This window comes from Eschrichtius robustus, chromosome 13 (genome assembly GCF_028021215.1).
Source record: "Eschrichtius robustus isolate mEscRob2 chromosome 13, mEscRob2.pri, whole genome shotgun sequence".
Lineage (NCBI taxonomy): Eukaryota > Metazoa > Chordata > Mammalia > Artiodactyla > Eschrichtiidae > Eschrichtius > Eschrichtius robustus.
In genome coordinates this window covers 74,356,490-74,644,847 of record NC_090836.1, presented here as the reverse complement: position 1 = coordinate 74,644,847, position 288,358 = coordinate 74,356,490, and the positions used below count along the sequence as shown (strand labels likewise).

At 34.9% G+C, this 288,358-nt stretch overlaps 4 protein-coding genes and 1 non-coding gene across 12 annotated transcripts; 2 read left to right on the top strand and 3 right to left on the bottom strand.

Annotated features, from left to right (window-relative positions):
* Positions 1 to 59,882: 59,882 nt before the first annotated feature.
* TMTC3 (transmembrane O-mannosyltransferase targeting cadherins 3) lies at positions 59,883 to 121,907 on the bottom strand. The gene is made up of 14 exons (XM_068561775.1): positions 121,659 to 121,907; positions 106,665 to 106,881; positions 103,726 to 103,944; positions 102,277 to 102,376; positions 97,175 to 97,290; positions 96,541 to 96,713; positions 90,392 to 90,644; positions 85,119 to 85,267; positions 76,627 to 76,747; positions 74,602 to 74,713; positions 68,543 to 68,646; positions 67,093 to 67,262; positions 65,139 to 65,365; positions 59,883 to 61,958 (listed from the first exon to the last, which is right to left on the bottom strand). The coding sequence occupies exons 2-14, from the start codon at positions 106,866 to 106,868 to the stop codon at positions 61,144 to 61,146; spliced, it is 2,763 nt and encodes a 920-aa protein (XP_068417876.1). The 5' UTR covers positions 106,869 to 106,881; positions 121,659 to 121,907; the 3' UTR covers positions 59,883 to 61,143.
* On the top strand, positions 121,900 to 216,531 carry CEP290 (centrosomal protein 290). 6 transcript variants are annotated; one of them, XM_068561771.1, is made up of 53 exons: positions 121,900 to 122,072; positions 122,782 to 122,911; positions 123,063 to 123,140; positions 124,128 to 124,197; positions 124,563 to 124,609; positions 126,330 to 126,473; positions 130,620 to 130,673; positions 131,425 to 131,577; positions 131,972 to 132,154; positions 132,809 to 132,916; positions 135,548 to 135,670; positions 136,613 to 136,736; positions 140,699 to 140,871; positions 141,600 to 141,762; positions 143,324 to 143,424; positions 143,497 to 143,584; positions 145,296 to 145,420; positions 146,981 to 147,065; positions 147,609 to 147,751; positions 154,435 to 154,599; positions 154,996 to 155,145; positions 156,746 to 156,861; positions 158,113 to 158,215; positions 158,642 to 158,872; positions 162,307 to 162,480; positions 166,594 to 166,705; positions 170,426 to 170,631; positions 171,574 to 171,725; positions 173,323 to 173,434; positions 174,055 to 174,510; positions 175,313 to 175,477; positions 176,438 to 176,545; positions 176,765 to 176,899; positions 178,113 to 178,379; positions 179,005 to 179,112; positions 184,881 to 185,080; positions 187,211 to 187,424; positions 188,392 to 188,529; positions 190,452 to 190,673; positions 191,218 to 191,340; positions 195,259 to 195,404; positions 195,747 to 195,902; positions 197,975 to 198,098; positions 202,279 to 202,413; positions 203,789 to 203,875; positions 204,563 to 204,727; positions 205,253 to 205,375; positions 207,048 to 207,220; positions 210,187 to 210,328; positions 211,468 to 211,541; positions 212,114 to 212,208; positions 215,079 to 215,158; positions 216,133 to 216,531. In XM_068561771.1, exons 2-53 carry the CDS (start codon positions 122,810 to 122,812, stop codon positions 216,364 to 216,366), a joined length of 7,455 nt encoding a protein of 2,484 aa, XP_068417872.1. In that variant the 5' UTR covers positions 121,900 to 122,072; positions 122,782 to 122,809; the 3' UTR covers positions 216,367 to 216,531. The 6 variants fall into 6 exon arrangements, with proteins under 6 accessions (XP_068417872.1, XP_068417871.1, XP_068417875.1 ...); XM_068561770.1 differs by lacking the exon at positions 121,900 to 122,072 and adding an exon at positions 122,080 to 122,195; XM_068561774.1 differs by lacking the exon at positions 121,900 to 122,072 and adding an exon at positions 122,080 to 122,244 and having other exon boundaries at positions 132,809 to 132,898; positions 145,296 to 145,408.
* LOC137776003 (U6atac minor spliceosomal RNA) lies at positions 135,013 to 135,136 on the bottom strand. The gene has a single exon (XR_011076126.1). It is a non-coding gene; the product is annotated as a U6atac minor spliceosomal RNA (small nuclear RNA).
* Positions 216,532 to 216,537: 6 nt separating the features above from the next.
* On the bottom strand, positions 216,538 to 228,579 carry RLIG1 (RNA 5'-phosphate and 3'-OH ligase 1). 2 transcript variants are annotated; one of them, XM_068561776.1, is made up of 7 exons: positions 228,324 to 228,579; positions 225,268 to 225,385; positions 222,557 to 222,652; positions 221,660 to 221,776; positions 219,849 to 220,046; positions 218,608 to 218,777; positions 216,538 to 217,320 (listed from the first exon to the last, which is right to left on the bottom strand). In XM_068561776.1, the coding sequence occupies exons 1-7, from the start codon at positions 228,411 to 228,413 to the stop codon at positions 217,132 to 217,134; spliced, it is 978 nt and encodes a 325-aa protein (XP_068417877.1). In that variant the 5' UTR covers positions 228,414 to 228,579; the 3' UTR covers positions 216,538 to 217,131. The 2 variants fall into 2 exon arrangements, with proteins under 2 accessions (XP_068417877.1, XP_068417878.1); XM_068561777.1 differs by lacking the exon at positions 216,538 to 217,320 and adding an exon at positions 217,376 to 217,572.
* A 5,774-nt stretch (positions 228,580 to 234,353) lies between these two features.
* Positions 234,354 to 265,669, top strand: C13H12orf50 (chromosome 13 C12orf50 homolog). Of its 2 annotated transcripts, XM_068561730.1 has the most exons (12): positions 234,354 to 234,365; positions 234,717 to 234,837; positions 247,388 to 247,546; positions 248,755 to 248,832; positions 248,914 to 249,027; positions 256,005 to 256,115; positions 257,326 to 257,433; positions 258,786 to 258,902; positions 260,356 to 260,460; positions 260,712 to 260,915; positions 262,307 to 262,399; positions 265,644 to 265,669. In XM_068561730.1, exons 1-12 carry the CDS (start codon positions 234,354 to 234,356, stop codon positions 265,667 to 265,669), a joined length of 1,248 nt encoding a protein of 415 aa, XP_068417831.1. The 2 variants fall into 2 exon arrangements, with proteins under 2 accessions (XP_068417831.1, XP_068417832.1); XM_068561731.1 differs by lacking the exon at positions 258,786 to 258,902.
* The last annotated feature ends 22,689 nt before the right edge of the window (positions 265,670 to 288,358 follow it).

Sequence of the window (288,358 nt, the reverse complement as noted above, 5' to 3'; positions counted from 1 at the left end):
TGACCCAACTAAAAATAGGAAACGTTAATAGATTGCCAATCATTACGGAAATGGAAGCAGTAGCCAAATTAACCTCCAAAATATGCAAATTTTACTATTTCAAACACACCTGGAACTTTACATAGATTGACTGGGTTATAACATGTCTTAACAAATTTCAAAATAAAGGTATTCTATGCCACACATTCTCTGGCCACAATTCAATTAAGTTAAAAATAAATTTAAAAATACATATTTGAACATTTAAAAGTATACTTCTAATTTTTCATGGTTAAAAAAGAAATCAGTAGGTAAATTAGAAAGATTTTGAATTGAATCATAAAAATATTACATATTTAAAACTATGGAATGCAGGGAAGATGGTGCTTTGAGAAGAATCTGTAGCTTTAGATGTTTCTATTAGAAAATAAGGGAGCCTGAAGTGAGCTAAGTGCACAATTTAATAAGTTTAAAATGCGAACACGATAAATCCAAGGAAAGAAGTAGGAAGGTACTAGGGAAAGAACAGAAATCAATGAAACTGAAAATAATACAGAGGATCAAGAAACCAACCAAGTAGACACGTCTCTGGTGAGATTAATCAAGAGAAAAACTAGAAGATGCAAGTAAATGTACAAATCAAAAACACCAATTAATGCAAAGTTAAATGAGAATAAGAGTATTTTTAGCAACAACTCTAAGCCAATATATTTGAAAACTTGGATGAAAGGACAATTTCATATAGCAATATAGCTTAGAAAAAATGGAATCATAAAGAAAAAGCCTAAAACAATTAACAGGTTGAAGCATTTGATAACAAAAATATCCCATGTTTAAACTTGTAGATTGCAGGGAAAATGATGTTTTATATGGTGGGAAAAACAAGGCAGGTGCCTTATTGGACAACACTTGGCCTCCTCTGGATCCACCCCATCCACTGTCCTGGGTAATCGCATCACAATCAGCTAGAAGTATTGAGCTGTCTAAATGAAGAAGGGAATTGTCCCATTTCACAGTCTATTTTCTGTTGAAATTCTGAGAAGTTAAAATGCATTTTGGAGGACAACTTCCTTAAACTTGATAGTTTAAATAAGGTTAACAACATATGAAAGATATAAATCGCTTATCACATTTTCTTTCCTTAACTGCTCCATGTGCAACAAGATTCCCTCTATGTCAAATCTCAGTATGTCTAAGGCTTTGGTGATGCTACACAGCCACGGTTAAACCCTTGAGTTAAAATGGAGATTCACTGGTAACCCCAGATATTTGAAACAAGTTATTTATAGTAGGACAAGGATTTATTGTTATCACAATGCCTCTGTATAATTCTTATTAAAGAAGTTTGTGCTTTAACTATTGAAGCATATACTCTTGTCTAAATAAAGGAAGGAGGTAAATTAAGTTGATTTCTGCTTGGTGAGGTAGGAAACATAGAATGTTATTAGTGTGAGAAGGAGAAAGATTCAATTTTAATGGATTTAAAGATTACATTCACACAAGGAAGATGATGAGTTGAGGTAACTTATCAAATAGTTCTGTAAAACAACAACAGCAACAACAAAAACTCAGAAAAGTCCACTATCCTACAAAGCATGTGTATTGTGAGGACTAATCAATTATCTTAACTTTTCCTGAAAGGCATTCAAGTTCAGTTTTTGTTTTTTTTTTTAAATTTATTTTTATTTATTTATTTATTTATGTCTGTGTTGGGACTTCGTTTCTGTGCGAGGGCTTTCTCTAGTTGCGGCGAGCGGGGGCCACTCTTCATCGCGGTGCGCGGGCCTCTCACTAACTATCGCGGCCTCTCTTGTTGCGGAGCACAGGCTCCAGACGTGCAGGCTCAGTAGTTGTGGCTCACGGGCCCACTTGCTCCGTGGCATGTGGGATCCTCCCAGACCAGGGCTCGAACCCGTGTCCCCTGCATTGGCAGGCGGATTCTCAAACACTGTACCACCAGGGAAGCCCCAAGTTCAGTTTTAATTACAATTATTAAATACACTAAGTTTGCTTTCAAAGGCTTCCTATTCCTTCTTTTGTTACTTCTCTTTTTGCTTTTGCTCTCTTTTTCTAGGCATCAATCCTAATACCCCATCTTTACTCTCTTCTCCCAAGTTTGCCTCATTCAAGCACTGTCCCAAGTTCCAAAATAACTTCATACTTTCTTTTCAAAGTTTAAGGATTTCCGCTTGTGACTTATGGCATTTTCAGCTATGACACATCTAACAGTTGAAGTTCACATCTGCAGCAGGCTCCCATGGGCATTCTGAGCATGAGAGATTTGACTCTTCCTTCTTCTCTCAAGAAACAATTACAGGATGCAGAGGGCTGAAAGGGATATGGGTCCAAGACAAAAAAAATCCTCTCTGGTTTTTAAAGTATATCATTAGTATTAGTATTAGTAGTACTATCACTAGTAGCAAAAGTTGTAATACTTCTCAACTGATCACTACATCGGTGTGTGAAGACAGCATAGTTAAGAGTGGTGAATTAGAAGAAATAGTAATAATTCTGATTAGGCTGATTCATCCTAAGGTAAACATTACTGACAGTCTCTCTTAGGAAACCTGAAAATTTTTTTCAACCATTTTTATTTCTAAAGATCAAGTTGCAAATTGAGAAATTCCATGAAAAATGAATATACACAATTTTGCCTCTTTGTATCTATTTGCCTTGCTTTTATCTCCTAGTTTTAGACGGTATTTAATTGTAAATAGAGGGATAGTTAATGTTTCAATGGGGCAGGATATTTGAACTTGCCTATAGGACCCATGGGAAGGAAACTGATTTACTTAGGTGTCAATTCATTTTCTTTTGTGAAAGTGAAAAAAAAAAATAAGGAGTTAGATAAAGACTAAAGGAATTGAAGTAAATTACTCAGATGTCTTGAGGATAAATATATACTAATACACAACTGGAGTTTTCTAAATAGGAGGGAGGAAGGAAGGAAGGAAAGAAGGAAGGGGAGAGAGAGAGAGAGAGAAAGGGAAAGAAAAAATACAGGGAAGGAGGGAAGGAAAAGTTAAGGGGAAAAAAAGATAATTTCATAACAAGATATTGTGTCTTCAAGGGACCTATCAACTCCTGGAGGAGGTCAGGGACAAAATTTTATATGGCATTGCTTTTGAATCTTCTCCTGAATCTACTCCAGCAGTGGGTACGTGGTAAGCATCCAATAAATACACATTGTTTGTTAGAAATAATCAAGTACACAAGATATATGGGAGTTTTTGTTTTCTTTTAGAGAAATCCCAAGCTATGAAAAAGAAAAATAATGTATTTTTCACAAAGTTGCACAAGCTACAGCAGAAGGGGCTCATATTTTTCCTGTGAGATAGTTCCATTTGATGCTTTACATGCAGCATCAACCCACGGTTACCCTGCCAAGCTCAGGCAACTCATAGGTCAGGCTATCGAGGGGAGATCTCCAGGGGCTAAAATAATTAATAAAAGGAGTGTGATAATGAGTCAGAGCATTCTCCTCTCCTTTATCACTGATGTTTAACCTCTCCTAAGCATAACAATTGCTTTCCTGTACGTTACTTTCAAGATTAAGTGCCCGTAGAATTTATTGTGCCTAAAATGACTCAAAAATGGGGTTCAGACATATAATTCTAATCTAGTCAGGATCTGAGTAAATTAATGATATCTCAATGACTGTAAAATCAAGAGACTGTCCTTGGGAAAAGACTCAGAAAAATTCAGATGTGTAAAGTAAATAATGTAGAGTTGACTATGTCTAATCAATGAGAACATTTTTTTTTCAGATCCTTAGCTCCTAAATTAACTATCATTCTTTCTCTGAAAACCAGCTCAAAGAAATGGATTTATCATATAACCATAGGGAATTAATTAGTTAAAAAAACATGTATGAATGCATCTTATGGCAAGCATAGTATTAGATACCACGAAGAAAAAAATAAGGAGATGACCCCTTCTTTCTCTAGTAAAGAATGGAGAGAAATGAACAGACTTTTTAATTCCACAAACACATCTGAACATTTACTATGTGCTAAACATATGATAGTTTCTGAAGTTGAAGAAATGGAGAAGACAGACCCAGACCCGGCTTAAAGAAGTTCAGCATTGGGTGGGGGCACAGAATATAAAGAAGCATTTACCATATGGTTTAATAGACACTAAGGAGGTATTAACTGGATGCTATGAAAAATAGCTGATTACTGAAACACAGGTCATTTGCAATACAAAATTAAGTACTACAATAGGAGTATAAATATGTGATGTGGGAGCATAAAGGGCTTCAAAGCACTTACTGGAAAAGTCAGGGAAGGCTTCCTGGAGAAGGTGATACTTGAGCTGTGGTAGAAAAGTTGTGTAGGATATGCCAGGTGAAAAAAATTCAGGTGGGGGTGACAGAGGAACAATGTATCAGAAGCCATAAATCTGTCAACAAGCCTGACTTGGGCAGGTAGCACTAAGAAGAACAGTAGGGTACATATCAGGGAGTGGTGTAAATGACACCAGAATGAGAGCTTAGTTACAGAATGTGAAAGGTGACTTGGAATAAACCAGAAAAGAGATGCATTTTTTCCTGTAGGCAGGGAGCCAAAATAACTATTTAAGCAGAGGAAGAATATGATCAATATTTTCTTTTTCCCTGTCTCTCTCTTTCTCTCTCTCTCTTCTTTCCTTCCTTCATTCCTTCCTTCCTGCCTCTCATAACTCCCTCCCTTCCTTCTTTCCTTCCTTCCACTGTTCTGTAGAAAATGAACGGGAGTGAAAGGAGACATAGAGGAGAGAAAACCCAGTTAGGAGATAGTTGCTGAAGTTCAAATGAACAACAACAAGCATCTGGGAAAAGGCAGTGACAGTGGAAATGAAGAGGTGAAGACAAAATAGAAAAGCATTTCTGGGGTAGAAGTCGTAGGGTTTGGTTAGGACATGAGTGAGTTTGTTTGGAGTGTAACATAACAAGAGACAAAGAATAAAATGTAAGAATCAAGAAGACTGAGAAGATTTTCAGCTTGAAGCCTAAGCAACATCATTGACTTAGATGAACGATTCAGGAGACAGGTAGTTTTAGGAGCGAGGAAAGTTTTAGGAAGGAAAAAGATGTCTACTTTGCAAATTTAAATTCTAGGTATCTTTACAGGTATTAAAGAAATGAAAGAGGACACTTCAAGTGGTTGATTTTCCAATGCATGATCCAGTGTGCAGGGAGAGGTTCTTCTGGCTCTGAAAATGAAAGTGGTACACATAGGAGCCTAGAGGTGGAGAGTGAGGAAACTGAAGGAATTTTCTAATGAACTTTCCTTCCTCTGATAAGAAGAGGCATTGTTACCTGCTGAGTTCAGGGTAAGGTCAGGCTGAGGTTAAGAAAAGTGAATAGGGATTGGGGAGACCATTTGAACGTGGAGAATGAGAAGGAAAATTGACCAAGTATAAGTGAAAGATTTACCTTGTAGCCAAAGTCAAGATGAGAATAAAACCCCTAAATTTATAGTTACATGGTGCTCTATAGCAAAAGAGAAGAAAGTAAGTGATTGGGTTATTCTAGAAGGTGGAATTCAACTCCTCTCTGGAAAGCCACAATCGGAAAGTTTGTAAAGTTGTGTCACAAGCTAAAAACACGTGTACTAACATCTCTGGGATTCGTAAATAGATTAGATTTGGTTAAATACCTATGTATGGGAGAGAACTGAAGGGAATTTTTGGCTGGAAGGAACCAGACAGACCAAAATGAGCTCTATTGGTCATTAAAATATCATTGCTAACAGAAAACTACTATACTAGATCAACTTGTGCTATTTTAACCAGTTTAGAAAGGTGAAATTTATCTTAAAATATATCTTAATTAAAGATACAAAGTAGCTAATGATCTAATTAATTCATTATGTTTAACTAGTCTTGACTTTTCAACTGCATGATATCTTTAAAGAGTGTTCTATTTTCAGCCATTCTCTAAATAAAAATACATTCACATTAGGACTTCTGATTGAATGTAGCCAAAATTTTCTTTTGTTCCTCTTGGTCCTTGACCAGTATCCTGAGTTTAGACAACATGATGCATACTGACTGGTTTTTGACCTCTTGCTGACTCGGCTCCAATTAATATTAAACACAAATTGAGAATCTACAGCGGAACACACAGGCATTATTTTATTCCTTTGTCCCTTGACACTTTAAGCTGAGAGAAGTGCCAACAGAAATGTAGCAGAGCACAAACATTCACTGCTTGATATGCATAGGCTTATCTTGTTGTTGGCTTATGTGTGACCTTTTCTGAATGGCACAAAAGGTATTGCTTGAGATATTTAGGCAAAATATTCATGCTCAAGTTTGTCTAAGCACACGAATCTCCTTGTATCATGAACAATTATATTTAGTTTTGTTTTGAAAGAGGATTAGCTCCTTAAAGGATAAAAGGACATCCTAAACATCATAAAGTGAAGTTTACAAGTTAAATATGTTAAGTGAATGTTTGGAAGCCAAGCACACAAGTTTGGAAAAGGACCTAGAATACAGCTTAGGTCCATGTGGACATAAAACTACTAAAGAAAATTCTCCTCCTCTCTATTAAAAAAATAGGGAAACCAAAGTAGGGGATGAGAGGCTAATGGTGGGACTGGAGATGGGGGATGAGGTTAACTCTTAGGAAGTAAGATCGAAGAATGAAGATGGAGTTTCTCTGGCTGAAGGTGAAACTCTATCCGAGGGGAGGGAGTATCAAGGGAAAATTAGAGATGTGGCCCCAACATGAAACCCCAGTTCCAAAGGAAGATAAAGCTTTGCCTCAGGAAGTATGCAAGTGAGACTCAGGCCTCACTGGGCCCATCCTGGTGCCTGGCGCCTGGAATCTGTGGCAAGGGATGGTGGTGGTAATGACAACATTTACACCAATGGGACAAAATGGCAGCTGTGGAGGATTTACGATAGCGTGCAATGGAATTGGCAGTGGCAGGACCAACAGCTGAGAGTTTTGAAAGATAAGGAGCATCAGCGTCTGGAAAGATGCCCCTGGCCCCACAGGGCATGGTGGCACTGACAACATAATTTGAGGTCACAGAGTTACAACAGTGTTTATAAGGACTAATAATCATCAATTTTTTAGATGTTGCTTGATTCTAACGATTAATCTTAATCCAAGGTGAGTAGATAAATTCTTAATCCAAGTTAAATAGATCAATCTCGTCACAAATTTAGATTCCTGAGCTGCTAAGCATGCATTTCACTTAGTTGACTTGATAAAACTATAGACAGAGACACACCAAATTGGTTGGGAGGGGAGGCTCTAAAATTAGACTGAGTTTGAATCCTGTTCTGCCATTCATTATCAGTTTGACTTTAGTTGCTAAATTCCTCTGTGCCCCAATTTCCTCATCTATAAACTGCAAATAATAATGATAACGTCTTCATGGGATTGGTAGAATGATTAACACATAAAAAAGACTTAGGCCAATTCCTGGTACTAAGTAAAAATTAAATAAATACTGGTAATTATTATTATATGCCTTATCAAGGAGAGTTTATAAGGCCTCCCTTGTTTTCTAATCCTGTCCCCCTAAACTAAGACCATAATGAAAGTACCAAGGAATGGGAGACAGGACTAGATGTCACTCAGTGATAAATTCTCAATACTTTTGCCTTTGTGTGTGCTTGCTTGAGTGTGTATGGGGGGGTAAGGGAGATACCTCTCTTCTTTCGTTATCCTGGCTGTGGCCTGGGAAACAAGTAGTCAAGAATGCCGAGTCTCACATTGTGGAAGAAAGAGATAGATGATAGAATTACCTTGGTAATGCCCTGGCTCTTAGATGAGTGGTATGTTTGCATTTCCTTTTATTCTGACTTTGGAGGTTGGCTGCTTTAATGAAACAGTTCAGATTGAATACCTTCATTCTGGAATAAACTAAATTTGGAAGGAGAGCAGTTTGAAACTAATGGAAAGTGACCAGAGCAAAATGCAAAATCCAAATTAGCAGTGTTTGTTGCATAGGGAAAAGGAAAAGTATGAAATCAATGTTACTTCATAATACAATACTGATGTGTAATTATTTCTAATTTTATACATACTTAATTAAATACTCATGGGCTAGATGAGTCTCTGTTAAGTAGACACATCTTTTATCTTGATCTTTTATCTTTAATAAAAGATTACACATAAACAAAAAATTTATAACAGACATCAAGTCTTGTAAGGAACCACAGGTACCTGAATGAGATTTCCTAAGAACAAAAAATTTAATCAAAACTAAATGTGAGGGTTGGGTAAATAAATTATGGCATGAAATGGACTATAGTACAGCCATTAAAATATGCTATAGCTCTATATTTTTTGAAATCTAAATATGTCCATGATATATGTTTTGTGATAAAAGCTGCTTATAAGGTGGTTTTACAGCATTAAACAATTTTAATTATTTAAATTAAAGTAGAGGGCAAGATTTTGTGTGTCCCTGTGTGTGTGTATGTCTACTAAACATTTTGGAAAGATGTATATGAAAATGTTAATACTGTTCATCTTTGGATGAAGGATTAACAATGATATATTTCTTTTAAATTATTTGTTATTATTACCATAATCTAAAATTTTATAAACATATGTTTATTATGAGTTCAAAGAGAAAAAGCCAAAAGGCAATTTCCATTTTTAAAATAGTTTGGTTGAAAAAAGTTAAGCTTACTCATAAAATTTAAAATCTGATTCTGCATTTTTATGAATCATTTTTAAAGAGCAGTTGAAATAGCAACCAAAATAGATGGTAAAGATTAGCAGAATGAGTTTGCTTTTTTAATGTACAAACTTGAATCAAATTAGATTTCCAGGAAAAATAATTATATGAGTATATGTTTGCATAGCACACTAACCAAAATAACAAGCACAACAGAGAACAATAAAAGAATCTCCATTTATAAGGAAGTTAGTAAATTACCAAAATCCCATACAGCAGAATCTATATTTGCTGTTTACAATGATATTTGATCTAAATAAGAGGAAGAGGCTCAGTTTGACACACATTTTCCACAGTCAAAAGTGCGATGCTGTTTGGGGAAGAAAGTAAAAAATCCTTTATCTGGAGATAGGATCCCTTGTAGTTTGGGTGGGTTGTAGAAGCATGTGTCACCATTTGGGATACTCTAGATCACAAGCTCTGTGAAGTCAGGAACTGTAATGTTTTTTTGTTAGCAACCTTATCCACAGTTTCTGGAGTATAATAAGGTCTGAATAAATATTTGTTGAATAAATGCCTGGAGTTGTTTTCCTGCCCACATAATGGCAGCAGTGGAAAGAGAAAGAAAATGGCAGTGTCATTCAATTTACCCAACCTAGTTTCATATCCAGGAGGAAACAGCTGCTCAGCCACAAAGCAAAGTTAACCAGACATAAATAAATATTAATCCATCAAGTAAAAAATCTTGTGAGCCTTCGAGCATTACACTGATACACACTGCATTACACTGATATGGAAATCTTAGGATGACCTGAACCGGACTCTCTAAAATGGAGGGACAGCTGAAATCCAGGAGACTTAAGATTTGAAATAACTTGAAATATCATGCTTTTAATCATTGCATTCAACTGCTTCTTTTTCTAAGGAGAATGTAAGTAATCTTCCCAACGACTAAATTATAATAATAGACGTCGTAAGATAATATTAGACTAAATTACTACCTTGCTCTTCTAGATGGCCCTAAATTAATTAGGGAACAAATTAGAGAACTTCTCTGATGCAGTTTTAATCAAACACTTGGTGATTCAGACCACCTCCTGAGAGACTGCACAAAAGGTACATGAGACCCACAGGAAGTCAGTGTGCAACCTTACCAAGATCTGGTCTCAAGCTGTGTCCTATGGCATCAAGAGGTCACAAAGTCCTGCTGGGTTTAGAATGGACTCAAGATTTTATGGCCTTGCCTTCTAAGAATATTTTCCATACTTTATTCTATATTTGTTGTGAAGGTACAAGCTCATCAAAAGTCATAACTGCATCTTATTTTGGTTAGACGTTTGTCAATGTCACTTTGACAGTAGGTTTTTGTTTTAGTTTTTTTTTGAATTGTGGAAAAAACACATGAGATCTACTTTTTTAACAGATTTTTAAGTGTACTATACAGTATTGTTAATGATGGGCACTATGGTATATAAAGGATCTCTAGGACTTTTTCATCTTGCAGGACTGAAACTTTGTACCTACTCAATAGCAACTCCCATTTCCCCTTCCCCCAGCCCCTCACAGCCACATTCTATTTTCTGCTTCTATGACTTTGAGTACTTTAGATACTTCATGTAAGTGGAATCATGAAACACGTGTGTATATATTATGCCACATCTGTAATTATGTGTGTATGTAAAATTATATCAGAAATCAAATCAAAATAAATGAGAAAAATAAGTGGGAAAAAAGTGTTAGCTGGGACTATAGAAAAACTAACCAACAAGATATCAAGTAGAAATGCCTTAATTATTCATCTGAATATCCCACATATCCCTGCTCTCATCAATCTATAATAAATTTATACTTATTTACTTACTCAAAAAAGTCATAACTAATTTAGCCATAAAATAGTTCATTTGTCTTTTTTTTATAACTCACCTGTGTGGAAGACTAAATTACAGACTTTTAATAACCACAATCTTAAAGCAGAGGTTTATTTACAAGGGATATACTAGATAAATAAGGTAGGTCAAGGCATAACTATTAAAAAACTGAAAAATTATTCTGACTAACACAAGCAAGAAAGTTAAATTTATTAGATTACTAAGATAACACACAGAAGTGCAAAACGTATTGAACCATCATCCTGCCTTGACAAAGTCTGGGAACAAAGGCTGCTCTGGGTCTTCACCATCAAAAACTGTTGAATCTTCTCCTGACTATTGATTTTAGCTATGGCAAACACTCGTAACCTTCATTCTCTATGTGGCTCTCTTCAAGTGTCGTATTTCCAAGAAAACTGGATTTGCCCAACTTAGATCAGACATTTCTGTCTTTGATAAATCAGCTAAGCAAGTGTTTGGCGGCAGAGGGTGGTGACATTGACACAACCACAGGGTAAAAACTGAAAAATGAGCTATTGTCCCAATTCATATCACTGCAATGGGTAATCCTCCTGGTCAGAACATGTTCTCTTGGGGTAGAAGTGGGTGGTGATGCATGAAGAGTCCTCTCAGAATGTGGCTTGACCATAGTTGGGTTTGCTCTAAGACTAAACCAAGTAGATTTATATCTCTTAAATTGACTTGAATAAGCAGAATGTAGTTTGCCAAATCCTACAGCCCTGACCTATGATTCAGATTTAATATCAGCATTCCTCCCTCTTTCCGCTTCCTCCAGCTTTTGTTGATAGAAACAGTGGCCACGTTTTCTTTGTTTCATTTTTCTCAAGATTGCTTCATAAGAAACGAGAGCTGTTTTCTCATTGACTTATGCAGTTCTGTGTTTAGCTCATTAGACGTGAAAGGACCACATCTTGTCGGCTCATTGCTCATGCTAGGAATTATTAGTCAATATGGTGGTAATCATTTCCTAAAAAATGCAGTATCATATCTACCTCTTTTAACCAAAAGTGGTATGTTTTGAACTTCAACATAGCCTAACAGCTTATAATTCTCAATTTTTTCCACTTTTAAGGCGAGATAGTCATAACAATATACTTATAAAACTTCCTTTAAATAGGAATATCAGAAAAGAGACATGACCAGATGTTTTAGTTATCTATTAGTTCACAATGTATTATCCCAAAAGTTAGTAGTATAAAAAACACACATTTATTATCTCATTGTCTCTGTGGGTCAGGAATCCAAGTGCAGCTTAGTTGGGTGCCTCTGGGATCAAGGATTTTCATAAGGTTGTAGTTAGGGTGGCAGCTAAGACTGTTATCTCACTTGAAGGCTCAACCAGGAGAGGATCTGCTTCCAAGCTCCCTCAGTATGGTCATTGACAGGATTTAGTTCCTCATGGGCCGTTGTTGGCCTCAGTTCTTTACTGGCTGATGACCAGAGGCCTCCCTCTTTCCCTTTCCACATTAGACTCTCCAGAGAGCAGCCCAAAGCATGCCATCTGGCTTCTATCAGCAAGCAAGTGAGAAAGTAAGAGAGACTGCCAAGACAGAAACCATAGTCTTTTTGCAACCTAATCTTATAAGTGACATCTCATCATCTCTGTTACATTCTACTCATTAGAAGTGGATCACTAGGTCCAACCTACACTTAAGAAGAAAGTATTACACAAGGTTGCAAATCCCAGGAAGCAACAATTATTGGGAGCTCTCTTAGAGTCTGCTTATTACACCAGGGAAAACCAGATCTGTAATTCCTGTAATTGGAATTACAAGTATATTTGACATTTAGGAAATAGAAGAAAAGTGATAAGGTAATGCCCAAAAAGGAACATTGAAACTGAGGAGAGACTTTGGATAAAAATGAAAAGCATTTACTAATATGGTTCTATAAACCAGAAGGGAAAGTGGTTTGATTGCTAAGACAGATTTTCATCCACAAGCATGAGAAATTTTACACCAAACATTTACTCCAAAGATTCACTAGGCCATAGATTTCTGTACAAGTGTTAAGAATGCACCTAGTTACCTTTTACAAGAGTAGCTGTCCATCATGAGTTGTGGTTATCAGTACAAAGAGTTGAGTAAAGACATTGGCAATATAGAAATGCCCTGTAAGAGAAAACTTTGTCAACACAAGAAAAAAATGTGAAAAAGTATGAATTTTAACAAGAAAAGCTTACATAAGAAAGATCTATAGAAAGAAAAAATGCAACAATTTAAACAACTTACAGTAACACAAAAGCAAAATATTTTCAGGCAAAGAAGTTCAAGAGCTATGGGCCTCTTTCAGCTCTAGAGGAGACTAGCCAATTATACCTCTTCATAATAAAAAACAAGGAGGATAAACAATTTCCTTAACAATGAAATAAGAATGATCATATTTAGATATACTAATCTTTTTAATGAACTACTCTGATACACATACCCAGAATGAATGCTGTTTGGGGTGGGTGGAGTAGCTGAGAAGTAAACAGAGAAAGAAAATTAACAGACATTGGAAGAACAACTTAATACATCCAATTTGGAGATGTTAAAATCAACATGGCATGTTTTTCTTAAGAACTGGCAGATAGTCTACCCCACTAGCCACGCTGAAGATTCACCTTTCAGATGACAGGAAGCTCTCTTATATGTTTTGTTTCAAGAGGAAGAATGGATAGGTGAAGTCAGTAATAATACACGGGTGCCCTATTTGGAAATGAGGGAAAAAAATTTTAAATAAACACTTTCAGATCAATTCACCAGAGAATTTATAGGAACATAATGATTGAAAGATTTTTAAAAACGTCAATGAAACAATATTCCTAGCAATTCACCAAGATTTATTGAATGTTAACAATGTGAAGAGCACTGTGCACCACAGGAAGCCAATGAACCATGGTTTACATAATTATTTTGTCTTACAATAATATTTTTCTACTTATTATTTGGAAAAAAATGGAAGAGTATAAAGGAAATGTAAAATCACTCACAAAAAACATAGTTTACATTTTGCTGTGTTTTCTAATAAAACTTATATGTGTTTTTACATATGAATATGTGTCTGTAAATTTTAAATATTGGTTTATAATTTTAAAAAAATATTTTGCACCTTTCTTTTTTCCCCACTTATGATGTCAGGTTTTTTTTTTTCTTATGTTACAAATATGTAATTTATGTAATAAATTTATGTAATGTAATTTATGTTTTCTTATGTTATGAGTATCCTTTTAAAACCATGACTTTTAGAATATATTTAGTGTTCTATTTGTGGTTATAACAAATTAATTTAATTATATTCATTAACAATTTAATATGTTAACATAGTTGTAATTATATATTATATTATTAATTTACATTAAAATATGCATCATTACCTCTGCTCATATAATGGATAATAGGTTATTTCCAACCTAAATATTTATTTTGTTTATCTTTGATATTCATGTAATGATAAACATCCTAAAGCAAAAATGTACGGGTCATTTATAATGTAACATATAATCTGTGCTTTCAAAGAGTTCTTACTCTGGTGGGAAAAAAAAGAGTTATAAATAACTGCTTTGACATATAGTAAATTTTAAAAGATAAATATCAACTGCAATGCAAGTATAGGTGATGGATGCAGAACTACCTGCCTTCTGCCTACCAGTGAAGGTCTCACAGAGATCTCACTTGTCTGAGTCTGCAAGGAGAAATATGAGCTTGTTAGACCATGAGCTTAAAGAATTCCAGGCACAGAGTATCAGGTGCAAGTGGGGCATTTGAACAGTGATTAACAGTTTTCCTCTTGAAACATTCTCTTCTCTTGATCTCCAAGAGTCTAAACTCTCCCTATTTTCCTCCTGTCTCTTTTTGGAGGAGGAGTATATGTATTTTCCATTTTTCTTGTTTCCAGTGAATGGACTTCACTAACATAGACTTCTGGCCTCTTGCCCCACCCCTTAACCACTCCTCCCTGTGAAGACAGCAGATTCTGTTATGGTTGAAAGTCAGTGGTCCATCTTTTATATCAATCATCTGCTATCACTGAGGATTTGAATGTCTTTTCTTCTTTCTCTACCAGACCAGTGGGAGGCAGAAAGCTTATTACGTTAGTTTTTCAACACCAAATTTACTCCTAGAAGAACTTTCTTAAGACATAGATGGGATGTATGAGAGGAGCCAGGGGCTACCACGACTTTCTAGTCAGTCCGTTTAGCTTTCATACAGCTTCAGGAGTTTAGCAGCAATTAAGATAATATTTAATGGTGCAGCTATTACGGAAAACAGGGTGGAGGTTCCTCAAAAAACTGAAAATACAACTACCATATGATCTAGCAATCCCACTGCTGGGTATACATCTGAAGAAAACAAAAGCACTAATTTGAAAAGATACATGCACCTCAGTGTTCGTAGCAGTGTTATTTACAATAGCCAAGATATGGAAGCAACCTCAGTGTCTACTGACAGACGAATGGATAAGAAGATGTGGTACATATAGATTGAAATATTACTTCGCTGTAAAAAAGAGTAAAAATTTTCCATTTGCCACGACATGGATGGACCTGTAGGATATTATGCTTAGTGAAATAAGTCATAGAAAAAGATAAATACTGTATGTTATCATTTACATGTGGAATCTAAAAAACAAAACAAATGAATAAATATAACAAAACAGAAACAGACTTACAGATATAGAGAAGAAACTAGTGGTTACCGGTGGGGAGGGGGAAAGGAGGAGGGGCAAGACAGGAGTAGGGGATTAAGAGATACAAACTACTAGGTATAAAAAAAGACAATATTATGATCTCCACTTTCTGACACGCTGTTTCTCAGTTGGTTCTGTCATGGACAAAGAAAAGGGGGTACTATGTTACTGACCACCTAAAATCCCAGTAATTTTATCCCACTTGTAATTATTTTTTGTGTGCCGTGAGAAGTGGTGGTTGGTTGGATATGGGAAGTGAGGGAGAGAGAACTAGAATGATTCCCAGATGCTAAAACAGAACCTTTATAGGAGAAGTGGCAGAAAGGGTGGAATACCATAATTCTGTTCTTTGAGCTCAAGGCATCTGTGGGGCTCTGTATGGAGACATCAAGTAAGAAGTTATAAGAAGGGTTATAGCCTTGTTATGTGAGATGCTGAAAATTCATATCAGAATACATATTTCATAAGTCAACAAGAAAAGAAAGTTGATTTACAGATTATTAGAGGCAACACAACATAGTAAGAAATAGCAATAGTCTCATAAAAAGACTACCATATCCTAGAAGAAAAATTTTAGGAATCAGAAATATTGAAGTCATTTCATTAATTTGAAAATCTGCATAATGTGGAAAAAAGCAGCAATGACAATAATTTGCTGCTATCTATATGTCTTTAAAATGAGACTGTGACAGATTATCCCATTTCCCTCCTCTGCCCTAATCTCAACAGCAGTACTGTTACATGATTAACTGGAAAATGTCAGTGTGTTGGAGGCCTAAATAAAACCTTACCAGGCTAGGTAAAGGAAATGTTCGAGATTATAATTTAATGTGTAAACTCTGACAGCGGGAGGTATGCCAGCTTTTAAAGAATAATTTATGACTCAAAAGCAAGCAGGAAAGTACCTAGTAGGTATGTGAAAGTATAGCTAGTAAGATAAAATATATCTTCCAAGAGGAGTATATTTGCAGTGGGTGACAACCTTCCTTATTTTTATCTTAATATGTGTATGTTTGTAGCACTTTGTCATTTAGCTAGTTCACTAAAAGTTACACACAACGTGTCACATAAAACAGTATAATATATGTCAACCCAGGCTTCTGTAAGTTTTCAAACCCAAAAGGCCAGTTTGCTATTTCAATGTGCTGACAAACTTGTATTCTTTACAAATAGTATAAAGAGAATCTGCAGAACTTTAAAGGAGGGAGTGAGAAATCACATCCAATTGGGGGACTAAAGAAGATTTTAAAGAGGAGGTGGAACTTGAGCTAGACCATCAAGAACTTTGACAGATGAGGATGTGGCAGAAAGAAAAAGACTGGAAATATGTGTTTCTCAAGATACATTAAACATTGTAAAATGAAATTGATATTTTGAAATCAGTTTTTTCTCTTTCCTTGCTATCTTAACACTATGCATTTAAGGTAGCCTGAACTCCTTAGAACCAGTAACCCAAACAAAAATGAGCCCCAGACCCATTTGGGGGATTCATGACAATCATCAAGCATCCCATCAATTCCTCTCTAACCCGCTCCTATTCTCATTCTTATTTTCAATATGGCTCTGACTCTTAGCCCTGGCTCTTATTTGAAGCTACATGTTTTACCTTTTGGATTTGGGTGTCTATATTCAGTCTCCCTGATTTTTGGTTATTAATCCTCCTTAATAATTTCTTGACATATACTCAACCCTGTGACACTTCCCACTCTAGACTGTCTCTGGTAGGATGGCTCTCCTTTGTTTTGGCCCTTTGAGATCCACTCCCAGTGCCGGAATTGGTTGATAGCCAGAGTAGCCTAACACAGATCCACATGAGGAAGGATTTGGACAATGTCAACCATGGAAGTGACTTTTGTGTTATTGCTATTTTTTTCTGGTAATAAAACAAACACATGTTCTTTGGAGGAAAGTATAAAAAAGAAGAGAAAAATCAACTGCCATTCTACTGTTCAAGATAAACACTATTAACCTGTTGATATATTTCTTTCTAGTCTTTTTTCTATATATTTGTTTATACACATATTTTTAAAAATAAAATTGTTTCATAGTACATATACAGTTTGTATGTTTGTTTTTACATACTTATCATTTTACCATGATCATTTCCCAGTATTATTAGTTTTGGCAAAAAAAAATGCTTTTTAATGGCTGTACATTTCAACATATAAATATAACATGATGAAACTCTATTATTAGGCATTTATGTTATTTTGATTTTCCATTATTGTATGAGAAACACTAATATTTAGTGGGCTATGTAGTGTAAGTCACAATCAAGGAACTAAAGGTATAAAGCTAAATGTAGCTAAAAATAATACAAATTCTATACTTGAATCTTGGAAAACATTCTTAGAGAACCCATTCACAGGACACTGAAAATTTCTGTAACATCCCCTAATCATTTGAGTCTATGTAAATACCCTGTTTCTCCTTAAAGTTTTGCCCACTAAATACATACAGCATTCATCAGTGGATCTTGTCTATAGCAAGTATTAATGTGATGTTCTAATGGTGATTTTCTATTTCCCTCATTTCTTCTTCATCTATTATTTGGAATCCTTCTGTAAGAAAGATTTATCTCTTCCCTTTCCTCCATTTATTTATTTATTTATTTCTTCAATGATTCACTTATATCAGTGTATACCCATATATTTTAGGGGAGAGGTGTTATAATCCAGCAATATTGTTACTTATTTTGTTCAAATTGTTCCAGCATTGGCCATTGGGAACTCTTTCAGGTAGGCTCCTTTGTCTTTTTTTTTTTTTTTTTTAATTTATTTATTTATTTTTGGCTGCGTTGGGTCTTCGTTTCTGTGCAAGGGCTTTCTCTAGTTGCGGCGAGCGGGGGCCACTCTTCATCGCGGTGCGAGGGCCTCTCACTATCGCGGCCTCTCTTGTTGCCGAGCAGGGGCTCCAGACGCGCAGGCTCAGTAATTGTGGCTCACGGGCCCAGCTGCTCCGTGGCATGTGGGATCTTCCCAGACCAGGGCTCGAACCCGTGTCCCCTGCATTGGCAGGCGGATTCTCAACCACTGCGCCACCAGGGAAGCCCTCCTTTGTCTTTTTGATACAACTCTATCTCTGCATCCTTTTCTATCTCTTTTTCTCTCTCTTTCTTTTTTTATTTTCTTTTTCTTTTTTTTTTTTTTTTTAGCATTTCCTAACTTTCTAGTATTATACAATTCTTTAGGCTTATTTTGCATTTTCTCTGACAAGCCCTAATATCAACCACTTCTCCAAGGAGCCCAGGTCTCTTTTACTGGCAAACTGTATTTAGAAATCAAGATCTAGGTACAAGGTGAATTCATTGCTACTAGGATGTTACTACTTATAGGCCTTCTCAGCAGACAGAACTAGGAAATATGCATTTGTATACTAACTACCTATGCACACATATCCACATTTCTGTATCTAATTGTGGACTTAAAAAATTATTCACAACCTAAAAGTTGAGAGTTATGTTTTATTCAGTGGGAATTTTTAGGACTTCAAGACCGGGAGGCAGCATCTCAAGTAACCCTGAGAAAACTACTCCAAGGATGCGAAGGGGGGAGCCAGGTTTTATAGACGTTTTGCAACAAAGGGCAGGTAGTCGGGAACATCAAAAGATTATTGTTAATTGAACCAGATATCCTCAGTTAAGGAATTTAGCACTTTTCTATATGAGAAAATGCAAGAGTCTGAGCTCACTGAAATCATTCCTTTGATATGCACCTCAACTACCTGGGGCCAGTATCCTGTATTTTCACATCCTGTGTTTCCTCAGGGCTCACTGGCTCACATTGGAGGGCTGAAATTGCTGAGGACTGTGACATCCTTTGTTTACGGATATGGCAGGAAATATTCCATTACTCATATCTATCTATCTATCTACCTGCATATCTATTATAGTAAACATGAGTTTATGCCCTTATCTCCAATTCCAATCCAGCACTTTAGTTTTCTCCCTACTTGCTTATTTGTAAATTCTTTTTTCTGACAGTGAGAAAACTTATCCACAACAAGAGTACCATACAGAACAGTTCTATCACCCTAAAAATTCCATTGTGTCGCTCCTGTATGGTCATTTCCTTCCTTTTTACAACTAATGATCTGTTGTCTACTTCTATAGTTTTCCTTCTTAAGAATGCCATATAAAGGAGACATACAGCTGTAGGGGCTTTCCTGGTGGCACAGTGGTTAGGAATCTGCCTGCCAACGCAGGGGACACGGGTTCGTGCCCCGGTCCGGGAAGATCCCACATGCCGTGAAGCGGCTAGGCCCGTGAGCCACAACTACTGAGCCTGCACTCCAGAGCCCATTAGCCACAACTACTGAGCCTGCGTGCTACAACTACTGAAGCCCATGTGTCTAGAACCCATGCTCCGCAACAAGAGAAGCCACAGCAGTGAGAAGCCCACACACTGCAATGAAGAGTAGCCTCCGCTCACTGCAACTACATAAAGCCTGCACACAGCAACGAAGACCCAATGCAGCCAAAAGTAAATAAATATAATAAATAAATTTATTTTAAAAAAAAGAAAAAACATGACACTAGCTTAAATGTGTTGAATATGTGTACTAAGAAAATTCCCAGGTATTTGGGTTAAAGAGTAGATATATGCAGGTATCATTCGTCAAGATAGACTCAGAAGAAGAGAAGATTTGGAATAAGAGGTAAATCCTGGTTTGAAGTTTTTTTAAATAGAGAGGTCCATTACTCATTTGGAGTTCAACAATTAGGTCTGGGTTAAAGATACAAATTTGGTTGTTACTGGCTCATAAAACATTAATAAAATGTGTGGATATGGATGACTTATCACAAGGAGAAGGAAAAATATTAAAAGCTTAGAATGCTGCTATGTGAAACACTGATAATTATTAAGTAAAATGTGAGAAGACAATGATGGAGACAAGACAGCTATGTAGAAGACAATCCAGGAAACAATGATATAACAGACTTCAAGAGAACGGGGTCTTGCAAGGATTAGGGTGCTCAACAGTGACAGAGATCAAAAGAGAGGAAGTAAAAGACACCAACAGAAATGCTTCCTCTAGATTTGACTGTCAAAGGTTGCTGGTAATGACAAAAGTTTCAGTGTGTCAGAAGCTGATAGCAGTTGGTTATTAGAAAGAGCCGGTATAGCCTATTCTCTCTAAAAGACTGAATTAGAAAAAGAATTAAGAGAGAAAGAAATGTGATCTGAGGAATTTATAGGATTGGTAGGCAGCATTAAAGCTCTACTTTAAAATATTTAGAACATGGATTTGATTTTCAGATATTTTAAAATAATTGCTATTATTTATTTCTCAAAATTACTGCTTCGTAAATGTTCCTAAGGGTGCTTTAGTTAAATCTGTACTTGTTATATAAGAGATAAATAAAATTACATAACCTTACACCACTTGCAAAAGTTAAGTCAAAATGGATTAAAGGTTTAAATGTAAGATCTAAAACCACAAAACTCCTAGAAGAAAACATAGGAATAAAGCTCCTTACATGGGTCTTGGTAATGATTTTTTGGATATGACACCTAAAGCACAAGCCACAAAATAAAAAATAAAAATCAAACTAAAATGCTTCTGCACAGAAAAAAAAAAATCAACAAAGTGAAAAGACAACCTATGGAATGGGGAAAAATATTTGTAAGCCATATAGCTGATATGAGGTTAATATCCAAAATATATACAGAATTCATACAACTCAATGGCGAAAACCCAAATAACTCAATTAAAAAATGGGCAAAGGACCTGAATAGTCACTTCTCCAAAAAATATATATGAAGGGACAATAGGTACATGTAAAGATGTTCAGCATCACTCATCATTAGGAAATGCAAATTAAAACCATAATAAGATATCACCTCAGGCCTGTTAGAATGGCCATCCTCAAAAAAACAAGAGAGAGTAAATGCTGGCATAGATGTGGAGAAAAGGGAAGCCTTGTGCACTGCTGGAGGGATTGTAAATTGGTGCAGCCACTATAGAAAGCAGTATGGAGGGTTCTCAAAAAATTAAAGATAGAACTACTGTATATTATTAGCAATTCTACTTCTGGGAATATATCCAAAGGAAACAGAAATACTAACTTAAAAAGATATTTACACCCCCATGTTCATAGCATTATTTACAATAGCCAACATATGAAAACAACCTAAGTGTCCATTGATGAATGAATGGATAAAGAAGTTGTGGTAAATACTATATGCAATGGAATATTATTCAGCCATATAAAATGAGGAAATCCTACCATTTGTAACAACATGGATGGAGCTTGAAGGCATTGCGTTAAGTGAAATAAGTCAGACAGGGAAGGACAAATACTGCATAATCTCACTTATATGTGGAATCTCAAAAAAAAATTAAAAAAACCACAAACTCATAGAAAAAGAGATCAAACTTGTGGTTATCAGAGGCAGAGGGTGGGGCGAGGGGGAACTGGAGCAGGGACTCAAAAGGCACAGACTTCTAGCTGGGGATACAGTGTACAACATGATGACTATAGCTAACACTCCTGCATGATGCATAGTAAAGTTGTTAACTGAGTTAATCCTAAGAGTGCTCATCACAAGGAGAAAAAATTTTTTTCCTTTTTTTCTTTTCTTTTTATTCTATCTATATAAGAAAACAAATGTTAGCTGAACCTATTGTGGTAATCATTTCACAGTATATGTAAATCAAACCATCATGCCATCCACCTTAAACTTATACAGTGATATATGTCAATTATTCCTCAGTAAAACTGGAAAAAATAAAATTACATCCAGTTAGGAGCATATCTCTAGAATTTCTGGAGTCAGCTAAGGTAAAAGAAAGAGGTTTTTAGAGATGTCAAAACTTAGAAGTGGCTCACTGTTCCTCCTCAGGGTCCTAAATACTAAAGACAAAATTTTCAAGTATGTTGGATGAGAGTTTACTGGATGCACCAATTTTCATACCAAAAAAAAAAAAAAAATCAACTTAAGCAATCAAACACACAAAAAATTAAATCCTGAGTCCTGAGCCCTGACACTTTTGGAATCAGAAAGAAAACAGATGAGCAAATACTAACACTAGGTATGGTTGACATGATAAAATCAACCATGTTGGATTTAAGAAGAAAAAAAATATGTATATATAAATATATATATAATTCAAAGACAACAAACTAAAAAATGGGATAAGAGGGAGAAGAAAACATTTATTATTAATTATTCTGATTAGGGATCTTATACCAAAGACACCTAGGCAATAAGTGTCAGTTAGCTGTGCCACTTAGGAACTGGTAATTTAATCTCCTGAAGCCTCAGATATCTCCTTCACAAGGTTGGAATAATGATAGCAACGTACCTTCTGGAGTGTTTGTGAGGATTACATGATGTAATAAAAATGATGCTGTAAGAGCAAGGACTGAGTTAAGTCCTCAACAAAAGTTTGATGACGATAACGATTTCATTTCTTCAGTCCAGTTTCCAAATTCCTCTGATACAATGCAGTGGAAAAAAAAAAAAAAATCTAGGAGTTAAGAGAGCTCCTTTCCAAGTTTGTATCATTTTCTAACTAGCAGAGTTGCATCAGTAAAGTCATTTGGACTGAATTTTCTCATACTTGTAGTACATTTTTAGCCCTCAAATGCTACTATTCAAATATACTGCATCTCTTTATGCAATATAAAATTAAAGAATGGTCAGTTATGTCTGGAGAGAAAAAAAAACAAGCCAAGTGATAAGAATCTCATTTTCTCCCATAAGTAACAGTAAAAGTTTAGTTGAAAAAAACATTCTGTAAACTATTAAGAAAAAAAATCATTTTTCAAGTATTTGAACATTATTTGGCACATTTAGGTTGAGTCATACAGATTTGAATAGTTTACATGTATGGCCAAAGTTAAAATTTTTTTTGACATTTTCTTGGCCTACTGTTTGAGAATTTTTAGAGTAATTCTTCATAAAATCTGATATAAAACAATTGTTTTGGAGAACTGCCTCTTGAAATCTTGACCTTTGTTGCCCTGATGAAAACACTGTAGCTCCATTTATTTCGTTTTCACTAAATTATTTGAACAGGTACACTTGCTTTCAGAAACATTTGAAAATATTTACTCTAATTATGCACTAATTAAGAAAGAAATTCAACTGGAAAAAATGACTCAAGAAAACCAACAAAATGTAGAGAGTTGTCTCAAACAAACCTAGACAAAAAAAATTTTTTAACATAAACTACAGATTGAAAACTAATAGACAGTAAATGGAAGACACACCAGTTTTGAGGTTTTTAAAACATACACTTAGTTGGGATACAGAATCAGATGTGTGAGCAAAAGAGCATCTAATTTCTTAGAAAATATTTAAAGAAACATGCAAGTCTTATGGTGTTTCCCCTTCCAATTTGAAGTACCCTCCATGGGTAAGCAGTGTGGGAATGTTATTTTTATTTGGGAAATTTTAAATTATTCTCATACTACTACTATTATTATTTTCAAAGTCAAAAATAAAATAAAAGAAAACATGGAAAAGTACAAAGTATCATTCTTATCATAAAACACTTTCTTTTTGTATCATTTATAAAATTATGCTATACCTGTAAATGTTATTTTATGGAGTTGGGTGAATTTTTCTCAGTGGTAACATTTCTGTTTTTCTTTTTTAACATCTTTATTGGAGTATAATTGCTTTACAATGGTGTGTTAGTTTCTGCTTTATAACAAAGTGAATCAGCTATACATATACATATATCCCGGTATCTCCTCCCTCTTGCGTCTCTCTCCCACCCTCCCTATCCCACCCCTCTAGGTGGTCACAAATCATTGAGCTGATCTCCCTGTGCTATGCAGCTGCTTCCCACTAGCTATCTATTTTACATTTGGTAGTATATATAAGTCCATGCCACTCTCTCACTTCGTCCCAGCTTACCTTTCCCCCTCCCCGTGTCCTCAAGTCCATTCTCTACGTCTGTGTCTTTATTCCTGTCCTGCCCCTAGGTTCTTCAGAATCTTTTTTTTTTTTTTTTAAACTTTCATCCCCACCTTATGTGCAAATCTTAAGTACTGTTATTTTTTGTATTTTTTTTTAAGATTTATTTATTTTATTTATTGATTGATTGTTATGTTGGGTCCTCGTTTCTGTGCTAGGGCTTTCTCCTGCAGCAAGCGGGGGCCACTCTTCATCGCGGTGCGCGGGCCTCTCACTATCGTGGCCTCTCTTGTTGCGGAGCACAGGCTCCAGACGCGCAGGCTCAGCAATTGTGGCTCACGGGCCCAGTCGCTCCGCGGCATGTGGGATCTTCCCAGACCAGGGCTCGAACCCGTGTCCCCTGCATTAGCAGGCAGACTCTCAACCACTGCGCCACCAGGGAAGCCCCTCATTTTTTTTTTAGATTCCATATATATGTGTTAGCATATAGTATTTGTTTTTCTCTTTCTGACTTACTTCACTCTGTATGACAGACTCTAGGTCCATCCACCTCACTACAAATAACTCAATTTCATTTCTTTTTATGGCTGAGTAGTATTCCATTGTATATATGTGCCACATCTTTTTATCCATTCATCTGTTGATGGACACTTAGGTTGCTTCCATTGTGGTAACATTTCTAACTGTCTGATTTTTACATGTCAGTGAGACAATATTAATTTATAATTAAAATTTATGTGTAAGTAACTAAGGAATAACAAATATTTCATTAAGTGAGGTATACATCAAATCATAGATGCAAAAAAATTAATTCAGGGCTTCCCTGGTGGCGCAGTGGTTGAGAATTTGCCTGCCAATGCAGGGGACACGGGTTCGAGCCCTGGTCTGGGAAGATCCCACATGCCACGGAGCAACTAGGCCCGTGAGCCACAACTACTGAGCCTGCGCGTCTGGAGCCTGTGCTCCACAACGAGAGGCCGCGATAATGAGAGGCCCGCGCACCGCGATGAAGAGCGGCCCCCACTTGCCGCAACTGGAGAAAGCCCTCGCACAGAAACGAAGACCCAACACAGCCATAAATAAAAAAAAAAAAAAAAAAAAAAGTGCATGAAAATCTGAGAAATTATGAGTATGTCTTTCAAAAAAAAAAAAAAAAAAAAATTAATTCATCTTACATGAAAAATTTTCTAAGTTACACAGCAAGATTTTCTCTGTTGAGAGAAGACTGGCACTAGAGTAAGTTACTGAGGTTGGCTAGAGAATATAAATCTTTGGAAATATTTATATGTCAAATAAACAGTGATGTGATATGTATATCCTTCACTTTGCTTGTACCTCAATATAAATAAATACATAAATAAACAAATGTTTATTTATTTATTATTTATATGTTTCTCACTTCATTTAAGCTTTTGCTCAAAAATAAGCATTTGGAAAAGGTTTTCCCAAATCATGCTATCTAAAATAGTCCCATTACCTTACATTATTTTTGTTTAAAGCACTTTATGACTATCTATTATTTTATATTTATTTGTATGCTTACCTTTTTCCCTCTCAATAATATAAGTTCCATGTAAGTAGAGACTCTGTGTTATTTACTAGTGTATCCCAGAATCTATTAAAGTGACTGGAATACAAACGTGAGCAGTAAAAAATATTTGACTAAATGAGTGAAATACTGTTTATCTTCCCTAGCAGAGGTTGTTGTTGAGAGCCAGAATATTCTCACCCTCCAGAAAAATATTGTACCTTGTAAATAGTTGGCTTTTAATAGAGAACTAATGAATTTTATTTTAATGCTAGAAAAATCCTTTGAGTGTTCAGGAAGATAATATTGCATTATGTGGAAAATATTTAGAGTTCTCGCCTCCTAAGATGTCACTTATCTAATTTGGGCATGTTGTATAACCTAGTGTAATATTCAAAATTCTCCTTCAAGGTTAGATAAATTGGTTTTCCAAATGATGACCTGCATGAGCAAAACTATATATATTGCTGTTTCTCAGTGCTTTACTTTGCCTCTAACTGAAACTCTTCCTTAGTGGAATTATCTGTCTCTTGTCCCTACCCACCACTCAACAACACCACCACTTCAAGAGCTCAGGAAGTCTGGATAATACTCCATGATCCAACTTGGATGATCAAATTTAATCTCTCTGCTACACTCTTTTTAGTTTCCATTTTGTATTATGGATCTGATCAATTCCTTAGCTTACATTACTCTCTCTTTAAATTAAGAGGTTAACTAGATAGGAACAAAGTTCTCATTCATGTCTATGATTTTATATAATATATTATCTCTTGGAAATTCTAACTAGCATAATTATAGAATTGAGGATAAAACATTTCAAACTACTTTTTTTTAAAACATCTGTTTCTAAAAATAATTTTAACTGTAAAACAGAAGTCATTTGATCATGGATTAAACTCATAAATATAATCTGCTCATTAAGAGCTGATGTTTATTTCCCCATCGACACTCTAAATTTAATAATTACTTGGCTATCATAGCAAAGCTAAGCTAGAATTGATGTTACTTACAACTGGCTTACTCTTCTAATAATTTTTATTTGTCTAAATTATATCATAGCATTGTATGATCTAGTACTCTGAATTTCTCTTACAAACTGATATCTAGTTACTATTATATACACTACTTTTTTTCACACTACCAGATTTATTCTGTCTGTTGTTAATGTGTTACAATTAGTGTTACCTGCTAATTGTAAAAGGTATAGAGATTTAGGAAAATAAATTATTCAAACAAACACTGGTAACATATTGTATTTCCTTCTAGTCACACAATTGTGAAAAACCAAGATGCTTATCTAAGATCTTATATATATAAATGAAGTACTAAATTATAGTATCTTTACCACACATTTTTAAACAATATCAATCACACCTTGTCTCCTTTGCATCTGTTTTAGTATTTAAAATCGACACTTTCTCACATCATCAAAGTCTATTTTTTAAGAGCTTTGATTTTCTAACAGTTTTTATTAGCTTTTTCAGTTATCTACTACTGCATACCAGAGGAACTTAAAGCCTATGACTTAAAACAGCAACTATTTTATGGTGTCTCACAATTCTGTGGGTTGACTGGGCTCAGCTGGGAAGTTCTAATGGACTACATCATGTTGACTGTGGCCTCAGTCATGCTAAAACCATGCACCTCAGACTGGACTTGATCGCATGTACTGGGACTTGACCTCAGCTGAAACCCAGATTGGGACTTGAACCCATGGGCTGGGACTCGAACCAGCCAGAACCCATGGTCTTTTAATTGAGATCACACACCTAGTCTCAGAACTTAATGAAGTTCAGGTTCTTTATGTCTCAATGCAGAAAGAATTCATCGAGAGACAGAGTGATAGGTAAGAAGCAGATTTATTTATAGAGAAACACACTCCACAGACAGAGTGTGGGCCATCTCAGAAGGTGAGAGGTCCCTAATATGGGGTGGTTAGTTTTTATGGGCTGGGTAATTTCACAGGCTAATGAGTGAGAGGATTACTCCAACTATCAATATTTTGGGGAAAGGGTGGAGATTTCCCCTGGGCCACCGCCCACTTTTTGGCCTTTTATGGTTGGCCTAGGAACTGTCATGGCACTGGTGGCCATGACATGGCACATGTCATTTAGCATGCTAATGTATTACAATGAGTGTATAATGAGGCTCAAGGTTTACTGGAAGTCAAATCTTCTCCCATCTTGGATCTAGTTAGTTCTAACCAGTCTTTGTCATGTCCTATGACTATGTCGTTCTTTTAAAGGTTGTCCCCTGCCCCCTTCCCTCCTGTTTCAATCTGGGTGCTCATTTGGGCTGGAAAGTGCCAGGGGGCTCACTCACACGGCTGACAATTGATCCAGGTTGTAATAAACATCATTTTTAACAGCAAAGATCTACATTATAAGAGAAATATCTCTAGATGGTGGAATTGTATGTGATTTTTATTTTCTCTCTCTTTTTTTTTTTCCTTATCTGTAATGTCTAATTACCTTGTGCAGATATATTGCTTTTGTGCCAGGATATTACTAAGTAATTATTGTTCATAAAAAAAGTATTTTTCTAAATCAGATTAACATTGCATATATCAGTAAAAAATAAATAGTACAATATTTACAGAGGCAAATCACAGGAACTCTATATGTAGTTCAGAAGATTTAACAGAAAAATTTTAAAAGCGCTATGTCCTTTAGGTAGCATTAACTTTGTAAAAGTTAAAATTTTAATACCTATCTTATAATTGAATAATATTTAAAGCATATCCTTTTTCCTTCCTCCTCCTTCACTTTCCCCCTCCACCCACCTAGATATAGCATAGGAAAACATTTCAGTGCTTTTAAAATATTTCTTCTAGCTTTTACATTGAAAAGAACAAAGTTAAGACTATCCTTCTGGCTTCCTTGGTGGCGCAGTGGTTGGGAATCCGCCTGCCAATGCAGGGGTCACATGTTCGAGCCCTGGTCCAGGAAGATCCCACATGCCGTGGAGCAACTAAGCCCATGCGCCACAACTACTGAGCCTGTGCTCTAGAGCCCGCGAGCCACAACTACTGAGCCCACGTGCCACAACTACTGAAGCCCGCGTGCCTAGAGCCCGTGCTCCGCAACAAGAGAAGCCACCACAATGAGAAGCCCATGCACCGCAACGGAGAGTAGCCCCCGCTCGCCGCAACTAGAGAAAGCCTGCGCCCAGCAACAACAACAACAAAAAAAAGAATATCCTTATCCTTAGGGACAGATAGCCATACAAAAATAACCAAGTTTGCCAAAATGATGGCAAAAATGCCACATTTCTCTGAACACTGTCACTGAGCAACAGGAATAAAATTCAAGGTTTGTATGCCCCTTTCCTCAGAGCTGAAGAGTGTAGTAAAGTAATAGTATGAGAATCAGTCAATACTTTCCCTGTTTATTTCATTCAGATTAGTTAAACTAAAGCCTTAACATACGAATAGTTCAACCTCTCTCTGAATAGTCTAGTTGTTAAAAACCCACCAGGCTGTGGATTACTTTATCTTTCAGCTTCCTCATCTGTAAAATAAGGAATTACATCCTTGAATGTTTTCTAACTTTGAAGTGATTTTGACTCCAGATATGAGAAAATGACAGTAGGTGTGACTTCCTAGGAAGTCTTGGTTCTTACTCTTCACTCTGTTCACAACCCCTCTCACCACTTCCTCACACAATTTAACTCAGCATCCTTTGTTAACTTTTATTAAGCTAAACATATTTTTTTACTTAAGTGATAAATTAGTTCAGTCAGCAGCTGACTGAAGACTTTGAATTTACTAAAATATTACTTTAATACCAGTATTCAGTAATTTTAAATCTCCAGTGAAAGACTGGATTCCATTCTGCTTTTGGTCAGAGTACTTCCAAATACTCAGGTAAGGCAAACACAGGCATCAAAAAGAGAGATTTCTCCATTTCTAAATCAGAATCAAACTGGTAGGAACTTCTGAGAATCAAGAGAACAGTCTTTTGGCGAAATGATTAGGAACTATAAGCTTAACATGTTATTTTTTTTTTTTTAAAAAAGCACTGTTGTGTCTTTTTGATCATGTTGATGAAGAACAAATCTCTAAGCTCTTTTCGTTCATTCATTCACACATTCAACAGACATTGCATTAAGTATTAAATTTTATATTAAGTACCAAAATATGGAAATAAGACATCCTCATTACATTCATGAATCTTAAAATTTCTTCATTTGTACTGGATAGCATCTTCAGAAAAGATCAATTAGTAACTTGTCTGTTTCTATAATGAAGACAGCTCCAAAATGTGCTAATAGATTTACAAAGCCATTTTAAAGAGGTGGGGGGAGTGTTAGTGAAAAAAGATAGAGATGAGAGCCATTTAGCTTGTCCTGAGGAAGTATTTCCTATATTTAGAGTATTGTCAATGAAGAAAGACAATGTATTCATTGTCTATTAAAGTGATCTGGGGAGGGATAGGGGTGAAGGGAGAGAGAATTTATGTAGACAAACTGACAAAGGAACATTTCTTTGAAATCCTGTATTAAATTTCATTTTCTCTATTGAACTAATTGCCTTTGTTAGTGAGGTTTCCAAGACATTAAAGCTCCCATTCCTGCACTGCATCTGTACCCTGTTACATGGCTTGGCCACTAAAGATGGCTAAGCTATATGATACTAGCTACACCTCAGCAAAGTGTGTGTACATTATTCCTTGCCAGGGCTCCTTCCCCAAATCCCTGCCATAAGCAGTTTGGTTGGATAAGTCATAAATATCAAAGATCCCCCCCTCACACACACACACTTTTCTTTTTTAATCTATTCCTCAAAGTTTAGTTCACAGCTAGTCCATCTCCCCTTGATCCTATGCTGGCTCCCAATGGCCATCCACAGTTGAGGATCTCCCAGAATGTTTTATAATCCTATTGGGAGGTATTAGTCTCCTAACACAGAATCTTTTCCAAAGAAGAAATTACCAATCCAATCATAACATTCCATTGTTGAAGATAAATCACAAGGAGAAAGGGAACTCTGACTCTCTTCTCTTCCCCTCAAAACTCCATCCTAGTATAGAGATCACACTGTGTATCTGTTAAGAAACCATTCCATATCACTAGCCTCTCTCTGAAGCTAAAGTGATAAGAGCGTGGGAAGTTATCTTTACTGAAAAGAATAAGATTAAAGGAAATCCAGTGTTTGAGAAAATCTTAGTCATGGCATTGTTGAACCAAACAGAGGAAAGAGAGAGACAGAGCATCTAATTGAAAGAAATTCTTGGGTAATAAAAAGCTGCTGTCAAGCTTTTACAGAAAGGAGACAATCAATTCTATCTTTGTCCATATCTCTGAGATAAATATTGTTGAGCAACAAATGATGCTGACTCTCTGTTTTAAAGTCTGAATGATGAACAATTCCTGATGGGGACATTGAGAGTACTGGGCAATTGTATTTAAAGCCCTGAGACACCTCCCTGATACAAAGGAAGTGGTTATTCCAATTCAGACAAGATTCGACACAGACTTGGAAGATGGAGAAATGAATGAAATGATTCAATAATCTTAAAAGAGATTTAATCTCTTTAATCTCTTTTAATCTCTTTAGAGATTTTCTTTGGCCACATATGCCTAAGGGTTTCACCAGAGAATTAATGATGGAGGTTCCTAAGGACTTCATTGTTTACAGCAGGTTGTATTTATGGTTATTCTTAATGTAATTGTATAGTAATTTATATATATTTTCAAGTCAGTGAATATTTGGTTAGTTTCAAGATATTCTTACTTTTTTAATAAAGTCCCAAGTAAAATAACTCTACATTTTTATTAAAGGCAATTAGGTATTCCAATAGAAACAAAGGAATTGCTAACATTCAGATGTCCTGAATGGCTAGGGAAGCAGAGGCCTCTGAGAATAATGTTTTAATACAACTGATTCCTGCTGAGTTGTGCGGCAACCTTTCATAGACCCTGCTATCAGTTGGCCAATAGGAGTAAACTTTGTACAGTAATTTGGATTGTCAGTGAGCTAAAATGTTTATGTACCTCCATTGTCACTGAGAGGATTTCTGGTTTTCTAAACAAAACTGTAAGAGAAGGAATAATAAGTAGTAATAAAAATTACCACCACTTAACATAATCATAAAAGATACAGATTCAGAATATAGATTTTAAAAGTACTTTAATTTAAAATATTAGCTAAGTCAGTGATGGAACTGAGAATTTAATGCATCCTAAAATTTATGCTAGACTTAAGGTGCATTTGTTTTCTCCTGATTTCAGATGTACTAGCCACTCTTACTCAATTCTTTAAGACCTATTTCAAGTACCACCTCTTTGCTGAAGCTGTCTTTGTCCTCTCTCTGCGAATACACACACCTTCTCCAGCAGTACTCACTGTTCTCCACATGGGTTCTTAGAACACTTTGTACATAACTCTGTCATAATTTATTAGAGTTAGTTGTTGTTACACAATCCTTTTCCACTAGCTGCGAAATTATCTAAGGCATGGACAGCATTTTATTAATATGTTTATCTTAGTGCTTAATACATGTCTAAAACTGAGTGGTGGAATGGTGGATATGCAGCTAGTTCCACTAAAAAGTGACCATGGATTACACCAGCAGCTGCCATTAATAACAGTTTTTAGCCATAAAAATTCTACATTGTTTATTTATCTTTCGTCTCTTTGATCATTCTCCAAATGCATCTTTATTTTCAAAATTCTCTATAGATTATGCTCAGCCAAAAGACAAAATACCTACTGACTTAAACAGATTCCCCTTCTGTTAAGAGCTCTTTAAGCAAGTCTCAGAATTTGACACCTTTTTACAGCTAAGGAAATTAACTATAAAATGTAATATAAAATAGATTATATGTCTGGATCAAGTTTTTAACTGTATTTTATTTAAAAGTGCTATGGTTTATCAGGAAACAGATCAACCATTAAGAAACAACCAACCATTAACAAACAAATGAAAAAAAAAATGTAAGCAGCTACTGAAGCACCTTATGGGATGGATCATGTCCTTCTGAATACCTGATAAAGGGTTTTACAGGGCTTCTTACTGATTATTCAAGGAGTTCATCTTTATAACCCTTGTAAGAGTAAAAGAATATATTGTGATTAAATAATGCCCAACTGACAACAGGGAGTCCTGAAGTCTTCTACTGATGTGACTTTATTTTGAAGTACCCTAATTAAAGTTGCTTACAAAAACCTAGCTCACTTGCGGGAAAGTTCCAATAATCATGAACACATGGTGATAATTAGACTGACCAGAAACAAGGTTTTCCTTTTTATTGTATTTATAACCATTTGTTCCTAGCACATTTATTATAGGTTCCTCCTTGAAGTGTTTTTATTGGTATTTGTTTAGATGGAAACTATGAAAATTTTGGCTAGGTACAAAAGATAAAGAATTAGTTTGGGATTACACTGGTCTTTTCAGTCTAGGCCACACACAGGAGACAACACTGTCACGGATATCCTCAGATAATGAAAGGATGACAGTGTAGACAATGTACTGGATTAGCACTGAACTCTAATTTTAAAAATCCTATAATGTTCAGTAATTAAACAATTATTCCTACTAGGAAAACAAGGGCACTCCTCATTCACCAGCAAGAAATTAAGGATAGCATCAATCTCAATCAATCCCAGCTGGCTTTTTTTTTTTTTTTGTAAAAATTGAGAAGCTGATTTTAAAATGTATATAGAAATGCAAGAACCCAGCATATCCAACACAGTCATGAGAAAGGAGAGACTGAAGTTGGAGTGCTTATATTACTTGATTTCAAAATGTAATATAAAGCTACAATATTTGAACAGCATACTGGCATAGGGATCAACAAGTAGATCAGTGACAGAATAGAGAGCTCAAAAACTGACTTACACTTTCATTCAGTTTTTTGGTTTTTGACAAAGTCTTTTCAGCAAATGGTGCTAGAAAAAACAGATATCCATATGAAAACCCCTAACTTACACCATATACAAAAATTAATTTGAGATGGATCAAAGATCTAAATGTAAAAGCTAGTGTTATAAAATTTTTAGAAAGAAATATAACAAAATATATTTGTGACCTGGGGGTAGACAAAGGTTTCTCAGATAAGACAGAAAAGGCAATAATAACTGTAAAACAAAAAAATGATAGCTTAGATCTAATCAAAATAATAATTTCTACTCATCAAAAGACATCATTAAGAAAATTAATAGGCAAGATACAAAATGTGAAAAAATATTTATAAAATTTATGTCTACTAAAGAGCTGGTATAGTTTATTATATACATAGATATAACCCTATCAAGAGTATAGTGGTTTTGTTTGCTGTTGATAGGTAGGAAGTTAATGAGAAACAGTAGCCAGGTCAGCCTTGGTCAGAGGAAGTTCAGGTTGTCGAGCCCATGCATAGCCTCTATCCTTGTCACCATGGCCACTTTCCTGTGAGCTCATTGAGCAACCACTGGAGTGGCTGGAGAAAGAGGCATCTAGTCAAGGATCAAGACTACAGCGGAGAGAGCAAGTCAAGAGAGAAAGTTGTTCAGATTGCTTCATTTCCTCCATGAGAATATCAAGGGCTTGAAGGACTGTCTCATAGAGCTCTCCTGTAGTACAGAGACACTTCCTGCCCCATAACAGAAAAGCAGCCAAGCTTCCTGCTGCTCAATAGCAGAAGGGAGATATGACACAGGGAAAGGAAAACAAACAAAAAGCCCATTTTCTGGTCCCAGGGGAGAATAGGAAGAGGCAGTAAGAAAGAAAGGTAAGCATGAGTGTATGACAACTTCCCCTCGCCCTCCAGCCCCTGACTTAGTTTAAGAAAGAGGAATAGGTGATTTAGAAAGGTGAAGTCACCATGGGGGGAATAGTATAGCTGTTCCCCAATCTCTTATTTAAGTTGTAGAAAGGGTTTACCTTTTGTAATGCTCTTGTACCAGTCTGGGGCTGGGCCATACGTCCTTGATGTTCTATGAGATAGGAGAGAGAGGGGCCTTAGGGATTAACGTTCTCAAGCTGCTTTCCAGCTTGAATGACACGGGTGAGCATTGACAGTAGAGGGCTTGCCATGGGGTCGGCTGGAAGGGGCACAATAACCCCTGCAGAGGCTTAGGGTTGACAGTAAGAGGACGTGCAAGTGCCTCTTGGGTCTGCAGCCAGCAGGAGATGAACTCAACTAGGCAATGCCATCAAAATCTGGCCAAGACAAGAGGTGCCAGTTTATGAGTTACATTACCTACAGACCAGAGACTGCTATAACTGAGACCAGAAGCTAGCCAGGCATGCTCCACAGCTATTCTAAGACTTCCTTTACAACACCATCTTGGGAATTCCTTACACTTTCCCTGGGTTGGAACACTTGTTTCTTGAATCCCATATTTCTTTGTTTTCATCCTCAATATTTTCTGGAGCATGAAAAGGGGTGTTTAGGAGGAAAAGTTTTTGAGTACTTGGGTATCTGAAAATGTCTTTATTATACACTATGCCCCAATTAACAGTTTTAGTTTATTTCTGAGAACGCTGTTGCTAAGTAAACAGTTGTTAAATGAAAAACTAGTCCCATTAATTTAATGGGGAAAATGATGATACATTCTCTCCCAATCCAAAATACACATATGATTTTCACAGATATATCAATTGAGCAATAAAAATGTTTATATAACTAAAATATAACAATTTGAAAATGAATAAATGTAAAATGTATTGGGTGGGCCAAAAAGTTCGCTCGGTTTTTTCCGTAAGATGGCTCTAGCAGCACTTAGTTGTCTTTAACTTCATTCGAAACAATTTTGTTAGATAGTATGTGACAGCTGTCATATCAGCATGCATTAAAAAAAGACATCAAAATTGGTGAATTTTTGTGTAGCCATTTTAATACTGAAGATGGAAGAAAAAAATCAACATTTTCGGCATATTATGCTTTATTATTTCAAGAAAGGTAAAAATGCAACTGGAATGCACAAAAAGATTTGTGTAGTGTATGGAGAAGGTGCTGTGACTGATCAAACGTGTCAAAAGTGGTTTGCAAAATTTCATGCCAGAGATTTCTTGCTGGTTGGGTAGACCAGTTGAAGTTGATAGCGATCAAATTGAAAAAATAACTGAGAACAATCAATGTTATACCACACGGGAGATAGCCGACATATTCAAAATATCCAAATCAAGCACTGAAAATCATTTGCACCAGCTTAGTTATGTGAATCGCTTTGATGTTTGAGTTTCACGTAAGTTAAGCAAAAAAAAACCTTCTTGATCACGTTTCCGCATAAAATTCTCTAATGAAACGTAATGAAAACATTCCATTTTTAAAACAAATTGTGACAGGTGATGAAAAGTGGATATTGTACAACAACGTGGAATGAAAGAGACCGTGGGGCAAGGGAAATGAACCACCACCAACCACACCAAAGGCCGGTCTTCAACCAAAGAAGGTGATGTTGTGTATATGGTGGGATTGGAAGGGAGTCCTCTATTATGAGCTCCTTCTGGAAAACCAAACGATTAATTCCAACAAGTACTGTTCCCAATTAGACCAGCTGAAAGCGGCACTCAATGAAAAGCGTCCAGAATCAGTCAACAGAAAACACATAATCTTCCATCAGGATAACACAAGACTGCATGTTTCTTTGATGACCAGGCAAAAACTGTTACAGCTTGGCTGGGAAGTTCTGATTCATCTGCCGTATTCACCAGGCATTGTACCTTTGGATTTCCATTTAGTTCGGTCTTTACAAAATTCTCTTAATGGAAAAAATTTCAATTCCCTGGAAGACTGAAAGTCTTCCCTGGAACAGTTCTTTGCTCAAAAAGATAAAAAGTTTTGGGAAGATGGAATTATGAAGTTGCCTGAAAAATGGCAGAAGGTAGTGGAACAAAAGAGTGAATACGTTGTTCAATAAAGTTCTTGGTGAAATGAAAAATATGTCTTTTATTTTTAATTTAAAAACTGAAGGCACTTTTTGGCCCACCCAATAGTATAAACATTTAATAAAATGTTATTAATAAAATAAACATTTATTGTACTCACCAAGGGAGGAAGAGTAGACTTGACAGTGAGTGGTGGATGGTGGAAGAAGGTACAAGGAAGCAATTCTTTGAAACGCAGTGCAGAATGAGCTAGATAATCAACTTTCAGGCAGGCATTCAATGTCTGCATCAGGTGTGCTGATGATATTTTTGTTTTCTTTGAGACTTTGGTAAAATAATGCTATGCATAAGAGCACTTTGAAATACATGAACATAATAGAACACAATATATATGCATCAAAGGGTCATAGAAAATCTTGCCTCTTCCTCCTTCTTGGCTATTTATTCATACTTAAGAATGAAGCCTGGGGCTTCCCTGGTGGCGCAGTGGTTGAGAATCTCCTGCCAATGCAGGGGACACGGGTTCGAGCCCTGGTCTGGGAAGATCCCACATGCCACGGAGCAACTAGGCCCGTGAGCCACAACTACTGAGCCTGCGCGTCTGGAGCCTGTGCTCCACAACAAGAGAGGCCGCGATAGTGAGAGGCCCGTGCACCGCGATGAAGAGTGGCCCCCACTTGCCACAACTAGAGAAAGCCCTCGCACAGAAACGAAGACCCAACACAGCCATGAATAAATAAATAAATAAATAAATAAATAAATAAATAAATAAATAAATAAAATTAAATTAAAAAAAAAAGAATGAAGCCCTAAAATGCTGACTGGATACTGTATGTCCAGGGGTGAGATGCGTTGATTGGGCAGTTAGATCACGTGGTGATTGTAGATGCTTGTTTTAGGATCCTCAAATTATAGTATCTGTGGGGTTTTCCATTTAGACTGGTCTGTTTCCTCAGAAAGTACTGCTCCAATCTTTGACTAAGGAATGCATGTTATGGATGGCATAGGCTTAGCTGTCAGTATTCTTGAAGCTAAATATGGGAAAAGGGTTGGGGTCTCATAGTTCACTCTGTATACTTTCAATTAATCATCAAATCTTTAGTATATGTCTCTAAGTCTGGTGCCAGTTGAATTCAATTTCTCCAGACAACAAATTTATTTTTAGTACCAGGATGCAGAAAGGTAGACACTAGCAAAAGGTAAGGATGAAATCAAGATGCCTAACTACACCTTAAAGAGACTTTCAAACAATCTTTGTATCTTCCTGGGTACCTAATGTCTCTGATTCCTGAATCTTTATGGTTCTATGACACTTATCCTCTTGTATCATTTGACATTTCTCTCTACAAAAACAGATTTCTGCATTTTCTTCTTTGATTAAATCAGTTACCAATTCATCTGTCAGCTTTCCATCTTCAAAAATTTGTTGACATATTTTATGTTACATCATCTCCCATTCCTTTTGCCCCTTCTAATTTATACATTGTTATTCCTTTACAATAGTTTTGGAAACAGAGAGGGCAAACACGAATTCACCTGTAATATTTAACTAGAAATTTCCTTCACCCTTTTTTTCTCAGGCTCAGTAAAAATCTGCTCACATCAGATGATTTTGAGTTAAAATTTCAGTAGAGACCAAAGAGTAAATGTGAAAGACTAAAGTGACAAAAAAAATTAGAACTTAGTAGTGTTCCAGCTGACCTGAAAGTGAAATTTGGAATAATGTGTTATTAGAAGTTTCATTATTATTAAATGTAACCACACTGATTAGCATGTAAGAGGAAAAACTTTGGAGCCAAGTAAACCTGGATTCAATTTGGGCTCTGCCACTTATTAGCTGTGAGACCTAGAGAAAGTTGTCTTGGTTTCCTCCTTTATAAAGTGAAGACAACTAATGCCTTCCTGATAAGTTTTTTGTGAGGACTAAATTAGATAATATCAAGTGCTTAATCTAATACCTCACTCAAACATGGTGCTCTATGGTAATTATTAAATTTGGCTACCCATCATAATATTTTGTACTCCTGAAGAGTTGTACATTTTATTATTCTTATTGTTTTTATAGAGGATGTATATAGTGCATATAGTATATACATACTATTCAGTATGAGTGTATTATATAGTGTATAGTACAGGTGAGCAATTTGAAGGGGCACTAGCAGCAAGAAACATAAAGAAGAAGAACTGGAATCTAAAGTTCCACCTTTGAAGCCATCAGTTCCTATTATATCTGCCATCCACATTGCAAAGACATTTCTACTAGTGCTAGCTAATCTATGCCAAGAGAAAAAACAGAGTAAAATTCATAGTTGAGGTAAACTTCTGAGTGTCATGAAGTGTTGATGCTATGAACCGACACTTCACCTGGCTTCTTCCATTGACTCTATTCTCTTCCTCTCTGTGGTCTTCTTTGGGCTTTTAGCCTAAATCTATCTTCAGAACTACAGGCAAACTTCCATAAGAGTCCTTGACCAGGAATAACATGTGCAGTATCATGTTCAGGTATTTGCTTGAGGTCCCTAGGGGTGTCAAACCCAGCAAAGAAACCCTGGAAAAATGCATGTGTTGGTCCTTCATTCAAATCAAATATGCTTCAGTTCTAAATCTAAAACTTGAACATCAAAAAGAAAATTATAAATATTAAAACCACTTTTCAATCATTATCCAAAAGTCAAATTCCCCTTAATCCAGGGAATATAACTCTAGGATCTATGCCTATCTATCTCCCTATCTATCTCCCTATCTATCTATCTATCTATCTATCTATCTATCTATCTATCTATCTATCTATCTATTGATACTACCATGGAGTTACTAAAATAATTCTCTTACTCAAAACCCTTTTTAAAAAAAATTCTAAGTTAAGCATGGCAACAAACAGGATTAAAATGTTAGAATAATTTTTTCAAATAATTTATACTGAAAATTTCAGTGGGAGGAAAAGAGAGGAGCTCTGCACATGCATGAAACTCTACCTAAATGAATAATACTGCATGCAAATACAAACACTTTTTATCCTATTTTAACAACTTTCAATAGTTTGATTCATCCATACTTATTCTTTTGATACCTTCAATTAATATCCAGACTTATAGCCTGAAAATTTCTTCTGGGCATAGAGAAACATTCTTCTGTCTATTCGAAGACAGGAAAATAGATTTTTCCACCTCATTATCTTTAATAATATACTTTGTCTTCTCAGTTATTTGCAAGGAGAAACTGATTACAAGGCAGTTACATTTAAGAGAGCCTTTAAAGACTTCAAGGAAAGGGATCAGGTTTGAGACTGAGTTTGCTATCCTTTAATACCAGAAATAGATTGAGGGCAGGGGTTTTTTAGTACAGTAAACTATAATTTTTAAAGTTTCATATGTGAAAACTAAGCTGGTGTCTTGTAGATGTGGGGGCCCAATGTAATCACGTGAATCTTTCAAAAATGGAGACCCTTTCTTGGCTGTGATGAGAGAGATGCAACAGACAGAAGGAAGGATCAGTGAGATGCAACATGAGAAGGACTTAACCCAACATTGCTGGCTTTGGGGATGGAGGAAGGGGAGCACAAGGCAAGGAATGCAGTGACCTCTAAAAGCTGGAAAAGGCAAAGAAATGAATTCTTCCCTAGAATCCCCAGACAGGAACACAGCCCTGTCAACACCTTGATTTTAGCCCAGTGAGACTCAGGCTTCTGTTCAACTTCTGATCCACAGAACTGCAAGATAAGAAATTTCCGTTGCTTTATGTCATCATACTGGTGGTAATATGTTACGGCAGCAATAGAATACTAACACACAAACTTTAATAAATTTTATAATCTTTGCTTTCCTTTAGTGTTCCAACTGTGTTAAAATAGAAATTATCATGGTGAAAATATTTTCCATAATAGAAAGAGTAATTAAAATTTTTCAATATTTTATATGACAGGTCTAGAACAGACCCAGAGAGGCAGAGCTGTTTGTTCTGTAAAGTCCCTCAAAAGGGAGACGATAACCTTGAGCTGTCTTAAAGGTGAACTCAGAGTGCGCCTTCCTCATGTGTTCTCCTGTAGTCTTCGTGACGAGAGAGACAAATACCATTACTCCTACTTTCTGAGGAAGCCAGGGGCTCAGGATCCAACTTGCAAAGGCGGCGTGACTTTAAAGCAAAGTCTTTACTCACAAGAAGGCAAACAGTTATCTTCATGACAAGTAAGTTCTAAAACTCAAAATAAACTTCCATTTATAAGATAACTAAGTTCTGGCAATATAATGTATAAGATGACTATAGCTAAAAATACTGTATTGCATATTTGAAAGTTGCTAAGAGAGTAGATCTTAAAAGTTCTCATGACAAGAAAAAAATTGTAACTATGTGAAGTGATGGATGCTAACTAAATTTACTGTGGTAATCATTTCACAATATATTCATGTATCAAATCATTATATTGTATACCTTAAACTAAGACAATGTTATATGTCAATTATATATCAATAAAACTGGAAAACTATAAAAATTCAAAAGAAAGTGCTTTCATAATACCAAAGAATTAATATTATATAAATTGTAAAATAATATGCAATATCTCCTGTCACAAAGGAACTACCAGGTTAATTTCCTTTACTAATTCTCAGACTCTATATTAGTCATAACTAAGTCCCAAGTGATGAAATATTCTTATCAAGGCTTAAATAAATTATTCAATTAAAGCTGTTTGTGACTGTACTAGATGCATTTCAATTCCAGGACTTTTGCGTATGAATAAAACCAAATATCAAGATTCACAGATGTTGAAGAAACACAACAACATCTGGAAACTAAAATCATGGGAAGAGATAGTGTAATGACAACAAAGGAATTGAAATACTAATCCTCTGGGAATGTTTGCTTCCCAGAAACTAAAGGCAATTTTCCTACAAAGTGAGAAATGTTTCAAATTAAATACAAAAACAGAATAGAATAAAATAAAACAGGCTAACATACTCAAAATGAAACACCTGTAACTGAATAAACTGAATATCTTCTATCATAACATAGTATTTGTTAACATATTTAATTAGAACTCCATAATAAGGCACCCATCATATTTAGATCTCCAGTGTACAGAGACTCTGTTAGGTACTGTGGTTGATTCAGAAAATCCAGTCTCTGACATTAAGGAGTTTAAATACTCTTTGCGGGTAGTCAAGATAAGTGCAAGCAAAATGACAGAGAATTACTACATGGCAATTATTTAGAAGTGTACAATATCAAAATGATGTAGAAGACTGATAAGAGTAAAATGTGATTAGTCAGGGAAGATAAGAGATGGGCACCCATCCCAGAAGTAAATTGGGTTGCCAAGTTCATGATGCAAATGGAGATGTGCTGAGAAAGCCACTTTTAGAGAAAAAATATGTCCCCTACCAGCCCTCCAAGGTGACTTAAATTTTCACCATTAATCCGAACCATTAGCTATTCATTTAACCAGAAAATACTTACTGAATACCACACACCAAGTTGTATGGGTGCCAGCGCAAGTATTTTCTTTTCTTCTTCCTTTCTTTCAGTTTTGGGCCATTTTAAATATGATTGTTCTCTGGAAGATATAACATAGAAAGTCATTAACAGATGCTAACACATAATTATGACCTGTACCTTCCTCTCCTCCCTCACCCCTAACTTCACTGAAGAATTAAAATCACCTTTAAGGTATGTTCCAACTATCCATTTTCTACACTATTGCCAGAGTGATATTCTAAAATCATAATTCTCATCATCTTCTCATATTTACTATTCAATGAACAATTTTTCAGGGCCCTAAAAGAATAGCTGAGGGCTTCCCTGGTGGCGCAGTGGTTGAGAATCTGCCTGCCAATGCAGGGGACACGGGTTCGAGCCCTGGTCTGGGAAGATCCCACATGCCACGGAGCAACTAGGCCCGTGAGCCACAACTACTGAGCCTGCGCATCTGGAGCCTGTGCTCCGCAACAAGAGAGGCCGCGATAGTGAGAGGCCCGCGCACCGTGATGAAGAGTGGCCTCCGCTTGCCGCAACTAGAGAAAGCCCTTGCACAGAAACGAAGACCCAACGCAGCCAAAAATAAATAAATTAAAATAAATTTAAAAAAAAATAAAGCAAAAAAAAAAAAGAATAGCTGAAGTGAAACTAAGAAAAGTTTAGACAGAGATGGGGAACAGTTCAGGAAATGACTAGCACTTGATCACTTTTATGATTCTGGTAAAAGATAATAGGTAGTAATATCATGGAGAATGAGTGGATGAATATATTTTTTTAAGGCGTCGCTTTCGGTAAAGAAAGGTAAGAGTTTAGTATTTGATATTAGCATGATTGATCTACAGAAAATCATTCAGAGTTTGGAACTTATGGTAAACATTTAGCAATCAATCCATACAAAGTTGGTAATTCATACCATGAGAATGAAGGCGCTTCTGAAAAGAATAAACGTTACGGGAAAGGAGCAAAGAATAAGACATTAATTCTTGAGAATTCCTAAAGGATGGTAGAAAAAAAAAAGGGAATCAGAGAAAGAGCATTAAAGGAAGAAATTGAAGAAGAAGAAATGAATGTTATAAAATTTGCATTAGGTCTTTTAAAAAAATTCTATATTATTTGCAGTCAGAGAGTTTGTGTATGGGATGATGTAACTAAAATAAAGTGTTCTGTGAAATTCCTCCTGATTCTCCTTTGGGTCAGGTAGGTTTTGATATTAAGCAGGCTAAATGGTTCCAATTCTTCTTTTCTGGGAATTAAATAAACCAGAGCAGCTTTTTGGACTGTTTATAAAAGAAGAAAATGAGCTGCCAAGATACAGTTAATAATATTGTGTATCTTTGAATTTGTCATGGAGGAACTTTTAACAAGCCTTAGCATGACATCTTATTTTGCATACCCCAGCCAAATAACTTCCCAAATTTCTTATTCTTAAAACGGCTCATTAGTGTAAGCTGGTAGCCAAACTACAGCAATAGCAGAGAAATAGTTTGTGCTTATTCAGCCACAAACTGAGTTGCTTTAAGTGATTTTACCTACTGACTCATTAAAATGAACCATGATAATCCAATCTTTTTATTTATGTTGAAGTAGCTAAAGACTAAAGGTATTTTAATCATCAACATGAATTTATATAGAATTGACTATGAAAAAAACATCATTTGGGGATGTCATCCAAGAACATAGACCCTGCAAGAAGAGAGAGGAATCAAGGAATGAAAAAGCAAAAGAAGAAAGTTTATACAGTCCTGCAACTCTTAATTTTCCGTTATCAAAGTGTTTCAGAGGTTGATATGCCCAGGGATGGCATATACTGCCAATCCCTTGTCCCTTGCCCATTACCATTGATCATTCTCCTCCTTTCTGCTGAATAGGGATGAGCCAGCATAGGACTCTAGGCATCCACTACCAACTGATCTGAGCTAGCTTGCTAAATATTTGAAAACAAATCGCCATCCCCAAAACATTCAAAGGTTATCCAGGAAAAGAGTTTGAAATGGATTATTTTAATGTATTTTCAGAAGAGTATATGCCCATAGTTTCATGAATCCATAATCAAGAAGAATGGTACACTATTATCTCTCATATCTATCTATCTATCATCTAGTCATCCATCCATCCTTCCATCAATCTACCTACTTTTTGTTACATTTCCCCTTAGCACAGGCTCCTGTGAGCTATTGTTTTTGAAAGAGCTTAAAATTGTCATTTTGAATTTCATTAATTTGAGTGAAAAAATACAATTAATTATATTGTATAAACTCTATTTACATGTGAAGAATTCCTAATTACATTTATGATGGTCTTATATTGGCTTTGCTGTTTTTTTTTTTTTTTTTTTACAAATCTCCGCTTTATTTCATCTAATCTGCAGCATCTTCCAGGGCCAACTCTTTGAACTCCCAAGAGATAGGGAAAGCATAGCTACCATGGATGTACTTGCATTTACCTGGAATGTTGCTAATATGTGATTCTCAGTGGCAGGAGCTGGGAAGACAATAGACAAGTCACTTAAAAATATGCTGCAAGAGCAAAGCTCAGAGATCACTTACTCTTCTTAGGGGAGAAAGAAAGCCTTCACAGAAGAGGTGACATTTTATGCAAAAATAAGGTTAGAGGTTCTTCAGCAGAGGGGAAAAAAAGGGCTTGGCAGTTTCCCAAAGTATTCAGAGGAGGACACATGGGATACAGAGGTGAATAATAAATCAATATCATTTTTAAGACCAGATGTGAAACAACTTTGGGTGCCAAGATAAAGTGTTTGGATTTTTATGCAGTAAATGAGTCAGTAGAGATTTCTTAAGCTGGGTAGTAAGTACATAATCAGATTTGGAGTGGAGGTGAGTGTAACCTTTTTCTTTTATCAGTTTTGGTTTTTCTTCTTTTATTATTATCAGAAAACAATATCTATTTATGCTTAAAATTATAAATAAAGATAAGTAAAATCATGGAAAATAAAAATCAACTATAGTCTTATGCATTCAGAGATGAATCTCTTAAAGTTTTGTCAGCTAATATAAAGTACTTTTCCCCATGAATCAGGATAAATATAAATATACACATGATATATTTAAAAGTAATTATACAGTTTAATGAGTCCTATTATACAAAGCTTTTTAAAATTTACTTTTTTCCACCTAATACTATACTGTAAACATCTTTTCAGTAAATTAACATCATTTTCAATTTTTCAAGATCATAAACAATCCTGAAATGATGTTCTTTGTATTTATATTCTTATATATCTATTTTTCTAGGACTAATTCACAGTAATAGAATTGGTGGATCAAAGAGCATGCATATTTTAAATCTTACGTTCCCATTTTCTAATTATTCCCTCTAAAAGGCTGTATCCATTTACATTTCTGTTAGCATTCATGGGAAGAATGCTATGTTCCTCCATGTCTGCAATATTTGATGTTACCATTTCTTAAATCCTTGTCTATTTGATTGGGAGGAAGACCTCACTGTAATTTTTTTGGTACTTGTTGATTACTCCTGAGGTTAAATATTTTTTATATTTGTTTTGTATCTTTGGGGGATATTATCTATTCATTTTCTACTGAAGGGATTGTGCTTTTCTTTTCTTTTCTTTTAAAAAATATTTATTTATTTGTTTTGGCTGCGCCGGGTCTTTGTTGCAGCATGTGGGATCTTTAGTTGTGGCATATGGGATCTAGTTGCTTGACCAGGGATTGAACCTGGGCCACCTGCATTGGGAGCATGGAGTTTTAACCACTGGACCACCAGGGAAGTCCCATATGCTTTTCTTTTTTATTTACAAGAGTGTTTTAAATATTCGAGTAAACTTTCAACTCTATACAACGTATAAATACATAATATGTAAACATACATTATATATTTCAAATATTCTTCCAGGTTTGATTTTTATTTATGATGTTCTTAGAGTACAAAAATTGAATTATTTGATAATAAAATCCATCAAGTTGTTTTTAACTTGGTGATTTTATTACATCTGAAATTAATTTTGATAAATGACGTGACAAAGGGTTTTAAACAGTCATCCCAATATCATATATTTAAAAATTAGTTTTCCTTATGCAACTTAAATGCCAACTTTATCACATTTTAGATTATTAAAGTTAGTTTCACAGAGTAAATGAACACATAGGTTTTGGCATCACAGAAAACCTATTTTTATCACTTTGACCTCTTCAAATCTTAGATTCCTTGAGAGGGAAAGATGAAAATAGCAAAATAGCAATAGCTTATTGTATTAAATTAGATAATGCATTTAAAGCACTTAGCACAGTGCTTGGCTCACAGTAAGCATCAGTAGTTCATAGCATTGTTACTTTTATATTAGAGTATGGTTTTTGATTTTTTATCTTCTTCACTGATTAGTGTATCTATTTTTGCATCAATATCATAGTTTGATTATTTTGTAGTATTAAGTACTTTTAAACATCTAATAGAGCAATTTTATTCAACCACTCAAAAATATTTGTTGAATGCCTTTTACTTGTCTCTAACAGCTAGGATCTGAAGGTATCAATATATGGTTGGGCAAATCAGCACTGGTCCCTGATCAATTAGCTTACAGTCACATCTTTCTGAGGATCTGACCTATTTATCAAGATAAAAGTTTTTAAGATACCCTTTACTTTTTATTTGGTTCTGAAGACAACTTTGTTCAATAGCAACATATCTTTAGCAACATATCATTAAATCTAGTTTATATCTACTGATGGCTCATTTCATCCATTTTAACATTGAATTTATTGATTACAGTATCAAAGGATAAGTTTTTTTATATTCTTATGACAATACTCTGAGTATATCTTACAAGATTGGAATTCAGTCCTCTTCTTGAATAAATCATGTTCGATTTTTAAAAAAACACTTTAATTATGCCACTTGACATACAACATAAAGCAGATGTGTTTGTTTGCTGATAGATTTTTGAAAAGAGGAATTGAACATTTGGATTTGTCAATATTTACACTGTACTGCCCAAGAGGGACAAATATAAGCAGGGAAAATGCATCATGTTTGAAAAGGAATGGACTCTTGGAAAGGAACAGATCTTGATTTTGAACCCCAGTTCTATCCATTCCCATGGTGTATAAGATAAAATCACTGTAAGTTTCCTACTGCTGCTGTAACAAATTACCACAAACATAGTGGTTTAAAACAAATGTATTCTTTCACAGATCTGGAGGTCAAAGGTCTAAAATCGAGGTGTTTCTAAGGCTATCTTCCTTCTGGAGGTTTCTGGGAAGGATCCGTTTCCTTGCCTGTTCCAGTTTCTAAAGGCTGCTGGCATTTCTTGGCTCGTGGTCCCTTCCTCCATTTCAAAGCATATCACAACCACCTCTGCTTCCATTGTTAATCCCTTTTTCAGCTTCTGACCTTCCTGTCTCCCTCTCATAAGGACCCTTGTGATTATATTGGATCCACCCAGATAAACTAGGCTAATCTTCCATCTAAAGATCCTTAATTTAATCACATCTATAAACACCCTCTTGGCCATATAAAGTGACATCTTTACACATTACAGGGATAAGGACATGGACATCTTTTGGGGGCCATTATTCAGCCTACCGCAATCACTATAGCAGGGAACTCATAACTAACTGGAGAAGACACTCAGCTGATCCACACACTTATTTACTCATATTTAACCTACTTTTATAAAAACAGTTCATTGTATGGTTGCACATTTGGGCAAGTGCCAGTTCTCTGAACCTTGTGTGTCCTCCACCTGTAAAATGGAACTAATACCTACTTACCTAATAGACATGTCCTGAGGACTAAATGACATAGTGTACAAAGAACTGTTCCCACTCCATCATATAAGGGTACTGTGGGCATTGTGCTAAAAAGTGACTCTTGAGGGCAAAAGAAATAAACTTAATACTTCTGTTGCATGTTTGCAGTACACTGAAATTTCATTCTAGTTACATGGAAATTACTTGAATTAACTTGCATTCTTGAAGAGAGAGAGATAAATAATGTAAATAATATATGCCATTCTACCTATCATTCCACCCAATGGGCACATGAAAGAGTGACTGTAGACTACTTGCTTCTACTCTTTCTGAGTTAGGCTCTATTTTCTCATGCCTCCCATAGCATGAACCTTTTGAGATCAATTGTTTAAATATATGTACTCTTTTAGATATTATTGCAATTAATTCTTCATTAAGTGTCTGTTTTTACATTATGAAGTAAACCTGACAAGAACATTAGTTTTTTAACACAATACCTAGCATGTAGCTGGTGTTCAATATATGACACCTATTATTATGCAAATAAACATTTGTTTAAAAAACAAGTGCTCAAAAAAAAAAAAAAAACAAGTGCTCAGCAATAAACTGGGAACATGTAATTGAGGGAGAACAGCCTAGTGGAATGAACAAATTTCAAAGTCAGATACATCTGAGTTCAAGTCCTGAGTTTTCCATTAGCTGTTTCCTTGGATATTTTCCTTAACCTCTCTAAGCCTCAATTATATCATTTTAAAAATAGAAATTATAATCTGATCTATTTAGATGTGAGGATCAAATGAGAAATGTACTTAGACTCCTAGAATAGTTTCTGTCAATAAATAATAATTATTATTACCTAAATAAATACTTTCTTAATTTAAATATATTTAGCAAACAACTTTCTGAATAATAAATATAGGTATTATAGATAGAAAAAATAGAATTATTTAAATTCCATCTAATCACCTAGGTTTCTGAAGCATATGAACTTAAAGGACTTATGGCCCATTACAAATTGTTTATTACTAAGTGGATTTTGAGTACTTGTATTGGTCAGGCTACTTAAAGTCACATGCACAATCACTAATGTACCTTCAATGAAGGGGTTTATGAGAATACAAAGAAATACTAGTAGCACTGTTCTTAATGTTAGCAACAGCACAGTCAACCCCTGTTCTAGATCTTCTGAGACTGGGAAATGCAATAGGATCTAAAGATAAGGGACTCAGTGTCCCTCTATTCAATAACTGTGGCTTGATTGACTCAACTTCTCTGTTTTCACCAAATATTTCATTTGAAAAGTACTCAAGCCACCACAAAGGTGCCTGAGTTTCCTCTTGCTGAGTCATTTAAAAATTATCTCTGATTCACAACAGCCAAGACATGGAAACAACCTAAATGTCCATTGACAGATGAATGGATAAAGAAGGAGTGGCACATATAAACAATGGAATATCACTCAGCCATAAAAAAGAATTAAATAATGCCATTTGCAGCAACATGGCATGGATGGACCTAGAGATTATCATACTAAGTGAAGTAAGTCAGACAGAGAAAGACAAATATCATATGAAATCACTGACATGTGGAATCTAAAAAAATAATACAAAGGAACTTATTTACAAAACAGAAACAGACTCACAGACATAGAAAACAAACTTATGGTTACCAAAGGGGAAAGCAGGGGCGGGGGGTGGGGGATAAATTAGGAGTTTGGGATTAGCAGATACAAACTACTATATGTAAAATAGATAAACAATAAGGTCCTACTGTATAGCACAGGGAATTATTCACTATCCTGTGATAAACCATAATGAAAAAGAATATGAAAAAGAATGTATATATAAGTATAACTGAATCACTTCGCTGTACAGTAGAAATTAACACAACATTGTAAATCAACTATACTTCAATAAAATAAATTAAAAAAAAAAAAAGGAAAATTACCTCTGGCTCCTGTTCATCCCTGATCCCATCCATACCAGCCAGGAGCAATGCTGACCACAAAAGAAAACAAAAAAATCTATCTTCAAAATGTGTCTGCATGCTTTCAGAACTTTAATAACTACCTCTGCTGTCCACTCAAGTCCTAGCTCTAAACTATGTATAAGCCTCAAGGGCTTTATTGCCTTTTTCTGCTTAAAGGCATGAGTAGGGACTACTTGTTCCTTTCCTACTTGCCACTGCATGGAAACTTGGGCCTACATTTCTATGTCTCATCATTCCAGCTATGCCTAAAAGTAGCAAGTAAAATGTTATCTACCTCACAGACCCTATCCTCTGAGCTACACCTCAGTCATCTTTGGCTATTCAAGATTTTCAAAGACCTTCTTCTCAGGAGTGTTCCTAGATGTGATATATATATAAGCTAACTTGGAAGGAAGATAACTAAGAACAAAGGAATAACGATCAAAAGAAAACACACCAAAAAGAAGAAAGCACTATGCAGAGGAGAGAATTATTAAAAAGAACATATTTTATAGAATCATAATATGTTTACTCCAGTCCCTGAAATCTCCACAACCTCCCACAGTTACCCTTGTATATTCTGATCCTAGGGACATACATTCTAGGAAGGCAGTGTCCTAAACTGTGGACTTTGAAGGCTTGGCCTCCATGGTAATTAATTTCCATTTTTCATTTTTAATAATTCTCTTTCAAGAACTTAGTTTTCCATTTATTATGGTCTGGCCTATAATCAATTGTTACCTCTTTTATAGGTCTTTACACTTATGCATTCTTCAATTTTTCATTGTTTTTGGTGTTCAGTTTTGTTTGAGAAGAAATCTAAATGACTTTTGGAACCCATGTGGATACGTGGAAGAAGTGTTTCTAGGTAGAGAGAATGGGAAGTGCAAAGGCTCTGGGGTGGGAGCTCAGCAAGAAGGCTGGTAGAGATGGAGTGAAATGGGTGAAGTGGAGAGAGACAGGAGATTAAGCCAGGAGGAGGATCATGTAGGACTTTTAAAGGCATATTAATCAGACTTATTTTTTTGCAGATTTTTAAAAGAGGATACAAAACCCAGAAAATGTGAAAAATAATCCCTATATTCCCTCCTGTTGAGCAATTTTATCAGTTCCAATCTGTCTTTGATTAATGTCAGACTTGACTCCAGAAAAACATGTTGCTTTGAAAAAAGTTTTTCTTGGATTACAAAGCATTGAAAATGTGTTTAAATGTTTAAAAAACTGTATCAGTGGGTTTTATTTAATTTCATATAACAGGATATCCAATCCAAGGGGTTTAAGAACAAAAGGAAAATAATTGCTTCATGTATCTAAAAAATCCAGTTTTTGGGTTCTACTGCATCTTGACTGGGGACCAAATGATGTCACCTGGACCCAGATTCTTTCTGTTCGATTCTGTTCATTCATCGTGCTCCTTTACTGCCAGATTCCATGTCTTCTCTTTGGAGGTGGCTGCTCTAACTCCAGACTTAGATTGTCTCTCAGTCAAATCCAATGGAAAAGAGGAAGAGATTTTGGGAAGTTCCAGCATCTTACTAATTCTGTCACATACAAATTCCTGAACTCATGGTTACAAATGGCTATAGTCCAGGGGATGAAATACACTTATTTCTTTCAGTGTGGATCACTTTCTTCCCTCTAATAGCGCATCCCTGAATGAATCTCCAAATGGCAGTACTAGAAACAGGGTGAATTGTTGAATAGCAAACAAACACAACCAAGGAAATATCCATTCATTTGTCTACCCCATCTTCCCATTCAATCACCTTCAAAAATATCTCTGCCTCCGTAGTAAACCTATGCTATGTCCCAATGAAAACACACTCTCCTCTACCTTCCCAAAGCAATAACACCTAAAGTCCTGTTCATTTACAGATACAGCTCAAAGCCCAAAATATCTGTTTGGTGCACAGTCCTCTCAGCCAGACTTCTCTCTAACTCCTCTTGGCCTAGAAAACTAATGCTAAATAGTAAGTTTAATGAATCCCCAAACATCTAAAACACACTTTTTTTCCTAGGCTGCCATTGGGCAAGGGAAACAACACAAAGCAGTTTCTGGTATATAACTTACATTGTATCTTATGTGAAGTATAAGGCAAGGACCCCTCAGTCTAGAAGTGAAAGGCAGTTCCTTTGTCAACGAGTCTGGCTGTTCTAGATCTGCTCTCTGGAAGGATCTTTCTTCCACTGTTGAGGAGAAAATGGTTAATCACAGGTCAATAAACCACTTCTTCCCTAGTGGAGACAACAGGAAAGAATGACTTCCACCAGATCCCCTTGCACACAGGGATTCCCTATCTACAAAATGTTTTAGTAGGATATTTCTGACCCATCTATTTTTCTTATTGTAGGCAAACCTGAAATTTATGGATTCTTACCTATACTTGGTGTTTGCTTATATCTTTTGATATAAAGTTTGGTGTAAAGTAAGATCTATGATTTTATGAGTCTGCTTTGACAATCCAATCTATTGAGTTAACACGATTGTTTTCCATGACCACATCTGAGATGCCTCTTGTAATTCTTTATCAGTGTACTTTAACTTCAGGTTCTGCAGCCTGAGGATTATTTTAAGGTTTGAGCAACCCTAGCCTCTTGTTTGTAAGGCTTGGGATTTCTCTAATTTCTCTAAAATTTATTTAAACTCTTGATATACTTTTAATATATTTCCATTCACTCTATATCAAGGGATAGTAAACAAAGAGATATCAAGAAGAGTCAATCTTTAAATCTGGAAATCACCCTTGGATTTCCTGTCTTCTAAACGATTGCCAACAACTGTCAGAAGCTAGGAGGAAGTTATGAAACAGATTTTCTCTCAGTGCTTCCAGAGGAATCAACCTTGCCAACACCTTGATTTCAAACTTCTAGTCTCTGGAACTGTGAGACAATACATTTCTGTTGTTTTAACCATCCAAGCTTATGTATGTTGTTACAGCAGCCCCAGGAACCTAATACAGCCACAACGCACGGCCAATCTCTTTGGCCCTGAGCTGAATGTCCTTTTCCTTAGTATTTGTACCTCTGGACTGCATCTTCTCAATAGGAGTAATTTGTCCCTGCCTCGGGCAACGTTTGCTTAAATGGAAGAATGTGAAAGGGACCTGAGATACTAGGTTACAATTTCCTCATCTACCATTCTTGCTAGGTCTCCCACCTCTGCTTTTGCTTGAGTCAATGTTAGTTTGGGGCAGAGACTCTGGCTTGCTAATCCTTGCCAATCTGGCTACTGTAGTAGCAGCTGTCTCAGACTTCAGACTGCAGGTAGAAAGGATCGTTATACTAAAATAATATTCTCTGATCCGCTTGCAGAGAGAACAGATCCACCTTAAAACGTTCTCATTCTTGTTTGACCTTCCTAAAGGCTCTAATAAGTTGAATTTTTCAAAACCAGGTCTCTCACCCTGTTTCCTTATTCAGCACAAGACAGTCAGTTTAACCAGTTGTCTTACACTTAAAACTGCTACCTTCCAAGACTTGGATTGAGTGGCCCACACTGCCCTTCACGTGACTTCATGAGCTTGGCCAGACTACATATAAGGTCTAGTCCCTGTTCAAAAGTTCACACAACCACTCAGATATAGCTCAAGTTGCTTCCACTTTGGTTATCTTTATTGTCTTTTCAGATGCAGTTGGACCAGGTCTCCAACAATATCTCTGTGACCCAATTTCCTACCTCAATGATCTGCCTAACTCTGTCCTGACTCCATTCTTAATAGGACCTCTCTTTACGGTGGGAAGATGGCTGCCACAAATATAAACCTACATTCTCTCTCATTTTAAGTCAATAAAATGTTAGCAAAATCATGGGTAATTCCATTCGTTTTGGTTTGGTCAAGTTCCCATTTCCAAATGAATCACAGTAGATGGGCCAATACCAAGCGCTGAATGACTTAGGTCTGAGTCATATGCTCTGGCTTCCACACCTCCAGAAACACGTGGCCTAATAGTGAATGAGGACTAAATTCCCAAATGGCCATTTGTAGAAATGGTGAAAGAAGTCAGACAAAATGTATGATTCCATTATATAAAATTGTAGAGAAGGTAAACTAATCTATAGAGACAGAAAGCAGATCAGTAGTTTAGGGACAGGGCTAGAAGGCAGGGATGGAACTGGAAAGGTTTCAAAGGGCATGAGGAAATTTTGAGTGGTGATAAATAAGTTCACTATCATAATTGTGGTGATTTTTTCACAGGTGTGTTAATTTGTGTCAAAACTTAAAATTATACAACTTAAATATTCCACTTTTCATGAATATTTTGGTTATTTGTTGTGGCCCTAATAATCCTAAGAATATTCTTGTAGCTGTCTTTTAGTGCACATTATATGTATTTCTTTTGTCTATGCAACTCAGAGTGGGAATACTAGGTCATGGATATTTACATACTCTTAAAAAGTTCCCCTGGCCCCAACCCTGTAGTTCTAGGCATCCGCTATAGATTAGTTGTAACTGTTATGGGATTTCATACAAATGAAATTGTATATAATGTACTCTTGTGTATGGCTTCATCTGCTCAGAGATTCATCTATATAGTTGCATATGTCAGGTTTTTTTTTTTGTAATTGCTGAAACATATTCATTGTTGGAATATATTACAACTTATTTTTCCATTTACCTGCTGACGAGCATTTGGCTTGTTTCCAGTTTTGTGTTACTATGAATAAAACTGCTATGAACATTTGCATTATGGTCAAAGAACATCATCTCATCTTTTGGAATTTATTAAGGTTTCCTTTGTGGCCTGATACATAATCTACTCCTGTAAATATTCCATATGTGCTAGGAAATAATGTGTATTCTCCATGTGTCAAGTAATTCTACATAAATTTAGTAGTTCAAACTTATTATTTAGGCATTTATCTGCTTATTTTTTTCTCTGCTGCATCCATTAGTTTCTCAGAGGGTTTTAACATATCCAGTTACAATTTATCTATTTCCCTATACTGTTGTTTGTTGTTGCTTGGTTTATTTTTAGATTGTAATGTTAGAAGACATGTACATTCGTGATGGACATATCTTGTTGTTCTATTGTTCCTTTTACCAGTATACACCACTCATTTTCCCTTATGCATTTTTTTTTCCTGTTTGGCCTTCAATTCTATTTTGTTGTGTATTAAAATTGCTACCCCAGCTTGTTTTAGTTCATATTTACTGGTAGACTTCTTGTCATAGTTTTATTGTTGGACCTTGTATTTATAATTCAATGTAATATATATGTATAATTTAATTAAATATAATTAAAATATTTAAAAAAACCCTATTTTGTTAGGTTTAACCCATTTACATTCACTTTAATTACTGCTACATTAGCCCTTTAGTTTAACACCGTCTTTTGTACTGCATTTTCTATTTATTAGCCCTGTCCTCATTACTACATTTCATTGGATAGAGTGAATTTTCTTCTGATGGATTACAAGCCATAAATTTTTTGTGTATAATTGTAGTATCTATTTTTAACCTAAGTCCCATAATCATGTTTATTTACCCTATTGGTGTCTTAAACTTTATGTTTTGAGTATTTGAGTAGATACTATACCATTATCAAGATCTCATGTCCCTTTGGACTCTACCTCCCTTCCCTGCTTTAAGCTGGATATATTTTCTTTCTTAGAGTAAACTTATTATCCAGTAGGCATGAGATTTGGAAGAGAGGATGGGAGGAATGAATGCCTGTGGATGTGATGTTCAGTAGACCACTGGACTCATAGGTCGGGGGCATAGAGAAAATCTGGGCTGGACATTTGGAATCACATATAGCTAAAACCACTGCTCCAAGAAGAGGGGGAAGAGAGAACACTAGATTTTAAGGTATAAGCAGAGAAAAAGCCTGCAAATGACACTGTAGATCCACCTAAGGAAATGGTGTCATACAAAGGGACCATTTTAAATGTACACACTATATCTACTGCCCAGGAATTAATTTTACAGATATCGCTATTAGGTGTAGGTGCAATTCTGCTGACAGCCCAGTTATGCTGATTCCACTTCCAAGGGGCAGTCACCTGCCAGAGCCCATCAAAAACAGGACTCTGGTCAGGAGTGGCCTTGCTGTGGTTACAGATCTTTTTTGTGGTCTCTTTCAATTCTATGCGGAATTCTCCCTCAATTCTTAGGAAGAATGGGGGAGAAACTCCATATTCCTCAAATAGATCCTACTACACTGCCTGCAACTTTACAAAGCAAGAGGTTCACTTGACTTAACTGCTGAGATGGCCACCCATCACCCATACTTTAGTAAGGATTAATTTAATCAGAATATGCTCCTAATATCAGAAACTAAAGCCACAGGGGAAAGAAGGAGTAAAGAAGACTGAGTTTTAACCATGTAAGTCTTTAAGAAAGGGCAAACTAGAATGGTTTGGTAAGGGGTATTCTGCTCAAGGCAGAAACATGAAGGTAACAGGTTCTTACAGAATATATATGCTACTTAGTGGGAAATATGCTATCCATTACTATAGTCACAGAATTCATCAAGAAAAGTATCAAGTCTTCAGAGACTTTTACGTGTTAATATCTCATCTTATGCTACCTCCTAATGGCAGTGAAGAGCAACAGTGAGGTAGTACAATTTTAAGGTCTTAGTTTGAGTTATTTGTGCATTTTGATAATTTAATTTATTAAATAAATTTATACACTTAATACTTAATAAATATATATTATTTTAGGTTATTTATGTACCTGATGCCTATGGAACAAGCATTCATACTATATTTCTAATAATTTGTTTGCTATCATGACCATCATTGACATTACTTCTGCTAACACATATATAAATCAAATAATAAACATCAAATACAAGCCCAAATCTTGCAATTACATTAATAACTAACATCTATTATTTACTATGTGCCAAGAACTGTCCTAAGCAATTTAAATCTATTAATATATTTAATATAAATATATAACATATTTCCATTTGCTGAATTTATTTAAACAGACCAATTTAGAAATGTCATAGAATTAAACAAAACTTGACATGTAAACATACTGTCATGTTCCTGAAACAGACGTTGATACCTGATAAAAGTTAATAATTGCTTGTTGGAAAGCTGTCCATAAATAAGGCCAGTCTTCAGCAAACCTAAAAATATTTTGTTTCTTTAGCTTTTCTAGTCTGACAATGCAATACTATCAAACTACAATCAAATATAATAAAGACAACATTGGATGGATCCATCAGTACCACTGGTTACAGCTGTTAAAACTGTTTCATTCTTGGAGACACATAAAAACAATTAAGCCAATCACATCAAATAATTTTCATGGCTTAAAAAAAATCACAATTCACTGAGTGACGTTAATTATGGTTGTGGTCAAAACTTTTGGTAAAGGCTATTTACAGCATGCATGGCTGAGCATGCACTATTTATAAAGACACTTGCCAAAAAAAGAAGACGTGGTACATAGATACAATGGAATATTACTCAGCCATAAAAAGGAACGGAATTGGGTCATTTGTAGAGATGTGGATGGATCTAGAGACTGTTATACAGAGTGAAGTAAGTCAGAAAGAGAAAAACAAATATCGTATATTAACGCATATATGTGGAACCTAGAAAAATGGTACAGATGAACCGGTTTGCAGGGCAGAAGTTGAGACACAGATGCAGAGAACAAACATATGGACACCAAGGGGGGAAAGCGGGGATGGGGGGTGGTGGCGGTGGGATGAATTGGGCAATTGGGATTGACATATATACACTAATACGTATAAAATAGATAACTAATAAGAACATGCTGTATAAAAATAAATAAATTTTTAAAAGAAAAAGATACTTGCCAATTTGTTATAAGAGATATATATATCCATTATAATACATACACATAAATATGTAACATACATGTTACATATATATATATATATATATATATCCCCTTTTAATAACTTTATGAGGAAAGTATTTTCCCCAACCTGCAGATGGGGAAACTGAGGACATATAGGTTAAGCAACTTCCCCTAAGTTATACTAGCAAGGGTGGTACCAGTATGTGAATCCAGGTAGATTCATAACTTAAATTCCTAATTATTTCACTACACTGACTTCCAACTGTGTATGTATATAAAATTTCACATTTGAGTTTGTCTCATTTTCTTAACTGAGTTTCTGTCACTCTGGGTTGGAAATGTATCACTGTTAGGAACTAAGTTAACATGTATCTTTCTCAGGTCATTGCTTATAAAATTACCCGCCAGCTCTTCTTTCTTTGTGGGGGCAGAAATTTCTTGATATGCTATTATATTTTTCATTTTAACACTAAAAGGCAATTCAGGATAAGGTTTTAAAAAGTATCAATTTAATACTGAATATTTAGAAATATGGTACACACAGACACCACAGTAATGTAAAATGCATACAATTATCAACTATTTTATGAAAACTTAACATGGATGGCTGACAACTTCCAAAAGATAAAACTCTAGGCAAAGGTACCAGATATATCTGAGTTTTCATTTTAAATACGATTTAGTCATGCAATTAGGTTTTTAAAAAAATAAATATGACAAATATATGGATTTCTGAAGTATAAACTGACATACAAATCTATATATTTTCATAATACTTTTCATTAAAGCATCCTTAAAGAAGCATTCTGTAACATGAAGTTGAGAGCTCAAATTAGATGAAAGGCATGAGGTTTTAATAGAACTGAGTAATTCACATACCAAACATCTACATAAAAGTAAAGACAAAATTGCAAACATATTTGCTTTATCCTCCAAGTCATCAACTTCATAAAATTACTTACTGGAATAATTATTATAAGATAAAATTCCCAATTCTGAATGTTAGTAAGGACACACATATAGGAGCAATATGAGAAAAAGTTAATTCTTCCTTCTGAGAAGGAGCGAAGGAGTAGCATAATTGTCCCTTGGGGATTGTCAAAGCTTTCCTAGAACTCCGAGGGAGTAGATTCTTTTGTAAAACAGCAAGAACTAAAACTACATCCCCTTATTAGTACATAAACCTATGATAAGCTTTCTTTTTCAAACTTACAGATGCTCACAACTGTGAAACACAGGTTAGTGAATTGGGCTAAAATGTCCCTACCCTCCATTTCCCCCAAATGGCAGTTTCAAAGGAAAAACTACCCATTGCCTTTTTCACCTGAACAGCTTGAATAAAATTTATATTATGAATTTAAAGAGAAGAAATAATCACCTCACACATAAGCAAGCTTGATGGAACTTAAGATGGAATAAATACTAGGTATCAGAAGGGCATATTCCTTAATGGAAGTTAAAACATCAAAATTAATTGGATTATATCACTAATTTAAAAGTTAACACGGGAGAGATAAGAGGATTTTCTTGAAGGAATTTAGAGCAGTGGTCCCTAACCCTGACTACAAATTAGAATCACTCTGAGAGCCTTTGGAAAAACTGAAGCATGGCTCTACCCATAAGAAATTCAGATTTAATTGTTGTAGGGTGGGGTCTAGATGATTCTAATATGAAATGAGGGTTGAGAAACACTGATTTGGAAAAGTTATTGATTACTCAGGGTGAATTTGATTTAAATAAATTATTCAAAATATGAGCACTTCCCACATTACAGGCACTGTTCTAAGTGCTAATGTGGAGAAAATTCTTTTTTCTATAAAAATCATTGGATATTAATATATCTTTTATCTTTTGAATAGTTACATAATTTTACTAAATTATTACTCAAAGCTTTTATTATGGTCTGCTGTCATAAAAGATTTCCTTCTACTTTTTTGAAATATCCTCACTTGATATTATAACAGAATAGATCAAACTCAAACTTCTTCTCAAGATATATGTAGAGAATGTAACAATAACAATTTCATTTTTCAAGTCATGGTATATGAGGTATTCTCCACCTTATATCTGGAGTCACAAAGCTATAATTTAAAAACTGAAATCAGGTATTGCTTTAGTGAATCAAAAATGTACTACCAGTGGTGTCAGTGCTTGCTTTATATTGCCTAAAAAATAATCTATGACAGCGCCTCAGAGAACCTAGTAAGAGTAGGTCTTTAATGCAGACCATGTTTCTTATGACCTATTTATAAAACATCCTTTTAAGAAAAAAGTTACAGGAATATGGTTTTTGAAACATAATTAGAAATTAATTATCTCAAAGGAACAGAAATACAGTTTTTGAAATGCTACATAATTAGAAATTAGTTACTATCCCAAGATGATAGCTTGAGATTTAACATTTTAAATTAAAGCCAACTTTATTAGGTATTATAAAACGCATTTTAACTCATGAAAAAAGTCAGATTTAATAAATTTGATTTGTATCTACTCTTCAAACTAACATTTTTCAGGTTTAAATTTGCTAAAACCAACTGACTAATTTATTAATCATATACTAGGCTAATTATCTTTTTTCTAGCTGGACAACAGACCAAAAATGATGAAATTTTGGTTAAACCATAATATATGCATGTATAGAAAAATGCAAAAGCAATTTATTTTCCATACTTGATGGACTTAAAACAGCGTTAAATTTTTTGTGGAAGCTCAGCAGTCAAAATAAATATTTAATAAAAATATACACCATAAGATATCAAGAACTTAGTGTTTAAAAATAAACTTTGTCACATTGTTTTGCCTTCAGTTAAACAGGACTCAATTTAGGTATCTAAGGCATCTAAGAATAATTAAGGTATGCTTTTGGAAACAAAATTAAAATTCAAGTAACACTAGAAAGATAACACTAAGATGAAAGAGAAACTTACTATGTTTTAGCTCAAAAGTTTAATCAAGTTATAGTTACTGGGACTTCTCAATATGACTATGACCCTAATAAACAGGAATAGTTTGGGAAATAAAAGTCAAAGAGTCATGATTATGTGGTTCATGCTGTGAAACCCTCAGTACATAAAAAAATGAAAATACAGTATATATGAGCACCATCAGAAATGTGTGTGCGTATATGTATTTAAAACTTTACCTGATTAAAAATTGCCATTTAGAGTGAAGTTAAGGACAGGCACACAGTTATGAAAATACATTCTTAAGCTAACATGTCATATGACTTATTTTAAAATGTTTAATCTGGCGTTCCTTCTAAAAATCAAAAAAAGAATACAACATAAAGAAAGCCAGCCAGTATTCTTTTGTAGTGCAAAGTCCCTTAGAAATAGAAGGTTACTGAAGAAAAAGAATGTGTTCAATAAATGTTTTCAAATCCATAGTCAAATTCCAATAGTTAAAGGAAAAATGAAGTTAGCTAATAAATATGAATCCACAGAATAAACCAGCACATGTTGGATTTGCCCCCATGGGATTAACATTCAGGCCTCAGATTGTTTTTAACTGAGGGTAATCAATATTATTCTGCTGAAAGAATCTTCCTTCTATAAGAAAAGATACAAATTTGCCACCTGTAATTTCTGCTATAGTCACCAATACTCTAAAAACTACTGTCATATATAATACATACCCTGGGGTAATGAAAGGGTCTTTAATGAAAATCTTATTTTGATCCTACGTAGAGGCAGCTTATGATAGACTGCTAGTATCCTTGCTATTTTTCAAAGCTCTCAGTATAAGTAATCACATGATATAGACTGAAGTTCTTTGAAACCACTGTCACGTGATAAAGGGTAATGCTATTCACCATTTAAAATACGTTCAATCTCTTCTAGTCTTTTTAAAGCAGCAACTCTTTTCTTCTCAATTTCTTTGATTTCTTTTGTTGTTTTGTGGGGTGTTTCTTTGTCTGTATTTTTTCCTAACTGTTTGTTGGATTTCAACTGACTTTTATTATCACTTGTTTTTATTATCTGTGTGGGTCTGGGTTTACTTTTGATTTCTTTTTCATTTTCAGTTGGAATTTTGTCTCCTTCTATACCTGAAGTCTTACCAGCTGGGAATACTGGCTGTTCTACAAAACTAGATGAAGAAATTTTATCCCTGACTATACTCAAATGGCGTTGAATATATTCTTCATGTGGTGCTAATGCCAATGTTTCAACCAGGCATCTTTCAGCTTTTAATAAGTCCTTCTCTTCAAAATAAACAACACAAAGATTGTGTTTTCCTTGCACATTGCTTGGATCCATCTCCAAAATCTTTTCAAAACATTTTTTTGCTCCAAGTATATCTTTCTTTTGATTCATCAGAATGTCTCCTTTTAAAATGAGACCTTTGATATGATCAGGATGGTATCTGAGTAACTCTTCCAAGATTGGCAAAGCCATTAATTCCTTTGCAGTCTGAGAATACAAGAGAGCCAGATTAAACAGAGCACTTCTGAAATCGGCTTGTAATTTTATGGCTTTCTTCATCCACATCTCTGCTTCAGTGTCCTTTTTGTCATCCATGGCAAGCATTCCTAGATTGAAATAACCATTAGCATCTAGTGGCTCCTCATTTACATAGCTTAGAAGTCGTTTTCTAGCTTCAGGTCTGAGTTTAACCTCACCTAAGAAATTAAAAAGAAAAAAAATTATATTATGAGCAAATGAATAATTCTGAGGAACAAAGCCACTTGCAAGTATTTATCTAGCTTACAAAAAGACAGCATCAAAACAATTAATTGCCATACCTAAATTAAAAAACAGAAAGAAAAAATCTCAAAGTTTTCATAGGAAAGACGTGTATGAGCACTGAAATGGTAGCTCATTTCGTTTCCTTTAAAGCAGCAAAAGTGCCTCAAAAACTAAAAGGGGAGCCAAAGCAATCTTGAGGGAAAAAAACGGAGTTGGAGGAATCAGCCTCCCTGACTTCAGACTATACAAAGCTACAGTAATCAAGACAATATGGTACTGTCACAAAAACAGAAATATAGATCAGTGGAACAGGATAGAAAGCCGACAGATAAACCCACACATATATGGTCAACAAATCTATGACAAGGAGGCAAGGATATACAATGGTGAAAAGACAGTCTCTTCAATAAGCGGTGCTGGAAAACTGGACAGCTACACGTGAAAGAATGAAATTAGAACACTCCCTAACACCATACACAAAAATAAACTCAAAATGGATTAGAGACGTAAATGTAAAACCGGACACGATAAAACTCTTAGAGGAAAACATAGGAAGAACACTCTTTGACATAAATCACAGCAAGATCTTTTTTGACCCACCTCCTAGAGTAATGGACACAAAACCAAAAATAAACAAATGGGACCTAATGAAACTTCAAAGCTTTTGCACAGCAAAGGAAACTATAAACAAAATGAAAAGACAACCCTCAGAATGGGAGAAAATTTTTGCAAATGAATCAACAGACAAAGGATTAATCTCCAAAATATATAAACAGCTCATGCAGCTCAATATTAAAAAAACAAACAACCCAATCAAAAAATGGGCAGAAAATCTAAATAGACACCTCTCCAAAGAAGACAAACAGATGGCCGAGAGGCACATGAAAAGCTGCTCAACATCACTAATTATTAGAGAAATGCAAATCAAAACTACAATGAGGTATCACCTCACACTGGTTAGGATGGGCATCATCAGAAAATCTACAAACAACAAATGCTGGAGAGGGTGTACAGAAAAGGGAACCCTCTTGCACTGTTGGTGGGAATGTAAACTGATACAGCCACTATGGAGAACAGTATGGAGGTTCCTTAAAAAACTAAAAATAGAATTACCATGTGACCCAGCAATCCCACTACTGGGCATTTACCCAGAGAAAACCATAATTCAAAAAGACACATGTGCCCCAATGTTCACTGCAGCACTATTTACAATAGCCAGGTCATGGAAGCAACCTAAATGTCCATCGACAGGCAAATGGATAAAGAAGATGTGGTACATATATACAATGGAATATTACTCAGCCATAAAAAGGAATGAAATTGGGTCATTTGTAGAGATGTGGATGGACCTAGAGACTGTCATACAGAGTGAAGTCAGTCAGAAAGAGAAAAACAAATATCGTATATTAACGCATATATGTGGAATCTAGAAAAATGGTACAGATGAACTGGTTTGCAAGGCAGAAATAGAGACAGAGATGTAGAGAACAAACGTATGGACACCAAGGGGGGCATATTGGGGGGTGGTGGTGGTGGGATGAATTGGGAGATTGGGATTGACATGTATACACTAATATGTATAAAATAGATAACTAATAAGAACCTGCTATATAAAAAATAAATAAATAAAATTTAAAAAAAACCAAAACGAAAACAAACAAACAAAAACAAACTAAAAGGGATGAAATATCTCCTGATAGTTTAGATTCTAACTGGGAGTAGACGAAGAATAGAGAATTAAGAGGAAGAGGCATGGGATTTGCCAACAAAAACATAGTTCAATCTTGATTCTGTTAATGTTATGACTTTATGCACTAAACAAATTATTAACTTGTCTGGGTTAACCTACTGAATTTTCTAATAATTACATGAGATATATAAAAAATGCTTAGCAAATAGTAACTATGACTGGATAAACAAAATGTTCTAATCTTATTAAATCAGATATTTTTTGTATGTTATTTAAAATTTTTTAGGACTTTTCAAAGGTAAAAATACACCATTATATATAAAGCTTATAAATATAAATCAGGTTTTAGGAAACAAATATTTATTGAGATAATTTCTATTGCAAATAAATACAAAGAAATTCAATTTCTAAAACTACACACCCCAGGGTGCAGTCTTGTGTCAGATAATGGTCACCTTTCATGATTACTAAGGTTAGCTAACTTTATAAAAACATTAGTTTCCTAAACTTAGCTTTTTTGAATAACAGGCATAAAGATCTTCCTCTATTCTTTTATGTGACAATATGATAAATAAAGAAAATGTGAAATTTTAAGGCTTAAGTTCTTGTCTTGGACTAGTTACTAACCTAGCCATATAAAGTTAGGGTAGTTATTACATCTGTTTGGTCCTCACTCTCTAATCTACAAAACAGATGACTGGCAAAAACAAACTCAAAGGCCCTCTTTAGCTATAAAATATGATTTTATGATTCTTACATTTTTTGCAAAAGTTTTATAAAAGTATCTAACAATTAATAGATTTTTCCAAACATAAAAATTACGATTATAAATTATATATATTGCCTTCTGAAGCAGTACTAAAATGTATCAAAGATCCTGATTTATTGTGATGAATAATTTAGTTTTGCTAAATTTATAGAAAATACAGGAAATTATAATAACATCTCAGAAAACAGAAAACATCTCAGAAAACTGGATACAAAATGATATCAGAAGTATTTGGACTTATAAATCAAGAGAAAATAGAATACTATTTTGTCTAAAACATATAATGCTCTTGGCTCCCTAGAAATAATTACCCCAAAATTTTTACAAATTCAGATGATTTGAATAGTATATTTATACATAAGATATATTTCCATGAATAAAATGACAAAATAGATAAATATGGCATTGCTTAATAGATTGTCTGAAAAATCAGTTTTAACATATACCAGAAGAACTAACAATTAGTATTGTCATATATGTTAAGGCTATTACTTGAAAAGTTTACTTCAAGTATTTTAAATATTCCTATAAATTATTTACGCAGTTTTGATATAAACCATCCATTCATAAAGTGTTTGCTGCAGGTAACATTAGGTTTTATTATATTTCAAACTAGAATACGTTTAAATATAGAAATATTTTGAAAAAACATACCTGATTCTTGCATTAATATAGCAGAATTGAATAATGCTAGCTTATGCTTTGGATTTAGTTCTAAAGCATGATTAAAGTTTTTTAGGGCTTCGTTTGGTTCTTTAAGTTCAATATGAACAATTGCCAAGTTGTACCAAAGATCTGCATTGTTTTTGTCCAGCTCTAGTGCTTTAAGATATGCTTCTTTTGCTTTGACAGGTTTATTCATTTTTAAAAGCAATTCTCCTCTGTGGAAAAATCAAACACAGCTTCACTTACGTTACCATGTCAGTCTATACATACTATTTTTCACAAGTTTTAAGCTTTTCCACATATTCACAGCTTTCCTTTTAACTTAGGTTCTTAAAATTTTCTTTTAAAAATAACTGAAAATGTCCTTAAACCTGAACACATTAGTTTAGCAAATCTGGCTTGATACGTTTTCAAATATTATTAAAGAAGGAAAAAGCATGCCTGACGCTAGAGGGTAAGATGTCGGGAGGTATCCAAGAAAGGGGAACAGAGAAAATATATTCTTTGAATATATCTTGAAAAACAGCAGACTAGTCTACATCAGAAAAATGATAGCAACTAGAGTGGGAGATCAATTTGTCAGGAGATGAAGTAACAGCATTTGAAGGAATATAAATACAGTAGTGATGGGGAAATTCCAGTATTCAAATCTGTTAGCAATGTCTCACTATACAAAAAGCAGAACATTAGAAATTGTTTACCCCTGAAAATTATTTAGTTTTCTTCGATGTATTCTTATAAAATGACCATTCGTTAAAAAAAAAAAAAAAAAAAAAGGAATTTAAAAAGCCGATCTGGTAGGACTGAAGGGCAATAGCGCCACCTGTAGATACTTTTGAGGAACACATCTGGAACTAATGATCACAGTTTGAAAATCATTTTACAAATCATTCTAATATGGTTACATTTTCTGTTACAGAGCTTTAAAAAGTCATTTTTACATATGTGCAAATCAGTTTAAGTACTGAAATGAGAGTTACTTTTATTATAATACTACTCTTTCCTGAAGTATTAGCATAGGCATGAAATCAAACTATTAATATTCCCAATTTCTAGAGTAAGTGTCCAAAATGTGATTTTTTTTAAATGCAGAGATTATTAATTCTTTATAAATTAACATATGACAGGTTTTATTTATAGATACAACCCCAGTAAACTTAGTGAATTTCAGCAAGCACTAGATAAGGCTGAACAAAGACAGCTTCCAGCTATGAACGGATTTTATTTCAAAAACTTAAATTCTGAATGCATTTTCCCCATATAAACAATGTGACAAATTATAATTAGGTTTCTGGAGTAGGCTGCAAAACAAAGTTTAACATAAAATTTTCCTCAGGTACAATACAAATGATAAGACTTACATGAGAAAATATATCAAGTTCTAACATGTATTGCAAAAATTTTTTTACTGGCAACTAAAAAGTTTCTTTGTAGTAACAATAACCAGTCAATTCTCAGTATTAATTTAAGAAAGCTCTTGAGAGTTCGATATTATATAATTATTTCTTAATTAATTTTATATATAATGATTTCTTAATTATACAATGATTTCTTAATTATTCTATAATAATTAAGAATAACTTCTTGTAAAAATAACTTATTTTCTAACAATTAAGAATTATAAAAGGTAAATTTCAGCTGTTTTAAATAAAAATGAATTTGGTGATGAGAAGCAAATGAAATTAAAGAGGAGCTTTTCTTACCCTTCCTTTTGTATAAATAAACCTAAGTTTGCTATTATAAGTTATGGACTCCCTTGTCAATTTAAAATCAAATCAATTAAATTTGTTAGTCTAAAACAGGCTATATTTCTATGCTCTTGGTTGCTAACTAAGATTTACTAGAAGAAGAAAAAAAAGCCAAATTAGTCAAAATAGCTTAAAAGTATATGCAGATGCAGCTTTAATCTTCTATAGTGAAAGCCTAAAGCGAACTACAACACCTGCTAATGTAAGCCTGCTTGAAGTCGGGTCTCATGCTTATTGCTTGTCGGTACAGCTGATCCGCTTCTTCCAGTCGGGACTCATTTGCTCGTATCAGGTTGGCCAGATTAATGTAAACATTTAAGTGGTTAGGTGCAATTCTGGCTGCATATTTTTTACCAGGAATAATCTGTTAAAAAAAAAATGTTTTTATAATTTGATATTTCAGTACCAAATAAAATCTGAAGTAAGCAGTCCTAGTGTTTTATTTAAAATTTACATAGAACATAAAAAGATACACTGCAATACTAAAATAATACATAAAAAATGTGAAATAATCTGCAGTATCCACAAAATGTAAGTAAAATAATTATTGTTTAGTAGCAATGTAGGTTGTATTTTTTCATTCATGCCAGCTCAATAGATTACTGTTAGATTTTTATATATGTATTATTTTATGAAGTCATAGAAATCAGAACTTCTAGAGGCTAAGGTCCCTTGGTATGTTTGAGTCAGACCAGGAATAGAACTTGGATCTTTTCTCTCAGTCTACTGTATTTGTTACACCATGTCACCTTTCATGTTGTCAGCAAAATATTTCCTGGTTGTGATAACAGGGTAGTTAATTTTACTTCAGAGTTATACTAAACCCTCACTTGTTTGGTGGAGTTAGGAAATAAAATTCTCTAATTAACTGATTATTCGGGTTAAGTAAAGGTTATTATATATAATATATATGAACCCAAATTCTGAATGAACATAATAAATTATATCTGATAAAAATCTTTATTGAACACAATTTAACTTTAGGATCTTAGGACTGAAATAATTCTTAATGTATCATGTGGTCCAACTCTGTTTTTAAAACATTTAGCAAACTGTCAAATCATTTCAATATTACTACTGTTATTAATACAATATTAATATAAACTACAATTGAGAAAACTGTAGCCCAGGGTAAACTATCTTTGCAGATTACACACAGCTAGCTGGCCAAGGGCAGTATCAGATTTTCTAACTTTGACTTTGCATTGTGGATATCCAAGAAATCTTGTACTTGTGACATTATAGCAAATGATGGGCACAAGATAGCAACAGAGATGTATCCACTCATTTTATCACTTTGTTTTCTTCATTTATTTTTTGATAGGAGTAATGCTGAATTTAGTGCTTATTGCACATAAATAAAATTCTTTTCATTTAAAGTCACTTAACTCATAAATAACTTGTAATCAAAAATATCTAAAATTCATAATATAATTTGGTTTTCACAGACTAAATTTTAATTAAGTGAGCTATAAAAGTAAATGTAATCTTTTATAACACTTACAGTAATAGATGGTTCACTGGACAACTTACTTTTAATATCAACAAATTGAAGAATAGATAAGGATTTTCCATCTGGATAATTCTATTCAATATGGACATCTAGCAGACATGACACAATAGAAATAATTTATGACTACTTACTTGAGGCATCAGCGACTTAGCCGTCATATAAGATTCTTCAGCTGCTTTGGTTCTATTTAAATTTTTATAAGTTCTTCCTACATTCATGTGGGCACCAATATCATCTAAAATTAAAAAAAAAAATCATTTGTTGGCAAATACACTAAATAGTATTCAATGTAAACTACTAAGAAGACATGTTTCTAGCAACAAACACACTAAATCAAAAGAATGCAAAAGGAGGCAATAGGTCCTGCTTCCTCCTTAAAGCTCTTCTAACACAACTTATGAGCAAGGCTACACTAGAAAATTATTAAATAAAGTACCATAAGAACAGAAAATATACATATGACATGAAAAAACTATTTGAATGGCTCCTGGAAGGGTTAAGATATGAGAGGGGAGAAATAAAGGTAATGATTAAATTTACATCTTTTTTTCCCACTATATTTTACTATCCTATACTAAGGCTTACTCCTATTTCCTTAATCACACAGGTTTGGAATTCACTCAAAAAGTATGGCTCAACTCTAAAAGCAAAAAGGATTTACAAGTGAAAAGGATCACCATGATTACTAGAATTATTTCAAGTATTATAAATAACAAAAATGAATCCATGGTGGCATAGGGGTAAAGAGGCTGTGAAAAAAACTTTGTGACTTTGTTTTTAAAAATTTTTGTGAATGTGGTTGGAGTGCAAGTTATCTGGATTCTATAGTATTACTTAAGATGCAGTAGCCCAGATCTCTTAAATGATGATACATTCCCACATAATTTAATTAAAACTTTTAAAAAGGTTGTCTTAATATCGAATCCTCAGCAAATTTATTCAGGGATAGAAAAATATACAATTTAAATAAAAAAGATGAGGGTTCACTGCACACTAGTTTTAAGATATACTTCCCAGTAAATATTTCAAAGCTTTGGAATAAAGATAGAAAGAAGGGAGATCTTAAATTAGACAAATTTTACTCAACATGAATCTCTAACAGACATGACAAGGTTTCAAATTATGATTACTACTTGCCTGTGACACCGATGATGATATTGCAATTGTGGAATAGTTCTCTGCCTGCAACTCCCAGGACACATAGGGGCCAAGCATATATATTTTAGGCATTCCCCTAGGAGGAGAGTAACAGTCCTAAGATCTTGCTAAATTATGTTTCAGGTTGGCAATTGTGTGCACTGCACAAAAACTGTCAGATGCCATATGGGTTTAGTTAGAGAACTAGGGGACAGGATTGGGGGAAAGAGGTTGATTTCTTGTTTTTAGACATTTTGCTGAATCTCATGGGGTCTCAGGAGGCAGTCAAGCCAAAAAAAAAAAAAAAAAAGAAGAAAAGAAGAAGAAAAAAGGCTTCCCAATACTGGCTGCAATTCAGAATACTTGTGTAGCTTTGAAAAATTCAGATACCTTACCCTACGCAGCTTGATCAAAATAGAATCTTCAGGAATAGGATTGCAAAAATGTTTTTAAAAAGTTTCAGAGGCAATTCTGATGTAGAGCCAAGGTTGAAATACATTGCATTACCAAGAGCATATAGAGTTTTTGCTCTTATAAAGCTCTTTTTAACAAAACTTTTTTTTATTGAAGTATAGTTGAATTACAGTGTTGTGTTAATTACTGCTGTACAGCAAAGTGACTCAGTTATACATATATACATTCTTTTTCCTATTCTTTTCCATTACGGTTTATCACAGGATATCGAATATAGTTCCCTGTGCTATATACAATAGGACCTTGTTTATCTAAGCTCTTTTTTTTTAAACATCAGATAAATCTATACCATTTACTATAGAGATCAGAAAGTTACCCAGAAAAAACTAAGGGTATATAGAACCTGAAAAAATTATTTATACAGTAAAAATTTAATCTAAGAAAAGAACAAACTGAAAGTTTAAGTAAATAAAAGTGAAATTATGTCAGGTAAGTATTTAAAATGTTACTGAAAGGAGCCCCAACCAACCTTAGAAAAGAGGTTATCCATTAGGATGAAAGACAAGGCAAATTACTACCTACTAATCAGGTTCTTAGAACTATGGCAAGGAGATACTGTCATCAGTGAAGACCACAGACACTAGAGTAAGGCACCCTTACTTTCTCAAAGAACAAAGATAGCAATTAGATAGCATTTAGCATCAAAAAAACTACACAACCCAGCTAATAAAATGAAACATAATTTTTAAGCAATTTTTAAAATAAGTTACAAAGTTTAAGATTCTAGGAGGAAACAGCATTACTGGTAAGGTAAATCTATATTCGAAAAAAAAAAAAGGTAAGAAAGCAGGCAAGATATAAAAATCAATTACATTTGAATGACTAAAAAGCTACATAATTTCAAAAAACAATCTTGCTATTATGAGTGCCCTATCCAAACCAACAGCAGCCTGAATCTAGCAGTCTGTCTTTAATTCAATGTAAACGAGGACTGGCAAGTATCAGGCAACTCTGTGCCTAATAATTCTTCAGCTACCAACAGTGAAGTTAAGTACTGTCACACTGATGGCCCAGGCACATGTGTTGCTTTCCAGTTATTTCCTATGCACAAATTTGTCAATTTATTTAAAAAGATAAATTTATAAATGTCTGGAAACTCCTGAAAACTCTAAAAATCATTTCTACCTTGATGGCATCAAAGTTGAACTACAAGTGCATGATTATTTTCGTTTCAAAGATTTGAAGTTAGATAAAAATGAAATCATTGATTTTAAGGCAAAAATAAACCTTGGAGAAATCTGGTGTTTCTCGAGAAAAACCTACCCTCGTCTTATAAAGGTGTTTATGGAAACTGTAATTCAATTTGCAAAAATTTTATCTTGTGAATTGATTTTTTTCAAAAAACTTGTAACCACCAAGACAAACAAACAAAAGACCGTAATCAACTGTTTGTCTAACATGACATTCATGTCGCCTGGTCAAAGACCATTGTATAGTTTATATTTTTATTCTGGCTAAGCAAGAAAAGCCTTCAGACTGAATGTCTTTTTTTTTTTTTAAGCTACTTTAAATGTTAAGAATCTCTACTCTCTGTGATCCTATACTGTTCTAGGGTTTTAAATACCATCTATATGCTTGTTACTTCAAATTTTTATCTCTAGTCCTGACCATTCCCCTTATCTCCAGACTTATAGTTCTATCTCCATCTGTATATCTAACAGGGACAAAAAAGACTCTTGATTTCCTTCCCTACATGTCGTTTTAGCTGTCAAATCTATCTATGAAGAACACAGCTGAAAAACACAGAATGAGCCAAGAAGTCTCTGAATGACAAATTCAATTTTTCCAAGATTATGTACTTTTTCATAATAAATTGTAATAAAATGATTTGCCTGTTTTCCTAGCCCACTTTTTATTAGAGACAGCAATTTTGAGAGTATGGTAGGTAAGTCATACTAACTAAAGGAGACAGATTCAAGTAAGTATCTTAAAAACAGCCAAAAGTGACAACTGACAATGATAGGAAAAATGATTTTAAACTAAACATCCACAATCACACCCACCCACCAACACGATTTCATTTCGTCCTGACAACAATACAATGAGATAGAAATTACTGTCCCAACTTAGAAATGGAAAAGATAGGGCTGAAGGAGCCTAAATATCGTCTTCTAAGTCTCCAGGTCCCTGTGTGTCTGACATAAAGATGACTTTGCTTCTCTTTTTAAAAACTCCCAGAATGAACCTAAAAGGCTTCAGAAAGCAATGAATTCAAACTGCCACAGTTAGTGACCACTGACTGTGTGTAAGACTATGCTAGGTGATGCAGGGCCTATGAAGATGAATCAGATGTTCATGCTGCCCCTAGGAAGCTCCTCAGTTTAAATACATAGATAGTTTAAATAAATAAATATTTTAAACGAACATTTAAATAACAAATATCACAGAAAAGATACAAAAGTTGCAAGGAGTCTTGAAGATGAGAAATATTTGCTTCTAACTGGAAAGATAGGAGGGTTTATTTTGTTTTGTTTAGAAAAGAAGCCATATGAGATGGGTTGCAAAAGATCGGTAGGGTATGGTAGAAGGTGGATGGGAAGGAAAGGAGAAGGGAGGAATTCCAGGCTCAAGGAAGAACACGAACAAACGCAAAGAGGTGAGGAAGCTCATGACATGTACCCTAGATTTCAAGAAAAACTAAACTACATGAAGAGCCAGGGGAGGTAAAATTGTAAAGATAGCTAGACCATCAGTAATATATTTCTACAACATTCTCTAACTGGAATTTGGCTTTGCCTTGGGGACACTGGCAGCTTTTCCAAGTGGTGACTGTGGTCTTTTTCTTATCCCTTGCAACACTGGGCCTGGAGTTAGGTGTCCTCCTTGATCTTTACCACTTCCAGACCACTGTAATTCCTTAAAATCACTCATCTCTGAATTTCAGATCATTAAACTCTATTATCCACTATCCCTCCTTATTGCAGTCACCAATCTCATATATAGCTCCTGGTTCCTTGTTGTTCTTTCCAACATCACACAGTTGTCAAAATTCTTAGTAATTTCAAAATCTATATAGATGTATCTTCCAATAGTTGCCTTGATATCCTTTCTTCCAATAATTTTCACCTCCATTCTCCTTTAACTAGTCAGTTCAATGGCCACAGTCATATCTAGTCGAAATATAGGGGGCACTGCCCACCAATCCCCACCCCTCCGAGTATATTTAGAAATGTATGTGTGGGGAAGTACTTTTTGGTCATCATACTGAATGGAAAGTAATGATTGTACTTGGAAGGTGGCGGCCACGTTTGGTACATATCCTGGAACACTGAAAACTAAAAGTGCTCTAGCTAGACCCTACTCAGACACCAACAATTTTTCAGATCTATAAACGACTGATCTGATCACCTTTTCCTCATCTTTCAATCTCTCTCACATCCCTTCATAACCAGCTTAGGTTGTGTCTCAATATTCCCTTATCCCTTTGTTTAGTAATACACATCTGACAAAATTCTAAACCTGTTTAACCAAATTCTCCATGCCTGTACCACTGCACTTATAAAGTAGTGGGAGAAAACTTTTAACCACATCAACTGGTTTAATTGTAATTAAGTATTGCTAACCTCAAGTAGGGTGTTAGAGCTGCTTGACAATCATACCATATTTTCCTACTCTATACATTTTCCTAGATCTTTGTTTCTCAGCACGTGATTCATGGGCTAAGTATCACCTAGGAACTTATTAGAAATGCAGAAATTCAAGCCCTACTCTAAATCTCTATATATCAGAACATGAACCATATGATCTCCAGGTGATTTACAGGTACATTAAAGTTTGTGAAGCTATGTCCTAGATGACTACTTCAGACCCTCTCCTGGTCTTAGATTTCCAGCACTTCCTCTCCCTTCCCCACACTCTACTGTTGATTTTACTTTCTATTTCACTGAGAAAACAGAAGCAAACGAAGGACAACTTCCAGAAGCTATTCATCTATTATTCACCTGCCTATATCATGTCTCTACACTCTGCTTTCCCGGTTACCACAGGTTAACTATTGGTTCAGTTGACTGAATGAAATCCTCACCCTGAGCACTAGATCCTATTTATCTATTCTCATCTGTTCAAGGACATTGACCCAGTACTTCGGTTCCCCACCGTGAATTATTATTTTTCCCAGCTTCAATGGATTAGTCACACACGTTTTGCTTCTCTCACCTTAAAACAAAACCCCCAAATTCCAGAAAAACCCATCATCCTACTACCCTCTCTTGACCCCATATTCAGCACCAACATTTCTTATCAACACCCTTTAAAAGAGTTTTTAATATCAACTGTCTCCAATTATTCTTCTCCCACTCTCTTAAACTCACTACTATCAAGCTTTTGCATCTACCCCTTCACCAAAATTGCTCACCAGTGCCACCCAACAACTCTGTTTAAAAAAGACTCCTTAAATGTCTGATATAAATAGCTCTAACATATAATCCAATTCAAAAATAAGCCAGCACCAAACACTGTACCATTCCAGTCAGTTGGGATAAAGCTTGAAAATAAACTCTACCTATTTTCCACAAATATAATCATGTTTTTTAAAAGACAATAAACTACTACAATAGCTTTATTAGTTAATAATGCTTACCTGGCTGAACATGGGTAGCCTGTAAGAAGTATTTCAAAGCTCTCTCAAAGTTCTTTTCATTTTCCAGAGCATGACCCACATTATTCCATAATTTGGCATTATTTTTATTTACCTTAAATACGGAAGTACAGATAGAAATTAGTTAAATTAAAAAAAAATGAGTCTAATTAACACAGATTTTGTTTGGTATACTATTAGGAATGGAGCACCCCACAGAAATGTCCATGAACAGATGAAGTGGGTAAAAAGGCACAAACTTCTAGTTATAAGTAAGGTCTGAGGATGTAATGTACAGCATGGTGACTATAGTTAACAATATTGTATTGCATATTTGAAAGTTGGTAACAGAATAGATCTTAAAAGTTCTCATCACAAGAAAAAAAACTAACTATATGAGGTGATGGATGTTAACTTATTCTGGTAGTCATTTTATATATATATACACACACACACATGCATATAATCATTATATTGTACACCTTAAAGACAAAGTTATATGTCAATTATGTCTCAATAAAACTGGAAAATAATCATTCCGATTTCTCCCAGAAAAAAAAATGTGTATATATATGTGTGTGTGCATGTATACATACAACGCCAATTAACATAGATATCTGTTTGGTATATTATTAGGAATGGAGTGTTCCATGGAGATAAGGAAGAAGTCAAAAGAACACTGCTTCATGAAGTTTACCCTCTCCTCCCTTTCAACATTAAAATACTAAAACCACAGTTTATCTACTTTACATATTAAAATTTTACTAACACTTTTATTTCATCAAAACATAGAACTGTTTGAAAACTCCTGCTCTATTATTTATGTTCTTTAGGGAAAGACAGAATTTGAACAAGTGAATATGTTTAAACACTGCACTGATGACTTATTTTGAGGCTCGACATAAAGCTATTTATGTAGTCTACTATGGTAATGGGAACCCTGGAGAGTACAGAAACAGCCAAAAGGAAGTTAAGAATTTAGAGATCTGAAGAGAGGGAGCATCTGAAAAAAAATCACTGCTTATAACTTTTGCAGAAAACAAATTTTGTGACTCATTCGCATTTACGCTGTCCATTCTATAAAAATGCAGTATCACTCCTTTCTGTCAGTTTCTATCTTTCCTACAGTATTATAACCATTGGTTATTCTCCATATGGAAGGGCACCATTTTTTTTTTTTTAAATATTAGCTTTATTTTTTTTTTTAAGTACTTGACCACTTTTTTCTTTCTTTCTTTTTTTTTTTAAATTTTTATTTATTTATTTATTTTTATTTATTTATGGCTGTGTTGGGTCCTCGCCTCTGTGCGAGGGCCCTCTCCAGCTGCGGCAATCGGGGGCCACTCCTCATCGCAGCGCGTGGGCCTCCCACTATCGCGGCCTCTCCCGCCGCGGAGCACAGGCTCCAGACGCGCAGGCCCAGCAACCGTGGCTCACGGGCCCAGTCGCTCCGCGGCATGCGGGATCCTCCCAGACCAGGGCTCGAACCCGTGTCCCCCGCACTGGCAGGCAGACTCCCAACCACTGCGCCACCAGGGAAGCCCAGGGCACCATTTTTTGCCATGTATTTTATTTCATTCAATCTAAGATGCCATCAATTATAAGGCTCACCATTATTTTATGTACCATTAAGAAAGAAAAAAGGTCACTAATTAATTGTAAGATGCCTTTTACTGTAAGATTTATTCTGATTTCAGAGACGTTAAAAGGTAAAAATAAATAAATAAATAAAAAGGTGCACCTTAAGAACCAATGAAACAAAGCATTCATATTTAAACATTTTATCATTTGAGTGTCTAACAACAGTATAGCATTTGTGCAATTATTCACATATGCTCTAGACATACACCTAAGTACTAGTCAGGGCACTAGTTATGGTATATATTACAAAGAACAAATTCTTTTTATTAATTTTTTGGTGAAGTACTTAACATTGACAGTTAATTGCCTAGCTAAAGTAAAGTTAAAACACTGTATCAGGGATGGCTATAAGAAATAACTGATGACATATTCTGAATAATACTTTACCTTCAAGGCTGACATAAACAGCGTATATTCAGACTCCCAATCCCAATTTCTATGGAGTGTTTTTAAGGCATGAGTGAGTATCACCATAGACAGACAAACCCAGGATAACTTTTTTAATACACTATTTAAGAAAAAAAAAAGCAGAACAATAAAACATTGTCTACATCACCAAAACAGAGGTAAGAAATATGCTAAATATCTCTAAATATAATGTTTGAATTTATTCTAAAGATTAGGGATTGTTCTAATAATCATCCAACTTGAGAGGGAACAACACCAAAAAAATTAAATGTTATGAACACTTATACACTTATACTTCAGTCTTCAATTACATTAAATATTTCAATATTTGCCTTTATTTCAAAAGTTTTGTTTACATTTAATGACAAAAAATTGATACAACCAATTTTTAATTGTGAATTTTTATACTTAGAGTTCTTTTGTACCATTTACCTATAACTTGAATATTCTTAGTAGTGTTTATAAAGGGTCAATCTTATCCCTGGCTATATTTAAAAACATTATTGTTTACAATAAACACCACAGATTATCATGGTATTCTTGAAGAATTTTACATTTTAAAACTAGAATTATTTATTAAAAGTCATAGTAAAATTAACTATAAAATAGATGTAAGTTACTTATATAGCTTTAGGTTAATCACTTGGGACTGAATTTCTCATTTAAAAATGATGGTTATGGAGAGATCAGCTCAAGATGGTAGAGTAGAAGGATGTGCTCTCAACCCCTCTTGTGAGAGCACCGGAATCACAACTGCTGAACAATCATCGACAGGAAGACACTGGAAGTCACCAAAAAGATACCCCACATCCAAAGACAAAGGAGAAGCCAATGAGATAGTAGGAGGGGTGCAATCACGATAAAATCAAATCCCGTAACTCCTGGGTAGGTGACTAACAAACTGGAGAACACTTATACCACAGAAGTCCACCCAATGGAGAGAAGGTTCTAAGCCCCATGTCAGGCTTCCCAACCTGGGGGTCCAGCAATGGGAGAGGAATTCCTAGAGAATCAGACTTTGAAGGCTAGCGGGATTTGACTGCAGGACTTCGACAGGACTGGGGGAAACAGAGACTCTACTCTTGGAGGACACACACAAAGTAGTGTGCGCACTGGGACCCAGGGGAAGGAGCAGTGACCCCATAGGAGACTGAACCAGACCTACCTGCTAGTGTTGGAGGGTCTCCTGCAGAGGCAGGGTGTGGCTGTCGCTCACCATGAGGACAAGGACACTGGCAGCAGAAGTTCTGGGAAGTACTCCTTGGAGTGAGCCCTCCCAGAGTCTGCCATTAGCCCCACCAAAGAGCTGGGTAGGCTCCAGTGTTGGGTCGCCTCAGGCCATACAACCAACAGAGAGGGAACTGAGCCCCACCCATCAGTAGAGAAGCAGATTAAAGTTTTACTGAGCTCTACCCATCACCAGTCCCTCCCATCAGGAAACTTGCAAAGCCTCTTAGACAGCCTCATCCACCAGAGGGCAGAGAGCAGAAGCAAGAAGAACTACAATCCTGCAGCCTGTGGAACAAAAACCACATTCACAGAAAGATAGACAAGATGAAAAGGCAGAGGGCTATGTACGAGATGAAGGAACAAGATAAAACCCCAGAAAAACAACTAAATGAAGTGGAGATAGGCAACCTTCCAGAAAAAGAATTCAGAATAATGATAGTGAAGATGATCCAGGACCTCGGAAAAAGAATGGAGGCAAAGATAGAGAAGATGCAAGAAATGTTTAACAAAGACCTAGAAGAATTAAAGAACAAACAAACAGAGATGAACAATACAATAACTGAAATGAAAACTACACTAGAGGGAATCAATAGCAGAATAACTGAGGCAGAAGAAAGGATAAGTGACCTGGAAGACAGAATGGTGGAATTCACTGCTGTGGAACAGAATAAAGAAAAAGGAATGAAAAGAAATGAAGACAGCCTAAGAGACCTCTGGGACAACATTAAACACAACAACATTCACACTATAGGGGTGCCAGAAGGAGAAGAGAGAGAGAAGGGACCCGAGAAAATATTTGAAGAGATTAGAGTCAAAAACTTCCCTAACATGGGAAAGGAAATAGCCACCTAAGTCCAGGAAGCGCAGAGAGTCCCATACAGGATAAACCCAAGGAGACACAAGACGAGACACATAGTAATCAAATTGGCAAAAATTAAAGACAAAGAAAAATTACTGAAAGCAGGAAGGGAAAAACGACAAATAACATACAAGGGAACTCCCATAAGTTTAAGAGCTGATTTCTGAGCAGAAACTATACAAGCCAGAAGGGAGTGGCATGATAAAGTGATGAAAGGGAAGATCCTACAACCAAGATTACTCTACCCAGCAAGGATCTCATTGAGTTTCTATGGAGGAATCAAAAGCTTTACAGACAAGCAAGAACTAAGAGAATTCAGCACCACCAAACCAGCTCTACAACAAATGCTAAAGGAACTTCTCTAAGTGGGAAACACAAGAGAAGAAAAGGACCTACAAAAACAAACCCAGAACAATTAAGAAAATGGTCATAGGAACACACATATCGATAATTACCTTAAACGTGAATGGATTAAATGCTCCAACCAAAAGACACAGGCTTGCTGAATGGATACAAAAACAAGACCCATATATATGCTGTCTACAAGAGACCCACTTCAGACCTAGGGACACATACAGACTGAAAGTGAGGAGATGGAAAAAGATATTCCATGCAAATGGAAATCCAAAGAAAGCTGGAGTAGCAATTCTCATATCAGACAAAATAGACTTTAAAATAAATAATGTTACAAGAGACAAGGAAGGACACCACATAATGATCAAGGGACGAATCCAAGAAGAAGATATAACAATTAGAAACAGATATGCACCCAACATAGGAGCACCTCAATACATAAGGCAACTGCTAACAGCTCTAAAAGAGGAAATCGACAGTAACACAGTAATAGAGGGGGACTTTAACATCTCACTTATACCAATGGACAGATCATCCAAAATGAAAATAAATAAGGAAACACAGCTTTAAATGACACAATAGATCAGATAGATTTAATTGATATTTATAGGACATTCCATCCAAAAACAGCAGATTACACATTCTTCCCAAGTGTGCATGGAACATTCTCCAGGATAGATAACATCTTGGGTAACAAATCAAGCCTCAGTAAATTTAAGAAAATTGAAACCATATCAAGCATGTTTTCTGACAACAGCATTAGGAGATTAGAAATCAATTACAGGGATAAAAACGTAAAAAACAGAAACACGTGGAGGCTAAACAATATGTTACTAAATAACCAAGAGATCACTGAAGAAATCAATGAGGAAATCAAAAAACAACTAGAGAAAAATGACAATGAAAACAGGATGACCCAAAAACTATGGGATGCAGCAAAAGCAGTTCTAAGAGAGAAGTTTATAGCAATGCAAGCCTACCTCAAGAAATAAGAAAAATCTCAAATAAACAATCTAACCTTACACTTAAAGGAACTAGAGAAAGAAGAACAAACAAAATCCAAACTTAGCAGAAGGAAAGAAATCATAAAGATCAGAGCAGAAATCAATGAAATAGAAACAAAGAAAACAATAGCAAAGATCAATAAAACTAAAGCTGGTTCTTTGAGAAGATAAACATAATTGATAAACCATTAGCCAGACTCATCAAGAAAAAGAGTGAGAGGACGGACTCAAATCAATAAAATTAGAAATGAAAAAGGAGAAGTTACAACAGACACCGCAGAAATACAAAGCATCCTAAGAGACTACTACAAGCAACTCTATGCCAATAAAATGGACAACCTGGAAGAAATGGACAAGTTCTTAGAAAGGTATAACCTTCCAAGACTGAATCAGGAAGAAATAGAAAATATGAACAGACCAATCACAAGTAATGAAATTGAAACTGTGATTAAAAATCTTCCAACAAACAAAAGTCCAGGACCAGATGGCTTCACAGGTGAATTCTATCAAACATTTAGAGAAGAGCTAACACCCAACCTTCTCAAACTCTTCCAAAAAATTGCAGAGGAAGGAACACCCCCAAACTCATTCTATGAGGCTACCATCACCCTGATACCCAGCCAAAGATACTACAAAAAAAGAAAATTACAGGCCAATATCACTGATGAATATAGATGCAAAAACCCTCAACAAAATACTAGCAAACAAAATCCAACAATACATTAAAAGGATCATACACCATGATCAAGTGGGATTTATCCCAGGGATGCAAGGATTCTTCAATATATGCAAATCAATCAATGTGATACACCATATTAACAAATTGAAGAATAAAAACCATATGATCATCTCAATAGATGCAGAAAAAGCTTTGGACAAAATTCAACACCCCATTTATGATAAAAGCTCTCCAGAAAGTGGGCACAGAGGGAACCTACCTCAACATCATAAAGGCCGTATATGACAAACCCACAGCAAACATCATTCTCAATGGTGAAAAACTGAAAGCATTTCCTGCAAGATCAGGAACAAGACAAGGATGTCCCCTCTCACCACTATATTCAACATAGTTTTGGAAGTCCTAGCCACAGCAATCAGAGAAGAAAAAGAAATAAAAAGAATACAAATTGGAAAAGAAGAAGTAAAACTGTCACTGTTTGCAGATGACATGAGACTATACATAGAGAACCCTAAAGATGCCACCAGAAAACTACTAGAGCTAATCAATGAATTTGGTAAAGTTGCAGGATACAAAATTAATGCAGATATCGCTTGCATTCTGATACACTAATGATGAAAAATGTGAAAGAGAAATTAAGGAAACACTCCCATTTACCATTGCAACAAAAAGAATAAAATACCTAGGAATAAATCTACCTAGGGAGACAAAAGACCTGTATGCAGAAAACTATGAGACACTGATGAAAGAAATTAATGATGATACCAACAGACGGAGAGATATACCATGTTCTTGGATTGGAAGAATCAATATTGTGAAAATGACTATACTATCCAAAGCAATCTACAGATTTAATGCATTCCCTATCAAATTACCAATGGCATTTTTTACAGAACTAGAACAAAAAATCTTAAAATTTGTATGGAGACACAAAAGACCCCGAATAGCCACAGCAGTCTTGAGGGAAAAAAACGGAGCTGGAGGAATCAGACTCCCTGACTTCAGACTATACTACAAAGCTACAGTAATCAAGACAATATGGTACTGTCACAAAAACAGAAATAGAGATCAACAGAACAGGATAGAAAGCCCAGAGATAACCCAAGCACCTAGGGTCAACTTATCTATGACAAAGGAGGCAAGGATATACAGTGGAGAAAAGACAGCCTCTTCAATAAGTGGTGCTGGGAAAACTGGACAGCTACATGTAAAAGAGTGAAATTAGAACACTCCCTAACACCATACACAAAAATAAACTCAAAATGGATTAGAGACCTAAATGTAAGACCAGATACTATAAAACTCTTAGAGAAAAACATAGGAAGAACACTCTTTGACATAAATCACAGCAAGATCTTTTCTGATCCACTGCCTAGAGTAATGGCAATTAAAAGAAAAATAAACAAATGTGACCTAATGAAACTTCAAAGCTTTTGCACAGCAAAGGAAACCATAAACAAGACAAAAAGACAACCCTTAGAATGGGAGAAAATATTTGCAAATGAATCAACGGACAAAGGATTAATCTCCAAAATATATAAACAGCTCATGCAGCTCAATATTAAAAAAACAAAGAACCCAATCCAAAAATGGGCAGAAGACCTAAATAGACATTTCTCCAAAGAAGACATACAGATGGCCAAGAAGCACATGAAAAGCTGCTCAACATCACAAATTATTAGAGAAATGCAAATCGAAACTACAATGAGGTATCACCTCATACCAGTGAGAATGGGCATCATCAGAAAATCTACGAACAACAAATGCTGGAGAGGGTGTGGAGAAAAGGGAACCCTCTTGCACTGTTGGTGGGAATGTAAATTGATACAGCCACTATGGAGAACAGTATGGAGGTTCCTTAAAAAACTAAAAATAGAACTACCATACGACCCAGCAATCCCACTACTGGGCATATACCCTGAGAAAACCATAATTCAAAAAGAGACATGTACCAAAATGTTCATTGCAGCTGTATTTACAATAGCCAGGACATGGAAGCAACCTAAGTGTCCATCAACAGATGAATTGATAAAGAAGATGTGGCACATTATAATACAATGGAATACTACTCAGCCATAAAAAGAAACGAAATTGAGTTATTTATAGTGAGGTGGATGGACCTAGAGTCTGTTATACAGAGTGAAGTAAGTCAGAAAGAGAAAAACAAATACCATATGCTAACACATATATATATGGAATCTAAGAAAAAAAAAATGGTCATGAAGAACCTAGGGGCAAGATGGGAAGAAAGACACAGACCTACTAGAAAATGGACTTGAGGATATGGGGAGGGGGAAGGGTAAGCTGTGACAAAGTGAGAGAGTGGCATGGACATATATACACTACCAAACGTAAAATAGATAGGTAGTGGCAAGCAGCCACATAGCACAGGGAGATCAGCTCGGTGCTTTGTGACCACCTCGAGGGGTGGGATAGGGAGGGTGGGAGGGAGGGAGATGCAAGAGGGAAGAGATATGGGAACATATGTATATGTATAACTGATTCACTTTGTTATAAAGCAGAAACTAACACACCACTCTAAAGCAATTATACTCCAATAAAGATGTTAAAAAAAAATGAGAAAAATGATTAATTTAACTACCGTATATTAAATTTGCATTAAAACAAAACAAAACAAAAAAAAGACACATGCACCCCAATGTTCACTGCAGCACTATTTACAATAGCCAGGTCATGGAAGCAACCTAAATGCCCATCGACAGATGAATGGATAAAGAAGATGTGGTACATATATACAATGGAATATTACTCAGCCATAAAAAGGAACGAAATTGGGTCATTTGTAGAGATGTGGATGAATCTAGAGACTATCATACAGAGTGAGGTAAGTCAGAAAGAGAAAAAGAAATATTGTATATTAACGCATACATGTGGAACTTAGAAAAATGGTACAGATGAACCGGTTTGCAGGGCAGAAACTGAGACACAGATTTAGAGAACAAACGTATGGACACCAAGGGGGGGTAAATGACAGGGAGTGGGGATGGGGGTGTGATGAATTGGGAGATTAGGATTGACATATATACACTAATATGTATAAAGTGGATAACTAATAAGAACCTGCTGTATAAAAAAATAAAATTCAAAAATTCAAAAAAAATAAATAAAAAAATTAAAAAGATGGTTATAATTCAATAATCCCTATGATCTTATTTAGTATTAATAGTACTAATGTTCTCTGAGTCTGTGCTTTTTGTCTCAGTAACAGAGTTCAATTTCTTTCATTTCGATAGATCCACTTAACCAGGATAACAGTGCGTGGATCAGAAGGAACATGGACATTGGAAGCAATCAGGTGTAAATCTGAATCAAGACTCTGCTGTTGACTAGCTGTGTGGTCTTGTGTAATTCAGGTAACTTGTATGAGCTTCAATTTTCAAATGTGCAAAATGGAGTTAAGGAGTGTCAAGATTAAATGAGAAAAATCTAAAGAGTGTATCCTGGAGCTGGTACATGACAGGCACTCCAAAATTGGTAGTGAGTATAACTGGATATATGGATAGAAGCTAAGAGAAAAGGTTTGGTAGATGGCATTGAAAATTGTAATCATGGATGAGATCATCCAGGGAGAACATGTAATGTGAGGAAAATGGCTATTAGTAAAACTCTGAGAAATAAAAAATATTTAAAGAGCAGGTGCAGCAGGGAGAATCTGAAAACTGAGCAGAAATGAACAAATGTGGAAGAGAATCGGGACAGAGACTTTTTATAGATGCCAGGGAAATAAACTTTAAATAAAAGCATTGACTGGATTTAGCTATGAGAGGCAATTTGTTACATGTTAGTAAAGTGACGTAGAGAGAAGTCAGAATTCTGTGGGTTGAAGGGTGACTGGAAAGTAAGAAAAAGGAGATAGTGACTATTCTGTTCCTTAACTATTGGTTTAAGGCAATTAGGACATGGTGGTTACGATGAAGCAAGAAATTATAGATTGCCTTCTATATGCATTTTACATATATTAACCCGATATAACTCACTTAAGGTAGAAGACTGTTATCTTAGTTCACTGCATATGGAAGTAGCAATGATCACCTGAAACTTTAGCCTCAATAATATTCTATTTTGCATTTGGGTCTGACTGAAAGTTTGTTATGTCTCAGGCTGTAAAATAAAATTATATAAATATGAGGAAGACCATAGGATGAGGTAGGGGTTACGCAGCTTTTCTAACCTGCATTACAGACAGTGAGGAGACTGTCAATGTGAAAAACAAGAAGGTATAAAATATGACTTATAAAAACTAAATAAACATTTTAAATACTTAAATGTATCATACTGAATTCTACAGTTAATAAGCATTAAATGCACTAACATTTTAATTCACCTTTTGTTTGATATTTTCTGCCATCCATGGGCTACCAAAATACAGAATCCCATGCTAGGAACATATAATACTCTCTCAGCAACAACAAATCCAACTGGGAAAAAAAGGTTTGATGCAGGAATAAACGGTAATGCCATTAAACAAAGTGCCTACAAAGAAAAAAAAGACATTTTATTAAATTAAAAAATATATGCACATAAACAGTCAAATCCAAATATTTTATCATTTAATTTGGATAATGTACTGGTGGACCGTTTTTAATAATACTATAAAGGATACTGATTTAAACATAAAGGACGCTTAAGGATGGTAACAACAAACATGAGGAGGTATGTCAGCAAGGTGGAATGAAGTCTTCTTGAATGCTAGAACTTATACCTAAGGCTCACTCAATTATCAATAAATAAAAAATATTTTTTGAAAATATATCTAAAATAAAAAACAGTAATTTTTATATATCTAACTTATGTGCTTGTGGTAAAAATAAATTGACAGGAAAATATATTAGGTTTTAATAAAATAAAACTATAAATTGTAGGTTGATAAAATAGCCAAACATATCAGTTTTTATTATTTTACTACTATCTGTAATACTGGAAATTGGTAAGGTACGTTTCAGACAAGACAGAAGACTACTTCTATACATTACTTCAGCGTTACTTTGCATAGTATTCTGATGGGTCACATACATTTAACGGAGACTTAGTATATGTATAAAAATAAACCTGGCCCCTTTAAATCAACAGTCTTTTATTCTATAAGAATTTCTAAAATTCTAACACTGCACACTGTGTTAGAAATAAACATCACAAAATGCTTAGACTTTTTGCCATTTTGAAAATGGGATGGCATATGGTTTCCAGATTACAAAGCCATTACAAAAGATAAGACACAAATAACTAGCACACAAATAACTTATGGAAAGAAATAAGTTGGTTGTCATTAGGACATCTGTTTCTATGGACATCTGCTTCCATATTTCATTACCCTGATTTGTTTTATAGTACCTAATGGAATAAATAAGTTGTTCTTTCAGCTTCAGAAGTTTGAGAGTCCTCTAAGAGTTTGAGAGGAAGGAATGCCTTTTCTTTTTCATCCTTTATTAGTAAAAATCGATGTAGAAATGTAAATACAGTGAAAAGAATACTTTCTCCATGAATCACAAATTAATAACTTGTAATAATACAAAAGACTGAATCTGAAGAAAAGCACTACCATCGAATTGCTCAGTATCATATCGATTTATATGTCTGAAATTTTAGTGTTTTCTTTTTAATCAAAAAGGTAAAACATTAAGAGTGCATAATTCACTTTCCACTTCCCAGAAGTGCTTGATTAAAAACAACCAGCTAGCTGTGAAACAGAGATTTGTTTCTAAATACATGATCCTTTAAAAAAAATATATTCCCTATTAATTCATGGATGCCCTAAGGCAATTTCACTGGAAAAAATTAAAAGTGTTAAATTCAGCCAAAGATGCATCACAGACTGATGCATAAGCTACACAAAAAAGAAAAACCATCTCTCAAAAAAATCTACTGGTTCTTGAATAAGAAATGTCTCAATGATTAACTTACTCAGAAGTTATAATATGCTATTAATGTATGCCAACCAAGTTTACTGTAACGAACATAATATCCTTCTTCCAGTGATGTAAACTCTCCTTAAAAGGAAGGATGGGGGCTTCCCTAGTGGCGCAGTGGTTTTGAATCCACCTGCCAATGCAGGGGACATGGGTTCGAGCCCCGGTCGGGGAAGATCCCTGATGCCGCGGAGCAACTAAGCCCGTGCACCACAACTACTGAGCCTGTGCTCTAGAGCCCACAAGCCACAACTACTGAAGCCCGCGTGCCTAGAGCCCATGCTCTGCAACGAGATGCCACGACAATGAGAAGCCTGTGCACCACAACAAAGAGTAGCCCCTGCTTGCCGCCAACGAGAGAAAGCCTGCGCACAGCAAAGACCCAACACAGCCAAAAATAAAAACAAATAAGTAAATAAATTTAAAAAAAAAAAAAAAGGAAGGATGGTAGTGGAATAAGCCAAGAGTTTGGAAGCAAATCTGTTTCACTTCTTGTTATATAACATAAGGTGAACTATTCAAATTAACTTGTGACTTCATTTCATTATAAATAAATCGGGGATTAATAACTATTTACTACTATTGTTGAGATACATATGACATCTTATTTAATAAGTGCTTACATGGTATCTGGTATTTGAGATACTCCTTTGATCTATGTATCTTGTTCAGAGATCTTCAGAAAATTATCACCATTAAAAAATAGCATGTTTAGTTTTATACATATATATTCTCAGATTATTTTCCATTATAGGTTATTATAAGATATTGAATATAGTTTCCTGTTGTCTATCTATTTTGTGTACAGTAGTTTGTATCTGTTAATCCTATACTCCGAATTTATCCCACCCTTCCCTCCCCTTTCCCTTTGGAAGCCATAAGTTTGTTTTCTATGAAATTAACACAATACTGTAAATCAACTATATTTCAAATAAAAAAAAGTTTTAAAAAAGTATGCTTAGGACTATACTTAAAGCAGTTATACCTAAGGTCACAAGTGTTCCTTTTTTATATATATAAAACATAATTAATGTAATTAATTAATATAAATGTTTATTTCATTGACAATATCCTATTTTTCATTCAGCTTGAACTACACAAATCATTATTTTATTTGCCAAAACTCTGTATTTACCCACCCCTCCTTTTTTGCCTTTCTTTTAGTAGAACCCTGGCTTTGGATGTATTCCAAAGCACATATACCACATATGTGCTTCGTCTTTATTTATGTGAGCAGCAAAGCACTACTAGAAAGTCCCAAAGCAAAATAGATTAATATCATCATAAACTCATGATCAACTTCAGATTGATCATTAAGACTGCTCAGGATTCCTAGGTTTCTTTGGTAGGCTCACTCCCACTGTCTTTGACTATTTTGAATCTTGACTACTTTTCTCAAAATTTTGACCCATGTCACTTTCAGCAGGTGACCACACTTCCAAATTTTCAGAGAAAACTAAAGCGATAAAACAAGAATTCCTTCAATTCTCCACTACTAAAGCTACCAACATCCACATTCATGTTCATTTCCATCCTTCCTATAACCATAAGCGGTGTCTCCATCTATCTCAGGCCAAACCTGAGCTCTATACCTCTAATCTCACTACCAATCATCTCTTCTTTCATTTACTTAATCACTTTCTTATGAACTTCCTACCTATGTTAAAAATGCTCTTGCCTCTCCAACCTTAAAAATCTTCTCTTCTGACAACACATCTTTAAGTTATCTTACCCAATTCATTATGCCCCTTAAGTATAAAACAAGTTCCCACAATCTTAGGAAAAGATTTTTGGAGCCATGATAACAAGTAATTGGTTGTAACCTCACTTAATCAACATTTCAACTCAATGAATGTTTTTGTAAGCCAACCCATTAGTGATATCAACATTTCAACTCAATGAATATGTTTTTGTAAGCCAACCCATTAGTGATGTCTCTTTGTGTCAGAAAAAGACAGCCAACTGAGTGCTCCAATGAAAGTGATTCTACATGCCAACCAAGCAATAGTCTTCCCCCACCATCAACCCACTCCAGCCTCTGAAGGTCCATCAATTCCAGATCTCTGTGCTTCCCCCAAGCCCTACAGAAGATCAGCAGTTTATTATACTTGAAGCCCTTGCCTGACTGGCTGTCTTTCCTAAGTTAGGAAATTCAAGCTTGTCTCATCCTTTGAAATATTCAAAGTTAAATCACCCCTACAGGTTACCTACACTAACAATCTTCACTTCCTCACTTCCTAATCAAATCACTCCACAGAAATAAATTTCATTTAAGTAACTAATACACCTAAAAGAGGTCAAATCCAACTGATCTCACTTCTCTACTTGACAGCAGCTGTTAGTGTTGACCATTCTCTTTCTTGAAACACTTTCCTACCTTTCTGTACATTTGGAGTACCTCCCATTTAGGTTCATTTTCCTTTATATGGTATGTAATGTGGAAGTTTTTCAAGACCTAGATATAGGCTTCTTCTCTTTCATTCTATAAAGCCCCTTCAACTATTTATTGAGGGAAAATTAAGACCAAATACTCTAAGGCATGCATTATGCGTATGAATTAACTTCTGTACACCTAGAATGGTGCCAGCTAGTTACCATCTCTAAGAAAAATGACAAAATCCCAGTTGACAAAGGCTGCTCTATAACCTCTCCATAGGCCTTCTTCTCCACATCCTGGTTTCAATTACTATCTCTACGGCAATTATCAAGTTTCTCTATGGTAATCAATCAAATTTTTACATGTAGCTCACTCTTCGCCACTGAACTCCAGGCACAAAGTGCTATTCGAAATCTCCATCGTACTGTTTCATAGGTACCTCAAACTCAACAGGTCCAAAAATAACAGTAAATATGATCTTTTTTCAAATCCTATATTCTTTCAAATTTCTCTAGACTGCAAGTTCTCTAGAAATGGGGACCCTGTATTTCCTTTTATTATCATATACTCAGTGCCTAAAATGCTACCTGGTACATAGGCTGAAAATCAAATATTTTTATTGAATGAATAAATGAATCTAGTGGCTGCAGCCAGAAATAATATATTTACAAAGTATTAAAACCACTTTTTGGCATATAGTAAATGCTCAAGAAAAGTTAAAGATTATTATTTTCTTCCATAATTTAAAGTAAGAGGCAACAGAATTATTAGGAGTAAGATGTGAGGGCAGAGTTAAGAAAATTACAAAGAAACAGATCTCAGAAAACAAGAAAAGACTTTAATCAGAGTTCTCTGAACACAGTAAGAAATACCTCAGGGAGTAATGAAAGTCTTGCTAATGAAAAATAAAGAGCTATGTATTTCTAGTTGCTTATCTTACATGACACTCTTCTCTGTGCCAAGAAAACAAAGAAGTATATAATATGACTCATTTCTTTAAAGAGTGTAAAATCTAGTTGGGTAAAGGTAAGAAATATATTTAAAAAAAATGATGCTAAAAAGAATGCTTCATGATTTCAGAGTTCCCACCAAATTATGGAAATTCATAATCACTCTTTGTTTCATATGCTGAATGTGCAGCATTAGTCAAATTCTGATATATAATTCTAGGATAACCTAAAGTAAGTTCATAAATTAGGATGACATGAACAAAGAAAGACAGTAGTTCTTTAAAGATGCTTTTGATGAATTAAAGGCACTCTTAATTAATAAACTGAATATAATATCACCTGAAAATTTAAGAAACTTTCTTACCATTAAAACAGTCTTGGAGGAATTACCAGGGTACCTGACACCGAATACTCCCAAAGCCCCCAAAAAGCAAAAAAAAATAAATGTGGCAAGATTTCGAATATCTAGAAATGACTCTATAAGTGGTATTGTTCCCATGGTCCAATCGCAGCAGAGCTCTGAAGGATTTAACAAAAGCCAAGCATTCACAGGAAGGAGGTAGTTAAAAGTTAGCTGCCTTGTAGGAGTTGGGCTTACAGCAGCCGGGTTATCAAACCTGTATAAAGAATGAAAAAAAAAAGTTATTTAAACTAAAGCATTTTTTAAACACGAAGTTAATATATAACAGATATAAATAAAGTACTGAACAATAATAATAAAAGCAATAGTCTACATGTAATCTTGTTAAACCGAAGACAAATATTTTTTATGGATATTTCAGATTCTTGCCAGAGTTCAAACTGTCTAACCTTTACGAAATGCCTAGTTGAGAGGAGTGATATTTATGAAGAACTGTTTGAAGGGCAAGTAGGTTATCTATATTTAGTTTATTATTATGATTCAGACATGCATTCTATAATATTATGACATTCTGCAGAAGTGCTTTCATTAAATTATGACCTTCTGATTAAAAGTCATAAGAAAAGTTTTATAAGATTCATTGTTGCATGTGTTTATGAATGCTTCTGAGAACACTAACCAATGTTTTCCTACATGAGAGTTTCTTTCACCACTAAATGCTAATAAAACTTATGCTTCCTAGAAAGAATTACTATGTTTTTCTTTTGTCACGAACAGAGAAAACTATATTACCTATGGGCTTTTCCTCTTTGCTTAGACTTCTAGAAAGCTAAAAACCAAATTCCCAGTACAGAGGAGTAACTGTACAGCCCTATGTAACATTTTATTTGTGTTCTACTTAATATAAGCTTATATCTTAGTTTATATAGGCCATGATACATTAAATGTACATTTCATTCAGTCTATTGTTTGCAAATTATGTCAAATCATTTTTTTTTTAAGTATATTTAAATGAATCATTTCAGATTTTTATTTCTTAGGCTATGTTCTAAATTGTATTGGCTATATTAACATATAGTCCTCTACAAACCCAATTTCTCATTTTAAAATGAATAAGCCAATGAAAAATCAACCTCTACTACTTATTTGACTTGGTCTTCTTAAAAATATCAAATGCTTGAGAAAAAGTACATAGTTTTTGAATGAATAATATTTTATAAACTTTCATATTTGAATATATACATATATGAAAAATACTAAGTCTTGAAAGTCAGGACTTGAATTCTCAAAATAACCAACAGAACTGAATACAAAGCTTTTCCCCTGTAATCCACTTTCAGAGTTCATTTTAAAAAATCAACAGTTTATCTAGGATAGGTGATTTAATAATTGAACTGCAGTCAAAGAGTACATGCCAAAGCAAGTCAAATCATATTACAATCAACCTCACAGGGTAATAGAATAAAATTTATATAACACACACAAATACATACACACACACACATTTTTAAATGCTTATATTTGGAAAATATATATTTATATATAACATACCCCATACAGTCATCCACACACACATATACAAAACAAATACGTTCACACCTATAAACCACATTTACATATTGTAGAACTAGAGATGGAAAACAGTTGATTCAAATTCTCTAAAAGGAATGATAAACAGAACAAAAACACTGAAACTAAGGAGTGAAGAAGGAAATATAAAATATCTATCTACAATTCAATTTATTTCCCATACTATCATGCTTAAATGAGCTGTTTAGTTTAGCATGGCTAGACTCAGAAGTAGAAATGCTGGAAGTTAAAAAGTAATTATTTTTTAAAGAAAAAAAATGCTGTTAAGAAGGATAATTATTACACAATGGAATACTACTCAGCCATAAAAAAACAATGAAATAATGCCATTTGCAGCAACATGGATAGACCTCGAGATTATCATACTTAGTGAAGTAAGTCAGGCAGAGAAAGACAAATATCACATGGTATCACTTACATGTGGAATCTAAAATAATGATACAAATGAACTTATTTATAAAACAGAAACAGACTCACAGGCATGGAAAACAAATTTATGGTTACCAAAGGGGAAAAGGTGGGAAAGGGATAAATTAGGAGCCTGGGTTTAACAGATACACACTACTATATATATTGATAAAACAGATAAACAAGGTCCTACTGTATAGCATAGGGAACTATATTCAATATCTTGTAATAACCTAAAATGGAAAAAAATCTGAAAAAGAATATATATATATATATATATTTATGTAAAACTGAATTACTTTGCTGTACACCAGAAACTAACACATTGTAAATCAACTATACCTCAATTAAAAAAAAAAAGGAAAAGAGAGAGAGAAAAAAAAGGATAATTATGTGAAAATCACAAAGAATGTGTTGGGCATAAAAGAAATTATCTGAATAAAATTTATTCCAACCAGGGTCAGAAATGAACTATCATGGATAGCAACATGAACAATATTTTGGGGTTTTGTTTAAAAAAAAAGTTCTTGCATAGTTCTTGCATGTAATGTCAGTCACTTAAAACTGAATAGGGAACTAGTCTAAATTTCCTCTTAAACTTTAGATAAGTAAGGTGAAATGGAATAATGCTAATGTTAGAGCAGGGAAAAAACGACAAGAAGACTGTTAAAATTCAGTAAAACTTTTGCTTCTAGCCTTAAACAACTAAAAAATAGACAATATACATAAAACTTCTTTTAATATGCTGAGTATCAGGCAAAGAAGGACAATGCCTGATAGGAAAAAAAACAAATGAGGGGAGCCCTACCTGGAGAGATTAGTACCTCGATAGAGTTTTTAGTCTGTGCAGCAAGAGAGAACCTGAGTGGAATCCACTTGGATCCCTGAGTTGAGAAGATAGAGCTGGGAGCCCTAGAAGCCCAGGGGGTTAGAATTAGTGGGCAGAATACCAGAGAGAAGAAAGCTGCTGAGAGAGAACTCAGATCTGTAGAGGATCCAGTTTCCAGTACTAATGAGAACTGATCAGCACACATATGTGGGGAAATACCTAGGGACAGTGTAGTGGGTTGATTCATGTCTCCCCAAAGTTCATGTCTATCAAAAACCTCAGAATGTGACTTTATTTGGAAGTAGGGTCTTTGCCAGTGTAATTACAGTTAAGGTGAGGTCATACTGGATGAGGGTGGGCCCACTATTCAATGACTGAGGCCCTTATACAAAGAAGAGAAAATACAGAGAAACAAACATGGAAGAAGGCCAGGTAAAGATGGAGCAGATTACAGTGATGCAGCGACATGCCAAGGAATGTCAACACCAGAAGCTAGGAAAGAGGCACAGAACAGATTCTTTCCCAGGGCCTTCAGAAGGAACCAACTGTGCCTGACACCTTGATTTTGGCCTCTGGCCTCCAGCACTGTGAGAGAATAAATTCCTGCTGCTTTAAGCCACTCTGTTTCTGGTAATTTGTTAAAGCATGTCTAAGAAAACTAATAGTTAGGAAAATACCTTCTGAAAGGATTAGATAAACCTTCACAAATATCAAATACAACTGGGAATAGTTCCTCAGCAGCCAGAGTGGAAATCCTCATAATTCAAAGTCTATCGGTAGAGTGGTCAGAAGGGTCTTGTGTCAGCAAGGAAGCAAAATTAGCTCTATCCTAAATGCTGCTGTGGTCTCCCAAAACAAAGCTTAAAAGAAAGACGTGAAGATGAAACATTTTTCAAATAACTTACATGCATCCCAGAACAATGGTCTACAATATAGGAATACATTAAGGTAAAGTTCACATATTGCACCTATTAAAAAAACTACCAGGCATGTGAAGAAGTGGAAAAATACAATCCATGAGGAGAAAATATATTGAATCTAAATTGACCAACAAATGATACAAATGATAAAATTAGTAGATAAAGACATTAAAGTACTAGAACATGTAGAAACATGGAATCTCAAACAGAGATGAAAACAATGTCTAAGATGAAAAATAACTAGAAAAAATTAAGGGCAGATTAGACTATGCAGAAAAAAGATTAGTAAACTTGAAGATACAACAAAAGAAACTATCCAAAATGAAAATGGGGAAAACAGCTTTGGAGGGAAGGGGAATAAACAGAGCATCAGTATGACTTCAAGAAGCCTAAAATACATGTAACTGGAGTCCTAGAAGAAGAGTGGAGAGCAAAGTAAAAAATATTTCAAGAAGTAATTTCCAAAATTTATATAAAGTAAGACCTACAGATTCTAAAAAGCTCAATTAACCTGAGCACAAGAAACAAGAAGATAAAAGAAACATTAACTGAAAGTTTGTACCTTTTGTCCATCTTCACCCAAACTTCCAGTTGTAAGACAAATAAGTCCTGGGGATGTAATGTACAGCATGACGACTGTAGTTAACAAGACTGTATTGTATATTTGAAAGCTGCTAAGAAAGTAGATCTCAGAAGTTCTCATCAAAAGGAAAAAAAAAATTTGTAATTATGTGTGGTGATGGATGTAAACCAAACTTATTATGGTAATCATTTGTCTGTGTGTGTGTGTGTGTGTGTATAAAACCATTATATTGTACACCTAAAATTAATACAATGCTATATGTCAATTATGTCTCAATTAAAAAAATATAAGAGAAACAATGATAAAGAGAAACTATTAAAAGCAGGCATAGAAAAAAAAAGATACTACATGCAGAAGCATAAAGATAAGGATAAGAAGATTTCCCATTTAAAATAACACAAGCCAAAGAATACAGAGCAACATTTTTATATTACTGAATGAAAAACAGTCAATGTAGAATTCTACACTCAGGGGAAATATTCTTCAAAAATGAAGGTAAAATAAAGATTTTTTAATATACAAAAGCTTAAAGAATTCATCACCAGCAGTCCTACATGTCAAGAAATGTCAAAGGAAGTCCTTCAGTCACAAGGAAAAATGGTGCCAGATGAAAATCTTGATCTAACAAAGAAATGAAGAACACTAGAAATGGTAACTCTATGGGGTAACATAAAAGAATTTTTAAATTTAAATCTCTTCCAAAGATAATTGTTGAAAGCAAAAGTTAACAATGTATTGTCAGATTTACAATGTATACTCAATAAAAATGTATGCAAATAGCACAAAGGCTAAGTTCTTATTTATAATAAGTTTATATATTTATATAAAAACTTATTTATTGTATATATGATATTTGTACTATATATGCTGACATTTATACTATATACACTTGCAATTATAATATGCCTTTAAGATAAACTGTGATAAGCAAAGGACATAAACAAAAAACCCTAAAGCAATCACTTAAAATACACAGCAAAGATATACAGCTAATAAGCCAACAAGGAGCTAAGAACGGAGTATTACAATATACTCAATTCAAAAGAAGAGAGAGAGAAAAAAAGGGAACAAAGAACAGACAAGACAGAGAGAAAACGATTAGCAAGATGGTAGATTTACAACAAACTATCAACAGTTGAACCCCCCATTTAAAAGACAGATTATCTGACCAAACAAAAAAGGAAGACCCAACTATATGCAGCCTACAAGAAATCTACTTTAAATAATAAAGATATAGATAGATTTAAAAAGTAAAAGATAAACCATGTAACACTAACAAAAGATAGCTGGAGTGGTTACATTAATATAAGGCAAAATGAATGTCTTAGTAAAGACTACTACTGCAGATGAAGCTCATTTAATAATGATAAAGGGATCAATTCATCAAGAGGACATCACCATCCTAAACACTGATATACTTTATAATAGAGCTTTAAAGTACATGAAGCAAAAACTGATAGAACTGCAAGGCAAAATAGACCAATCTACAGCTATAGTCAGCGATTTCAACATCCTTCTCTCAATAATTAATAAAACAAGTAGACAAAACTCACTAAGGATACAGAAGACTTAACACTTAACCAATTTTGGGGGGGTCATTATCTTGACTGTGATGTTTTCATGAGTGTACACGTATGTCAAAACCTATTAATTTGTACATTTTATATATATACAGGTTTTAAAAAAGTATTAATTATACCTCAATAAAGCTGTTAAAAAACCTCAATGTAAATCAAAGACTTTCTGGAACATTTACAATCACTTAAAATGCAAAGTTTAAAAAAAAAAGATGGAAGAAAACAAAAGAACCAGAATATCATACCTGGTGAATACTGGAAGTTGGGATTGAATAACCTGGACTCTAATCACAACAAGTAATAGTGTACTGAACATCAAAGCAATGAGTTTTATTAGTGTCTGCAGCATAGAAAATGGAATACTACCCTTTCCGCGAAGAAACTGTCCAGCAGTAGTACATAATAATGGCAAAGTATACTAGAAAAGGAAAAAAATGTTTAAGTAACAAATAGCAATTTACTGTAATTTTTCAACACTTATCATACTTTCTAAATGCAAGATTAAATAAAAATTGACCATAATTATAAAATCAACATGGAGCAAATGGTGGAGCTGATAATGAATAAAACTGAGCCCAATAATCTTATCCAATAATTAATTATACTGTACAGTATTACTGTGTGCTTTCCCAAGTTGCTTAATGGTTTCATTATTGAAACTTAAAAAGCTGTTCTTAAAAAACTGAAGGTATAATATAAAATGTTAAGTAATTTTCAGTGGGTATGAAGGCAAAACATGCTTGTTTCTTGCAAATTTTTAGTAATCATAATTGGTAAACAGACCAATTTATATAATAATACATTTAGAAAATAAGTTTATTATAATCTGATTCAAATAGGATAAAAGACAGCAACAAGGAAATTTAGATTTCTCCTTACCCCCTGGGCAATAAATACTTCATACACACAGCAAATTCCCACAACTGTTATTCCCTGCTCTTTACACAGTGTTGCAACAGCCACTAAAAACACTGTCAATGCGATAGGAGTCCACACTGCAATTTAAGAACAGAAAAATATAAAACCACACAAAACAATTTTATAATATCATAAAAGGATATTTTAAGTTAGACAACTATTAGACATTACTGAAAAAGTTTACTTGTGATTCTATATTCACCTTTGTTATTTTCCACTGACATACCTCATATTTTAAAACATATTTAAATGCTGTAATTTTTGCTTTATTTATTAAAAAAATCAAGATATATAATTTGAACTAAAAAATTTTTGTGGACAGGAAAATTATCTAACCAAATGCTAACATTTAAAAACAAAGGTAGAGTGTCCAATCTGAAGAGAAACTTACAGGGTTGAGTGTGTAATTAATGAACTATCAATTTGAAATGAAGATAAATACCTGAAATTATCATAGAGGTACCTATATACTTTATTATATTTGTGAGTAATTAAAAAAAACTTGGAAGTGAAAACTACTGGGCAAACTACAGTACCATTCTTACTAAAAAAAGACTATAAAAACTAAAACATGTTAGCAATAAGCATTTAAATCAATACTATTCTTTAAAAAATTTGTAACAGAATATTCACAAGTTCTATTTAAGTGGAAAACCTACTTCATCAATTTTAAGTAAATGTCTACTACTTAGTAGTAATTTGATTAAAGAACCATGAATTGTGAGAGTAAATCTGGATCTTCTACTAACTTGCTCTGTGATTTTGGGCAACTTTTCTGAGCTTTAGTTTTCTTATTGGAAAATATGATTTCTAATTCTTTTCCAGTTTATGAAATATATGGTACTTTGATTGTGTGACCTCAGTTTTTATTAACGACATTAATCAAAGTAAACTCAAATAACTGACTTAAATCCAGGTATAAATAAGAACAGAATTCATGAATCTAATACATTTTTCTTTTATCACTGGGCTTAACATAGAAACATCTGTTTTTGAAATCATTTTCAATTTTAAAATACTCTATAGACTAACATTACCGAAAGGAAAAACAACTAAAAAAAAAAAATGAGAACACTATTGGAAATACTAAGTATTGATATAATAGTATTCCTTCCTCAAAAAAGTATCTCATATTCTAGTTAGGCCTAAACCATCAATATTAATGTAACAGATTATATCAAGGGTTGAACTATCCTGCTAAAGTCACCAAGACATTCACAGAGCAAAGAAATTAGTAGATGATTATTTACAAAACAAGTTGAACCTAAGTTGGACCTTGAAGGATATACAGGACATGAAAGAATTGGGAAAGGGGTATGTACGAATAAAGGAATAGAGGAGGGAATAAGCTTGGCAAATGAATGATACAGATGATACAAAATGGTATGCCTGAATGGGTATGCACACATTAAAAACTAGCGGGAAACAATGGCCTTGAAAGTAGGTATATTAAACAGTTTATATAACCAGTTTAGCATATTTCATTGTATTTCAATCACCTTATGGGATATGAAGGCGGGTGCAATCGTACTCATTTTTAAGATGAGGAAAGAATTTTGGAGGTTTAAAAAGAGTCATGCACAATAAGGAGACCATGAATTTAACCTGGTTCTTCTGATACTAAATTCAGAGCTTCTCACTAATTTGTATTTTCACTCCAAGGAAGAGAAATCAAACAGATGCTTTCCAAGATGCTGGATTCAATCTAAGCAACTAATAGTTCTAATAAAGGCAAACGTTTTGCTGAAACCAGTCACTTCAGTTCTTTGGTGACTAAATTACTTTATGAACATATACACTTTGATTTTTATAATCAGGTCTCTGTGGCTAAAGTTACCATGTGTGATTTTGTCCAAAACAAGTACCCCTGCTAAATAAGTTGACACTGAAAAAAAAAATACATGTATAAGTGTAGAATCAATTTCAATCATCAAAATCTATTCCAATTTCAAAATATAGGTTTCCAAGCTGACTCTACATGTGTAAAGATACATACCTTCAGTAATCATGTATTTAAATAGTTATTTTAAGTATTCACTGCATTTGTAGGGGAGAGAGATAACAATAAATAAATATGTTTTGTCAAATGGTGACCTCAGTATTATAGAGAAAAACAGAAAGTGAAGGGAAATAAAACGGAGGGGGGAAGATGAGTGGTGCTACTGATAACATTTGAGCAGAAACCTAAAGTAATGAAAAATCAAGTGCAAAGGGCCTAAGATGAATGATGCTTGTGAAAAGGGTATGGGACACGAATAACCCAGAATTTAAAGTAATTAAATAATTATAAATTGAAAATCTTTGCATAGGACAGATACCTTAGATAGAATGGAGAATACAAAGATGATGACAAAACTGTTTGTGGTCTCAAGAGTGAAATAATGTAATGTGGCATACAAAATATCATAGGGGAAAAGAGGACAGAGAGAGGTCCCGAGCAAATTTCAGTATGTTTTCAATTAGAATTTAAAATATATTACATTCATTCACCTAATCATTTCCTAAACAAATATATAATGAACACCCACTGTATACAGGAACCATTCTAGGAAATGGAGATAAGAAAGTGAGAGAAAGTTACCTACTCTAATGAAGGTTATATTCTATTGTAAGAGAACAATCAATGGGTTAAAAAAAATTATGTATTTTTAGATTAAAAATGAGTCTTATGAGAAATGTAGGTTAAAGGGATAGAAAGTAACATGATTTGGTTTTTGTTTTGGTCAAGTGGTAAACTAGCATGACCTGTTGACCTGTTGGCCCCTTTCCCCAAAATCAAGCCTAGAAAGATTAAGTGAGAGGAAAATATGGCTTCTAAGATATTAAAAACAAAAAAAGAGAGAGAAATTCCTGGGCATTGAAGGTTATCTTAAACATGTATGCTTGCATGGGTGTTACAAGGGACTACATACATCTAAAGCAGAAGAATGAGAAAATTTTTTTTAAACTTTTTTCCTAGCCAATCCTGACTGCCCTGGGTAAATCCTTATTTGCACCTTTACTGTAGAAATCTGCAGCTCCCGTAGGTTGTGGGTGTTCCAGGGATTAAATGAGAATACTTCAGAAGCCCTGCTGGGATAAGGAGTAAGATTTTTTTTAAAGGTACAAAATGACCAACCACTCTTCAGCAGTCTCTTCCACCCACAGACCTTCCAACTAAATGCAGGGCGGTGGAAGACTGGCCTGTTCTTAATGCTGATTCTCTTTAAGAGACTAGAGCAGGTGGTTGGTAGAATGGCAACAATAGTGATCAACAGTGGCCCTGGGGAACCTGGAGATCTCCACCCTGGATTTTAATGAGTCACCAGATGGACAGAGTGGTGCTGGTCTTTCTCTTTATTATACACAGTGGTTGATAACTTTCAGAGAACATGTGGCCTGAGCTCATAAGCCAAAATAAGTAGATACCTGAAGGGTACCACAGTTATAAAAGAGAGAGCACAAACATAACAACAACATACATGACTAATTAAGAATTAATCGAAAAGACTAAGAATTTAAAATAAGTAATTCTAAAGGAAATAAGGAAAGATACTGGAGTTATAAAGAGTAAGAAATCATTAAAAAGGACCAAGTAAAATTATTAAGGATCAAAAATATAATAAAATGAAAGGCTATTTTAGTTAGAATGAAGAAGTTCTCTAAGAGGGAGACCGTTGAGCTGAGGCCTGATGATGTAAAGAATATAAATGAAACAACTATGTGAAGCTCTAAAGGAAGAAAATTCAAGAAAGAGGGTACAGCAAGTATAAAGGCCAGTGCTTCACCTGTTTAAGAGTAGCAAGAAGGTCTGCTTGGCTATAGTGAAGTGACTAGGGCAAAACTGCAGGAGACATGTTTAGAGAGATAGGCTGGAGCCTGATCATGGTCTTGAAGTTCACAGTATTTTCTAAGTTTATCATTCATGTTTTGCTTAGGATGGTATTTAAAGACGATATTAGTTTGCAATTCTATATTAGCTACTGAACTACCTCTCACTGCATTACAGGCAACAGGAAAAATAGGGACACTGCTTCCCATGAGCCAGGTACGGCTTTAAATCCCTTAACATGCTTAACTCAACTAATCCTTCTCAACAGGTAGGGACTATTATTATCTACATTTTATAAAGAAACTAAAGCACAGAGAGGTTATGTAATCTGACCAACATAGTAAATGGAGCTACTAAATGGTGGACCTGAAATGTGAAACCAGACTCCAGAGTCCATGCTTTTAACTACTATGTTATACTGAACTCAAAACTGTTTTAAGAAGGCATTGTGCATAGCAGCAAGAGGGAAACCTACTGATATTACAAATCTAAGAAGCTGTTTAGCTAAATTGCTTATCTCTTGAAACTTTGTTTTCATACATACAAAATTAAGCTCCTTATCATCAGTGCCTTGGGTTTATAGTGAGAAAATTCTCCAAGAACATAGAAAAAAAACTCAGCATTAAATTTTAAGATTAACCAAGTACAGGTTAAGGTCATAATGCGCTTCACATTATGTGCCCTTTCATGCCCATTGGGCCCACACTCTTAAAAAATCATTTTTATTGCCTGGAATTTGTTTTCTGACATCATTAGGGCTAATGGGTTAATGTATACAAAGCATTTTCCAGGGTAGGCTACATGGAGGGGACTCAATAAATAGTTGAACTATGATCAACACATAATAAAAGTTATACTCTAACAGGCTTTTAACTTTGCCTAAACAATACAATTCATAGCCTTCACATGTGTTATTTATAGAAAGACAACTGAAGTATTGGTACTTTAATCATTTACAGGTAACAGCAAATGGAACTAAGAATGATCCTAAAACTCTTATATTTTGGGAAATTTTTAAAAATTAGATCAAATAGAAACTGTTAGTCATGATAAAATATAAACTACAAACAGTAATTTTTAATATTGACAATGTCACATACTTTTATGTCCATAGATGCTAAAGTACAATAGCATGATATATAAAGATAAATACCAAAAATGGCACATGTTTTATAAGAACCACTTGAAGTAAACAGAAATTACCTGATCGAGTTTTATAGCTAAAGTAAAAAGTTAAATGTTAGACATTTACCTATGGAATTATCTGGTCCTTTTGATTTGGTAAATGACAAAAATGCAGCTAGAAAAAAGATAGATGACAAAAGTTCTGCTCTTCCTACAACACCTGTTACCTAGAAAGGGAAGGAGAGGGGTTCATATTAATGAAAAGCATCTTGAAAATTTAACTATAATATAATTGCAATAGCAGTTTAATTAGAAATTAAACTGCCATAACTTTTCAAGTGCACATTTCTGTTTTTTTAAGCATTCTTTGAGTGCCCTCATGTGGTGAATTTGTATGTTTTCCATAAAAGTAAATTTATCAGTGACAGTAACAGTTCTTTTATTATTCTGATGTAATTATAGACTCAGAGGAAGTCGCAAAAATAGTATAGAGAAGTCCTATTTACCCTTTACCCAGCTTCCTCTAATGGTAACATCTTACACAATTATAGTACACTATCTAGATGTAGTTCTTACATGTTTTCTTAAAATACAAGTGTTCTTAAAATACATACACTCAATACATTATAGCTCACAAATAAACCTGCAAACTAAAATTTAAAAAGACAATAAACTTTAAAACATCCTTTTAAATTCAAAAAATTTAAATATAAAGCCCCAAAATCCCTTTAAAGTATTCTGAACTCACTATAAAACTTAAACAACCTATTATTTTTGTAGATGTATAGAAAAATGTTCAGCTAGACACCAAAAGTTTCAAGATACCGGGAGAGACACACAACTCCCCTCCAACACACACACACACACACACACACACACACCACACTCACACACATATACAGACACAAGACACACACACCCCGGCAGAGTTTAAGCATACAGACTATTGTTTAAAATTGAAAGCCTGTAACAAAGCAACTGAATAGAGTCCTCTTTGCTCTGCTGAGAGGCAATTTTGGAGTCTCAAGATTACCAAGAAAAATACAGTTATAGTTTGTGAGTGTGCTGGTGATGAGCATATTGGCAATAGGAGAGACAGCTCACAATTTTTAAACACATGGCAATAGACAATAAGAAATTACTGAGCATCATCATTTGTTAGGATATCTGTCCATGTTTGCATGTATTTTGATAAATTTTCATCCCTTACGTAAGTTTCTCTTATTATTTTCTGTCCTTTGAAACAAAAAAAATGCCAAGTTGACAAATATTTAAAATCTTTATTCATAAAAAAATTAGCAAAGAAAGTTACTGTATTCATTTATATTTTACATCACTAAAGTTGAGTGATTACATCTTATGTTCTTGAATAAATGTTTGTTTCAAAAGTTGTTTTAAAAAATTTTACATAGTAGCAAAGTTAGACTCTACACTAGTAAGTTAAGACACTGTACCAATAGGAGTCTTCAAATACTTGGATTAAAGTCATGGTTAATTTTTTTTTCCTTAAAAATATATACCATTATAGACATGTGGAGGAATAATGCAAAAAACATCAATTTATAGTTTTACTTACTGCTTCTGTGTGTACTGGGTGCACTGCAAAAAGTAAAGAAGCAATCACACTACTCCGGTTATCCAGAAAGAGTTTGCAGACTTTAAGAAATATCACACTAACCACAGCATGAAAAATCATATTTAGGAGATGATATGACATAGGTTTCAGTTCACTAAACCAATAATTTAAGCGAAATGTCAATACTGTTAAGGGACGGTAAGACTTGTGGCTTCTCTCCTAAAAGGAAAAAAACAACCATCAATCATTGATTATTAAAGCATCTTGGTCCTTCTGGGTACATAAACTAGTCACTGCTTTTACTACATTTGGCTGAGAAATAACAGTAAAATAATGAAATGCCCCAAGAATAATACAAACATAAAAGATAGCTTTATGTGGTTTTTTTGTGTGTTTTCCTATTTCCTTTGTACAAAAACAAGGCAATTTCATCTCTGATAGTATAGTAGTCCAAGAATTAACAGTAAAAGAAGAACTAACTACTAATTCCTCTTCAATAAACAGATTTTAAAAAGTAGGACAGGGCTTCCTTGGTGGCGCAGTGGTTGAGAATCTGCCTGCCAATGCAGGGGACACGGGTTCGAGCCCTGGTCTGGGAAGATCCCACATGCCACGGAGCAACTAGGCCCGTGAGCCACAACTACTGAGCCTGCGCATCTGGAGCCTGTGCTCCGCAACAAGAGAGGCCGCGATAATGAGAGGCCTGCGCACCGCGATGAAGAGTGGCCCCTGCTTGCCACAACTAGAGAAAGCCCTCACACAGAAACGAAGACCCAACACAGCCATAAATAAATAAATAAATAAAAATTAAACTTAAAAAAAAAGAATATCACCAAACATTCCGAGAAGCAACTGGCCCTGAATCTGATCAGGGACCACTTCTAATCTCTAAAAAAAAAAAAAAAAAAAAAAAAAAAGTAGGACAATAGTGATATTAATCAAGTTGTAGCACAGGATTTCTCTCCAAAGCCTGCTACCCAAACTATTACCAATATAAGCATTCATGTAACTGCTGGCTAGGTCTTCAAAAGAAAACATAAGAACAGAATGCTTACCCAGTACAGTTTAAACAATGATGACTCAAAAAGGTACCATCTAGTTGTCTTTTGAAAAAATACCTCCATAATGTATAAAACTGAATATATTAAACCAAACATACTACATAGAGAGTAATACAAGAGCAAAAACTTTCTTAGAGAATAGATACCTTTGTTATTGTAGTCTCTATTAGCAATAAATCAAATTCTATGTGAGGTACTGAATTTCTTTACAAACTAAAAGTTACATTTAACAGGAAATATTTTTACTCTAAGACAAAATCAAACCAGATTTAGGAATAAAACACACAAGTTAAAAAGATATAAAATATTATCCTATTTATTTTTTGTAATTTTTTATAAAGGCATCCACACTCACCTTCTTTGCTCTCCTACCTCTTACCATATTTTGCTGTAACTCTGGTATACAGCTATAGACTTAAGCCGGCTCATCCCCAATAGGGAACATTAGGAAGCACAAGAAACAAACATTTCCCATTTTGAAATTAAAAGCATTTTAATATCTCTGTCTGTATTGACTATACACAACATGAGTGCTATCTACCTAGAATGCATTTTCCTGCTTGGCTAATTCCTGTACATCCTTCGAATTTCACCTCAAGCATACAAAACTGTTTTTAAAGGCAATGTATTGAACTGAAATGACTTGTAACAGAAAGCAGAAAAATGTTGTAGAAACCTTTTGGTTTCAAACCTTTTAGGTCAAAATCTAATGACATGATTAAACTCAAAATAGATATTAGCATAAATTGGGGGAATGGACACATATTTCTAAGAGTCTCTGGGGATAAAGGGTATGGGCAGAGGGGAATAAATTATCTAGAAAATAATATATGTTATAATAGGACCATATTTTCCCCTTGTTATCAAAAGACTTATTTCTTCTAAAGGCTAGAACTGGGTGAGAATAGGAAAGGTTGCAGAAAAATAAATAACCTGCTTATTTAATAAGAAAAAATAATTGTTTGTGACTAGAGGAATGAAAGATTCCATACCCCTCCTTGAGAAACTTCCAGATTTGGAGAAGGCGGAAAGGGGCCAAGAATGACAAATGACAAAAAGTGTTACATGTTATGTTTCAACAACTATGTGCTACGTACTACAGACAGATTAATTAATTAATCCTCAAGGTATTATTCTTTTATAGATCAGGAAAATGCCTCAGTCATCTAAAAGCTGTGTTCACACCTATTTCACACAGGTTTTACATGATAGAACTAAAATTAGAATCTAATCTATATGATCCCAAGCTAACAAAGATTTAATCCCAAACAGTTTAACACTGACCTTCAAAATAAAGTTACTGGCAAAGTAAAAATATCTCCATAAACATGAACTAAACTTTTGGGTTCTCAATATAAAATCAAATTAAGTATTAGGTAGGAGATATGGCACAAATTAAAATTTTTAATATATCATTTCTTTCTGTAGAAAAATAGGCAATATGTATACTTAGCATTTTTACCCTTAAAGTCTAATCTATTTATATTGAAGTTACATATATTTTTAAATGGTTAAATACCACAAGCAGTCATCTGTTCTGCCTGACTCATAAGAGAGAAAAAAGAGAAATAAAGTCAGTTAGATTTGTGTTACGCCTACTGTTCTAACACATTTGGTTTTTACACACATATATTATTTTTAGAGAGATTAAGCCAAGGTATAAAACCAAGGAAAGAATCAAGTACTATAAAAAATATGATCACATTTTCAACTTCCTATCTAATTTATTACAAACATGTTATGTCTTGTATAAAATTTTTGAGGAAAATAATCCATAATTAGTATGATGATGGCAATGCAATGTTGATAAAAAATTAGGAGTACTAAACTACCAGAATAATTTAAAATCTGAGATACATATAAGTAATATATACTTACTTCAGACATAGGGGTTCCCCAGAAATCATTCTGAAATAAAGTTTTTAAAGGTGTAGATGGATGCACGTCTTTATTATCCAGTATTGCTGACACATCATCAAAAACAAAACCACAAAAGAGGCTGTTCCAATAGCAAGCAGCAACTACGCCTATTATTAAGGTTACTTCTTTGAGGTTAATATCAGCCATCTTTTCCACAAGCATCTGTGGACAAAATCTGGGGGGGAAAATCATGAAGATAAAATGAAATAAGCAACATTATTTTCTCCGATAAGTACAGTTTTAATAGAAGAATAAGTAAAATAAAGATAGAATGCTAATTCTCACAGAGAATTAATTCTTTAAATCTCAGTTCAAATGCCATCCACTTAAGGAGTATTAGCTGACCACCTCTCCATATTCCTAACCTAAGACAGAATTAATTGCTCCTTCATATGTGTTTTCATACCTCTAATACAGCCTTTTATCACATCACTCAATCTTTAAACCTATCTCTTTAGCTAACTAGATAGTGAACTCCTTATCAACTGTCACAGGTCAGGTCACCTGGGAAACAAATACATATAAGATATGTATAAAAAAAAATACATATAAGATATCTAAAAAAAAACCTGGCATGATGTGCTCCAGCAGTATCTAAATGAATCCTTGTGGGAAAACAAATACATACGTAAAAAGACACTGATCATGGGTTTTCTGAAATGTAGATAAAGCTGTTTTAGTACCTTATGAATATAAAGATCAACTATTACCTAAATCAGGAGTCCAAACTTGTAGCCTGAAGCCCTGTTCAGCTTGATCAAAAGCCTTTTAAAAATATTTGTCTTACATGCCTTTATGCTAACTGTATACTAGCCAGTTTAACTACTGTTCCTTTATCTTTTACTCGGATTGAGTTATTTGATGGACTTATGTTATCTGATTGGCCCCTGGGGCATAGGAGTAGTTTATGAAACAGATATAAACTATGGTTTTTCTCCTTCCCATTGCAACAAAAGCTTTTAATCTAGAGACTTCATACAAGACAATTCATAACTAAGTCATTGCTTTAGAAAAGATTCAGTGAGGGAATGTTTATAGAGTAAAAAGAACTATATGAACTGGAGGATACTGGAGAATCAACCCTACTATAAAAATAAGGTTTGAAGGTATACTCTAAAAAAACAAGCTGATGAGATACTTTTCTAGCTTGAGTAGTGTCATTAGTGTCACTTTAGTGTTATCACTTGTGGAGGGAAGAATAATGGTCCCCCAAATATGTAAATCATCTGAACCTGTGAATATGTTACCTTACAGAGCAAAAGAAACTTCACAAGTGTGATTAAATTGAGGATTTTGAGATGAGGAAATTATCCTGGATTTTCTTGGGTGGGCCAATTCAATGATAAGAGACCTCACAAGTGAATGAGGGAGGCAGGAGACTTGAAAAAGCAGAGGTCAGAGTGATATGATGGCTGGCTGTGGGCCACAAGCCAAGGATTGACAGCAGCCTCTAGAAGCTGGAAAAGACAAAGAAACACATGCTTCATTCGAGCTTCTAAAAGGACCACAGCCCTACTGACGTCTCAATTTTAGTCTAGTGAGATCCATTTTGGACTTCTGACTTCCAGAACTGTAAAATAATAAATTTGCTATTTAAGCTACTACATTTGTGTTAATTTGTTATAGGAGCAATAGGAAATTAATACATCACTCACAGAGCCAGAAGATCTGGAACCAGAGATATATCTGCAGGAATTCTGGTCAGACCAGAGAAGAATAGGGTAGAGACCTTAAATCAGATATGAGCTGTATAAGAATATATATATATATATATATATATATATATATATATATATATATATATATATATATATAACACCTATGGGAAGGTATTGAAGTTTCTTTAGAATGAGACAGAAAAATTTCAGAATACATTAGGCTTTTAAAAGAAATGTTAAACTGAAACCAACAAATCAGAAAGGAAATTAGCTGTACCTTTTGAAGAAGTCTAGTTTTCAATTAACAGAAAAATTACCTAAGAGTTTATCTTGAATCCAGAAGAAATTTAGCATCTCTAAATGGTATGGTCTTGTACACATTATTATCATAAAAAAGTTGATGGTGTGTGTTTAAAGATTGGAGAGATCTGGCTCAACTCCTTCTCAACCACAGTAAAATGACAGTCAATATTTTTAAAAAAAGGAAGGCTATAAATTCACAACGATAAAGACAATTGGAGAGGAGACCACAGCACATTTTGGAAGCTGGAAAGGTAAAATGTTTAATAAGTGACTCAATAGAGATGAGGAAAGTGAATCCTTAGCTGAAGGGGGAAAAGCTGAAAAGTTTTCTGCACTCCTGCCAGCATCATCTCAAAAACTGATACCAAGGATCTCAGGAAGTAGGGCTAGGAATAGATGGACTTCGCGGGTGGGACAGTGGCTAAGAATACGCCTGCCAACGCAGGGGACATGGGTTCGACCCCTGGTCTGGGAAGATCCCACATGCTGCGGAGCAACTAAGCCCGTGTGCCACAACTACTGAGCCCTTGTGCTGCAACTACTGAAGCCCGCGTGCCTAGAGCCCACGCTCCACAACAAGAGAAGCCACCGCGATGAGAAGCCCATGCACTGCAACGAAGAGTAGCCCTCGCTACTCTTCTTAGTATAGTTTTAGACCCCCCAGTTATCTTCTACCAGTTGAAAACAGAATCTTATAAAATTTTATGACATTGGAAACAAAGAGAGGGTACTAAAAACTTCCAGAAAGAAATAATGCAGGTTCCATACCAAAGGTTAGGAATCCAAATAAATCACTTTTTTTTTTTACCAACAACGTTAGAAGCTGGGGGTGGGTGGGGGTGGGGTGAAATTCAGAAAACAAAAAGGGAATAATGATTCAAATTTCTGATGGATAATAATTTCCACCATAAAATTCTATATTAATAAACCCAAGTTTGCCAAGTAGATTAAAAATACTTTAAAACATTCAAGGTCTCAAAAATGTACCTCTAATGTTTTTCTTCTCAGGAAACTAATAGAAGAGATACCCCAATAACATAAGGAAGTATACTAAGAAACGTAAAGATAGGAAAATCAGGAGATAAGGGATGCAACACAGAACTATTGCCATGCAACCAGGTCTACTACCCAGGCAACAATTAGATAGGTCAGCACATTCCTGAATGACAGTCCCAAGAAGATATAACTGACAGAACACCTGATGTGTTTAAACACAGCATAAAGAACTATTTTCCCTTTAAACTGTGTGTGTGTAATTGTAATTCAGAAAAACAAAACAAGTCAGGATATCCACCATCGGGGAGTGAAAATCAGGTCTTGTGTATGGGTTCAGAAACCTCTCAGGTTGGGGTGACAAACTGCTGTTTGATTAAATGTTCTCACAAAAAGAAACTTTAAAATTAATAGAAGAAAAAAAAAGTAAATTAAAACTATGGTTTTAATACTCTGAAATTATATTTGGGAATAAGATGTATTTGATTTTTAAAGTACTCATAATGCTTAAGAGTATTTACAGCAGACAGCAGAAGCGAGAAGAACTACAATCCTGCAGCCTGTGGAAGAAAAACCACATTCACAGAAAGACAGCCAAGATGAAAAGGCTGAGGGCTATGTACCAGATGAAGGAACAAGATAAAACCCCAGAAAAACAACTGAATGAAATAGAGATAGGCAATCTTCCAGAAAAAGAATTCAGAATAATGATAGTGAAGAGGATCCAGGACCTCGGAAAAAGAATGGAAGCAAAGATTGAGAAGATGCAAGAAATGTTTCACCAAGATCTAGAAGAATTAAAGAACAAACAAACAGATGAACAATACAATAAATGAAATGAAAAATACACTAGAAGGAATCAATAGCAGAATAACTGAGGCAGAAGAACAGATAAGTGACCTGGAAAACAGAATGGTGGAATTCACTGCTGCAGAACAGAAAAAAGAAAAAGGAATGAAAAGAAATGAAGACAGCCTAATAGACCTCTGGGAGAACATTAAACGCAACAACATTCGCATTATAGGGGTCCCAGAAGGAGAAGAGAGAGAGAAAGGACAAGAGAAAATATTTGAAGAGATTATAATAGAAAACTTCCCTAACATGGGAAAGGAAAGAGCCACCCAAGTCCAGGAAGCGCAGAGAGTCCCATACAGGATAAACTCAAGGAGAAACATGCCGAAACACACAGTAATCAAATTGGAAAAAATTAAAGACAAAGAAAAATTATTGAAAGCAGCAAGGGAAAAACGACAAATAACATACAAGGGAACTCCCATAAGGTTAACAGCTGATTTCTCAGCAGAAACTCGACAAGCCAGAAGGGAGTGGCATGATATACTTCAAGTGATGAAAGGGAAGTACCTACAACCAAGATTACTCTACCCTGCAAGGATCTCATTCAGACGGGCAAATCAAAAGCTTTACAGACAACCAAAAGCTAAGAGAATTCAGCACCACCAAACCAGCTCTACAACAAATGCTAAAGGAACTTCTCTAAGTGGGAAACACAAGAGAAGAAAAGGACCTACAAAAACAAACCCCCAAAATTAAGAAAATGGTAATAGGAACATACATATCGATAACTACCTTAAACGTGAATGGATTAAATGCTCCAACCAAAAGACACAGCCTTGCTGAATGGATACAAAAACAAGACCCATATACACGTTGTCTACAAGAGACCCACCTCAGACCTAGGGACACATACAGACTGAAAGTGAGGGGATGGAAAAAGATATTCCATGCAAATGAAAATGAAAGCTGGAGTAGCAATACTCGTATCAGATAAAATAGACTTTAAAATAAAGAATGTTACAAGAGACAAGGAAGGACACTACGTAATGATCAAGGGATCAATCCAAGAAGAAGATACAACAATTAGAAATATATATGCACCCAACACATAGGAGCACCTCAATACGTAAGGCAACTGCTAACAGCTATGAAAGAAGAAATTGACAGTAACACAATAATAGTGGGGGACTTTAACACCTCACTTACACCAATGGACAGATCATCCAAAAAAAATTAATAAGGAAACACAAGCTTTAAATGACACAATAGACCAGATAGATTTAGTTGATATTTATAGGACATTCCATCCAAAAACAGCAGATTATACTTTCTTCTCAAGTGCACATGGAACATTCTCCAGGATACCTCACATCTTGGGTCACAAATCAAGCCACAGTAAATTTAAGAAAATTGAAATCATACCAAGCATCTTTTCTGACCACAACTCTATGAGATTAGAAATGAATTACAGGGAAAAAAACGTAGAAAACACAAACACATGGAGGCTAAACAATACGTTACTAAATAACCAAGAGATCACTGAAGAAATCAAAGAGGAAATCAAAAAATACCTAGAGACAAATGACAATGAAAACACGATGTTTCCAAAACCTATGGAATACAGCAAAAGCAGTTCTAAGAGGGAAGTTTATAGCTATACAAGCCTACCTCAAGGAACAAGAAAAATCTCAAATAAACAATCTAACCTTACACCTAAAGGAACTAGAGAAAGAAGAACAAACAAAACCCAAAGTTAGTAAAAGGAAAGAAATCATAAAGATCAGAGCAGAAATCAATGAAATAGACACAAAGAAAACAATAGCAAAGATGAATAAAACTAAAAGCTGGTTCTTTGAGAAGATAAACAAAATTGATAAACCATTAGCCAGACTCATCAAGAAAAAGAGAGAGGACTCAAATCAATAAAATTAGAAATGAAAAAGGAGAAGTTACAACAGACACCACAGAAATACAAAGCATCCTAAGAGACTACTACAAGCAACTCTATGCCAATAAAATGGACAACCTGGAAGAAATGGACAAGTTCTTAGAAAGGTATAACCTTCCAAGACTGAACCAGGAAGACACAGAAAATATGAACAGACCAATCACAAGTAATGAAATTGAAACTGTGATCAAAAATCTTCTAACAAACAAAAGTCCAGGACCAGATGGCTTCACAGGTGAATTCTATCAAACATTTAGAGAAGAGCTAACACCCATCCTTCTCAAAATCTTCCAAAAATTGCAGAGGAAGGAAAACTCCCAAACTCATTCTATGAGGCCACCATTACCCTGATACCAAAACCAGACAAAGATACTACAAAAAAAGAATATTATAGACCAATATCACTGATGAATATAGATGCAAAAATCCTCAACAAAATACTAGCAAACAGAATCCAACAACACATTAAAAGGATCATACACCATGATCAAGTGGGATTTATCCCAGAGATGCAAGGATTCTTCAATATACGCAAATCAATCAATGTGATATACCATATTAACAAATTGAAGAAGAAAAACCATATGATCATCTCAATAGATGCAGAAAAAGCTTTTGACAAAATTCAACACCCATTTATGATAAAAACTCTCCAGAAAGTGGGCATAGAGGGAATCTACTTCAACATAATACAGGCCATATATGACAAACCCACAGCAAACATCATTCTCAATGGTGAAAAACTGAAAGCATTTCCTTTAAGATCAGGAACAAGACAAGGATGTCCACTCTCACCACTGTTATTCAACATAGTTTTGGAAGTCCTAGCCACAGCAATCAGAGAAGAAAAAGAAATAAAAGGAAAAAAAAAAAAGTAATTAACATACACTTGAGATTCTGATATATTAGCTTCAAAACTGTAATTTGAAATACAATGTTATATAATAATATATATAACATACATAATATTAAATTATTGACCATGCAATTTTTGGATTTAAGACTTTTAGTTGAAAAATATTAAGAATTTAGACAAGTTTACAAATAAATATTGAAATTTTTATAAGACCTTGGGAGTTGCTACAGTTTTAAGTTTAGTTTAGTAGCTTTATAAAAGTTGTTTGAGAAAGTTTTGCTTGTTAAGTTAGGCATCTGAACTCCTGGAATAAAATGAATATACTAAAACTATAAATGCAGTTTTAAATTCAGGCAACTTAACTAAGTTTTAAATGTAGCTGCTTAAGGGTATTCAGTCCTTTCAATTATTATTTATTTGTTATACGTTAAAAAGGGACATGTTACTTTATAAACAGAGTAAGATCTGTAGATTGAATTTAAAGGCTTAAAGAACACAAGGTTATAAAATGTTACTTAAAGATACTGGGACTGATCTCATGATTTCTAAATACAATTAGGTAATAAAAAGTTATGCAGTCACTTTAAGTTGCAAAGCAAATTCATTCAGTAATTGAAATGCTCAACTCCAACATAATAATCAAGACCCTGAACTCGATTTAACTTTTGGGGATTGTCCTCTGCTCTAGGCTTGGAATCACTGCGTAGGAGAAGCGTGTTGTTATGGAATGAGGATATGGTTTATTCTTCTCTTTCTTTACCTACATTCTTGTTAAACATAATTTTTGAGCACTATAGTGTTAGAGCAGAATGGAGAGAGAAGAAAGGAAGGAAAGCAAAAGAGCTTACTTGACCAGTATATTCAAGATAAATCTCTTACAGGTGTTTGAGGGTTCTTTGGGGACAAACCCCACATCACTAGGGACTGTCACCTGAAATTCCCTTTATGTCTACTTCCACCTTGGAAACCGGTGGTATCCAGCTCTTCTTTGCTGGGTCCCTTTGCAATCACCACCCCTACTTCCAAGCTCTACTCTCACAAGTGGCTTTTTGGGGCAGAACTTCAGATGAGTTCACAATTGAGCTCATGAGCATGCACTAAAACTAGCTCTCTCCCTTTCTCTCATTATTAAGCTCCCTGGGGTAATATTTTAAAATTCTATTTTCTTGACCCTTTATAAACTTGGTATGGGTGAGGTGTTTAAGCAGCACCAAGTGGATTTATCAATGGGGTGCTAATCTTCACTGAGTGGATGGCATCGCAAAATGCTTATTGTTCATGACTACCACCATTATGGTTAGTTTTATGTGTCAGCTTGCCTAGGCTATAGTAGTATTCAAACACTAATCTAGGTGTTGTGCTGAAGGTATTTTGTAGATGTGGTTAACACCTATAGTCTGATGATTTTAAGTAAAGAAGATTATATTCCATAATGTGGATGGAACTCATCAAATCAGTTGAATCACCTTAAAAGCAAAATTGAAGTTTCCCTGAGAAGAAACTCTACCTCATGACTGCATTATCAGATCCTGCTGAAGAGTTTCTAGCCTGCCAGCCTACCCTACGGATTTTGGATTCACCAGTTCCAAAATCCTCTAAGTCCATCCTTTCATATAAATGTCTTTATTTGATATATATTTGATATATGCTTAGTTATCTGGTTTGATTAAAGCTGGATATCTAAAGGGTGGGGGGGGGTCTCAGCTTGGAAAGCTAGCCTCTGCTACTTGTGGTCATATCCTTCAATAGGTAGCCTAAACTTCTTTAAATGGTGTCGTCAGGAGAGCCGGAGGGCAAATCCCAACGGACAAGCACTTTTCAAGTCTCTGCTTACCGCGTATTTTTTACTATCAGTCAAGCAAGGTAAAGCCAGAAGCAATGTGGGAGAGGTTATAAAGAGTCAAGACAATACTACTTTTGAAGATTCTCCACGAAAGCATATTATGAGAGAAAGGGAGAGAGAGCGCTACGTTTCATGCATGTCATGAGCTTAGTTGTGGAGTCATCTTAGGTTTTGTCCAAAAAAAACCACCTGCAAGGGAAGAGGTTAGGGGAAAGGGAGAGGGTTACATAAGGACACAGATAGAGGGCAGCATAATTCACTGGGGGCCATTATTGTAACAATGTAACACATCGCTGTTAAATGTTAGTTGTGAGAATGCTATAGACTGTATGTTTGTGTCCTCCCAAAATTCATGTTAAATCCTAATGCCTAATGTAATGTCATTTGGAGGTAGGGGGCCTTGGGGAGGTGATCAGGTCATGAGGGTGGAGCCCTCATGAATGGGATTAATGCCCGTATATAAGAGATCTGAGAGAGATCCCTTGCCCCCTCTGCCATGTGATGACACAGTGAAAAGATGCCCACTACAAACCAGCTCCTCACTAGACACTGAATCTCCTGATGCCTTGATCTGAGACTTCCCAGTCTTCAGAACTGTGAGAAATAAATTCCTATTGTTTATAAACCACCTAATCTAGGGTATCGTGTTAGAGCAGAAAAACAGACTAAGAGAGGGAACTTCCAGTTCTTTTTCTAGGCACAGAAGCATATTCACCCAGATGCACATAGTTTGAGCAGATGGAATGACTGATTTATGTTTGCTTACCAAAATGGGATGTCACCACATATGTGCAAAGAATCCAAATGCAATTGAAGACCACTCATGAGCACATTACAGGCATACAAAACAATATAATTCCTTCAACAAAATTGTACTGAATGCTCACTTTTCCTAATACTCCCACAGTACAATTATGGAAAAAACAAGCCTATAGAAAAATTTTATATGAAATCTGGGAATATTTAGTCTGGAAAGGATAGTCTTCTCAGCTCAATAATTTCATGATTATATCTTTTTCAATAAGTAAAACTTTGGCTTGCATAGTTTGCGAAATCTGTATTCACACTGACTCCTACTAATCTTTCCAGTCTCCTCATGTTGGGAGAAGACAAGTGTCTGCTTGCTGCACACTGATTCCTCTCCACGAGAACAAGGCAAAACAAAACATTTTCTGTACACAGTGGAGACTAAATTTCTCACGGCCATGCTTTATTTTAGAAGCTGGAAAAGTAAGTTACCATTCATTTTCTTGATAAGACAGCATAAAAAGAATGGAGATTAACATTTGGAATATAGGTTGATTGGTACATAGAACAGAGGTAGCAATTATAAAAGGCAAGTCTTTTTTTTTTAACATCTTTACTGTAGTATTACTGCTTTACAATGGTGTATTAGTTTCTGCTGTATCACAAAGTGAATCAGCTACTCGTATACATATATCCCCATATCCCCTCCTCTTGCACCTCCCTCCCACCCTCCCTATCCCACCCCTCTAGGTGGTCACAAAGCACCGAGCTGATTTCCCTGTGCTATGCGGCTGCTTCCCACTAGCTATCTATTTTACATTTGGTAGTGTATATATGTCCATGCCACTCTCTCACTTCATCCCAGCTTACCCTTCCCCCTCCCCGTGTCCTCAAGTCCATCCTCTATGTCTGTGTCTTTATTCCTGTCCTGTCCCTAGGTTCTTCAGAACCTTCTTTTTTTTTTTTTTTTTAAGATTCCATATATATGTGTTAGCATACGGTGTGTTTTTCTCTTTCTGACTTACTTCACTCTGTATGACAGACTCTAGGTCCATCCACCTCACTACAAATAACTCAATATCATTCCTTTTTATGGCTGAGTAATATTCCATTGTATATATGTGCCACATCTTCTTTATCCATTCATCTGTTGATGGACACTTAAGTTGCTTCCATGTCCTGGCTATTGTAAATAGAGCTGCAATGAACATTTTGGTACATGACTCTTTTTGAATTATGCTTTTCTCCGGGTATATGCCCAGTAGTGGGATTGCTGGGTCGGATGGTAGTTCTATTTTTAGTTTTTTAAGGAACCTCCACACTGTTCTCCATAGTGGCTGTACCGATTTACATTCCCACCAACAGTGTAAGAGGGTTCCCTTTTCTCCACACCCTCTCCAGCATTTATTGTTTGTAGACTTTTAAAAGGCAAGTCTTTCTTGTGAAGTGATTTTGGTCAGATAAAACTGCTCATAAAACAACAGAGATGAAAGGCAGATTCAGGCAAGCGTTCCTGTAGTAAAGCCATTTATAAAATTGTCAGATAATTTCCCTTGGTGAAAACTGGATGATTCAGAAAACTTCACGAAAAATAATAGTGGGTTTTAGTAATTTTCCTCAAAATTATATATAGTGAGCAACTGAACTAGAACTTGAGTTAAATTTCTTGGTTCAGGGCTTCCCTGGTGGCGCAGTGGTTGAGAGTCTGCCTGCTAGTGCAGGGGACGCGGGTTCGCGCCCTGGTCTGCGAAGATCCCACATGCCGCGGAGTAAGTAGACCCGTGAGCCACAACTGCTGAGCCTGCGCATCTGGAGCCTGTGCTCCGCAACAAGAGAGGCCACGACGGTGAGAGGCCCGCGCACCGCGATGAAGAGTGGCCCCCACTTGCCGCAACTAGAGAAAGCCCTCGCACAGAAACGAAGACCCAACACAGCAATCAATCAATCAATAAATAAATCTTTAAAAAAAAAATTTCTTGGTTCACAGTTAGGTACAAATATATTTTAGTGCATTACAGCCTAGACCCTAGCTAACTTGTTTCCTACTGCATCCCTGGTGTCTAGCACAGTGTATAAGCCCAAAAATATTGTTAGAATGAGTAAAGTAATAAAATTTAAGCAAGATTTTGCACTTAGTCGGGACTGTAATTGAGACCTGGCTTACAACCTTAGCTTCATTAATTATTATGAAATTGCTTAGGTTCTCAGAACCTGTTTTCACTTCAGAAAAATGAGAATAAAACTTGCCATTACGCCAGGTACCTTCAGTTCCTGAGAATATAAATGTGAATAAGAAGGTGAAGGAAGTAAGGGTAGAACAGACCAACACAGACAAAACGAAACTAATAAATAAATAAAGAGAAAATAACAGTTGTAATGAGTGAAAAAACAAGGAGAAAAATAAGGTGTTGCAATAAAAATAACAGATTACTACTACAAAAATAAATATGCAATTTTAAGCATAGTAAATGACATAATATGTGCTCCAGAAACATTAGCTTTCATCTCTGCCTTCCCCTGCTAAATTATGAATTAAAAACACTGAATGTGGGAATTCCCTGGTGGTCCAGTGATTAGGACTTCACATGCTCAGAGCCGAGGGCGTGGGTTCGATCCCTGGTGGGGGAACTAAGATCCCACAAGCCGTGCAGTGTAGTCAAAAAACAAACAAACAAACAAACACTGAACATGAAGAATATCTAATTCAAATTCTTGAGTAATCAAAGTTACATAATTAGAATATGATGATATTTAATATAGATTGTAAGACTGAAGAATAAGCACTTTACAAGTACTGGTTCCCAGCATGCCTGAGAAGGCAATATAGCAGTTATGAACATATCCTTTAGCCAGAAAGATTCACGTTCCATCATACTATTTAAGTTTGAGCAGAGTATTTAACCTTTCCAAACTCTGCTTTCTTAACTTAGTTGGAAAATGAGGACAAATTAAGCAGCTATTTCATTGGATTGTTATGAAGATTAAATAACGAAAAAGCTATAGTAATCAAAATAGTTTGCAGCTAGCATAAAAACAAACACGCAGATCAATAGAACAGAATAGAGAGGCGAGAAATAAACAAAGGAACCAAGAATATACAATGGGGAAAGAATAATCTCTTTAATAAATAGTGTTGGGAAAACTGGAGAACCACATGCAAAAGAATAAACTGAACCCCTATTTTATACCACTCACAAAAATCAACTCAAAGTGGATTAAAGAATTGAACGTAAGACCTAAAACCATAAACCTCCTGGTAGAAAACAAGGGGGTAAGCTCCCTGACACTGGTCTTGGCAATGATTTTTTGGATTTGAAACCAAAAGTAAAGGCAACAAAAACAAAAATAAATAAGTGGGCCTATGTCAAACTAAAAAGCTTCTGCACAAAAAAGGAAACCAACAAAATGAAAAGGCAACCTATGGAATGAGGGGCAATATTTGCAAAAATATATATATGAAATAGGTTAATATCCAAAATATATAAAGAACTCTTACAACTGAATAGCAAAAAAAAAAAAAAAAAAAAAAAAAAAAATCTGATTGGGCTTCCCTGGTGGCGCAGTGGTTGAGAATCTGTCTGCTAATGCAGGGGACATGGGTTCGAGCCCTGGTCTGGGAAGATCCCACATGCCGCGGAGCAACTAGGCCCGTGAGCCACAACTACTGAGCCTGCGCGTCTGGAGCCTGTGCCCAGCAACAAGAGAGGCCACGATAGTGAGAGGCCCGCGCACCGCGATGAAGAGTGGCCCCCACTTGCCGCAACTAGAGAAAGCCCTCGCACAGAAACGAAGACCCAACACAGCCAAAAATAAATAAATAAATAAATAAATAAATAAATTTTAAAAAATAAAATAAAATTACTCTAGGCATGTAATTCTAAAGTTTAAAAAAAAAAAATCTGATTAAAAAATGGGCACAGGAACTTCTTCCCAAGAAGACACGTAATGGCCGACAGGTACATGAAAAGGTGCTCACCATCACTAATCATCAGTGAAATGCAAATCAAAATTACAATGAGATTATCAATTACTTTACACCTGCTAAGAATGGCCATCATCAAAAAGAGATAACAAGCATTGGCAGCAAGGATGTGGAGAAAAGGAAACACTTGTGCACTGTTGGTGGGAACGTAAATTGATGCAGCCATCACAGAAAACAGTATGGGGTTCCTCAAAAAATTAAAAACAGAACTATCATACTATCCAGCAATTCCACTTCTGGGTATATATCCGAAGAAAACAAAATCACTATTCTGAAGTGATATTCATTCAGCATTATTTACAATAGCCAACCCATAGAAACAACCTAAGTGTAAATCGATGGATGAAAGGATAAAGAAAATGTAGTATATACACACAATGGAGTATTATTCAGCCACAAAAAAGAAATCTTACCATTTGTAACACCATGACAACACGGAAGGACCATGAGGGCATTACGCTAAGTGAAATGCCATACAGAGAAGGACAAATACTGTGTGATCTCGTTTATATGTGGGATCTAAAAAAACCGAATTCATAGAAACAAACAGATCAGTCAACAGGTACAAACTTTCATTTAAAAGATATATAATTTCTGGGGACATAATGTACAGCATGGTTTAAAAAAACGTTAATGGGGCTTCCCTGGTGGCACAGTGGTTGAGAATCTGCCTGCCAATACAGGGGACACGGGTTCGAGCCCTGGTCTGGGAAGATCCCACGTGCCGCGGAGCAACTAGGCCCGTGAGCCACAACTACTGAGCCTGCGCGTCTGGAGCCTGTGCTCCGCAACAAGAGAGGCCGCGATAGTGAGAGGTCCGCGCACCGCGATGAAGAGTGGCCCCCACTTGCCGCAACTAGAGAAAGCCCTCGCACAGAAACGAAGACCCAACACATCCATAAATAAGTAAATAAATAAATAATTAATTAAAAAAAAAAAACAAACGTTAATGAACAGTGTTTGACATATCATCTTACAGTAAAGGACTAGACAAAATTATAATTCCTACAGATCTGATGACTGTCTTTAAATGTATCTCACAAAATCAGTATATCTGTTTTTATTTTCTACTGAGCTATTTCTACTGAACGGTTTGGAAAGAAATCAATTGTTTTCAAAAGTAAACTTCAATATCAATTATAGGGAAGAAATGAAAGAAAGTGCTTAAAAAAAAAAAAAAAGATAAAGATGAGAGGCACTGCTCCAAAGAGTTTTAAATGTCATTTGGTTTTCAAGTCTACATCTTCTTAAGAAAGTTTTCCTAGTGCTGTATCATACTCCAGCATGGCTGAGAGCAGCCAGATGAGCAAAACTTGCAAAATAAGAGCTGTAAACACCTGAGAAATCGTTTTCATAGAAAGGCACTCTCCGTCACCAAGCAAGTGACAGCAACAGGGCTGGTGAGTACTGAGGCCCCTTCTCTCTCCACCCCCCGCAGTGGCCTGGGCAAGTTATAACCTCTCCTCTCTAGAACCTTCCCTCTACACCTACTAGCTCCTCAACCTTCAAGTCCTTCAATCCGCGAAGGTAATAGCGCTACAGGTAAGGCGACCAGGGTCAGAGGATGCGGTGTCCCCAATTCCTCACTCGCCCCCAAACCATGATCGCGGCCCCCAGTCCACTATACAGACAGATTCTGATACAGAAGAAGGCTAAAACTTTTTCTTCTTACAGAGGGCACCACCCGGAGCGTCGCCGGCAAACGCCCAAGGAGAGGGCGGGGTCTTCCCACCTCTTCAGACTCCGGCCCCAACATTAAGAGCTTCTTTCAGCCGGGATCGCTACCCTCAACTCCTCCCCCACCGCTGACCGACAGCCCGACCTCACCTGAGAGCGGTTCCACCAGGGAATGGCTTAGAGAAACCTCGGGAAGAGCGGTCCGGCGAGAAACGCCACCGAAGGCACAGTCATGGTCCGCCTTGTTCAGGCGACCAGTGCAGACACGCCTCGGCCGCCGCGCCTCCCGCCTCGAGGCGGTTCCCCCGCACCCCGGTACAGTCTCAGCCTCCCGCACTGCACGCCGGGAACGGCCTAGCTCCACTTCTCAGACTTCAGCGTCCAGGACGCCCCGGCCTCCAAGCAAACTGCACTCTGGGATTTGCAGTCCTCATCCCAGGCCTTCTCCCCGCCTTTAACACAGAGTCCAGGGACCCCGCTGCGGAATCTAAACGTAAAGCATCACCCACGGTCGTGAATAGTAGGCGACGCTTGCATCCGGGCTCTTGCTCCGGCCTCGGCTAGGTGGGAAATGCGTCGCTTAGCAGCCGCCGCCGCTATTACTCGCTCTAGATCCGTTGGCGGGATCCAGTGTCCGATTGGAACCGCGCTGGGGAGCGGTCAGGCGTGGCGGCGGGGCTCGGCTGGGTGGGTGCGGTAGCTGAGGGGCCGCCTCTGGATGCCAGGCTTGGTTTAGGTGGGTGGATCCTGGAGAGCGCGGACAGAGAGTTCTTCCCGCAAAGGTTCTTTAAGCCTAACGGCCCAAATAAACAACAGCCCCTTAGCCTTTGATTTGCAGTCCATCTGCCTTCCCCTCGCTTCAGCCTTGGTTTCTCGGGCCCAACTGCACTCATTTCAATCGTTTACTTTCTCGCTTTTTTTTTTCTTTTCCCCTTAATCCTAGCTCCTGTTTCTCAGAATCAGGGGTCAATTTCAGCCTCCCAAGCATCGAGCGCTTTGGTGGTATGGGGGCGTGGAGGAAGGGGGCACAGAATCTTAGTTCTGGCTTAGATTAGTTTAACCATGGAAGCCGTCATAATTTAGCCGATAAAATAGCTGATGATTTGTCGCAACTGCTGTAATTTTGATCAAGGCTATTTTACCCACATATCTGTTATACAATTAAGGAGCCATACCTCTTTGCTAACATCGTGGAGAGTTGTAATAGCATAATCTGTAAAAACAGTAATGCTGTTTACCTTGAAAATGCTAATACCCACTTGTCTTGTTACAGAAAGTAAAGCACAGTGAAAGAATTCAAGATGCCACCTAATATAAACTGGAAAGAAATAAGAAAAGTTGACCCAGATGAGTTGCCTCGTCAGGAAGAACTGGCAGATAATTTATTGATTTCCTTATCCAAGGTACTTAATTGATAAATAATGTATAGATATATACATACAACTATGATAGTCTAAGTTGTCCCTGAAATCACTGAATGGTACAACTGGAAGATTTCTTGTATTTTGCTTAAGGGTTATAAAATATGAAATAGTTGCTTTTCTCTTTACTTAGGTGGAAGTAAAGGAGCTAAAAAGTGAAAGTCAAGAAAATATGATACACCTTTTCAGAATTACTCAGTCTCTAATGAAGGTTTGTATACAGTAGGTTTTAATAATAGCTTTGATTATTAGAGAAAGTGTAAGAATCTCTTCTTAGATAATTTAATCTCTGTGAAAGTACTTTGTAAAATCTAAATGACCACTAAAAAATGAGATATCTTCAAATGTCAACTGAGAATTTTAGGTGAAAAACATTGCTAGTTTCTGCTCTAAAGTTCCTAAAAGAGTGTGTAGGGGAAACAGAATGGTTATGTTTAAAAAAGCATAAGGAGGTCCTATGTTAATTATGTTACAGTTTGTTACAGTAGCTGACTACTGTTGGGATTTGTTAGGAGGGGAAGAGATTTAGGTGTGAGAAAACTTTATAAAGGTCAAAGACAGATGAGTAGTTTTAGGTAAGTGGAGGGCAGTGGTAAAGTGTTAAGGAGATTCTAGAGCTGGAGGTTACTATAAATAAAAACTAGGAATAGAAAGTATGCATGTTCTTTACATTTAAGGAGACAAGTACAGAAAGTTTATAATAGCAGGTTGTAGAGGAAACAATGTTGGGTATAGTTTAGAGTAGGCTGTCTAGGGCCTTTAAAGACGTATTTTATGCTATCAGCAATTAGGAGCCATTAAAGGTTTTTGAGCTATAATTGGTAGATACAAAAATATGCCTTAAGAGAGTTAAACTTATGAAGGAAGTTAGACAAAATTATGGACTAGAATAATGAAAATTAGAATAGAATAAAAGAGATAGTTGAAAACATTACAAAGAGAAAAGTTGCAATGCTACACGTAAGACTTGAGGGAAAAGAGGAATCAAAGATGTTTCAAACTCTTAGGAATCTAGAAATTATAGCCTTAAGAAAATCATCTATTCATTCGACAAATGTTTGCTGAATGTCTCCTTGTGCCAGGCATTGCAGGCAGTAAGTACTGGGATAGCAAATACAAAACAAAATTCTTATTTTCAGTGCTTACATTCTAGTGTAAAGGCATACTGAAATAACTTTTTTTTTTTCTTAACGTTTAGATGAAAGCTCAAGAAGTAGAGCTAGCTTTGGAAGAAGTTGAAAAAGCTGGAGAAGAACAAGCAAAATTTGGTAAATGCCTTGGGGAAAAGATTATTATGGTGTTAAATAGTGGATTTCATTTATTCACTAAGCAGTGGAGAATTAGCTTTAATATATTGGGTTGACCAAAAAGTAAGATCTTATGGACAAATCCAAACAAAGTTTCTGGCCAACCCAATATTTTATAAAATGTGTATACTCAGTTTATTTTGAAAGATTTTTCTAGAACTCCTATTTCATGGATCAGGTACAAAATAGTTATTTTCTTATGTTACCTTATCATTACAATCATGATGGACTCTTTAAAAATTAATTTTATTATTTTATTGAAAATTATTGAAAAGTTTGTTTTGAGATAAATCTGACCAATTGAAACATTTATCTTTTTTTAATAGAAAATCAATTAAAAACTAAAGTAATGAAACTGGAAAATGAACTGGAGGTATGTTCTTTTGTATTCCTTAGGGTGTAATCATTGTAAATATTATTTTCAATTATTATTTAAAAATTTTTTCTTTATAATTAGCTGGAAAAATCACTGGAATGATATTGTGTTTATAATTGTTCGTTCAGTATATATTTTACATGCCTATTTATGTATCTTAAATTCTACTAAGGATTGCACATCCAATTGTGAACAAAATAAAAACATTGAATAACCTCATGGAGCTTATAGTCCAGAGAAATATACAGAGAGATTACTATAACTGAGGTGGAATGAGGCATGTTGGAATTTGAGGAACAGTGACAGAAGGGTGTAGGAGAAGAGTTAGCTTCTGAGAAATCCAAGAGCCAAAATGTGAATGTATTGTTAAGGAACTGAATACATTGAGATTACTGAGACTGTGGGAAAGAATGTGATACAAATGGATTAGCCTTTATAAGGAGGAAGGACCTTTTTCCTTGGTAAAAGGGAGGAAGGAAGAATGGATATGAACAGAAGTTTTTGATGTTTGTAGGTTTAGTGCCTGGAATTTGAGAGGATGGAGAGGTCATCTGCTAAAAATAAGAGTGAAAGATGTGTGGTCAAATTTTAAAGAAGTCAGATAAAACCAGAAATATAGTGGAGAATGAACTGGAGATTTCAGTCTCTGGAGTTAGATAGTTTACGTTCAAACCCTGGTTTTTTAGCATGTTAACTCTGTGAATTTAGATGGTTTATTTTCTATTCCCTGTCGTATATCCAGCTTCTAGGGAAATACCAGTCATTCTCAATAAATACTTGTTAAGTGAGCTATGAAGTAAGATCGATTCTGTGTTAGTGTTTAGCAAGGCAACTACTATAGAATAGAAGGATAGGACAGTTGGAGATGTTGGTAAGAAAGTGCTTTTTGAAGGAGGTTAAGAGTAAGAAAAGTTTCGTTAAGGTAGAAGAGTTACAGAACTGTATGCTAGGGAGATGAATGTGAAACAGATTAGATGACTAAAGGATTTCTGATGTTTTTGACTATGACCCAAAGTAACAGGAAAATGAAGCAAAATGTATTTAGTCTGCTGCAAAATTTTAAAGATAATCTAATTTTGGGTGTTCAATATGGTAGCACTAGCTACATGTGGACATTAGCATTTAAATTAATTACAGTTAAAATTAAGAATTCAGTTCTTTAGTTGCACTAGCCACATTTCAAGTGCTCAGTAGACACATGTAGATAGTGGCTACTGTATTGGGCAGTGCAGAGAACGTTTCCTTTATCCAGAAAGTCCTTTCAGATAACACTGGTCTAAATAGTCAGTGGTATGAGGGAAAGGGCAGGTTAAGAGCACCATGGGTCAGTGGCTAGGGTGGAGGCTCTGGTGATTTGTAGCCTGGTTTCAGAGCTCTGATGCTCAGGGGAAGCCTAGATAGTTCAGCTCAAAGATCGTTGTATGCCTTTGCACTTTACCCTGGTGTCTGTGGCTCAGCGGCTATAACAGAGCCTGAGTGATTGACTGTTAATTCTTCATACTCTGGATGGCTCAGGAAGAGCTTAAGGGGTTGTCAGCCTGTGAACTAAAGCTTAAATATGCTTAATAAAAAAAAATTGTTTTTAAGCAACATGATTTTAAACATCTTGTGCTGATTATGATAAAATTTAAAGTCAAGATAATTATTTTTGTTATTGATTCATTTGAATCTCCAGATATAATGGAATTAATTTATACTTTTGGTTTATTACTTTAAGATGGCACAGCACTCTGCAGGTGGACGTGACACTCGCTTTTTACGAGATGAAATTCGCCAACTTGAAAAGCAGTTGGAACAAAAAGATAAAGAATTGGAGGACATGGAAAAAGAATTAGAGAAAGAAAAGAAAGTTAATGAGCAAGTAAGGCACAGTTTTTCAATGACTCTTAACTGTTCAAATTACCAAAAAACACCACCTGTTTATGCTTTTTATAATTATTAGTGACAGTTTCAATTTTTATGTTTTATGTTATTTGTGAGAATTGATGTACGCTTATTGCTAAGGTTTTATGTAACAGTTCATGTTGTCATCATGTCTTTAAAATATAATGGATCAGGTACATCTAGAGAATGAATATGACCTAGAGATTAATTCTTTATACATGGAAGTACCTTTTTCTCCGGACGTTAGAATTCTTCACATAAAGTTGAAGATTTGATCTGGAATATTGGTATGAAGAAATTAATAGGCATTCAGAAACAATTGATTTGGGCTTCCCTGGTGGCACAATGGTTAAGAATCCGCCTGCCAATGCAGGGGACACGGGTTCGAGCCCTGGTCTGGGAAGATCCCACACGCCACAGAGCAACTAAGCCCATGCACCATGACTATTGAGCCTGTGCTCTAGAGCGTGAGAGCCACAACTACTGAGTCTGTTTGCTACAACTGTTGAAGCCCACGTGCCTAGAGCCTGTGCTCCACAACGAGAGAAGCCACCACAATGAGAAGAACGTGCACTGCAATGAAGATTAGCCCCCGCTCGCTGCAACTAGAGAAAGCCCATGCACAGCAACGAAGACCCAATGCAGCCAAAAATAAATAAATAAAATTAAAAAAAAAAATTTTGATTTTCTTATTTTTCATAACATAGTTTGGGGAAAACGATATTTATTTGTATTTATATTAGTAGTAGACTTGGAAATTAATCTTTTAGTGATGTATTCAATAATAATTTTTTAATTTTCAGGTGTACCTCACTTTATGTAATACGTAGGTTCTTAAAAAGTGTTAATCTCACCATTTTGTAAATCAATTCATATTTTAAACCATGACATGTCATCTTTTATACAAGCATAGTTTATTATTACCTCTTATGTTATACTTGTTATTTATAAAATAATTCATGCAATGTTCACTTAAATTTAGTTTGAGGAAAAAATTATTTTTTTGCTGATAAGTTTGTATTTCCTGTCAGAAAATAGTATGCTTTCTTTTTTTGCCTCAGCTGTCAGTGAACTTAGTCCAAAATCTGGTGCCTACATGTATTAACTGTCCCATCCCTGGTGCCCAGAAGCTTTTTCTCCCTTTGTGTCCTTTATAAGGTCAATATTTTATCACATCCTGATAATCTTATTTTGTCCATTGTTCTCTTGGAAATAGATGGTTATAAATTTTAAGTAAACGACATTGATTATGAGGTAACATTGCTATTTAAAAAGAATTCATCATAGACTGATTTGTAAGGAAAAGCATCCCCATTCTTGATATATCTATTTTATTATATAGTTTGGAAGTCATGTAAAAGTGAGCCACCTGTACAGTTTTTGCAGTGGAAAAAGTATGGATTGATGCCACCTGAAGGTTAGGAATAAGCTCCTAGAGGATTATTTGTTTAGTTGACTCAGTGAAACATAACAGATCTATAGATTTCTTAATCATGAAGGGTCCAACCTATGCTATACAGTAATAGAATTGCTTAGGGAGGTGTCCGTGTATGTGTTTTTCTGGGCTATTGTTCTTTTGTCTAGCCCATATATTAGTCAACTTCTCACCATTGATACCATACACTGTTAGCTAATCAGAACCACCATGTCCATTCATATCTTAGACTACTATCTTCATTCATAGGCACACACACAGACAACTTGAATATATGGCTTATGTACCTTTCCAGCTGCTAGATTTCTTGAAGTAGAATATGGATATGAGTTGCTTTAGCAATTTCTTCTTTGCCCTTAACCAGTCATTCAGTTTTACTGAATACTTATAGCATGCCAGAGACTGTGCTAAATACTGAGGATACAGTGGGCAACACTATTCTGCTTCTCAACGATATTCACTGTCAATAACAAAGGTAACATAAGACAATATGATAGTCTGGGGATACATAAGGATATAAGAATACTCTGGAGTACTCTGGGGAGGTATACCTGAGTCAGTCTTGAGGTTCAAGAAGTGATCTGTAAACTGAGACCTGAAATAAGAGTTAGCCTGGAAGAGGGAATGGGATGTAGGTGATGGTTAAGGAAAAGGCATTCTGGGTAGAAGATACAGTGTTTACTAAGACCTAGAGGTAAGAGATAGCATGGTGTATTCAGGGAACTACAGTTATTCATTCTGGCTGGAATATAGGTAAAAATAGCTAGTGTAGAGTCCTTACTATGTGCCAGATACTTTATATGCATTAATTCATTATTCCTCATTTGATACTTATATGAGAGAGGTGACATTTCCCCCAGGCTACAGGTGAAGAAACAGACACAGAAAGGGTAGGTAATTGCCCATGGTTACACAACTAATAAATGATAAAGCCAGGATTTGATCCAGATTTACTCAAATTCTGTGCTCTTATCTGCTGTGCTACCCTACCTTTCCAGCTTTAACATTTATGATCCTCTAGAGAGATAAGCAAAGGCCAGTACCTGAGGAATTTGGTCCTTTTTCCAAAAAGGAGCCAATGAAGGATTTTGAACTCAGGGATATCATGATCAGATCTGTACTTTTCAAGTTTACTTTCCTCTGTGGAGAGTGGATTGAAGGGGGCCAAGACTAGTAAGGAGACATTTGTGCTAAGTCAGTGTGATGATGGACTAATTAGTGACTGAGGGGGATTAGGGACATAGACATGTTTGAGGGATGTAAATGTAATTGGATATGATGAATGATTGGTTGTTGGTGAAGAGGGAGGAATGGGTAGTCCACCTAATTTTCTGGGTTGGGCCACTGGATAGGTAGATAGCGCCATTCACAAGTGACACAAGGGGAGTTTAGAAGGTTTGTGATTATTATTTGTTTTGTACCTGTTGAGTTTGAGGTCCCTATGGGCATATTCAAAAAGGATATCTGGATAAGAAACTCGAGAGATACTGGGTAGATGATAAGAATTTGTGGGTCATCAGCATAGATACTGAAGCAATAGAAGTGATTGTAAGGCAGATGTCTGAGGTATAGAAATGTCTAATGCAAGAGGAAGAGGTGCTTCAAGGAACAGCCCAAGAAAGGACAAATATCAAGAGTATGATGTTTCAAAACCAAGGGAAAGGAGCATCAGTAGTATTAAATGCTTTAGCCTTAAGTTCTTGACATGTCTCTTCTTGTTAAAATTTTCCAATTCAAAACAGGATGGGAGTGTTTCTTAACTTCCAGATGATAATAATAATAATGGTAAAATTCTAAGATTCGTATAGCACATTGCATTTTATTATGAACTTTCTTTAAACTTTTATTTTTGAAAACTTTCTTATCTTCATAAAGATTGTAAGAAAAACAGTAAACACATACTCTTCATATAGGTTCACCAGATAACACTGTGCCACATATGCTTTATCTTTGTACACACAGACTTATTCTCCTTCTCTCCCCTCCCCTCCCCTCCCCTCCTTTCTTTTTTGCTGAGACATCAGAGTTAATTGCAGATGTCATGATACTTCATACTTAAATATTGCAAATGTCATGATATTTCATTCTTAAATATTTCAGTGCGTTTCCACTGAAAGGAGAGGTATTTTCCAATGTAACTACTTATATAATTAGCATACTCAGGAAATGTAATATCAATTCAGTACTGTTATCTAATATGTAGTCCATAATCAGATTTCCTCTATTGGCCCAATAATGTCCTTTTAGTCTCCCCACCCAATATCCAAGCATCCATGCTTCTTTTAACCATTATGTTCTACTGCTTTGTATTTCTAAGTAATTTAATGCTCACTGAGAGCAAAGAGTATTCTAGCCCTGGTAATAGAACTGCAAAATAATGAAGATCTTGGATGGAAGACTACTCATTATTAGGTTTTACGCTGGGGGAAGAGGGTAATGTTTTGTTTTCTGTATCCTTTGGTTAGAGGTTTTTGTTTTTTGTTTTATAATCTTTTAAACTCAACCTGCTTCATCCTTCCTAATCCTTAGTTAGTCAGTTTTCAAATTTTTGGCATATTATTCATGTCTTGGGTCGACATGAAGTCCTCAGTAGTTAAACATTCTCTACGTTATTGGAAAGGAACTGAAAACCTGGCATTACATAGAACTACTGCTGAATTTTATCTTATTTGTTTTTTGCTGTTTTAGTTGGCTCTTCGAAATGAGGAGGCGGAAAATGAAAACAGCAAATTAAGGAGAGAGGTTGGTAAAAAATTTTAGTAGTTGTGGTGGTTCAACAAAGATACTTACTAAAAAAGTGTTCATAAATTAATTCTGTAAGCAGAACTGGAATCGTCTAAGTAATTGATGTTTTCGAACCGTGATTTTATGATATGACTTTGTCTTAGGGAAATAGAAAATAAATTGGAAGGTGAGGCCGTTAAGTACTACATTCATCTCTTAGGTCTATGTGGGTAAATCTTGCTTTGTTTTTTAAGCTGTTCTTTGCAAGTTTGCTAACTGAATATATGACTGGATTTCTGCCTTATTTCCTCTTATTTTATCTGGCATTCTTTTAAAACTTTTGTTTCTCATTAAATCTTACAAATTCTGATTATTATTTGGTTCTTCTGAGCCAAATAATGTTTGTACATTGTTTATCCTGATAGTGCTTATCTTTTTAACATAATCAAAAGTTTTTTTTTGTTTTGGCTGGTAATTAATATTCTTTCTTTCTTTGATTATCCAAAATAATATCTCATTCTCCTAAAATTTTTTTTTTGTTTTCTTTAATTTCTAATTATTATATTTAATTATATATTGCCTTTCTCATTTCTAATTACCTTTTTCCTATCCTCTTCTGGAGAACAAACATCTAAAGAAAAAGGTGAGGCTTTAAGGGTGGTGAAACCTTGGAATTTTAAAGATGTGTTTTGAGATCACTATTCAGAGGGTGAAATTTTGTTTCTTTGGATAGTTTTTTTAATAGAATACTGTGTTGATCTGCCTTCAGAATGAACAGCTTCGTCAGGATATTATTGACTATCAAAAACAAATAGATTCACAAAAAGAAACACTTTTATCAAGAAGAGGAGAAGACAGTGACTACCGATCACAATTGTCTAAAAAAAACTATGAACTTGTCCAATATCTAGATGAAATTCAGGTAAAATGGATAGAAGTCATTTCAAAGCAATGATCTTTATAAAACTTTAATTTCATTATAATATAAATCTAGTATTTAGCCCTACATTTCAATATATTTAGTATAAATCTGCAACTACGTATTTGTAAAACATGAAATAAATTGCATCTTTGAAGTTGAAAATCTTGCAAATTCATTCTTGTTATATGCCTATCTTGGGCATTGTTTAAGAACTAAGATTCTTACTTACACTTTTCTTGATATTTAATTTGATTTAACTGACCAACAGCAATTGATAATAAATATCTATGAAGAATTCTGTTTTCTCCAGCAGACACTTATGACTCCATTTAGTATTAATTTAAATTTTAGTTTCTTAAATTGTTTTTAACTGTAGCATCTTTACCTTTCTTAGACTTTAACAGAAGCTAATGAGAAACTTGAACTTCAGAATCAAGAAATGAGAAAAAATCTAGAAGAGTCTGTACAGGAAATGGAGAAGATGACTGATGAATATAACAGGATGAAAGCTATTGTGCATCAGACAGATAATATAATGGACCAGTTAAAGAAAGAAAATGATCATTACCAGCTTCAAGTAAGAATTCCTGTTGGACTGACTTATTTGGGCAGACTTCATATTGCCTCATTACTATTTATTTGAAACTAGAAAGTACTTTTAACTTTCTAGGGTATGAATTTTTGTCTTATGCTCTAGTATGTCATCTTATACTGTAATCTGTTGCCATGGTAATATATTTGTCTCTATGTGTTTCTCTAGTCCCCTTACATATACCTTGTAATTCCTGCCATGTAGAGTATATGGGTGATACCTGAATGAATGTGTAGATAGCAATCCTGCAAATTTTCTGCTAAAGCCTCTTAGAAGTCCTGTGGACCATCAAGCTTAATTTTATACCTTAAAATAAATACACTCTAAATATCATAGAAGCCAATATATTGTTTACTACTTACATGGGATTAAACCTGTTTAAAAAATAGAGTAATACTTAAAAATACAATTCTCTAATGACAAAAAATAATTATACAACTGTAAAGATGCACAAACAATTAAAGGTCACCTTAACTACAGAATTGCTCCCATAATGAATATGCATTTGTAATGTATATGTATATATGTGCATGTGTATGCTTATCATGTGTGTAATATATGTGTAAATATTCATATACAACAAATACATGTATATTACACTAATTTGCAACAGTTCTTGAAATAATTGTTGCCTTTTAGGTGCAGGAGCTTACAAATCTTCTGAAAGCGAAAAATGAAGAAGATGATCCCATCATGGCAGCTGTCAATGCAAAAGTAGAAGAATGGAAGGTGCTTTTTTCAATTGCTGTAATAGCTTTTTCATTTTCATTTTAGATTTCAATTTTTTAGTCTTAATTTTCTTTAAAGTTCTTGTACTAGTTAATGACATTTTTATTAGGCATTTTTAAAAGTGTATTAAATGTTTTAGCTAGAAAACTCTAAGAACTGTTGTGTGTAGACCTCTAGCTTATCTGTTGTTGAATGAGCTCTTCTACATCAATGAGTTAAATTTTAAATTTTCTGATAGAAATCTAAGTCTAAAATATAATATGTCATCTAAAATAGATAATTATAAATAAAATTTAAATGTTTTCACATAAACCATAGGTACCTTGTATATTTTAGTTATATAGTTCCAGGTTTAATTTTAGTTTTTCTGACTCTCCTTCCATGTTAGATTAATCAAGCTATTGGCATTCAGTGGAAATGAGAGTAAGGAAGTGGATCAGGAATGGAAGTAAGGGAAGGGATCTTTCAGAATCACCTGAGAAGTCTTTTCAAAAATCTGTTCCTCCTCACCACTTTCTAACTCCAACCATAACCCCCAGCCTTACCATATCAGAAGTTAGAATTGTGATGATTATATATTTTGAAAAAAGTCTGAAGTGATTCTGAATAAATCTAATTTTAAAAGCTATCACTTTTATAGTCTTTGTTTCTAACAAGGTTCACATAAATCTTGTTGGCTATTTGAAATGATCATGTGGGAATCTCAGCTAACCTATATTTTAAACAAGAGCAGTAGCAGTGGAAATGAAATTTATAGAATCAATCAAAGGTCAATAAACTTTCTGTAAAAGGCCAGGGAGTAAATATTTTAGAATATTTGGTTTCTGGTGTATCTATTCAACTCTGCTATTATAATATGAAGGCAGCCATAGACAATACATAAATAAATGAGCAAGGCTGTTTTCCCAGTGAAACTTTACAGAAGCAGGCAGCAGGCCAAATTTGACCTATGAGCCATAGTTTACCAACCCCAGGAAAAAAAAGAGTTGTTTTTAATCGTTTAATTTTGGGGGAGAGATGTTAGCAAATGTATTCTTCTGCACTTTGTTTTTACTTAGTATCTTTTACTTAGTTTATATCAGTACATATGGTATTACTTTGTTCTTTTTAATGTAATTTTTCTTTGTAGATATGTATGTTATTGATTGCCTATTATGTGGCGTTTAGGAGCTTTACAATTTTTGCTGTTAGAAACAATGTTTTAATGAATATCCTTGTATATTTATTTTTAAAATGTGTATCTGTAGAATAAATGCTACAAGTGTAATTGTGATATATATTGCAAATATATTCCTCTAGTTTGTCACTTGTCTTTTGGCTTTATGGTATTTTTTACTATGAAGTATTTTTTTTTATATTGCATAAATTTATTATTTTTTATGGCTTTTGGCCTTTGTATCATAGTTAGAAAGGATTCTGAGTATAAAATTGTTTTCTCATATTTTCTCTAGTATCTTCTAGTTTCGTCTTTTACATGTAAATCTTTGAAGCATATATTATTTATTTTGGTATGAAGAGTGAGATATGGATGCAACCGAGCTACTCTGTTGTCTAAACATCATTTATTGAATATTTCATTTTTCTCCTACTAAAATACACTTCCATTTTTATTACATACAAAACTGTTGAATTTGAATTTATTTTGGGACTCTCTTCTTTATATTGATTGATCTGTTTTCTAACCATGTACACTTGTTTTAATTATTATGCTTAAATATTTGAAAAAGCTGTTCTCATTATTTATGTTTTTTAGATTCTTATAAATGTGCTTTTTAAATACAAATTTTAGAAATAGTTCTTTAAAATATGTTAGTTATTTTATTGGGTATATATTAAATTTATAAATTAATTTATAGATTGATTTTGATATTTGGTCCTAGCAAAGAACACAAGGTACCTTTCATTTTTTAAAAATTGAGGTAAAATTGACATAACATGATACTAGTTTCAGGTATACAGTGTAATGATTCGACGTTTGTATGTATTGCAAAATGATTACCCCAGTAAGTCCAGTTAACATCTGTAACCATACATAGTTACAATTTTTTTTTTCTGGTGATGAGAACTTTGAAGATCCACTCTCTTAGCTATTTTCAAATATGCAGTACAGTATTAAAAAATGATGATTAGAGGCCATGAAGTGGATGGCAATGCCATAACCATATGCATGTTGTCAAGCCTGAGGACCTCTTCCATTCTTGTCTAGAGGAATGCTAGCCTTTTCCTTTCATACAACATAACAAGATACCTTTTATTCATTCAAGATATTTTGTGCTTCTTAGTGTCATTTTAATGTTTTCTTCATAAGAGATTAGTTGTACAAAACTTTTTGTAATTGCAGGGAGTTATTTATAGCTTAGTGTTCTAGGAATGGGTTTTGGAAACTTGAGATTGTCTAAAAGATTGAATTTCTTAAAAAGCAAAAAATACAGTGTATATTTTTGAATCATTTCTTATCTGAATTTCAGGTTGTATGCACAAAAGAACAGTGGTCATTCCAATAGTTGCTATTTTCTCACTTCAAAGAATTTTATTTCCTGTATTTTCTCGAAATCTGCTAATGGTATATATTAAAAATATTTACCATAAATGAGGAATGGTTTATTAATTTTCCTCTTATGTAACAAATCCTATTTTGTTTATTTCTAGTTAATTTTGTCTTCTAAAGATGATGAAATTATTGAGTACCAGCAAATGTTACATAACCTGAGGGAGAAACTGAAAAATGCCCAGCTTGATGCTGATAAAAGTAATATTATGGCTCTACAACAGGTAAAACTTTCTCAAAATTTGGTTTATCAACAAGGTTTATTAAAGTTGGCAATGAAACTCTGAATTATGTCTTATTTATCTCCTGTGCCTAATCTAGTCACTTGCACTTTTGGGTATATAATAAAGTCTTTTGAAGTTTCTTACCCCGTCCAGTCCCAAGAAAAAATTAGAATTAAGTTTAGACTTAGGAATAAAATTATTTTATGTATTTTTCTCTATTGATGCAGATAATACATTTATTGTTTTGATTGGGAATTATTTAATAAAAAACTTTTAGAAAGTTTAAAAATATCTTAATACTCTGTTACTAAAGTCTATTGTGTTGTGTTTTAGTGCTGAAATATCCTGAACAATGTGAAATAAGCTAAAGTATGGTTATAATTTGTACTGTATAAAATTTTTTTTTTTATTGATAGTACAAATATATTCATATAGAAAGAAGTTACACTTGCATCAACTGTGCTCTCTAGTCATAGTCCAAAAGAAAGAAGGAAATTTGGGAAGTATTTGGAGAATAAGTCCGATTGCAAGGGACAAGATTTTTGAATGAAGTACTGCAGGGGTGAAAGCTAAGTTGAGTAAAGGAAAAAAGCACAAGGTAAAACACAAACATAAAATGATAAAAAGGTAGAATTAGATGGATGATGAAGAAAAGTAACACAAAAGGAGTCATAAGAAGCCACAAATATTAGAGAGTTCTGGAATTCGTATTTGTGAGAGTGCCAGCCCTTATATCATCTTTGAGTACTAGAGTGATAGCAGTATTCCTACAGTGATTAGTGCAGTTGAGGTATACAAAATAGTAAAAGGCACAGTTTTGACTCACAAAAAATATATTCTATAGTCTTGTTGAAAAAAACAAGACCTACCTTTTCTCTTACTTTAAAAATGTAGATTAATATTCATAAAGTGATACTATGTAATATTCAAAATATTTTATAGGGTATACAAGAACGAGATAGTCAAATTAAGATGCTCACTGACCAAGTAGAGCAATATACGAAAGAAATGGAAAAAAATACTTTTATTATTGAAGATTTGAAAAATGAGCTCCAAAGAAACAAAGGTAATTCAATGTTTTATAAGTATATAGTCATTTTATATACCATTAAGTTTTTAAAATATTTTATTTGTATTAAAATGAAATTATGTTATGCCAACAGATATATTAGTGATTTTTCTTTATTTGAATTTTATATTTTTTAAAAAATTGTACAAGGTATTATTGACTACTGTATTTATGATATTAGTATTTACACATGTAAATGATGGCAGTATTTTCTGTAGTTTTTCTCTGGTGAAAATTACATTAACCTCTATTACCAGATGGGCTGTATAAAAGAAATGAAAAATGGTGATATAATTGTATTTATCCTCCTTTTTGTAATTAACAAAGAATGGAAGAAAATAAAATTTTGATCAGTGTAGCAACATCGCAGAGATTTTTCAGAAGTAATTGACTTGTCAACATTTGAATTAACCTTACCCAACTTGATATGTCATCATATTCTCCCTACCTTGGGTCATGCTAGCTTACCTAACTCATCATATCCTTTGAATGTAAGCCCTTACAACATTAGTGATCTTATATTTCCAAAACACTATATACTGTAGTTATACCAGAGCACATTAATGCAAACTATTCATAATAAGTTCATGACATATTTATTGTAATTACTGAAGATAAAAAAAAATTAGACACAAAGGGGAAATAATGAGTGAGTCTATGTGTGTGTTTGTGTGTAAGGGAAATAATGAGTGAGTCTATGTGTGTGTTTGTGTGTAAGTGAAATAATGGTAGTGTGGTTGTAATTTAGGTAGTGAGGCAGAAGCCTCACTGAGGAGATATTTGAACAAAGACTTAAAGAAGATGAGGGAGTGAGCCACGTGGATGTCCCTAAGCAGTGAGAATAAGTGCGGGGCACTGGAGCAGGAGTGTACTGAGCATGTCTGAGGAACAACAAAGCAGCCTTTGTGGCTGGAGCAGGGGGAGCAAGTGGGCAGTAGTAGGTGATGAGATCAGAGAGGTAACGAGGGGCCATATCATATGGGGCCTTACAGTTCATTGTAAGGACTTTGGCTTTTCTTTTAAGTGAGAATGGACATCAAAGAAAATTTCTGAAGAAAGGAGTGATATATTTTGACTTGGACTGTGTCTGCCATAGGCTTTAGGAGTGGTAAGGAGAGAAGCAGGGAACCTGTTATAAGACTACTGCAATAACCTGGAGACAGGTGATGGTAGTTTAAAGCATGGAGGTAGCAGTGGAGTTATATGTAGTCAGTTCTGGATGTATTTTGAAGGTGATAGAAACGAAATTTGCTGACAGATCAGATGTAGGATGTAAAAGTTATCAGGGCTTTTGGTCTGAATGCTGGGGAGGGCTGTGGAAAGAGCAGGTTTAGAGATGGTCAGGTACTTAGTTAAACAGGACATGTTAAGTGTGAGATGCCTATTAGACATCTGAGTGAAAATGTTAAATAGGTACTTGTATATAGAAGTCTGAGGTTCATGAGGACAGTCTAGGCTAAACATTTGGGAACTTTATGCATAAATTAATTTGGGAACTTTATGCATAAAAATGGTACTTGAAGTCATGAAACTGGCTGAGATCATCAAAGGAGAAAATGTTGGTTAAAAAGAAAAATCTTAAGACTGAGCCCTGGGATGCTTTTACTTTAGAACCTGGGGAGATGAAAAGGAACAACCAAAAAGACTGGGAAGGAATGACCAGAGAGATGGGAGGAAAACCAGGAGCATGTAGAGCCCTGGAACTCACATGTGGAATGTCATCAAGGAAGAGCATAAGCAACTGTGTTCCGTACGGTATTCACTGCTGCTGCTAAGACAAGAGGAGCACTGAAAATTGACCACTGGATTTAGCAGTGATCATTTTTGGTTCAAGAGAAAATGGGTAGAGATGAAATAGAGCCAATACAGAGACTTTTGAGTGCTGTTTCTGTGAAGGAAAGGAGAAAAATAGAGTGGTAGCTTGAGGGGAAAGGGGAATAAAGAAAATGTTTTTCTCTTTTAAATGGAAGAAATAATCATGCTTCTAAGTTAATAGGAAAGATCCATTAAAGAGGAAGCAATTCATGAATTGATGAAGCAAGGGAGGGAGAGAAGGACTTCTGGAGTAATATTCCTGAGAAGGCAATGGGATGGGATCTAGTGTTCAGTGGAGTAGTTGGCTTAGGAGCACAGAGAGTTCATCCATAGTAACAGGAAGAAAGGTGGAGTGTATAGTTACCGTCAGATGTGGCTGGGTAGATGTCCTGACAGTAAAAGTTGTGGTTTTCTCAGTGAATGAGGAAGCAAGGTTCTCAGCTGAAAGTGAGGATAGAGGCAGATATATTAGAAGTTTGAGGAGAGAGAAGTCAAGAGAAGGTAGGAAATGGTCATCTGGAAGAATGAACCAGACCAGGGAAGTATAGTGTGATTGTTGAGCAGCATCAAGGCCCACTTGCTATACTTATTTCTACATGTGTCTGTATTATGTATGTATTAGAATTATTCTTTGACAGCTTAAATTGCTTTAAAAGGATCACTGATGTTGTGGGGTTTGCATATTCCAGCCACCAGGAGAAAAAGTGGCGGTTGATCTCTGCTGTCAAATAAGGAAGAGGTCTTATATAGTGACACTTCTGTCAGTCTGTAGTCATGTAATTCCTAAAGTCCACAGAAGGTGTGTGTACTAGAGTATACTCTGTATCTTGAATTTAACTTGTACATGACAGTTAATGGTGTTCTCCCTTCATTGGTTAGGATTAGTTTTAGCTCGCAGAAGCATCTGAAAAATGGTGGCAAAATCAAGATAGAAGTTTATTTCTCTCACTTGTGTATTGGTCTAGAATTAGGCAGTCTAGGGTATTGCCTTCATTTGCCTCATGCAAAATGGAACTTTACCCTCACATCCAATCCCAAACAGCGAGGTAGAGGAAGAGGAGGCAAGAAGCAAAGGGCATGTACTGAAGGATAGGCAGGTAATATATTGTGGAGGGCCTTGCAGAAGAAAGGGAGAATAGATTTTAGGGACAGGAGTCTCTGTCACATTCTCCAGCTAGGCTGTTCACTCCAGAGAACAGGGCTCACTTCTTATAAACATGTGTGATCTCCCACACTAGTCCAGTGCCCGTATGTAAGTATATGCCCTATAAATCAGTAGATGTTTATTATGGATGAGTGTAAGAATGATTGTCAGTAAATTTTAGAATGATACCAATACTATATTTTGGTCTTAGCAACAGTTTGTTAAGATGTACAAGTAGGAATTTTTGAACTATTAGTTACAGTTAAGTTTAGCTGCAAGTGACAGAAAAAAATCAAATGTAACAATGGTTTAAACAAGATGGAAATGTACTTTTCCATTATATAATCAAAGTTGAGGCAACTAGTTTAGTGTAGGTGAGCTACTTGTACAAATACCAGATACCAGGGACCCTATATCTTGTTGCTTTGACTATCAGCATGTGGCTTCCATCTCATGTTCTAAGGAGGCTGTTTGAATTCCAGCCCTAATGTCCATATTCCAGCTGGCAGGAAGGAGGAAGGAGAAAAGAAAGTTTCACTCCTCTCCTTTAAAAACATTTCCTGAAATGTGCACATGGTCTTTCTGTTTATATCCTATTAGTCTCATGACCACACCTAGCTACTGGAATGTAAGTAGAAATTTAGTCTTTATTTCAAGTGGCCATGTGTCCATCTAAAAATCCATAGTTCTATTACAGTGGACGAAAGGGAGCTTAACTATTAGAAACAGCAGCCTTTGCCACAATTATCATTCTTTGTAAAGCAGTGTTTTCCAATCTTTTATAATCTGTACCCTTTCAGCTAAGATTTTATTAAAATTTCCTTTTTAGTTTTATAAATAAAACCAAATCAAAACTTTATTTTACAAATATAAAATTACAATTTTAAATGGACTTTTTTTAGTGACATACCACTTTTCCTGCTTCCCATACTGGAACCAGTGTTTTATAGGAGTAAGTAGTCAATTCAGTTCATTCATGATTTTAATTTTTACCCTGTAGGAGCTTCAGCACTTTCTCAACAGACTCATTACATGAAAATTCAGTCTAAGATTCAAATTTTAGAAGACAGAACTAAAGAGGCTGAGAGAACAGCTGAACTGGCTGAGGCTGATGCTAGGGAAAAGGATAAAGAACTAGTTGAGACTTTGAAGCGATTAAAAGATTATGAATCGGTATGTATTTTTATCTTGTCAATCAAGGAGCTTAGAATTATTCTTGCCACTTATAGACTGTTCTGTGCCATTTTCTGTATGCCATTTTAAAACATTCCAGAAGTATCTCGTGATAAAGATTATCCTAATTGATTTATACTGAAGTGTTCAAACTTTTGTGCAGCCTTTACTTTTTGGCAGAATTGTTTTCAAACCATTTGATTAAAGCATTTTGCCCAGATAATCAGCTTTGGTGAGGCAGCAGGATTAGATTCTTCGTAATCTGTGTCATTGTACCACCATGTAGATATGACACCACTGATTAGTTGTCTAAAAGTTGTAACAGGCAGTTTTACCACCTACTGTGCCAACACAGCCTTACTTTGTACTTTTTATATTTTTAAATCTGATTACTGCTAAGTCAGGCAACTAATAACCTACATATTCTAATGGTATTGCTGATTCTCCCTTACTATTCCTTTTTTATATTTTGTTAAGTGTTTTATGTGTAATATTCTGAGTCACTTTGCCATTAGGATGCTGTACTGGGAAATTTCAACTGTTCCATTTCCCGTTATTATTATTACTGGATTTGTTTTTTAAAAGTAGAGTAAAAAACACAGTTTACAGATGTCAATCTTAGTTATATGTGCACTTCCCCTCAGACTTAATAAGAAAACAAATTCATGAATTCGACAATTTATTCAAATAAACAATGTTATATTTAAATTATAATGGGTATTTTTCAGGGAGTTTATGGCTTAGAAGATGCTGTTATTGAAATAAAGAATTGTAAAAACCAAATTAAAATAAGAGATCGAGAGATTGAAGTATTGACAAAGGAAATCAATAAACTTGAATTGAAGATCAATGATTTCCTCGATGAGAATGAGGCACTTAAAGAGCGTATGGGTAAGTCATCTTTTAAGATATGTAGTTTGCTCAACCTAATTGTCAAGTCATTTTTTTGTTGTTTATGATTATTTTTAAATAGTTGGATGCTTTTTTTTTTTAATAATTCCTCCTATAAAAATATTTAAAACGAGTAAAAATGGAGCTGTTCCAGTTGAAGTGGGATTATGGATTTGATGGAGCTGGGATGGTGGTTGGGCAGACCTGGAGCACTGCTATATTCAGTCCGAGATCTCCTCAATAATAATTGCATGCTTAAAAAAAGGAAAGCTACTTAGTTAATACCACTGTTAGAAGTTAACCTTTTTTTTTTTTTCCAACAAAAGTAGTTTGTTAGTTTGCAAAATGCTCTAGTTTCAAATGAATGCATGGGGACATTTAGAAATACTGTTTAATCCTTTTTAAGACTTTTAAATACTTGACTTTTATAATTTGCACTAAGTTTTACTTGAGTATTTTAAGGTTACTATTGATTCTAAGAAGTAATTAGTAAATATAGCTTGAGAGTTTATATATTGATATCAATAAATATTTCATTAGTGAATATTACTAGTTTGAATGTTACAACAGTCCAATCTAAATTGCTACTTTAAAATGGAAATAAATATCTAAATCATGATTTCAGTATACTTGGTAAATACCAGTTAATGCTTTCTTAGAGTTAAAATGATCACCTGTAAAAACTATTCTCTAAAGGAAGGAAAAATAAATATTTTATACATATTATTTATTTGTAAAAAAGTGTCTATCTAGGACCCAGAGTCATGCCAGGACCTCAAGTTAGACTTAGTCTAATCAACTTGATCTATCAGATCATGGCCAACTTCAGTCTGGACATTCCTAAAGGTGACTGAGCCATCACAAACACCAGATTTTCTGTTTTTTAAAGACCCCAAATCTTGCTTTATAATTACTTGAGACAATCTTGATATCTGGTTTTCAGAGCATAACTGCTTAGTAATGGGAAATTAGGAAAGAGGCACACTGAGAGCATCAGTCTAGTCATGATAAAATATAATTGATATTGATATTAATATTGACTACTATGTGCCAAGCACTGCTATAAGTACTTTATTTGGGTTAATTTTATTATACCCCTGACAACAAGCCAAAAAGAAATATGTGTATACATTCATACACATGTAGTGTAATACATATAGTACTATCCCTACGTGTATAGATTCATACACATGTAGTGTAATACATATAGTATTATCCCTACAACCAGTTAATAGTTGAAAGTGGGAATTGAACCCAACTCTGTTTTATTACAAAGCTTCTGTTTTTAATACATTATAGTACCTCTCTGACAGTCCAACATGGAAGACAGATCATAATATGTCTTTGTCAGTATTTCCATTAATAATTGTGATAAAATTTTAGCTTGTATGGTTACAGTTCAAATACCTGAAAAATTCTTGAACAAAAAGTCCCCCATTCTGCAGTGATGCTGGCTAAATAGATTATAACGAGTTGCTTGATGATAACCAGTTGCTGGATGAAGTTTTCGTAGTTCATTTGAATATTAATAAGGTTTTAATCATTTTTCTTTTTATTTTAGGCCTTGAACCAAAGACAATGATTGATTTAACTGAATTCAGAAATAGCAAAAGTTTAAAACAGCAGCAGTACAGAGCTGAAAACCAGATTCTTTTGAAAGAGGCAAGTGCAGTAGTCAATTGGTTATTTTCCTGGTTGAAGTAAAGAAAAATACTAACAATTTTAATTTTGTAGATTGAAAGCCTAGAGGAAGAAAGACTTGATCTGAAGAAAAAAATTCGTCAAATGGCTCAAGAAAAAGGAAAAAGAACTGCAACTTCAGGTATACTGTTATTCCAAACCTTTAAAAGAATCATTGGAAAATGAACTGTCTGGATCTGTAATCTTCTGTATGTTAGAAATAGTATTGCTGTATTACTGTGGTTTTGCTACAAGTTTGATAAATGAAAATAATGGCCTGATGAAGAGTGTATGAGTGAGTGTCATTGAGTTTAGTCCTAAATCTAAACAGTTAAAAGAATTATAAGTGAACAAAAAACAAACATCAGAATCATGGACTTCTGAAAAATTTACAATATAGTCTGTATTAATTTCTAGACAATCCCAGTATGTTGTGATTAGTAATAATAAAACTTAGTAATTTTTGTCAATATAAATTACTGTTAATTTTTTCTTTTTCCTTAAAAGCTATGCATTGGAAACTTTAATTGTACATTATTCTTTACTAAGTGAAAGTAATGTTTTATTGAATAAAAATTAACAGTTTTTTGTTTTGTTTTATCTTACATGATATAAAGAGAACAGTTGGTTTATTTTTTAATAGCTATTACAGTGCTTTTTTGTAAGACCATAGAGAAGGAATTTTTTTTCTAACTTGGCCCAAGCCCACAAGTATCTATGAATAATAGAGGGTTTTTTTTTGTTTGTTTTGTTTTTTTTAGCATTATGCTGTCTATAGTACAATACATCAAAAATTTCTAGAAGGGCAAAACTTCGTAATTTATTAGTGTATTAAGCAATTTAGTCATTACTCATGATTCTTATCTACTTTCTTAATATGTGTCTTTTAACTATTTTAGTACTTATTAATATGGGAAAAGAATGATAGAGAAGATAAAATTTGTAATTGTTTTTCATTAATATCTTTAAGATTATTTTAATTTTATTTTATTTATTTTTTTGAATACGTCTTTATTGGAGTATAATTGCTTCACAATACTATGTTAGTTTCTGTTGTACAACAGAGTGAATCAGCCATATGCATACATATATCCCCATATCCCTTCCCTCTTGAACCTCCCTCCCACCCTCCCTATCCCACCTCTCTAGGTCGTTGCAAACCACCGAGCTGATCTCCTTGTGCTATGCTGCTGCTTCCCACTAGCTATCTGTTTTACATTTGGTAGTGTATATATGTCAGTGCTACTCTCACTTTGCCCCAGCTTCCCTCCACGCCCCCTCCATGTCCTCAAGTCCATTCTCTATATCTACATCTTTATTCCTGCCCTGCCACTAGTTTCATCAATACCATTTTTTTTTTTAGATTCCATATATATGCGTTAGCATACGATATTTGTTTTTCTCTTTCTGACTTACTTCACTCTGTATGACAGACTCTAGGTCCATCCACCTCACTACAGATAACTCAATTTCGTTTCTTTTTATGGCTGAGTAATATTCCATTGTATCTTAAAAGCTTTTGCACAGCAAAGGAAACCATAAACAAGACCAAAAGCCAACCCTCAGAATGGGAGAAAATATTTGCAAATGAAACAACGGACAAACGATTAATCTCCAAAATATACAAACAGCTCATGGAGCTCAATATCAAAAAATAAACAACTCATTAATATCTTATTAAAAGTGAGCTAAATCAGGAAGTTGTATGGGAGGCTACATATAGATCAAGGATTTTGGAAATATTCTACCTTTTGTTTGAGTTAAAACTTGATTCTAGTTTTTAAGAGTTAAAGTATTGGAATAATAGCAGAGTTATTTTTATGTTTCTCATTTGTTAATTCTTTTATATGTAGGATTAACTGTTGAGGACCTGAACCTAAATGAAAACTTTTCTCAAGAGAATAAAATGGGAGAAAAAAAACTTGATTTCATGAGCCTCAAAAATATGAGTGAAGCACAATCAAGGGTAAATAGTAAGGTACTGCTATGGTGAAGAGAATAAAGAAAAATATTATTATCAGGGCTTTCATTTCTGCCCCCATTATCTCATTTTGGACATTGCTTCTTTTTATACTTGTTAAATAAAAGGAAAATGTTTTATTTCAATAACCTGTCAATCCCAAAATTCATTAATGAGACATTATTTACTCTGAATACAGATTAGGAGTTCAGATAAAGTAGAGCTGCCATATAGGAGACCATCATTCAATATTCCACAGTCATATCAGAATGAGCCTGAAGAGAATATGACCATAGGATCATTATCAAGAATGTTATCTGAAATTCGTCATAGTGTAGAAAGTGAAGTGGATCCTTTTGTCTCTTTAACTAGACATTCTTCATCTATACAAGTGAAAGATAATATTTCACCTCCAGAAACTATTACAATAAGGGAGATTTTTAAAGCACCCTGTCTACAGTCTTTAACAAATCTAGAATCATTAGTCAATACCTTTAGTAGGGAGAATCATGAAGAAATAAATGACCATTTATACTCTGTTTCTGATGAGTCTATGAAGAAAGTATCAGGAAGCCATCAGGCACTTGAGAAGACTAATTTCACACAAAAAAGTGATTCTTCTTTACGAGCCTTATCAACAGCTTCAGACTTAATGCAGAAGTTATCACTTAGGCAAAAATCTGCAATACTTTGTCAACAAATTCATGAAAATAGAGCTGACGTGGCTAAATCACAAGTAGCAACATCAGAATATGAACAGGTTCATACCCCAATAAACTACGCTGATACCAATTTCAAAGAAGATGTAGGAAAAAGTGAAGTACCCGTACAGACAGAGATTTTGAAAAGTAAACTTGAAGTTAATGTTCTGGACCCTGTGCCAATTACTGCACAATCAAAATTATCTCAGATAGATCCACTTGCAAATCTTATAGAACAGCTATGGACAGAACTAACATTTCTTAGATCTCAGGTGAGCTCTCCTCCAAATTACATTCCTGGGATTTTTTTTTTAATTCTTTTTTATGACTTCTCTAACAAAATTCGATAAGTAGCAATTATAATAAGAATTCTTTTATGTTTGCACATTAACACTAATTTATACACATTCTGTCTTTTAAAAGATCTAAAAATGCAATACATCTGAAATGAACTCATTGACTTGCCTAATTTATTAAATGTTTCTTTAGAATGAAGCCATAGCACAGGATTTATTGATCAAAGAAGCACAGAGTAGAAATGCAGAAATAGAGCTTGAACGTCATAGAAGCCAGGCAGAACGGGTAGTGTAAAGGCAGATCATTAGAAGAGATGATTGTGGTGCCAAAGACAAAAACCTTCCTTATCTGTTTGCCTTTTGCCATGGGTGTGGGGTGGGGGGGAGGGAGAAGGTGGGAGGAGGATCATTATCTGTTTTACCTTTTAGATTTTATTTTATTTTTGTGAGTGCTGCTACATTTCTATAGCTTGCTGTGGGTGTGTTAAACCTCGATTGGTCAAACTTCTTTAAACTTCAAAACTATAAACTATTGTCATTTTTTTTAAAAATCAATTTTTTTCTCTTTATGTTTTGTTTAGAATGAATTTCTTTCAAGAGAACTAATTGAAAAGGAAAGAGATTTAGAAAGAAGTAGAACAATAATAGCCAAATTTCAGAATAAATGTAAGTCACTATTATCTCTTATTTTTCTTATTTAGTCTGTACTGAAAATTATGGGGTTGAAAGGACTTTACTACATTCTGTTTTCTAGTCTGTTTTAGCCTTAACTAACTCTATAATGTATAGACTTCTGTCTCTCATTCATCTATTTGGTTTGCCTTGCTATATTCATTTTCAGAGCATGTTATTAATCTGAATTTATTGTGATGATAAATAAGTCTATTTTTCTCTTTTATTCTCTAATGAAAGTACAGTTAGAAAAACAAATTTAAGAAATTTTTAATGTAAAGTAAAGGCAAAGTATGCTTATGATTTATTTCTTTCAGCCATGAGATATATATGTATATGCATAAGATTTAAATAGGTGTGCGACTTAACTTCATTATTCACACATTGGGTTTATAGTTGAATTTTTTGTACATTTATTTGTATTTGCATTTTATAAATGGGTTATTTTTACTGTATGTGAAGTATCTGTCATCTATATAGCATAGTGTAAATTGTAAAAAAATCTATTCATTCAATGAAAAAAGTATTTCATTTTAGTAAAAGAATTAGTTGAAGAAAATAAGCAACTTGAAGAAGGTATGAAAGAAATATTGCAAGCTATTAAGGAAATGCAGAAAGATCCTGATGTTAAAGGAGGGGAAACATCTCTAATTATTCCCAGTCTTGAAAGACTAGTTAATGTAAGTTATTTTTATATTAATGGTTTTATTTTGTTGTTTCATCACTTCAAAGATGTTGTTCCACTCTCATTGATCTCCACAGTTTCTGATGAAACATTTGTTGTCGTTCGAGTCATTGTTCTCCTGTATGAAACGTGTAGTTCTTCTTGGGCTACTTTCAAAACTTTCTCTTTTTATTTGGTTTTCGCCAGTTTGACTGCAATGTGCCAAGGGTGTGTGTGTGTGTGTGTGTGTGTGTGTGTGTGTGTAGCTTGCTTGGGGTTTGCTGAGCTTGAATCTGTTCACTTAAGCTATTCACCACAATTGGGAAGTTTTCTGCCTTTAATTTCTTCAATCATTTTTTTGCCTCATTCTCTCTGGGACTCCAGTGAAACATGTTAGACCTTTCGATATTGTCCCACAACTCCTTGAGGCTCTGTTCATTTTTTTGTTCCTAATTTTTTATCTTTTCTGTTCCCAGTTGGATAATTCCCATTGATTTATCTTCAAGTTCACTGATACTTTCTTCTGTCATCTCCATTTTTCTGTTTTAACGGTCAGCTTGAGACCTGGCAGAGCTTTTACACAGAACTTGAAGATCCCTTTTGTTGGTTCTTTTCTTTCTGGAATTCCCCTCTCATTATTCTGTGGCTTTGGGCCCTATCCTCTGGTTTTTAGGCCAGAAAGAAGACAGGTCACTGGAACTGCAGCTTGCCCTCACAGTTAAGCCTTAAAAACAACAAATTTACTGCTTGCTAGTCCTGTCTTCCAAGTTTCAAGTCCCCTCCAAAATCTGTTGCTTTTGTTCATTTTCTAGAACTTTTATGTAGTAGTTTTTTGTATTCACTTGTTAAATGTGGGAGGGTAGGTCTGTTAGGACCTTACACCACAAACCTAGAAGTGTAATAGTCTGTAGTAAGAATATTTTGAATATTTAAAGACTTAAAAATTACTATGAGAAAGATTTTAGCCATTAAATGATGTTCTATTTATATTTACCATATAGGGACTTAAGAGTTCTACAGTACTGATGAGTGTCTGTTATATAAACTTGAATAAAATATACATTTTTAGATTTTTAATATTTAAATCTATGTCATTTACATAATCTGAACATACTTAACATGCATTATTATACTATGCTTGATTTATATAGAAAAAAGTCTTATTCATTGAATTGCTTTTTTTATGACTGGTCAATAGTTGAATACTTTTTTTTTGAATTTTATTTTTTTATACAGCAGGTTCTTATTAGTTATCTATTTTATACATATTAATGTATATATGTCAATCTCCCAATTCATCCCACCACCACCAACGCCGGCCACTTTCCCCCCTTGGTGTCCATACGTTTGTTCTCTACATCTGTGTCTCAATTTCTGCCCTGCAAACTGGTTCATCTGTACCATTTTTCTAGGTTCCACATATATGCGTAAATATACGATATTTGTTTTTCTCTTTCTCACTTACTTCACTCTGTATGACAGTCTCTAGATCCACCCACGTCTCAACAAATGACCCAATTTCGTTCTTCCTTATGGCTGAGTATATTCCATTGTATATATGTACCACATCTTCTTTATCCATTCATCTGTCGATGGACACCTAGCTTGCTTCCATGTCCTGGCTATTGTAAATAGAGCTGCAGTGAACATTGTGGGACATGACTCTTTTTGAATTATGGTTTTCTCAGGGTATATGCCCAGTAGTGGGATTGCTGGGTCGTATGGTAATTCTATTTTTAGTTTTTTAAGGAACCTCCATACTGTTCTCCATAGTGGCTGTATCAATTTACATTCCCACCAACAGTGTAAGAGGGTTCCCTTTTCTGCACACCCTCTGCACCATTTATTGCTTGGAGATTTTTTGATGATGGCATTCTGACCGGTGTGAGATGATATCTCATTGTAGTTTTGATTTGCATTTCTCTAATGATTAATGATGTTGAGCATTCTTTCATGTGTTTGTTGGCAATCTGTATGTCTTCTCTGGAGAAATGTCTATTTAGGTCTGCTGCCCATTTTTGGATTGGGTTGTTTGTTTTTTTGATACTGAGCTGCATGAGCTGCTTGTAAATTTTGGAGATTAATCCTTTGTCAGTTGCTTCATTTGCAAATATTTTCTCCCATTCTGAGGGTTGTCTTTTGGTCTTGTTTATGGTTTCCTTTGCTGTGCAAAAGCTTTTAAGTTTCATTAGGTCCCATTTGTTTATTTGTGTTTTTATTTCAATTTCTCTAAGAGTTGGGTCAAAAAGGAACTTGCTGTGATTTATGTCATAGAATGTTCTGCCTATGTTTTCCTCTAAGAGTTTGATAGTGTCTGGCCTTCCATTTAGGTCTTTAATCCATTTTGAGTTTATTTTTGTGTATGGTGTTAGGGAGTGTTCTAATTTCATACTTTTACATGTACCTGTTCAGTTTTCCCAGCACCACTTACTGAAGAGGCTGTCTTTTCTCCACTGTATATTCTTGCCTCCTTTATCAAAGATAAGTTGACCATATGTGCGTGGATTTATCTCTGGGCTTTCTATCCTGTTCCATTGATCTATATTTCTGTTTTTGTGCCAGTACCAAACTGTCTTGATTACTGTAGCTTTGTAATGTAGTCTGAAGTCAGGGAGTCTGATTCCCCCAGCTCCATTTTTCGTTCTCAAGATTGCTTTGGCTATTCGGGGTCTTTTGTGTTTCCATACAAATTGTGAAATTTTTTGTTCTAGTTCTGTGAAAAATGCCAGTGGTAGTTTGATAGGGATTGCATTGAATCTGTAGATTGCTTTGGGTAGTAGAGTCATTTTCACAACATTGATTCTTCCAATCCAAGAACATGGTACATCTCTCCATCTATTTGTATCATCTTTAATTTCTTTCATCAGTGTCTTGTAATTTTCTGCATACAGGTCTTTTGTCTCCTTAGGCAGGTTTATTCCTAGGTATTTTATTCTCTTTGTTGCAGTGGTAATTGGGAGTGTTTTCTTAATTTCACTTTCAGATTTTTGATCATTAGTGTATAGGAATGCAAGAGATTTCTGTGCATTAATTTTGTATCCTGCTACTTTACCAAATTCATTGATTAGCTCTAGTAGTTTTCTGGTAGCATCTTTAGGATTCTGTATGTGTAGTATCATGTCATCTGCAAACAGTGACAGCTTTACTTCTTCTTTTCCAATTTGGATTCCTTTTATTTCATTTTCTTCTCTGATTGCTGTGGCTAAAACTTCCAAAACTATGTTGAATAATAGTGGTGAGAGTAGACAACCTTATCTTGTTCCTGATCTTAGTGGAAATGGTTTCAGTTTTTCACCATTGAGGACGATGTTGGCTGTGGGTTTGTCATACATGGCCTTTATTATGTTGAGGTAAGTTCCCTCTATGCCTACTTTCTGGAGGGTGTTTTTCAGAAATGGGTGTTGAATTTTGTCGAAAGCTTTCTCTGCATCTATTGAGATGATCATCTGGTTTTTCTCCTTCAATTTGCTAATATGGTGTATCATATTGATTGATTTGCATATTTTGAAGAATCCTTGCATTCCTGGGATAAATCCCACTTGATCATGGTGTATGATCCTTTTAATGTGCTGTTGGATTCTGTTTGCTAGTATTTTGTTGAGGATTTTTGCATCTATATTCATCGGTGATATTGACCTGTAGTTTTCTTTCTTTGTGACATCTTTGTCTGGTTTTGGTATCAGGGTGATGGTGGCCTCGTAGAATGAGTTTGGGAGTGTTCCTCCCTCTGCTATATTTTGGAAGAGTTTGAGAAGGATAGGTGTTAGCTCTTCTCTAAATGTTTGATAGAATTCACCTGTGAAGCCATCTGGTCCTGGACTTTTGTTTGTTGGAAGATTTTTAATCACAGTTTCAATTTCAGTGCTTGTGATTGGTCTGTTCATATTTTGTATTTCTTCCTGATTCAGTCTCGGAAGGTTGTGGATTTCTAAGAATTTGTGCATTTCTTCCAGATTGTCCATTTTATTGGCATAGAGTTGCTTGTAGTAGTCTCTTTAAGATGCTTTGTATTTCTGCAGTGTCAGTTGTTACTTCTCCTTTTTCATTTCTAATTCTATTGATTTGAGTCTTCTCCCTTTTTTTCTTGATGAGTCTGGCTAAAGGTTTATCAATTTTGTTTATCTTCTCAAGGAATCAGGTTTTAGTTTTATTGATCTTTGCTATTGTTTTCTTTGTTTCTATTTCATTGACTTCTGCTCTGATATTTATGATTTCTTTCCTTCTACTAACTTTGGGTTTTGTTTGTTCTTCTTTCTCTAGTTCCTTTAGGTGTAAGGTTAGATTGTTTATTTGAGATTTTTCTTGTTTCCTGAGGTAGGATTGTATTGCTCTAAACTTCTCTCTTAGAACTGTTTTTGCTGCATCCCATAGGTTTTGGATCATCATGTTTTCATTGTAATTTGTCTCTAGGTATTTTTTGATTTCCTCTTTGATTTCTTCAGTGATCTCTTGGTTACGTAGGAACGTATTTTTTAGCCTCCATGTGTTTGTGTTTTTTATGTTTTTTTCCTTGTAATTGATTTCTAGTCTCATAGTATTGTGGTTGGAAAAGATGCTTGATATGATTTCAGTTTTCTTAAATTTACCGAGGCTTGATTTGTGACCCAAGATGTGATCAATCCTGGAGAATGTTGTGTGTGCACTTGAGAAGAAAGTGTAATCTGCTGTTTTTGGATGGAATGTCCTACAAATATCAATTAAATCTAACTGGTCTATTGTGTCATTTAAAACTTGTCTTTCCTTATTAATTTTCTGTCTGGATGATCTGTCCATTGGTGAAGTGAGGTGTTGAAGTCCCCCACTTTTATTGTGTTACTGTTGATTTCCTCTTTTATAGCTGTTAGCTGTTGCCTTCTGTATTGAAATGCTCCTATGTTGGGTGCATATATATTTCTAATTGTTATATATACTTCTTGGATTGATCCCTTGATCATTATGTGATGTCCTTCCTTGTCTCTTGTAACATTCTTTATTTTAAAGTCTATTTTATCTGATACGAGTATAGCTACTCCAGCTTTCTTTTGATTCCCATTTTCATGGAACTTTTTTTTTTATAATAATACCATTTTATTAGCAGAGAGTGATACTAGTATGTTAAAAACTTTCTGAGGCAGAAAATCATTAACAAAATTTATGAAACCCTTTTGATTCCCTTTATTCCCTATATATCCCTTTATAATTCTGACTTTTCTTCTTTGGTTGGTGACTTTGTTTTTTCTCCACTATTTTAAATATCTAAAATGATTCTTCATACTTTCTTATGTGAACATCTTTTGTCTGTGATGCTACCCACTACTAATACTCAGATCAAACTCTGTTCTACAAGGGAAACTCTGTTTAGTGACAAAATAGAAACAGAATGAATAGCCCAGAAAGATTCTAAGGTTTTTAATTTTAATTGACAGCCTGTGGCCTTCCTAGGATTCTTGTTTCCATCGATTTTGTCTGCTTCTCTTCTGGGTTATCATTTTTTTTTCTGATTGATATGCCCCATCTGAATGACCTAACTAAGAAATCATCAGAATCAATGACACTTTCGATCAGATAATTCCGGCTTCTGCAGTTAAGTTCACTTTCTATTGCTATAGGGTGTTTTTCAGGGCCCCTAATCACCATCTAATTCAATCTCATTTTACCACAAGGACTTATAGATAACATGTTGCTATTTTTCAGCAAGACAACTAACTAGACTACTTTGTCATCTGTCAGAATACCTCCTTCTGCCTACTTCTTTCTGCTATCCCCTTTGAATTAGTATAAATTATTACTTCACATGGCCTGCTCTGATCTCCTTAGGGTAAAGGCTTACTCTTACAAATCTACTGCCATGAGTTAAATCCCAGATCACCCTCCTGAAGAGGAGATTACATACGATTTTACTCATCTTACTTTTTTTGTCTTCTGCCTTCATTTCTGAAGCTTTATTTTGCATTTAACAGTTTTGTTCCATAAAGTCCAGATCTATTGGTATGTATGTATTGTGTATATGTGTGCATGGGGATAGGTATATTTATATATGCCATTATTGGGGAATTAGGAGCAGTGAAGCCTCTTGGATAGTATTTTAATATTTGACAGATTATTTTTGTTTATCCAGCACTCTTGGATAACACTATTTTATCATACTTTGCCTTTGTTATTATGTATGCTTCAACTGTATGGAGAGGAAGCAATGAAAAATTTAATTAATTAAATGTAATAGCTATTTCATTCCTTTGCTCATGCTTTAAATTCAGATGCTTCATGGTTTCAAAGCATTTACATATAAATTATCTCATTTTGACTGTATAAAAACCTTGTGAAGTAGACAGAGCTAACATTATTTCCTCTTCTTTAGAGTTAAGAAAGCTAAGGTATAAGGAATTTTAAGTCACTTGCCCAGCAAATAAGAGATTGGTTAATATTTGAACCCTAGTCATGTTGTTCCTGTCTAGTTGTTTTTCTGGTCTACCAGTCTACTTGGATTAGCTAGATATTGTTAATTGTTAGAATGAAGTGATTAGTATGCTTGGTAATACTGTTGTAGGTTAAACTGGTATTTTATAAATTTAAATTTATAAATAAGAGATAGATTTGGTATATTTTATTACACATGGGAATAGTAAAATGCTTAAATGTGAATTTTATTTAAACATAGATTTTTTACTATGACTTTAGTGTTTTTCTTCACATTTCTTCTATATAATTTAAATATATTAGGCTATAGAATCAAAGAATGCAGAAGGAATATTTGATGCCAATCTGCATTTAAAAGCCCAAGTTGATCAACTTACTGGAAGGAATGAAGAATTAAGACAGGAGCTCAGGGAATCTCGGAAGGAGGCTATAAATTATTCTCAGCAGTTGACAAAAGCAAATTTAAAGGTGAGAATTTTATTATATAAAAGAAAATGCTAAGCATATGAATAAAAATTTTATGTGAAACATTTAATTTTTTTGAAATGACTATTTTATGAGAAAATGCCCCTTGAATTAATTCTTTCAGCATTCGGAAAGCTTCTGTTTGAATTTTTTAAATTAAATTAGTGGAAAAATAAGTACCGTATAACATAAAAGGATACAAAAATTCTAAATATATTCCTAGACATTTCTAAGTAGTAGTAATTATAAATTAAATTATAATTTAATTAATGCTTGGCAGAGCATTCATATATCTACTTGTTCAAGATGTTCAGTAGGAAGTGTTAGTTACTGCTTTTAAATTTGTCTTTCTTTGGGTGTAAGAGATGAGATTCTCATTTCTGAACTGTTCGTTTGCAGATAGATCATCTTGAAAAAGAGACCAGTCTTTTACGACAATCAGAAGGATCAAATGTTGTGTTTAAAGGAGTAGACTTACCTGATGGGATAGCACCATCTAGTGCCAATATCATTAATTCTCAGAATGAATATTTAATACATATCTTACAGGTACTGAAAATTTTATATGTGAGTAACAAAAATAGTTGATAGTATGTTTTATAATTTAATCATCATATATTCCTTTGCGTTCTTAGAATATTAACAGTGAAATGTTTTTTTAATGATTTTGATATTAGATGGAATGTTATGAATAAAAGCAGTTTATTCCATTCATCTGAATGAGAAGCATGCGTGCCATTCATATGAAATATATGATTGACAGATAGAATAACAGGCAGCTACTATGAGGTAGTAATGTATAAATAAGGTGAGCTCTTTTATTTATTGCTGGTTGGAAAAGCAATTCACATGAATAAAGTCTGACACAGCTTTTTGTGTAATGATTAGAATCGTTCCTTTTTTTGTGTGTTAACTACAAGAAGAAACTTTTAAACAAAATTGTCTTTTATCTCTTTCTTCCCTTTACCCTGTAAGGTGTTAGTTAATCTGTTAGCAAATTAGAAAGGATACTGCTTGCCCTGTGTTTGTTTCTCAGTTTTGCTGTCTATATTATAGTCATTATGAATGGCCTAATGAAAGATGCTTTTCATTATTTCATTTGAGTGTGAATACCCGTAATATCACATACATTGCAAATATAATCACAAAAATGAATCAACGAAAGTAAGTTTTTGATTATAAGCACTGCTGTTTCCCGTTCCTAAATAATCCATTTGTGAATATACTTGAGTTATGATTATCAAATGCTTGTATTTGTATTTGTAAATTATATTAATTAATCTTCTTTTGAGTATTAGAATTTACTTATTAGAACATTACTTTATAATTCATGTTATATCATTACTTCTAAATTTATAATTTTAGCACTCTTCATGAATTTATTCTTCTGAAATATAGGAACACTGTCAATAAGTGATAGAAGTATTGCATTGTCATGTTCCTTGTGATAAGATTCATTTTTTTTCATCTTTATATAAAAAGCACATGAGAAGCATTGTGGTAGATTAGAGAACCAATTTGGAATCTGAAAACCTGTTCAAAGTGGCAAAACAAGTACTTGGACTCCCAATCCTAAGGCAGCATAGAGTGATAGAAGTAGCAAGGTCTTTGGAGTCAGCCAGACCTGACTGCAAGTGTTAGATCTGCAATATTTAAAGCTCCTGGCACTGAGCTTGGCATATGTGCTTAGAAAATGGTTACCAAGAGTAGTATTAATGAGTTTTTTAATGTTGAGTAAGTTACTTGATCTTTCTAAGTCTCAAGTTTCTTCATCTTCAAAATGAAATAATTGGAAAGGACAATTTGACTGGAGCTATGAATGCATATGTTCACTAAAGGGTATGTGGGACTGAGTGGCTAAAGGTAAGTTTGTAACCACTGTATCTGATCATTTGTATGGTTACTGTAACTATTCTGTATGATGAAAATAATTTTACCTGTTTCATAGCACTTCTCATTTACACATATTACCTCATTCCATATGCCATAAGGTGTTCAGAATAATCATAGAAATGACCTGTGCTGCTTATGGATTTGCTATTATCTTTTGTATATTTTTCTATAATCTTGTCAGAATATGAATTTATACCTTCAAATTTAAAATATATCCTGATGCTTTTTTCATTCTCATTTTTAAACCAATTTTTAGGAACTAGAATATAAAGAAAATAAGTTAAAGAATTTAGAAGATTCTCTTGAAGACTATAACAGAAAATTCGCAGTAATTCGTCATCAACAAAGCTTATTATATAAAGAATACCTAAGGTATAGGTGTTAGCAAAACTTTATAAATATTATTGTAGAATATTCGTGTTAAAGCTAAGTAACAAAAAATATTTAGATATTTTCTTTTACTTTTTCTTCCTGCCTCTTCACCTCCACTTTGTGTCTTAGTTCCTTATCTATAAAATTCTGTGATAGTAATACTTTTTCATAGGGTTATTATGAAACTTAAGTGAATTATGTGAAAATGCCCAGATATGAGCATTTTGTGAATATTATAGCACATATGAACTGTGTATAAATGTCAGCTGTTAGCATCGTTCTTCATCATCACCGTCATCATTATTCATATATTTTCATGGGGAACTAACCTGTTTGTGCTTATCTCTGCCATCTCATCTGTACCAATGGACTAATATCCTTAGTAATAGTTAGAATACCTGATCAAAGGTGATTTAAACAGTAAGAGTGACTACGATTTGATGTAACAAGAAACCCAAAGCTAATTATAGGGTAGGTCATGTTTGGGAGTCTTATAGTATAGGTCATATTATCTCCTATGGTGGTTATAAAATAGATGCAGGAAGGAGTTCAAGGAAGATGGAACCATGACCATTGAAGAAGAGCGGCATTTTTTTTTCACATAACTTTTTATTTTTACATGAAATTTTTTCCAGAGGCTGCTGGCAGACTTAGATCTTATTAGTCAGAATTGGGTTAATGAGCTGTCCAAGTCATATGTCCAGGTTTGAATCATTCAGTTCAAAGAGAACGCTGACACCATAATTGGCTTATGCCAAGCAGATTGCAGGTCTGGGTAGGCAACAATGTCTTATACACCTTCTTTTAAGTCTAATGATTTCTCATTTTGTTTGTATTCTAGATATTTTATAAGTATTTAACACTCAAATTTAAGAGTAGGGTCAGAATACTGAAACTTGATTTCCAGAATTAGTTTGGGGTATTGATTATTTTCTTAATTGTTTTCTGTTTTTAATAAAATGTTTATAAGATTCAGCTGTAATTGTTATATTGTAACAATTGTAGACTAATAATTTGTAGATTAATGAAAATAATTTGATAAAATAATTTCTTTACCTTTCATTTATTAAATAAAAATATAACTTTCAGGATAAATCCTTTCAAGTGGAATTTCTACTTATGTTATCAGGTATTGACTAGTTACGAGTCATCTTATTTTATGGAAACTAAATTTCCATAATCTATAGCTATCTCTTCCTATAGTTAAATATTTTATTAGGTTTACTGTATTGTCATTTTTATTTTTTTAAGTGAAAAGGAGGCCTGGAAAACAGAATGTGAAACAATGAAAGAGGAAAAGAGAAAACTTGAGGATCAAATCCAACAAGATGCTATAAAAATTAAAGAATATAATGTAAGTAAAGTACTTTTAAAATCAATATACAATACTGTACAAACTAAGATAGCTAGATTTCTTTTTTTTTTTAAAAGAGCTCCTGACTTATTTATTTATTTAAAAAAAATTTTTTTTTTGGCTGTGTTTGGTCTTCGTTTCTATGCGAGGGCTCTCTCTAGTTGCAGCAAGCGGGGGCCACTCTTCATCGCGGTGCGTGGGCCTTTCACTGTCGCGGCCTCTCTTGTTGCGGGGCACAGGCTCCAGACGCTCAGGCTCAGTAGTTGTGGCTCATGGGCCTAGTTGCTCCGCGGCATGTGGGATCTTCCCAGACCAGGGCTCGAACCCGTGTCCCCTGCATTAGCAGGCAGATTCTCAACCACTGTGCCACCAGGGAAGCCCAAGATAGCTAGATTTAACAAGTAATATAAATGTGACTTTGTGCAGAATTTGCTCAGTGCTCTTCAGATGGATTCAGATGAAATGAAAAAAACACTTTCAGAAAATAGCAGAAAGATCACAGTCTTACAAGTGAATGAAAAGTCACTCATAAGGCAATATACTACTTTAGTAGAAATGGAGAGACAACTTAGAAAAGAAAATTGGAAACAGAAGAATGAATTGATATCAATGGAGGCTGAAGTTGGTGAAAAAATTGGACGTTTGCAACGTTTTAAGGTACGTCTGATTTTTTTCAACTCTGAAAATTTTCAAACGTGAAGAAGAAAGGATAGTATGATGAATACCCATCACCTGGATTAATAGTTAACATTTATTAACATTCCACTCTAATTGCTTCATCTGTTTTTTTGTAAGAATATTTTAATTGCAGACATTTCTCCCCTAAATATTTTAGTGTGCATCTCTAAAAAAGTCTTTTTCTGTTTACATAACCCCAATAACTTTATCACACTTAACAAAATTGACAACAATACCTTATATTATCTAACGTCCAGATCATATTCACATTTCCTCAGTTGTCCGAGGATCCAGTCAAGGACCCTGCATTGTATTTGGATGTTACATGTCCTAAGTCTTTTTAATATAGAATCTCCCCCTTTTTTTCCTCCTCTCTCTGAAAAATGATGAATATTTATCTGATTATTTTCTTTCATAATTTTACTTGTTCCTGTATCCATTGTATTTACTAAAAGTTAGCTTTGAAGCCTTGGTTATATTAAGGTTAAACATTTTTGGCAAGAACACTTCATAAGTAATGTTTTGTACTTTATAAGTAATACTTTACAGTGTATCACTTCAAGAGATGGAATGTCTGGTAGTCCCATGTTTCATGATTGATTACTTTGTTAAGGGGGAGACAGCCGTGTATCTCTATTATTAAGTGATTTAGTTAATTCTTTGGTGATATTTTGATACCATGCAAATAACCAGTTCTTCATCAATTCTCCTAATGGTTTTAGTGTCTACTGGTGATTGTTGTTGCCTGACCCAATTGTTTCATTAAGAGTTGGAAAAATCATGATTTTCTAATTATATTATGTTCTCTTCATTTATTAGCAGGTATTCTTTATAAAATAAAGAGCTTCTCCTCATTAGCCCAAGCTCTTTGGTTATCTTGAAGTATGGTTCCTAACTAGAAAGGCAAGATAAAAACTGGTCATTCTTTCCTTTTAATGACCAGTTTTCAGAATACAGAGTTTGTGTAGTCTGCTTCTACCTATCCCCTCCCACCCACTGCACCCTCCAGCTTTCTCTTCTTTAAGTATCATAACAGACTCACACACTTTTAAATATTCAGTGTGTTTTACTCAGGTGTAGTCATTATTCTTTTGTCTCATCTTTGGCCAGTGAGAGCCCTTTAAAGAAGGTTCTTGTATCCTTTTTGACAGAAATACGTTAGTCTTTGAACCAAGGTGCAAAGCTTAGTTTGTTTTCTGGAACAACATATGTCCAAGATGTACCTTATATACTTCTTAGACAGGCTTGGCATAAGCCATTTCTCTAAAGAGCCCGGGTTCGTTTTAGTGGGGACAGCATTTAGATACCAAAAACCGGTCCTAGGTGTCATTGCTCTTGGAGTATCATTGCTACTAGTCCGGTTAGGAAAATATGTATAGATTTAAATCATGAGTTCATAGTGTTATTTTTAATTCAAATTTAACATTTTAGGATAAGTAATAGTGTGGAGTTTTTACTAACCTTTGATTTTGTACTTTATTTTTTTATCATGGAAATCTCTATTAAAATAACATTAAAATAATTATTTGTTTTATACTACAATATTCATACATTAATTTGAAAACAGTAATCTTGTATTGGTATTAACAATAACAATACCAGTGCTACTAGATATAAAGTTTCTTTACAGTTCTTATTTTCTTTAGAATATCTCTCACTAAGGATGTATCGTCATGGTAACATATTCTATAGTGACGTGAAGTAATTCTCCTCTTTGTGTGGTTATGCTATACAATTGCTATATAATTAGGTTCATTTATTTTACATTTGTTTTCAGTTTTAAGGATAACTTTTTAAAAAATTAAATTTGATATATAAAACATTTACATGTACAAAAGATATCAGCAGAGAAATCTTACTTCTGTCCTTGTACCTTTCACTTCATTCTACTTCATCCTTCCACCCCCTTTAGGTAACTGATAATCCTTCTAATGTTTCCTTTTGCAAGTTATTAACAAAGACACAAAAAGTTGCATGCCATGCGATTCTTCTGCACCTTGCTTTACATCTGATCATACCTTATTTAAGCATGTATATGTTCATTTGACATGTCTAAATTTACATAGGAGCATGTATATAGAAGAATGCAAAGTAAAATTAAAATGAACTTGAGTTCCTTGCCACCCCCTTTTAAATATAGTAATGGGTGAAATTGTCATGCTAATAAACCTATTTTCAATATGAAATGTTCTTGTTTTTATTTTGTGTTAGATTTTGTAGAATGTACTTCTCTTAGAGTATTACAAATATAGCTAGTGTTTGAGATAGAAGGGAAGAAAGAACTAGAATCTTCTTCCTCTTCAACCTGATTGTTCAACCTGGATTTTTTGTTTGTTTTTGCAACAATTGGAAAGCCAAAAAAAGGGATATTTTTAAGGATGGGAAACATGATCTCCCTCACCACAAAGCAAAAGTGAAACTGAATCCCAAGGGTAAGGTAGACTAGGGTGTATTTATTTATATAGAGAAGTTTTCGAAATGAGATCTGAAACACTATTACAAATATTTTCCCCTCATTACTCTACTTCAGAATGAATTACAACCATAAATTCTTTTTATTTTTAAAAAATTTTTTTATTTTTTAAATTTTTTGGCCAAGCCTCACAGCTTGCGGGATCATAGTTCCCCGACCGGGGATTGAACCCAGGCCACCGCAGTGAAAGCACTGAGTCCTAACCAATTTATGAGTCCTCCAGGGAACTCATAAATTCTTTATCTTCCTCACTTCATAAATTTGGTTTTATGTTCAGTCATTTCTTTTTGGTGTTAATACAGTGTCTTTGAATAGTGACTCTTATAGCTCTGTAGCTAAAGAGTTGAAGATGAACCAAGTAATTTAAAGCCTTTGATATTATTTGTTACAGATAGCTATGATGCAGAGAACTTTTTTTCCCTAAATAATGTTTCTTTCCTGTGAACAAAAAATTTTCTTTTATTATAAAGCTAGTTTGTTATTAACTATAAATAAGCAGAAATAGCAAAGTTGTAAATGTTACCTGTGGTGATGCAAATTTTGCCATTCAAAAGACAAGTTTTTTTTTTAATCTTATGAAATTTAGAAAAGCCATCCAAAGATATAGTCTAAGTGATATGTTTTCTTGCTGCTGTATGTTACGCTTTTCTCAAATTAACTGAATTTCATTTAACTATGACAGGAGTTATAAAAGGATTCACTTTATTTTTATTATGATTTAAAATTTCCAAATATTATTTCTTGTATGAAAGTAATTAATAATTATTGTAATATATTGTAATATATGCAATATATGCAATTCTTACTTGAGAAATCTAATTTTTTTAATTACTCTAAAATCTGTTTTGCTTTCAGCTATATTACCTTATCCTCAAAAGTGGCTAGTGCTTTACCAGAAAAAAATACACCACCTTAATTCAGTGTATCTTTATTTACATAGGAAATGGCTGTTTTCAAGATTGCAGCACTCCAAAAAGTTATAGATAATAGTGTCTCTCTGTCTGAACTAGCATTGGCCAATAAACAATACAATGAATTGACTGCTAAGTACAGAGACATCTTGCAAAAAGATAATATGCTTGTTCAAAGAACAAATAACTTGGAACACCTAGAGGTAAGTAGGTGTGATCCTTAAACCTTGTGATTTTAGCCATTCTTCTTTGGTGATATCTTACCTATAGGTGCAAAATGACTTCTGGATTACTTCTTCCAGGTTATCTTCCTTAGCCCACTTGTGTGATTTAGCTGAATGAAATCTCTTTCCATCAGGTACTTAAAAAAGAAAAAAGAACATGGAACAGATAGGATAATGTAGTCAGAAGAGGAAGCATTATTAAGTACCCATTCCTTTCTCTTGCCCTGATCCCAGTGTAAATTATTCCCTCATGGTCCATGGCTCTTTGGGGTGGATGTAGCAGAGAGTAGATGAGATATCCGTGGTTCTTCCTGGACCTTGGATGAGTTCTGCAAATCCCTATCCTTTCTTACTGTAGAGAGAGAGAAGAATAGGATGGAGTATCATTAGTTTAATTCAAGGAGTCTATGAATATGGCCCAGACACTTTGTAATTGTCTTCTAGCCACTCGACCTTCGTACCTTTTACAGCAGGCAAAACAAGCTCCTGATTTTGTTTATTTTTATGAAAAATAAAGGCTTATGTCTTTTGGTTCATTCTCTTTTATGATCCTCTCATTGGAATGGAAGGAGATATAATTCTTTTGGCTCAAAAGCTCTCACTTGCTTAGGGGGACACGTTCAAGAAAACATTCTGAGTAGCTTTCAATGACTCCTACAAAATTATCTGAGTCATTATTTATTAACATTAACTAGAAATAATCATGATCAGTTTACTTTTTATTATTTTTGAAGAGAGATGATTATGTTAATTTTTATGGAAAATTCTAAATATTTAAGTGTGGTAAAAATTTATTTTTTCCCATCTTTCATGTCTGTTGTCCTCTCTTCTCTAGCATTAGACAATCATAGATAAGAAATCTCCTGCAGATAGCGTATCAATGAGTAATTTTTAACTTTTAAAATTTATTTTCCCAGATAATATTTTTCATCTCTACTCAAACCTTAAAAAATTTTGTCTCTGTATTGTATCCCTTCCTCTCCTTTACTTCCTGTATCTCAGTTATAATTCTGAACATATGTCCCTCTCTATTGGCAATGTCTTAGTTTTATTCTTTATTATCTTTACTGTGGTAACCATTACCCATACCGTTACCTCCTTGCTGCCACCAAAGTGATCATTCTAAACCTGCATCTGACCATGTCCTTCCCTTGCTTAAAACCTCTCAAAAGCTGCCAGTCACTTAAAGAATAAGTGACTTTTGAGATTAGCCCGCACGTAACTCATGTCATCTACTGTGACATTCTAAGGAGTTTCACAATTAATGTTTTAGAAAGTGAACTACCAGTTTTCTCCACCACAGTGTTTCGTATGTTCTTCTATACATGCAGTTTTCTTTGTTTAGAAAGCCCTTCCTCCTCTCCCAGTTTTTCTGCTCAGTGAATTTCTATTCATGTTTCAAAACTTTTTTCAGACACTATCTTTTTTTCTGTAGCATCCTTCTTTATAGAAAAAACTCACCCTCTCTGTTATTTCTATATTTGGTACCTAGTTCTGCTATTTATATCACATCATATTATATGTGTTTATATGTGTGCCTCTCCTACAGGAATATAAGCCTCTTGATATCAGAAACTCTACTTAATTCATTTTTGTGGGTTTGGTACCTGCTGTTTGGCACAGACTTAGAGCTAATAGATGTTAACTTCAGGGATTGAATAAAGGTGATGAAAATCAAATTTTAGAATATGAAAAACAGAGTGGGTGGTAAAGAAATACAAAAACTGAATGGGTGATAAGGCAATTAAAAAACTGGAAATTTGATAATAGCAGACAAGAGAAATAGATATGGACTAAGGTAAAATTAAGAAGAGGATTTGCTGTGTTTTTTCAAAAAAATTTTTTTAAAAAGGAACCCAATGAAGTTTGAGAGGAGAGGAAAAGAAAATTTAGAGCTAAAAGGGAGAGAATGATTGAATATTAGAGGTAAGAGTGGTAATAAATGAGGGTGCAGTACCAGGGCAGGGGTATGAAAATGGGATGTGGAGCAAAGCCACAGTTATCCTTTGAAAGAGTCTGGAAGTAAGAGAAGCAAAAAGGGTAGCAAGATATTTAAAACACCTTAAGCCCTTTTTTGTTTTTCTCCTACGAATTTACAGTATCTAGGAACTGGGCTGTAATTGTGCATGTTACCAGAAAGTCATGTTTTATTCCCTTATCTTCCTTTTCATTATAACATCGCCCTTTAAAAAAAAAAAAAATCTCGGGACTTACCTGGTGGCGCAGTGGTTAAGAATCCGCCTGCCAATGCAGGGGACACGGGTTCGAGCCCTGGTCTGGGAAGATCCCACGTGCTGTGGAGCAACTAAGCCCGTGCGCCACAACTATTGAAGCCCGTGCGCCACAACTATTGAAGCCCGCGCGCCTAGAGCCGGTGCTCTGCAACAAGGGAAGTCACCACAATGAGTAAGCCCGTGGACCCAACGAAGAGTAGCCTCCGCTCACTGCAACTAGAGAAAGCCCGCGCGCAGCAACGAGGATCCAACCCAGCCAAAAATAAATAAATAAATTTATTTAAAAAAAAATTTCATTACCCTGTTTTATTTTTCTTCATAATGCTTATTACCTGACAGTATGTTATATATTGGCTTATTTTCCAATTGCTCCATTAAAATACAAGTTTTAGGATGGAGTTTGTTTACCATTGCAGTCCAGTGCTTAGAATACCTGGCACGTAGTAGACATTCTATTTGTTAAAATGAAGAATAAATGAGCTTAAAATATTATACTTACGTGCCAACTCCTACATTTTATGTTTCCAGCCTGACTTCTCAGAACTCTGTTCTTCTGTATGGAACTACCTACTTAACAACTCATGTTTCAAGGGAATCTCTAATTTAACATGTCCAAATTTAAATCCTGATGTCTATTTCTCTCATAGTTGTTCCTGTTTCAGTGTATGCCACTATTATCTACTCACTTAGTTAAGGCAGATATCTTAGAATTATTCTCTAGTCATTCCTTTCCTTTATCATTTTCCCCCCAAATGTAATTAATTCTTATGTGTCCTCTTTTCTCCATCTTCCCTGCTATAACTGTAATCTAAACCAGTGTCATCCCTCATCTGGACTTTACAGTATCTTCCTGACTAATTTCTCATTTCTCTATTTACCCCTTTATTTATTCTCCACATTTTATTCAGAATGATTGGTTAAAACTTCTCCCTTTAAATCTTTAAATGATTTCCTATTATACATTAAGTTAAATTCCAGTTACTTGTCTTGACATACCATGCCTTGCCTGGTATGGCCCCCTATTATCTCTCCAACTTTTTTTTTATTCCTCTTCACCCTGATTTTTGCTCACTGTGCTCAAGTCCTCTAATACTCCAGACTCTTTCCTGCTTTGGAGCATCTGGGTTTACCAGTAGTATACCAGTTCTTTCCATGGCTGGTTTCTTGTCAAGATTGGCTCCTTCTCTTACCATCAGTTTCAGCTTAAATACCACCTCTTCGGTGGTTAATACTTTCTTTAAGCACTCTATCTGGATGTGCTACTTTTTATTATTCTTTGGTTTTGTACTCTGTTTCGTTCTAGATCTTGACCTGTTTAGTCAATTTTTTTCTTTGCTTATCTGTTTACACTCTGCTGCATTCCACACTCTCCCCAACTCCTACCACACATATACCCACAGACACCAAATGGTGAGGCCTATGAAGGCCAGAAGTTTGTCTGTTCCTTTTCATCATGAACATACAGTACCTGTCACCGATGGCATGCTATGGATGCTCAGTAACCCTTGGTATGAATGAGGGAAGTAAGCAGTGGTTTATGAAGATTGTGAGACTCTTGAGTGTTCCACGTTGGCCAAAGTGAACATGGCAGAAGCTAATACTTAGGAGTTTAGGGCCACATATCGGATATACAAGATTTTGATGATTATTTTAAAATAATATATGTGTGTGTGTATACAACATATATGTTATGTGTATGTCTATCTGTATTACATGCAGAGGAATTTCTACAGTCGTTAAAAAAAAAACTAGATTGTGAGCTTTAGGAGATTATTATATAAAGTTCAGACAGTGTCACATCTGTGGTATTAATCTGAATTACAATGTAGTTGCTCAGTGATGTTTCTATTTTATTCAGTGTGAAAATGTATCCCTAAAAGAACAAATGGAGTCTGTAAGTAAAGAACTGGAGATTACCAAGGAAAAACTTCACACTATTGAACAAGCCTGGGAACAAGAAACTAAATTAGGTAAGTATTATGACTCTGATAATATAAAATGATTAAGATCTAATAGTGAATATTTTTCATTTAAAGTGCCTTTCTATACCAGATAAAAAGAAAATATTTTGATAAAAATGCACTCTCTGCCTAACAGTTTAATTTAACCGGCGGTTGATGAGTAATATCTTGTATTAATCTTTACCAAAGTTAGGTTTTTAGTTATTAAATTGGATTTGTTTCTAATGAAATCATATATGTTAAAAATGTATGACTGAGCATTAGCTATATTGAACCATTTAACAATTAAGACCGATGATAATTTTGAAATACCTGTATTTTAATGATAGTATTATGAGTTTTTTCACTGTGTATAAAGTTATATTAGGAATATATCATTTTATATTTTTAAATTAAAAGATCACGTAGAACATCAGAAAAATTTGAGAAGAATTTATATTGCTCATAGTTCCACTACTGTATCATTTTTTTGTATGACCTTATACATGCTTATATATTTTATACACTTTAAATTATAATAAACATTATATGCTGTATTTATTTAGTAGATATCAAAAAATTTCATTTTTTATTCATCATACTTATAAATATTCATGCAATAAGTTACTGTGTTTGGGTGATTAAATCACTAGCTTTTCTAATTTTTGCTATTGCTTATAGTGCTGCAGTGAACATCTTCGTTTATATCTAACAGAGATATTATTGTCTCAAAGGGTATTAAAATCTTTGTGGCTTCTGCTAGGATTTTCCATATTAGTTTTTCAAACGGTTATCCTAGTTCACAACATTTAAATAATTTTATCTCACTAGCATTATGCTTTATAATTTTCAAATAAATTTGCCCCTTTGGATAAAATGTTTTAATTTGTTTTCTAGACCTTAGAGCGCTAATGCTATTCAAAGTTTCTGTTACTATTAAATTGGTAACTGAGACATGTAGCTTAGAGAGGCTTAACATTGGGAAGTCTAAAATAAGCTACTTTTAGAAATGTACTTTTTAATTCATTAAGAGATTAAAAGTGAATTGACTTCCATGTAGCTCTTACACAAAAGAAGATACCATTTTAACTAAGATATTGAAAAGAATATTATATACAGTTTTAGTAAGTTCTTTGTTCATTCTATCCTGTGTTTCTTTAGTAAGTGCTGAATTCCCTATAGAAATTCCTTAATTTTCAAATACCTTAATCTCTCTGATACATGGCTTTATAGCACTGAAGTTTTTTTTTTTAATATAAAGTCTAGCTTTATTTTTTAAAAGATTTTACAAGTCTGTCAACCTCAAACATACATAGGTGAATTATTCATATCTTCCATCAGATGAGGCTTACAGCTTCAATCCCTCTCAGAAAAATATAAGTAAAAAATAAATTTTTTCACAAATATTTATCCACTATATTACTCAGCTTAGTTCTGAAATTTTCTCTCTATAAATACTTTAACATAGCTGCTAGTGGTAGTACTGTTGTTGTACAGCTGCACATGGCTATAATTTTACAAGCCTGCCTTACTCTTGCTAGCTCCCTGGTTTGGCTCCAGGGTCCAAATCTTATAGAGGAAAAGTAAAGGTTAACTGGGCTGCCAGAAAAGTGCACTTAATGCATCCTGTAGTGCTCTGTGACAAGCCAGAGAAGTACAGCCTCCAGCAAGGTCCTGTGGAGAGGCAGCTCTGATGTGGTTTAAATACCTGTGTTTAAGCTGTTTCCTTATCTTGGAATGACCTCACCATTGCCTGTCTTCCAAAGCCATGGTTCGAATGTCAACCCTTCAATTCTGAACAGAGACATGAGAAGCTTCCCTCCAAATTCTGGAACTCCACAATATATCACTGAAGTTTAAAAGCTTTTATTTCCTGTTACCCTTATATCTTTGTTTAAAAGTGTCACTTTTTTAGCTTTTTTCATGCAGGAATTGATTGGTGTTGGGCTGTTACCCTCTCTCTAGGACACTCCAAACACAAGAATATAGAGTAGACTAGTGTCCATTGCAGCCCCTGTGATGTGCCTCTTTTCATTATCAAAGTTTAGCACTAAAGAGAATGGAGAAGAGGTTTTATGTTCCTTGTATATCTGTATTTACTGCAATTTTTTTTTCTTTCCTTCATGGCGCTTAGGGTTGCCTGAAAGAGTCTCTATACCATAATGGTTTCCTAACACCTTTAGCTTCTTTCAGTAACATTACTGTTAGTTATTTGATCACTGCTTGCAGCAGCTATTCTAAAATCATATACTATTTAAAGACACATACAGAACAAAATGAAGCACTTCTTAAAGCTGAGACAGACACCAAAACAGTTTGTTTAGTTTCAAAAATATATATATTTCTTTGAGCAAACTCAGTTATAAAACTCAAGCTTCTGAAGCTAGAAAGATAGGAGGGGGCATTATTGGTGTTACGATTGTTTACAGAGGAAATCACTGCTTATTAGTTCCTTAAAATAATTGACTTCCCTGAACATATGGTTAATTGACTCTCTAAAAAAATAAAACACTCTACCAAATTTTTTTTCCTGGAGCATGTCTGTTATGCAAAGCAAAAGTATTAGTTTTCTCTTCTTAAAATGTGACTAACTAATGATAATCCTACGTGATGCCTTTTCATGGTAAATCAGGGGGCTTTCGTTCTCTTTTCATTTAACCACAAACTTCTGTGTCCAAGGACAAGCTATACAACTGCATATATGAGATAAGGGTATAATAACTGATAAAATAATTTAAAGTAAAATATTTGATATTAGATGTATACAAAGGCCAAATAAAAGTCAGGGTTAAAGAAGATACTTGGCGAAATCCCTAAATCACATGGCTTCAGATTTTACTTTTTTACTCTGAGTCATTGCACTTGTATTCACAAAGTAGTGTTGATTCACTGTATTGCCTCTTACACAGTTTATCTCCTTTCAGTTAACAAAATATATTTATTTGCCCTTTTTTGACTATCTACATGTGACACCTCCTACACTACATCTTTTACATTGTTATTTCAGTTCAGGCATACCTTGGACATATTGCACGTTTGGCTCCAGATTGGCACAACAAAACAAATATTGCAATAAATGAGTCCCAGGAATTTTTTGGTTTCCCAGTACCTATAAAAGTTATGTTTACACTATACTATAGTCTATTAGTGTGCAACAGTATTATGTCTAAAAAAAAAGTACATACCTTTATTTTAAAATACTTTATTGCTAAAAAATGCTAGCCATCATCTGAACCTTCATTTTGTCTTAATACTAACATCAAAGATCACTGATCATAGATACCATAACAAATATAATAAAAAGTTTGAAATATTGTGAGGATTACCAGTGTGACACAGAGACACAAAGTGAGCAAATGCTGTTGGAAAAATGGCACCGACAGACTTGCTCGACTCAGGGTTGTTTGCCATAGACCTTCAATTTAAAAACAAACCAAAACAAAAAAATGCAGTATTTGCGAAGCTCCACAAAGCAAAGCACAACGAAACAAGGTATGCCTGTAATCCTATGAAGAATAATTTGTATTATCATTTGACTGACGAAACATGTAAATCCCAGAGACATTAGGTTAGGTAGCATACAGATAAGAAGTAACAGAGCTGAGACTAGAGTCCAGGTCTGTCATAATTCAAAAGGCTCGTGTGTTTTCCGCAGAACAATATTGCCTCCTTATATACAATGTCTAAAATATCTGGGATAAATTTTTGATAAGAACAGTGCAAGATTTACCAAAGTGTTGTTGCATTTAGGAAATGAATCTAACATGGATAAGGCAAAGAAATCAATAACCAACAGTGAGATTGTTTCTATTTCAAAAAAAATCACTATGCTGGAGATGAAGGAATTAAATGAAAGGCAGCGGGCTGAACATTCTCAAAAAATGTATGAACATGTGAAGACTTCATTGAAGCAAGTGGAAGAACGTAATTTTGAATTGGAAACCAAATTTGCTGAGGTTTGATATTATAATTTTTTTCATGCCGTTAGAGAGTAAAAAATTAGTCATGGTAGCCATTGTATTATTGGAAGAGGTTTGTTTGTAACTCTGAAGTAGCATATTAATATAGTGCTTGTGTTTCATGTAATGGGTAAATAATGTATTTTTAAATCTGAAATGTTTAAAAAGAAAGCAGGTATTTCTGTGATTGAGTTCTTATTTCTCACCAGCATTACATTATTAGATTTAATGTGCAAAAAGATGTTATTTGCTTAATAATGTAATTGCCTTCCACTACCATCCCTTCATTTAACAGTTATTATTTCTGAGTGCCTATTACATGCCAGATGCTGTATGGGAACTGGAGTTACAGCATGAAATAAAATAGACAGTAATCTCTCCTCTCAGGGACTTCATTCTAATAGGAAGTTTTAGACTTTTGATATGGTCAAAATTACTAAATTGGCTGGCAATAATATAGTTTGCAAATATTCAACAATTTATGATGAAGTAGCACTCTAATAATATTTCTTTACCTTGAGAATGTGTATTTCTCAAATCATTCATGTTATTTTGTTTATTTTAAATGAGTCATCAAATATATATTAATAAGATTTTATTAACTATTTAGATGTGTTTATAGATGATAGTTGCAGTAAAATATAATGAGCATATGGCATTTCAAGTAAATTAAGAATATCAGAGATTCATATCTTATTAGATTGTGAGTTGATTAATATAAATGACTTTGGGTGGGTTGACATATAACTAGAGTTTTCATAATTTGTTCCTGGCTTTTTCTCCCCTTATCTTCGTCAATCTATTCTTAATACTTCACACCCAATGCAGTATCTGGACTAATGCGAAGTAAAGAGGACTGCAGTATGCTGAAAGGTATATTAAAAGGAAAACCTCACCAAAAACTAACGTTTCTGAATGTTTTTTGTTACTTTTTCTCAGCTTACCAAAATCAATTTGGAAGCACAGAAAGTGGAACAGATGTTAAGAGATGAATTAGCTGATAGTGTGAGCAAGACAGTAAGTGATGCTGATAGGCAACATATTCTAGAATTAGAGAAGAGTGAAATGGAACTAAAAGTTGAAGTATCAAAGTAAGTTCATGTGGAGTTTTTAGTCATTTGATTAGCTGTGTCTACTCTAATTTGTGTTTATGAACTCTAATTACAGTGGTAAAGGGGTAATATCCTTAGTGGCAATTGTTACTGGTTTCTTTTTATTAGAACAGGGTTAAACAATATTAACAAGATTGATTTTTAACTGCATAAGTAATAATATTGAAGAGGAAATAACTTCTCAAGATTTACATTTTTCAGAGCCCAGGAATAGTATTACAGAAAACACTGAACTTGAAATCAGGACTCTCTGAGATCTAGTTTTTCCACATACTAATATTTTTTTGGAGGGAAGGGTTGTGGCCATTTAATTTGTTTAAAATTAACTTATTAAGGGAGTAATAATACTTATTTCATAAGGTTGCTGTAAAAATATAAAGAAAATACAGATTTTGATTCAGTTTACATCTATTAAACATATACTGACTCATCTAATTACGCTTAATAACTCTGATAACAGTGTTGTTTTCATTTTACATAAGGAAACAGTTTATTCTCATAGAATTCAAATATCAATATATATAAGGAGGAAATACTGTGTACACCAGGTAGATGCTGTCTAATCACTCTTTTGTAATTATGTGTTACTTCATTAGAAAAGTATGAGGATCCCTGAGTTGATCTGTCTAGCACAAATAATTAGTAAAAAGGGTTTATGGCTTACCCATAAAGTTATAGCCACTGTTTTAGTGTCTTGATAGTCCTTTTGGGAATATCAGTTATTCCCAGCCCTTTTCACTATGAATGACCCCATTTTTTATTCTTCCTTTCACCTCATGTACTTCATCTTTTGAAGTAAACTAATTTACAATTACTCATTTTGTTATATTTTAATTGGTGAAAACTTACATAACTGGCAGTAAGAACTTCTAATCAATATGAGGAAACCTGACTTATCTGTTAACGCTGAACTAAAATTATTCCAGCCCAAAGTAAAATGCATTTTATTTTACCTGTTTAATCTTATCAAAATAGTCATATAGGAAATTTAATAACTTACCATCAAGCTCCACCCTTTTTTTGCAATTGTAGTAAATGTATAATCTCTTTTTCACATTTCTGGTAACTAGCAAATTAAAATAAAGCAAATCAAAACATACATTAATTGATCTAGGGAACCTGGCAATTTTAAATTTCTGTATTCTTAACTGTACAGTTTATCAAGTAAGCCTACTTAATACCTTATTCCAGCTATACCAAACCATGATAATAAGCATCTCATGAAAAAAGTGTGAGAGAGGAGTTCTTTGACCATATACATTTGGAAAATGCTATATGTGTACAGGTTGAAATAAGTTTTTACTCTAGAACTTCTCAGAGCATTTGATATGATATGTATATGAGTCTTCAAGGGAGAGGAATGTTGGGAATGGAGTATTTTTTACAGAACATTTGTTAACTCCTCATGGAATTATGTTTCATGAAACAGTTCAGGAAACTTTACTTTAGTGTTTCATACAAAGAAGAGATGCTGCAAACTAATGGCTTTTCCAAGAGTCTAGAAATTTGAAATTTTAGTATTTATTTACTTAGAAAATGTACCCAATTGTATCTGAAGTATCTTATCACTTCCTAGACTAAAAGAGATTTCTGACATTGCCAAAAGGCAAGTTGAAATTTTGAATACACAACAACAGTCCAGGGAAAAGGAAGTAGAGTCCATCAGAATGCAGCTGTTAGACTATCAGGTATGTGCAGGATTAACTCTTCTATATAGATTCTTTTCTTTTTCCTAAATTTACATTAGATATTGGGATGATTTTGTAGTTTTAATCAGAGGATATATCAAATAGAGGCTCCTATTTTTGTTAGTTGTAAGTTGATTAGAAAAACTCGTTAATTTGAAATGCCATTCATAACACAGAAAAGCATTTCAATGCTTACAGATGCATTGTGCTGGCTGCTGTTCAAAGTCCAGACAGTGAGGAGAAACATGTCTTTCATAACAATATTTTCTCTTGTATTTATATATAGTTTTTCACATCTTCTCACATTCTAAGTTTTTTTAGGATTAAAAAACCCCACATTGTCTGCATTAATATTATTATCAATACTGTTATTAATATATGGAAGTTTTCAAAAAACAGTAATATTCCAACTGTTAGCTGCCAGATTTAGATTTTAAATAAGTTTGATTCTAGGTTTCTACACTTCTTTTGCAATTTGTGTTAAAGCAAGGTTAGATTTTTGTAGGATCTCATGTAGCACCCTGTTTTAAATTTTATTTAGTAAATTGTGATTTTAAATCCATGATAAGTTTCATTGGGAAAACTTGAAACTTCCTACAAACATATATTTTTTATATTAGGCACAGTCTGATGAAAAGGCACTAATTGCCAAGCTGCACCAACACCTTGTTTCTCTTCAAGTTAGTGAGGCTACCGCTCTTGGTAAGTTGGAGTCGGTTACGTCTAAGCTGCAGAAGATGGAGGCCCATAATTTGCGCTTAGAGCAGAAACTTGATGAAAAAGAACAAGCTCTCTATTCTGCCCGTTTGGAGGGCAGAAACAGAGCAACACATCTGCGCCAAACAATTCAGTCTCTACGATGGCAATTTAGCGGAGCTTTACCCTTGGCACAACAGGAAACATTCTCTAAAACAATGATTCAGTTACAAAATGACAAACTGAAGATAATGCAAGAAATGAAAAATTCTCAACAAGAACATAGAAATATGAAGAACAAAACACTGGAGATGGAATTAAAGTTAAAGGGGCTGGAAGAGTTAATAAGCACTTTAAAGGATGCCAGGGGAGCCCAAAAGGTAAAACATTGATTTTAAGTTCAGTATTTTCAAAAGAGTTACATAATAACTTTGGGTTAATATGTGCCTATGTGAATAATGCTTAATATATGAACAAAATTCCATGTATAATTTATTAATTCAGGTTTTATAAATTAGGAGTTTGGGCTATTTGGATATCCTTTTATAAATAAAATGGGACTCCTCTAAGCGATGGTTTCAATAGAAATGCTTAGATTGTATAATATCAAAGAATTTTAAACACTCTAGGAAAGTTTATATATTAATTAAATACTAATTATAATTATTCTTAAACATTATAGTGGTTAGTTGAATTCTACTCTTCATAATTATTGTGTTTAAAATTATTTACAAGTAGTAGGCCCGCATTTATTTTTTAAAATAATTTTGTTTTTGCCCTCATTTGGAAGGAATTAAACGAAAAATAATTATTTTGAAATTAAATTTTATTCTCTAGGCTAGAAACATTTAAGATTTTTATTTATGAAAGTAAAATGAATGTTGCAATTACATACATACACTAAGGACCCAGTAAATATATGAAAGTAAATGAATAAATGAAAGTGAATGTTAGTGATATCCATTCCAACATCATTTGAAAAGTGTTTTATGTTAAGATCCCATGTATTAGAAAAGTCTGGAAATTCTAAATAAACTTTTCCTTGTGGAACAGCCAAGGATAATTTTATATCTTATTTTGTTATAGAATGTCCATTAATTTGAATTAAAATCATTAAGATTAGTGGAGAAATATTTGTTTATATAGTATTTACATTTGTATGTATAATTTGTAAATCTTCAGGTAATCGTTTGGCATACGAAGATAGAAGAACTCCGTCTTCAAGAGCTTAAACTCAGTCGAGAATTAGTCAAAGATAAAGAAGAAATAAAATATTTGAATAATATAATTTCTGAATATGAGCATACAATCAGTAGTCTGGAGGAAGAAATTGTACAGCAGAATAAGGTTTCATTTTATATTTACTTTCGTATTTGTTGCTAAGATTTTTAACATAACAACATTGCACTGGTGACCACATTATTTTCCTAATTGAGTGTAGCTCCCATTATTATTGTTATAAAATATTGTTTCTTACTTTTTAAACTATTCTAAAAATATATATTTAGTTGCATTAATAGTCTTAAAAGGAATAATTCATAAGCAGACTTATTTGGTAAGTTAATTTTTATTTCAATATTAGTTATTTGACTTTTCATGGTTACAAGTTTCTACTGGCTCTCACTGATGGAATAGGAGAAGGCAGCTTGGTGTAGAATAAAGCACAAAAGCTTTGGAGGCAGATGATATTCACTAAGCACATGCTTGCTTGCTTCAGAAATTCTGTTGTTCCTTCTGCTTAGATTGTTCTTACCCCAGATACCAGTATTGATAATGCTTTCATTGCCTTCTGGTCTTAGCTCAAATGTCTTACCTTATCATTGAGGCCTTCACTAGCCACTCAGTCTACAACAGTAAATCTTATCATCAAGATTCCCTGAATAGGGATTATCTAGTTTCATTTTACTCCATAGTACTCATCACCCTCTGACATATTACATACTTACTTGTTTATTGACTATCTCCCCCTCACTAGTATATAAGTTCTGTAGTGAAAGGTACTTGGTTTTGTTCACTGCTGTGTTCTTATTGTCTTGAATAGTGCTTGCCACACAGAATGTGTCATTAAACATGTTTTGGATGAATGGATGGATGGGTACATGGATGGATTGAAATCCTGACTCCACATCTGCCTGTCTCTGTGATCTTAGGCAAATCACTTCATCTCTGAATTTACTTCCTTCTTCCATAAAATGAAAATAATAGTGACCTCAAAGGGTTGTTGTGAGGATTAAATAAGAAAAATGTATGTAAAAATTCCTGGTGATTATCTCTGTGTGCGTCTGACCCAAACTGTCTTTTTTTCAGTTTCACGAAGAAAGACAAATGGCCTGGGATCAGAGAGAAGTTGAGCTAGAACGTCAACTAGATGTTTTTGACCGTCAGCAAAATGAAATACTAAATGCAGCACAAAAGGTATGAATGATTAGTCTTGTTTGCTACTCTGTAGCACGGCCTGTAATGTTAACAAATAGAAATATTTTCTAAAGTTGGATGGAATTTTAATTGATGGTATCTTTTTATGTTTCAACTATAAGTGGAGTTTAACCATGTCATGTCATATAGTTGTAAAAATTAATATTGTTCTTCTCAATGCTGCAACTGCTTTTTTAAAAAAATTCTATTTCTCAATAGTTTGAAGAGGCTACAGGATCAATGCCAGACCCTAGTTTGCCCCTTCCAAATCAACTTGAGATTGCTCTAAGAAAAATTAAGGAGAATATTCGAATAATCCTAGAAACACAGGCAACGTGCAAATCACTAGAAGAGGTAATTAGAAGAATTTGCATTTTGATTAGTGCCTTATTAGGTATGCTTGTGGCGTTTTCTAAGTAATATTTTTAAATGAGGATGAAGCATAAAATGATGAATCTGTTGCTTATTCTGCTCTCCTTTTTCATTCTCCTATAATGTTTCTAGTAGCTGATAAAGAACAGCAGATATGGCTAATTTGATATTACTCTCCTTTTAATCATTATTTGCCACTTTTGGGCATGCTCTTCAGTTGCTAGCATGAAAGGAAACAAGAAGAGCATTTGACTGTAGCTTTATGAACAATGTATTTCCTTCCCCTCTATGATCAAGAATTGTTTTCATCCTTGTTTATTTTTATGTTCTATTTTGAAGTGCATGTTTTATACTCTGAATCAATTTTCAGTTTATTCATTTTTGTAGATAGTTAAAGCGTTTGAAGGTAAATTAGAAATTACTTCTTAGTTCAGTCTAGGTCTTAAATTTGGTTAATAGATGATTAGATCTGTCTTCTTTATTAAATTATACAGAAAATAGTATAAACCGAGTATGTTTAGATGTCAACTAAAATGAAAATCATATTAACTGTAAAGACATTTAAAATAATTTTTTAAATTGTGCACTTTTAAACCAACTGAGGAAACTTAGATTGTCTTCTGTAATTGTAAATTTGTTGTTTATGTGTATTGCCACTGAGTTACTAGATTTTAAATATCTGCCTTAATTCTGTTGAGGAGAACACACTTTCTTCTGTTTTGTTTTGATAAGCTGCAGATTTTATAATAGTGACCCATTGACTCAGGCCACTAAAATTCCAATTTTTATACTTTGTTGACTTTATAGGTTGCTCTTCTAGTGCTCTAATAGTCAATGGACCAAAATAAAAGGAATGGTTTATTACATTTTCTTTCTAAACCTATCACCACCACACATTTCTAGTTCTAAATCTATTAGACCTAAATAAAGTACTGTAAGTAAATTTCATTTTCATCATAACAGTGAAGTTTCTAACACATGTGATAATCTTACAAATAAGTAAAATATACATGTAGATAACTGCTGTCACATAGAAATACAGTCAATTAACCTTATTAAGTATCATTTGGCTATTATAAGTATGATGTGAAAAATAAAATGAAACTCCTTTCCTTGCTTATAGCTAATCTGACTAAGATTCAGATGAAGCATTTTTAAAAGAAAAATGTATTTTTTTATGATTTGATCATTGCAGAAGCTAAAAAAAAAAGAATCTGCTTTACGGTTAGCAGAGGAAAATATTCTGTCAAGAGATAAAGTAATTAATGAACTGAGGCTTCGATTGCCTGCCACTGCAGAACGAGAAAAGCTTATAGCTGAGCTAGGAAGAAAAGAGGTGGAACCAAAATCTCATCACACATTGAAACTTGCTCATCAGACCATTGCAAACATGCAAGCAAGGTTAAATCAAAAGGAAGAAGTGTTAAAGAAGTATCAACATCTTCTAGAAAAAGCCAGAGAGGTATTTTATTATATTATGTTATGCTCTTTTATTTATTATGATGTTTTTTAGACAAATGTCAAATACTGTTCTGCCCTGAAGTGGTATTTCGTTTCTTGTTTTCAAATGATTCTATTCAGGTATTGTTACTTTCACGTGATTGGATTACAGATCTGTCAGTAAAACTGGCAGTTTGTGTTATGGACCGACTAAATTGCTAATGGCTTTCATGGTGAAACTGTGTGATTTTGAAAAATATCATCTGAGTTAATAGGTAAAGACTGAGGCAGTAAGTTAGAATGAAATCTGTCACACAGGTATCAGTGGAAATCAAATTTGCTAGAACTTGGAGGGGAAAAAAAAATCTGACATTTAAAAATTTGCTGGAAACAAGTTAAAAGCTGATGGATACATATTATTCTAATATTAAGAATAAATTATGCTCTAAGGCTGGGCTTGTCAGTTTGAACATGTGCTAGGGGAAATGTATACAGGTATAAATATATACATGCAGATGGCAGATGTTGTTCCTTCCCTATCTCATAAGGATTTTAGAAGGTAAAGATAAGAAAATATTTAAGACCTTTAGAATGTGAATTTATTTGAATCATAATGTAAGATATAGTTTTGATTTCTTGTAAAACAGGAACAAAGAGAAATTGTTAAGAAACATGAAGAGGAACTTCATAGTCTTCATCATAAATTAGAACTACAGGCTGATAGTTCACTCAGTAAATTCAAAGAAACAACTTGGGTAAGATTCTAAGAACTTTGTTCTATTCTTTATTGATTTTTGAGACCATGCAATTGAAAATTTAGGTCTCCTTTTTTTTGGACTAGAAGCCATCCTACCTTTTTTTATTTTTTTGCCAGAATAATCTTCTGAAGACATAGCTCTAATCATTTTTTTCCCTAGACCGACATCTGTTAGTAGCTTACTGCTGCCTACAAAATCATGTTTAAGTTTCTTAGCCGTGTACTCAAAGCCTTCCATGATCTGACCTCAGTCTTTCTTTCAAATCTGCACATTAAGTTTACCTGTGTCTAATTGCTTTCCATGTTCTGAATTCAGTTCATTCTTGCCTCTTTTGATCATTGTATTCTTTTTTTTTTTTTTTTTAAATCAGTCACCAATTTTATACACATCAGTGTATACATGTCAATCCCAATCGCCCAATTCAGCACACCACCATCCCCACCCCACCGTGGTTTTCCCCCCTTGGTGTCCATACATTTGTTCTCTACATCTGTGTCTCAACTTCTGCCCAGCAAACCGGTTCATCTGTACCATTTTTCTAGGTTCCACATACATGCGTTAATATACGATATTTGTTTTTCTCTTTCTGACTTACTTCACTCTGTATTACAGTCTCTAGATCCATCCACGTCTCAACAAATGACTCAATTTCGTTCCTTTTTATGGCTGAGTAATATTCCATTGTATATATGTACCACCACTTCTTTATCCATTCGTCTGTCGATGGGCATTTAGGTTGCTTCCATGACCTGGCTATTGTAAATAGTGCTGCAGTGAACATTCGGGTGCATGTGTCTTTTTGAATTACGGTTTTCTCTGGGTATATGCCCAGTAGTGGGATTGCTGGGTCATATGGTAATTCTATTTTTAGTTTTTTAAGGAACCTCCATATTGTTCTCCATAGTGGCTGTATCAATTTACATTCCCACCAACAGTGCAAGAGGGTTCCCTTTTCTCCACACCCTCTCCAGCATTTGTTGTTTGTAGATTTTCTGATGATGCCCATTCTAACTGGTGTGAGGTGATACCTCATTGTAGTTTTGATTTGCATTTCTCTAATAATTAACAATGTTGAGCATCTTTTCATGTGCTTCTTGGCCATGTGTATGTCTTCTTTGGAGAAATGTCTATTTAGATCTTCTGCCCATTTTTGGATCAGGTTGTTTGTTTCTTTAATACTGAGCTGAATGAGCTGTTTCTATATTTTGGAGATTAATCCTTTGTCCGTTGATTCGTTTGCAAATAATTTCTCCCATTCTGAGGGTTGTCTTTTCATCTTGTTTCTGGTTTCCTTCGCTGTGCAAAAGCTTTGAAGTTTCATTAGGTCCCATTTGTTTATTTTTGTTTTTATTTCCATTACTCTAGGAGGTGGATCAAAAAAGATCTTGCTGTGATTTCTGTCAAAGAGTGTTCTTCCTATGTTTTCCTCTAAGAGTTTTACGGTGTCCAGTCTTACATTTAGGTCTCGAATCCATTTTGAGTTTATTTTTGTGTATGGTGTTAGGGAGTATTCTAATTTCATTCTTTTCCATGTAGCTGTCCAGTTTTCCCAGCACCACTTATTGAAGAGACTGTCTTTTCTCCATTGTATATCTTTGCCTCCTTTGTCATAGATTAGTTGACCATAGGTGCGTGGATTTATCTCTGGGCTTTCTATCTTGTTCCATTGATCTATGTTTCTGTTTTTGTGCCAGTACCATATTGTCTTGATTACTGTAGCTTTGTAGTATAGTCTGAAGTCAGGGAGTCTGATTCCTCCAGCTCCATTTTTTCCCTCAAGACTGCTTTGGCTATTCGGGGTCTTTTGTGTCTCCATACAAATTTTAAGATGATTTGTTCTAGTTCCGTAAAAAATGCCATTGGTAATTTGATAGGGATTGCATTGACTCTGTAGATAGCTTTGGGTAGTGTAGTCATTTTCACAATATTGATTCTTCCAATCCAAGAACATGGTATATCTCTCCATCTGTTGGTATCATCTTTAATTTCTTTCATCAGTGTCTTATAGTTTTCTGCATACAGGTCTTTTGTCTCCCTAGGTAGGTTTATTCCTAGGTATTTTATTCTTTTTGTTGCAATGGTAAATGGGAGTGTTTCCATAATTTCTCCTTCAGGTTTTTCATCATTAGTGTATAGGAATGCAAGAGATTTCTGTGCATTAATTTTGTATCCTGCAACTTTACCAAATTCATTGATTAGCTCTAGTAGTTTTCTGGTGGCAGTTTTAGGATTCTCTATGTATAGTATCATGTCATCTGCAAACAGTGAAAGTTTTACTTCTTCTTTTCCAATTTGTATTCCTTTTATTTCTTTTTCTTCTCTGATTGCCGTGGCTAGGACTTCCAAAACTATGTTGAATAATAGTGGTGAGAGTGGACATCCTTGTCTCGTTCCTGATCTTAGAGGAAATGCTTTCAGTTTTTCACCATTGAGAATGATGTTTGCTCTGGGTTTGACGTATATGGCCTTTATTATGTTGAGGTAGGTTCCCTCTATGCCCACTTTCTGGAGAGTTTTTATCATAAATGGGTGTTGAATTTTGTCCAAAGCTTTTTCTGCATCTATTGAGATGATCGTATGGTTTTTATTCTTCAATTTGTTTATATGGTGTATCACATTGATTGATTTGCGTATATTGAAGAATCCTTGCATTCCTGGGATAAATCCCACTTGATCATGGTGTATGATCCTTTTAATGTGTTGTTGGATTCTGTTTGCTAGTATTTTGTTGAGGGTTTTTGCATCTATATTCATCAGTGATATTGGTCTGTAATTTTCTTTTTTTGTAGTAACTTTGTCTGGTTTTGGTATCAGGGTGATGGTGGCCTCATAGAATGAGTTTGGGAGTGTTCCTTCCTCTGCAATTTTGTGGAAGAGTTTGAGAAGGTTGGGTGTTAGCTCTTCTCTAAATGTTTGATAGAATTTACTTGTGAAGCCATCTGGTCCTGGACTTTTGTTTGTTGGAAGACTTTTAATCACAGTTTCAATTTCATTACTTGTGATTGGTCTGTTCATATTTTCTGTGTCTTCCTGGTTCAGTCTTGGAATGTTATACCTTTCTAAGAACTTGTCCATTTCTTCCAGGTTGTCCATTTTATTGGCATAGAGTTGCTTGTAGTAGTCTCTTAGGATGCTTTGTATTTCTGCGGTGTCTGTTGTAACTTCTTCTTTTTCATTTCTAATTTTATTGATATGAGTCCTCTCCCTCTTTTTCTTGATGAGTCTGGCTAATGGCTTATCAATTTTGTTTATCTTCTGAAAGAACCAGCTTTTAGTTTTATTGATCTTTGCTATTGTTTTCTTTGTTTCTACTTCATTTATTTCTGCTCTGATCTTTATGATTTCTTTCCTTCTGCTACCTTTGGGTTTTGTTTGTTCTTCTTTCTCTAGTTCATTTAGGTGTGAGGTTAGATTTTGTACTTGAGATTTTTCGTTTCTTTAGGTAGGCTTGTATAGCTATAAACTTCCCTCTTAGAACTGCTTTTGCTGCATCCCATAGGTTTTGGATCGTTGTGTTTTCATTGTCATTTGTCTCTAGGTATTTTTTTATTTCCTCTTTGATTTCTTCAGTGATCTGTTGGTTATTTAGTAACGTATTGTTTAGCCTCCATGTGTTTGTGCTTTTCACGTTTTTTTCCCTGTAATTCATTTCTAATCTCATAGCGTTGTGGTCAGAAAAGATGCTTGATATGATTTCAATTTTCTTAAATTTACTGAGGCTTGATTTGTGGCCCAAGAGGTGATCTGTCCTGGAGAATGTTCCGTGCGCACTTGAGAAGAACGTGTAATCTGCTGTTTTTGGATGGAATGTCCTATATATATCAATTAAATCTATGTGGTCTATTGTGTCATGTAAAGCTTCTGTTTCCTTATTTATTTTCATTTTGGATGATCTGTCCATTGGTGTAAGTGAGGTGTTAAAGTCCCCCACTATTACTGTGTTACTGTCCATTTCCTCTTTTATAGCTGTTAGCAGTTGCCTTATGTGTTGAGGTACTTCTGTGTTGGGTGCATATATATTTATAATTGTTATATCTTCTTCTTGGATTGATCCCTTGATCATTATGTAGTGTCCTTCCTTGTCTCTTGTAACATTCTTTATTTTAAAGTCTATTTTATCTGATGTGAGTATTGCTACTCCAGCTTTCTTTTGGTTTCCATTTGCATGGAATATCTTTTTCCATCCCCTCACTTTCAGTCTGTATGTGTCGCTAGGTCTGAAGTGGGTCTCTTGTAGACAGCATATAGATGGGTCTTGTTTTTGTATCCATTCAGCAAGCCTGTGTCTTTTGGTTGGAGCATTTAATCCATTCACGTTTAAGGTAATTATCGATATGTGTGTTCCTATGACCATTTTCTTAATTGTTTTGGGTTTGTTTTTGTAGGTCCTTTTCTTCTCTTGTGTTTCCCAGTTAGAGAAGTTCCTTTAGCATTTGTTGTAGAGCTGGTTTGGTGGTGCTGAATTCTCGTAGCTTTTGCTTGTCTGTAAAGCTTTTGATTTCTCCATCAAATCTAAATGAGATCCTTGCTGGGTAGAGTAATCTTGATTGTAGGTTCTTCCCTTTCATCACTTTGAGTATATCATGCCACTCCCTTCTGGCTTGTAGAGTTTCTGCTGAGAAATCAGCTGTTAGCCTTATGGGAGTTCCCTTGTATGTTATTTGTCATTTTTCCCTTGCTGCTTTCAATAATTTTTCTTTGTCTTTAATTTTTTCCAATTTGATTACTATGTGTCTCGGCATGTTTCTCCTTGGGTTTATCCTGTATGGGACTCTCTGCGCTTCCTGGACTTGGGTGGCTATTTCCTTTCCCATGTTAGAGAAGTTTTCGACTATAATCTCTTCAAATATTTTCTCGGGTCCCTTCTGTCTCTCTTCTCCTTTTGGCACCCCTATAATGTGAATGTTGTTGCGTTTAATGTTGTCCCAGAAGTCTCTTAGGCTGTCTTCATTTCTTTTCATTCTTTTTTTTTTAGTCTGTTCCGCAGCAGTGAATTCCACCATTCTGTCTTCCAGGTCACTTATCCGTTCTTCTGCCTCAGTTATTCTGCTATTGATTCCTTCTAGTGTAGTTTTCATTTCAGTTATTGTATTGTTCATCTCTTTTTGTTTGTTCTTTCATTCTTCTAGGTCTTTGTTAAACATTTCTTGCATCTTCTCTATCTTTGCCTCCATTCTTATTCCAAGGTCCTGGATCATCTTCAGTATCATTATTCTGAATTCTTTTTCTGGAAGGTTGCCTATCTCCACTTCATTTAGTTGTTTTTCTGGGGTTTTATCTTGTTCCTTCATCTGGTATATAGCCCTCTGCCTTTTCATCTTGTCTATCTTTCTGTGAATGTGGTTTTTCTTCCACAGGCTGCAGGATTGTAGTTTTTCTTGCTTCTGCTGTCTGCCCTCTGGTGGTTGAGGCTATCTAAGAGGCTTGATGGGAGGCTCTGGTGGTGGGTAGAGCTCATCATTGTATTCTTTATGTGCGAAATGACCTTAAGCAAACCTTAGCTTCCTCAAGCCTTAACTCATTAATTCAGTCAACATTTATTTATTGATCCTCCACTACATGTAGGCACTTTGCCAGATACTGGGAATACAAAGAATAAGGTCTATATGTTCTATCTTCTTTAAGCCTTCATTACCTATTAAATCATTACATATTAGATTTGATATTATATTTTGATCATTTAAGGAACCAAGTTAAAATTATGGAGTAAGTATGGCATTGCATTGTACCTGCTCATGGCTAATGTAACCAACCATATTTCATAGGATTTAATAAAACAGTCTCCTACTCCAGTTCCTACCAACAAGCATTTTATTCATTTGGCTGAGATGGAACAGAGAGTAGCAGAACAAGATGACTCTCTCTCCTCACTTGTGATCAAACTAAAAAAAGTATCTCAGGATTTAGAGAGACAAAAAGAAGTCACTGAATTAAAAGTTAAAGAGTTTGAAAATATCAAATTACGGTAAGTCTTAGAAATGTAGATATTGGCAAATGGGATTAATGATATAATAAAGATAAATGTAAGCATTTGTTATGTCATGTACTGTTCTAAAAATGTTGAATATATTATCTCATTTTATACGCAGTACTACTTGTGACATAGGATATTCACTCCATTTTGCAGTTAGGAAACTAGGCTATAGGAAGCCTCAGTAATGTGCCTAGGAGAAGATGGGAAAGCCACGATTTGAATCTAGTCAGTCTGACTCAAGAGCCAACTCAGATTCTTGTATAGAATCTCATCTTTAACCTTTTTAAATTTCCATTTTATTATCTAAAAAGTGAAATGACAGTACTTACCTGGGCTCTTTCAAGGTGATTATATAAAGGCCAAATGATGATGTATATGGAAGTAATTTGAAAATTGTAAAGTAACATATATAAATATAAAACTTTTATTTACATACCTATAACAGTTTCCAGCATACATTAAAGGCTCAAATATTTGTTGAATGAAAAATTAACCAATCTTTTTTATTAACCACAGTGACAGTAGAGGGCTTACAGCATTCTCTGTATTAGAGATTCTAAACATTGTTCAACCATTTATCTGAATGTGTATTTTAAAACTAAAATAGGTTTATATTTAGGTATTTTGTAATCATTGTAGAACTATCTCTCTGAGGCTCAGTTTCTTATCTGAAAAAAATAAGAAAATTAACTACTTGACTTATAATTCCATTACATCTCTGAAGCCCTTATTAGAACCTTTGATTCTTTATTCATTTATCCAAGATGCTTCTGACAAAACTAACACTATTTGTGCTTAAGAAGCTGCTACTTTAAATAAGTTATTCTCTAAGAGAAAAGAGAATTAGCAATAGCATATGGTATATTTTCAATCTAATTTTCCCCATTCTGTTATATTTTATACATGAGATGCTATTTTTGGTATAGTTAGTTTCTGTCATATTTTAGAGCATAAAATTTCTTGCATTTCTGAATCTAATTCCTGGATGTAGAAAATAATCATTTTATTGACATTACCTTGTATATATAATTTTTTGCCACATGAAATACTTGAAGTTGTTGTTTTGTACCTTACCATGTCATTTTAGCCTAAAATTATACTTCTGTTCTCTGTGTGCACATTGGCATGCATATTTTAATGCATCTAAAGAAATTATAGTTCTTTGTCATTTTTTTAGTGAAACCTTGTATTTTTACAATTTGATGATTATTTAAAGTGACTTAAGTTTTTGCTATAACAAGTCTCAGAGTGTTTAATACCTGTTCGTGGTTTAACAGACCTTCCTCTCATTGATCAAAGTTTAATCATTTGAATCTCCATATTGGTGACCTTATTAATGCAGTGTCTATATAAATACAGTGAACTGGGTATAATTCAGTTTATAAGGCTAATTAATACTGAATGAGCAGTAGAATTAATTGAATTAACTAAGTCTTTTGATAGTATCTACTTCTATATAGTATACAACTATAGATAGAGTTATAGATACAATACTAGTGACTTTAGAACCATAATACATGTGATTTCTGTGAAGGTTTATATTTTGTCTTTGTAACATGTCATTATAGGGCAGTGGTTCTCAAGCGGAAGTACTTTTGCTCTCCTCTCCCCCTTCCAGGGACATTTGTTATTGTCTGTAGACATTTTTGGTGAACAACTAGGAGGTACTACTGGCATCTGGTTGGTAGAAGCAAGGAATGCTGCTAAATATGTTTTAAAATGCATAGGACAGTAACCCCTGCCCCAGTGAAGGATAATCCAGTCAAAAATGTCAATAGTGCCATGGTTGAGAAATCCCTGATACAAAGGAAGCAGTCACATCTTGCAGGAACCATAATATATAAAGTGTTATTTTGTTCATTCTCTATATTATTTCATCTAGAGCCACAAATTACTTGATGCAATTGCTGCAAAAAATAGTAGAAACTGGAAGAAAAAACTCTATGTTAAGTTTAAGAGTAGTTAAGTAGAATAAAGAATTGTTCATCTTTTGGATTTGGATCAAATCTTAGATTTTAAGGATGCTGAGGACCAAACATTTGTTCTTTGTAAAATTTGTGTCAATCAAATTGTTAATTGCAGCAACTACTCTATTAAGTACATATGTTTGCTTTATATTAGGCTCCAAGAAAATCATGCAGATGAAGTGAAACAAATAAAAGCACAAGTAGAGGATTTGAGGTGTCTTCTGGCCCAGTCACAAAAGGAGTCGCAGAGTTTAAAATCTGAACTTCAGGCTCAAAAAGAAGCAAATTCAAGAGCTCCAACAACTACAATGAGGAATCTAGTAGAAAGGCTGAAGAGCCAATTAGCCTTGAAAGAGAAACAACAAAAAGTTAGTAACAATAGAAAATTATCAATATTTAAGAAAAACATGGGGTAGATTGCTTTTACAGAAGATTTGTAGAAGATGATAACATGTATCTCTCTCGTAATAAAAAGTATAAGCCTTATCTTGAGCAGGGTTGGGTCTTTATAATTCTTTTAAATAGCCTTATAGATTGGTGTTGTTTTTAACTTCAGATATAGTCTAATTTATCTTTTTATGTTTTCAACCTGATTTGTGGGTTAGCTGTAGGAAATAAAGGGAAATCTTCATTACATTATTTATTTTCTCTCCTTTCCTATTAGGATTGTATGTTACTGAGGCAATTTTGAACAATTTGAATAATTGGAAAATTTTAAGTAACTTTGGGGATTAAGAGGGAGTTAGGATAAGAGGAGGAAAGATTAAAGAAGGAGATCGCAGAGATACTGTTATGAAAAGGAGTTGGTCAGTGGATTAACAGATTTATTAGTTTTCTTATTTATCTCAGATTTTATATACTTAACTGTTTTAGAAGGTGCTGCTGTTTTTCTATGCTAGCTCATGAAATTTATTGGCAAATTTTAAGTCTTCTAATCTTGTAACTTTCCTTGTCTACTTAAATTCAATTTATTTCACATGGAAGTATGTACTAAGTGAGTAATTTAAATAAATATTTCAACTTGGAAGTTTGAAAACAAAACATGCCTGGGTTTTGTAGTACAGATTGCTTGATTTGATGCTGGGTTCTCACAATTATTATTATCAAGATTTTGAATTCTCACAATTTGGAGAGAATTGAGTTCACTTACTAAAGGAAATTCATTTGAAAAAGTTGGGTTGTTAGTTTGTGAATTCTGTTTGATTAAACACATGGTATTTCATGGTATTTTAGGAAAACAGTTTAAAGTAATAAAGCTTATGTATATTTTGTATTGCTTATATACAAAATTGCTTATCAATTTTTCAAAAAAATTATGTATGTTGTAATTTTTAGGCCCTTAGTCGGGCACTTTTGGAACTTCGGGCAGAAATGACAGCAGCAGCTGAAGAACGTATTATTTCCATGACTTCTCAGAAAGAGGCAAATCTCAATGTTCAACAGATTGTTGATCAACATACTAAAGAGCTAAAGGTGAGTATCAACATGTGCGTTAATATAACAGAATTCCTGCTAATTCCCATTGGAAGAGAATCCGCTTGGATATATAGTAATTTTAATAATGAATAGGGAATTTATTCTAATGAATTATTGGTGGATATACACATATCCACACAGTTGGGTTTTTTTTTAATAAATTTATTTATTTATTTTTGGCTGCTTGGGTTTCGTTGCTGCGCGCAGGCTTTCTCTAGTTGCAGTGAGCTGGGGCCACTCTTCGTTGCAGTGTGCAGACTTCTCATTGTGGTGGCTTCTCTTGTTATGGAGCATGGGCTCTAGGCTCGAGGGCTTCAGTAGTTGTGGCGCATGGGCTTAGTTGCTCTGTGGCATGTGCGATCTTCCCAGACCAGGGATCGAACCTGTGTCCCCTGCATTGGCAGGCAGATTCTTAACCACTGCGCCACCAGGGAAGTCCTACACACAGTTTTGAACACTAAGCATCTTTATTGTACTCACTGAATATCATCTTGGGGATTAGCAAAGGATAGGCCATTATAAGCTATTTCTCCTAACAGAATTAAATTTAAGAAACATTTTTCTTAGGATTTTAAATTCTATATTGATAAGTGAGATAGGTGTACAGATTCCTTTGTTTTGTTTTATTTCTTTTGCCTTTTCAGAATTTTCCGTTTAGTTTTTGCTAAGTTCATAATGAGTTAGTTAGCTTTCCCTTTTTAGCCCCTGAAATAGTTTATGGAAATCATGTGGTCCTTGACATTTAATCTACAGAGCTGCCTAACTTTAAAGCCTTTTTTTGAAGTTATTTATTATTTTTTGACAATGTATTTTATTATTTTCTTACCCAATTGTTAAGTTTGGTACTGTATAAAATTTTTTCTCTAAAACATATACATTTAATGATGATTTTCAAATTTCTTTACATAAAGTTTCATATAGTATATTTTGAGTAAAATGAAAAATCTATTTTGTATATGTTTTATTTTGTTTGTAATTTTTATTTGCTCTTTGTTTATTTGTATATACCCTTCATCGCCATTAAACCATATACCCTTCATTGCCATTAAACCATGTAAGGACTGGATTTTAGTCAGATTTTTAAAATCTCTTGTGCCTATCAAGATTATTAGCATAGTTGACAGTAAAAATCCATTCAGTAATAAATTTATAAATAGGTATAGCCCTTTGATGATGTCTTCTTCAACACCTTTCTCTTTGCCTGAAATTTCTTCTAGGAATTCTTTACATTCTTCCAGTCATTTTTCTTGAAGCCTTTTTTGACTCTCCAGGAGAGTTTGTTTTTCTCGTAACTGCACTATAATACTACTAGTTTCCTATTAGTGCTATTGGTAATCCCTTTTGGCCTGTAATAATTTATTCAACAAAACATATAATAAGTACCAGTATTCCCATCAATGTTACTATATGGGACAGCTAAGAACTCCTTTCTAGTGGCTTATATATACTGTCTAGTATTGTGAGCTACCCTTTTATGTCTTGTCTTTACAAAGTAGATTAGAAACTACTTAGAGTAAGAGATTTTATTTTATACTACTCTTATGCTTCAGTGTTCAAAAAAGAAATTGCTGTGTACGTTGATATGTACTTGTTTTTCTAATAAATTAACTCAGCCATAATGAAACATTTGCTTATTTGATAAAATTTTGGTTCTAGGTGTTTGTTAAAGATGAATTGCTTTAGACTGCTTCTTCATGTTTTGTTTTTTTTTCCCCTCAAAGTAGACTTGGTTCATTTGAAACGAAGCTAAAAAAATTTATGTAGTTTGTGGTGTTTTTTTTGCATGTATGTGCTTAAAAATTTAGACTGAAACTTTCTTCTTAGTAAGTATTAATGGTGTACTTTCTCTATTATTGTTGCTTTTATCATTGATACTTGCTGAAGATTCATGAATTAAACCTTTCTTTATCTTGTATTAGTCACAAGTTGAAGATTTATGTGAAAAAATTTTAAAACTTAAAGAAGCTCTTAAAACAAGTAAAAACAGAGAGAACTCACTAACTGATAATTTGAATGACTTAACCAGTGAACTACAAAAAAACCAAAAAGCCTATAATAAAATGCTTAGAGAGAAAGATGGAATTGATCAAGAGAATGATGAACTGAAAAGGCAAATTAAAAGATTAACCAGTGGATTACAGGTAGTTTTATATTTAATTGTGATAATGTTTTGATTTATAATATACAGGTAGTAGTTTATTCCCACTTTTTAATTCTGTCTATAATATTTGCTGAAACTAGCTTTCAAATCACTTTGATTAATGTAGTTGCTAATTCTCAGTGACCTTTACTGTATTCGTAGTTTTAGGGTAACATATCTTATTAAAATACAGAAGTAGCTACCATGTTATTCTTTTTTTTTTTTTTAACATCTTTATTGGAGTATAATTGCTTTACAATGGTGTGTTAGTTTCTGCTTTATAACAAAGTGAATCAGTTATACATATACATATGTTCCCATATCTCTTCCCTCTTGCATCTCCCTCCCTCCCACCCTCCCTATCCCACCCCTCTAGGTGGTCACAAAGCACAGAGCTGATCATGTTATTCTTAAATATCAATAGTGTCATTTAGAAAGCATGGTTAGCTGTAGTCTCAGAAAGTTTCTACAACTGGAGTATTTATTGTGTATTTTGTTTGATACTTTTTTATTTGTAAAATGTAAAAATACATCTTATTTTTCAGGGCAAAGCTCTGATAGATAACAAACAAAGTTTAATTGAAGAACTCCAAAAGAAAATTAAAAAGCTAGAAAGCCAACTGGAAAAAAAGGTGGATGAGGTAGAAATAAAACCTACGAAAGAAAAGGTACGTGAAGAAATGTACTGATATGTTTAAGGTACTGATAGACTTAGTTAAATATGTAATTTAAGAACAGATAATTCATTGATCTGAGGACCTGATACATATACCATAAATGGTACTGGATAACATAGAGAAGTTTAAGACAAGTTTCTGTCCTTTAGGAATTTACAGGTCTACTTGAAGAGACACCAATAATGTAACTCTTATTCAGAAATTACTATATCATCTTCCTGATATTACAGTACATCCCAAATCCCTTCATACCATACATATCCAGCTGTATTTATCACTTTTCTCATTTGTTTATATAGATTGGTTTATATAGACCTTTGGGAAAGAAAGCTGGGCATTTTTATTCTGCTATCTTGACCCAAATGTATCCTTTTTAATCCTTCAATGGACTGGACTATTATTTCAGGGTAAAAAAAGTGACTTGGAGTATATTCAATATTTGCAGTAATAATCAATAACCAACCCACTCATAAATTGATTCTGTAATGTGAGAAAAATAGCTTAAAATTTTCTTACAAGTTAACTAGTAAACTATTTTGTAATAAAAATTATTGATAGACATAACCCAAGGAAAAACTAAAATTGGCTAAAATCCACATAATTAAATATGTTGTAAATAATAAACTGGAGACTTAAGATATAAGTAGCATTGAAAATATCAAAAGTGACCTTGGAAATATTGGTGTTAGTAGTAATGTTTGTCCCTGAAGAAAATCTCAGTGGAGGAGCCATAGTTAGGAAGAATTTTTATTGTAACGTTTACCCAGAAAATATTCATATCTATAAGATAATTTCAATAACATGAAAGAAAATTAAGTATCTTTAATGGCACTGAATAGAAAATAGGTAATGGGATTAAAATGTTTTAGTAGGGTATATTCTAGAGAAACATTTTCCTTATGAAAATTTATCATCATCAATATAATTTTGATCTAAATGTTTGCATTTATATACATGGAACCACAACATACTTGTCAGAAGCTTTGCTGGTGAAAACTGCAAGGTCAAAATGTCCTTACTATTCAGGATTGCTTTCTTTGCTGCCTCCCTACTTGATCATAAGTCTAATCCTTGGGTACTAGTTCCTAACCTGATTCCTATCAGAATACCGCAGTAGCCTTGTGGCTTTGCCTGAACCTCTAACTTCTGTGCTTCAGTTTATTTCTCCTTAAAATAGAAATAATACTATTTGTAATTCCAGCTTCTCAAGATTATTTTGACATGAAATGAAATAATATATGAAAGTCTTTGTAAGCCATCAAGTCTATACCAGGGTATGATATTAGAAAAAGAATGAGAACAGAGAGCTACAATAATATTACAATCTATATTCAGGAATCTGCTGAGAATATTCTTTCAGATTCCACAGCACTGGTCATTTCTAATTTATAATTTTTTTTTTACTCAAAAAGTGGTTTCATATTGACATTTCAACACCTTTTTCTCTGTAAACAATGTTTGAGGGGCTTCCCTGGTGGCGCAGTGGTTAAAGAATCCGCCTGCCAATGCAGGAGACACGGGTTCAAGCCCTGGTCCAGGAAGATCCCATATGCCATGGAGCAACTAAGCCTGTGCGCCACAACTACTGAGCCTGTGCTCTAGAGCCCACATGCCACAACTACTGAAACCTGCGCACCTAGAGCCTGTGCTCCGCAACAAGAGAAGCCACCACAATGAGAAGCCCACACAGTGCAACGAAGAGTAGCCCCCGCTCACCACAACTAGAGAAAGCCCACGTGCAGCAATGAAGACACAACGCAGCCAAAAATAAATAAATTAATTTAAAAATTAATTAATTAATTTAAAAAAGAAACAATGTTTGAGGTCTATCTATATAAGATAACAAAACCCACCCCCAGTCCTTGCGTTCCTGTGTTTCTTATGCTTCTCTACTTGTCTCTGTAGCATTTATTACTTTCTGACATACTAGAAAGTTACTTATCCATGTGTTGATCTTTTGGACTGTTAACTTTGATGGCAGGAACTTTGCCGGTTTTGTTTATTTTTGTATCCTCAGCCACGGGAAGAGTCCCTGTCACATAGTAGATGTTCAGTATTCGTTGGATGAATGAAAATTTTAAAAGGCAATAACATTATCCTGAAATTTATGATAAGAAGCTATTGGTACAGAAAATACAAAAAGAGAACTTCTCATCCTCTCTTCTCCTCTTTTCTCCCCCAGTTGAGATCAGACCCTTGGTGACATTTGCCTTTGTTGTTTTTCTGTTTATTTTTAAATTACTTCAGTCTTGTTTCCCTACTTCACTCCTACTTCAGAGAATAATATCAGATGGGATAGAACTGCCCAATCTCTACAGAGTACACCATGCTGCAGAATTGTTTACATATACCTTTTGCCCTCAACTAATACTTACATTTCTGGAAATACACAAAATTCCTTGTATGTATTTTAGAAAAAAAAAGTTAATAACTATCAAACGCTTGCTGAAGTTTTTTACATTTTTTTAAAGGATACATGTTAGCTGAACTAGATAAATAAGGTAAAAAATTGGCCAGTATGGGAGAAGATCGTTTTGATAGGGCTACTTATCTTAGTTGGGTATTTGACTTTAAACTATGGCTTTTAATCCTTTCAGCCCCAACATTCTCTTTTATAGTAAATACAGTGTTTCATAATGTCCCCTTTACTATTCCAAATGAAATTTTTAGTTAATATAAACTACCTACGTGCATAATTTCAAAATTTAACCGTAAATGCCCTAAATGAAATATGAAGGAGAAACATAAAAGGAAAATAATTTATAAAAATAATAAACATATTAATATATTTTTCATAATTCACCATGTAAATGCTTCATAGAAAACATAATGAAGTAGTCGTGTGCTTCCCCTTTAGGAAACATTGATGTGAATTCAGAGCTACAAATGCAGACTAATACAAATGTGGTCTGTTGGCTCCTCACATGTCACAAAGGCATTGCCATTTGTTAATTTGATTTCCAAAATAGTAAACAGTTGTTTCTATAGTTCTCAGCAAAATGACGTCTGTAGTCTTCACTTTTATAAGGCTGCTGTATTCCTAGAAAATTCAGTACATAGTAAAACCATTAAAAAATTGCTTGGTGGAAAGGACATAAATTCTTAGCTCAGACAATTGTGAACAGAATTTTTAACTATATGAATGTTCAGTAGGACACTTGATATTTCTTCAGTACATGGGACTGTTCTGCATTACATAGACTTTCCTTGGACACCTTATCAATTATAACAAACCACAACACCTAGCCCTGAAGTGTCCTAGTTCCTTCCCTTTTTTTTTTTTTTTTAAAGCACTTATCACCAGCTAACATACTGCAAAAAATTTTTTTCTTGTTTTTTGTCTATATTTTGCTCCCTTCCCCTAATCCAGCCAACCAACCAACCAACATAAACTAGACTGTAATACCCATGAAGATAAGTCTTTTTTGTCGGGTTTATTCATTGTTTCTCTTCCTAGTACTTAGAGTAGTACCTGGTGCATGATTCACACTAAGTAAATATCTGTTGAATAAGAGAAATAATGTGCATTGAAGATTTGAAGGAGTTGTGATACTAGGAGATTGCTATGGGCTGACAAAATCAGGTTGATCATTTATACATATACATTCTTTGTTGGAAGTTTACTTTAGTCATCATCCATTTGTATTAGACTCCTTTAGGAGTGTTGGCATTAGTCCAGACTGTTCCCCAGAATTTCATCTGTCAGCTTATAGAATACAGAATCTTAGACTGAAGGGCATTTTTGCTTACAGCTTGGCAGGCCTAAAGATTCTAGAAGTGACATAGCAAAATGAACCTGTTTACATATTCTTTAGGAAGTATTGGTTTACCATTGTTCTAGTAAATTGTAATTGATCAATCTAAAAAACAATATTGGTAATTTTCTTCCTCCTTTATTATTATTTACAGAGTGCCAGAGAAGAAGTAATTAGGTGGGAAGAAGGTAAAAAATGGCAAACCAAAATAGAGGGTATTCGAAACAGGTTAAAAGAGAAAGAGGGGGAAGTCTGTATTCTAACAAAGCAATTGAATACTTTGAAGGATCTTTTTGCCAAGTGAGTTGAAATTTAATGTAAACCTAATTAATTATGTATAGTCTTTAATTGACCTGGAAGTTATATAGTTTTTGTGTACTTGATAATATGAAAAATTTTTTAGTTTTAATTATCATTTATTATCTAGAGTTCACTTTTTATTTTCTTTAAAATGTGTATTAAATATATTTTAACAATTTATAAGTGTAGTTTCCTATAATTTTGAAATAAGTTAGCTCATAGCAAATACAGAATGATCCAATTTTTGTATATTGGCCTTACAATAAGGAAGCTGCAATTTAATAAATTGAACAAGCCAACAGTGAATGGTATATTTTCATGATTCTGTATTAAATCCCACAGAGCTGATAAAGAGAAACTTACTTTGCAGAGGAAACTAAGAACAACTGGCATGACTGTTGATCATGTTATGGAAGTGCGAGCACTGGAGTCAGAAAAAGAGTTAGAAGAATTAAAAAAGAGAAATCTTGACCTAGAAAATGACATATCATATATGAGGTAAGCTAATACATGGAAATGTAGAAACTGATATAATAAATGTGTGTTATCTTAAACTTGGGTTCTGTTGATTCTTTTCCCGTGTGAGTTGAGATATTCCTGCTTTTTTATGCCACATAAATATGGATTATATTCTTGAACTTTTGAATATTATATTCTGTGACTCTGGATCTTGGTTAAATTGTATGGAAAATGCCGATATATTTTTGTTTTAGCAAGTCCGGATAGGTTCAGGCCCCATGTGCTAACCTGCTTTATGTGGGCTATGGTTCCGGTATCATTTTCAAAGCTTTTACAGTGCTCTTTGGCCCTGTTCTGGCTATGCAACTCCCTATTGGCAGTCTGGTATGTGGGCTGTCTTCTGTTCAGTTCTCAGAGTCTTTAATATTCTGATTAGGATCAGATCCATACATTCATGCTCAGGGGTGAGCCCAGAAGTTCATAAACAACTTTATAAGGTTCCTTTCTTGAGCTTCTTTCCTTCTGTGATCTCCCTGATACATTTGGTTTCTCTCGGGCTCCCCTTTTTGGTACTTTGAACCAAATCTGTTGCGCTGTGCACTTCAGCTATTGTGCTCTTGTCTGCAGCTAAGCCAGCAGCAGGAGGGCAGAAAGGGGATGTGGCGGAGGCGGGGGGCACTACTTTGCCTTCCCACCTTATTAATTACAGCTCTACCAATTGGAGAAGAAGATTCCTCTCCCTAAAAATTTTGGCTCCTGTGAGTTCCCATTGCAGCCTCTGCCACCACTGCCTTGAGATTGCCTGAGGGTTGGGACGTGAGAGAATGCATAGAAGAGAAAAATAAGAGGGATTTTTGCACTGTCTGTGAGAATTGTTAAGCATCCTTTCTCCTTAGTGGAGCTAGAACTTTAAGCCTTGCCTGGAGCTCTCTCCCTCTGTGCTGACGCTCATCTTCAGGTTTCAAGCTGTGTTGTATTCAGGTCAGGAAATACTAGAGGAAAGGAAAAGGTAAATTTACCACCTGTTTGCTGATATTTCAGATTCTCGTGTTTTGTCCCAATCTGTAAAATACTTAGTTTTCAAGGTCCTTGTGAGCTTTCAACCTACCTTCCATCTCATTTCCTTCTAAGTTATTGTTTCTTAAATTCTTCAGAATTTTCTATGATGGAGAAGAACAAAATGATTGAAACATTTTTCTTTGTTTTGACATCTATTTATAGCTACTGTCTGGTCCTAGCCTCCCTGTTTTTCTTAGTCTAAACATATGTTCAGAATAAAACCGAATCCTTTTATTCTCCTTTGCAGTTTTCGCAAGGATCAAAATATTTTAGTTTGGAAACCTTCTAATACTTTTAGATATTTAATAGCTTTTTTTCTAATATGAATCTGTGGAGGCTGAAGTAATTAGAGAAGACTTTATAAAAGAGATTGAACTTGTATTCTCAGTCCAAATGTGAATTTCCGAATTTTATGAATCAGATCTAGATTTTAAAGGCAGAAAGGACATTCCGAGAAAACAGAACCCTAGCAGAGACATAGCGGCAGGAGTGAATCTTTCATGTGTGGGTAAGAGTGGATTTATTTGCCGAAGTAAGGGAAGAGTCCTTCCCTTACAAATGTGCTGAACAGGTGTGCTTGTGCCAGATAGCGGAGGGCCTTGTAGGCCATGCAGGTGAGTAGTATAAATTGAAGAAATAGATTATTATCTGGCTCCACTAAGAACCTTATAAAATCCTTGGCCATCTTGAGAAGCGCATGGATGTTATGAAATTATTATATAATGTTTTAAAAATAGTAAGTATTTTTATTCAGCTATTTTACACAATCCCCAAAATAGATGCATGTTCTTTACAAATGTTAATGTATTATTTTTTTTTAAATCAAAATACCCTTTTTAACTCATAGTTTAAAGGAGGCCAGCCGTGAATCCTCTGTAGAGGATCAGTTTATAATATAGTCATATTTTAATTTAATTTTTGTAAAGTTTTCAAGTTTTGTAGAATTTAAAAGAAATACAGTGTTAAAAATATTTTTTTCTATTTTTTAATATGATAAAACAGTAACAAGTTGGAAGTTTGAACAGTAAAGAGTCTGTGATTGTTGTTCATAGGGCCCATCAGGCTCTTCCTCGAGATTCTGTTATAGAAGATTTACGTTTACAAAATAAATACCTCCAAGAAAAACTTCATGCTTTAGAAAAACAGTTTTCAAAGGATGCATATTCTAGGCCTTCAGTAAGTGCACATCTTTTCTTTTCATTTTTTTAATTCTAAAGTTTAAAAGTGAAATCAACTTCTACCTTTATCTAGCTAAAAACAGTAGATCCTTCTCATTAATATTAATAAAATAAATCCAACTTTTATTTTTACTAGGTAGTGATGTATATTAACTTCTATAATCCTTTTTACATGATAATGGTAAACTTATGATTTTTATGCTTTGCATAAAATGTCATTACAAATGATTTCTGGAGAGTTTTAAATGTGGTTATGAGTTTTGCTGTGACAAGAACATATAGTTAGATAAAATAGGAAGGTATGTTATAACATTATTTCCATTCAAATATGTGATACATTTCTCATTTTTCTTTATAAAGTCTCATTAATGTAGAATTATTTGTTGTATCTTATTTTAAAACATTCATGTGTATATTTTTATTATTTTTTTTCCTTTTCTTTTCCTGTTTCTTCTCTTTCGTCTGCTTCAAGCAGAATCTGTTATGTGACGCAGCTACGCTTTCTCCTCTTGCTACCAGTGTTAATAAATACAGGCATAATATTTTTCACAAAAAGAACAATTTACACAGGAACCAAAAAAACCCCATAACAGTACTCAAAATTAAAAATAGGAAAGGAATAGATGTTAGTGACAACTTATATCATCAGGTACCTAGGAATATTCTACAGTGTTACAGTAATGAAGAAAAACACAAAGCACAAGATATTGTAGATCCTACTGAGTTAAATAAATCTGAGTCAAGACCAAATAGTAAATCAAGTCCATTTAGGTCAACTAATGGTACCTTGACGGATTTTAACTCCAATTTTGAAAAGGAACCAGATCGTAAAGTTGGAAAAATTAATCAAGACTGTTGTGAAAATAATAAACAGGAATATAAAAACAAGGAAGAGAATGAGCTAGGCAAGAATGAGAAAGAAAAGGGACACATAGCTGAAGATGTGAGTCACAACAACCACACGGATCCAGAAGAATCTGCTGGGGAGGACTGTGGTTACACCACAAGCACTGCTGCAGTGAGGCAGTGTGCTGAGGAGGAGGCACAGGCAAACTCTGAAACTGATGTGTCAGTCCAGCCAAGAAATGAAGCGTCCCAGGTTTGAGTACATGGCAGTCCTTTATTTCTCTCTTGGCTGAGTTTTCTCATAGCAAGTAGTATACGTATATGGTGCAAATGGAAACAAATTGTGTAGGATTTGTAAAGAATATTAATTGTTAATAAACTTCTCCTTAAACCCTAATATTTGACTAGTTCCTACAAAAACTTAGTGGTTGTACATTTCCTGATTCATTTTAGTACTCACTGTTTTACCGTTGGTATTCGCTTAAAAAGTATTAGATTAGATAACAGAATAACGAAAATAAGGCACTTTAGATGAGTTCGTTTTGCCTTAGAAATTTCTACTTCAGCATGCTGTAAGATCTCACTGCAAGTAAAATTTCACTACAATGAATAATATCAGTAAAAATCTGTTATGATGCTGTGTAACATTCTAACATATATAGCAAGTTCCTTTGATGGTCTTTTTGCCTTGTATTGTAACAGATACTTTTTTATAATGAGAAAAGGAAGCTTACATGTATTGCCTAGGTATACTTTTCACAATACTCTGCAGAGAATTATTTCTACTTTATGTGGGAAGCTTGGAGAATAAGTAACATCTCTAGTGATCAAGAAGATGCAGAACCAGGATTTAAATGCAGGTCTGATTCTACAGTTTATGCACTTTCTACATACACACACTACTTTTGGTCAATTTATTCAACAGAATAAGAAGTTTGTTCCCAGTTGAAATCAAATAGCATTCATTCATTCATTCATTCCTTTCCACTTCAGATATTCCAGTCACCTAAGTCCTCATTCTCATTAAATCAGACATTTAAATTAAGAGAAAATGGATGAAAATGTCTTAATTCTTATTTCGTTTCCTTATCCAGGTACATAATGCTTCTTTTTTCACTTGATAATAAGTAATTGAGAATTAGAGACTTCCACTGTGTGTTATCGCTAACTCTCATCCACTAAGAATTTGACTTTTGGCAGTGTATACCTTTTAACAGGATTCTTCTTCTATAGAACAATTTGGAAGTTCCCCCAAAATTGATTATACAAGGATTTTATTTATTTTACTTTTATAGAAGTTTCATTAGAATTTATTTTCCAAAAATTTGGACAATCTCAACTAATACTTTTGTTTTGTTTTCTGAGAATAGGAGGAAAAAATGATCCACATTCACTTACACAAAGAATTACATCCATATTTTAGTGAGGAGAACTGTTGAAAAAATTCAGCAGTTCATGTAATATCATCAGATAGAATTATTCTCTTCTGTGAATGAAATTTTGTATATTTTGTATCTGTCAGTTAGGGGTACTTATTATCATTTATTAAATAGCTATCATAGACTGAAGAGATGAAGTAAGGGAGACAGAAGAGCTCAGGGATAGGGAACTATAGATTTCCATGTCTGAAGAGATCTTAAAAATCATCCTGTCTAGTGCCTTCATTTGTAAGATGCAAAAACAAAGGACCTTGCAGGTGGCATGATTTGCCTAGTGTTAACCTTAATAGTAGTAGAATCAGAAGGTATACTTGGGTTATCTGACAGAGAATAAGTAGGAACATATTGCTATAGTTTACTGACACCATGAAATATGTCTGTCTTCTTTTTCTTGCCACTATATATGTTCATACGCACACACATTCCCTCAAACAGTTAGAAATCAGGTAGATACATGCAGTGTTTCTGCCAGTGTTGTGTTGTATGCCCTCAGGTCAGAATCAAAGGTCAGCCCAGAATTTCTTTACATTTCTGTATCCTATTTTCTAATTTCTTTACTTTTACTGCACTTTACCTAAGAAAACTTTTTCTTTTTTTTACTTTTTTTTTTTAACCTAATGGTGAATATGTCAGAATGTATTTAACCTACTGCTAATTAAAAAGATGTTACAGAGCCATGTATAATAAATGTATTTATAGAATATTATACTTTAATAATAATAATGTAATGTGTAGTATATAAATATATAATATAATAATATGATAATCATAATAATGTCTGTGGAGTTATTGAGTTGATAGTCGATCAAGCCAATAGAGAATGGAATGGGGGAGAAAAAACTAAAGCTGTTCTGAGTGCTTTCACAAAATTATCTCATATAATGTTCTTAACAAGTTTATGAGGGTAAGGGGTATTCTACCCACTTTATAGGAAAAAGTAACCAAGCACAGATTTCTCTTTCAAATAATCTATAGCTTAGAATGAGAACTGAAAATGAACATAAATAATAACCCAAGGTGGATTCATGCCAAAAGAAATGCAAATAAAGTGTTACTGGATTTCAGAGGAGGGAGTGATTACTTTAGCTCAAGGAATGATGAATAGCTTTCTAAAGGAGGAGGAATTGAGGCATTTTTGTAGGCTTGTAGATTTGTTTGCTAGGGCCACCACAACAAAACACCACGGAGTTGATGGCTTAAACAACAGAAATGTATTCTCTCAGTTCTGAAAGCCAGAAGTCCAAAATCAAGGTATCGGCAGAGTTGATGGCTTCTTTAGGCCGTGAGGGAAGGATCTGTTCCAGGCCTCTCTCCTTGGCTCACAGATGGCTAGCTTCTCCCCGTCTCTACAGTGTCTCCCTTCTATGTATGTCTGTATGTCCACATTTCCCTTTGGTATAAGAACATCAGACCTTGTTGGATTAAGGCCCACCCTAATGACCCTGTTTTAACTTAGTTATCTCTGAAAAGGCCCTATCCTCCAATAAGGTCATTCTGAGGTACTGAGAGTTAGGACTTCACATATGAACTTGGGGCTGGGTGGGGGTTGGGGCATGAGACAATCTGTAACAGGTAACAGTACTTTATTTTTGCCCTGGAAGGACCACCACAAATTCGTTTAGTCATTATGAGAGTATACATGGAGGCATTATATGCGTGGACATTATTAACTCATACTGACTTTGCTTTCTATATTAATTATAACAGACTGATTACCTTTTCTCATGTGAGTTTGTTTGTTCGTTTATGGTTGTTTTCTCTAGAGCTCTCCAATTTTCTCATTCCTTTGAGGAAAAATGTTCCCTTTCAGCGTAGTGTTCTCTTATCCAGTGTGTCGTATGTAGCTTTTATATGTTACACCTTAAAAATATTCCTAACTTCATTTTCCTGAAGACTTCAGGAATAGAGTCAGATGATCATTATCAAAAAGAACAGGAGCTCCAGAGGGAAAACTTGAAGTTGTCATCTGAAAATATTGAATTAAAATTTCAGCTTGAACAAGCAAATAAAGATTTGCCAAGATTAAAGGTAAATTTAATATTCTTTATTATAGTTAGGAAATCTAATGCCTTTTTCTCCCAACTTAATTGTTATGTTTACCATGTTAGCTTATGAAGACGTCAGAAACTCATATTCATAAAATATCATGGTAGTGTTATACTTTCTACATTTGCTCATTTAACAGTTATTTGTTGAGGGCCTTTTTTTGTGTCAGGTACTCTTCTAGGTGCTGGTAAACAGCAATCAAAAAAATTCTTGCACTTGTAGAGCTTACATTCCAGTAAGGGAAGGCTCATAATAGGTAAGCAAGTCAATATGTAGTATGTCAGCTGATGTTAAAGTGCTAAGAAGAAAATGCACAGTTAGTGTGAAGGGTGTGTGTGTGTGTGTATGTGTGTGTGTGTGTTGCATAGGGGTATAGTTGACCCTTGAACTGCGAGGGTTCACTTATATGGGGATACTTTTCAGTAGTAAATACTGCTGTACTACCTGATCCGTGGTTGGTTGAACCCACAGATGCAAAGGAACTGCAGATATAGAGGACCAACTATAAGTTATACCTCCACATTGTTCAAGGGTCAACTGTATATGGGATTGCTCTTTAAAATAGGGTAGTAAGGGGAGGCTTCCTTAATAAAGTGATATTTTAGCAGAGAGCTAGGGGACAGGTAAGGAAGTAGGTCATACAGATACTAGAAAAAGAGTTCCAGGCAACAGAAATAGCAAGTTCAAATGTCATGTGTGTGGCAAGATGATGGTTGATGTATTTAATTAACCCTTGTCACACTTTAAAATATTAGGATAGCTCTAAAAATACAAAGTCTTTAAATTAAAAAAAATATTTTAGGATAATTGTCTCTTTTAGAAATTTTACTTTATTTTGATGTTTATAATAAGTTTATTTTTGGTTTTCCAAATCTTATCCTATTTAAGGGAGTCCTTTTCTCTTGACTGATTGTTTCATTTGTGTTTTTTAACTTAGAATATCAGCAATCTGTTAATTCCACTGGTAATGGTATAATTAAGCTATATCCTGCTTCTCATTCTGATTTTTACACTTAGAACCAGTGTCAGAAGATCAGTTTCTCTTTCTCTGTACTATATGGGTAAGGTTCTACATATGTAATCTATGGGAGAGTTGAAATCAGGAGTTCTAAACTCAAATTTATATTGTATACTAAGGCAATAATGCAGGAAATATTTCTTGAAATTCATATACAAAATGCTGTTGTATTAATTCAGCATACGTCATGGTTCAAAATCCTCCTCATTGGTGTAAAGACCCACTTGTTTAATTCAGCTATACAGTTGAAGAGACTGATAGTTCAGATGAATTGTTTGCCTTTCCTTTTCAATGGCTATAGCTATGTTAAATTGTTACATGTTTTCTTTAATCTTCTAGAATCAGGTAAGAGATTTGAAGGAAATGTGTGAATTTCTTAAGAAAGAAAAAGCAGAAGTAGAGAGGAAACTTGGCCACGTTAGAGGGGTGAGTATGTGAGAGTATGCCATATGTTTGTTTTGGCTTCAGAAGTGATAAGCTGGAAATGAAAAAAAAAGTTTGGATATGTCATAACTGTACTGATATGCCTTTACTAGTGCCTCTAGTTTCAATTTTATTCTGCTGCATCTATAATGTAAAACATCGTTAAGCTTTCTCTCTGTTTCAAGTTAATGTATTTTATCATCTGTCTCATCTTACATGCTTTTTATTCCACTTGGACTCTATACCATCTCTTTTTTCATTGCATATCCCTCTACACCTTGAAAACATTTAACTTCCAGGAATCTTCCATCTGTTCATTGAGGTAACTACTAACTGCTCCTTGGTCTGATTCTAACATTTTATAATTATTTTTTATGATATCCATAGCAGCTTCCTAGTTATAATGCTACTATACTAATGTTCTTTCCAGTATACCAGGGTTTAAGCTGTTACTTATTAGCTGCATGACTTTAGGAATATCAAATTCTTTGAGTCTTGATTTTCTTGTATGTAAAGTAAGGATAATTCCTCTTTCACAGGGTTATTATAATGAGTTGAAGTCATACAAGCCTTGGCTTCAAATGTTAGGAATCAACAATGAGTTTAATAATAAACCTCTTATATTCTTGGTACTTTATATTATACTCTCTAAAATATTTGATTAAATAAAAAGTTAACATTTTTTCCTAGTCTGGTAGAAGTGGAAAGACAATCCCAGAACTAGAAAAAACCATTGGTTTAATGAAAAAAGTAGTTGAAAAAGTCCAAAGGGAAAATGAACAGCTGAAAAAAGCATCAGGAATATTAACCAGTGAAAAAATGGCTAATATTGAAATGGAAAACGAAAAATTGAAGGTAATATTTTTAATGTGGTCATTTGTACAGAATGTTTTACTGATACAATTTTTATTAATTTTTAAGGACAATTTAAAATACAGTGTATAAAGTAGCTTTAATGGATGCAGTAGATATTTTACACATACAGAAAAAAAAATGTTGGAGACAAGGCTAAGAGTAGTTAGAGTAGCATCACTTGGTCATCTTATTATTTCCAGGCCATTGCTTCTCACTCTGGCAGCATAAAATAATTAACTGTATCTCTTTTCAAAAATACAGCTGCCTAAGCCCCCAATCTTGAGATTGATCAGATTATTTTGGGATTGGTCCTACCATCGGGATTGTGATTTTTTTTTAAAGTCATCAGCTCATTCTAAGCCAAGATTGGGAACCTCTGCTCTAGATGACCAGTATTAAAGGGAAGAATTTAATTCTAATTATATCAAATATGGTCTCTAAAACCACGTTAAACTAAGTTTTATGAGTTTACAAGATCATCGTTTATTTCCTTGTTTTGATAATGTAGAGTTTTTTAATTACTAGGCTGAATTAGAAAAACTCAAAGTTCATCTTGGACGTCAGCTGAGCATGCACTATGAATCCAAGACCAAAGGCACAGAGAAAATTGTTGCTGAAAATGAAAGGCTTCGTAAAGAACTTAAAAAAGTATGGCTTTCATTATTGACTATACTTATTTTTATGTTAATTAACTGCTACATTTTGGGAAAACGGAATGAAAAAGTTGATGAGAGTATCTACTCAGAGTAGGTATTAAGAGATTTAGGAATTGTGTTGTTTTTTGTTTTGTTTTGTTTTATTTTTATTTATTTATTTTTTAATTGGGGTATAGTTGCTTTACAATGTCATGTTAATTTCTGCTGTACAGCGAAGTGAAGCAGCTATATGTGTACATATATCCCCTCTTTTTTGGATTTCCTTCCCATTTAGGTCACCACAGAGCATTGAGTAGAGTTCCCTGTGCTATACAGCAGGTTCTCATTAGTTATCTATTTTATACATATTAGTGTATATATGTCAATCCCAATCTCCCAATTCATCCAGGAATTGTGTTTTTATGCCCACCATCCTTTCACTATGAGGAACATTGAAAATAAAAAATTAATAAATTCAGAGGCAGTATAATGTAGAAGCCACTTAGCCAGGATTCAAATCCTAGCTTTATTACTTTTTTTTTAAAATAAATTTATTTATTTTTACTTATTTATTATTTTTGGCTGTGTTCGGTCTTTGTTGCTGTGTGCGGGCTTTCTCTAGTTGCAGCGAGCGGGGGCTACTCTTCGTTGTGGTGCGCGGGCTTCTCATTGCGGTGGCTTCTCTTGTGGCAGAGCACAGGCTCTAGAGCGCGTGCGCTTCAGTAGATGTGGCGCGTGGGCTCAGTAGTTGTGGCTCATGGGCTGTAGAGCGCAGGCTCAGTAGTTGTGGCTCACGGGCTTAGTTGCTCTGCGGCATGTGGGATCTTCTCGGACCAGGGCTTGAACCCGTGTCCCCTGCATTGGCAGGCGGATTCTTAACCACTGCACCACCAGGGAAGCCCGCTTTATTACTTCTTAACTGTGGGAACTAGGGGAATCTACTATTCCCTCTCCTTCTCTCAATTTCCTCATCTATAAAACTGGGAATATTGAGTATATCTATTTCACAGAGCTGCTACAGGGTTTAAATGAGTTAATATTTATGCACATGTCTTAGAATAATGCTTGATGTACCATAAAGAGTATATGAAACTATTTTGTTAAACAGTAAGATTCCTTTCTATTTAAGTGGCAAAATATATTCCTTGCCCCAGACAAATAGGTGTTGTTATCTATATGGATGATCCAGTGAATAAATTGCAATTAATATTTTTAAACTAGTTACAGTGGTATATGAATGTATTGTGAGGCCAGAGTGATACTGTGCTGTGAATGTGGATGTTTAATAGTGGAAATAATCTGTGGTACTTACACATAGTTTATACTTATAGTTATGTCTCTCAGGTATTAAAAAGTCAAAACAACTTTTAAAAATCTAAAGACATAAACTATCCCATTTTCTCTATTACAGACAAACAAATATGACAAATTTAAAGTAACCACTAGAGTAAAATATTGTAAATGTATTTTTCTAACCTCATTTACATGATCTGTTCTAATTATTATGACCATATTGCTGTTTTAGAGTAAAAGAAACATTGGATTTTTATTGGAATGTTAATCGGCATTTAGAAGTCCAGGTTATTTTCTTTCTCGTTTGTAGTGATTGATAATTTTGAATATACTATATCCATGAGAACAGTATTACATTTTGGCATAATATACTAATTAGCTTTTAATGATAGGAAACTGAAGCTGCAGAAAAATTACGGATAGCTAAGAATAATTTGGAGATATTAAATGAGAAGATGACAGTTCAACTAGAAGAAACTGGTAAGAGATTACAGTTGGCAGAAAGTAGAGGTCCACAGCTTGAAGGTGCTGACAGCAAGAGATGGAAATCAATTGTTGTTACAAGGTAGGAACAAACAGTTTAAAATTTGCACAGTTTAATGAGCTCTAATTCTGCCATTATTGTTTTTAAAGAATATGACAGTATCCTGATTCACTTAGTTCTTTCGTGAAGAACTGTTTGGTTGTTTGTTTTAACATGATCCTCACTTTTTCTTCCTTAAAATATTTAACTAATTGGGGTGTCGGCATGGGACAGAGGAGAGTTGGGGCTGGGCTAAGGGTGTTGGATCTGGGTGGGCATCACGAAGCTGCTGTCAGCCATGAGCCTGGACTGATGGTGCCCAGCTTGTCCTCGGTGCTGCTTTTCTCCAGCTACAACTGCAATTTTGGAGTTATGTTCTGGGCATCTTGCTCTTCAAAGAGCCTCAACAGATGAATTCAGCAAACAGTTTTAGTGTCTTACTGGCCTCTGCTTTCTGGCACTTGATTTTCTCCCATCCCTTGAGCCTTTTCTGCAAGTATGTGCAATTCCTGCCTGTCAAATCAACTTTGTGGCTATGAAAGAGGTGATAGGAATTCACTAGTAAACATTCATATGTTCATTGTCCCTATCACCAGAGGTGGTTCATCATAACTCTGGTAAGTCAGTAAAAGGCTTTGGTGTCATTCTCACTTCCAACGTTAAGCAGCTGCCTTAAGGAGTATATGTAGAAGCCAGAGACCAGTGAGATCCTGCCCACGTCCTTTCCCAATAAAGTCATCCTGTATGAAGTGGTGTTCTTGACATCTACTGGCCCCATTTCAGAAGGCAAACACATCTTTATTTTACCATATTCCTAGAGTTCCTTCTGTCTGTGCATCTCAGTATCCCCTTGGATATCTACCTGCTGTTTAGAATGGACTTGATGTGGATTGGCAGCCCCCATCACTGCAGCTGGGATGGGAATCTTAGCCCCGTGAGGCTACAGCACGCCCCCTAGTGGGCCTGTTGCACTCACTTGCCCCCGTCAGACAAGTCTAAGGAGAAAAGAGAAAGGTTTTGCAGGTCGATAAGAAGGCCCAGGTGGCCAGGCAGCCTTGGAGAAGGGTCCTTGGTTCCTGTCCTAACATCATACTGAGAGTACTCAGAATCTACTCTTCCCCCATAACTGTTTCTTAATTCTGTCAGAGGGCTAGTGTGAGGGCTAAATGAAATAATATGCGTGATAGTATAAAGGGGAGAAGGGGTCTTCTTTTGCCTGCTTGGACTCCAGCAGAGGCTCTCAACCAGCAACCGTATCAGTTGATTTCTTGGTTGGTCCTTTATTTCCTTCTACAATCACACATGGACTCAAAGAATTTTGAGTTGCTTCGAGATGTATTTATCCAGCAGGTATTTACTCAGTACCTGCTGCATGCCAGACTCTGCTTTATGTTAGATGTATTTCTAAAAGGCCTGCTTTGACTAGGTTCCTTCAGAGAGCCAGGTAGCTTCCAGGGCTTAGAAATACCTATTTCTCACTATGCCCTTAAGTAAATTACAGTTATTCTGTGAGTTTAAGTTTTTTTAAAGCTGTGGAAATGATAATCCCTGTCCTCTTCTTTTCTAAAAAAGGGCTCTGTGAGGCTGCAGAAAAGATTATTAATGTGAAAAGGGTTTATAAAGTTTATAAATATTTGAAGGGGTGATGAGATTTAACCATAACTGAAGATGACTTTGCCCTTTAGATCATTTATGTGTTTTTCGTCTGAGAACTGTACAGGTAACTGAGCATAGAGTAGGCCTTCAGTAAGCACATTTAAAAAAAAACTAAGTCCTAGTAGAATGCACTTGACAGAAGGCTATTTCTGATCTTTGGCCTCAAGCCTCCCTAAATCCACCAAAAAAAGTACTAAAGTCTGCAGGTGGGATTAGACACCCAGTTCGGTAAAGTGGTTTGGAGATAATCTTTTGGTACCCATTAACCATTATGCTTATGCTGAAATCTTTATAGTTGCTCTGTTATTTACTCAACAAACTAATAACATCTATTCCACATCCAGCTTTATAGTACTGACTGCTGAGACAGGCCGGGGTGATGCAGGAGCTGTTTTAGATAGGGTGGTCAGAGAAGGCCTCTCTGACTGGGTGGCATTTAGAGCTGGGAATTGAATGACGGAGTGAGCTTCAGATATTTCACCACTTTGATAGCTTTTGTCAGGTTAAGAGCGTTGCCTTCTAATCTAGGTTCCTAAGGTTTATCACAGGCTCTTTGATAATAATTATATTATTTTGTTGTAATACTGAGATAATAATTTTCCTTCCTTATCCTGTCCGTACCTGATTTTGTTGCCAAAGTGTTCCTTCTTTTCTTCTCTCTGGAAAAATATGAATGTTATAAGCATTGTCTCCTTTAAGGTGGTATGATGGGTTTGTAAAACCATTTTGGCTCAGTGTTTTAGAAGTTTCTTTTGAAGTCTGGATTTTTTTTTTTGAACTATTGATAATTTCTTGAAAATTTACAAATCTATTTAGATTTTTACAAGCTTCATCCCTCCCGCATCTTATGCCAGTTTTCTTACCCCTGCTTTTACACATTCTTTTCCCTCTCCCAGCAGTGTTTTGGTTTTGCTCTACCTGGATACCTCCTACGTGTGTGTGTGTGTGTGCGCGTGTGTGTGTATTAAATGCTTTAGTTTATCTCTAAGTATTTTCCTAAGAATATTCAATAATACAGAATTTGATATTCTTATTAATTTAATTTCTATTTCTTCGTTTTGTGATTGAAAAAGGTATTGATTTTAATCTTTGACAGTGGTAAAATTCAGGCTCCATCCTTGTTATAACTTTGGGAAACATCTAAATCCTCTATTTAATTGGCCTGTTAGTTAGGGGTACTTATCCCTTGCTGTTACCTAATGCTAAGTAAATATGTAGGAAAAGATTTGACTAGAAGAAACAGTGTAATAAGATGTTCTTTATTTTTAGTGCAGTAACTTGAACTGGCTTTTAAATCAATGAGAGAAATTATTTTCCACGTCTACACCATTTTTTTTCCTTTATACTTTTAGAATGTATGAAACCAAGTTGAAAGAATTGGAAACTGATATTGCCAAAAAAACTAAAAGCCTTACTGATCTTAAACAGCTTGTAAGACAAGCAACAGAGAGGGAACAAAAAGTTAAGAAATACACGGAAGAACTTGAGCAACAGGCAAGTAATGTCATTTTTCTTTATGTGATAAAATAATGCATCATATTTCAAACCACCCCTTGGCATTGTCTTATGTAGGTAAAAATGAACTCTGGACTAATTCCTCTCCTACAAGGACCATCTAAGTGAATGGCCCCACCATTCACCTATTTAAGTCAAAAACCTTGGATCATAGACTCCTTTCTTTTCACTCATACCCCGCGTCTTTTTCATTAAATCCTGTCAGCTCTATTTCAGACGTATCCCAAATCTGATGATGTCTCAGCACCTCCAACACTGCCAGTCTAGTCTAAGCTATTCTCTCACACCTGAATAGCAGTAATTTCCTAACTGGTCTCCCTGCTTCTGCTCTTGCCTTGTTTCACCTTCTCCCTATCCCTGACCTATTTTCCACATAGTTGCCAAGTAATCCTTTTAAAGGTATAAAGCAAATCATAGCAGTCCCATCCTTAGAATCTTCCAGTGGTTCCCATTACCGCAGAACAAAATCCTAAGTTCTTTTCATGGCCTGCAAAGACCTACATGGTATGGCATCTGGTTTCCTCTCTAGCCTCACCTTTACTTTCTCCAGCACTCATAGTGCTCTAGCCATGCTGACATTCTTTCAATCCTTGGGACAAACCAAACTCATTCAAGCTTCTGGGCCTTGCTTTTGTTTCCCTTGATTTAGAATACTGTTTACCCAAATATTCTCATAGCTCACTCCCGCACTTCATGTCTCTGCTTAAATGCAAGCTCCTCAGACCCTCCCAAACCTATACTACTTTCCATCACTCTGTCCTCTTACCCTAGGTTATTTTTCTTAATAGCCCTTCCCACCATCTTGAAGTGTTATCCAGTCACATCACATGCTCACTGTTTGTCTTCCCCCACTAAAAATGTAAGGACCACAGGATCATGCAGGAAGGGATTTTGCTTATTTTTTTCACTGCTGTATCCAGTGTGCCTAGGACAATGCCTGGCATGCAGTAGTTCCTCAATAAGTAATTGTTGAATGAATAGTGGATAGATCACCATAGATGTGCAATGTGAACTTTTGAAAACTCAACTTTTAAAATTATGCTTCATTGAAAGTATCTTTATAAAACCTCGTATTTCCATGTCAAACTTTGTCTTCTAACTTTTCATTGTGCCCAAAGATTGAGATTCTCAAACATGTTCCTGAAGGTGATGAAACAGAGCAAGGCCTTCAATGGGAGCTTCAAGTTCTTAGGTATATTATTTGTTCATATGACTCTTTTTTAAAAATTATTTTTTAATATAACCACGTTTGCTATATCTAGAGAGTTAAGATTTTTCAACCTTGCTGCCTAATAGGTTTTTCAGCCTCATTTCATCCTTCTAATGCCAATCACTCTTTTATATAATGGATGCTAAAAAAAAGGGTAAACCAGATCTTAATGTAGGTGTCAAGTTTGTAATTTAAACTTTCTTAATAGCATAGAATATATTAAACCTTAGCTTCCAAAGGCAAATGTTAATAGAAATGAGGAAAAAAAATCTTCCAAGGCTCTGTGTAGCGTACTTTTGTGAGGCTCCTCCCTGCAAGAGAAAAACTACTCTTGAAAATGACATCAGGTCAGATTTTAAGAACATGAAGGATTTTGATTCTCTGATCCCTGAGAATGGTAGCATTGCAGCAGGAAGAGTAAACGGACAAATGTTTACCTTTATAAATATCAGCAAGTTCTAAGCACTGGACGTCACACAATTAAAGAAATGCTCATGTATTTTGTGGAGCAGTGTCTGTCTGTCTTTTTCTAACACATGATCATTGTGTTCTAGATTAGCTAATAGTCAGCTGGAAAAAGAAAAAGAAGAATTAATCCATCAGATAGAAGTTAACAAAGACCAGAATGGACCTGAAAGCACCATACCCGGTAGTATATTTTTTAACACACTCATAGCATGTTAGATAACCCAAGTTTTTGAATTAGGGTTTGCCTTTCTTGTTTGTTCACAGATTTCTGATAACTGTCTTCCTTTTATAAAATCAAATCCTTGATTTAAGTTTTTAAAGCTGTCTCCGTCTTCCATGAAACAGTATTCCCATTGAGCCCTTTGAGTTGTCTGTAATATTGAGTAGCAAGTATTCAAGTGTCTTTCTCCTTGTATTCCATCTGGATGTTACGGATTTAACCATGATACAATGCTAAGTAATAAATATTAGGTCTGTTGCTTCCAGTTTCTCAGTATAGGCCCTTTTAAGCCCTTTGAACATTTTCTTCTAAATGTTACTTTCATCTTGTTATTAACTTAAAAACTACATGTGTATAAGTAAACATTGCCTATATCCTTTTTTTCCTTTTACAAAGTAAAAAAGTCTATCCTTCTACCCCCTTCCATTTGCATTCCGAAGTGATTACTAATCATTCCGCTGTTCCTGTGTGCATAGGTATGCACATATACACATATGTATGTAACGTATATATGTATATGTGTGGACACACATACAGTGAATAGTTGATCCTCATTATTTGCAGTTTCTGTATTTGCATATTCACCTACTCAGTAAAATTTACTTGTAACCCCAAATCAGTACTGTGTGGTACTTTTGCAGACATACACACAGAGCAGTGAAAAATTTAAGTTCTATGATCCACACTTTCCCAGATGAGATTCAGCAAGGTGATGCTCTGCATTGTTTCAGCTCTCATACAAGGATGACCAGAGGAGGAGACAACAGGGGGCACTGCTGCACAGGGCAGGAACCTCTGGTTCCGGGACCAGCCGGACTGGGTTTAAATTTCAGCTCTGATGCCTGTTATTGGGGCAGCCTCAGGAGTCACTTGATACTTCTGAACCTTGTTCTCTCTTGTAAAACAAAGAAAACAGAACCTACCAAGATGAGTTGTTTCCAGGATTTAAGATTATGAAATCTATGTGAGATGTATGTGTATGTAGGTTTATTTTCCCTAAGAGCAGTGGTTCAGTATTCACTAATTCATTGTTCATGTTGACTTTATAGAACATAACTACTGCGAATAATAAGAATCGATTGTTTGTATGCATATTGTATTTGATAGCTTTTATGAAAATGCCAAATTCTGTTCCAAAGGGTTATACTAATTTATATCTGAACAGTTTTTGACTATTTCACATAGCTTTTCAATATCCTACCAAGTAGTCTTGTTGCTACTTTGTATTAAAGCTGTCATGTATGAGTCGTACCAGACACTGTGCTAAATGCTTTACAAGCGTTTTATAATTTAATTCTTATAGCCCTGAATTTTGAGTACCTCTGTCTCCATTCTACCTGTGTTAAACAGATTCAAAGCAGCTAGGAAGGGGCAGAGGCAGGATGAAGCCTAAATCTGTGAAACTCCAAAGCCTCTTGCCATTCCCTGCTATTGACCAGTAGACTGCCTCCTCTCTTGGTGACTAGAAGTACATAGGTAAACCTCTCTTGACAACATCTCTTCCAGCAGCCAGCTTGGTGTACTAAACCAGACACAGCACCAAAGAGCGGTTAATGCTGTTGATGTTAGGCAAGTTCTCTTTCTAAACCTCAGTTTCCTGAGAGGGAATTTCTGAACCCTCATTTCCTCATCTCCTATTTAAAAATGAGGATCAAAGATTGTTAAGGCTCAAAATCCTACCAAAACTGTTTTGGAAATTTTAAAGCACTATTTAAGTATACGTGATCATTAAGCTAACTTTTGGAAAGTGCTATACATAATAATCACTTTTACTGCATAATTTAATTACCAATCTGTGTAATATATAGCATCCCACTGATTAAGACAACTCAATATAGCATTCCAGTGATCAAGAATCAACTCTGTAAAAATCATTAGTACTTTCTGCAGTGGGAAGCTTTGAAAAGTACGAGGAAAATATCTGTCTCCAACTTACAGTAATTGGAGGACCATTCCAAGGTCACCTTAATAGAATGCTTCCTGTCCCATCCATGAAAATGTATTTGCTGACCATTATTTTCTCAAAATTCAGCATTATTTTAAAAATTTTACCCCTCAGTGGCTGTAAAATATGACCATATGACACATTATATGCAGTTTAAAGAAAGTATGTTTCTAGCAAAGATGGCAATTAAAGCAAAAATCCTATTGCCCATTGATTCTCATTATAAAATTAGAGATATGTTAACTCTGGGAGAAATCAATAAATTAAACTAAAGCCCTTGTGCTTTTTCTGTTTTCCTACCAAAATATCAGGACTTGTTCATCTTTGTGTTATGCATCCTGCCCAGAACATTTTTCACATAGTATTGGGTTGGCCAAAAAGTTCATTCAGGTTTTTCTATAACATCTTATGGAAAAACCCAAACGAACTTTTTGGCCAACGCAATAATTACAGTAAATACGCACTGAAGTACATGGAATAGTCAAAGCTGTTGGGTAACAGGAGCATTTGGCCACCTTACGGTTGTAGCCCCTTCCCTAACAGTCTACTTATTCTAATGTTGTACTAGTAGCACCTAACAAATTTTCTTGGTTCTAGAATTTTTCTCTGAAAATAATGGTTTCTTCCATGTAAAGAATGAACCTGGATCGATACTTCTAACACCTAACATATGCCTCTTCTCTTTGTCTGCTTATGGAATTATAATATCTGATACAGAGGTTAGCATACAGAATTCACAGCCTGAAAAATGTTTCAACCATAAAAGACAACATTTTCCAGGCTCTAGTTTCATAAGTTTCCTCCTTATCCTCTAAAATAAATCCTTTATCTTGAACTTATTCAGAGTGGGAAAAGCTTAGTCTAATTTTCACTTTTTTGGAGGCAGATCCTGATCAACTAAAGGAAAAGGTCAAAGATCTAGAGAGACAGCTCAAAACCTCAGATCTAGAAAAGCAGCATTTGAAGGTAACTATTTTATAAATGTTTTGTGAAAACAAACAGCTGTTGAAAACTGTTTTTATGATCACCGAGTTTTAAGTATGTATCCTAAATATTCCTGGGATCACATTTTATACTTACATTTAACCTTGATATTACAAAGTTGATTATATTCATCTGACTGTATTAAAAAATATTTATTAAAACAGAACTATCAAAAAATTGAGACAAATAGGATTAAAGAGTAAATTATTTTTAATTGTCACAAATATAGCTCATTATTTTAATATTTTCCTAAGTTTTGGGTCACATTGGGAACAGTGTCTTTTATTTCCTTTTGAAATTCTTTTCAGGAATAGTTCCCTTAAAGAAAGATATTTGATATGCTTTATCTCTTTAAGAATCTGTAAACAGAACAAAAAAGCATAAATATGAAAATTCACTAGTGATCACTGGCTATTCTACATGGTCATTAAAGCTCAAATTGTTTCTTTACCAGATGCATAACTTTTAGCCAGGCAGAAGCCCAACAGTTTACCTGATCATAAATATATTTATAACAAGTGACCATTATTCATTGAAAATTAGATATTTGTAAAGAAAATACAAGTAAAGCCTAACCAAAGAATCTTAACCAAAATAACTTCCATGTTGTGAATAGCCAAGTTTTTTGATTGCCTCACTGAGACTATCTTAATATTATTTTGGAGAAAGATTAAATCCCCTCTGATTTAAGAGCTGATAAATTTTAGTCCAAGACCAGGACATAACTTACTTAGAGAACAAATAATTTGACAGTTAACAAGTTAGTTACTTACACTGTACAATGAAACCTTATTAATAAAATCTTAAGAAAATAATTCTGCCGTATAAGTATATTTGACTATTCAGGTTACTTTGGCTTTCATGTTTGTTTGTAATTAAATCTCTTTAGTTCACACCTAAAGAAAGAATGTATTTTTTCCTATATATACCTTTTAAAGATAATATGTTCTTATTAGGAGGAAATAAAAAAGCTGAAAAAAGAACTGGAAAATTTTGATCCTTCATTTTTTGAAGAAATCGAAGACCTGAAGTATAATTACAAAGAAGAAGTGAAAAAAAATATTCTCTTAGAAGAGAAGTTAAAAAAGCTCTCTGAACAATTTGGAGTTGAATTAACTAGTCCTGTTGCTGCTTCTGAACAGTTTGAAGATGAAGAGGAGGAAAATCCTGTTAATTTCCCTATATACTAAGGGCCACCTCTAACTATAGTTTTATTTAACTGTTTATTAACTTTATAAGTTAAAATTCCATCTGGAAATCAGGCAAGTCTCTGACCTACATGATTTCCTTCCCAATACCTTGTACCTTTACCTAAACTGGAATTTTTAGTAAATAAAATTATATGAAAATTTCAACATATTAGAAAAGTGTATTTTTGAAGACTTTTAGGATAAGTTATATCTGTCAAATAGGCAATGAGCTATGGTGAATTCCTATACATTCATAATGTTTTAAGTTTCTTAAACATTTAAAACTGGGGTTTTATATATACTTACATATTCTCAAATTATATATGTGTGTGTGTGTGTGTGTGTATATATATAGATAAAAATACATTATGAAGTTGAGCCATAAGTTTTCTTAAATGTCTAGCAATATTAAATTCAGCTTAAAAACTATTTAATTTTTAAAGTAAATGGTCCAGAATTGTTGGTTTGTCTTTTATGCTACCACCCATGTATAATGGACTGAATCCAACCTTTGTACAAGCTGGGCAGCTTATTATTATATTTTAAATTCCAGAGGTTAAAACTCACTTGCTGTTTCTCAATAAAATTTTGAATAGATATTTGCAGGTGGGAAATTCATTTCTTCAAATGCTAGAAGACATGTTGCTATATTAGACACTGAACAATAAATAGAAACTCTGAGATATTTTTACCTTCTAAACATGGCAGAGTATTCAATATTGAAATATAGTAACAAAGAAGCTGGTTTTTAATTGCATTTCCAGTTTATACATTGAGTATTATATCTTTGAGCCTACCAAATTTCTGATTATCTATTTTTGAAAAGTGATTAAATAAACACTTAGCATCAAAGGCATACACATAATTGTTCAGATTCATGTTGATAATAACTGGTTTTGAATTCATATAAGTATCTGGGATTGGCCAGCATAAACCAAGATGATGGCGATGGACCTGAAAAGAAAAAAAAAAGGGTATTAGCTTTTAGCCTGTATTATCTTCATTCACTTACAAATCTTTTGAGTGCCTACTATCTCCCAGGCACTATTTAAGGCTCCATGTCATCTTACCCTTTTTTTTTTTTTTTTTCATAGCTGTTCTCCTCCTGACATATTACATATTTACTTGCTTATTGTCTATCTTCCCCATTAGAATGTAAGCTTCATGAAGGCAGAGACATTGTTTTGTTGACTCTATTTCCAGCACCTGGAAACACGCCAGGAACATAATCAGGGGCTCCATAAAAATGTAATGAATAATAGAGTCTGTTGCTGAGTGCAGAAGTTAGCCAATTGAAAAATGTGGGCGGAAGGCATTCTAACCAAAAGAAATATCATGTGATAGAATTGTGTTTTTGCTCTGGTTGCGTTTGGTTAAGAACATATACAGTGTGGGTGTTTGGGAGATGGGGGTAAAGAGTTCTGGAAATTTTAGCAGGGGCCAGATCGTGAAAAATCTTAATGTCACTGAACACTTTTAAGCAGGGAAGTAGTATTCTCATTCATTTGTGAAGCATGGACAGGACAGGGAAAGACTGAAAGATAACGCTGAGGAGGGTGATAAAATAATTCAAGCATGAATCTTGTTTTAAATTAAAATCAACAGCCAATTGGTAAGAAGTACACAGATGCAATAGATGAGAATCTTTTAGAACTGATAATTGGATGTATGAAGTGATGGAGAGAGGGGTTAAAAATGATGTCTAAGTTTTTGGCTTCAGTGAATTGTTTGGAGTTGGGGTTGGTCCAAACTGGACTAGGGTCCAGTTTTCAACATTTGAGAACCTATGTGAAATCAAACAGACAAGTCCAGGAGACAGAAAGGGCGCAAAGTGTAAAAGAATTCATTCTGTATAAACTGTCACCTTGGCACTCTTTTAACTCAACAAATTCTATAATCAGGTACCTTTGAGAAATGCTGCGTTAAACTAAGTTATTAGTACAGATGTCTCAGAGAACACTAATGTTCAACATGAATTTCCAAGAAGGCAATACATAGTATGCAGGGTTTTCCGGACATTTTTATCACTCTAATTCTGAAGCACATCTAGAAGAACCAACGCCCCACAGAATAAATACATATTGGGAAACACAACTTTATCATATAAAGATGGTGGCATGTGAGATGAAGAAATTAAATTACTACATATCAGAATTACTGCAATTTGTAGAGCATTTTAGTGCCACTTCTACTTTAAGAAGATAAAATGACATAATCCCACAAATTATTTTCTGCCATTACCTTGATTAAACAGCCATCACTGCAGTGCCACACTATTCCTTCAATTTTACCCTCTCTGCAACCTTCAAACCAGGACAACAGATCATTGTGCTTCAAAGTAGGTAGATTTCTTATTTGAAATGCTCCATGTGGTATAAGAAGATGTAATGGATGCTTCTTGCTTCCTAACCCTAAAATTGTAAAACTCTGCCATTAGCCATACAGAAGTTTCAAAAAGAATGAGGAAATTTCTCCCTCCAAATTAAAAACAGCCTCTAAAACATTGAGGAATAAATTTACCAAAAAGTTTGATTCCTTGAAGAGAGACAAGTGCCCTCACTCGAGAGTCGGCACCTTATGCCATTAAATCTAAATTCCACCTTCGTGTGCTCTATACCAGGAATTGGCAAACTATGACCTTCAACCAAACCCAGCCAGGCGCCTGTTTTTGTAAATTGTTTCAATGGAACACAGCCAACCCATTCATTTAAGTACTCTCTATGGCCTGTTTCAGAGATATGGCCCAAAAAGCCTAAATATTTACTATCTAGCTTTTATAGGAAAGTCCACCAACTGCTGCTGTATGTACACCATCAGCCACATTCAACTATCATTCAGTATTTACCAAACAGCCACGCTGTATCTGATAACTTGTATAATTACTGTCTTAGATTCTTTTCACCTGCCAATCAGTCTACTTCTGATCTCTATATAGGATTTTGCTATTCCAGCTTTAATGACCTTGGGTCTGTGTTCATCCCTTAACAATACTCCATAGTGCCCTCAGGACTTGTACTCAAACCATCATGGTATATATTCGAATGCTTGATATGCTATTCATTGCTAATTATTTTATTTACTTTACTCCTAGCTGTTAATTAATGCTAAACTAATTACCTAGCCATGAAAAGCAACCTAAGTGCCCATCAACAGATGAATGGATAAAGATATGGGGTGTGTGTACACACACACACACACACACACACACACCTACACAGAAAATGGAATATTACTCAGCCATAAATAAAGAATGAAATCCTGCCAATTGCGACAACATGGATAGACCTAAAGGATATTATGCTAAATGAGAGAAGAAAAAGACAAATACTGTATGATTTCACTTATATATGGAATCTAAAAACCAAAACAAATAACCCAAGTTTATTAGTCATTTCTTTAGTGTGTATTTTTTTTCAGTTGAACCTAGGAAGTTTTCTTTAAAAATGACTACTGTAACTAAGCAAGAAAAAGGATTTACTCACCATATGGGTTTCCATTAATATTGGTTCCTATAAGCTCCAGTGTTTGTTCTAAGAGATCTGAGAGTGGCACTGCACTAATTTCCAAAAGACCAGGATCATCAGAATGATGCCTCAGTACCAGGGCGATTTCAAATTCATAATTTACTACAGAGGAATGCCAGCAATACTGTTTGTTGTTTTTCTCCACTGGTACCCAACCTATCATTTAAAGAAGGAAGTGTTTTTTATTGCACTGTTTTTCTTTGGATTAAGACCTAAAGTAACTTTAATTTTTGTTGCAAATTTTCTGTATTTTCTGGATGTTCTATCACACACAGGTATCACTTTTAACATCAGTGGAAATGTTAGCAGTTTTACTACTTTGTAAATTATAATCTTTTTTTTTAATCATAAGGTCTCATTCTTGATTCTGCTGAGGAATTAACCTGTTTGATTATTCACTTCAGAGCACCCAGCATTCTTTTAATAGAAAATTCACATTTTCAATAAGAACTGAGCACCATTCTAAGACACAGCACTAAAATTTTTTTTTAAATTAAGTTTTCTCTCTACCTTCTCTCCAGTTTCAGGGACAATAGACAGATGCAAGTGTTCCGCAATTTACTGTATTGTTCCAGTATTTATTGAACAATTTATTGATTGTTACTGCTATTCCCTTCCTAACTACTGATGCCAGATTAGGCTTCTTTGTTGTGGAGAATTCCTTACCAAAAAAAAAAAAAAAAAAAAAAAAGAAGACAAACTAGGGCATAAACACTATTATGACCATCACATCTTTGGCATTCATTATTCGCCCAGATGACTGTAATAACCTCTTTGCTGATCTACTATCTCTAATTCCCCACCCCTTGTAATTCTATTTCAAGAATTTAAATTTAGTTCTGCTGTAGCTCTGCTTAATAATCATCTTCAGGATAAATTTCAAACTTCTTCAGATGGAATATAAACCCCTTTAAGATCTGAGCCCATTCCACATTGCCAGCCTCCACTTTTATAGCTTCAAGTGTCATACACTCTAAACATTCCAGTCACAGTAAGGTGTTATTTAAAATTTCTCAAAGACTCCATGATCTCTCCCCTTTGTGGGAGTTTGCCTAAGCTGACCTTCTCCCTTCCCTTGCCAACTAACTTCCTGGTTCTTAAGCTTCAGTTTCAATGTCCACTCTCCTTAGACGCCTCCTCTAACCACCACAGGTTGAACTAGGAGTTCTTCCTCTTTTCTCCAACTGTACCCTGTGTATTATTTCCTTTTAGTTCTTAAATCATACTATTATTGGTAGATTTTTCCTGTTGTCTAAAAGATCATCGAGGATAAAGGTTCTGATCCTCCTCACTTCTGTATTACTAGAATCAAAGAGTACTTTGCACATTACAGGTTCTTTTAATCTGGAGTTATCCTTCTACTCAGCGCACTTTTGCAAAATTTTCCCATCTCCAGAAAAACTACTGTGAGACACCTATTTTCACTTCCCTTTGAGACAGTCTTCTAGGATCTTTGCAAAAAATATATACATATTGTTATCCCCAGTCTAAAAAGTAAAAGGCTTAATATCCCATTTCAGATTAGAACATACCATCATCCTGACAACACTTCAAGGCTATTCCCACACTCAATGCTTTATTAATCTTCACAGACTACAGGTAGTAAACGGTCCACCTGAGAAAAGATTCTAAACTTGAGAGGACGTTCTTGATATGAAACATCTTTAGTATCGTTAAATTAGACTTAGAAAATTCTTGCTATACAGATAAATACCATGAAGTACCATGTTAAAATTAAGTTCTGTAATTTCCAATTGAATGTATAATACCAGGAATGTGTCCATTTTCATCAGGCATTGGATTCCCATTTAATTGTTCTATTTCCTTCGCTGGTATCCAGCACTCTGGAACAGGTTTGAAGTCCTCCTCAACATTCCAAAAAAATTCTAAAAGAGTTAAATAATCTTATGTGTGGCGATACTTTAAAAAAAAATATATAACACTGAACAAATTCAAAGTGGGAACAGCTAATGAACCCCATAATGTCAGGTACCATATAATTAGTCTCCATTCATTACCACCACAATGTGACTACTTCTCAGGGTTAAGGTACTAACACTTTAAATTTTCAATTTTGAACCCACCACTATCTGTAACAGTAGTAACAGTCTAACTAAAGCAACCAATGTTCCAGCATGTGTGATTTATGGTAAATTTTTAATGCACTATGAATATAAATATATAAAGATTATGTGTATGAATGAGTGGATATATAACAATAAATGTATATATCTACTTATATAATATTTAGAGGCATCTACTGTAATAATTAAAAATATTAATAATCCTTTGAGATTTGTGCCTGATTTATAAAATTACCCATTTGTCTCTTAGGTAGACAAAACCAAAATGTGTCACTCATTTTATATATATATATATGTGTGTATATATATATATATACACACACAATAATTTGTATGTTTTAATAAAACGGACATGCTACAATGAAGAGTCACAGAAGTGTTAGGAAAATATTTTGAAATATTTTTCAAGAATATGCTTTTACATATAAAGATATTCAATTATAATTTTTTCTTTTCCCAAAGTGCTTAAATTGTAAAGAAGGATATAATATATAGAACACCATAGCAAGAAATAAGCCAAAAATTTCAACTTAAATCATGAAAAGCTTTAAAAAACAAAAAGAAAAAAAAGGACCCACTAACCTTTTGAGTTTTGTTTTGAATGTAGAAAATTTTTAAACCTTTTCTCTGCTAGTTTGTTAGGTTTTCTATCTAGCCGAGCCCAAAGGTATGGCTGACCTAAAAAAATAATGAAAGGAAAAAAAATTTTTAAGACGCAAACAATAAAATTTATCTTGAAAGACATTTCCGTATAAAATTTTTCAATAAACAGTAGGAGTCATCTCCTCTAAGAGAAGCAACCCGGAAGACAAAGGGAAATATGCAGTATAACAGACATCCTACCTAACAGTACCTGATGTATAAGACTTAAGTCTTTGGTTAAAGAGTGATGGGGATGAGATAAAAAGCAAATGTGATTCCTTCATAAGGACATTCCACAGCCATATTTTATTAGAAACTAGCAATTGTGAGAAACCAAAGCTACCTCTATACTAAATGGAAACATAACCAGAAAATTGTATTCACACTTTCCCTGAAACCGAACTATGTGCTATGAGGGTTAATTCCCAAAAATGTGGAGTGAGGCTAAACTGTTTTGCATGGCTCTGACCCCTGGGGTCAAGGCACGGAACACTGATGAATAACAATGCTTTACAGTCAGGGATCTGAGAAGTTTCAGGGCGGGTGCCAGCATTCTTTATTGACAACAGTGAGGCTAATGAGTTGCACCTGGTCTCAGTGAGACTCCTAGAGGGCTGATGTCGAGGCTGGTTACTTAGCAGAAAGGTGCCTTCATGACCAGCAAAATATAAAAATCCCCAGCTGAGACTCCATTTCAGATTCCCGGTTTCTGAGGTGTTCCCTGCCTATATCAGTGGTGGTCCCTGCTTTAAGAAAGTGTGTCCTGCCTGGATTTGTCAGGAAGGTGGGGGAGGAGTCGGGGCAGGGGACCATAGAAGCTTTCACCTGGTCTCACCAGACCCTTTGCTGTGAGAGAGTCTTTGGTTGTGATGCGCATCCTTTTAATGCCTTTGCTGCATTGCCTATCCTTTACCTGTAATAAACTGTGAATTTGCAAGCACTGTCACTCTGGGTTCTGTACGTTTTCTTTAGCAATCCAATCTTGTTTAACTGCCACCATTATACATGATTACACATATGATGCACACTGAAGTTTCTTAATATAAGTCTAAAAAAATCTTTTAGTTTCTTCAAATATATAAATCAGAGATTTATCTTAAAAATTATTGATTAAAGTTTGGTTTAGGCACTGTATATTACTCATTAGCTATACCAATACATAATATGAAGAACCAGATTAAAACTACATTGTCATTTCTGTTGAACGGACCTTTTGTTCTTTTCACAAGTAAACATAAAAGAATGCATTGCACTCACACCCATTAAGATGGCTACTATCAAAAAAAAAGAAAAAAACAAGTGTTGGTGAGGATATGGAGAAGCTGGAACCCTTCTGAAGTCCTGCTAGGAATGTAAATAGTGCAGTTGCTACAGAGAACAGTATGACAGTTCCTCAAAAAATTTTAAAAAGAATTAGTATATGATCCAGCAATTCCATCTTTTGATACATACCCCAAAGAATTGAAAGCAGGGACTCAGATATTTGTACACCATGTTCATAGCACCACTGTTCCCAAGAGCCAATAGATGGAAGCATCCCAAGTACACATTGATGGATGAATGGTATATACACACAATTATGTAGTATATACAAACTTGTGGTATATACATACAATGAAATATTATTCATCCTTTTATAAAGGAAGGAAATTCTGACATGTACTACAACATGGATGACTCTTGAGGACAATATGCTAAGTGAAATAAGCCAGCCACAAAAAGACAAATACTGTTAAGACTCCACTTATATGAGTTACCTAGAGTAGTCAAAAATCCTAGAGACAAAGTAGAATGGTGTCTGGAAGGTGGGGATGCTGAGTTGTTTAATGGGTATGAAGTTTCAGTTTTGCAAGATGGAAAGAGTTCTGGAGATGGCTGTGTTGACAGCAGCACAACGATGAGAACTGCACACACCACTGAACTGTACACTTAAAAATGGTTAACATGGTAAATCTTATGTCATATGCATTTTATCACAATTAAACATGAAAAAAGATGCACTTCAGAAGAGATTTCCTGATATAAAGAATGTGCCCAATATGCATTTAACTGTTCTATTTCTCTTGCTGGAATTGAGAGGTAATTTCACTATCCGGAAAAAAAAATCACAAAGATTATTTCTCTCTTTTCAATGCACTTTTTTCCCTTAACGTAGTTGACAACTTCTATTTGAGTTTAAAGTACATTAAAATGAAATAAATTAGAGACATTGCCAATAGTAGTAAAAACAATGGCATCAGCACTGGGATCAGTGGAATGAGAACAAGCTTTAGGGTCAGATAAACCCCATTACCAGTTGAGCCTTCATTAATTATATGGTCCCGAACAAATTATTTATGTTCTCTGAGCTTCAGTTTCCGTTTCTGTGAAATGGAGAGGCTTATTGTGCAAATTAGAGATAACACATATAAAGCATTTATCATACTGTCTGGCCCTTAATGGGTATTAAGTAAATATTAGTTATCTTTCCTTCTTCCCCCAAGAGAAAGATACAATGATATAATAAGTATAATATACCAACTGTGATTTTATTATTTTCCTATTATACTTAGGTTTCCAAGGGTTTATGAAGAGCAATGCCCCATTTCAGATATATATAGTTTAAGTGACTAAGAAAATTAAGTAATATTTGTAGTACAGTTTTATATTACCTTTGTAGGCAGTAACATAACAACATGTTCCATCCACTTTTTCTGTTGGAATCGCACTGTGTATATCTGCATCTAATGCCTTGTGACTTATAGTTTCAGTTGCCAAAACTTTAAATGGCTTAAAAAAGAGAAAGAGAAAACTGGTTTAAGATAAATAGCCTCTATGCCTTCGCACACACTCTTACCTGGAAGTTCTTAATTTCACTAGTTCTAAGGGATGATCACCAGTTTATCCTTCAAAATATTTCTCCTGTGATGTTCTTACAAATCACCCACTCCCCTTCTACGCTATCATAGCAATACATGTTTTTCCCCACAGATATGTAATCAGAGTCGACTTGAACAACACAGGTTTGAACTGCATGGGACCACTTATATGCAGATTTTTTTTTCAATAGTAAATACTGCAGTACTACACATTCAAGGTTGGTTGAATCCTGGATGCAGAACCCTGGTTATGGAGGAAACTCGAATATGAGGTCCAACCACAAGTTATACTCGGATTTTCCACTGCTGTAGGATCCAAGCCCCTAACCCGTGGCATTGCTCATGGGTCAACTGTATTCACGTTTCTTTATCCATCATAAGCTTGACACCAGGAACCATGTCCTATGCAGAGCTGCATCCCTAGCACAGGTGTTAAGTGTGTTCAGTCATTTACTTGACAATTATTTGCTAAATGCCTCCTATGGGTTAAGCATTGTTCTCAGCACTGGGACAGAGATGAACAAAAAAGGACCTGCCTTTGGTGGAAGGTTCATTTTAAGGAGGGAGATGACAACAGCAACAAAATGTATAGTACAATGTTAGCTATGATAAGTGCTGAGGAGAAAAACAAATGCGGACCCTTTCAGCTTTATCAGTAGTAAACTGTTTGCATATTTAACTTACGGTTTTTCTACTGTCAGGAAGACAAGCCAAAACAGTATCAAGAATGGAGGAAAAGACAGTTTCTAGGATCCTTATCAGCTTTTTATCTGTAATTTATTTTCATTTATGAGAAAGACTATGCCACTGTTTTATAGTCTAAATTATCTGAAGTAACACTCACCTTACATAATGTGAAAAAACACTGTACAATATAAACATACTGGTGTGATAGGCTTAAGACTAATAAATGAAGTACTGTTTCAGAGTCTGGCAAACAGGAAATTAGCCCCATTCGGGTACTGATTCAGTATTTTTAAGATAAAACTGAATGGTTAGGGATTTATCAGTAACTTACAACATTGGTATCAGAGGATATCAATTTAACCTGTGGCAGAAGGACCAAGGTTTGGCCCAATTGCTCTGTGTGTGTGTGTGTGTGTGTGTGTGTGTTTAAATTTATCAAAGATTCTAGGGAGGAGATGACTTTATGGAGTTCTTGATGAGTACAAATATCCCCTCCATAAGAATGAATTACCTACCACTCTATGCTACTGACATGTCCAAAGGACAGCATAAGATACCAAGGGGTTCGCAAAGTTCTCCTTCTCTGTCACTTAAGTCTTTAAACTCTGACTGGAAACAGAAGGCATGTGTGTATAAAAAGTAATAGCTAGTATCAATTGAGTGGTCCTCTACAATTTCTTGGTAGGGGAAATCGCTAGGATAAGTAAGCTGATGAAAGATTTCATAGAGAAGTTCTGATTCCAAATTTTTAAAATCCTGGAAGTGATCCAGGCAGAGTGCGTAGCCTGAGCATAGAGACAGGATTGTGCTTGGTATGTTCACAGGATGAAACAGACTTTGCTAGAACAGATATGTCACTGTAAGTAGGCACCTCTGTCACAAACACACATGGCATTTTTCACTGCACTGAGCTCAGGCACCTCACTGTGGGCCCAACAGGCACTTTAAGACTGGGCCTGATTAATGAGAATCCTTACTACTCCCCTCCCACCCGCAACATACAAAGTTGAGAATCACAGCTAGAGTGAACCACTATTCAGGATGACATTGTTTCGTATGAATTAAGTTTGTTAGGGCTTAAAAAATAAAAGCCTGACAACGACTGCTACAGACATTTAGTAGTAACTGTGGGGTTTTGACTAGGAAAGAATAATGATGATCATTCTCAGCGGCAAGAAAGAACAATTTAGTGCAATAAGGGCGTAAAATATTAATAACTATAATAGCGGTGGCAGTGAGATGTTATAAGGTAAAAAGCATCAAGGTAAATGGAAAACTGGCATGAAATGACACCAGGGTTTATCCAGTAGCCTGCCATGTGTCAGGTCCTAAAAACTGGGACTAGCAATAACACAGCAGTCTTGGCCTTAAAAGTCTTTTAGCCTGGGAGACAAGAAGGCCAGGGTGAACGAAGTTAATGGGAAGTGGAGGTGGAGTTAAATGCACATGCTGATTTTGTATGATGAGTTGAAGCACCCAACCGATAAGTGGTGATTTTGCTATCAAGGACTTTACTATATATTAAAGAGTTATCCTGATACAGGATCATTCACCAGTATTTATTAAGGGCCCTCTCTATGTGTAAAACACGTTGCTGCGAGAATAGAAAACCTTGAGATGGGAACACCAAAATTAGAATCAAGTAGTTAATTACTGGTAACAATACACGAGGTCTGATCTTTAGTGACCTATTTAGGTTAGTTGTCAACACTGTCATCGGTTCCCAGGTTTGGACAGGTGAACCAAGTCTTCTAAAATCTCCACTTGGACACCACACTCGTGAAAAGTAGGAAAGCTTGTTTTGCGGTGACTATACGACTACTTAAGGGATTTTCCTCAAAAGATGGTAACCTAAGAAGAAAGGAACATTATTTAAGATGCGGGTTTTCAATTTCCATGCGATGGCAAGTTTGAATCGCCAGATCAGAAAAATCCTCCCGCAGATTCCCTCCCTTGCATCTAAGAAGGTACAAGAACCTTGAGCTCAGGGCGTAGAAGACCCGTACCCTAGACCGCCCCAGCGAAACCTGCAAACCGCCCCCGCCCCCAGTCTGCAGGGCGGCTCCACCGCACCTGGGAACCCTCTCCGGGTTCAAACGCAGCCCGCGCCGCGGGGAGCAGCCCACCCGCGGCCGCCCCGCGGGCCCCGCGCTCCTCGGTACCTGATGCTCCCTTTTGGTGGAAGGCTCCTCTTTCACCTCCGTCACAAACACACAAGGCATTTTCCGCTGCACCGAGCCCAGGCGCCTCATGGTGGGTCCACAGGCAGTGCGAGTGGAAAGCGCGCTTACGAACAGCGCCGGGTCCGCGCCAGGACAACAGCCACAGCAGTCAGCCGCGTTACTCAAGCCACGCACATTCCGCGCGCTGGCCCAGCGGCCGCGCTCCCGAGTCCCCCGGCACCGAGGCGGGCCGGGACGCACGCCCGGAAGCGGCCTCCTGGCCGCGGAGCCTTCTGGGAGTTGTAGTGCGGAAGCCAAGGTACCTCCTTGTGTGCTGTCGCGAGCGTCCCTCAGGGTTGTGATGACCTTGAAAACACAAAGATCCGTTTCTGGTGTGTGTGTATTAGTAGCCGATGATATTTATGAAAGTTAAATGCTATCAAGTGATAAGTAATGAGTCATTTTAGGTGGCGATTTAACACCATTTTGATGAAACCGATTTGCCTGTTCCCTTTAATATGTTCCTGGGAGAAGCACTGTAGAAGCTTAGAAATATCCAGAGACATCTCAAGGCGAAATGAAAAGTAATTTCCCTGGAAAAATGTTAGAAAACGCTACAATTAAAACATCTAGGACCCTCCCAAAAAAGAAAAATTACCGTTTGTATTACGCCTCATTGTGCGGCATAATATGGTCAAAATTGGTTTTGGTGTCTTTTCCAGAGTGAATGCAAAGTGTAGCCTTAGACCAATCCAAAACCACACGAATACCAACAACCAGCTTTCAATCTCAATTTTTCATAGGAATCTCACTTACCTTAGTTAAGTATGAGCTCCAACAGAGTCCAAATGGCTTGAGTACTTGTCGTCAATCAACTGCAGAGGTAAAAACCGTTTTGACTTATTGCTCAAAAGAACTTTGGAGGGTAAGTAATGACAGTCAATGACCGAATAAAAATTAATAAATATTAAATATTTAGTAATAGTAGCCTTTCTATCTCATTGAAGCTAGTAGTCCCTAGTAGGGGAGTTTGATTACTGCCATCTTTTATATGTCTGGACAATGCCCAGGTCTCATTCCTATAATTGTCTTATCTGCAGGTATCAGACTGCCCAGCAGTTTCCTGATTTAGCCCCCAGAAAATTAAACGACTATATCTCACTTGGAGTTATCTATGTATAAGGGAATTCCCAAAGAATAAAATAACCCTCCGAAAAATTCACTGGTTTTTGATTGCTGGATTCAGAGGGGAGGGATGGAAGAGATTTGCTGTATAAAAGTATTTACTTTCTCTTCTGCTATCTTTGATTTTCTCATAGGAAAAATAAATTAAATAAATAAATAAGGGGGTTTGGGGCAAAAACACCTGATGTGAGATCCTGGGACCAGAAACGTCTTAGCATTTTGTAGTCAAAAACCGTGACTTTGTTCCTCCAGAGGAATCCTAAAAAGCAGCTTGTTTCATTGGTCTCAAGGAGACAACAATTAAATAACCGTCACAACTCTCAACTGTCATTTCCCAAACTGCCACAGAGTCTTTTAGTCCCAACATTCTATCATTTCTGAGAAAAGATCATCTTCCAAAACATTCCACTTGCTGTTTGAAAGTAGCAACAAAGCTAACCATTTTTTAGGAAGCAATCTTTATTTCTAGTGCTTTGATTTCATCAGTGCCTGGAGCAAAGCTTCTGGCAGAAACAGGGGAGTCCAACGCAGGGGACAGCCACAGAACCCATTCACAGTAACAATCTGGACTCCTACTCTCTCTGATGGGTAGCAGCCAACCCCTTTGCCCGATTCTCATAAGTCTGAAGAGTCAGCAAGGAGTGACTACCAGCCCCAGTACTTAAAGTGGTGTTAACACGAACTGGAAGAAAGACTTTTTTTTTCTCTCATGTGTTAGTGTTCTGGCATGAACCAAAAATGAAAGTTCAGTGCAGAGTGTACCTTGGCCAACACAAAAACACAGAATTTTCAGGCCTACCCTGAGCTGTGCAGGCAAATTTCTCATAACTCTTCTTTACTCATTACAGGGAGAAAAAATCGTCCTGGTTATAGTCATAGCTTTCCCTGAAAAACTAGAATGAATTTCACAACAGGAAAGGAGTGAAGAGAATAAGGAAAAGGTGTGTGTGTGGGGGGAGGGGGGGAGGGTAGAAAGAAAAAAAGGAAAGGAAAAGAGAGTTGGAAAAAAAGAAGAAATTAGGGTTCCAGGCATTCTAAACACTACCAAAATGCACAGGTCTATTTACAATGGCAAAAAAAAAAAAATTCCCTTCTGGGTTTGATGTGTTTTTGCTGTTTCTAATGGAACATAATTGTTCAAAACTAACTTCAAGAGATAAAAGCATTTCTTCAGCCTTTCCCCTATGTAAAACATGGGTTCTCACAATGGCTTTAATCATGATGTTAATGTAATCACGCAACAATGGTGTTTGGTAACAGTATTAGAAAATAGTCCAATGCAGCTAAAAGTTCACAGGTGGAGAGGAAGTTTATCTGGAGGCAAAGACCACTTAAAGCTATTTCTTAGGGGTGTTTCTCCCAGTAACCTATGTGCTTAAGATGGGTACATTGTTATTCTAGAGTTAGAAGGTAGGGCAAAACAAAAGTTGAGATATTAGATTCTTCTATATATCATTGCTATTATTTCCAAGGTTTTAGTCAAGTCTTTATTCTCTACTTCATTTACTTCTAATGCATAGTTCTTTTTATTATTTTCTTTTATTTACAGTTATAGGTGAATAACTCTTTTCTAAATTTTAGCTTATTTCCTAGATTTTTATCCTAAAGCAGTGTATTCAAAAAGTTCATACCAACTTAGTCTTTTTTACTTAACCAAAATGAAAATCTATATGTCTTGATCTTTTAAATTTACAATTAAAAGTACACTGCAATTTAAAAATACATTTTGATCTACTGTAATTTGTCATCTCTATGGCATTTTCTAAGTTACCGTCTATGGATATTTTTATTAATTTCTGCTAGGTTCTAGTTCTTTTAGTAAAGATACTAAGATGAAGACCTCAGTAACTGCTGATTGAAATGTCTCATTCTGGAAATCAGAGTACTTCATTTTGCTTTCAACAAATTCTCAAAATTTGCAAGCATTCTGGAATCTTTCTGCTATAGGAAGAAGCTATTCCCCTTTTAATGATGGGTGAAGAGTAAATGGAATATAGCTACAAGATGAATAAGTAGTCCAATTTATTTTCAGGCATCTATTAAATATCGCAATCTGAATGATTTTTTTCAAATCAGTGGATAGCGGTGAGTACATAATTAAATAATTTTACTTTTATCTTGAAATATAGATAGTATATTTACCTATTTTAAAATTTTAGTTTTGTTTCCAAATCATATATAGAAATGAGTTTAGAAAATATTTACTTGTGAAATACTTAATACTTTTTAATTATGAAATTATGAACTAGTTTATGTTCCAATTTCAATCAGAACATTGAAGGATAAAACATACTATTTTATTTTTATTAGCTTTTTCTGGTCAATATACTAGAATTGAGTAAGAGAAATTACTGTACAGTATTCACTAAGGTAACCTAGCCTACAGTTAGATGTGAGGTCATTTATGATGAGCAAATAATGGGTTAGGTAACAGCAAAATTCTGGAAGTTTGAGTTTGTGTGCTTACTAGCAACCACTTTCAACATTTCTGCAAAGCTAGAGAAGGTATCTTCTAATTTAAATTTATTTAAGAATTATCTGTTGTGTAATATACTGTCAACAGGAGGTCAGTTTTAAAAATACTACTGATAGCCTGAAAGACTGTGGAAAAGAAATTATTTTTTCCCCTTACACACTCATAGTTCTTATATTTGCGTTCCTGCAATTCTTATATTAAAAAACATAGGATTAGCAGCAAGAGAGTTGAAAATGGCAGAAGTTGGGAATGACTGCTATTTCTTTTTTAATTCCATATGCATAAAGGTAAATATTGTACAATTTACGGTACTTCACATGCTTAAGCTTTTTAGTAGAATGAAGGAATATATGGCAATAATTTGCATTGCTGAATCAAAATTTACTATTTTCCCACAGAATACTTTATGTATTTAAAATCTGAAGTAAATCCTTATCATGTATTTTTGATATATTGAATTTCTCTGATAAAATCTGGGATAATTTAAAATTGTTTGAAACTACCCTTCTATATGCCAGTTATATGCCCCTGGCTTTTTAATCCTCAGCGTGGCACTTTTGTCTATGTTATGGCTCCTTGAAACATCAAATTCCTAATATTGAAACATTATATGATACATCATACTGTTTTGGTTAATGTGATTCCAGTCATATAAATTTGAATAGTTAAATTCAGGTCACTATCAAACAGTTAAATAAATCTAATTTACCCCCTATTTTGAAATTTATTAACGAAATTACTGAATTTTCCCCTGTCAAAGTAACAGCAAATAATATCATGGAAAAAGGAAAAGAAAGTAATACAAACAAATTGGCCAAACACTAATTGAAGTTTATAAAGTTAAAATGGGAAAAAATATTTAATCTATGTGATTAGGATTAATGGATCTCAATGAAACCAAATAAGAGATGTAGAAATTCAGTGTTTGGAGCTTCATGTTCATATCAGAATGAACCCAGTGAAAGACATGCTGTGTCTGGTTTGAAGCATTTCATCTCTGCTAGGACAACTGAATGGAGTCAACTTGACTGTAAGAATGAGATCTACTTCTCTTACCTGTTACTTTAAGATTAAACCCTAGGATGATAAGAAATGATAGAATTTATGTTCCATGTGGGCAGAGAGTTTTGTCTATTTCACTGCTGTATCCTCAAATACTTGGTAAGTTCTCAATAAATAAATGAAAAAATAAAAATAATAGTAGCAATCACAATACTTTATCTCCCATAATTTTTACAACAATCTGTGAGGAGGGCACTTTATTCCCTTTTTACAGGTGAGGAAACTGAGGCACAGAGAGGGTGAGTAGCAGATTGACTTTCTGATTATGGGCAAAATAGAGTTCAAATACCAGTTTATCTGGTTCCTGCCTACTATCCTGGACTACGAGACCTACAGATCCACCTTAAAAGGGAGAGAGACTGAAGACAGAGAGTAAGAGGGTGGGAAAAAAAATAAGGAACAACCCTGAAATACGTGTCTAAAAAAGGGATGAGTTTAATAGGATATTTTTATTCTATGTTACCCACCCTCTGCCCCAAAAGCCAATGACCTGAAGTTTTCCCAACTGTGGACCTATGTGTAAAACATATAAAATAAAAAAATAGCAGCCCTTTAAAATAAACCACATCTGCTTTTGTTGGGATATAATGATATAAATGTGTAAATGTATAGGCACAATTGTAGACCAAGGGCATATGGCATATACATGTAATGTAACATAGCACAATGTGCTAATTATTTAAAATTCCACAATAATATAAAGTTTAAGCTCCATTCACTTTCCCTATATAAATACACTTAGTATCTCCATAAACTGAGTAAGAAAACAATTATCTAATAAAAGATATGATTAATAGAGATCATCTCTACAATTAGAATATGGATGATGATTCTTTAAAAAATTCTGGCTTTCTTAAGAAAGAAAAATTAGATCCTTCTGTCATTGGATTGTGATTAAAAGTGTCACTGATCTTTTATATGTTTATCCTTAGTGAGCCATATGGATTAACTGATAACAAGAAGGAGAATTTTATCAGTGACTCATGGCGTGTTGTACTATTTAATCATTAGATTATCTTGTGTCTTTCATTAAAATTAGACTGGTTTGCTAGAATTTAGACTTTATGGCCTTGTATTTGTAGTATTTTTTTAAGTTTTAATTTGATCTCCTCATATTTTCTTTAGTTGATTAGTAATCTGTTGTTAAACACTAACATTCATATATTGAGTTTTCTATACTGTTTACTTTTTCCTTTTAGGGTTCCCAGTGCCGATTCCGACACTGTGAAGAGGCCCTTGGCAGTGACACTGTGTGCTCATTATGGAGAGAAGGAAAATGTTTAGATCCACTTTGTAGATCTAGACACATGGAAATGCAGGTAGAATTACTCAGCATCATCATGTTTGATAAAAGCATCTCCCTTCGATAATACTGAACTATACTCTTACAACACAATTGAGAAGAAATGATTTTTCCTTCCATTACTTAATTTTAGGCATTTTGCACTTTGCTCAATTTAAATTCTTAAAAAAAATGGGCAAGTATATTTTAGGAAATCCATTGCATCTTTTAAATAGCAGAGCTTAGAAACACTCAAAGCCTAGAAACACAGGTGATCTTAAATCAGCAATTGCAGTAGTTTTTGTCACATTGTGTTGTGTTGTAGCACATTGTATGTACTGTGAATATGGCATCTGATCATTACATTTCCCCCACCTCCTTTGTCTAGCAAAACTGCAGCATTTCATGCTTCTGGGAAACACAGCCTCTTGGTTGTGTGAAGATCAGTTGTATCTTTTATCACAGCAAACCTCGAAATATCAATGGATTATTTTTGCCACCAAGTAGCAGTGAGTATTTCTTTTGAATAACACGGATATACCATATTATAATCTGGTTTTGGAGTAGCAGCATAGAATGACACGTTAAATAAAGTATGACAAGGTGAGTAATGCAGTTTAACAGCCAGTGAATGATTTGGGATGGTTCTATCAAGAATCATGAGATGAAGCTTAGAATGAGCCATCAAGTAGCCAACAAAAATGTAGTGAACAAAGAGCAAGTCAAACTTTCTCTGTGTTTCTAAAGTGGATTTATTCATCTGAAAAGTGAGAGGACTACTGACCTCACTAGGTAGAGGGGAACTGTCTCAGCAAATCATCGCACAACTGGCCTCACCGTTGTGCCCTTATCTCATAGGTGGGGAGAGCAAGGGCATGCTCTGGTTTGCACACTTCTGCTTCTAGAAGAACAGCTAGATGTGTGGTTCTTCCTAAGACTTCATTTGTGGATAAAATGCAATCCCATTGTTGCAGAGTAAGTGGCATACTTCAATCCAACTAAATGACACTGAGGTTCTACTATGTGATGAACCTTAAACTAGGTTCTGGGAAGGGGATAGGGAAGACACCACGCCCTATAACAGTGAATGGCAAGAACTTTGCTTAAGAAGTTGGGATTGTCAGGTTTTCCTGATGCTATAGCTATGCCACTCTCCTGCTGTGGCCACCATATTTCTTAAGATGGAATTATTCTAGAAATGAGTTTACAGAATATCAGTCCTTTGGATTTGAAAACTTGGCTTCAGATAATCCTTGGCAAATGAATGACTAAAAATTATGTTTCTTTGTTATAGTCTTCTGGAAAACTCTGATCTCATAGCATTCATCATACATGTGATACCTTGATCAATGTTTTTCTTCACTAGACTGTAAACATCACAAGGATGGGGATCATAACTAGTTTCTTTACCAATGCTTTGCACAGTGTCTGGAGCACAGATGCTCAATAAAATTGGATGTATGGATAGATGGATGGGGACAGATAGATAACTACTGAAGGTAACCTACTGGGATGCAAGTTATTACACTTACTAAGTGGTTAACTTCATCCCATTGTTTTACATCTAGTGTGATTTTATTTCATGAGGACATTGTACTAAATTCTCTATATCTAGTGTAATAGTTTGCTTCCTAAAGGTCTATGGGTAAAATTGCTATCTTTCAAACTAATTCTTTTAGGACTAGAGGAAAACAAAGACTGCATCTCTGGGCAAAGGAAAGGTAGAGTGTCTGTGTAACAATTATTGGGCTCCCCACTATAAGACATGCCCTGAGCTAAGTTCTGTAGGGATACGTTTTATTATTCTCATTTATTAGGCATAGAATCTGGACGTCAAAAATAAATTCTAGCTTTTCTGGAAGTCTCAATTTCTTCAACATGTGTCAAAACTGCTCCTGACTCTTGGAATAAGGTTTCCCCTCTCTCAATAGGGTCAAAACCAGATCCATGCACTGGGACCAAATCCTTCCCCTAGCCATTCTACCTCCATCGTGAGAGGGGATAAGCAGGCTTCATAGGCTGCTAATACCCTACTTCCTCAAACCTCCTTTCATCTGTCTACAGGGTACAAATCCACTTATGTGTTTTGAATTCACCAGGACTAATTTTATTCTGCCCTTTATTCCTGTTTATGTCAGTTTCCCTAGGGGGAAAAAAAAATACTCCTGTGTGTTTCTCCTTTATTCTCACACTAGGACCATACTCACAACACTTGTGACACCATACAAATGGGTTTTTTCCCACACCAATCAATTCTCTGTGACATTAGCTGGGTGTCCTATAATTTAATTCAATTCTGACACTAACCAGAGTTAACACAGACCCCACAGATTAATGACTGTATCCCCAAAGATTACCTTCCACTTTAGACATTAATTGCAAGTAGAAGGTCCCCAGGTTACCCACAGCCTCTGTCTAACTTGGGTACAAATTGGAGGTTTCCATGATCTCTCTCCCTGGATTAAATAATTTGCTAGACAGCTCAAAGAACTCAGGGAAACGCTTCCTTATGTTTACGAGTTTATTGTAATAGACGATGCCATAGAGGATGGCATCCTCTACTGTAATAGAACAACCAGATGAAGAGGTACATAAGGTGAGGTCTGGAAGGGCCCGAGCACAGGAACTTCTGTCCCTGTGGAGTTGGGGTGTGCCACCGTCCAGTACGTGGATGTGTTCATCAACCTGGAAGCTCTCTGAATTCTATAGTTTCGGGATGTTTATGGAGGCTTCATCAGGTAAGCATGATTGATTATTAAACCAATCTCTAGCCCCTCTCCCCTTCCTGGACATGGGGGCGGGGCTGAGAGTTCCAAGCTTCTAATGCTGGCTTGGTCTTTCTGGTGACAAACCCTACTCATGAAGCTACCAGGAGCCCACCCAGAGTCACCTCATTAGAACAAAGGACATTGCCATCACTGAGGAAACTCTGAGGGATTTTGGAGTTCTGTGTCAGGAACCAGGGTCAAAGGCCAAATATTAGAACAAAAGATGTTCCCAGTGCTCTTTTTACTTAGGAAATCACAAAGGTTTTAGGAACTCTGTGCCAGGAACTGGGGGCAGAGACCAATGTATTTCTTTTCTATTATTTCACATCAGTCAATATCAGAAACCCCATCTTTCAAATGACTCACTCCTCTCCTTATTTGGCCCCTTTCATCCACTCCTCCCCAACCTTCATTATCCGCAGAATTCTTTCTCAACTTCTTCCCTGAACTTTCCCTTCATCTTCATAGTCGAGTGTAAGCGTCACTCCCCTCTCCTTCTCCAGCAGCACTCTCCAAGTGGTGGCTGTTTTTATCCCCAGTTCTCAAGTACCACTTGATCTGGAGATGAGGTAGAAGGTTTCCTTGGGTCCTATTGCCAATTTCAGATTGTTCTCTATCACTTCTCCTTAAAACCATCCAGTTTGTATCTCATGCCATTATCCCCCCTCGGTGTTGCTGTTCTTTTTGCTTTTGTCTACATCTGTTCACGTCCTTCCTCCCCATTTTTCAGAAGTATGAACTCCTGGCTCATAGTCACTCTAACTGTACTCCTGTGTCAATTCTTGGTGATTCCAATATGTAAGTGTATGATCTACCACCCTAGCCTCTCAGTTCCTTGAACTCAATTCCTCCACTGAGCTTACCCTTCCCCATCTCAGTCACTCTCTCAGTTATAATACTCTAAATACTAATTGCCAGCCTTTCTTCCTCTGGAGGGAATGGCCTGAGCTGTATTATGGGACAGGCCAGCTGATGTGTACAGTGGTAGGGTATCACTTTTGATCTTTTGTAGTTTCTATTAAACTTGAAAAAAAAAAAATCTCCTTTGTCTTAATCCATCCTCTTACAAGCTACCACCCCATTTTTTTCTTTCTCTTTGTAGCAGTTCTCAAAATAGTTATCCTTGGTATTATCAAATCCTCCCCACCCATTATCTCTTAATCCCATGTAAATCATCCTTTTCAGCCTCTTTCACCATTGATATACAAATTATTAAACCCAGTGGTCAATTTTCAGTCCTTTCATAACTGGAACGATTAGCAGCATTTGACAGATTTGATCACTCCTCCCTCATTGATATAATTTCCTTATCTAGCTTCCAAGACCCTGTACCTCTTTGTTTTACTCCTATCTACCTAGTATTCTGTTTTTGCTCTCCCTCACTGGTTTTTCCTCTTTTCCCCATCCTCTTACATGTGGTATGTTCTAGGAGTTAGTTCTTGGTTCTGTTTTCTTCTCTGCCTACTCCCTTGGTAATCTCATCCAGTCTCATGCCTTTGATTATGATCCACATGTAAATTACTCCCAAATTTACATATCTATTCCAGACCTCTCTCTTGAACTTCAAAGATCCTTATATTCAGCTTTTCACTTGGGCTCTTGAGTAGATATTTCCCACTTAACACATTCAAAACTCAACTCACAATTTTACTCCTATATCCCCAAACCTGCTATATCCATAGCCTTTCTATCTTGGTTTAATGGCAGTTCTATCCTTCTATCCTTCAGGTCAACTGAATCATCCTCAAACTCTGTTTCTCTCATATCCCACATCCAATCCATACCGAAATCCTGTTAACTCTACTGTATTTAATATATCCAAAATCCGATTTTTCTCACTATTTCTACTATTCCCACCTTGGGCCAAAACACCGACATCATTTCTTGACTGGATTACTGCAGTAGCCTAAATGGTTTTCCTACTTCAACTCTTGTCCCTCTATGTCTGTTCAAAGCACAGTCAGTGATACTCTTATGCATAAATCAGACATCACCCCTCCAATTGGTTTTCATTTCATTCAGAGTAAAATCAGAGTCCTGACAAAGGCCTAAATGACTGTACTTGATCTGGTGCCCTGTTTCCTCTCTGAATTTATCTCCTGCAGCTGTTCTACTTGCCCACTCTGCTCCAACCATACCAGTTTCCCTGCTTCTCCCTGCTAGTAGGCTCCTGCTTCAAGGGCTTTGCATGAAACGGCCTTCTCTCAACAGCTTTATGGTCAACTCCTTTACCTCTTCAAGGCCTTACTCAAATATCATCTTTTAATGAGGTCTACCCTGAATACTCTGTTTGAAATGTGGCAGCCTTCCCACTTCCTCCCTACACATTCTTCCTGGCCTTGCTCTGCTTTCTTTTGCCATTTCCCTTATCATTTTCTCAGATAAAATATAATTTATTTCTTCACTACCTCTATTGTTTGTTGTCTGATTCCTCCCTATAGAATGAACATTCCGTAAGAGTAGGAATCTTTATTTTGTTTACTGATGAATCCCAACCACGAAACATAGGTACATAGTACTACCTTTCACATAGTGGCTAATTCTATCCCAGGAAGTCCAGAAAAGTATTTATTCATGTTAAGCAGGTAAATATTTTTTCTCTGCCCAGACAGATGTCTGTGCTCTAGGAAAGAGGATTCAATTTCCAGACTGGAGGAAACTACGAAACTCATTTGAATTATGTGTTGAACCCACTGCATCATCTGTTCATTCTAAAAATATTTCAGTACCTCAGAAGATATAATTTGATCTTTTATAGACCTAATATTTCCTAAAATATTTCCAGAGACATTTACCTACCAAGGTTCATATTAACCAAATCCGGGAAAATAAATCATCTCACCTTAGACAAAAATTAAATTACAAAGTTATACCTTTATTTTAAAATCTACCTTTATGTTTCAGTAGGTGCATGTGATTGACAAATTCAGGGTGGGATTAATGACGATTTTTTGGTAGCAAAATATAACTATCGTTTCATACATAGCATTGTGCAATTCATGTGTAAGTTTGTAGCCAGTCAAAATAAGATAAAATTTACACATTTAAATGTGTAAACTGTGAAAATTTCTAGGGCCTCTGATCAAGGAATTGAGACCCATCATGTGGTCCATATTAAGTAGGTGAGTTGGAGCCACAGCAATGCTATCTAAGTTACCAGCTGTGCTCTTCCAGAATGAGGTGTTTGCCAAAAGCAATTTCCCATTAGTTGATTTGCCATTGTCTGTTATCTTTAAGCACTCAGTTCAGTACTTGAGTCCTGCATTTTTTGTCTGGGAATATAAAACTGCCAGTTAGTCTTTATGCAATTTAAACTTTAATCTGCTAACAAATTAAAAAAGGTTTTGGACTCTTTTGAAAAAGATTTCATTTAGGGACTCCCCTGGTGGTCCAGTGTCTAAGACTCCATGCTCCCAATGCCAGGGGCCTGGGTTCGATCCCTCATCAGGGAACTAGATCCCACATGCCGCAACTAAGTGTTTGCACGCACAACTAAAGATTCCACATGCCGCAACTAAAAAAAAAAGAAAGATCCCACATGTCGCAACTAAAAAAAAAAAAAATTCTGCATGCCAAACTAAAAGATCCCACACGCCACAACTAAAGATCCTGCATGCCGCAACGAAGATCCTGCACATGGCAACGAAGATCTTGCATGCTGCAACTAAGACCCAGCACAGCCAAAAAAAAAAAAAAAAAGATTTCATTTAAATGTTGCTAAACCAGACATTTTCAAAAGAGGCCTAATCCTTCTGGTGATCATCTCCAAGTTTAAAAGCAAATAGGTGTCAAATTTAAATATAATAAAAATAAAATAAAATAGAATAAATTAAAATCTAAATTTTTAAAATTCCTGTAAGAATAAGCCTCCACATTATGGAGACTTATAGTCATTAACTTACCTCTTGAATACATTTCTTTAGGATTGAGTTGTCATTGCAATTATTATTGATATATAATTTATTAAAACAACATAATTACATTACAAACTTAGAGAAATAATTACTGCACATAAAATTAGAATTTTATTGGAAAAGTATATAAACTATGAAAAAGAATGAAATAGAAATTCTAGAGTTGAACAATAACCAAAATGACAAATTATTAGAGGGGTTCAACTGCAGATTTAAGCTGACAGAAGAGAGAATCAGCAAACTAAAGATAGATCAATAGAGATTATATAGTCTGAAAAAGGTATAGAATTAAAAAGAAAAAAGAAAAATGTTGGCTAGAATTTTCCTGTGAAGCCATCTGGTCCTGGACTTTTGTTTGTTGGGAGTTGTTAAATCACAGATTCAATTTCAATACTTGTAATTGGTCTGTTCATATTTTCTATTTCTTCCTGGTTCAGTCTTGGTAGATTGTACCTTTCTAAGAATTTTTCCATTTCTTCTAGGTTGTCCATTTTATTGGCATATAGTTGCTTGTAGTAGTCTCTTACAGTCCTTTGTATTTCTGTGGCGTCAGTTGTAACTTCTCCTTTTTAATTTCTAATTCTATTGATTTGGGCCCTCTCCCTTTATCTATACAATGGAATATTACTCAGCCATAAAAAAAGAATGAAATAATGCCATTTGCAGCAACATGGATGGACCTAGAGATTATCATCCTAAATGAAGTAAGCCAGACATAGAAGACAAATATCATATGATGTTACTTATCTGTGGAATCTAAAAAAAAAGGGGGGGGAGATAGAAATGAACTTGTATACAAAACAGAAATAGACGCACAGACATAGAAAACAAACTTATGGTTACCAAAGGAGAAAGGGGGAGGGGGAGGGATAAATTAGGAGTTTGGGATTAACATATACACACTACTATACATAAAACAGATAACCAACAAGGACCCTACTATATAGCACAGGGAACTATACTCAATATTTTATAATAACCTATAAAGGAAAAGAATCTGAAAAAAATAGAAGTATATGTATGTATAACTGAATCACTTTGCTGTACACCTGAAACTAACACAACATTGTAAATCAATTTTACTTCAATTAAAAAAAAGAAAAAGAAAGATGAACAGAACCTCAGAGAAATGTGGGACATGCATAGTGGGAGTACCAGAATGAGAGGAGGGAAAATAGAAAAAAATATTCAAAGAAATAATGGCTGAAAGCTTCCCAAATTTGATGAAAATTATTAATCTACATATCCAAGAAGCACAACAAATGCTAAGTAGAATAAACCAAAGATAGACACATCTAGACACATCACAGTTAAAAGAGTAAATGCCAAAACAGAAGCAAATTCTGGAAAGAAGCAAAATAACAATGATTTGTCACATATAAGAGAACCTCAGTATGATTAACAGCTGACTTTTCCAGAAAAAAAGTAGTCCAGAAGGCAGTAGGATGACATACTCAAAGTACTGAAAGAAAAAAAAATATATATGTACATGTATATAATTGTATTTTGAACCTATAACATTTAGAAATGTAATATATTTGACAATAACAGCACAAAAGAGGCAGGCGAAAGCAAACCTGTATTATGGTAAAGAAATGATACCAGGTGGTAACTCAAATGAAGAAAACTAGAAATGATAAATAAGAAAGCTAATGTATCAAACTCTATAGATATGTATTTTCCTTCTCCTCTCAACTACTTTAAGAAATATAAAGTTATAGAAAGTAATAATTATAACAATGTGTTTTGGGGTTTGTAACACATTACAGATGTAATATAATATTAATAGTATTATACAGAATATACCCACAAAAATACTCGATAAAATTCTAGGAAACTAAATCCAACATTAAAAAAAGGATTTTAGTTCATGACCAAGTGGGATTTATCCCAGAAATGCAAGGTTGGTTTAACTACAAAAAATGAATTAATGTAATACACCAGATCAATAGAATAAAGGGCAAAAAAAAAAATGGTCATGGTCATCATAGTATATTGAACAAAAAGCATTGACAAAAACCAACACTCTTTCATGATAAAAACACTCAACAAACTAAAAGTAGAAGGAAACTCCCTCAACCTGATCTAGGACATATATGAAAAATCCACAGCTAATATACTTACTGGCATAACTGAAAGCCTTTCCCCTTATTCAGAAACAAGATAAGGATGTCTTCTTGCCATTTATATTAAAGCCAGGGGGATTGAGCAATAAAGCTAAATAAAAGGCACTCAGAAGGTAAAAAAAAAAAAAAAAAAAAAAAGGCACTCAGATTGAAAAGGAAGAAATAAAATGATCTCTATTTACATATGGCATGATCTTTCATTTAGAAAAATCTAAAAAACTTGTTTAAAACTATTAGAAGTAATAAATTCAGCAGGGTACAAGATTAATATACAATAATTGATTGTATTTCTATATACTAGCAATGAACAGAGTGAAGATGAAATGAAAAAAAATTCCACTTACAACAGCATTAAAAATATTTAGTTATTACTTTAACAAAAGAAGAACAAAACATTCAAAAACTACAGAACGTTGTTGAAAAAAATTAAAGAAACTTTAAAAATGGAGAGATAGGCCATGTTCATAGATTGGTTTTATTGTTAATATGGCAGTACCCCCCAAATTGGTCTATAGATTCAATGCCACTCCTATCAAAATCCCAAATGACTTATTTGAAGAAGTTGACAAGCTGATTCTAAAATGTACAGTTGACCATTGAACAACAGGAGGTTAGGGGAGCTGACCCTCCAAGCCATATAAAATCCGAGTATAACTTATAGTTATACTCAGATAACTATAGATTCAGAGGGTTCTCTGAATCTGCAGTTCCTCCATATCCATGGTTCTGCAGGCTCAGATTCAATCAATCTTGGATTGTCAAGTACTGTAGTATTTACTATTTAAAAAAAAAAATCCGTGTACAAGTGGACCCTTGCAGTCCAAGCATGTATTGTTCAAGGGTCAATGGTATATAGAATTTCAAGGGACCTGGAATAGTAAAAACAATCTTGAAAATGAAAAACAAAGTTGTAGAACTCATACTTACTGATTTTGAAATGTAGAAATTACTACAAAACTACAGTAATCAAGACCATCTGGTACTGGCATAAAAATCAATATGTAGATCAATGAGATAAAACTGAGAGACCAGAACTAAACCTTTCCGTAAATCAATTTCTGGTCAATTGATTTTTGAAAAGGGTGCATAGACCATTCAATGGAGGAAAGAATAGTATTCTCAACAAATGGTGCTAAGAAAACTGGATAGCCATATTAAAAACAAACAAACAAACTTGGACTTCTTTATACTCTACAAAAATTAACTCAAAATAGAGCAAAGACCTAAATATGAGCTAAAATTATAAAATTCTTATAAGAAACTGTAGGTTACTCAAACCCCTCTCAGTTATGACACCAGAAAAACAAGCAATGAAAAAAATGAATTGGATTTCATCAAAATTAGAAACTTCTGTGTTTCAAGAATACCATCAAGAAAGTGAAAAGACAACCTACAGAATGGGAGAAAATATTTGCAAATCTTTCATCTAATAAGAGACATATCTAGAATATATAAAGAGCTCTTACAACTCAATAATATAAAGACAATCCCATTACAAAATGGACAAAGACTCTGAATAGATATTTCTCAAAGATATACAAATGGCTAATAAGCTCATGAAAAGATGCTCATCATCATTAACCATTAGATAAATGTAAATCAAAACTACAGTGAGATGCCACTCACATCTACTAGAATAGTTTAATCAAAAAGATAATAAGAGTTGACGAGGTAATTGCAATTGCATTGGTGCAATTGCTTTGGAAAACAGTCTGGCAGTTCCTCAAAAGATTAAACATAGAGTCACTATATGTCCTACTTATTCACTCCTAAGTATATACCCAAGAGATATGTCTTCACAAAAACTTGCACAACAATATTCATATCAACATTATTTATAACAACCAAAAAAAGTGGAAATAACCCAAGTGTCCATCATGTGATGAATGGATAAATTGTGGTATATGCATACAGTGAAATATTATTTGGCTATAAAAAACACTGTGGTAAGTGGAAGGAGTCATGTACAAGGACCACATATTATATAATTCAATTTATATGAAATATCCAGAATAGGCAAATCCATAGAAACAGAAAGTATACTAGTGCTTCTGTAAGGCTGGGGACATTGGGTGGACATGAAGAGTAACTGCTAATTGGTATGGGTTTCCTTTTTTGGGGTGATCAAATATCCTAAAACTGATCATGGTGATGGTTGCACATCTCCCTGAATATACTAAAAAACATTGAATTATACATTTAAATGAGGAATCGTATAGTATGTGAATTATATCTCAATAAAGCTTTTATAAAATGTGATATTAACGTGTATTGTTTTGAATGTTCAGTGAAGCTTTTCTTTGAAGCTAATGACAAGTCTTGGGAATATGTATTGAGAATAGCTAAAAAGTTCTGTTTAAAGCCATGTTTTTCCTTCATAGTTTCTTACTAGTGCTCTCTTTTCATTGACACCACAAGACTTTTTTTTCAGGAGTGACATATTCTTTCACAATAGTCTAGAAATGGAGCAAGCAAAATTTTTCAACAAAAATTCTTAACTAGCAACATACTCGATTATGCATTTGAATTCAGAACATTCCAACCAGATAGCACTTTTTTCTAATACCACGTGTATCCATTTTCTGTTACTGTTGTAACAATTTACCCTTAACTAAGTGACTTCAACAATTCAAGTTTATTGTCTTGTAGTTCTATAGTTTAGGAATTTGATGAGATCTCTCTGAATTAAAATTAAGGTGTCTCCAGGGCTGCATTCCTTCTGGAGATTTCTGGGAGACAATCTGTTGCCTTGCCTTTTCCAGTTTCTAGAGGTCTTCAGTATTCCTTTGTTCATGTCCCCCTTCCTCCACCTCGGAGTCAGCAATGGATAGTCAAGTCCTTCTGACACTGCATCACTGACCTAGCTTTCACTGTCACACTTCTTTTCCTGGCTCTTTTCCTCTGTATCTCTCTTCTACTTTCAAAGGCCCACCTGAATAATAAAGGATAATCTGCCAATTCTGAGGTCAGCTGATTAGCAGTCTTAATTCCTCTTTCCTGTATAACCTAATGCATACACAGGTTTCAGCGATTAAGACTTGGACATCTTTGGGAGAATATTATTCTGCCTATCACAAAATGATTTTCTCCTGGTAGAAATGTGTATAAGTCAAGGTAATGGAAAAAGCCCTATGAGTTCATGGTGGTTTGATTAATCAGTAAAGGAGGATTTCTTTTTCGGGCAATGTGCTATAGAAAATTTTGGCATGGGTAAAGTAGAGCTTTATTTTGTAAAGTGGAGAAAAGGCTACCGTGAACTGAGCCTTGCTCTCAGGCAAACTAATATTAAGGTGAAAATGGATGTGGAAATTAAGGATCTGGAATACGATAGATGGCTTTCAAATTATTGGGATGGCAAACCCACTGAAAGCCTTCCCATGACCCAGGACACCAGATAGATGATCATTGATTTGGGGCCGTGGTTTCCAAACTTGGCTGATTTTGTAATTATCTGAGACATTTAAAAAATAGTATCAGATTTCTAGGCTTTAATTTAGACCTGCTGAATCAGAAATTTGAAAAACAGAGACCCAAAAGATGATTTGAAAATTTTTTTAGCTGATTCTGATAATTAGCCAAATTTGATAACTATTGGTTTGAAAAACCAAGGGAATTGAATAAGTAATGATAGAAGATACAGGTGTTCACTGGCTTTTTCTGTTATTTGCTGGTTAGTTTTGAAGGTTATAGAACATTTAAATATGACCTAGAGCTTTGGTCAATCTGACACATGTGAGTCAATAAAGGAATCTGAAAGTATTATTCTCACTTCGAAGTTATCAACCCCCAGCCATTGGATTTTTTCCTCTTTTGAACACGTATACTCTGCCATTATAAGCTATGTCTTATATGAGTTTGCCTTTGTTAAATTATTGTAATGTGATTAGTCAAGTTATTCTTATCCCACGGATATAATGTAAGAATACAGTAATGCTTATGATCACTTTGTATTTATATCAAAGTATGATATATACCAAGTCATGGTTATAATTACTATCTAAAGTCTATGAATTAGCATATTTTCCACACCTTACCAGCAAAATGTTGATATTTTTTTGCAAGTTAATTCAATAACCTTTCCAGAAATAAGAAGAGACACCTTTTAACAAATATGCAGTTCATCAGGAGGACAACGGTTGATCAGACAGCTTTTAACAAATATGCAGTTAATCAGGAGGACAACAGTTGATCATTGAACATGCACCAAAACGTGTATCTTGAAAAGACTGAAATGTTGCCATTCCTCTATAGATATCACACCGCAGAAAGAAACTCAGGAAGGAATTCCACCCCCAACCCAGAGTCAGGAACCTCTGAAACCTCAGGAGAATATATCACGACCCATTCACCATCCCTTAGTTTTAAAAACAAACTTTGAGGAAGAAGAGGAGGAAGAAGATGAACAAAATGGTTAGTAAACCTTTTCTCAGATTCACAGTGCACATTCAAAAACCTCATGGTATTTTCTACATATTTGTTTAACTATTAGAAGTGTATAATGTAATATATAAGGCAGATTTGGGTGAGAAAATAGCTTTCACTTTATTAAGTATATTAAATTCATTATGTTCTAATTTGTTCTATGTGTACACATATGCTTATCATTTGGATTGGAAGTTTTTTGTTGTATGATGGCTAGGAGACAGATCTAATGTTTAAAAACACACAGTTGCTTGTAGGTATACTAATAACCTGTTTTATTTTTTATAACTTAATATTGATAACATTGATTTATATAACTTTTATTATTTATATATAACTTAACATTGATATACATGAGTGTCAATCTATTACATGATTATATCCATCTGTCTCACATTTAATCCTTGAAGTTATAGAGATCAATAGAGTAGTTTATAATTTATAAAGCACTATCATCTGCATTATCCCAGGTACTCCTTGCCAAAGTATAAACAAGGTTAGAACCCAGGTCTTTTGCAGTGTAGCCCATGCTATTCCTCCCATATCATCACAGCCCTGCAGTGCCAATACGTATGTACAAACAAGATAGGCATGTGGAAAAATAAACTCTCAGTCTGTCTCTATCCTGGAATATGTCCTTCCATGGAGACACAGGATGTGGGCACATTGAAAAACTGAAATGTGACATTTTTTCTGTAGGTATTTTACTACAGAAACAAACTCAGGAGGGAATTGCACCTCTGTCCCAGAGTCGGGAGCCCCTGAAACCTCAGGAGGATATATCGTAACCCATTCACCATCCTTTAATTTTAAAAACTAACTTTGAGGAAGAAGAGGAGGAAGGAGATGTGTCCTTTTCTGCTGTAGCTCTGTGTCTCCCATACTTACATCTTCCTTCTCCAAACAAACAAGCAAGCAAGCAAACAAAGATGATCTCAAATGTGAATCTGTACCTGAAGCTTCTCATCTCAAGACACATAATGTATAGTTATTTCTTTCCTCTTGACTGATTCATTCTAAAATGTAAAATATAGCAATGAGAAACATTTGACGGTGTGCAAATTATTGATTTTAAATGTTTTTTAAAACAGTAATCTATTCATGAGAACAATGTGTGGGATGTTTCATTCTGGTTTATAAATTTTCAGTTTATTTGGCTTTGGGACAATTTAATTAAAAAAATATATATCCTATAGATGCTTCTAGTTTATGGACAAAGACTCCTGAAGAAATTGAAGAAAAAAGAGCAATAAAGGAAATGTGTTATAAATCTGGTAAGAAATCAAACATTTGTGGATTTTCTAATATTTGATGTGAGAAGTACACTAACTGTTAATTTTCTTGTGGGAGATTAGGTGAATACTACAGATTTCATACTCCTCCAGATACTTTATCATCTAAAAGCATAGCCTCTACGGTGGAAAAAGAGTTAGAAAAGCCTTTGGAAAATGGCAGTGAATTGCAGGAAGGTAAGGAATGAAAAGGAAGCATTTCAAGGTGATGAATAAGAGGTACTTGGTGTGATAGCTGTGAATTATTTAGTAAGGTATGCACTGAAGTCAAATGATAAATAATACATCAGAATTGAGAGTGAGAAGGAAGTGATTTTATCGATGACCTAAATTTAATATGAAAAGCTGCTATTAATGTAATTGTATTTTCCAGAGGAAGCACAGAATGAATAGACTTAATAAACACATGGTAGCACTACACACCCCATGCAATAATTCTGTAAATAATTTGGTTTTACCATTTTATTTGGCTATGAAAATAAATCTCCCTGTAAAACAGGTGTAGATTTTTCTTTATAAGTAGAAGGGACAACTTAGCCCTAGAAGGACAAAAGGGAGATCACAGAACAACATTAATGGCAGAACAAGGGTACGTTTGTTAATTGAATGAGTGCCTCCTGTGTACCAGCCAATTTCAAGGGCAAAGCAGGTGAATAATTCCAAAGCTATGCCTTTTATGGATCTTATGTTCTGGTAAATCTGACTTTTCTGTTGGTGAACATCTTGCCCTTGAAGGCAAGATAAGAAGAACATTATTTTCTTCATATAAAACAAGGAATTCATGAGAAGCAAGAAGAACTACAATCCTGCAGCCTGTGGAACAAAAACCACATTCACAGAAAGATAGACAAGATGAAAAGGCAGAGGACTATGTACCAGATGAAGGGACAAGATAAAACCCCAGAAAAAAACCTAAATGAAGTGGAGATAGGCAACCTTCCAGAAAAAGAATTCAGAATAATGATAGTGAAGATGATCCAGGATCTCGGAAAAAGAATGGAGGCAAAGATCAAGAAGATGCAAGAAATGTTTAACAAAGACCTAGAAGAATTAAAGAACAAACAAACAGAGATGAACAGTGCAATAACTGAAATGAAAACTACACTAGAAGGAATCAATAGCAGAATAACTGAGACAGAAGAACGGATAAGTGACCTGGAAGACAGAATGGTGGAATTCACTGCTGCGGAACAGACTAAAGAAAAAAGAATGAAAAGAAATGAAGACAGCCTAAGAGACCTCTGGGACAACATTAAACGCAACAAAATTCACATTATAGGGGTCCCAGAAGGAGAAGAGAGAGAGAAAGAACCAGAGAAAATATTTGAAGAGATTATAATCGAAAACTTCCCTAACATGGGAAAGGAAATAGCCACCCAAGTCCAGGAAGCACAGAGAGTCCCATACAGGATAAACCCAAGGAGAAACACGCCGAGACACATAGTAATAAAATTGGCAAAAATTAAAGACAAAGAAAAATTATTGAAAGCAGCAAGGGAAAAACAACAAAAAACATACAAGGGAACTCCCATAAGGTTAACAGCTGATTTCTCAGCAGAAACTCTACAAGCCAGAAGGGAGTGGCATGATATACCTAAAGTGATGAAAGGGAAGAACCTACAACCAAGATTACTCTACCCGACAAGGATCTCATTCAGATTCAATGGAGAAATCAAAAGCTTTACAGACAAGCAAAAGCTAAGAGAATTCAGCAGCACAAAACCAGCTCTAAAACAAATGCTAAAGGAACTTCTCTAAGTGTGTAACACAAGAGAAGAAAAGGACCTACAAAAACAAACCCAAAACAATTAAGAAAATGGTCATAGGAACATACATATTGATAATTACCTTAAACGTGAATGGATGGATTAAATGCTCCAACCAAAAGACACAGGCTTGCTGAATGGATACAAAAACAAGACCCATCTATATGCTGTCTACAAGAGACCCACTTCAGACCTAGGGACACATACAGACTGAAAGTGAGGGGATGGAAAAAGATATTCCATGCAAATGGAAACCAAAAGAAAGCTGGAGTAGCAATACTCATATCAGATAAAATAGACTTTAAAAGAAAGAATGTTACAAGATACAAGGAAGGACACTACATAACGATCAAGGGATCAATCCAAGAAGAAGATATAACAATTATAAATATATATGCACCCAACATAGGAGCTCCTCAATACATAAGGCAACGGTCAACAGCTATAAAAGAGGAAATCGACAGTAACACAAAAATAGTGGGGGACTTTAGCACCTCACTTACACCAATGGACAGATCATCCAAAATGAAAATAAATAAGGAAACACAAGCTTTAAATGACACAATAGATCAGATAGATTTAATGATATTTATAGGACATTCCATCCAAAAACAGCAGATTACACATTCTTCTCAAGTGCGCATGGAACATTCTCCAGGATAGATCACATCTTGGGTCACAAATCAAGCCTCAGTAAATTTAAGAAAATTGAAATCATATCAAGCATCTTTTCTGACCACAACGCTATGAGATTAGAAATGAATTACAGGGAAAAAAACGTAAAAAACACAAACACATGGAGGCCAAACAATATGTTACTAAATAACCAAGAGATCACTGAAGAAATCAAAGAGGAAATCAAAAACTACCTAGAGAAAAATGACAATGAAAACACGACGATCCAAAACCAACGGGATGCAGCAAAAGCAGTTCTAAGAGGGCGGTTTATAGCTATACAAGCCTACCTCAAGAAACAAGAAAAATCTCAAATAAACAATCTAACGTTACACCTAAAGGAACTAGAGAAAGAAGAACAAACAAAACCCAAAGTTAGCAGAAGGAAAGAAATCATAAAGATCAGAGCAGAAATAAATGAAATAGACACAAAGAAAACAGTAGCAAAGATCAATAAAACTAAAAGCTGGTTCTTTGAGAAGATAAACAAAATTGGAAAACCATTAGCCAGACTCATCAAGAAAAAGAGGGAGAGGACTCAAATCAATAAAATTAGAAATGAAAAAGGAGAAGTTATAACAGACACCGCAGAAATACAAAGCATCCTAAGAGACTACTACAAGCAACTCTATGCCAATAAAATGGACAACCTGGAAGAAATGGACAAGTTCTTAGAAAGGTATAACCTTCCAAGACTGAACCAGGAAGAAATAGAAAATATGAACAGACCAATCACAAGTAATGATATTGAAACTGTGATTAAAAATCTTCCAACAAACAAAAGTCCAGGACCAGATGGCTTCACAGGTGAATTCTATCAAACATTTAGAGAAGAGCTAATACCCATCCTTCTCAAACTCTTCCTAAAAATTGCAGAGGAAGGAACACTCCCAAACTCATTGTATGAGGCCACCATCACCCTGATACCAAAACCGGACAAAGATACTACAAAAAAAGAAAATTAAGGACCAATATCACTGATGAATAAAGATGCAAAAATCCTAAACAAAATACTAGCAAACAGAATCCAACAACACATTAAAAGGATCATACACCATGATCAAGTGGGATTTATCCCAGGGATGCAAGGATTCTTCAATATATGCAAATCAATCAATGTGATACACCATATTAACAAATTGAAGAATAAAAACCATATGGTCATCTCAATAGATGCAGAAAAAGCTTTTGTCAAAATTGAATACCCGTTTATGATAAAAACTCTCCAGAAAGTGGGCATAGAGGGAACCTACCTCAACATAATAAAGGCCATATATGACAAACCCACAGCAAACATCATTCTCAATGGTGAAAAACTGAAAGCATTTCCTCTAAGATCAGGAACAAGACAAGGATGTCCACTCTCACCACTATTATTCAACATAGTTTTGGAAGTCCTAGCCATGGCAATCAGAGAAGAAAAAGAAATAAAAGGAATACAAATTGGAAAAGAAGAAGTAAAACTGTCACTGTCTGCAGATGACATGAGACTATACATAGAGAACCCTAAAGATGCCACCAGAAAACTATTAGAGCTAATCAATGAATTTGGTAAAGTTGCAGGATACAAAATTAACGCACAGAAATCTCTTGCATTCCTATACACTAATGATGAAAAATCTGAAAGAGAAATTAAGGAAACACTCCCATTTACCACTGCAACAAAAAGAATAAAATACCTAGGAATAAACCTCCATAGAGAGACAAAAGACCTGTATGCAGAAAACTATGAGACACTGATGAAAGAAATTAAAGATGATACCAACAGATGGAGAGATATACCATGTTCTTGGATTGGATGAATCAATATTGTGAAAATGACTATACCACCCAAAGCAATCTACAGATTCAATGCAATCCCTCTCAAATTACCAATGACATTTTTTACAGAACTAGAACAAAAAATCTTAAAATTTGTATGGAGACACAAAAGACCCTGAATAGCCAAAGCAGTCTTGAGGGAAAAATATGGAGCTGGAGGAATCAGACTCTCTGATTTCAGACTATACTACAAAGCTACAGTAATCAAGACAATATGGTACTGGCACAAAAACCGAAACATAGATCAATGGAACAAGATAGAAAGCCCAGAGATAAACCCATGCACCTATGGTCAACTAATCTATGACAAAGGAGGCAAGAATATACAATGGAGAAAAGACAGTCTCTTCAATAAGTGGTGCTGGGAAAACTGGACAGCTACATGTAAAAGAATGAAATTAGAACACTACCTAACACCATACACAAAAATAAACTCAAAATGGATTCGAGACCTAAATGTAAGACCGGACACTATAAAACTCTTAGAGGAAAACATAGGAAGAACACTCTTTGTCATAAATCACAGCAAGATCTGTTTTGATCCACCTCCTAGAGTAATGGAAATAAAAACAAAAATAAACAAATGGGACCTAATGAAACTTCAAAGCTTTTGCACAGCAAAGGAAACCATAAACAAGACGAAAAGACAACCCTCAGAATGGGAGAAAATATTTGCAAACGAATCCATGGACAAAGGATTAATCTCCAAAATATATAAACAGCTCATGCAGCTCAATATTAAAAAAACAAACAACCCAATCCAAAAATGGGCAGAAGACCTAAATAGACATTTCTCCAAAGAAGACATACACATGGTCAAGAAGCACATGAAAAGCTGCTCAACATCACTAATCATTAGAGAAATGCAAATCAAAACTACAATGAGGTATCACCTCACACCAGTTAGAATGGGCATCATCAGAAAATCTACAAACAACAAATGCTGGAGAGGGTGTGGAGAAAAGGGAACCCTCTTGCACTGTTGGTGGGAATGTAAATTGATACAGCCACTGTGGAGAACAGTATGGATGTTCCTTAAAAAACTAAAAATAGAATTACCATATGATCCAGCAATTCCACTACTGGGCATATACCCAGAGAAAACCATAATTCAAAAAGACACATGCACCCCAATGTTCATTGCAGCACTATTTACAATAGCCAGGTCATGGAAGCAACCAAAATGCCCATTGACAGACAAATGGATAAAGAAGTTGTGGTACATATATACAATGGAATATTACTCAGCCATAAAATGAAAGATATTGGGTCATTTGTTGAGACGTGGATGGATCTAGAGACTGTCATACAGAGTGAAGTAAGTCAGAAAGAGAAAAACAAAAATCGTATATTAACGCATATATGTGGAACCTAGAAAAATGGTACAGATGAACCAGTTTGCAGGGCAGAAATTGAGACACAGATGTAGAAAACAAACGTATGGACACCAAGGGGGGAAAGCCACGGGGGTGTGGGGGTGGTGGTGTGATGAATTGGGCGATTGGGATTGACATGTGTACACTGATGTGTATAAAATTGATGACTAATAAGAATCTGCTGTATAAAAAAATAAATAAATAAAATTCAAAAAAAAAAAGGAACTCAGAGAAAAAAATACATGGTTGCCATGAGTTTAAGTAGTTTTCTTGCCCCTGGGATGAGCTGAAAAACAAGTTTTGCAGGAGTAGGAGAGATCTGAATTCTATTCTCCTCTTTAAAAGAAAAAAAAAAAGATAGTTGGCAAAGTCTCCCAGGATCAATATGAGTATAGGATAAAAAGTAGAATGCCTTTCTTGCAAGTACATATGTGTGGCAAACTATTTAAACATATGGCAGTAGGTGGCAGCACCATGCCATCAGATGGTAGAATAATCAAAAAGACCTAGCTGATAGATGGGAGCCATCTAGTGAAGGACAGGTTTCTTGAATTATGGAGACAAGAAAAAATAAAACAATAACAAAACAAAAACAAACACATTAGCAATGAATATTAAAAATGGCAGATTATAAAGACAATTATATGCATTTTTGCTTTATATTATGGCTTTAAAAAGCTTTTTATTTTTAAATAATTTCAGTTAACTCATGTATACCCCTTACCCAGATTTCCCCAAATGTTAGCATTTTACACATTTGATTTTTCACTCTCTCTCCCTCTCTCTCTCAACACACACATTGTTGTTATTTTTTCAAATTGTTTGAGAGTTAGTTGAGGCATGATGCCCCTACATAACTCTCACCCAAATGCAGTATAAATATCAATATCAGGAAATTACTACTGATTCAATATTATTTACAGACTTTTAAAAAAAAAATTTCACCAATTGTGCCATCAATGTCCTTTATAACAAAATGAAGTTTTTTCCCTGGTTTAGAATCCAGTCCAGAATCACGAGTTGTATCAGATTGTCATAGCTCTTTTATTCTCCTTTTAATATTTTATTTTTGGAGAAAATTAGCTAGAGATGTATAAGGAAATGGTGAGAATTAATTATCAGTATAATTAGCATTTTTTAATCAGTAGTTGACCCTAATACTTTTTACTCTGTTCATGGTTAGTAGATGAAAACAAAATAAATATTACAAAATTCATTATATGAAAAGCACATCAAATAAACTAAATATACATACACTATAGAGTTAGATTGCTTAAATTTTTTAACTGCCACTTGATACGTTATCCACATAGGAAAATAAACTTGCCTTCTGCTTTCCTCCTAATTATAAATTGGCTTAAAATTTGTATAATTATAAATTTATTGTTCATCAAATCACTGTGCAAACAATATTTCCATTAACTTTTAGGCTTTTTACTGTCATCATAAATTCTATCATAAACTTAGGTAAACGCGTAATGGTTCCTGGAGTGATTTTTTTTTTTTTTTTTCCTAGGGGACAGTCTGACAGTTCCAACAAAATTCAGCCTATTTGAAAGGCAAGGTGAGATAAAAGCATCACTGGATAGGAAACCAAGGACTGACAGTGCTGCTTTTGAAAATGGAGGTAAGTTAGTTTATTACTGATTGATTCTGAGTATGTCACCATATAATAAATGAGTCTGAATTTTCTCTCTCATAACTGATTTGTTTCATCAACATCTTTTTAGCATTTTATTCATTGGCTTTGGATAAACTCCTTGAGGTCAGGAATTGTGTATAATCAATTGCTCTAGACGAATCTCTAGTAGAATGTCTGGCACATGATGTGCACTCCGTAAATATTTGTAGAATAAATGATTTTACATTTAAACAATTGAATGACTAGATGTATAGAGACACGTTTATAAAATTTACAGATGACTGGAAGTTAATATGCTGGAACAATGAGCCAGATTTAACAACGTAAACTCAAACTGTGATAAACATAATCTCTTGCATTTAAGTCCAAGACATTACCGGTAGGTTTTCTTCAAGTTGGGAAAGACCTGACATGATATATACTGTGAGGAAAAAAATAAATGTTTTTGTTGGCCACAAGGTTTCAAAATAATTCAGTAACATGTGTCAGCTACCGAATAGCTAAGGTAAACTTACACTGAATTATTAGGAGTAGTATAGGAAAATAATTAAATGTGATAAGTCATTTAAAATACTCAGTAGAGTGTATGACTTATAGAAAGATGCTCTATAAATGTCATCTATTATTATACTAGTTCCACTGATTTCTGTACAGGGTAGTCCACATTTGGGCATCATTTTTAAACAAGGTTACTTGAAACAAATATTTTATGTTAAGAAAGGGTAACTTGTATGGTGAAGGATCTGAAATTAAGTATTTAAGTAATATTTAAAGCAACTATGGATATTTATCCTGGAATATAGAAGATCTTTAAGGAACATAAAAACTGCTTTCATATATCTGAAGATATTATGTGGAAGATAAATTATATTTACTCTGAGTATCTCTAAAGTGTGGTAAAGATTGTTATATGGAAAATTGTGTTGACTGTGTGCATTTTCTTCCAATTATCTGTAAATGTACATACTGTATTTTCATATATATATATATATATATATATATATATATATATATATATATACACGTATTAATCGAAACATATATGATATGTATAGAGATGGTGATGGTATCACTGAGAAGTATTTACATAAAAGTGTGCAAAAGGGGTATTTTAGGGGAGGATTATCCTGTATTAAAAGATAGTTTTGTACAATTTTCTGCCATCATTGCCACTGACAGTAAGTTATTGTCACAGGAGGTGACTGCTACATTCCACAGAGGATCATATTTCTTGGAGTAGATGAAAATGAAGCTTTAACTGAAGAGAAAGAAATCACGATGTCGAAATATTCAAATGCTAAAGGTAATGAGCCAGTCTATATTTTGATCCATTTGTAATTTGTATAGACAATTTAAATATAAAGCATGATTGTTGTAGAGGCAAGGTAATAAATAAAAATATACACAGAATACACTAGATAGGAGTCAGAAGCCCTAAGTTTCCAGTCCTGGCTCTATCCCTAATTATTTGCCTACGGGGCTTCACCTTTTTTTAGCTTCAGTTTCCTTATCTGAAAAATTAGCCTGTTGGACTACATAATTTCTAGGAGTCTTGCTAGCTCTAAAGTTATTGGTTCTCTTAAATGGTAATACCCAGTCCTCTAGTTTTTTTTGTTTTTTTTCAGCTTCCAATATTCAGTGTGATTGAATTTTCTTAGAAAGCTTTGTTTGTGAACATATATATACTGAGAAGAGTATTAATTCTCATGCTGACTTCCCCACTTTATGATTGTTACTAATTATAGTCTGTGACTAATCCAGAGATATGATAATAAAATACATCCTCTATAGTTTTATGCTGCCTTTATCGTGCTTGGAATCCCCCAGATGGGACCTCTGCTGGGCAGCTCTCTCAGTCACAGACAGTACAGCTGTCCTCTAATTAGAGGACTTCACATGTTCTCCATCTAAGTATTAACCAATTACATCTACTGTTTTCCCCACCAGTAAATAAATATTCTCAAGAACAGGAAGACACTTGTGATCAAATTCTCCTTATGGAAAATTATATGTAAATCTTGTTTCCTCTCTTTTGCTCAATCCATCAAAAAACACACACCTCTAACTACACTAATAACCATAGCCACCATTCACGTGTGGCTGTTTAAGTTAATTAAAATTAAATAAAAATTTTAAAATTCAGCTCATCAGTTGCACTAGCCATATTGCAAGTGCTCAATGTCCACATGTGACCAGTGGCTATCATTTCAGACAGCACAGATTTAGAATGTTTCCATCATTGTAGAAAACTCTATTGGATGGTCCTGCTCCAAAGCTTAGAACAAGTGAAGATTGTTACAGATATTTCTTCATCCTTGGTTTAAATTGGCACACTTGATGTAAAATTGATAACCTTTTATTTTTTTGTATTTTATTTTTTTATACAGAGGTATTAAAAATATTGCCACAAATATATAATTTACATATTGAAGATAATGGCTGTTATCTCTGAATTTTTAATGTTTTGTTAGTGACAAATTTGGGGGACTCAGTGTGGTAATTAGGGAACTTCAGTGGTGGGTTCTAAAAATTAATATACGTATATATATTTTAAATAGGTATGCCCATCATATAATGCTTGCAAAGTGAAATACCAACTGAAACACTTCTTTTTACTAATAGTGACATTCTATTTTCTTAATTTGCTTTTAAAAGATAACAAGGACAGTCCTCATCCAAAGCGTTCCCTAACTACCCGACTAGTACCTACAACGCATGTATTAAATGCTACTGAGAATATCAGTATGAAGTGCAGAGAGGACCCCTCTTCAAGTGAGACATCAGCTCTATCACTTTTGGGCCTTAGATATATTTCCCTTATCATGGATTTGTTTTGCTTATTTGAAGGAGAATTTTAAAAAAGAAAGAAAAAAGGATGGTTTGAAAACTATTCAGGATTAAGAATTAAAGACACAATATTCTTCTAATTGACAATGAATTGTGATGTAGGTCCTAGTAAATTTTACACTTTCCCACTAGATTAATTTAGATATTAAAGTTAATAATATACTACGTTCTCTGAAGATTCATTAGTACATTTTAAATTTAACCTGTGCTGGGATACGTTGACAAATTTTTATTATGTTTCAGATTATTTTTCTTGATTTGGCTTCTCCTTGCTATTTAGTACTTGGAGCTTCTTCTCTTGATACAATTAAGGCTCATGAATCTTCCTGTTTCCCTCCCTCCTTCCTTCCTTTTCCTTATTTCATTTATTGAACCCCTGTAATATTCTTCAGCCCCAGCTGGGAAACAAAGGGAACCGTGATGGTTTACCTCAGAGAAGCTTAGTTTAGTGACACTTGTGAAAAATATGGTTTCCAAGTTCTAGGAGTGGGAGCATGAGAGTAAGGGTGGGGCATGATGTTTGGAGCGGAGGTGGTGAATCAGAGCTTCACTGAAGGCTTACTGCTGGAGCCGAAGATGAGAGCTAGGGCGAAGAGAGATTTATCAGCCCGCTGTAGAGAGCTAACGTAATCTACAGAGTGAATTTGATGTTCATTTTCTCTGCGTAGTAGCTACTTGTGAATGTTTAGGATCTCCACACAGAGAAATAATAAAGAATGCTCCTCTTTACTAAACCGTTTTAAGATACTCTGGAGAAATGTACCTTAGATATTCCTGGAAAATTGAGCATGCACATAAAATTTTCCGTGTAAAAACATGCAAGCAAGAAGTGAATAACTTAGTGATATTAGCACTTACAAATTCTGATTACTGAGGCTTGTTTCACCAAACTACCTATACCCCCAACTTCTTAAGATCTTAAAACAGTAAGGTAATAGTCATTAAAGTATTTTACACTAATCCAACTTCTTAAGAAGTAGTAGTTTTGGCTTAAAAAGTACAGAAAGATTTATGTTCAAAATCACAATTCTAAAACTACTTAAAAATAACATTATAATGGGATATATAATTATATTTGGATTGTAATTTTATGTTCTTTTAAACCTAAAAAGATCCACACATTCCTTTGGAGAAAAGCATTTTTCTCCAAAGGAACGTTACTTATTGAAAGTTTTCTCATCAATCAATTTCCAAGATAGATTTTTTTGGTACTTAAAATTAAATCACCCTTTGTTCTAGAAAGTAAAGTACTGGGGTGGTACATTTATTTTTTTCTCTTACTTGACATGTGAATGCACAGATATGTAATTATCACCTACAGTAATTTTCAGATGAAATCGTCTCTTTAAAAACTGTAAAAATTTGTATCTTCTTTAAGTACATGATGTCCAGCCAGTGAGGAAGCCTCATTTTAAAGGCGTGAAAAAAAGAAAATGGATTTATGATGAACCAAAGAACTTTCCTGGCCCAGGAATGCGGAGAGGTAAAGTGTCTATGTATTTGATATTCCTAAATTGTAATTTGAAAAGAGATTAAATAATATTTTCTAGCAGAAAAACAAGTCATTGTCATGCAGCATGTTATTTTAGATGTCAGCCCAATTCCTATAAACTTAGTTCTTTTAGCTTACATTATCTTCCATTGTGCTATCAAACATTTAAAGTGCAATATGTTATTTACAGGTGTGAAACCAGCTTGTTTTATCCCTCACTCTCTTCCCTCTTTCTTTTATAGCAGTACAGGCTCCAAATCCCCAAAATAAAATGAGTTACCATCGCAATAATAAAAACGGAAATTCTGAGAATGCCTCCTATATCCATGTTCAGAGAGATGCTGTCAGAACTGTCTCAATGAATGCACCTCCCCGCAGCAGGCCCACAAACGGGTCCTACAATAAAGTTGATGTTAACAAGGAACCCAAATTCAACCTCTGTTCAGGTGGAGTTCTACACTTATATAGGCTCTTTACTCATGTCTGTGGTTTGCATTCCCATGGAATTTCCTGATGGTCCAACCAATCTTAATTGCTATCCACCCCCTTCTTTTTCCAGGCCATCACCACCGTAACATCTTAGAAAACTAGTAAGAGGATTTTTGTCCATGTGCAGGAGTGCACATGATTTAAAGGATATTGGAGAAAACATGTTGGGTGCAGATGGCTTGACATGACCCTCTAGAATTTTGTCTCAGAGCACTGCACTTTGTTCCCCCTGGATAACTTTATTTCACTCTTGAGGATTGTTTTTGAATGGTTGACATTTTCTTGTTCCACTGACTGCATTGTTCAATTATCACTTTCTGTCTAATGTTGTGGCTTTTCTTTAGGCCTTCACGATTACTTTCTGAAAGGGTTAGTTTGGGGGTTAATTGCAAAATTTTTGACAACCTCTCATCTCTCCCATCCATGCCCAGATTGCTTCTAAATCATTTCATCATGTAATAGGCAAAGTCATAGTATTTCTCAGGAAGTACAAGGACGCAAGGGAGGAGGGAACCAAATCTCTCTTTTTTTTTTTTCCCCTCCCTCAGATGAATTTGGCTCTTTTAAAGTTGGGTTTGTTTTCTCAACTTAACAAAAGGTCACTCAATTCCCTGTAATTTCATGTCTGTATTTTCCTGTGTACACAGTCTAGTTAGTAGAGTTCTGAATGTTGTGTACTTTCTGAAACATAAGTGAAAACTCTATGTCTCTCTTAGGTCCTCCTTTTACAATTTAAATAGAAGTTGGCTTTTAAATTATTTTCTTCTATTTGTTTTAGAATGGAATGATGTATGGCTTTATATATAAAAATAAGGATATTCTTAAGTGAAACAGACTTTTAATTTTATTTACTACTATTATTTTATTATTAATTTTATTATTATTTTACTGTGAGTGGATAGCTGTGAAGAATACAGTAACTACCGGAACAGTTTGATGCCACAGTCTAGATTTGTGTTAAGATGGCCTCACCTACCTTCCTTCCTTTCTTTCCTTCCTTTCTTTAGCTCTGCAAATGTTAACAGAATTTTATGTAAAATCATGGTAAGGCCAGGCAATGAAACATTTTGATTACATACACATATCATACTCTTCTCTAGCTTAGCCTCGTGGGAGCAAACCTTATTTGAGGAACTGAACAGTCAATTAAGAGATGTATAACCGTGTTCATTGATAACTTAAATGGTTTTAATAAGCTCACTTGTATCCCTGATGCCTTAGCCTTGAAATGGTAAAATGAATTATTAGAGAATAGCTTCACCTCTGAGATATTTATAACTTTGAAATGCTCCTGGAATATGAGTTTTACATTATAAAATATTTAATTCCTGTTTTCTTTTTCTCTCAGATAAATATATGTCAACATCATATAATGGTTCAGCCTGGCGAAAAAGAATTCCTTTTTCAAAAACATATTCAAAAACTGAAAAGATATATACAGGTAAATATTTACTAGTGATTTTAATGTATCATACAATTCTGAAAATAAATGACAAGTTTTTAAGCTCAAGGAACATATTTTAGAAAATTTAGAAAGTTTTCACCATATACCTGAACATAATTACTTGGAGTTTAGTAGATATCTTCTCTACTAGTAATTTAATTTTACTTTTTTATTGTGTTTTCCTTTGCCCATTTTTATTTTATCAGAAATCATTTGATATATTTCTCTCCTTAGAAGCATAGCAGTTTCAGCAGTTATGTAATATAAGATGCATTCTTTGTTGAACTACAAATATATAAATCCATATTTTGACACAAAATATTAAAGCCCTACTATATCCACCATGGACACATATTGGCTGGTGCTGGCTGACAGGGCATCTAAGACGTAGTTTCCAGGCTGGGAGGTTCAAAGTGACTATGGTCTCCCCCTGTGCTCTGTGCTCTGGAAGGGTGCAGGGATTCCAGAAACCTCCTCAGTGTAAAGGTTTGTAGCAGATCTGGCCTCAGGTTTGGGATCTGGTTCTTCTACTAAAAAGCTTGGTGTCTTCTCCCAGCTTATTCTGGGGCTGGCTCAGTAGGTTTGGAAAACCACACAGGATAAAATGGTTTCAGTTATTTCTTGGAAAACTGAACCTTTCAGAAAAAGACCTAGATAGGGAGTTCCTACCTAAATCAGTAGCCTAGAACTTTCAGAATCATCTGAAATCCATTAACTTTTTTTTTTTATTTTAATTTTTATTTATTTATTTATTTATGGCTGTGTTGGGTCTTCGTTTCTGTGCGAGGGCTTTCTCTAGTTGCGGCGAGCGGGGGCCACTCTTCATCGCGGTGCGCGGGCCTCTCACTGTCGCGGCCTCTCTTGTTGTGGAGTACAGGCTCCAGACGCACAGGCTCAGTAGTTGTGGCTCACGGACCCAGTTGCCCCGCAGCATGTGGGATCTTCCCAGACCAGGGCTCGAACCCGTGTCCCCTGCATTGGCAGGCAGATTCTCAACCACTGCACCACCAGGGAAGCCCCCCATAAACTCTTATACAAGAGGTTCCCAGAATGAATCAGAACACATCCAGACTAGAAACTGTACACTTTCCAAAATATACAGCTGAGATCTTCTAAAGCAGTATTTCCCTATAAACTTTTGACTATAACTGTGATGCAGTATGCAGACCTGTATATATATTTATACTGGAGTCAGTTGTTTTCTTTTTTCCCATCTCTTCCCAAATCATATTGTACTGCAAGAAAACTCTGCTGTGGCACTGTTTAATTGATTATATTTCCTCTTCATTTCACGTGGGTTGAACTTAATTTTGGGGGGAAGGAGGTGAAAAGGCAATGAAAATCCTAGATTAAACTACCAATTGTCAAGTCATATCTTTTTCTCCCATGGTTTCCTTGTGGGTGGGATGTTATTTGGAGCATTAAAGGATGTGCTTCTCACCCCCCTGCCCCTGTCCCAGTGACTACTCTTCTATTGCAGCAGCCTTCTCCCCTCCCATCCCACACAGTGAAACATGAATCACCAAAGGATTTGGAGAAAGGAGGGGTCACTTCAGAGTATGAAGCATGTACCATCCACGTATGCCACAGGAAAAGGGATGTGACAGGGGATGTGAGCCAACAAAACTGCTCTTTTCTTTCAATCTGAAGAGTAAGGAGGAGGGTATGGAGAGACAGCAAGAGAGCAAAAACTGTGAAGCCATTTACGCAGTACTAGTTCCCTCCTCCCCTTCTCCTACCACCTCCAGCTATGCCAGGGCCCAGGGATAGAAAGGTCAATGATAGAATTCCTCTGGAAATTTTAAGAATCTGAGTATAAAGAGGCTCTGCATTGTACTTCCCAGATGCAATCTAGGGGGGAAGCTTTGGAGAGAGTTTCTCAACGCCATCTGGTGGTGGGATTGTGGGGAGGACGAGGCATGTCTAACGCAAGAGGGCTGGAGACAGAGCCTCTTGAGATTACCGTTTGCTGTGCCAGGAAGTCGATTAGAAACCAAGCCTTCATCCACTGATCAAACCCCTGTTACGTGAAGTATGGTCTGAGGGCCACCAGCAGTGATATCACCTGGGAGCTTGTTAGGAGTGTGGAATCTCCATCTCAGACCTACTGAATCATTATCTGCATTTTAACAAGATCCCCAGGTGATTAGGATACACATTAAAGCCTGAGAAACCTTAGACTATGTTATCTGGGCCACTGTTCACCAGTACAGGACCCAGACCTTGTTGAAACCCAAGATTGTTGAGAGGACATTCTTTTCCTACCTGTCACACAGCAGGAACCATCCTCCCCAGTCCCAACCCTAGAAATTAGGATAAGCAGCAGGAAGGTAGCGGAGGGAGAAAAACCCTCAGAATTTCAAATCTGAATGTGATTGACATATACATGTGAAGTAGCTAAGAAAGCACTGAATGGGACTAAGTTTATATGCAAATTTTCCACATCAGGCAGAATGGGAATTTAGAATCAAGAAATTAAATAGAATTATAACAAAATAAAGTTAGCTTTCTTATTTACCTGAGCTTTTGCTGGGAAATGTGTAACCCCTAAACTCTTATCCTTTCCGGTTGTTGTTGTCATCACCAGAATAGGGAGAGAAAGAGTAGCTGTGTTTCCTCCCCTGCACTTCCCGCTAGGGCACAAAGGAGAGATTTCAGCGTTTCCCAGGGGACAGGTGGACTGCTGGAGAGAGCCACTAGTCTACTCCTCTAAGGAATATCTGGAGCCAAGGCCTCAGAAGTGTAACTGGGTGAGAGGAGTCTTTGGGACAATGTTGGCTGCTATGAGGCTAATGCAATAGGAGAGGAAAATGTGTCTGCGGGAATCGAGGAAAGGAGCTGAAGGCAGTTAGAGATGTCGTTGTCAGCCTTTCCTTGAGGCCACTTGTCCTTTCTGATAGGCATACAGCTGGTGTGACTGGAGGTGCCTTTCTTCAGAGGAGGGAACATTCAGTCTGTTCATTCTGGGTGCCCCATGGCGCAGCCTTCTATATACTGTAGTATTATTTCCATTCCTCTCCACCCCTCCGTCTAAATTCAAATCACAGCTAGCGGGCTTCAGAAAGAAGTGGAATTAGTTTGAATGGCATTCTGAAAATTTATGAATTAGAACAATAAGCTTAGTTTTTGTTTTGTCTTTAGATTTATGGTAAGTGATTAGCAAAAGAAATGCAAATTTTTGGTACCCTGAAACACGCTGAAAAAGAAAATAATTGAAATATTTTTTCTATTTTATTATTAGAGCCAAGAAGAAATGGGAGCAAGTAAACCTGGAGGTTGAAAGAAGAGAAAAATGAGAAAAGAGAAAAGTGCCAGAGATCATCTGGTTTACAATCAAAATGAAAATTCAAAGAATGAGATAACTCAAGTACTCCATACTGTATACTGGATAGCCAAAGATGATAATTGCAAATTCTGAAAATAAGATGCAGGAAGTACATTGTGCTCTTTCAAAACTGATAAAAATGCAAATTACAAACAGCTGCCTGTGTATTTATATAGGTCTGGAATTCATTCAGTGCATTGCCACAAACATTTAATAAAATTTAAAAGTTTGACAATTAAAATCATTCTTTAATTGTAAACTAAGATTGCACAGATTGAGGAGTAAAACTGTGCCTTTGATTTCTATTTTGCAATATTCTTTAAGGAAGAAACCTCACATTTTCTTTCTTTACCTAGATTTTAAGCTGGGCGTCGGTGATAGTTACAGATAAAATGTGAACAAATTCAATGAAGTCCCAGGATTAGTTTGGTGGTGAGTATGAGAGGAATTCTAATAGAAATACACTTCAATGTGTTGTAGAAAGAGACAAAGATTGGTTTATTATTCAGGGCAGTTGCTGAACAATGTCTTTTAATTGGCAACTACAAAATCTATCTGCTGAAATGTGCTACATTCAAAACTGAAAAATAAACATTTTCCTACCATGAAAACAAAAATTATATGATCATACTGGAGAAAAGAACTTGTAAAAGGAAAAAAAAAAGTGAATTAATAACATGGTATCCACAAAGTCTAGAGTGAGCTTTTAAGGCTTCAGTAAACTCCAGAAGTATAAATGCTTACAAATGTAACAACTATACCCCAATTAAGAAAAAAAAAATATGAGAGCAGTATAAGTAATTAACCTTTCAAATGATGTTTTTCTAAGTTTGTAACACTTATACTTCTGAGTTTATGAAGGCTCAGAACTTCACTAAGACTTTAGAACACCCTGTATTTATATTTGCATGCATCTTGTGGTTATTGGTAGCTTCTTGTTCAATATTTATTGGGGAAGGGAGGCAATCAGGGTTCTTAGAAATATTTTATTTTAAAACATTTTATATGGTGTGATTCCAGCTTGTGGAATAATAAACCCTAGTTTCTGGCTTCTAATGGTGCTCTGTCTCCACACTTGCAAAAACTTGAGGTTATAGTCACTGGTGTTTTTACAGATAGAGCAGATAGAAATGAAAACTGTGTCAGCAAAATATGTTGGTAAGATAGTTTGAGAGGGATGTAAGAAAAGAGCTGAGTTGAAAAGCTGTCTAGATGGAAGGTGACAGGAAACAGCCTATAATTCCATTTAACAGACAGATCTGTGTCCTTCTAAAACTTTTCAACTAGTGATGAAGAAGGAGGGGTTCAAAGAAGGAAATTCAAGATCTCTTTCTTGAAGTACAGATTCTCAGTGTGTATCTGCATTGCATGCCAAATGCTGAAGAATCAATGAGGAAAGAGGAAAATATAAAGGAAGGCTTGAATGTGATTCTTCTGAATGTGTACATGTATAATTCCTGAAAAAATGTACATTTTTATTATGATAAACTTTGCCTAAAGGACCAAGTCAGACAGTGGCATTAATCAACCTTGTTTTAATGTTTGTGATTTAGAGAAAGGGCACTTGGTTTAAATGGGGGTAAACCAGTAACCAGGAAGGAAGAAGATAACAAACCCCAAAATAAGAAAAGATAGGGGATGATAAAGGTAAGTACACAACCAAACATTTGGAAGCCAGCAAGATGCAATGCTTACTGACTCCTAAACATACAAGGAGTGCATTTAAACTTAACTTCCACAGTGCCACTGTTGGGCAGTTGCTTATCTGGCACATACAAAAACTTTCAATGAATTTCACTGGTGTTCAATGATTCTACTCTTTTCAAAATGCAACAGTAATAAAAATAATAATAAAAATAGCATTTATTGGGTGTTTAGTATGTTAGTTAGCTAGGGCTGCTATAATAAAGTACCACAAACTGAGTGACTCAACAGAAATTTATTGTCTCACAAACCTGGAGGCGAGAAGTCTGAAATCAAGGTGTCAGTGGGTTGGTTTTTTCTGAAGGATCTATTGCAGGACTGTCTTCTTGGCTTATAGATCACTGTTTTCTCCTTGTGTCTCTTCGTATCATCTTCCCTTAATGTGTGTTTCTGTGTTCATATTTATTCTTTTATAAGGACACAGTCATGTTGGATTAGGGCCCATTCAAATGACCTAATTTTAACTGGATTACCTCTGTACAGACCTTATATCCAAATAAGGTCACATTCTGAGGCACTGGGGGTTAGGCGTTCAAAAACATATGAATTTTGGGAGGACACAAAGGTGGCTCTGGGACCCTTCCAGGGTGGGTGAGTAGATTTTAAGTGACAAATGTACTCTAACACTCCAATCTCTCTAAACATTTAAATCCCTTCTTCTACAATAAATCAAGGCAGGTCTGGACTCACTCTAGATTTGCTCACTCTGGACTACCTTTTAGTCCATATATAAACCAGCCAACCAACCAACCAACCAACCAACCAATTAGAACCCTTTCTAATTTCCCAAGCTGCAACTAAGTGCAGAACATCTGCTTAGTGGGCCCATATCAACAAATTTGGCTTGATCCAATTCTATGTTCCTTCCATGATTATTCCACATCTTTAAAATTCATTCCCACACATATTCCTTGGACTTTTGTCTGTATAAATTAGAAAACTCAAGCAGTTACTTTGGAGTATAGCATACTTCCTTATGGTTCCCAGTTTCATCAGTCTTCCTATATGTCCCTATTTCAACTTTCAGGATTATGTTCCTTTGCAATCAATGCCATAATTGTAACAGTAAATACCCTGTGAGCCTGGATGAGATTTTAGGTTTGTTTTCCAGCATTCTCAACCCTGTGCCTATGACAAATAAAGAGCCTTCTTTCGGGGCAGACATAGAAACTTTCAGGTTTCACTTTCTATGTGATGTATGAGCTAGGAATTTGTCAATGTAAAGAAAAATGCACATGAGTGTTGTGAGTTTAAGTTTTATCCAGGGTCTTACTGAGGACTATCACCTGGGAGATAGCTTCTCAGTACCTCTGAGTAACCAGCTCTGAAGAAGCAGGGGAGAAGCCAGTATATAATATGAATTTTTTGGTTAGAAAAAACGTAATCAATCATGCATATATCTTAGTAAAAGATTACTGCTAATCACAAAGAACAAATGATTTTACTGCTTTTCTATGTATGGGAAGATGCAAGAATCTGGGATTATTGAAGTTCTTCCTGAGATATATATCTAACTATCTAGGGGTCTGTTTATTCCAAAGCTCAGAATGTCTCATCCTGTTTTCTCCATCCTGAATTCCTCTCAGGGCATGCTCTGTCAGTGGGTGACTGCCGTGGGTTGTGATTTAACCCTTAGTATAACTGGATGGTGAGTGGTACTTTTTGTTCCTTTTTTGTTTGTTTGTTTTTAAATATTCAATTTCCTGAGTTCATTTTTTTTCTTTTTTTCATTTTGTTCAGTGACATTAGGAACAACCAGCCAATCTCATTGTATTTGTTAGTTTGACAAAAATGCTCAAAAGTATCATATACATGGTCACCTAGATCCTTGCCCCATAGAAGTGTTTGATTATGAGTATCCAATGGTGACATTTTTGCATATTTCTATTGCCACGTCACACCATTAATTATCAATGCTCTACTGCTAGAAATAGAGTAATTAGTGCCTTTAAAACTAATTAGATTAGAGATCCAAGGGCAGAAACCCTAGAACCAATTCAGAAAACGTATCCTTAGGTTATGTTCCCACAGAGCCACTCTCAGTACCAAAATTTTTATTAGGGTTCTCCAGAGAAACATGACCAATGGGGTGTGTGTGTGTGTGTGTGTGTGTGTGTGTGTAAAGAGAAAGAAATTTATTTTAAGTAACTGACTCATGAATGGGCAAGAATTTCATGCATAAATCTATAAAACTTTAATGAAAGTTACTAACAACACCTAAAAAAATAAATGAAATGCTATACCATAATCATGGATAGACAAACACAATATGTTAAATGTCAATTGTCTGCAAATTGACCTAGTCATGATATCATGTCAATCAAAATCCTAACAGACTTTTTTCATGAAACTTGACAAGCTTATTCTGAAACTAATATGAAATTCCAAAGCCTTAAGAATAACCAAGATACTACCAACAGAGAAGACTAAAGTGTGGGGCTTTGCCTGTCATATATCACGATTTGCTCTAAAGCTATCTAATATTATAAAACTATATTTTATATCTGCTACAGCATACTATTGACATTATTATGATATCTGAGGCAAAATCGAAGAGAACAGAGAGCCTAGAAAACCAACCTACCTATCTATGTAAATCTGACATATGGCAGAAATGGTATTGTAGATCAGTAGAGAAAGAAGAGGTTATTAAATAAATGTTTTGGGAAATTGAGTATCCCTAAAGAAAAAAAAGACAATGGATCCCTAATATCACACAAGAAGTAAATTTCAAATGAATCAAACACAATGGCACAGGCAAAACTTAAACTCTACAGAAACTGCTTGTTGAATGTATACGTGAGTCATAGAATATTTAGAAATGTACCACTGAAGGAAAAGTTTGATAAACCTCTCTTTACTGCTATGCTTGCCAATATTTGGGTAAAGGAAGGCAGGAAGAGGGACAGGCAAGCATGTTCCACTCCTAAAGTCACAAGAACCCCCTAAATATACTTTCCAAATAAACAAGGGCACATTTATAAAAATTAGGCACTAGTCCTCTTGCATTTATCACTTAAGGGGCTGTGTTTTATTTCTCTTATTTAAAAGCCTTTATTCCTTTGATGTGAATAACTTCTTATCTTACAATAGGATTATTTTACATTTTTACCTAAATCCTCTTAGATTTACTTGAGGGATCCAAATAGCTTGTTTTCACCTCTAATCTTAGGACATATCTATGCTATCTTTAAGAAAAGTTTTCTATAGACAGCATTTCCTTTGAAAATGAATTTTGGCTCCTTTTACCAGAGGCTGCCATTTGACCTGGAAATCAGTTTCTTTCTACTTACAATTATTTTGTCACAAATTGGAGTTTAAACTGCCTGAAAAAATAAAAGCCACAACTTCTACTTTGCTCCTGGCATAAACTCAGGACAATTTGTACCATTTGCAAGCTAATCAGAACAGATCATCCACAGTAGGCTGGGAGAACTTCTCGTTCCAATTCAATCTGCTTTGGGTTGGCTTTGGATGGCAGTGTTTGTGAAGATAATTGTCCCTATTGCCAAGTTGATATTTATGTTCTTTCCCCCAGGGAAAAGCTGCCATAGAACAAATTAAGGGTGATTATCAAGAAGAGTAGGTAATTGCCAAGGAGTTCAATAAACTCACATGGGCTTTGGAGCCAGAGGACATTTTTAGGCTCCTGGCTTTGCCTTTTGCTAGTCATTTGGCCTTGGAGGAAATACATAGTCTCTCTGTGCATAAATGTCCTCATTTGTAATAACACCTTCCTGATAGAGTTGTTATGGGCATTAGAGATAATATATGAAGTGCTAAGAGTTGTGTCTGGGATAGAGGTGGTTTTCAATAAATGATACTCATTTATTATTACTGGAAATTATCTGACAGGTTACCACTACTTGTTGATCAATATAATAGAAATAATGTGACCATACTCTTAGGACTTAATCTGATATTTACTTTGCCTGATATTAAACAGCAACTTAGTATAATAAAATCTGTATATTTCTGCTGGAGCATAGGCTAGAAATACAGTTTGAAGTTGTTTTTGAGAAGAGAATGATAATTCTCGGACTCACTTGCTCCTTTCCTGTGAGATCTGATAACTAAGGATGCAGAAATGTTTCCCTTTCTTATATTTTTGATTCAAAAACAAATCTATATCCAATTTTAATAGGAATATATATATATATAAAACACAATAAGAATGAAATAAATTTGATACATTATACCATTAAAAATTAAATACCAAGTCATAAGTTGTAGGAGAATTTTTAAAAGATTCCTTCTTAGTTTTCTTTTTAAAATTATGATTTAATAATTTATACTCCCCAGGCATGCGGCCCTGGGACATTTCTAGCCCAGGGCACTATAGGTCTGCATTCCACAGGGAAATAATTTGAAATTTGCTCCCTCCTGACATCCAGAAGCTTCTTTTTTCCCTCCATAGCTAGTGGGTTATGTTTAAAGGATATAAAATTGCTTTCATCATAGTATATAAATTCTTATTCAAAATGCAAATTGTTTTATCAAAAAGCTATATTTAAAATTATAGAGAGAACATTTGTTAGTTGGTTGATTTTATAGGTTATGCACATTATTGCTTCTTGCATGGGCCTGAATAATCAAGGGATGGTTACTCATTATTGGGAGAAAATAGCTCCATTTAACTAAGTATATATTTTTGAATCATCTTCAGACTAGCATTGTGTTATATAATTTGTAAATTTGACTCTCTGAAACATTAACATATTAACGTGCTATATATTAATATATGTTAATGTATTAATGTGATGTATTAAGGGTTATTTATTTTCAGAAGTGCATAAAATTCAGATTCCACACTTTGTCAGCCTTTTTCCAGTGGTGTGCTGATAAATGTTTGACAACTGATTCTCAAGAAAAACAGCTTCAGTCTGTAGCATTGGTGATTTCTGTAGTGTAAAAACTCTCACCATGGTTGATTTAAAGCTACCAAATCGAAGTCACTGAACACAGAATTAGGAAGGAATGCACACAACTGGCTCTCCTGAGCTGGAAAGCACTCACTCCAGCACACCTCTGCATATTCTCTATGTAATAATAAAATAATTTAACATAATCAAATTAAATTTAATTCATATTAATTGAGTGCCTATTCTGAACCAGTTCCTATTCAAGGTATTGGTGACATCCCACTAACTATATAATATACCTATTGTATGTTTGTTTGTTTATTGCCAGTTTTTATCCTTAAGAATAAAGCATCATGAAGGTAAGGACTTTTTCTTTTTAGTTTATTATTGATTTCTCTGAGCCTAGAATGATGGCTGACACACAGTAGGCGATAAGGATGCTGAATCAAATGAAGGAGACTCAATCTCTGTCTTTAACAAGATTACAGTCTATCAGAAAATGAAACAAAATGGTTTTTAAGGAGAAAAACAGATTAGAGCATTTAATAATTAACAAGCCTTAGTATTTTTCTAAAGTTGAATATTAAATTATAATAAAATCCATAATACTATAATTATTAATAACTTTTATCTCTAGCAAAAGTTATATTTTATTGAAGTGTTATATGTTGATTGTGATTCTGCAAATAATAACAGCAATAACACCCACAGTAATAGCAAAACTTTATAGAGTGCTTACTCCATGGTAGGCATATGCTAAGTGAATTACATGTATTATTATTATTAATTCTTAATAATTATATTATTAATTCTCATAATATTCTTTCAAATATGCATTAATTTTACCTTTCCACCTTATAAATGAGAATGCTGTGATTCCAAATTTCTCAGTAACTCGAGTCAATAGCCAATAAGGGTAACGCTCCTTTTTGTACCTAAGTCTTTGTGATTCTAGAATCTATGTTCTCAACCTCTGTGTTCAGTCTTGTAAACACTAATTTTCTTCTTTGTTGTTACAAAACGGTCATGGAGGGTTCACATTTTCATTTGGATGCTTTGCAAAGTGAATAACACTAGGAAAGGGAAGTCAAAGTCCTAGAGGCAGGAAGAACACTGTCTAAACTTTAGCCAAGCTGAGGAGAACTTTCAGGTCATCTTGGTCAGTGTCTTTGTTTAAGAAATAGCCAAGAAGCCAGTGCGGCTGGATGGAAGGGAAAGAGAGAGAAAGGGAGTGTTGTGAACGACGGAATTAGAGAGGTGGGCTGTGGAGGCAGGTCAGATGGGCATTTGCTGTCATCTCTAGACTTCAGCCTTTTCTCTGAGAGCCCAGGAAGCCATCTGAAGGTTCTGAGCAGAGGAATGCCACGATCTGCCTTCCATTATTCTGAAGGAGTACGGTGGCTGCTAAAGTTAACAGACTCCGTATAGGAGGAGAGCTGTAGCCTGGGAGAGACCAGTTAGAAGGTTATCACCATAATCGCAGTGAGGGAGCGTGTGGCTTGGGACAGGGCGGTGGCAAGAGGGTGAATAGTGGGTGGATGCTGATGTGTTCAGCAGTAGAACCCATAGGATTTCTCATGGATTTGCAGGGTGAGGGAAGTAAAGAATTCAAGGTTAACTCCAAGATTTACAAATGGCAGGCTGGCGACTGTAAGAGGAATAAGGAGTTTGGTTTTGGATTATGTTCAGTTTGAGATGCTTCAAAGGGAATGCCTGTGATGACAACTGAAAATGTTTACATCTCTTCTAACAATTCATAGTTTAAAAAGACCCCAAATCTTAATTCTCAGATTCAGTACTTATATTAAAAAGACAGTCATTTGCTTATTACTAAACTTAGAATTTTTATCAGATTCCACTAAAAGAAGAGCCAAACCCATGAAGTTTGAAAATACTAAACACAAGTGAAGTTAAAGAAAATATTGGTGTTCTGAACACTAGAGGTCAGCAGTATCACACAAACAGAAAAATGCATCTAGGAAGAAACCACAATAAGACAGTTAGAGAACATTTATTTCTAACTCACTGATGCTAGCAGTAGGAGTCTTCAGAATAAAAACAAAGCATAACCTTTTCATCGAAGACATTTTATATAAAGAAAAAATAATTTATTTCAGTTTGTAAGGATCCATAGAAGCTATAACGTAGCTTGGGGGCTTCTATAGTATTTGAAAATAAAAGCATAAAGACAGATGGAGCAAAGGACACTCTGGGGCATATTTTTCTCTGGATGCCCTTGCTGAAATCATGCTGGCAGCAATTAATCACATTAGGATAGAGAACAGAGCAGCCCAGCTTGTCCCAGTTCAGATCTGGTATTCCTCTCAAGGGCCAGGCTGCAGCTTTGGTATATGTGCCTCCTAATAAGAAAGGTGACAGTACTGCCTGAGGCCCTACTTAAATCAGCTGTAGCTGTTGGGTCCAGTAGGTCATGAGTGCTTGACTCAGGGATGGTAATCTTCTTTCCAACAGGGAATAGAGGAAGATGTAAGAAATAAAACAAGAAAAGAAATAGTGCATAAAGGAAGAAAGTACAGAGTCACAGCAAAACTAATAAAACTTTAGAGTCTGCTGGAAAGAATGAGAAAAAAGAAATATTTATTTATTTGAATATGAGTGAAAGGAACACACAGACTTGTGTAAAATAGGTGGTATATCTATTTTTGTTAGAAAATAGAGTAGGTACTGATACAGATAAGTAAACTACCAGTAGCTAACATACTAGATTTAAATTTGAGGGAGGGTGATTATCTATTGGAGAAATTTAGTTATTTTGATCAACAAATTGAAAAGGGGTGTGTGTGTGTGTGTGTCTGTGTGAGAAATACAGAGGCAGAGACACAGAATATCTGTTTTTCCAGGTACTGCTTTACCTTCTGTTAAACTGCTATTTATAATGCTAAAAATACATTCAATCAGGATATGTTTCTTCACAATGGTATTTAAAAATATCATGCTCATAGAATGACATTATTATGTGTCAAAATTGCTGCCTCATTTTTCCTGTGGAATAGAGAAATATATAAATGTTTATATTTTTTACAGGGATACAAGACAAATGCGTTGTAATTTATTGCCCCCAAACCCTGAAGAGGTAAATGGACTAAAAAACTATTAAAGCCAATTAGGCACACATGATTACAAAGTTCTATAAATATAACTCATTATTTGCATCCACTTGAAGTTCTCGTTTTATCTTTACTTCATTCACCTGTGAGATCAATTATATATCTTTGCTCCTTTCAACCACAGTCCCCCTATCTCGTATATACGAAAAACTTTGACTAGGACTTTAGGTATTGATACATTTTGTTCCACTTTCTCTTTCTTTCTTGGATCATTAAAGCCAGACTTCCTCCTTTCCTTCCATCCTTCCTTAATGCCTCCTTGTCTCCCTTCTTTCTTCCTTGTAACATCCCTTGTTCTCTCTTCTTGGCTCCTTCCCTCCTCTATCCCCTCCCTCCCTCTCTCCCGCCCTTCCTCCTGTCTTCTTGTATTTAATGAGTATGTATTAAGCTCACTATACAGCAGACACTATGCTAGATGGCAAGATTAGAGAGCTGAAGAGGACAAATCATCCCTGCTCCCAAGAAACTCAGGATCAGTTAGATAGACAGATACGAGCACAAATAAAGTGCTGCTCAATAAATGCTATATCAAAGAAGTTCACGTTTTCTCTATTTTAAAGCTCCTAACCCAGGAGAGTAGAATATTCATCATTATTTTCACTTTATACCTATGATGAAAGGATTAGAGAAGTCAAATGACACAAATGAAAATTCATAATCATCAAATAGTGAGTAGGTTGCATGAAGTATTTATGTTGCTGTTTTCAAAATTACCGTGCTGCCACTTCAGTCTCACCCTTCATTATATCCTTTTTCATGTTTCTATAGAACACTTACATTACTTCTTTTCTTTGTGATTCTTATTTCACTTCTAGTTCCTTCATTGCTAGATCTCTTTCTCAACTACCTCTGTAGCTAATATAGAATAACTTTTTTGCAATGAAGAATGGAGTGACTGTTTTCCCCTGCCTATTTTCCAACTGTTCAATACAATAGAGAATGCTTTCTGTGTTACGAACTGGTTTATTAGTTTGCATCCTGTTAAAAGCTAGAGAGACTCTAGCTCTTGAAGGATGAGGTATGGTTTATAATAATATTTTTTAATTAATAAATTTTATTTTTAGGGCAATTTTAGGTTCAGGGCAAAATTGAACAGAAGGCACAGAGTTCCCATATGTTACCTGTCCCCTGCCACACATCCCACTCTATAGTGGTTCATTTGTTATAATAGATGAACCTATACTGAAACATTGCTATCACCCAAAGTCTATTGTTTACATTAGGATTGTCTTGGCATTGTACATCCTGAGTTTTGACAAATGTATAATGACATGTATCCACTATTGCAATATCATACAGAATAGTTTCACTGCCCTAAAAAAGCTCTGTGCTCTGCCTATTCCCTCCCTTCAAAACCTTTACTGTCCCCATAGTTTGACTTTTCAGAGTGTCACATAGTTGGAGTCATATAGTATGTAGCCTTTCAGTTTGGTTTCTTTTATTTAGTAATATGCATTTAAAGTTCCTCCATGTCTTTTCATGGATTGATAGTTCATTTCATTTTTGTGCTGAATAGTATCCCATTGTCTGGATGTACCACAGTTTATTTATCTGCTCACCTACTGAACATCTTGGTTGCTTCAAAGTTTTAGCAAGTTCTTTCCTTTCTTAGCACATCAATTATGCTCCTTTAAAACTATATTTTCAGTGGTTGCCCTAGAGTTTGCAATATACATTTGCAATGAGTCTAAGTTCACTTTCAAATAACACTATACTACTACATGGGTAGTGCAAGTACCTTACAACAACAAAATAATCCTAATTCCTTCTTATTGTCCCTTGTATCACTGCTGTCACTCATTTTACTTATGCATAAGCTTACATAAACACACACATATACATAAGCATACATAACTGAATACATTTGTTGCTATTATTATTATGAAAAAACTGCTGTTAAGAAAAAGTAAAAGTCTTTATTTTATCTTCATTTATTCATTCTTCTATGCTCTTCCTTTCTTTATGTAGATCCAAGTTTCTGACCTATATTATTTTCCCTCTCTCTGAAGAACTTCTTTTAACATTTCTTATAAGGTAGGTCTACTGGCAACAAATTCCCTCAATTTTTCTTTGTCTGAGAAAGTCTTTATTTCTCCTTTTTTTGAAGGATAATTTTTTGGGATACAGAATTCTAGGTTGGTGATTTTTTTCTCAACACTTTAAACATCCCACCCATTCTCTTCTTCCTTGCATGGTTTCAGAGGAGAAGTCAGGTGTAATTTTCATCTTTGCTCCTCTGTAGGTAAGGTGTTTTTCTCCTCTGGCTTCTTTCAAGATTTTTTATTTTTGATTTTCTGAAGTTTGAATATGATATGAGTAGGTGAGGTCTTTTTTTTTTTTTTTCTTTTTGCATTTATCCTGCTTGATGTTCTCTTCTCTGAGCTTCCTGGATCAGTGGTTTGGTGTCTGACGTTAATTTGGGGGAAATTCTCAGTTATTATCACTTCAAATCCTTCCTTCCTTCCACCCTCCTTCCCTCCTTCCCTTCCTCCCCACCTCCTTCCCTCCCTTCCTCCCCCCACCTCCCTTTTTGGTATTCTCATTATGCACATTTTTACACATTTTTAGTTGTCCTACAGTTCTAGCATATTCTGTTTTTTTGTTTCACTCTTTTTTCCTTTTGCTTTTCAGTTTTGGAAGTTTCTATTGTCATATCCTTAAGTGCAGAGATTCTTTTATTCTTTTATTGAGGTATAATTAAGATAACATTATATTAATTTCAGGTGTACAACATAATGATTCTCATTGCAAAACAATCACCATGATAAATCCAGTTAACATCTATCACCATAGAGTTACAAAAATGTTTTTTCTGGTGATGAGAACTTTCAAGATCCACTCTCCTAGCTACTTTGAAATACTCAATATAGTATTACTAACTATACTCATCATGCTGTATGTCTTCATAATATTGGGTTGGCCAAAAAGTTTGCTTGGGTTTTTTTGTAACATCTTACAGAAAACCTGAATGAACTTTTTGGCCAACTCAATATATTCATTTTGTAAGTGGAAATTTGTACCTTTTGACCCCCTTCACCCCTCCTCAGGCATCCACCAATCTGTTTTCTGTATCTATGAGCTCAGTTTTTTTTTTTTAAAGTATCCACATATAAATGAGATCATGCAGCATTTATCGTTTTCTGTCATGCAGAGTCTTTCTTCAGTCATTTCAAGTCTACGATTGAGCCCATCAAGGGCTTTATTTCTGTTACAGTGTTTTTGATCTCTAGCATTTATTTTTGATTCTTTCTTAGAATTTCCATCTTGCCGCTTACATTATCCATCTGTTTCTTGAATGTTGTCTACTTTTTCCACTAAAGCCTTTAGCATATTTATCATAGCTTTAAAAATTCTTGACCTGATTATTCCTGTTATATCTGACTCCTGTTAAAGCTACTTTCAAATACTTTTCAAACTGCATTTTCTGCCTTTTAGTGTGCCTTATAAATTTTGTTGAAAAATGGATATGATGGACTGTGTAAGAGGAACTGCAGGAAAAATGCCTTTGTAATGTAGAGTAAGGTATGGGGGAAGGGCAAGCCTTCTATAGTCCCGTGATTAGATCTCAGTCTTTTTGTGAGCCTGTGCCCCGGACTGTGAGTTTTATCCGTGCTTCTCAGTTTTTTTCCCCCGCTTGGGTGAGCTGCAGTTGGCTGTTTCCCTCTATCCAGGCTGGTTAGGCTCTGATAAAACCCCAGCATGTTAGGCTGTAGTAAAGGACTTGTTAAGAAGAACAGAATGCTCTGGTGGATTCAAGGTGGTTATTTTCCCCTTCCTGGCCTGAAACAATTTCTCCAATATTCACTGTGAGGACTTAGTAGCACTCCTGGAGGTAAAACTCCCCCTGGAGGTTCTAACTCTCAGAGTTGTCCACATTGAGCCTCCAGAAATTCATCAGCTGCAGTTCAAGGTTTTCCTAGCCCAGTACTGGTTCCTGAGGAGGTTTCTGCTAGTGAGTTTCTGTTCTGATAAGTTGTGATTCTCTGTATCTGTCTATTTGTCTTTCCAATTTGGGGGGCAATGGTTTGCCTTGTGACTTCACTTTTCTGCCAGATCTAAGAAGAGTTGTTCATATTTTCAGTCTGTTCAGCTTTACTTGTTAGGATGGAGTGGCAACTTCTAAATCTCCTTACATGCCAGACTGGAAACTTGGAGCCAGTTTACATTAAGTTTAACAATGATGGAGCAGGGAAGAAGAATGTTAATGGGACAGGTAATAATAAGAAGATATTTTATACCAAATTCAAATTTGTGGTTATAATGGACCAGATTTCCCATCAGAGTGAGTAAACTATAGGATAGTTCCTTTAACATGTTTATATAATTCAGTTGTCTTCTGAAAATATTTAATCTTTGTAAATTCTAATTTCAAGTGATTTTACATATTGCTGTTTTAATTTAAGTATTCCCAAAGTGGAACAAAAGTCCTGAAAGTTATTATATTGAAGAATTTGTGGTCAGATTATTTTAGGAAATTCCACATAATGGACTCCCCTTGTAGCTGAGAAATTCACTTTAGTCCATTAAAGATTCAGGTAGAACAGTTAGCTAAGGAACAACCTACATCTTGAAATCACTTCTTTATGTGAAAACTACTTACATAATTTGACCATTAGTTCTTTCTTTAATGTACTATTACAGTAGAAAAGGGGCTATTCATTCAGTAAGATTAAAAGGAAAACAAGAGCAAAGAACAGAATGGATAAAATATGAGTCCAGACTAAGCCAGGCTAACTTTTGGACTTCCCTGGCTATGCACATTTCAAGTTGTGTGACCTTGGCCAAAGGACCCCACCTCTCTAAGCTTCTGTCTCTATACCTTTTCATCACCTGTGTAAGGAGAATAATGGGATGCCTATCTCACAGGGCAGCTGTATGTGGACTGCTCAGCACTGTCTGGTATATGGAAAGTTTTCAATAAATGTTAACTGCCACTGTCCCTTTTTTTGCCCCTTATTATTTACCAGCTATTACTGGGCTCCAATTACATGACAAACTCTGTTCTAGACACCGGGGATTAAGCGGTGAGCCAAAAAAACAACAAACAAACAAACAGGTCCCTGCTCTTATGAAACTTATTGTTGAGGGGATGTGAAAGCCATAAATCAATTAACCACATAAATAAATCATATTTTTGTGATTGTCCTAAAGAGAGCTACATGGAGCAATAACATATAACTGAGAAATTTGACCCCCTCTGGATCCCGAGGTGCTCTTGGAAAATCCTGCTCGTAGGCTAAGAAATGTTTTGGATTTTTGTCTTGTGACAGCTCTTCTTTCACCATCATGGAAAAATGGTCACCAGTGTTCCTAGAGTGAGGTACTGTAGGTCCTGACTGTTCTGTCTGAAGATATATAATTTGTACATGTTACAACAAAGGGAGAACATAGGAATGAACAATGTTTTAAAAAATCATTATATCTCTCTCTGTTCGGAATTTGTGTCTGCTACTTGCTAGTTTTTGATGCTACATAGAGAATGGAAACAATGCCACTGTCTCATAGTGCCTTGAGTACGGAAAACAGAGGTTGTTCTTGGGTCTTATCACCACTAATCACCCAGTTTATAAAAGACAGAATTGGATACTGGTGGGATTGAGAACACATTCTCTCTTTTGATGCAGCTGCTGGGTAGTATCTTCAGAACATGACTTCTGCTGTGTTTCTCTCTTTGTCTACGATGGTGGGGGATGGAGGACAACTTACACTCCTCAGCTATTTTAACAAATAAAGGAACTACAATAATCAAGATACATTCTTCAAAGGTTAAAAATGTATACAATGCTAGATTAAGGTAGAATAAAAATGCATGAAATTGTCTCCAAATTTTCTACACTGTAAAGTTTTTAAAGATAATGATCTGTCTTACTCATTTTTATAACCCTAATAACTAGCATAATGCCTGGCTCATATCAAACTTTCAATCAATTTTTGTATTACTGGAATCATCTTAGCACTCTTGGTGTATTCACATGGGTTTTCTCTCATATGAGCAGGCACAAGCCAGCCAACAGTCCCCTATGACCATTCACTATGAAAGTGAAGGAACCATGGATTAATATAAGCTTTTAAATCACTTTCTCAGCTGGAAGTTTTGTTCACTTTTTCCCTAATGGTCTGAGTATAAATGAACACCTCGAGTTTCTGAAAATATTGCCTTATCTGCCTTTTTAAACCTAATAGTACAATCAAGGAAATTTCTTACATTTGTATAGTATATTACATTATAAAAGGGTTTCCTCATGTGATTCTGCCTTTGAAGTAGGGATATTATTTTTCTTTTAGACACCAGCAAACCAGAGTTTGGATATGCCAGTTGCCTCATGATTATGCCTCTACTATATGAAGTTCCAGCACTCAAAAACAAGTTTTATACATTATTTTAAATAAGCTACACATGAAGACAGTTTTACTGTTAAAATTAGAACTTACATTTGCTTATTGTATTGGAAATTATAAAAATATATAAGGAAGAGAATTAAAGTTATCTATAATCTCACAGTTTCAAGATGACTGCTAATATCTAGACATATTTCCTTATGGTGTGTTTTCTATGCATATCTATGTAACTTTTAAGTAAAGATTATATAATATATTCAGGGTTTTTTTAATGCTTATAATTACTACATTTATTTTAATTTTTTAGAACAACTTTATTGGAGTATATTTGCTTTACAATGTTGTGTTAATTTCTGCTGTATAGCAAAGTGAATCAGCTATATGTATACATATATCCCCAAATCCCCTCCCTCTTGCATCTCCCTCCCACCTTCCCTATCCTGCCCCTCTAGGTGGTCACAAAGCACCGAGCTGATCTCCCTGTGCTATGCAGCTGCTTCCCACTAGCTGTCTATTTTATATTTAGTAGTGTATGTATGTCAATGCTACTCTCTCACTTCATCCCAGCTTCGTCCCAGGTTACCATTCCCCCTCCCCATGTCCTCAAGTCCATTCTCTATGCCTGTGTCTTTATTCCTGTCCTGCCCCTAGGTTCATCAGAACCATTTTTTTTAGATTCCATAAATATCTGTTAGCATATGGTATTTGTTTTTCTCTTTCTGACTTACTTCACTCTGTATGACAGACTCTAGATCCATCCACCTCACTAGAAATAACTCAATTTCACTGCTTTTTATGGCTGGGTAATATTCCATTGTGTATATGTGCCACATCTTCTTTATCCATTCATCTGTTGATGGACACTTAGGTTGCTTCCACGTCCTGGCTATTGTAAATAGTGCTGCAGTGAACATTGTGGTACATGTCTCTTTTTGAATTATGGTTTTCTCAGGGTATATGCCCAGTAGTGGGATTGCTGGGTCATATGGTATTTCTATTTTTAGGTTTTTAAGGAACCTCCATACTGTTCTCCATGGTAGCTGTATCAATTTACATTCCCATCAACAGTGAAAGAGGGTTCCCTTTTCTGCACACCCTCTCCAGCATTTATTGTTTGTAGATTTGTTAATGATGGCCATTCTGACTGGTGTCAGGTGATACCTCATTGTAGTTTTGATTTGCATTTCTCTAATGATTAGTGATATTGAGCCCCTTTCATGTGTTTGTTGGCAATCTGTATGTCTTCTTTGCAGAAATGTCTATTTAGGTCTTCTGCCCATTTTTGGATTGGGTTGTTTGTTTTTGTGATATTGAGCTGCATGAGCTGCTTGTAAATTTTGGAGATTAATCTTGTGTCAGTTGCTTCCTTTGCAAATATTTTCTCCCATTCTGAGAGTTGTCTTTTCATCTTGTTTATGGTTTCCTTTGCTGTGCAAAAGCTTTTAAGTTTCATTAGGTCCCATTTGTTTATTTTTGTTTTTATTTCCATTTCTCTAGGAGGTGGGTCAAAAAGGATCTTGCTGTGATTTGTGTCATAGAGTGTTCTGCCTATGTTTTCCTCTAATAATTTTATAGTGTCCAGTCTTATATTTAGGTCTTTCATCCATTTTGAGGTTTTTTTTTGTGTATGGTGTTAGGGAGTGTTCTAATTTCATACTTTTACATGTAGCTGTCCAGTTTTCCCAGCACCACTTATTGAAGAGGCTGTCTTTTCTTCATTGTATATTCTTGCCTCCTTTATCAAAAATAAGGTGACCATATGTGCGTGGGTTTACCTCTGGGTTTTCTATCCTTTTCCACTGATCTATATTTCTGTTTTTGTGCCAGTACCATACTGTCTTGATTACTGTAGCTTTGTAATATAGTCTGAAGTCAGGGAGCCTGATTCCTCCAGCTCCGTTTTTCTTTCTCAAGATTGCTTTGGCTATTTGGGGTCTTTTGTGTTTGCATACAAATTGTGAAATTTTTTGTTCTAGTTCTGTGAAAAATGCCATTGGTAGTTTGATAGGGATTGTATTGAATCTGTAGATTGCTTTGGGTACTATAGTCATTTTCACAATGTTGATTCTTCCAATCCAAGAACATGGTATATCTCTCCATCTGTTTGTATCATCTTTAATTTCCTTCATCAGTGTCTTATAGTTTTCTGCATGCAGGTGTTTTGGCTCTTTGGGAAGGTTTATTCCTAGGTATTTTATTCTTTTCATTTCAATGGTAAATGGGAGTGTTTCCTTAATTTCTCTTTCACATTTTTCGTCATTAATGTGTAGGAATGCAAGAGATTTCTGTGCATTAATTTTGTATCCTGCTACTTTACCAAATTCATTGATTAGCTCTAGTAGTTTTCTGGGAGCATCTTTAGGATTCTCTGTGTAGTATCATGTCATCTGCAAACAATGACAGTTTTACTTCTTCTTTTCCAATTTGGATTCCTTTTATTTCTTTTTCTTCACAGATTGGCATGGCTAAAACTTTCAAAATTACGTTGAATAACAGTGGTGAGAGTGGGCAACTTAGTCTTGTTCCTGATCTTAGAGGAAATGGTTTCAGTTTTTCACCATTGAGAATGATGTTGGCTGTGGTTTTCTCATATATGGCCTTTATTATGTTGAGGTAGTTTCCCTCTATGCCTACTTTCTGGAGAGTTTTTATCATAAGTGGGTGTTGAATTTTGTTGAAAGTTTTTTCTGCATCTACTGAGATTATCATATGGTTCTTATCCTTAAATTTGTTAATGTGGTGTATCACATTGATTGATTTGCATATATTGAAGAATCAGTGCATTCCTGGGAGAAACCACACTTGATCATGGCGTATGATCCTTTTAATATGCTGTTGGATTCTGTTTGCTAGTATTTTGTTGAGGATTTTTGCATCTATGTTCATCAGTGATATTGGCCTGTAGTTTTCTTTTTTTGTGACATCTTTGTCTGATTTTGGTATCAGGGTGATGGTGGCCTTGTAGAATGAGTTTCGGAGTGTTCCTCCCTCTGCTATATTTTGGAAGAGTTTGAGAAGGATAGGTGTTAGCTCTTCTCTAAATGTTTGATAGAATTCAGCCATGAAGCCATCTGGTCCTGGGCTTTTGTTTGTTGGAAGATTTTTCAGAACAGTTTCCATTTCAGTGCTTGTGATTGGTTTGTTTATATTTTCTATTTCTTCCTGGTTCAGTCTCGGAAGGTTGTGCTTTTCTAAGAATTTGTCCATTTCTTCCAGGATGTCCATTTTATTGGCATAGAGTTGCTTGTAGTAATCTCTCATGATCCTTTGTATTCCTGCAGTGTCAGTTGTTACTTCTCCTTTTTCATTTCTAATTCTGTTGATGTGAGTCTTCTTCCTTTTTTTCTTGATGAGTCTGGCTAATGGTTTATCAATTTTGTTTATCTTCTCAAAGAACCAGCTTTTAATTTTATTGATCTTTGCTACTGTTTCCTTCATTTGTTTTTCATTTATTTCTGATCTGATCTTTATGATTTCTTTCCTTCTGCTAACCTTCGGGTTTTTTTGTTCTTCTTTCTCTAATTGTTTTAGGTGTAAGGTTAGGTTGTTTATTTGAGATTTTTCTTGTTTCTTGAGGTAGGATTGTATTGCTATAAACTTGCCTCTTAGAACAGCTTTTGTTGCATCCCATAGGTTTTGGGTCATTGTGTTCTCATTGTCATTTTTTTCTAGGTATTTTTTGATTTCCTCCTTGATATCTTCAGTGATCTCTTGGTTATTTAGTAATGTATTGTTTAGGCTCCATGTGTTTGTATTTTTCACAGTGTTTCTCCTGTAATTGATATCTAGTCTCATAGCATTGTGGCTGGAAAAGATACATGATATGATTTCAATTTTCTTAAATTTACCCAGGCTTGTGACCAAGATATGATCTATCCTGGAGATTGTTCCATGAGCACTTGAGAAGAAAGTGTATTCTGTTGTTTTTGGATGGAATGTCCTATGAATAGCAATTAAGTTCATCTTGTTTCATGTGTCATTTAAAGCTTGTGTTTCCTTATTCATTTTCATTTTGGATGATCTGTCCATTGGTGAAAGTGGGGTGTTAAAGTTCCCTACTATTATTGTTTTACTGTCAATTTCCCCATTTATGGGTGTTAGCACTTGCCTTGTGTATTGAGGTTCTTCTATGTTGGGTGCATAAATATTTACAATTGTTAGATCTTCTTCTTGGATTGATCCCTTGATCATTATGTAGTATCCTTCTTCGTCTCTTGTAATAGTCTTTGTTTTAAAGTCTATTTTGTCTGATATGAGAATTGCTACTCCAGCTTTCTTCTGATTTCCATTTGCATGGATTATCTTTTTCCATCCCCTCACTTTCAGTCTGTATGTGTCCCTAGGTCTGAAGTGGGTCTCTTGTAGACAGCATATAGATAGGTCTTGTTTTTGTATCCATTCAGCCAGTCTATGTCTTTTGGTTGGAGCATTTCATCCATTTACATTTAAGGTAATTATCGATATGTATGTTCCTATTACCATTTTCTTAATTGTTTTGGGTTTGTTATTGTAGTTCTTTTCCTTCTCTTGTTTCCTGCCTAGAGAACTTCCCTTAGCATTTGTTGTAAAGCTGGTTTGGTGGTGCTGAATTCTCTTAGCTTTTGCTTGTCTGTAAAAGTTTTAATTTCTCTGTCGAATCTGAATGAGATCCTTGCTGGGTAGAGTAATCTTGGTTTTAGGTTTTTCCCTTTCATCACTTTAAATATGTCCTGCCACTCCCTTCTGGCTTGCAGAGTTTCTGCTGAAAGATCAACTGTTAACCTTATGGATTCCCTTGTATGTTATTTGTTTTTTTTCCCTTGCTGCTTTTAATATTTGTTCTTTGTATTTAATTTTTGATAGTTTGATTAATATGTGTCTTGGCGTGTTTCTCCTTGGATTTATCCTGTATGGGACTCTCTGTGCTTCCTGGACTTGATTGACGATTTCCTTTCCCATGTTAGGGAAGTTTTCAACTATAATCTCTTCAAATATTTTCTCAGACCCTTTCTTTTTCTCTTCTTCTTCTGGAATCCCTATAATTCAAATGTTGGTGCATTTAATGTTGTCCCAGAGACTGTAATGTTGTTTCTGAGACTGTCCTCAATTCTTTTCATTCTTTTTTCTTTACTCTGCTCTGCGGTAGTTATTTCCACTATTTTATCTTCCAGGTCACTTATCCATTCTTCTGCCTCCGTTATTCTGCTGTTGATTCCTTCTAGAGAATTTTTAATTTCATTTATTGTCTTGTTCATCATTGTTTGCTCTTTAGTTCTTCTAGGTCCTTGTTAAACATTTGTTGTATTTTCTCCATTCTGTTTCCAAGATTTTGGATCATCTTTCCTATTGTTACTCTGAATTTTTTTTCACGTAGACTGCCTATTTCGTCTTTATTTGTTTGTTATGGTGGGTTTTTACTTTGCTCCTTCATCTGCTGCATATTTCTCTGTCTTCTCATTTTGTTTAACTTACTGTGTTTGTGGTCTCCTTTTCACAGGCTGTAGGTTCGTAGTTCCCATTGTTTTTGGTGTCTGCCCTCAGTGGTTGAGGTTGGTTCCATGGCTTGTGTAGGCTTCCTGGTGGAGGGGACTGGTGCCTGTGTTCTGGTTGGTGGGGCTGGATCTTGTCTTTCTGGTGGGCAGGGCCACGTCCAGTGTTGTGTTTTGGGGTGTCTGTGAACTTAGTATGATTTTAGGCAGCCTCTCTGGTAATGGATGGGGTTGTGTTCCTGTCTTGCTAGTTGTTTGGCATAGGGTGGCCAGCACTGGAGTCTGCTGGGCACTGGGTGGAGCTGAGTCTTAGCACTGAGACAGAGATCTCTGGGAGAGCTCTTGCCAACTGATACTACATAGGGGCGGGAGGTCTCTGGTGGTTCAGTGTTCTGAACCCAGCTCTCCCACCTCAGAGGCTCAGGCCTGACACTAGGCCAGAGCACCAAGACCCTGTCAGCCACATGGCTCAGAAGAAAAGGGAGGAAAAAAAGAAATAAAATAAAATAATAAAATAAAATAAAATATTTAAAATTAAAAAAAAATTTTTTTAAAAAGAGAGCAACCAAACCAATAAACAAATCTATCAATGATAACAAGCACTAAAAACTAAACTAAGATGAACATAAAAATCTGAAATAAATCAGTTGCAGACAGCAAACCCCAAGTCTACAGTTGCTCCCAAAGTCCACTGCCTCAATTTTGGGACAATTTGTTGTCTATTCAGGTATTCCACAGATGCAGGGTACATCAAGTTGATTGTGGGGATTTAATCCACTGCTCCTGAGGCTACACGGAGAGATTTCTCTTTCTCTTCTTTGTTTGCACAGTTCCTGGGGTTCAGCTTTGGTTTTGGCCCTACCTCTGCGTGTAGGTTGCCCTCAGGCATCTGTTCCCCGCCCAGACAGGAGGGGGTTAAAGCAGCAGCTGATTAGGGTGCTCTTGCTCACTCTGGCCGGGATACAGGGAGAAAGGGGTACGGTAGTCATAATTGGAATGCAGGGCAAGCCTGCAGCAGCAGAGGCCAGCGTGATGTTGCAACAGCCTGAGGCACACTGTGTGTTCTCCCGGGGAAGTTGTCCCTGGATCTCAGGACCCTGGCAGTGGTGGGCTGCACAGGCTCCCAGGAG

Coding starts and splice junctions, on each gene's coding strand:
- TMTC3 (XM_068561775.1), bottom strand. CDS start 106,868: ATGCTTGTGGAAAAGATGGCTGATATTAACCTCAAAGAAGTAACCTTA. Junction 90,645..96,540: donor CAACTTCCAGTATTCACCAG/GTATGATATTCT, acceptor TTCTTTATACAG/GTTTGATAACCCGGCTGCTG. Junction 61,959..65,138: donor TATATTAATGCAAGAATCAG/GTATGTTTTTTC, acceptor TTAATTTCTTAG/GTGAGGTTAAACTCAGACCT.
- CEP290 (XM_068561771.1), top strand. CDS start 122,810: ATGCCACCTAATATAAACTGGAAAGAAATAAGAAAAGTTGACCCAGAT. Junction 147,066..147,608: donor AGCCAAATTTCAGAATAAAT/GTAAGTCACTAT, acceptor ATTTCATTTTAG/TAAAAGAATTAGTTGAAGAA. Junction 170,632..171,573: donor TGGAAACCAAATTTGCTGAG/GTTTGATATTAT, acceptor ACTTTTTCTCAG/CTTACCAAAATCAATTTGGA.
- RLIG1 (XM_068561776.1), bottom strand. CDS start 228,413: ATGAGGCGCCTGGGCTCGGTGCAGCGGAAAATGCCTTGTGTGTTTGTG. Junction 220,047..221,659: donor TGAAAATGGACACATTCCTG/GTATTATACATT, acceptor TTTAAATGATAG/GTTGGGTACCAGTGGAGAAA. Junction 218,778..219,848: donor TATTAATGGAAACCCATATG/GTGAGTAAATCC, acceptor TTACAATTTTAG/GGTTAGGAAGCAAGAAGCAT.
- C13H12orf50 (XM_068561730.1), top strand. Junction 256,116..257,325: donor TGCTGCTTTTGAAAATGGAG/GTAAGTTAGTTT, acceptor TTATTGTCACAG/GAGGTGACTGCTACATTCCA. Junction 260,916..262,306: donor CAAATTCAACCTCTGTTCAG/GTGGAGTTCTAC, acceptor TTTTTCTCTCAG/ATAAATATATGTCAACATCA.